The 268,771-nt window shown below is 38.5% G+C and overlaps 7 protein-coding genes across 18 annotated transcripts; 5 read left to right on the forward strand and 2 right to left on the reverse strand.

The window, feature by feature from the left end:
- Positions 1-8,914: 8,914 nt before the first annotated feature.
- On the forward strand, positions 8,915-20,766 carry gnaia (guanine nucleotide binding protein (G protein), alpha inhibiting activity polypeptide a). The gene is made up of 9 exons (XM_053506139.1): positions 8,915-9,219; positions 13,875-13,917; positions 14,028-14,169; positions 14,323-14,480; positions 16,358-16,486; positions 17,523-17,652; positions 17,964-18,117; positions 18,238-18,445; positions 19,728-20,766. The coding sequence occupies exons 1-8, from the start codon at positions 9,102-9,104 to the stop codon at positions 18,426-18,428; spliced, it is 1,065 nt and encodes a 354-aa protein (XP_053362114.1). The 5' UTR covers positions 8,915-9,101; the 3' UTR covers positions 18,429-18,445; positions 19,728-20,766.
- An 8,992-nt stretch (positions 20,767-29,758) lies between these two features.
- On the forward strand, positions 29,759-191,190 carry magi2b (membrane associated guanylate kinase, WW and PDZ domain containing 2b). Of its 6 annotated transcripts, none has more exons than XR_008361209.1 (24): positions 29,759-30,364; positions 67,846-67,962; positions 98,290-98,409; positions 107,594-107,809; positions 112,625-112,844; positions 114,207-114,286; positions 130,505-130,562; positions 130,699-130,820; positions 138,491-138,673; positions 144,492-145,000; positions 148,843-149,008; positions 160,664-160,695; positions 167,163-167,340; positions 169,124-169,159; positions 171,875-171,966; positions 172,443-172,638; positions 175,049-175,228; positions 175,431-175,616; positions 175,995-176,451; positions 179,567-179,759; positions 180,205-180,348; positions 180,743-180,868; positions 183,142-183,230; positions 186,474-186,554. XR_008361209.1 is itself a non-coding variant. In XM_053505583.1 (24 exons), exons 1-24 carry the CDS (start codon positions 30,067-30,069, stop codon positions 186,528-186,530), a joined length of 4,068 nt encoding a protein of 1,355 aa, XP_053361558.1. In that variant the 5' UTR covers positions 29,759-30,066; the 3' UTR covers positions 186,531-191,190. The 6 variants fall into 6 exon arrangements, 5 of the variants coding, with proteins under 5 accessions (XP_053361558.1, XP_053361559.1, XP_053361561.1 ...); XM_053505583.1 differs by having other exon boundaries at positions 180,743-180,881; positions 186,474-191,190; XM_053505584.1 differs by lacking the exon at positions 183,142-183,230 and having other exon boundaries at positions 180,743-180,881; positions 186,474-191,190.
- Positions 191,191-196,012: 4,822 nt separating this feature from the next.
- si:ch211-127m7.2 (uncharacterized) lies at positions 196,013-199,388 on the forward strand. Its single transcript, XM_053506186.1, has 3 exons — positions 196,013-196,229; positions 196,346-196,418; positions 197,972-199,388. The coding sequence occupies exons 1-3, from the start codon at positions 196,090-196,092 to the stop codon at positions 198,278-198,280; spliced, it is 522 nt and encodes a 173-aa protein (XP_053362161.1). The 5' UTR covers positions 196,013-196,089; the 3' UTR covers positions 198,281-199,388.
- Positions 199,389-199,705: 317 nt separating this feature from the next.
- Positions 199,706-210,579, reverse strand: ergic2 (ERGIC and golgi 2). Of its 2 annotated transcripts, none has more exons than XM_053506184.1 (14): positions 210,436-210,579; positions 209,985-210,118; positions 209,683-209,791; positions 209,539-209,585; positions 208,808-208,875; positions 208,684-208,724; positions 207,061-207,162; positions 206,833-206,928; positions 205,239-205,294; positions 204,881-204,979; positions 204,599-204,696; positions 202,305-202,467; positions 202,134-202,213; positions 199,706-200,770 (listed from the first exon to the last, which is right to left on the reverse strand). In XM_053506184.1, the coding sequence occupies exons 2-14, from the start codon at positions 210,088-210,090 to the stop codon at positions 200,705-200,707; spliced, it is 1,131 nt and encodes a 376-aa protein (XP_053362159.1). In that variant the 5' UTR covers positions 210,091-210,118; positions 210,436-210,579; the 3' UTR covers positions 199,706-200,704. The 2 variants fall into 2 exon arrangements, with proteins under 2 accessions (XP_053362159.1, XP_053362160.1); XM_053506185.1 differs by having other exon boundaries at positions 209,985-210,159.
- A 2,161-nt stretch (positions 210,580-212,740) lies between these two features.
- kxd1 (KxDL motif containing 1) lies at positions 212,741-216,405 on the reverse strand. 4 transcript variants are annotated; one of them, XM_053505252.1, is made up of 6 exons: positions 216,243-216,405; positions 215,329-215,394; positions 214,303-214,450; positions 214,047-214,199; positions 213,884-213,930; positions 212,741-213,453 (listed from the first exon to the last, which is right to left on the reverse strand). In XM_053505252.1, the coding sequence occupies exons 3-6, from the start codon at positions 214,395-214,397 to the stop codon at positions 213,170-213,172; spliced, it is 579 nt and encodes a 192-aa protein (XP_053361227.1). In that variant the 5' UTR covers positions 214,398-214,450; positions 215,329-215,394; positions 216,243-216,405; the 3' UTR covers positions 212,741-213,169. The 4 variants fall into 4 exon arrangements, with proteins under 4 accessions (XP_053361227.1, XP_053361228.1, XP_053361225.1 ...); XM_053505253.1 differs by lacking the exon at positions 215,329-215,394 and having other exon boundaries at positions 212,741-213,417; XM_053505250.1 differs by lacking the exon at positions 215,329-215,394.
- Positions 216,406-216,675: 270 nt separating this feature from the next.
- edc3 (enhancer of mRNA decapping 3 homolog (S. cerevisiae)) lies at positions 216,676-223,763 on the forward strand. Its single transcript, XM_053506557.1, has 7 exons — positions 216,676-216,790; positions 217,895-218,080; positions 218,228-218,514; positions 218,775-219,116; positions 219,249-219,402; positions 219,625-219,842; positions 220,405-223,763. The coding sequence occupies exons 2-7, from the start codon at positions 217,917-217,919 to the stop codon at positions 220,737-220,739; spliced, it is 1,500 nt and encodes a 499-aa protein (XP_053362532.1). The 5' UTR covers positions 216,676-216,790; positions 217,895-217,916; the 3' UTR covers positions 220,740-223,763.
- A 2,700-nt stretch (positions 223,764-226,463) lies between these two features.
- csk (C-terminal Src kinase) lies at positions 226,464-261,385 on the forward strand. Of its 3 annotated transcripts, XM_053505867.1 has the most exons (14): positions 226,464-226,569; positions 226,769-226,921; positions 242,113-242,257; positions 243,151-243,264; positions 243,404-243,516; positions 249,358-249,577; positions 253,579-253,672; positions 254,509-254,574; positions 254,941-255,040; positions 255,402-255,492; positions 256,503-256,576; positions 258,081-258,276; positions 258,374-258,460; positions 259,546-261,385. In XM_053505867.1, the coding sequence occupies exons 3-14, from the start codon at positions 242,243-242,245 to the stop codon at positions 259,726-259,728; spliced, it is 1,353 nt and encodes a 450-aa protein (XP_053361842.1). In that variant the 5' UTR covers positions 226,464-226,569; positions 226,769-226,921; positions 242,113-242,242; the 3' UTR covers positions 259,729-261,385. The 3 variants fall into 3 exon arrangements, with proteins under 3 accessions (XP_053361842.1, XP_053361841.1, XP_053361843.1); XM_053505866.1 differs by lacking the exon at positions 226,464-226,569 and having other exon boundaries at positions 226,614-226,921; XM_053505868.1 differs by lacking the exons at positions 226,464-226,569; positions 226,769-226,921 and adding an exon at positions 241,873-242,020.
- The last annotated feature ends 7,386 nt before the right edge of the window (positions 261,386-268,771 follow it).

Here is a 268,771-nt window from a genome sequence, read left to right on the forward strand (position 1 = left end):
GGCGTATTCAAATCAAAAGGAGGTCCAACTAAATATTAGAGCATGTGGCTCTGTAGTGTGTATAACAGCACTTATAATACCCAAACCAAAGATCAAAGAACACAAAGTAATGTTATATAATGTGTGTGTATATACACATTTGTCTAAATATGGAGTTGGTCCCCCCTTTGCTGCTATATCAGCTTCCACACCTTTTGGAAGGCTACCCACAATTACTTATTGTTTTGGAGGTCCACAGCTCTTACTTTTTTGGAGGTTTTCTGAGGGAATTTGTGTCTATTCATTCTGGAGAGCATTCATAAGGACAGGCACTGATGTTGTCCAAGAAGGCCTGGCTTGCAATCCTCCTTCCAGTTCATCCCAAAGGTGCTCAATGAGGTCGCCAGTTTTCCCCAAACCAAAACTCATGAAACTATGTCTTTATAGTGCTTGTTTTGTTCAATGAAGCACAGTCATGTTGGAATAGAAAATGGCCTTTCCCAAACTGTTGTCACAAAGTTGAAGGCATAGCATTGTCCAAAATGTCTTGGTTTGCTGATGCTTGAAGATTGCCCTTCACTGGGGATAAGGGGCAACATCTTTCTGTCTCTTTCTCTCTATATGTTTGTCACAGAAATGGCAACTGAATTTGCAATCTGGGAAAAATAAACAATATTAATAAATTGTTGCAATATGATTTTATTTATTTTGAAACGTTATTACATTGCAGACAGGGCCCTTGTTATTTTAGAATAGATAAAAATTCTTAAAAAAAGCCATCTTGATGTGTTCTATCACTCATCGTACATCCCACAATTAATTTTTTCACAAATATCTTCAATGTACAGACACGTCAACTCATTTATTATTATTTACAGATTTATTATATGTATAGATTGGATAAAGAAGATCCTTCAAAGGTAAAATCATGCTAATCTGGTAATGCTGCATGTTCTTAATGTTTTTAGGATAAAGTGACTTTGTTGGGTGTCACCTTTAGTCAGTGCTTTGTAGAATACATTGCTTTTGTCATGTAAGTGTTTTGGTAAGCTTTGTACATTTTGCATTTTACAATGAGTAGATTACAGTGAAAAGCTGTGTGTTGGTAGAGAACTGTGTTAAGTGTGTTAAAAAGGTGTACTCTGTTGAAGGGTTGGTATAACCAACTGTGTAAAAAAAAAACATGTCTATTTCCAAACTATTTTCAATCTTTTATAAATGTTGAAACTTATAAAAAAGTATTTGAGTATGATTCATCTTTTTTCGATAAGCGTGGAATTCAGCCAACGTTGAATTTGTATAACAGTAAACCGACTTCACGCTGCATTTCCTCACATGTCCACTGTGTGGTGCTGTTGTATTGGTTTAAACGACTAATCCAACTTTTAAAATGACATCTCTAACATGGGACAAACTTGTAACAAACTATAATGAACTGAAAATACTCAGTTTTACCGATTTTTTTGGAGGTCAGTTAAAAATTTATACTATATTTATAAACATCCCAACCTGTGCTCCTTTCATAATAATAATAATAATGATAATAATAGTAATAGTAATAATAATAATAATAATAAATGAATGAATGAATGAGCAAAAGAATGTATTTGGTCTACATCAGAAAACCTAATCTTGCAACACACATCCTTTTGGTTTCTACCTCAGCAAATATTTAAACTTATTCATAGGTACAGGCCATAATTCAACCAATTTTCCATTCAAATGGGAAACAAACCAACCCCCTCACATCCCTTACAACCGTGTAAGTGTTAAACATGCGATGGGTTGGTACTGTATGTGACGCGGTAGTAAATTTCATCATAAAATGGCTGCAGGCCTGCAAGTGGTCAAGGTCCTGACCTTGACCAACATGCAATCAATTTGCATTTATTGTGTAAAAACAGAAAGAAACAATATCTTTTCCTGTCTATTACATGTAACGTGTAGTCGGATTGAGCTTGGCGATCCTGTCTCATGTCTAATCCTGTCATTCGGCTGCTATCATTTTGTCCAGGCTTGGGACTGAAACTAGAGCCAGTGGCTGGGGTTTGAGTATTGGGTGAGAAAAAAAAAAAGAAAAAGAAAAAAAAAAGGCAGAATTGCCTGAGTTTGTTCTTTGCTGCTCCAGTTGCTCAAATGATGTCATTTATCATTGTTATGTAATACAAAGCGGCATTTAGTTATTAATAGACAAAGTTAGTTTGGCGGTGTAGTAGGTTAAACTGAGGTATGCACACATCAGGTATATGTATATATGGGAGGAAGGCGGTGGTTAGGTGGTTAAGGTATTGGACTGCGGACCAGGAGGTCCCCAGTTCGAGCCCTGATGCTGCCGGGTTGCCCCTGTTGGACCCTTGAGCAAGGTCCTTAAAGTGCTCTGATACAATTGGGTGTCGAGCTGGCAACCTGACCCTGTAAATAGCTGCCACAGAAACAAGAGTATATCTGTTACCCAATATAAATATATATTTATATATATAAACAATAATAATGTTTGTATATAGACTAAATTTGTCTTATGTAAACAATGACACACATATAAAACAAAAAAATAATAAAGGTCTGTAGGACATTTAGATGCAAATATCATAATGATCAATGCAGACATGTGAAAATGGACCTTGTACAAATGAAAAAGTGATAAAAACAATGTGGTGATCTTCAAAAAATAGTACGTTCTCATAAAATCATACTAACCACAACACATAAATTAATGTCTTTAAGCTTTGGAAACATGCTTTGGCCTTATGCATATCATCAGATTTTGTGGAAACAAAAGGCACCCATATTGTAGAATTACTTTTTTAATATTCCAGGTGTTTGCTTATGTGTGCTGGCTGTTTTCAGTTGGTGCAACAGTTGTTGCTATGGTATTGCTGAAGTACATGATTTTTTTTGCTCAGCCCTTTATTGCACAATAATGTTTTGGATATACTGTACATACAGCTTACATAATCTGTATGGGTACATCACTGTTCCTCTTGCTAAACGTACACTTAAATGTACCACTGAGGTTGTTTAGGTGTGATTCAAGATTTAAAGACACATTCACTTGTAGTAATAGGTAAAAAAAAAACATGTTCTCTTGATTGACCTTTGAAAGCATTTGTAGCCGAAGTGTTTCGGACCATCTTTCATAGAGTTCATGTTTATTATATGCAACAATTTCTTTGTTTTCTTTTTGATACAATACTGATAACAGACCTGGTTGTATCAGCTGACAGTCAATGTGAATGCGGCCCTGATAACTGCAAGCTTATGTTGCTAAGTTCTATAAAACGTCAGAGGTATATTGTATGTCTGTATGTGATTTGGGTTGTATGAGTCAACACCACACATTTACAACACATAAAAACGTCAGTGGTTTGGACTGAAAAATAAATTATTTAACTTAAATAATTGTTGTTAAAACAACAATTCAAAATTCACCAACATTCAGGAAGACTTAAGGGCATATATTTTAATGCATTTTTTTTAAATGAACACTAAAGAAAACATACTGTACAGTACAAAACATCAGATTGAAGTCCAAAAACAAACAAACATTTACATTTACTTTTAGGCATTTGGCAGACGCTCTTATCCAGTTATATAGAAAGTTCAAGGTACTACTAAAGATAGACAATAATACAATAAGGCCTCCACTTATTCCCTGAGCTAATCACTGTTCACGGCATTAATGAGGCACATGTGAGCTGTTAGTTATAAGGTGAAAGGGAACGAATTGAACCATGGGAGAAATGCATGCACAGACTGAGGGTAAGCACGTCACTGGATGTACAGTACTGTAACAATACTTCTTCGTTCATACACTGTTGTTTTTGTAATTTGCAAAACCGGTTTGCTCAGCTTTGGACCTTTTATGTGGGCAGGTTATCCTGATTCAACTCCTGTTGTCCTGTTGACCTAATTTTCTTTTTCATGTTCGCAGCACTAGACCAGGTACTTCTCAGTGCCTGTTCTCTTAATTGCAGAAAAAATGATGGTAACATAGCAAAATCTTTTTGTGGATGTGTGCAACAAAAAAACTTACTCAAATGAAAGTGAAGTTAAAGTGAAGTTAAAGTATAAAAGTTTTTAATAGATTTTTTAAATTCACTTATTAAATTAATTAATGAATAAAGTCATTCTCATGTTTTCCTGTGGTGCTATTTCAGAGCTACTCCAACCGTGCACTAGCAAATAAAACATGTAATCATTTAATAAGGAGGAAATTAGCAAAACATACTTCAATTTCCTTTTTCAAATGAACAGTTTGACAGCAAAATGAGATATTTTTGTAGTTTTGAAATAAAGTTTTGTTCATGTTTTCTTTGAGTCATGTTTTTTTTTTAAGTTTTAAAAAGCACAAATAGTGAAATATTGCTTCTACTGTATTTGTATACAAATATTATTAATTGTTTTGGATATATCAGAAAGAATTTTTATAGCTATTTAATACTTTGGTTGGATTTTAACAAAAACTGTAGCAAACATGCTTTGATTGTGATTTTGCCAAACAGCATGTCCTGGCACCAAGTTAGAGATAAGCAAATGAGTTGTAGACAGGCAAAGGAGTCGCCTCATTTCATGCGAGTCTTTGCTTGTTCCAGGATATTGGAGCATTCTTCCACGGTAGGGCCAGGGGCACTCGATCCTCAGGTTCCACACTGCCGTCTGGCATCTTGATCCTCTTCAAACACACAGTAATACATATGAATTTGCACATGTAGTGATACTTTTTTCTAAATCAGATTGTGTGCTAAACTGAATGATTGAATGATAAATCAAGCCAAGACTTTTCTTTTAAACAAAACATGTAAAAAAAAAAAAAACAGAAATACATTTACACCTCGCCATTTGCTTCATTATTATATTGGTCTACAAAACCTATTTAAAATCTTGGCAAAATGCTTAAAGAACAAGAAAAATACTTGTGTCAAAAGGTTTGAGTGGTATTTTACAAATAATTTATTACAGATTATAAACACCCACTGGACACTTTATTAGAAATATCTGTATACCTGCACATTCACTCATTCTCACACAGTAAACTCGCCAGCGCAGAATTAACTGCCTCTACATTTTTTATTTGGGATCCAGCTTCATATTGTTGTTCTTTGTTGACAGGTGTGGACCCAATGTGGTTTTCTACTGTTCTACTGTGTGAAATGCTTTTCACATGCTCACCACAGTTGTGAAGAGTGGTTTTTTGAATTGCTATAGCCTTTCTGTCAGCTCAACTCCATTTGACTATCATTTTCAGAACCAATTCAACAGCAACACATTTGTACAAGATGAGATCACTGATGTTAGATGTGAACAGTAACTGAGGCTGAAGATCCATATCAGTATGATTCACCATATGGTTTATGCAGTGAACTGAGGCCACCTGACTGGCTGACTGGAAATTGCATGAATGTGCAGTTTTTCTTGACGAAGTGGTCAGAGGTTGTATGTATTGTTTTAAAACATGTATGAATATATAATGACATGCAATAAAAATGAATAAATAAATTTGAAATGTATTGTTTGTTTTACAGTAAGACCACCTGTTTCTGGCTTAATACAGTAAAGACCAACTGTACCCTTTGTGTAATTTTTTAAAAGTGAAAAAAAAGGCTTTCTTAAAAGTTTTTTTCCCTTACATTATTTACTATTATAGTCTTAAAGTCTTAACATCTTATAGAAGCTTAAAGTTTATAGTCACAGAATCTGTCTAAGAAAGTAATCCCATGAAATTGTTTATTATTGATCATAAGTAATTAAGGTGTATGTTACACTTACAGGTATACAATACTCTAAATTTTGTAGTGGAATAAATGTGTAGTTCATGTTTAGTACTAAGTCATTCTATAAAGACTTGAGTGAACAATCCATCACAGTCCAGTGAGAGTGACCTAGTCAGATCCATTGTGGGTTTGTAGTAAAATAGAGCTGGCGTCAGTTGTATTGGAAACCTTCACTCCCTGGTTTGCATGCTTCCCCCTTTTAAAATGTAAATATTATGTAAAGTAATAATGATGAGAATATTTCCACAGTCACTGGATGAGAGCATCTCTGATTGGGTTTATGGTTTATATGGCATCCGTCAGACTCTTCTGAATCTGCATGCATTTGAATTTGTGGGGAAAGCTGACCACCATGTTCTGAGGTGGCAGCATCATTGCTTTCCATAAGCACATTATATTTTTTCAAGAACATCCATAATTCCTATCCCTAATCTTCCTATACACATTATTGGCTCTGTATTATGGCTTATAAACTACTTTATGAAAGAAATAAAAGCGTTTTTACAACACTTATTGGTGAGTTGAAGAATGATTACAACACTTACATCATTTCTAAAGCACTCACTGCACATATGATTATTTGATTATATATATGTGATTATCAGTGAAGGTAAAGACATGCATCACAACTTTTTAAGTCGGCATGAACTGTGTAAGAATAATTGAGCTCTTCGTGAGCCGATCAAAGATATGGGGTAGGAAATGGGGTGGTGAGGCTTATTTTAAGGGTGGAAACCGACACTCACATTGAGTTATTCTTGCACACAGCTTTTAAATATAAAAGACTTTTTCTCTTAAAACCAAATATTCAGAAATCTTTTAACAAAAGTTACTGCTCTAGTTCAAACATTTATTTTAGTTTAGTTTAGTCTTGAAAATCTTATAATGTGTCTTTGAGTGCATGTGTGTGTATGTGTGTGTGTGTGTCTGTGTGTGTTGTATGTGAGCATATGTGAGAGAGATAGTGATATAGATAATAGATACTCTTGTGGTTAGAAGTTTACATACACTATGTATGTAATGATCATGAATCATGCCATCGCAATATTAAACTTTTAATAACTTTTTTTGAACTGGTATTCTTCTTTGGTAGAATTCAATTGAAAAAATGGTCCAACAGTTTTGTCAAATTTTGTCCAAGCTTTAATCTGCACTTCAAAATATATTGTTTGTATATTTTTTGACCCTGATATCAAATCAGGGTCAAAGACATACAAATAGGGTCATGTGCTAAAAGTCCTCTGCTTAGTTTACACAGGTCAAGACTGTCAGGCCGGCCAAGAACTAGAAGCTGCTGGAACACCAGTGTCACTCCCCTTCTCCAAAATCCACATCCTCAAGCTTGACTACAGTTTGCGGTTGACCACATGGACCAAGAAAAAGCCTTTAGGAAAAAAGTTTTAACGAGAAGTATATTTAGATTAGTTAGGCGAGGCGTTTAACTCCAAACACTTTGTAGCAACTGTTAAACAGGGTGGTGGTAGCATCATGTCTTGGGGCTGTTTTGCTAGCAGTGGAATTGGTGCACTGCACAAAGTCGATAGACTAATAAAGCAGAAGGACAACTTAAGAATACTTAGCCTATTTAGAGCTCAGCCTCTAATCATCAGCTAGACAGTTGAAACAGAATTGCTTGTCTGTTCTAACAGGACAATGACCCCCAACATGCATCAATGCTGCTTGTGGAATTGGTGAAGCAGGCTAACTTTAAAACTTTGGAGCCTCAATCCTTATGAAAATTTGCGAACTGTTGTATCCAGGAAACTTAGAAATATTGCCAAGAAGAGTGGTCAGATATCTAACTAGAATTCTGCCAGAGGCTTGTTGATGGCATTTGACAAAACATTAGGTGTGCTGTATGTGGGGTACATTTTGACATTTTGATAAATACATTTTGTATTTATAATTCTGACCCTGCCTTAATTTCAGAAAAAAAAACAAAATTAAATAAAACTTGCTACAAATTCTTGTTGTTTTTTCTATTAACTATGTAGGTACAGTGTGTATGTATGCATGTATGTACAGTCATAGCTCCAGAAAAAGTATTTTAAAACGCAACACCGCTGACATAAATTTTCATGAAAAATGATGTTCACGGTTTCATTTCAGTCTTTCGATTCTCACCTTCAATACCCACCCCGTGCTTGGTGGGTTTCTTCCAGGTGCCCTAGTTTTCTTCCACAGTCCAAAGACATGCAGATTAGGCTAATTGCCGTTCCCAGTTGCCCGTAGTGTGTGCATGATGTGTGTGTATGTCCAGGGTGTAGACCACCTCGTGCACAAAATGTCCTGGGATAGGCTTCAGGCCCCACAGGACCCTGTACAGATTAAATGGTATAAAATACGAATGAATGAATAAATAGACAGACATATTGATAGATAGATAGATAGATAGATAGATAGATAGATAGATAGATAGATAGATAGATAGATAGATCTACAGTGTGTGGGCGGAAGATAGAGAGGGGGGTCTGTACTTTCCTATTGTACTGTCATTTATTAGTATTTTCAGTATTATTATTGTTATTGTTGTTGACAGACATACAGAAAGAGAGCGAGAGCGAGAGAGAGACACACAAACACATAGGGAATGAGAGAAAAAGAGACAGACAGAGAGAGCTATAGATAGAGAGAGAGACTCAAAGTGTGTGTGAGAGAGAGAGACAGGACTTTTTATTGCATTATTATTGTTATTATTCTAATTATTACTACTACTACTACTATTATTATATACATATGTGTACATATGCTTTTTTCTTTTTTTCTTTTTTATAATGTTCACGAGAGTCACCTTATCTTTGACTAAATGTCTGTACTTTTGTAGATTTTATATACATTGATTTTTTGGTACTCTTTGTATAATGTTTTTTTTACTCTCTACTCCTGTTATTTTTTTTTTGTGCCTTATCTCTAAGCTTCGGCAATACGAATGTAAATATTAGTCATGCCAATAAAGCACCTTTGAATCTTGAATCTTGACAGAGAGAGACACAGAGAGACAGAGAGAGAGACAGAGAGAGAGAGACAGAGAGAGAGAGAGAGAGACACAGAGAGACAGAGAGAGAGAGAGAGAGAGAGACGGGGGGGGGGGGGGGGGGGCGGACACGCTTATGAGAAGAGCAGGAAGCTGTGTTTGATTCATTCATCACACACACACAGTGAGAGAAACACACGGGGTTTTTCTCTGTTCCCGGTCATTTAAATGATTATGTAGAGAAATGCGTTAGATTAACCCGCACTGTCGAGTGCTGTCGGCACCAAACTTGCGCATGTTTTATTTTTAACTTCTGTTTAAACCAGCGTTTTTGTTTGTTAGTTTGTTTATAAAAAAAAAAGTCAGACGCCTGGAAGATGGGCTGCACAGCGAGCAGTGGCGATAGAGCGGCCAATGACAGGAGCCGGATGATCGACAAGAACTTAAAGGACGAAGGAGAAAGAGCCGCGCGCGAGGTCAAACTGCTTCTCCTGGGTAAGTAGCTTCACTTCGAAAGCAACATTAGACTTTAACTTCGTTAAAAACAACTCCAGCCTTATGTAATAGACTATTCTATAAGTAAATTCGAATGCAATTTCATTTTTTAATTTTTTTTTATCTAATCGAAACTGGATATTCAGTGCACTACATCTTGTTGTTATTTATACCCTACGTAGTGTTCTTGTGTAGGGAGGACGGAGTAATTTGGGACTCATCCAACAACCTGTGCTCTGCATGAGCATAAAACTTTAAAAGTAACTTCACCTTGTTGAGCAAATAGGCTGTTTTTCTACTTTTAATTCTCTTGTTGAAATGTAGATGTGACTTAAACAACTTGAATCTTATATTAATCAGTTCCTGAATTATTCATGAGTAAAACTGATTAACTTTTAAGGAAAGTCTGTTTAATGTTCATGTCTATATGTTTTAATACAGTCTAAACTGTAAAAGCCACTTTGTTTAGTCTGTAAAGAAGTGATCGGAAGCCCATAAAGAAAATAAACATATTTTTCTCTGGGTTTGTGTGTGTGTGTGTGTGTGCGTATTTTGGATATACCTCAGAAAAATTCTTCAAATAATCCTGGTAGCAAGCAAGTGGTTCAATTTCCTAGTTGTGGTTCAAAGACCTGTGCTGCTTGAGTTTTAAGGGTTAAAGACAAACATTAATGCGGTTTTGGTTACGTGACACTTTAATAAATGTTTTATTTTCTGTTTAGCATTATTTACAATAAATTTAAGTTAGACCTACTTATTGTACCATTAAACATAGCAATTTTTATTTTCATTTTAATATCCGCACAGCAGCTGGGTTTCGGCTGTGAATCGCTGAATCAGTATTAATGTAGGGTATAAAGTTACAAACTGATACTGTGACTAGTATCAAGCACCTAAACAGGAAAAGAAGCATCTCTAAGTAAAATATCTACAGACATGTTTATTTCAATACTGGATGTGTAACGAGTGTTGCCTTATTTGTCTATTATTAATGGTTTTCAGAGCAGCTGTGATTATTAAATGATGAATAAATCTCAAACAGCATGGTTACTGTCCGCTGCTTTCTAGATAAAATATACATAGTGATAGTGCACAATGGTACTACCTGGTATAATTTCTTGTTGCCTTTTTGGTTCCCTTAAGCATACACATATTTTGCATTATTACTATGTATATTTTACATTAGCTTTAAATCTTAATGCTAAACAGTAATTACAGTCTAATTATATTCTTCAAACTCTTTTTTTGAAGTGACACTTTATCCACATTTTGATGTAAATGATATGTAACACAGTAAAGTTAAAAAGTTACATGTAGAACTCCATTGGCAAAACAGTACGGGTTAGTAACTTTTATTTATTTATTTTTTTTTACTATGAATGATGTAATCCATCACTTTCCATTTATGCCCTTCACTTTAGAATGTAATGATGTAAAGGAGCGGTTTAAATACACACATTAATTTTGTGAAAAGAAATAGCTTGGATTATGTATAGAACATTTTAACTCATGACTTGTGGAGCTCAAAGAATTGAAATAAATTCAGTTTTTGTGAGCTCGACAACTTCACCTACTGGGTTTTTATACCTTTGAAGTTGTCTTTGAATTTCAACAGCTGGAAGCATGTTTGTCGATCCTTTGGGAATTCATTCATTTGCCAGTTGGGCAGATACACACACACACACGCCCCATAGGAGCGGCATAATTAGCCAGGCGGCTGTGTACTTTAATGGCTGTTTGTTGTAGGGTCATGTGTCTGACAACACATCTATTTGTGTCTGCATGTGCAAGTGCAATAAAGACTGAAGTATTTTGCAGAGTGTAAGAGGAGCTGGGCAAGTCCTGTGGCAGAAAGTGAAACTCTTACTGTATCTTAGAAGAGTCATGGTATCTGATGGCTTATCATATAACTCTGTCAGAAAGGCCAGCGGTTTGCCTGCAGTTGGATTTTGTCCATCAGAGCCATGGAAAACTCTCAACTGCATTGTTTTTTTTGACCCTTAGGGAATAGAGGACCTACTGTACTGTACTTCAAAAGCTGTTTCAATGCCTGTGGCATTTTGTAGAAGAACAACAGATTTACTTTAGGTGAGAGGTGCGAAACCTTTCGCCGAGTACCCGCATGCTGGCTGCTTTAAATCTGTTCTCCCCTTTTAGCCGGAGGATGCGCTTCTCTATGACATTGGATTGTTGCCTGGTAACCAAACAGCCAGCTTAAATTACAACACCGTAAAAATGGCAGGTGGAGTAAACCAAACAAAAGGTGTAACTATTGTGTCAGGACACACATTCACTCAGAGGCTCGGTTCTCTACAGTGGGCTGCTATTGGTACTTTTGAATTGTAGTACTTAATGAACTATATGCGCTTGTGAAATGCCACAGTGGATAAGAAAGTACCATTCTGTGTATATGGGCGTCATGCTGATTACAATCTGGCAGTGTAAGAAGCTTCACCACGTCTGTGTTTTTTTTTTTTCTGATTACGAATCCAGCATCAGGAACAAATACCACTGTGGGATTGTCAGCAAATCCAGCTGTTTATTGTGCCTGTATACAATACAATAAGTTCATTTCACCATTTTTTTTAAATAAAACTTAGATCTTATTCTTAAACATATGCTCTGTCATTACTGCAAAGCCTAATATTAAAATAATAATTAAATGCAATAAACAAACTTGCTGAAAATTAAAGAAGGAAACTCATCAAGTCTCTTAATTAGGTGCAGGGCTTCCCTGAGCTTCACACTCCCATAGTTTTGATTTTATAAATCTCTAGATTGCTACTGGAGCAATTAAAACAGCGCTTTCAAAAGATATTTTTTCAGATGATGGTGTAGGAAAACGGTGCGTGTTAGACACGTATCTCCCATGAGTATTCAGGCCGGTGAGTGCTAATACCATATCATATCATTTACACCATGTTCATTATTTTCAAACCGTTTAGTGACACCTCCCCATGTTCTGTGGATGGGGCGGAGTCATCCTGAAAGAGACCACACCCATAAGGATAAATAGCTTTCACCGTGGGATAAAGATGATGACACGTCGACACAGTTTTATAGTTTCTTGTACTAAAATTCAAGTCCATCAATAAAGCTGGCTAGGTTCCTCGACTTCAAGCAGTGCTCATGTGGCTGTGGGTGTGCCTGAAAGCCCTAGAGTTTGGGGCTGTTGTTATTCGAGCCATGTGTGTAAGGTGCTGACTTTGCCTAATTGCTGTTTGTGCTCTGGGACCGAGAGAGATCATTCAGCCCCTTCAGGCCATGCCAAGAAAGCCACTTGGGGAGAAGCGGTGACTAATTGAAACAAGCTTAGTAGACATCAGTATCAGCTGGTTCTCAGATCTGCTGGAAGTGAAAAGGTGAAAGACATTCAGTTCTTTTTGGTCAGCCAAGATCAACTTTCAACTTCCAGATAATTATTTTCTTTCTTTTCAGATTCGATACAGGTGCCTATGGGAAAGTTAGATTTGGAACACAATGCTTCTCTTTAATCCAGTGATCACTTGTCTTTGTGTATTTTACAACTTCCAACATTTGAGCAATAAATCAGAAACAACAAATTAATGCTTTCAATTGAGACTGAGAATGCCTGGGAGACTGGGTCGGTTTCTGGAGTGACAAACAACAAAAACACATGAGACATCAACCAAGATTTTAATTGATGGCTGTGCACTGAACTCAATGTAAATCTTTTTCTAGGTTTAATATCGAAGCATGCGTAATCCTTTTCGCATGCTTTCTCTTTAATTCCGCTATAGCCAGTTTGAGATTAATTAATCTCATCAGGTAAACACCCATCCAGCTTTCCCTGAGTTGGAAGATCAGCTGCATGTTAAGCAGCTCCTGACGCAGATTGCTGCTCCAAATCGTTGGTAAATTGCTTGAAATTTTCAGATATGGCGACTTCAATTCTCAGTGCTCATATGCCAGAGGGGATTTCCTAGTTGCTTTCAAGGCATATATCAGATTTCCATTTCACTTTATTTATCTTATCCCTTTTTATAAAGCCTTCCCTTTGGAATTGCATGCATGGCCTGAATATCCGCTATGATATGACCTAAATTGCAATATTTACATTAAACACAGTTGAGGTTAGACACCAGACAAATGTTTTAGTGAGTAGACCTAAAGTATTGAGCTGTCCTCTACTGTATTTGTGACAAAAGTCTGAGTTTTTTTTCTTGCCTTACCTTTATATTAGTGGTTTATTATTAATTATTGTACATTTATCCTGGTTTTTATACATGTTCTTAAAATTTTTGTATATTTTATAAAAGCTCACTCACTCACTCATCGTCTATACCGCTTTATCCTGTATTCAGGGTCGCAAGGGCCTGGAGCCTATCCCAGGAAGCTTAGGGCACAAGGCGGGGTACATCCTGTACTGGGTGCCAATCCACACACATACACACACACTCACAGGCCCATTCACACACAAAGGGCAATTTGGGAACGCACATGTGGGAGGAAACCGGAGTACCCGAAGGAAACCCATCAAGCACAGGGAGAACATGCAAACTCCATGCACACAGAGACGGGTATCGAGCCTAGCTGGGAATCGAAGCCGGGTCCTGGAGGTGCAAGGCGCCTTGCATCCCATTTTTGCTGAAAATAAAGGTGAAAAAGGTGTTTCTTTCTGTTTTGTTTCTCAGGTGCTGGTGAGTCCGGGAAGAGTACAATTGTCAAACAAATGAAGTAAGTCATCCTCCTGCACACAAAAACTGACTTTTAATACTGTAAAAAACACAAAGTACTTACAAAGTTCTTGATATCATGATTATCTTTATTGTTGTGGCTTCTCCCAGGATCATCCACCAGGATGGTTACTCACAAGAAGAGTGCAATCAGTTGAGGGCCGTGGTGTACAGCAACACCACGCAGTCCTTGATGATCATCATAAGGGCCATGGAGCGGCTGGACATCGATTTTGCCGATGCTGCTCGTGCTGTAAGTGCTGAACAGAGCGAGAGCACGATTACAATACATCCAAGAGCTGTAGTAATAAGAGCACATAAAGGAAGCAGGATTTTCCTCTGCAAAAATGTCTGTAGTGTGACTTGATTGTGATTGGTGATAATGCTATATGTGTGTGTAATGCAGGATGATGCAAGGCAGTTGTTTGCGCTAGCGAGCACAGCTGATGAGGGCGAAATGAGTCCAGAGCTCGCCGGCATCCTTAAACGCCTGTGGGGAGATGGTGGTGTACAGATATGCTTCGGGCGCTCCAGGGAGTACCACCTCAACGACTCCGCTTCATAGTGAGTCTCTAGATCTCGTTTGCATTTTTCCCATGTTCTAAGAAGATAGGCATTCGATGGGTAAAAACTGATGCATCAGTGCCTCTAGGGCACAGGCTCCCAAACCTGGTCCTGGAGAACCCCCTGTACATTTAAGTCTTTCCCTGCTCAGTGTTTTTCATTAGGGCTGAGATTCATAAACTCATTACAGAACAAAGAACACATCTCCTAATTTATGTTTCTAATGGTGCATAAAATAGAATAAAAAAGAGTAAAAGATAAAGATAATTAGAAAACTTTACAGGTATTAAACTAGGTGATCAGAGTACTATACAAGTGAGATTCAAAAGCAGGTAAAGAGACAATCGTGCATGTGTAAGCAGTGTGATTAAGCAATATAACTATAAAACTATAACTATTAAAATTAGAAATGAACTAAGCATCTCTGATATTGCACTTGACAATATTGCACAATTGTTTATTATATTCAGATATTGCCATTGGAAATAAATATAATAATAATAATTAAGAAAAAAAAAAAACATGGTTAGGTGCACGCTAGAGTAGAGGTTAGTACTGCAGCCTCGCACCTCCAAGGATGAGAATTGGATTTCCACTCCGGTCTGTGTGCATGGAGGTTTCATGTTCTCCCTGTGCTTGGTGGGTTTCCTCCAGGTACTCCAGGTGGGTTTCCTCCCACAGTCCAAAAACATGCAGATTACAAACAAATTCCCGATTGTGTGTGTGCGAGTGCATGAGTGTGTCTGTGTGTGCCCTCTGATGGGCTGGCGGCCTTGTACCCTAAGTCCCCTTGGATAGGCTCAGGATAGGTGGCATACAGTATAAAGATAGAGTAAGATGGAGTATAAAGATATAGTGGTATACACTATATAGTAGTTCCTAACAATAATTTTATTATGCTGTTGGGAATCTGGGCATTTATTATTTATAGTAATAATATACAATATATTAAAAAACAAACAAACAAACAAAAAACCTTTCACTGAAGTTTTAGTCTTACATAGTTATGTAAGTTATGATGTATAATTAAGGGTAGGGTTTATGCATCCCCACAGAGCACTGACTAGAGCGCAAGTGCATAATGGTGGTATTTTGTTTCTACACCACGTGAAATTGATTACAGCCCAGTAGCAGCACAGAGACAACAACATGGTGCATGGCCAGTATGAGTAAGTAATCAGCACCTCCCAGTTGCAGCAGGGGTACAGACATGCATTGATCCTTATGTTTAATATGTGTGTTTTTTTTTTTATATATATACATACCTGACTTAATCTGTTGCAATTGTTTGGAGGCAACTTTCAGCTCTAAAATAATAATTCCTGCCACTTGTGTAATGCAAAACACCATCCAAAGGTTTTAAAGCATTATATGAGAGTGTATTAAAGCTGTAAAAGATTTACACAACTCTTAAAGTGAGATTGGACTAATAAACGTGCACGGGAAATTTAGATTTTTTCCCCCCCTTAATCTCGTTTGTACCACATCACCTTGCCGTTCTCAGTCAATACCACGTTTCTACTTGAAGCATTCTCTTATTTGAGTTGTGTATTACAGTTTATTAATATTCTTTTATTCTTTCTGCATGCTCCTTATAGAGATTCAAATCTATTTTATTCAAATAGATAACAATGCAAATAACATGGATGTGTGTTGAAAACTATGATGTGGCAAAACCTCACCTTTTGCATCTGATGTGCAGACACACAATGCACTTTTTCTAAAGGACACTCCGTTCCAAAAATATTGGACGAATATTTCAGGTTCATTTGACCAAGAATGAATGCTTACATTCAACAGTGTTGTATGAAAGGTCCAGATCATACTACTCCTTTAATAACAGTAGATCTCCTCCATCATCTTCTTTTTTTTCCTAGCTACCTGAATGATCTAGACAGGATATCGGTCGCTACTTACGTCCCCAATCAACAGGACATCCTCAGGACCAGAGTGAAGACCACTGGTATCGTTGAGACCCATTTCACCTTCAAGGATCTTCACTTCAAGTGAGCTTTTTAGTCCGAACATTAAACTTACATCATAACTGGGGAATGTCAGCCAGCCAAGTCATAAATCAAGCAAAAATATTGAAATGTTGTGGTGGAGAATGTCATTTGCATGTTTGCCCTACTTGCATTTCAGGTTTTGTGAGTGTGTCTATGACGTTTTTGTGTATTATCTGCGCAAACAAAGAATATGTTGATAGTATATACTATGCAATTTATTTTGGAAGTTGGGTGTGATGAACTCAGGAAGGGTCAGTGTGTTGGGTTAATATTCCCTTATGTTTATGTCTGGATTTCAAAACAGTATTATTTACAGTTCGTAGAGTTAGACATGCCAAATCAGCATCCCGTCTGAGTGTACACAAGGACAGGGACACAAAGGTTTTTAAAGAAACTTTCAGATGCAATACGACTTAAAACCGTAAAAGTTTTATATCAATAATATCTGAGAAAGTTAAAGATTTAACTTAAAAAAAAAAAAACAGGCAAAGTTTTGCTTTGTAATCCTGGCCCCCTTACGCCTCTTTATTGACAGCGTTCTTCTCTTTCTCTTTTCATGCACTGGCTAATGTCCAGGATGACTAGGATTTAAACCATAAATCAGAAGCTACAGCAACAAATATAATAAAGTTAACACAATAGGAGTGGAAATCAAATTCGATAATGAACAGCTCTCACGTGGGGACGGAATTCACGCTGTTAGGGAAGCAAGGAAACCCCTGCATCATACAAGTGCAAAACATGTAAAATGAAAAGGGGAATCTTTGAAAGGTGAATTGATTGCAAGGATATCAGCATAAATAATCCTTCAATCAAACAATATAGTGAAAAAATGTAAAAAATGAACTGTAATAAACCTTACACTGTACCATGCGCAAAATAGCTCATGTGGGTGTTGAGCATGTTTATGTAATTTCTCATCCTCATTTAAAGATATTTTTTATGAAATCTGTTAATCCAGCTGATCTAAGGTCTTATTATACCGCGATAATGTTTGATTACTTATTTTTTATTGTTATTAACTCTATCCTTGCAGGATGTTTGACGTGGGCGGCCAGAGATCTGAGAGAAAGAAGTGGATTCACTGCTTCGAGGGGGTGACCGCCATCATTTACTGTGCTTCGATGAGTGACTACGATCTGGTTCTGGCTGAGGATGAGGAAATGGTAGGGTCAATTTAATTCTACACTACTGTTCAAAAGTCTCCAGACACCCCTAATTTCTTCAATTTTGCTTCCAAAAGCCGAAAGTTCCTGTTTCTTGAGTTTTTTGCTCAGGTTTTTGGCTCCAGTCCCTGTACCCGACCAGTTTAGGAGGAATGCTTTTTGTTTGCTCTGTTTTGCTCCGTAGTGGATCGATGCAGAGTAGTTTTATTTTTTGATCCTCTGATCTTGCAATTCAAGCACAGTCAAAAAAAAAGACTGTAAAGTAATAAAGTTGCTGTATTATTCCTTACCTTGTATTCCACCTTCTACAGAACCGCATGCATGAGAGCATGAAGCTGTTTGACAGCATCTGTAACAATAAGTGGTTTGAGGAGACTTCCATCATCCTCTTCCTCAATAAGAAAGATCTGTTTGAAGAGAAAGTCAAGAAAAGCCCTCTGACCATTTGCTTCCCAGACTACACTGGTACGCACCAACTGGTTTCGTAAAAGTGCTTTACGTCAGATATGCAGCTACATCACAGTTTTTGCCTTTGTGGTATTGTGTCTGGTACTCTCTCATCCATACTTCTGTTCTTGTGCTAAGGCGGGAGCTCGTATGATGAAACCTCCTCCTATATCCAGAGTCAGTTCGAGAACCTGAACCTGAAGAAGGAAACCAAGGAAATCTACACTCACTTTACTTGCGCAACAGACACGAAGAACGTGCAGTTTGTCTTCGACGCTGTCACTGATGTCATCATCAAGAACAATCTGAAGGACTGTGGGCTTTTCTAGATCCAGCTGTTACATCAGTGAGTAAAACTCATTAGCAATTATACATCTTATACACAACTCTCGAAAAACTGCTTGACTTGACAAAATATGTTTGTTTTAAATATCAAACATTTTTATACTTTTGTTAAAATGCCTGAAGCCAGATAATTTTAATATCTCTCTGTTTTTACATCTTGCATAATACAGTACACAGACACTTGCGCAAGAGACAGCAGTTTGTGTTTATCTCAGACTTTACATTAATTTTACCAATCTGCATTTAGTGAGAAGTAAATACTATATGATATCAGGTTAAAACTCATCAGCACATCACATATTGTCCTGAAAGATTACTAAAACTGAAATAAAATAAAAAAATCTTTAGGATGCCTGTCCTGAAAAAGAGTTCCAAATGTTTTAAAACAAGGTATCTGTTTGGAATAATTGGTTAAGTTTAAATTTAATTTAACTTTTTAAATTCAAATGTTATTTGTAGCATAATGTGAAATAATAACAGTAAAATAATAATAATATAATAATAATAATAGTAATAATAATAATAATAATAATAATAATAATAATATAATATAATAACAGTGATGTGTTTACATGACTACCAGTGACCATAATAATAATAAAAAAAAGTAAGGTAGTTAAATCAAATCGCATCCTGACAAAAATAAAAATTTTAAGTTTGCAAATTTAAAAATATAAATTACAATGCACAGAAAATAGGATTTATTACTATTTATTGGTGGACATTTGTTGTGCTTTTCTACAAGATCCTATACGTCACACCTGAAATTGTTTACAGGCTAAATTATTTCATTATTACTGAATTATTACAGTTTTTATTACAGTGAATGTTCAAGCTGATGACAAGATTAATAACAAATATTATAAGGGTGCACTGGGATCTCCTGGTGGGGGAAAAAAGCACCTCCTGTCTCTAATTTAGCTCACCACTGTACTATTGGATAAGATATTACGTATCATGTACTGTACATGCTCAATGGCAATTTTATAATGTCCATGCAACATATAGGTGCACTGTCAGGGTTTATTCCTGTAATTTTCAGCATCTTTTTATGTGTTGGGGCTACTGTGCCTGATAAATATGATATGTGAAGTAATGTCATAGCGGTGCATGTCACTACTGTAATGAGAATTATCCACCACTTAAATGGCAGATTGAGAAAAAAATAACAAACTGACAACTTCCAATGTTTTGTATGTTTATTGCAATTATCTATCTTTGAGTACTTGGCAGAAGAAATTCCTCTTAACTGAACACGATTCTGTATGTTCACCTCATCGCAGGGCGAAGAAAAATCAGACAGACAGCAAGTAGGTGGGAGAAGTATGGCTGCAGCGAAGTCAACCACGAACACGGCATATCCGTTATATAAACGCTTTATTTATCGTCTCTAAACATTTATACTGTTTCAGGGAAAAAAGATCTTTATGTAAATTATTTGTACAACTGTAATTGTTTTTGGAAAATGTTTTTAAAAGAATATTTATAGTGGCGCTCTTAAGGGTTATTACAGTTTTTTTGTTTCTCATGCTGAAGGTTTTTGGGAACATCTTTTTTTTTCTGCTTTTGAATTTGTCATCTAAGCTGCTAAAATAGAGATGTAGGCCTTAATATGTTGTACTCATATACCATTCGTAGGGCTGTTTTCCAATGATGACTGATGATGACAGAGAGCATATATAAATAGTTGACGATATGATCTCGCGGTGTATGTGTAAGAAAAAAAAGCTGCCTGAATATTACGAGTAGTGTAGAGAAACTCCTCTGTCTGCGAAACATTATAGATGGATGAGATTTCCCAGAATGCATCTGACTGACTACGCAGATTTTGCATCCATCATGTCTGATTAGTCGGTAGTTTGATTACGAAGTGACAATAGAGAGACTGAAGGGATGTTGAGGAGGAAATGAGGAATGATTTCGAGAAGAACACACATAACTTTGTAAGAAGTGGAGATGCTTAAGGGAAACCTTTTTAAAAAGACTGAAGCATTTCGACCTTGTTAAATCATTTCTGTAGCAACTTGTGGTCCAAGTGCATTGCACACTATTCAACTGCGTCTTATGCTTGCTAGAAAATATGAGTGAATTATGTGATGTAGACATTTTTGCTAGTTATTTATGAGGAATCGTAATAGTTTTATGTGCCTCTTTCTATGTCCCTCACTGTCTCTGTTCTCGTTGGTGGGGAAAAAACTTACCAATATCTACTATTTTGCTAATAAAATGTGCTGTGGGTAACTCATAGCATTTCAAAATACATTACTTTCATGTTTGTTTTGCAGCCTTTGCTTTTGGTTTAGGTTGTTTATGTTAAGCTCTAGTCGAATTATTAGCATAAGAAGAAGAATTTACAGTTTCAAAACTTTTGTGTTATTAAAATATGCCAAAAAAGCCATTACAACAAATTTTATTATATTTTTTTTTAACTTACAGGCTGTGCCTCAAAGCAATTCTCTATAAAGGTGTTATAAAGCTGGTGAAAAGTCTTGCAGCATGCTGCCCCCTAGTGGCGAAAATCACGTGTGTCATTATGTCTTTCTTGGAAGTGTTAAACTGACAAGTCAGACTCACATTAAGGTTTTTCATTCCTCATCAGTAAGTAGAACCAATTCACCTACCTGGATGTTGTTAAACAGTGGGAGGAAATCCACAAGTCATAATCAAACTGCAGACACTGAAGGTGTGAGGCAGCAACACTACCCAGTACTGCCAAATATACTTAACCTTTAAATTTTTTTTATGGAGCATGACTATTTATGCTGTGATACCGTATCTGACAGAATAATGATAAATATAACCTGCTAGTTCATAAGCATCTATCATGCCATTTGTACTTTCATAGATTTGTAAGCCTCTGAATCATACACCATGCTATTTTTGATATTTAAAAAAAAGTGTTAAAAAAAAAAGCTATACTGCATACCCAAAGGTTTGTTGACACATGATCATCACACCCATGCACTATCGCTCAAAAGTTTGGGGTCACTTTCTAACTCTATGGTTGTTACTGATTTTTATACTGAAGGGTTCCGAAATATGAACTTCTCCTCTGCCGTGGAGGTAAGTTTTAGTCTTGATTTCCTGGGAAGGTCTTCATAAGAGCCAGTTTCACTGTGGTGCTTGATGGGTTTTGCAAATGCACTTGACACAATACTGTTTGAGCCAGAACTATTGCAGAAAGGCTGACCTCCATGTCTTTAAATAATTACTGACTGTTGTTGTTGTTGTTGTTGTTGTTGTTGATGTTGTTACATAATTACCTAATTCCATTTGTGTTACTTCATAGTTTCAAAATCCATCGTATCGTTGTAAAATGTAGAAAATAAATCACTAAACAAAAACAGAGAAATTTGCAAGTCACCCCAAACTTTTGAGCGGTGGTGTAAGTGTTCCTTCCCCAAACAGTTCTCACAAAATTGGAATCACACAGATACTTGAAAAGACTTTGTATGCTGTAGCATTCGAAATTTCCTTTCACAAACATGTTTCAGCAAAACCATGCTCCCACGCATGATGCAAGGTCCATAAAGTTATATTATGTTAAGATTGGAGAGGAAGAATTTGAGCGTCCTGCTCAAGGCCCTGACCTCAACTTCAGTAAATACCTTTGGGATAAACTGGAACGCTGACTAAGTTCCAGACCTCCTCATCCATCATCAGTGCCTTATCTCACAATGATCCTGGGGTGAATGAACCCAAATCCCCACAGCCATCTAGTCAAGAGCCTTCCCAGATAAGCAGAGGCTATTATAACAGCAAAGGCAGACTATATCTGAAAATGAGCCCGCATGGGTGTTAAGTGTTCACGAACTTTGGTCATATAGGGTACATTTTGGAGGTTTTAAGCTGCCGTGTAAAACCTGTTCGAGACTAACTTAGACTTTTTACCACTATTTTTACATGCCATTGAAAAGAGCCTGAAGCTACAATAAAAAAAAAATTGGTTGTTTACATACTGTAACAACCTCAGGAACAACCTCATTTCCCCTCTCGTCTGTTGCTCAGCATTTAGCATCACCAGTATAATACCCACAAACCTGGTCACCTGTTTCTCACTAGTTCATGCCTTACGTTAGATGTTTTGTAATGCTTAAATAATACATAGGCCACTTTGGTGCTTTACAAGCAAAAACATCCAAAACAGAATATCAAGAAATGAGGGGTGGCTCAAGACTGTTGCACCATATTGTATGTGCTTCCACACACTGCTGCATTCTCCTGTAAGATAGTGGGAGTCTGTATTGCAGAAGAATTGAGTTTTACTCTCAAGTGAGTAGTCTAATCTCCCAGATCTCTAAGGGGGATGAAATAGATGCCTAATGGAGCTTGTACTAACGGGGAAGGAAGCAGGACGAAGATGGAGTCCTTGATCAAAAGCACACTAGTGTCTTGTACCATATGGCTCAGATCCCAAGTAAACTGCATCAAACACAATGTTCCTGCAACTCCCAACTGTCTGATCAGCCATAGAACTGATGATGCACCTTTAGCTGTAAAACATAATGCAGCTCTTTGTGCATTACTTAAGAGTCCTTGGCTGGAGGTTATATTCATGTGGTAAACATAAACACAATGGAATTAAATGAAAGTAGATGAACTCAGTAAAGGTCCACTTGCTGTATCAGCAAAACGTTTCCGAACAACTGTGTAATTATATAATGAATATATATGCAGCCTAAGCAAGGTTTGGTGTGTAAGTGAATTATCTTCAGTGGATGTCAGAACGTAATTCTTTAGTGTTTACCTGTTAAAATGGTAATGGTTTAGTTCCTACATGCTTTTTGCTTAGGTGATTGCTAGACCTTTTACCGTTGGGTGACCAATCTTGACCCATTGACTTTATTGAGTTGTCCATCTACTGTGATAAAATACTAATTCTGATCCATAGAAAATGACTAAATTTGTCTACACCTCTAAGTATATGGACTGACATCTCTATTGGAGATAAAAGACACATATTTTATTTTTTGTTTGAAGGCTAAAGAAAGGCATTGCTAGCATAACATAGGGCTGAATCTTGTAAGGTATGCCCAATCATTAGCTGAAGGGTGCACTGAATAAATGCACTGGTACGTCTCCAAATAAGGGAAACACAACTTTGACCAGTGTTTAACCTCTCCTTTTTTTTTTTTCTTGTTGTCAGGTTACTTACAAAAATCCAAGGGTAAGTCAAGAACTATCCGCGTTCCAGTTATATTAAAACTTTTGTTGGCTGCAATGTCTTATTAATGCTTTTTGTTCACTGCTTTGCAGGTGTGAACGTTTCTTTATTTGTAACTGTGGTGCGAGAAAAAATGGATGCACCATTTGTGATATACACAAAAAAAGCAGCCTATAAAAGATATAAAACCTAAACTTTAGATTAAACGTAGAAGGCGTTGTGATTTGTTTTTTTCTAAAATTAAATTAAAACAATTTTTACAGCCAGAGTGCGGATAATTTTTGACTCACTTATGTTAGATTTTAAATAACTGCTAGTTACCACTGCCAATGATAATAATAATAATAATAATAATAATAATATTTTATTATTCTAGTGTTATAAGATGGCCACCTCAGGCCATGCATTAGCTATGACCATGTCTTTAGAGAGCCCTCATTTCAGTTCCTGCATGGGTTCATTAGTAGAGGTCTTAAGGGACTCCAGCATATGGGTGAGATCCCACATTGTGCTCCTGACAGAGTGTGATAAAATAAAGGGAGAAAGCCGTGCTACCTTCAGAAAGCCTGTGGCAAGTTTGGATTGGAATATTTGTAATACCTTATTCTTTAATATTTCATAAATAAAAAGCATGTTAAGTTGGAGTCCAATGATTGTGGTTACAGAGTAATGATTGTTGTCACACCCACTGAAAAACCCTCAAGATGAAATCCCTGGATGTTCAGCTGCAAAAGTATCTTTTAATCAGTGATTTCTAAATGCATCATAGTCATTCTTTAACATGTCAAAAAAGAATGTCTGTGGGGGATCCATGTAATTAGATGTGTTAGACCTGCTCTAGTGGAGAACCATCCAAATAATCCTAATCCACAGAATCCAGATTATCTCAGTATCCACTCTGGTAAATCCTACTATGCTCTAATCTGCACATTATCTGCAAAATCTAATTATGACTCCCCTTAGGCCGGGATCATGTCATATTTGCCAACCGTCTAATAAAATAAGAAATGATTTAAACCAGGGGGGTTTGATAGCTCACTGCCTTACATGTGTTCAATTTTTAATTCAAATTGTCTTCAGTCCAGACACCCTTAATCCAGTTTATGAAGGCTGATTATTAGATAATGAGTCAGAACAGGCCGGTTGCGAGTGGGACGCTAGGACTCCAGAACTGTAGCAGGGAACACAATAAACACAGACATAAGTGTAGTTTAATAAACATTGAGTAGCACCTGGATTGCTTTTGGTGTACAGTATATGCACAGTCATGCTGAGACACAGTCACAAAGTGTCCATATGACATAGTATTTACAATAAATATTGTTATATAGTCCTCTCACCTGAACCCTTGTTGATGAGTCCCAGCCAGATCTGGTTATGAGGGACAGAAAACACAGAGAACCACAGGTCATGTATGTCTTAAAAATAATTCATGAGTTAATGGGGCAGCACGGTGGTGTAGTGGTTAGCACTGTTTCCTTGCACCAGGGTCCGGGGTTTAATTTCTGGCCAGGCTCGAATCCTGTCTCTGTGTGCATGGAGTTTGCATGTTCTCCCCGTGCTTGGTGGGTTTCCTCCACATACTCCGGTTTCCTCCCACTTTCCAAAGACATGTAGGTAAGGTTAATTGGTGTTCTCAAATTGCCCATAGTGTGTGAATAAGTGTGTGTATGTGTGTATGTGTGCGTGCCCTGTGATGGATTGGTGCCCTGTCCAGGGTGTACCCCACCTCGTGCCCGAAGCCTCCAGGGATAAGCTTCAGGTTCCCACAACCCTGAATAAGCAGTAATGACAACGAGTGAGTGAGTTAATAGGTGTAAGGTTTTCTGGTGTATTTATCTGATTGTGCTTTCTCATTCCTGATATGGTAATACTCAAGCACATACTTTATATCCTAATACTCAAGCACAATATTACCTCTCTGTGTCCAGACGAATATGCATGCAATTAGCTCGGGTCCGCTTGAACCCTTTAGTCTAAGTGGAAAAGGTTGTTTCCTTTCGTCTGTCTGTCTCCAGGTCTCCTTATGACTTCCATGCTAAATGACTTTTGTTGCTTTGATGTACTGGATGTAGGTAAGACAGGTCACCTGGCCAAAAGCTTAAACATGATTTTTTTTGCTGATAATAAACAGAGAACTTTAGACACATCATGCGTGCGTGTATGTTCGTCCTTCTCCGGGTTATTAGCATATTGAGTTGTGGGAAACACATCAAGCAATAATTCTTCCTTTTATTCATTTTAAAATTAACAGTAGGTAACACTCAAAGAAAGCTATTTTTTAGTATGAAATTATTATAGAGTCTTTCTCTGGGGCCTTGGGTCACTATTGCGATAGGGGCCCTACTCTTGATGGAGTGCCAATTCTACGGGGGATTGGTAAAAACCAATTAGCCTATGCACATATTTTGGAATGTGGACGAAAAGTACCTGGAGGAATGTTTATTAAGTCTGTAAAAATGAAAAATATAAAATACATATTTTGCCTTTACCCAAACAGCAGAAGGAATAGTAAGTCTCTGCAGCATCAGGATGTAAGTCTCAATTTTGCATCCTACAAAAGCTAAGGACAAGCCTGCACTTGTTACGCTGCCAGACCATGCCTACGACCCATTACGCTGCCAGACCATGCTTATGAAATTAAAGAAGCTGGAGGAACAGGACTTTGAATCTAATATCAATAGGGTTACTTGGTAACCAGCTTTGCTTTGCATACAGTGCCAGAAATGGTTTTCACACAGCACAAAACTTAAGAAACTGCATTAATTTGAGCTAGGTGGACCCAATAAACTGGCAACATGTGTATGCAGAGGTTGTGTTCAATACATTTTTGAGGTTTTTAGTTTCTATTTTTGATGTACATACAACAGAAGCGTTAGTTTTTGAGGGCACATGCCTGGTGAAAGCTTACAAATATTTGTTCAAAACATTTTTTATTGTGACGTTGGACATTGGACATGTCATTCAGGAATAAGAAACAGATACAGACTGGCCTTAAGTTATAGCTTTCAAGTGAGAGGTTGATGTGGGCATGTTAAATTTATTCCCGTTATTTATTCTGACTTAAGAAAAATAAGGCGACACAGTGGCTCATTGGTTAGCACCGTTGCCTTGGGCTTCAGATCTTGCCTCTGGGCAGCATGCTAGAAGTTTGTACAATCTGCCTTTGCTTAGTGAGTTTCCTCCGTGTGCTCCTAACAAAGTCCAAAAACAAGCTTTGTAGGCTTATCTTTTTTTTTTCTTTTAAATTGCCCACAGTGATTGGTGTTTCCTTTTTCTTTAAACTTGTGCCAATGCGTTCTATTTTAGAGTGCAATTTGTGCTTTATTTCACTCTTTCTAATCCTCATGGGCAGTAAATATCATCTGGATAAGGCCACAGTGTCATTAGAAACCAACCCAAGCAAATAGAAAGGTGGGTGGAGATGACTCCTTGGAGATGAATGTGCACTGTAGATAATGTTCGATGTGCACAAAAATGAGAAACCTCAAGCTAGCAAGCATGGTGATCCCAATTATACTCTTAACATATGAACAAAAACACTCACCACATGGGAATAGACAATAACTGTTATTAACCTAACCTATTAAACATTTTAAATTAGATGATTTTTACATACAGTACATGCACATCATTATTTCTATTTAAAAAGTATAAGCCTTTAGATTAAAGCCCAATCTACCCTGCTGTTGTGGACACGAAACCTAAATCTGCTACAGAAACCAGGTTGCGCGGTTTTATGACTTCAATAGGCTAAAGCGTTTGCTGCCTTAGTGTGCTTTCTCATTCGCAGCTAATGTTTGCCAGCAGCTTGACAGCCTCCTTAATACTGATGAAACATCAGGCCTCTCTTGTCCTCGCTGAACTCATATTAAAAAGTAATGACAACAATTAAAATGTCACTTAGTTTTTTGCTTCAAATTTATGTAAAGATGGAAAGTCATAGACATAGTATCTTACTATGCAGCCATTTTTTTTCAAGGGCCAAGATAATGGATCATTAAAGGCATCAAACAGTACTTCCCCTTGTCATTAGGTTGATAATATCTTTATTTTAAGGTACATAAGGATAGAACAAATAATGTAAGCATAGAGAATGTATTATCTTTCAATCAGACTGAAGGTTCAAAAGAAAATCACCACCTGGGTTTACTAAGCAAACAGGTAAGAGCCTTCCCTCGGATAATTGCTGCAGTGATTGATATGGTATAGCTGGCAATAAAAGTTACATAAATTAACTGATGTAGTGAGTAGCTTCTTATTTCTTAAGCCTGTTCATCTCATATCCTGTGTTTATGACAAATATGTTGCTCTCATTAAGAAGTGTCAGACGTATTGTTCTGCATCAAGCAAAGAAAATAACTAAGAAAATTGCTGAAACTACTTAAATTGAATTAAGAATTATAAAACGCATTAATAAACCGAAGAAGAATAGTGGTGAACCATCATCTTCAAGGATGAAATGTGGTTGGAATTTTTTTTTTGTTGGAAAGATCATGATTGGAGATCACGTAAACGTTTGATGAAATCAAGTTGTAAAATCAACTGTGGGAATCACAGCTATGTTTAAAAGTGAACGTAAAAGCATTTCAACATGCACATTATGTGTGAAGAGAACTGGGATTGGGACTAAACAGATGGGTAGCCTTAAGAAAACCACTTATCATTGAGACTAATTGGAAAAAGGCTTCAATTTATAGAGATGTGGTCTGATAAGTGCAGATTTACTTTGTTCCAGATTGGTGAGTAAGAAGAGAGGCGGTTAAAGTGATGCACCCATCATGTCTAGTGTCTACCATACAGGTCTGTGAAGGGAGTGTTATGATCTTGGGTTGCTTTTGTTGTTCAGGTCTAGGTTCAGCAACGTTATTTGCCCAAAAATAAGGTCAGCTGACTACCTGAATATACTGAATGACCAGGTTTTTCCATCAATAGATTTTTACATCCCTGATACCAATGCCAAGATTCATAAAGTTCACATTGTGAAAGAGTGCTTCGGGCAGCATGAGACATCATTTTCACACTTGGCTTGGCCCCCACGGAGTCCAGACCTTAACCCCATTGAGAATCTTTGGGATGTGTTGGAGAAAACGTTACACAGTGGTCTAACTCTCTCATCATCAATACAAGATCTTGAAGAGAACCTGGTGTTACTCTGGACTGAAATAAATGTTGTGATATTGCATAAGCTCATCAAAACCACACCATTGTGAATGCATGCCGTCATCAAAGCGAAAGACTGTCCAACAAAATATAACATTGTTGACCCCCCTGCCAGGCCAGTGTATTTACCAGGTGAAATATGTATTGTACACACCCTTTATGATGTCACCCCAGTGTCAAGAAAACAACTGCTTTATGTCTGAAAGTGTATTGATATAATGCCCTGTTTAGATTTAAAGGACACCCATAAATCACAGTGCAGGGTAAAATATTGACACAGGGTTTATAAACATAGTTACTAACAGTGTAGGACTGTAGGCATTCACTCAGCTCTTTAAGTGTTAACGCAACACCATAAAGAACTCAATACCCTCTCCACATGTTTTTATTCTCAGGACCGTTCATTCCTGCTCGTGGAGACATTACATCCGGGTCACTCCACACTCACTGCGTGTCGGGTTGCCAGATTGTACTAACAATTCTTAGAACCCACTCGTTTCACAGGACGAGATTTTTTTTTTCGTGTAACACTGTTATCGTAATGTTGATACGTACAGTTTGGTTTGTATTCCCATTTTGTTAATAATATTGCCTAATAATAATAATAATTATTATTATTATAATTATAATAATCTTTTTTCGTTTCTTTTGTTAGTGTAAAGCTGCTTTGAGACTAAGGCAATTGTTAAAGCGCTACACAAATAAAATTGAATATAATTCTCATCATGCACCATCATATTCTACATAAAATATATACTGACCTTCTGTTATTTTAAATAAACTATGTAATTAGCTTGCTGTTACTAATGTTATAACAAAAAGTCATTTAACAAATAAAATGCTCAGTAAAATAATCAAGTAAAAAGAAATCGCATAAAAGTCATCAGTTGAGGAATTATTATTATTATTATTATTAATATTAATAATAATAATAATAATAATAATAATGTTATTACTTACTAGGAATGAACCTCCTCGATCTGGCAACGCTGCGCGTGTGCGTGTGTGTGCGCGCGCGCGCGCGTGTGAGACGGTCTGCTCCGGTTGCGTAGCTACTGCTGCAGCTCTCGGCAGAAGCGCGCGCGGTACGTGCTACACGGCTCTACCAGCCGCGCGTGCGGTCGCGACACTGGCGTGAAGACAAAGCAGGAGAAGAGGAAGAAGAAGAAGTAGAACAGACACTAGAAGAAAGAGAAGAAGAAGAGCGCCTCGTACCGGCGCCGAAGCACCGCGCGACCCGATGAAGAGCCGCCCGTTAGGCACGCGCTGCTAGGCGGAAGGGAATTCTGTCCGCGATGTCCAAGAGCCTGAAGAAGAAAAACCACTGGACGAATAAAGTCCACGAAGCGGTGCTCACCCGCAACAAGGAGGGCGAGCTGGGCTTCGAGCTCCGCGGCGGCGCCGAGAACGGGAATTTCCCTTACTTCGGAGAGGTGAAGCACGGGAAGGTGGCCATCCAGAGCGGCAAGCTGTGCGCCGACGAGCTGCTGCTGGAGGTCAACGACACGCCGGTGGCTGGCCTCACCACCCGGGACGTGCTGGCCGTTATCAAGCACTGCAAAGACCCGTTTCGCCTTAAGTGTGTGAAGCAAGGTAAGACGGCCTGGAATCGGCTGCGGAGCGGCGTAAACAGCGGCGCGCCCCCGCGGCGCGCTCTCGTCTCGCTGCCTCCGTTCCGTTATCCGTTTTAACGTGGCTGTGTATGTGTGTGCGTGTGCGTGTTGTAGCCTAAACAGCTCCGGATGCCTACAGTAGGTGCCAGTGGCTTTGTTTTGACGCCATCGTGTTGTGTTTTTTTGCGTCAACATCAGTCCGACCCGCCGGCCTATCTCACAGATTTGGCGGCTTGTTGTTGCCTTGGTTACACGTGTCCTCCGCTGCTGATTTAACCCCCGTGGGCCTGTGCCTGAGAACTGATCCAGTGTATCCAGTCATGTAGCCAGAGTGCACGCTTTATGAAACAAAGCTGTCTGTGCAAATGGATGGATCATGAAAATGGATGGATCGTGCGTGTGTGTGTTCATGCACAACTGCACAAGAACACCTACAGTCTTACACAGATGTCGTGTTTATGTCAGATCTGCACGGGTAACAATAAAAAGCCTGTTGAAGTTTGCTCTGCAATGTAACACAATAAAAAATGTTTTTGTCATCATGCCCAAGATTTGTAAACAATGGGTAAAAAAGGGGGAAAGAGGACCCTGAGTGGTGGCATCACCTGGTCCTGCAAATGCAAGCAGATAACAAGAACAATGGCACATAATTGAATATATCGGCTTCACAATCTTTGAGGCATGCGGAAAAAAATACACGTGACGCTACAGGGAAGAATTGAAGGAGGTGTGATTTATTTAGTCTGCATGAAGCGCACAGGTACAGCAGACCTCTCCGAGATCTGACGTGAGGTGTAGTAAATCGAATTGCTCTGACTTTACTACGAAAATCCCATGGTACCAATTTGCACCTCCGAAAGCACTGTGCATATTTGACAAGTTACACAGGAGTTGTGAAAATCTCCAGATAACAATGTGATACACGGAGATCCAGTTTGTCTGTATTGAAAAATGCAGTGTTGTATTTAAAGATAATGTTGTTGTCACACAGAGAGAGAGAGACCAACATACAGTCATACATGCTCGAACCCTAGTACAGCATTTACAATGTCATCAGCTCAGGGACGGGCAAAAACATCATATCGCTGATATGTTGGTAGTGTGACTAACACACTTGAATGTGTTATGTGGTCCCAGTATAGGCTTTTTAACACCTTACACAGACGTGTCCCGATCTGATGGGCCTGCTGGACGTGATTGAGTTTTAATGTAACAGGGATAGACTGTTAGATAGATAGTAGAGGGATAAATAGATTGGAAAAATATTTGTGTATAAGCGTCGTATTGTGATTTTTTCGTCAGCAATTTATGTATCGTCAGACGGACTCCAAAATTTTGTTAAAATTATTTGTTAATTTAAATATGTTTATATTTGAGGTGGTAAAATGTTCCAGTTCCTCAGTTATGCTACAGGTGGTGCACTATAAACTGTTCACACGTTAAAAGGCAGCATTGCATCCTGTGTCCTATGAGAAAATAATTTGGTAGGTATAGAATTGTAACAAACCAACTTAGACTTATAAAATCGTGAGACTTATAGAATTTCAATACGACTCGAACCGTTTTCTAGGTATCGTAATAATATTAAATTGGTGGTCCCTGGTGACTGCCATCCTTAATATTTAACATTCATAAATCTGATGAACCAAAACTGCCTTATCGTACAGCTTGTTGTTGTTGTCGTTGTTTGGATTTTGGCTGCTCCTGTCGAAGGGTCAACAGGGCAGACCACCAGATCCACACATAACCTGGCACAGGTTTTACGCCAGGTGCCCTTCCTGATGCAATCCTCCTATTATATCCGGGTTTGGGACTGGCACTGCATCCAGTGGCTGGGGTTTGGACATTGGGAGGGAACTGAATCCAGGCCTTCTCTATGGCAGGCGAGAAACCTAACACTAAGCCAGAAAGCCCCCTTCTGAATCTTAAAGCGTAGATAAACAAATGTTTTTTATCAGGAATTTAATGTTTTCATTATTTGTTCTAAGAAAACTAAAAATGGGGGAAAAACAATTCCATAATTTATTAAAATTTTTTATTATTATTTTTTACATTTTAATTTATATACCTGTATATTTGCATTTTAGGTAAACTCCTATAATCCTATGGTCCTGGTCCACTCAAAACTTTTCACACAGCACAGTGTCCTGACTGAATTATTATTCTTATAAAACTGCACAAATCTGTTTAAAACTCCTGATTTTAAGCAATGTGTTTTCACCCCAAATATTGACTGTTTATTTTATTACTCTTTATTGCTCTTTATAGAAGTTTCTTTTATGCAGAAATGTTTTCAAAAGCATCTTTTGCTTATGCCATATTTTTGTATGTGGCCAAGACTTTTGCACAGTACTATAAGTAAAAGAGTTGTTAGGTTTTACTGAGCTTGCTGGAGAATATAACTTTGTCACACTCGCTCCTTTCTATTTTTATGCAAATCCAAGGAGCGTACATTGGGTTTTTTGTTTCCATCTGAAAACTATATATTTTTTTCTTAACAGCCATGCATATATTCTCCTGTAATGTTATTTGTTTATTAATTTTTAAGTTATATATCGAAATAGTGAATGTTTTTGTACATAATTATGCAGACTTGATAAACATATATAACAGAATTGGTACAGCATTGGTACATAATATGGTGCCTAAGACTTGCACAGTACGGTATATATATATATATATATATATATATATATACATATATATATATATATATATATATATATATATATATATATAATTTCTTCAGTGCAATATACTTAATGCTATACTGAGGAATTTTCTAGAAGAGCAAATCTAAGTCAGCAAAGACAGATCAAGCCATAAAGCTTACATTTAGCGAGACAGCCTTCTTGCTGTTGTAACTCTGTTGGCTGGACATGAACAAATCGTTAGTCTTGGTGACTGGGATGAGAAGTATGTGTCCAGGCTATTCATTTTTTATTCATAGTTGCCCTAGAGATCAGTAGCATCTTTTCTCATTCAATACCTAGAGGATGAATAACTCTATTCACTCAGCTTGTGTGATATAGATTTTTTTGTCCCCACATCATGACTTTCCATTTTAAAATATCACAATAAATGATTTAAGGTTTAATAAAAAAAAGAAAGAAAGGAAAGCAAGCATTTTTACCATTTCAGTATTATGCACATCAAGCAAAAAGTTTAATATCTACTTTGTTAAATACATTTCCTGGTGAAATAAATAGCATTTTCAGAATGGTCTGCATCAAGTATAGAAATCAACTGAGGACCTTATGGAAGTTCACGGAAGAAATGTGGTTGAAAAAATAATGAATTGAGATCTTTTATACTCTTGGTGAGGATGATGATGTTTAAAAATCGACAGCGGAACTGCTATGTTTAATAGTGAAGTGAGAATAGTGATAAGAGCATTTCCACATACACAGTGTGATGAGAACTCACAGGATTGTGGCCAGCTGTGTGGCCATAGGAAAACCACTTGTTAGTGAAACTCGTGAGGAATAAGTCTTCAGTCTGCTAGGGAGCATAAAGATTTGGAGAAATGGAAAAAAGGCCATATGGTCTGATGAGTTCAGATTGAGCCCATTCCAGAACGATGGGCACGTCAGGTTATAAAGGGAAACGCATGAAACCATGCATAGCGCCCATTGTACAAGCCTTGGGAGGTAGTGTTATGATCTGGCATTGCTTTAGTTTGTCAGGTCTGGATTCAGCAACGTTATGTAGCAATAAATTGATGTCAGCTGACAACCTGCATGTACTTAATGACCAGTTTATCACATCTAAGGAGTTTTTCCTCCCTTGATGAAACAGGCATATTCCAGGATTCAAATTGTGAAAGAGTGGTTTGGGAGCATGAGGAATCGTTTTAACGCAGCGGGCCACCACATTACATAGACTGTAGTAATCAAAGCTAAAGGCAATCAGAAAAAAATATATAATGGAGTGTGCAGGTTTACGAATCGTGGTTGGATTGGAGATTTACTTGTTTGGATCGTTGTTTACGAAGGGAGCATCTCTGCCTAAAGCGAGAGCAGAAGAGTTTGGAAGAAGTCTTTCATAAAGTGCGTGTTAATATTTAAGTGTTCAGATCATGTGTGCAAATAATTCCAGATTCTGATATTTATTAACTCATCTCTTATTTTATTGTTGAGAAAAAAAACTTTTTTTTGGCATAATTTTATACATGTAAGTATTTGCATTGCTCCTGTACACATACAAGGTCAATTATTATAAAATAATTCCAGATAAATATCACTGGATGTCATTGCAATGTAATTTTGCTAATATATTCTTATATTCTTAAGGTTACAACTGAGAACTGACTTTTATAAATCTGACATTTTTATCTTTTATGTATATTTATGGTGCACACTGTCTGGCACTGCTGCATTGCACCTCCAGGGTTGGGGGTTCAAATCTCACCTTTAGCATTTTCTCTCCATGCTTTGTGGGTTTCCTGGTCTGAAGACATGTAGTGAGAGTGGATTTTCCAAATTGCCGTGTATGATTGCGTTTGTGAATGTTTACTTGCTTGTGCTTGTGACAATGAATATATTAACCATTGTTCAGAATAACGCAACACAGTTCCGAGAGTAAAATCCATATTTATTTCTTTATATAATCCACTGCTTTACTAATGCACTTATCCCAGTGTGTCATTGCCTGCTAATATTTTTTAAACAATATTTAGAAAATTAGAAAAACAATCAAAATAACCTCGCAGTTAAACATATACTGTATAACATATACATAAACTGTATATATCTTAAGCAGCTGGGACAACAGAAAAGGGTTTACTCCTTTTTTTTACTCTAGTCTGGAGTTGCCTGTCTTTGGCTGAGAGCCAAGGGAGAAAAATTAGCCGTGCTCTCTGGGTGGGCGGGACAGCGTACTCTTTCTCTATAATCTTTGTCTGTGTTAATGTACATAATGCTAACTAGCTTGCCATACATTATTATGTTATATTAGCTACCATTTTTAGCCTAGTTCATCAGGTCTCCAGGCAACCAAAAGACATTAAAGCAGCACATTAGAGCTTGCGCTTGCCTGGTGAGCTAGCTAATGAATTTAGGATTTGTCCACTGCTATCAGTCTATTTGGGAAAAGCATAATGAAAAAAAAGGAAGTACACAATCTAAAACCCACCCTGAGACAAATCCTAACCCAAACTCAGTCCACCCTCAATTTATTTGCAGTTTTATATTTATCCATGTTAAAATTTTCTCTGTTCAAAATAGTTTTAACGCTGTGTTTCATCAGATTGCATTTAAGCTGATTTTGTAAAGAGGACAGAAGTTAGTACAGAGTTAGGAGAGGTTTGCTCGTACAGACTCAGTTCAAGTGATGATCCTCCTGAGAATTAAACATCATATGCATACAGGGAAGAAAGGAACGATTAAAGAGTAAAAGCATCTGCAGGAACAAAGTTCGAACAGACTTTAGAGAGTCACAGCACTAAAAAAAAAAACCCTCTGGATTTAGAAAGTAGAGGAAGACCAAAAAATACTGGCAAATACTAAAAAAAAGTATTCATTTTTATTTTTATAAGAATCTTCCTAATGAATCTGCCAAAATAATTAGGGGAAAAGTTCTAAATGAGCCTCAAAGTTTGTTTATACATGAGAAGTCCTGCTGGCTTATTATACAATAAATTAAACATTAAATAAAAATATGCAAATAGGATAAACAGCATAAGGAGCTTCAGTAAGATGAAGAGCAACACTAGTGCAGACATGTGGTAAGCCCTGCCTCTTCCTCGTCTGTTTTGTCGTTGTCATACATGTAGTATTGGATCGATCTGGTTGGTCGAGAGAACAAAATTAACAATCCTGATTATGTAAAATAGATTGATCATCAAGTTTGATCATCACCCATATACATCTTGCTGATGTGAAGAAGTTTACTGCAACCTAGAATCACCCAAAAAATGTAAGTCGCTCTGGATAAGAGCATCTGCCAAATGCCTAAATGTAAATGTAAATGTAAATTATTGGCATCTTTATTTAAAAAAAAAAGGTATCTATAATGGTAATAAAATGATCAAAATAAAAAAAATGACAAAAATAAAAATTTACCAACAAATAGGAACTAGGCACAATTCCCACAGTCATTCCTGGAGCTCATTCGAGCCATTATGGTTACAGAGTTATAAGTCTGTATATGGACTGGGATTTCAGTGTGTATGTGTGTGAGTCAATGGGGCGTGGCTCGGGCCACTCACTGCAGCAGCCCCCCCTCCCTGCAAGTAAAACTCACAGGCACAGTAAATATATCCAGCATAAACTTCAAAGCCACCAGCACTCCTGTGAGCGTTTACTTGTACCAGAGGAACCAACCTGTAGGTGCTAGAGAATTGTCTTTTGGCTTGTTTGAGAGAGCAGGATCTTGTAGGATGTCAAGTTTCATGTGTTTTTTTCAAAAATCGAGTGCAGGATGTGATTTTTTCCCCCCAGCATGTGTCCCGTCTGGGAAAACCATTAAAGTCTATTGAGCGATTTTTGCAGTGAATTCATGGCCATTTTGGAATGATGAAATATTTTTTGATTGACAGGATTTTTACCAAAGTAGTACAGTTTTTACAGCCTTTTAATGTACTATGAGTCAAAGGAGCAAATGGGTCAGTACGGGTGCCAAACAGGTCCTCATAATTCGAAAAAAAAGTGCATTATTTATTTATTAATTTATTATGCCCAGAGGTTGAGATCATTCCATTGCACTCAGGAGACCCAGCTGAATGTTGCGATGTAATTTTTGCCATATGTATAATATAAGTTTAATGTAAGTTTGTTAAAATTTAGGTCAATTAGGTCACCAAGTGCTGTTGGTCAGACTCCGTAGAAAATAAATAGCACCCCATTCCTGGTGGGGAGGAGATATGACATGAATTAGTCGTGAAGTTTTGCGTTTGAAAATACCAATAACAATAGTAGGGGTGTTGTAAAAATGTCCCTTCTAACAACGAAAGAGGCTTCATGATGTTATTGATTACACTGAATACATAAATATGCCGATGAGTGCGTCGATGCACCACAATGTTTACTTACATTTACCATGATTTATCCCCAACTTTGTCAGCATATGAGCTATTACGAGGCTTTTTCCCAAAAAAATATGAATTCAACTGTCTGTTCTTTACAGAACCTCCTAATAAAATGGTGTCGTGCACGCTGTGTCAAGCCTTTCTGAGAGGAATGCAGTTTATATTATTCATAGAGTTATTTAGTAAAATGTCACTGATTTTATATTTGTGTGTTTTTCGCCAGATTAACTATGAACAATAATTGTTAGACTATTAGACTAATTGGAGCGTAAAAGATTTAATAGATTATTCGATAAATAAAATGTTAACTGCAGCCTTAACCTACTATATTTCTTTATTTCTTTGAGCTTCATGTGCCAAAATATACAGTACTGAAATAAAAAGACGAACAGTATTACCTTGTTGTCATCTCTGAGTTTATAGTGATATTTCATAACAATAGACTGCATAACTGGTACTTGGTGCTGTCTTATTAAATCTTTCTTTTTCCAAACTCAGTCCCGATTCACGACCACTTCTGTATGAGTAGAAATAATACTCCACTATGAATAGTTTTTTCTCCACCGAGAGACCTATTTCCAACAACACCTGCACAACTTCCATTTCATTACTCAAAACGTGCGTCAGGAACTTTGTCCCGTCGACAAACACACATGCGTGTTTCAGTACTGTATTTTTCTCTCTAATTCATATTGAACCTGTTGATGCTCTTAAAAAACCCAAAAAGTATTCAATAGAAAGATAGATGGCTGTTAATCAGCAAAAATCAGATAATGGATATAGAAAACTAATTTTAAATACCATTAATCTCAATCAGGGCCATAACATAATATGCCAAGTTTAAATCTTTTGGGAATTTGCCACAAATCAGATCCATGAGTGCACACTAGTGGTTCAAGGTTTTAAAAAAATACCCAGTTCTCCTTCTTGTCATTGTCTAGTTTGAGAATCACCTTTTAATAATCACTTTTATAACAAGCTGTTTGGAGAAGAGGCAAGAACCTGTTACTGACCAGAATAAATATTAATATTAATCTCAATCCCAATATTTAACATCTCATATTCCATCTTCAAATCTGTGCTACTGTACTCTGGCTGCAGTGTCATTATAAAGTTGAGTCCATCATAACGTGAAGTGCTTAATATTTATATATATATATTTTTTTGTATTGTTTCATGAAAGATTGTCTTAAGCAGAATACTTGAGACTGCACAACTTATCACTGAAAGTCTGGGCCCAGTGACAGGATGTCATAGGAACCAATTTGGTCCAAGATGCTGCTCTTTGGCTGTAAGTGCTGGCCCATGGCGTAAAAGAACTATGTGGGTGACAGCTATTGGTTGGTGTTGGTGAGATGATTACAGGCTGCCTGCATAAGAATGGACAGTGACTGATTGCAATCAACACAAAGGGCAGTTCCTCTTAAAAAGAAGAAAGAAAAAAAAAGAAGAAATCTGTGTAGCTGCCCGTGTTAAAAACACTTATAACTCTAACTACTTGCGGATATAAAATTTTTTCATCCTGATGATTGCCTAACCTTTTACCACTGGCTGTGCTTCTCACTTTTATCAGAGTCTTTTCTGCTTTTATTTATTTATTTATTTATTTCATGCACCACCAGTCAGGTAAATATAATTACAGTGTTTTTATTTGGACAGTTTTCCTGAGACAGTCTATGTTGCAGGAAAAAAAAGGATCAGTGACTATTAAGGCGACGCAAAAAGATTGTTTGTTAACCCTTTGTCTATTGGCTTTTAATTGAATGATATTGCGGAAGCCTGTTACAGTATATGCAAATGAGCACACATAGGGACTTTTTAGTTTTTTATTTAAGGATTCAAAGCATTTTAAAGGATTTAGAAAATTTCTGCGTGAGTGGTGATAAATCATGGCACAATTTTTTAGAGTAAAATTATACAGTAAAAAATACATACATAAAAATAATAAAAATAAATAACAGAAATAACTGCCACTACAGTCTGATATACAGTGGGGCAAAAAAGTATTTACTCTAGTATAGAGTACTCTAGTATAGTACTGCTTTAGAAGAGATCTGCATGGAGGAACGTGCCAAAATACCAGCAACAGTGTGTGAGAACCTTGTGAAGACAAGAAAACATTTGACCTCTGTCGTTGCCAACAAAGGGTATATAACAAAGTGTTGAGATGAAATTTTGTTATTACCAAATACCTATTTTCCAATATAATTAATTCAATGCAAATAAATTCTTTGTGATTTTCTGGATTTTCTTTTCTTATTTTGTCTCTCATAGTTGAGGTATACCTATGATAAAAAAATGACAGGCCTCTCTCATCTTTTTAAGTGGGAGAACTTGCACAATTGATGACTGACTAAATACTTTTTTTGCCCCACTGTGTTATAGCTGATATATTACTTGCTATTTATATTTTTACTGATTAGCCAGGATCTTTTGATCATTTGTCTAATATTGTGTAGGGGACAAATTGATTGCTATGTACAGGTAATCCCTGATTTACGATGATGACTAAGTTGTAAACGAATCACGGAAGTAGCTCATGTGTATTGCACAAAAAATTGACACTGCAGTGAACCAGATACCAATATTTACAATTAGATACCATATTTCCAGTGTGTGAGTGAATGTGTAAAATGTCCAAAGTCTGGTATATTGTATTTGTGTTCGTGTGGGGGTGCGGGAAAAATGAGTCGGCTTCACCGGTATCAATGAACCAGTCCGGGAGCAGAATCAAGGAAAATTGTTGTCCTGTGAAGCTGTTCTGATGGTGAAAAATCCAAAATGGCATCTGGGATTTCCCTTGCGATTCAAAAGTGCAGAGACCACACTACTGTTACATTTCACGTTTCATATTTCAGATTAATTACCTTAGGCGTGGTTAAGGTTTTTGGCCACATGATGGCAGTGTGGGAAAAGGGCACAGAGATTTAGTCAAGTGGATTGGTATGCTTTACATTGCATATTTGTGTCAAAGCTGTGTAAGACTCATTTTGTCTGAGCTAAGAACAAATCCGACTTACAAACGTGTTCTCGGACAGTATTTCATTCGTAAGTAGAGGACAGCCTGTATTAAAATTTTGTGCAATAATAGACTTATTTTTTTAATTTATGAGTGCGCATTTGAGGTGATAAAAAGTTTATATATATATTTTTAACACTACAGGTGAAGCACTCTAATGTATTCACACATTAGCAGACAGCACATTGTTCTGTGTGGTAGGAGGGAATTATTTGTGACGTTTTATTTACTCGCTCACAGATCATCTACAGTATACCGCTGTATCCTGCATTTAGGGTCATGGGGGGCCTGAAGCCTATCCCAGGGTACACCACCAATCCATCGCAGACGTTTTTTTAATTCTTACAAAATCAGAAAAAAATTGGGATATTTATAAAATCGTGATAGAATAACAATAAAAATAGAATTGGCACCTAGGTATTGTGATAACATTGTATTGGGAGGTCCCTGGTGATTGCCATCCCTATAATGTACAATAGGTCCTCCTTTTGCTGTGAAAACTCCACTAGACCTCTGAAGGTGTGCTGTGGTATCTGGCATCAAGCCTTAGTAGTAGGTCCTTTAAGTAATGTAAGTTGCAAGATCAGGCCCCCATGGATCAGACTTGTTTTTCCAGCACATTCTACAGATAGCTGACATCTTTCTAAACCACACATTTATCTTTCCAGCAATTTGAGCTACTGTAGCTCTTCTATTGGATCGGCCTAAACGGACCATCACTCCACACGCACCTCAGTGAGCCTTGGTCGCTCATGACCCTGTCACTGGTTCGAAGGTTCTTATTGCTTGGGGCACTTTGGTATGTCCTGACCACTGTAGTTTTGGTCTGCAGTCTTGCTCTGACAAAGTAGCCTAGGCATCACAATTTGGCTCTGTAAAACCTGTGAGATTTGTCTCCTTGGTTTGCATCTCCCCTCCCAATAAATAAACAAATAAATAAAATGAAAATTGCATTTGCAGATTTTCAGTACTGTGCAGGAGCACGGCGGACATTTTGACAGGTGGTATCTGATTACAGATTGAATTGTCCATTTCCCCATAGCATACAGCTATCCAACAACTTAATCAAAGCCTGACAGTGCTGTGGGAGGAAGAGTAGCAGGGTGAACAAGCTGTGAACATCTTCAGTCAGAATGCTAGTGTTTAACGTCGATCTGGTAAGACTGGCTCTTTACCTCACATCTATGTCACTAAAGAAGCAGTACTGAAACCTAGGAAAAACACTTTGGCTGTTGCGATAACAAAATCCATTACAGGGAGTAATAAAAACAATTTGGTAAGTTTTTCGATTTTTGTCTTTATAGCTAAAGTGACATTTGGATACGTTTGGATTTTGTCAGGATGCAAACTTATATTGTCGAAATAGGTCTGGAATGCAATTGGTGTTCCAGTTTATCCCAAAGTTGTTCATCAGGGTTCTGTGCAGGACAGTGGAGTTCTTCTATTGCCACCTTTGCACACTTTGTGTACAGGGGCAAATCCTTTGCTTTTTTAATTCTACACATAATACTCCAAAAGGACAAAGAAAAAAACAGGTGTTTGGAGTGTTTTGTTAATTTAAATATATAAAAAAAGAACTAATTAAACCCAATTTCATAATTATTCAGACCCATGATTTATTATTTGGTTAAAGCACCTTTGGCGGTAATGACAACCATGAGTCTGATGGTGAAGAAGCTAGCCACGCCTTCCTTTTAAAAGTTTCTTTTCTTCCTTTTGGCAGAATCGTTCATGCTCAACAGGTTGGTTTGACGTTGGTGCAAAGCCATTTTTAGGTCTCTCTTCGGGACGTTCAGAAAGTTTTTCTGAAGCCACTTCTGTGTTTTCTCAGTGGTATACTTCGGGTTGTTGTCTTGTTGAAATGTAAACTGTCACCCCAGCCTGAGATCCTGAGCACTTTGGAGAAGTTTTTTTTACTCAGGATTACTATTTTTCTGCATCCATTTTCCCTCTATCCTGACTAATCTTCCAGTCCTAGTCACAGAAAAACATCCCCACAGCATGATGCTGCCACCATCTTGTTTGACAGCAGAGATGGTTTTAATAAGGTGATGCACAATGCCTGCTTTTCTGATTGCAGATAGTTCATCCTTTGTGTCATCAGACTGGAAGATTTTGTTTATCATGGTCTAAGGGTCCTTCAGGTGTTTTATGGCAAACTCCCAGCTGGTTGTCATGTGACTTGTAGTGAGGAATGGCTTGTGTCTGGCTAGAGACCCGATTGGTGAAGTGCTGCAGTGATGGTTGTTCTTCTGTAAGGCTCTCTCATTTCCATGAGGGAATTCTGAGTCTCATTCATAGTGACCTTTGGCCTCTTGGTTACCTCTTTGACCAAGGCCCTTCATCCCCAATTACTCAGTTTGGCTGGGTGGACAGATCTGCGTAGAATGGTTGTTCCAAATTTATTGCATTTTAAAAAAGTGGAGGTGACTGTGGTCTTAGGCAATTTCAATGTGGCAGAAATGTACCTCGCTAAATCAATAATTTTTCGCAAGTCTGCAAATATTTCTCTCAACCTCATGGCACTCTGACATGCACAATATGTTATAACATCTTAACTAATTATATCGAGTGAGTTATGTCCAGTTAGGCAGAGGTGATTCCAGTTGAGATGTAGAAGGGTCATATCTACATGTGCTAAGAGTCATATCCACCAGAGCTTAATTGTACTGTAAGTGACATAACAAAGAGTTTGAAAACTTACTTAAATGGAGTCTTTTTTTTATTTTTTATAAATTAACCAAACACCTGCTTTTACTTTGTAATTGTGGATTTGAATCCATTTTATACCTAGTGTCTAACATGACAACATGTGGAAAACTTCTCTTGGCACTCTGCATCTTCCAAACCTGTGTGTTGCTTTACATTGTATATGTGTGTCACAGGTGTATAACACCCTTACACTGTAAACTCGAATAAGTTGGCAAAACTCAAAAAATTTGAGGTAATCAGTTACATCAATTTTTTTAAGTAATGATGTTTCCAGTTTTAAGTAAATGGAACTATGAGTTTTTGAGTTTGTTGTACTTATTTTTTTTAGTTGTTGCAAATCAAATAAATTGTTGTTGGTCTTTCGGCTGCTCCTGGCAATGGGTCGCTACAGCAGACAATCCGTCCCGCACATAAGCTTGGCACAGGTTTTACACCAGATGCCCTTCCTGACGTAACCCTTCCATTTTATCTGGTCTTGGGACAGGCACTTCATCCAGTTGTTGGGAATCGAACCCGGGCCTTTCACATGGCAGGTGAAACACCTACCACTGAGCCACCAGTGCCCCATTGCCCTGATGATGTCAGACACAAAATCGCTAGTCTGGAAGATTTTGGAATTTTAGTCTGGAGTTGGTGGAACTTTAAGGTGACAGTTACTGTTACTTAAGTACTTAAAAGATACATAAAATAAAATTTGTTCAGCTAACTTGAAAAGTGTAATTTCTACAAACTCATAAATACCAAAAAGTTCTAAATACTCATAAAGGTCTATTAATTTGAACTAATTGTAATTATTTAAGTTAACAGAACTCAATATGTTTAATTACTTTGAGCATTAGGGTTTACAGTGTATCTCACATACGCAGCTTGACCGTCTGATGTTCCATAAGCTTTCGCAGGGTCTGCGAAAGCTTAAACATTAAACATTTATTTTTTTTTGTGCAGAAATATTTTAATCAATACGCCAAAACTGAAAAAAACTTATGGTAAATTGCAATAAACCATACTTACGGCCACCGCGCTGACTCCACATAGGTGACATAGGGGTGTAAGACTCACTTTGTCGGACTTACGAACAAATCCGACTTACTAACCTTCTTTAGAAGTGGAACTCGTTTGTAAGTCGGGGACTATAACAAACAGGGATGGTATACACTAACACATGCTTTCTAAGCTGCTGCACCACAGGGCAGTTCAACACACTTAGAGAAAAGTGCTCTCTGTCCTTTTTCCACATACACAACAATTGCCTAGTGTCACTGTGATGAACAGGGAGAGAGAGAGAGAGAATGATTGATGGCTATAACATCACCAAGATTCAAACTCGAGAGCGCACGTTATATATACATGTTTATAAAAATTTATAAAAATCTTATAACTCGACTTATAAGGGTAGTGTATTGAGCATTCAATACAGATTTGGAAGGATCGCTTTTTATGTCTCTAAGCACTACTGGAAAGTTTCTCAACAGAGACTTGTCTGGTCCGTATAATGTGTTTGTTAGTTTGGATATATAGGCATATGCATCTCTTGTAAAGGTCACCTTTAAGCTAATAATGTTTCATGTATTTATGCTGCTCTGGTTGTCCTGTCTTTACCTTCGGGCCTCTGGGATCTGGATTTGAGCATTTGTCATGCTGTAAGAGGCTGTTCTATTTCTGTCAGTGCTCAAGTCGAGATTGGCACGCAGTATTTAATTTACTTTGAATAAGTGCAAGAGCCTGCACGTGCCCCATGGTACTGTTGCGTCACAAGGGTGAACAATAATCTCAGTGAATGCAGGCTGAGGAAAGGAGGAAAGAAAGATTTTCCTATACACAACCTTAGTTTTTTAGGTCACTATTAAACCTATTTAAATTGAAAAAATAACATCCTTCACTATGAAACTGCATAATATAAAGGATCTTTACCTATTAGGTTTCCTGTTAGCTTAGTGTTTAAGGGTTAATAGCCTATTTGAAGTTATTACAGGAATAGATTACAGACTCACACACTTAAGAGAATGTTGAAGAGCCTCATCTACTTTGCTCCCAGGGGAGGAAATAGTGCTCTGGAGTTGAGTCCTTTCTCAATACAGTTCACCATCTTCCCCTCAAATTCACTTCACCTGAAGTCAGTGACCTTATTTTTAAAAAAACAAGTGCTATTAAAATATATAAATAATTGATTTTTTAAATGCTTTAATTGTATTTGATGTTGTAGTATGTAAAGTCAATAAGCTTATCATAAGTTGCTCATGCATAGCTCTTGGTACACCAACTTGTTCTGCTTCACTAAAATAAAATAATCATAACTAATTAATAAAAAAAAAAATATTATAAACCACTTCACTAACCACTAAAGCGTGTGCCACAGTAATAGCCCAAACAATAAACCTGTTCATGTTTTTTTAATATTGGATTTATATTCAGGCTCTCTAATCCTTGAACCTTCTGCTCAACTCATCATTATATAACATCAACAAATGTGTTGAACTTAACCTGACTGAGCCATCTCGACCACTCAATTGAGGTATGCTGCACTGCAAAATTCACAAGATGATACTATGTTTTTAAATACTGTGCCTTTTTACTTGCTTCACAGCATACCATGAAGGAGAATGTAATGCTTAAAAACATCATACTGAATGTTTGCATTTCATGTAGCAATTTATGATTTATTGATTTATTAAATTTTATTTAAATATATTGATACATTTACCACAAAAGGGCATCTTAACCGTTTGGAAGAGGTTTTTACTAGGATCTGCTAAAATAAATAAACATCAATTGTTGCTCTTATTGCCCCATTTTGCCCACTTTACATATTTCTTTATAATACTATATTCCTGCAACTGTTCAATAAACCAGACAGACTTAGGAATGAACATTGTGTTTTTTTTTTTTTCCCACATCGCCGATCTAGGGCAGCCAAATCTGTACTGTAAAAACACATACGTACATTATATCATTACTAATATCTAACATTTCGGTAATTACACAGTTCATTATGTTAATTTGTAAAAGTCAAATGTGATCATAATCAAAAAACAAGCATGACATGAATAAAATTCACCATGTGCCAGGATAATTAAAAATTTATTTAAGCAAATCCACCAATTCTTGGAGCTAGACCCTACAGAAAATGAACAAGTGGCTGGCGTAGTGGTTTTCTTATACTCTACTGCTTATAATTACCATTTTTCCACAACAACAAGGTTTTCCTGCTATTCTCTTGTCACTCACAAACAACAAACTATCTAGCTGGTTAAAGGTAAATTGCATCGCACCAGATGGGGTGATAATCACCTCATTTTGCTTTACACAAGTTAAGAGATGTGTAATTGAAATCCAGGGTGACTGCCGCATAATGCATATTAGCTTTGGGAACGGAGTACGAGCGCGACTAGCATCCAAAACCATCACTCTTTACCTTCAAATATTTGCAGATAAAATTTGGAAGAATGGGAAAATCACACCCAAATGAAAGAACTCTAGTTTATGTGTGAAGCTCGCACCCGGACACAAACACTGAGCCTTCATTTCAGCTGACTTTTTGTGCCATTAAATGGCTTCAGGCTCCACTGCTTTGTTCATCAACCCTGAACAAGTGCTTCGTCAGTGCGTTCTGAAACTGATCCCCGAAGCATATTTAATTCGAGACTCAACCATTTTGTCCTCTGTTGATTTTTCTTATTGATGTTGCTAAATGCAGTTTTACTAATTTTTTTTGTCTGTGTCTCCAATGGTGGAACTTAAAATTCTGAATTAATGGGTGATGTTAAGTGGTTGCATTATTTTTTACTACTTTGTTTGCTGGTTTTATTAGATCCAATTACAATTAAGTAAAACAGGCGGACAGGAAATCCTTAAACCAATCACACACTTATCTTGTGTGCACAAATTAACCAATGCCTGGTTAATGGAAGCTATAGCTATCTCTAGGAACCAATTGTATCTTGTGCACGCACAATAGCATAGAGTGCTTGATGAGCTAGAATGTGGACTTGATATGTCTTTTTTGTTATATCAGGGCATTCAATTTGGTGTGCGTTGTGATTTGAGTGAACACAGTCTAGCATATCTAGTATAGTAGTCTAGTACATAGCATACATAGCAGTCCAGTACATACTTTGCCGCACACACACACACACATACATACTTTCCGCGGACACACACATACAAACTTTCCGCACACACACACACACACACACACACACACATACTTTACGCAAACACACATACATACTTTCCGCACACACACACACACACACACACACACACACACACATACATACTCTCAGTGGGAACGAGTGAACAACCATTCGTATTATATACAGTAGGCTAGTAATCTGTCAAAATAAATAAATAAATAAATAAATAAATACATCTCCGTACATCATGTAACTTAATTCAATTATTTATTCAAAAGTTATAAATGTTTCAATACGTTATATATTTTTTACTGGTATCAGTTTTTGTTTTAATAAATATTCTATATTTAATGTCCGTAGCGTGAAATTTCCACAGCAGCAGCGACAGGTATTCGAGGTGCTTGTGTTACCATGGTAACGCAAGGAGGAGTGACGTTGCATAGTGTTCTGAATTAACTACATAAATATGTACCTACTCGTACAGCTGCTCTTATTGTTCTATATTTCTTCATATATTCTTCATATATTTTCTATATTGTGTATTTTTGTTGTACAGTTATTTTATTTTTAACTTGCAATTTTTATATTTTATTTTATTCTTTCCTAGTTAAATTTACCCTTTATTTTTATTTTCATATTTATTTCCTATTCCTATTCATAGTCTTTTATTTTTAGGTCACGAGCAGTTGTCTAAGCATTTCACTGCATATCGTACTGTGTATGATTGTGTATGTGACAAATAAAATTTGAATTTGAATTTGAATGGTGGAATTTTGTAGAGTGAAGTTCTCTTATCAAACATTTCCTGCGCAGGGAGTAGTAATTTTAATGTATATGAACTTCATTGTCCCTGATTAGAGGCGTTTCTTAAATAGACCGTTAATGTACAGTTTAGAAGACAACGAGTGATTTATTTATCACCACAAAAGTGGGTGATATGGAGGGTCGGAACAATGTTTTAATTTTCGATTCAGAGTCCTGTGGGATTCCGATGAGTTAGTTATAGTTCATATTAATGAAGGCAAGAAAACACATTTCACAAAACAGTATTGGCTTCTGTTGTAGGATCTGACATATTAGACACAGATTCCTTGCTTGAATTTTTTTTTTGCAAATCATCACCTGCGTTTTCTGCCGCTTCAACATTCAGACGTTATGTGGACAGTTCTGAATACGCCATGTGATTAAGCAGTGATGATCATTATACTGCGTGAAGAGTTTGTGTGTGTGTGTGCGTGGAAAGTATGTATGTGTGTGTGTGTGTGTGTGCGGAAAGTATGTATGTGTGTGTGTGTGTGCGCATTTCATATGTAGTTGTTTGAGCAGTTAGTATATGTGTGAGTGCAAGTGTTTCATAAGTGTGCATGAGTGAAGTTTGATTTAAGCCCTATACAGTGCCTCATATCATTAGGCTCACCTGTTCACCTGCTTATACGTAAGACAAATATCTAATCATCCAATCACATTGCAGAAATGTAGACATGGTCAAAACAGTCTGCTGAAGTTCAAAGTAAGCATCAGAATGGAGATGAAAAGTGGCGATGAGTGCTACTGCCAGATAATGTGGTCTAAGTATTTCTGAAAATGCTGATCTACTGGAATTTCCAGACACAGCCATCTCTAGGGTTTACAGAAAATGTCCACTGAGTGGCAGTTCTCTGGGCAAAAATGCCTTGTTGATGCCAGAGATCAGAGGAGAATGGGCAGACTTGTTGGAGCTGATAGGAAGGCAACAGTACAGTAACTCTAATATAATTACAATTAAGGTATGCCAAAAACAAAACACGTCAAACCTTAAAGAAGATGAGCTGCAGCAGCAGAGGAGCATACCGGCTGCCACTCCTGTCTGCTAAGAAAATGAAACTGAAGCTACAGTTCACATGGACTCCCCATAACTTCGAGAATAAAAGACTGGAAAGATATCTCTGTTTCTGCTGTGATATTGAATGGCAGGGTCAGAATTGGATGGTGATGGTGGTGTGGGTGATATTTTTCTGGCACGTGTTAGGATGGTAGGTCCCTTGGTACCAGTTAAGCATCCTTAAAATGCCACATACACCAAATGCATTATTGCTGACCATGTCCATCCCTTTATGACCACAGGATAACACCCCGGTTCATAAAGCTAAAAGCAAAAGAATCTTTGGGATTTGGTGGAATGGCAGATCATTATGGACCAAAAATCTATAAGGAACGTTTCCAGCACTTTTTAAAATTTCACACACAAAAGAATTAAGGCAGTTCTGGATGATAAAAGTGGGTCTAACCCAGTACTAGCAAGGTGTACTTAATGAAGTGTCCAGTGAGTGTATATTCTCAAGTAATTATACATAAGCTGAAATATTTTCATTTTATACATAATTATAGGTTTTATAATTACAATAAGTTAGGGATATTGTCATTATTTTTTCTTTTTTTTCTGATGTATCTTGTTTGTCAATTGTCATTGCTTGTAATTCTTTTGTAAAAGTGACCTTGGGTTCTTGAAAGGCACTATAAAAATTAAACATATTATTTTTATTATTATTATTATTTACATGAGTGCTTTTCCTATTTGCTTTGAATTTGAAAAGTTCCCTTTGATATTACTAATAATGTTTGAGAAGAAACAATATTTTCATTAGTTTAATATTTATTATCCCAAAAATTTAGACAATAACAGGGATAGCCCCAAATAACAAAGTAGCGGGTGTTTCCACCATTTGCCGCAATGACAGCGTGACAGCGACGTCTCATGCTCCTCACTAGCCTTATGATGTTGTTCTGAGGCAATGCGTTCCACTCTTCCACAAGTGCTACACGCAGTTCTTCCAGTTCACATGGGGGTGGGGTACGATCATCCAGTCTCTGCTTCAACTGGTCCCAGATGTGCTCTATGAGGTTCAGGTCAGGAGACATTGATGGCCATACCATATGAGGCACTCCAACTTCCTGAAGTCGAGCTGTGACAATTCTGCCACGATGTGGTGGAGCATTATCATCCATAAACAGAAAGTTGGGGGTGTGCTGGCGGAATTGGGGAATGATGATGGGTTCTATAATGTCTCTGAGGTAAGAATATGCAGTGACTGAGCCATGTACGATAACCAAATCTGTTTTGCGCTGACTGGTGATGCCTGTCCAGACTGTTGCACCTCTGCTTCAAAGCAAACCCTGGGGACCATGTTGACCTCAGCGTATCGCTCACCTCGCCTTCTCCAGCAACGCATGGCGAATGGTTTGTCTGGAAACCCTAATACCCCTCACATCTTGTTAAACGGGCCTGCAGTTGTGTGGCAGTTGCATAACAATGTCTAAGTGCATAGGTCCTTAGGTACTGGTCATGGTTGCAGTCTGTCGCTCGTGGGGCTCCACTCCTGGGTCTGTCATGAACTCTGCCAGTAGTTCTGTGTCTTGATGCAAGTCTGCTGATGACACTTTGAGACACACCGAGTTCACGAGCAACATCTGATATATATTTATATATATATATATATATATATATATATATAAAAATAAAAAAAATATTTTAATAATGTTGATTATGGGATAAAGTTTTAAAGATCCATCTATCAAAAAAAGTTTTACAATACAGGAACTTCTGAAAAGTATATTAATTTATCCACTCAGTACTTGGTTGAGGCTCCTTTAGTACGAATTACTACATCAATGTGGCATGGCATGAAGGTAAACAGACTGTGGCACTGCTGAGATGTTATTAAAGACCAGGTTGCTTTGCTAGCAGCCTTCAGTTCATCTGTATTGTTGCATCGTGTGTTTCTCATATTCCTTTTGACAATGCCTCATAGATTCTCTAAGGGGGTTCAGGTCAGGCAAGTTGGCAGGCCAATTAAGCACAGTAATATCATGGTCTAGAAACCAGTTGGTGGTAGTTTTGGCACTATGGGCAAGTCCTAAGTCCTTCTGGGAAATTAATTCGACATCTCCATGAAGCTTGGAGCAGACGGGAGCACCAAGTGCTCTAAAATCTCCTGGTAGATGCTGCGTTACTTTGGACCCGATAAAACACAGAGGACCAATAGCAGCAGCTGACATGGCACCCAACATCATCACCGATTGTGAAAAACATAGCTGAAGGCTTCAAGATTTAAAAGGCTTTAAGATTAAAATATTGCTTTAAAGAAATGGAATTTGTGCAGGTTTAAAAATTCAGTTGAACAATTACTATTAATTAATAATTAATACATTACTATTTTTGTAAGCAGAAAGGGCCAACTGTAACAGGTGATTATTTTCTGTCTCATTGTTTTAAATGTAACAATCAAATGTGTATAATTCATAATTGTATAATTTATTTAAAGGTAAGAACTTTTACGTTGTTTACGTCCGATGCAGAGCGCAGCTGAACCTACACCTACATACAGAGAGATAGGCGCAAATAAACCTTTTTGTGCATTCCTTGTGTGTATGAAATTTTTATTAGGAAATTATGGCCTGTCTATCTGTAATATAAACTAAATTATATAAACATTTTTTTCCAATGAAAGGCATAATCAATGTTTGTTTTTTCACTTCATCATAGTGAAAACTGAACCTTGACCTCAATACCAATGCATGTACTGAACTGTGAGTTTTGCTTACTGTTACAATAATACATCTTTTTTTTAATTATTTTTTTTATTCTTTTTTAAATACGAAGAGAAATTTAATCAGAGAATTGTTTGGTTGTAAAGCAGGCCACTTGTTAAAACGTATTCTGGTTAAAATGCTTTTGATGATTATTTTATCAAATGAAGTGTCAAGAGGATATAATAGGACCCTCTGACAGTTATACAAAGAGCGAGGAAATGATGTCGCTGGTGTGAAATCAGGTCACTTGTTTTGGCCGTAGAGGAGGCTTCTCACGCTGTGAGCACCCTACATTCAAGATGTTTTCTCTGACAAATACGTGTGACCTTCTTCCAGCAGATGGAAGGAGATTGCAGGGTGAGCTGGGTGCAACTGCCTTCCAAATGATCCACAGTACCAGGAGGAAGGGACATGTTTGACATCACATCAGCCTCGCCCTGCATAATCTGTATGGTCAGGGCAGGTCATCGTATCCGTTCTTATCGAACACATCTGAACGACACGGGCTTTCGAAAACAGTAGATGTGCTGAAACTATCTTGTGTTTGAGATTTTTTAGAAATATGCTTGTACCACGGATAAGAGCGTTACCGAGATGTACTGTATGATAAATTGAAATTAAAGCAAAATGTCTGTTGGTTTATTTACTAGTATAAAAGTATGAAGAGCAAAGTGTATAAGGCCAGTGCAGGAAAATCAAGCACTTGAATTTAGGAACAGAAATAAAAAATGGCAGCTATTCATCATATAGTGACGCTGCCTTAGATTTAGGCTTTACATATAAGGACATAATTTATCTGCCATGTCAGTGCCGACTTATGTTTAGCATCAGGACATTTGTATTCAAGTATAATGATGAAAAATTGTATGGATTTGGAAGCACGAACATTGTGATCATCTCAATGACTATTGTTGATTATACAATATAATTTTTTGTCTCTTTTTCCTTTTTCTTTCTATTCGACACGCCAGCTTTCTTTATAACTTAATTCTAAACGTGGTCATCGGCTCCGAAAAGAGATTTTTGTATTACGCTGATAGAACAACTCATCTAGCATGATCATTAGAGCGGTGTCATTTCATTTATGAAGTCTCACAGCATTCCCTGCTTTCATAAACAAAACCTCGGAATTGATGGATACAGATTAAATTATCTCCATCTTCTTAATAGGCACAAGGATGAGTACATTAGTGTGTTTGCTTCACTGGGAAGAGCACAAGTCTCTGCATCTGTTTGTTTTCAGGACGTGTGGCTGTTTTATTTCCTTCATGTCAAAGCCCTGTTAAACAGGTTCATAGTGAGAGCGTTCAGACGTCATCTGATGGAGCACGCGTCACCGTTATCAGTGTCCTATGCTGGAGAGGACATGAATGAAGTCTTAGTCTATGCACAAAAAATGTAACACATGTGAGGTAAAAAAGTAAACAGTTTTGCCTGTTCGAGTCTTCAAAGCATGATTTTTTTACCCCCCTACAAAGCTGATCTATATGTTGTGTTGAAATTTCACAGTAGGCATGATGGAATGAAAGTACAGCAAGAATGGACATAATTGATCCTTCACAAAAGCAATGCCAGCTTTATTAAATGCTGTTTCACACTAAAGTGGATTAATGCTTATTAACAGTTCTTCAATGCGTCAGATGTCTCGCATCGCTGCTGAACGTTTTGATTCTGGTTCATTTTCTCTAACAGCAGCTCCGACGGCTGAACCAGCTGTAATTCAAATCACAGGTTTATATAAATACACTCATTCTTTCCATCAATTATCTATACCTCTTATCCTGTGTAGCAAGGGACAAACTTAGGGAACAAGCACAAACCTTAGCAACTCACACACCTAATTATATACTACAGGCAATTTGAAAACAATGATCAACCTACACTACTTGTCTTTAAATTGTAGGAAGAAATATAGACTAACTATAAGACAACTATACTATAAACAAACTTTAACAAATGCCAAATTGTAATGGCTAGACGACTGGGTCAGTGCAACTCCAAACCTGCAGCTCTTCTGGGATGTTCCTGGTCTGCAGTGGTCAGGACAACCAAAAAGTGGACCAAGGAAGGACATCCGGTGAACTGGGGACTGGGTCATGGCCCACCCAGGCTCATTGATCCATGTAGGGAGCAAAGTCTGACCTGTGTAGGCTGATCCAATAGAAGAGCTACTCTAGCTCAAATTGAAGAAAAGGGTAATGTTGGTTCTGATAGAAAGGTGTCAGAACACACACAGTGCATTGCAGTTTATTGCATATGGAGCTGAGTAGCTGCAGACTGGTCGAGGTGCAATGGAAGAAGATGGCCTGGTCTGATGAATCATGTTTTTTCTTTTACATCATGTGGATGGCTGAGTGTGCGTGCATTGCTTACTTGGGGAAGAGATTTCTCTTGGATGCACTTTGGGAAGAAGGAAAGCCAGCAGTGGCAGTGTGATACTCTGGGCAATGTTCTAATGGAATACATTGTGTCCTGAAATTTATATGGATGTTACATTGACACGTAGCACCTACCTAAACATTGTTTATGTCCAAGTATATCCCTTAATAGAAACAGTATTGCCAGACGGCCTCTTTTCCATAGGATAATGTGCCACTGCAAAACGGTCCATAAATGGTTAAAGGAACACAACAACACGTTTGAATTGTTGATTTGGCCTCCAAGTTCTCTAAATCTCAAAACAAGTCTGAGCCATTGAGGGTTGCCTCACAATTTACAGTGTTTGAACGATCTAATATTGACAGCTTTTTACCAGATACCATAGCACACCTTCAGAGGTCTGGTGGATTTCATGCCTTAACAGGTCAAAAGAGGGACCTACTCAATGTTACACTTAAAATACCTAAAACACTACTTAAAATTACAGATTTAAGTGGATAAACAGCATACACAAAAATGATATTCTTGAATAAATGAAAAAATTCTTTGTATGCATTAACTGTTTCCACGGTTCATCTTCTTTGGAGTGTCACTGACTGGTCATAATGAGAAAGATAATACATACCGAGACCACGTCTTACTACATCGATGGCTCAAAATACAAAAATTTATTCCATTGAACGTCTTTAAAAATGTCTTGGTGAATTCCTATTCATGAGATGCAGAGATCATCTAAGTGTCTCTGCATTAAGCTGCCCTGACTAATAATTCAATTCACTTTTATTTGTATAGAGCAACAACAATACCCTGACCAGCATGGGTGGCTCCTATGTCTCCATATTCCATGCCAAAACTGAAATAAACTTAATTTGTGAATGTAATGTCTCGATGTAGTAAAACGTGCCCTGAAAATGTATTAATCCAGCTCTATGACACTGCGGGAGCTCCGTGATCGACCTTAAAAACTTATTCACGGAAAGGATGCCTTTTGTTATTGTTTTGCTCAGTTTACATTTTTAATGTTGTATTTAACTCTGTTTTACCCAGTATATTATTGTTGTTAAAAATAACTAAAGGAGCATTCTCAGAGACAGGCCTATTTTATTTAATATATACATACGCTGTTTATACTTTTTTTTTCCTCATTACTATGTTTTGCATCATGTTGTAAATAGGGAATTATTTATAACTGTCTTTGCATTTTATTTTGATCACAGGCTGTTTTAATAAAAGTGCTTGTGACACCTCACATATAAAATAATGTAATATATTGTGTATCGTCATTGAGCCTAGAAATGCAAAGATGCATATTTTTTGGTCCATATCACTCACAACTAATTTCAGGACATGCTGTTATAGGAAAGTAATCACCTTTGGTTGATAACAGTTTTGAGTTTTAACATTACTCACATAATGTGTCAGTTATAGTAGTTTGGCAATGTATGTTGCATTATAGTGCAATAGATATATCGAAATGCTCATACACCATCCCGATACACAGATTTTTAGATTTATTAGATATTAGGTGCCAGTTGTATCCACACCCACTACACAGTGAACTTTCGAGGTGGCTGTAGCAGTGGAATGGAAAAATGATGAATGATACAATGCACTTAGCCAGATTACGTTGATAAAAAATTTACTTTTGCAGGCTATTTCTCACATTATGAAAGTGTGACAATGCTGTTTTTCCATCCTATGAAAACCACAGTGTCAGACATTTTCCTGTAGTCATATCCTCGGATTGTAAACAAACCAGCAAAATAAGTTAAAGTTATATTAAATAGCTTGTAATGTTAGCTAAGCCAGCGTTACAACTGTTAATGTAATTTAACTTAAATTTATAACTGATGTAAATCAAATGTATCTTAAAAGTTTTAGCATCCTGTAAACTCACCAGGAAATAACAGATAGCCAGGGACAAAGGCTTGGTTCCCAACTTGGGTCTGAGTACATATTCTCCCTGTGCATTGTGGGTTTCATCTGGGTACTCGGGTTTCCTCCCACAGTCGAAAAACATGCATATTAGGGAAATTGCCATTTCTACATGTTCTGTAGTGTGTAAGTGAGAGTGTGTGCCTTGCGATGGACTGGCAACCTGTTCAGGTTGTGCCCTGACTTGAGCCCAACGTCTCTGGGGATAGACTTCAGGCTTCCCGTCACCCTCTTCAGGATAAGCGGTATAGAAAATGAATGAATGAATAAATGAATCACCAACTAAATTAAGTTTCTTGTCTTTTCAGGTCTTTTCTAGCCATGTTGTTTAACATGTTTCACATTGTTAGACAGGTTCTATTAAAGTGATTTCTTGATTCAACAGGTCTGGTAGTAATCAGGCCTGAGTGTGGCAAGTGAAATTTCGGACCGCTTTTTTTCTCTTAAAAAATAAATGAAATCATCATTTAAATACTGCATTTTGTATTTACTTAGGGTTATCTTATGTAATACTAGGTGTGTGCGTGACTTCAGTCACATGGAATTCAATTGCACACTCATAAGGGTGTTTAAAAAAATGTACAATGCCATCTTTTAAATTTTGAAATTAACTAAAATTTGTATGTGTTACTATGAAGTGCGCTGAAATAAAGTTGTGAGATTGCATTTATTACGTAGATTTCAATTGCGCATTCACATAACTAGTGTTTTTTTTTAAGTTTTTAGTTTTTTTATGATATAAAGGTGTTTTCTTTTAAATTTTCAAATAGCATATTTTCTCTTCCCGTGGGATTGCGATAAAACAAAGCCTATATATTACCTCAAGCTTGGCATATACACCTTTTTTCATAAAAAAAAAAAAAATGGTTTAGTAGTTTTTACATGATGCGTGCACAAACAAACAAACAAACAAGCAGACCGACAAAAATTCCCCAAAACATCTTGATGTTGTATTACTCATCTTACGTCCCTCCAAATATTTTTTTCGCAAATATCTGCAATGTACAGACGCACCAACTTTACAGTTTTATTATATGTATATATAATTTTTTTTTTATGATATCAATCATTTAAGTTTGATAAAGATGCAAAAAAAATGAGGAAGAGGGCAAATACTTTTTCACAGCAGTGTATCTGAACAGCAACGCAGTTCCTAGCTAAGTCTTAAGAGCACTAGCATCTTAGAAACTAGAGTTACTGAGCTAGCACTATATTCTACATAATTAAACTGAAATGTATGGTTAGCTTGTTAGTTAGTTAAACTCACAAATCTATCCTAGCATTAATATAATTTATGGCTAATATAAATAGTTTAGCAGGCTGTGTGATGTGAGTACTTGCTATAATTTTCTAAGAAAGCTGAGAAAGCTGTAGTTACTGCACTGAGCCCACGTCTGCATGATTGACAGGAAAAAGAACACTGCTCATGCTACAACTAAAAATAAAAAAGAAAAGAGTGTTGAATCGTGAGTTTGGGGCAGTGCTGTGCAGATTGACAAGCTGATTGAAACATGCTTTATTTAGCTCGTAATCAGTGTTAAGTGGTTCCACAGTGTAATGTGCACACACACTTCCACACTTGCAGCATCAACAGAGTGATTCAGAGGCAGCGGTCACTTCCTGTCCCTTCCTGCCCTGCTGCTGAGCGATCGTGTTTACGACGTTCAGGTCAAAATGATGAGTCTGACAGATGGAGTTATCCTTTGCAAAATTAAAAAAAGTATATGATTATTGTGGTCGCAGGTCTGAATTTACAGAAGATGTAAATTTACAGAGGTGTGATGTGGTGGCGATGCGTCTGCACTCAGCCCACAGGTAGAGGACATCAGGTTGCCTCAGGACGGGAATGTGGAGCCGTTACAGGAGGAAGGAGGCTGTGTGTTTGTGCATGTGTGCACATGGATGTGTGTATTAATTAGATGCACCGCTTGCCCTGATGTAGGAGAGAATGGCGGAGAAGGTATTGATGAAATTGCCTGATTTTTTTCATGATGTAAAGGCCTTTCCTCAGCTGCGCATCAGCGTCCGGGAGCGTTAAGACGGAAAAAACTTTTCTTGGATCAATATTGTGCTTTCCTGTTCACTTGTCTTCCTCAAGGGCAAGAGTGTCAGCCATGATTATGCTGTTGAAAAGGCACACCGAAAACACTGCGGAATGTTTTATCAACCTCGCCGCCATTTACCAAAATCAATAAGGAGATAAATTGCAGACTGTTATGAAAGATCCAGATAGATGGCTTTCCTGAAAGAGTGATAGCAGAGTAAAACCTTAGTTCCGCTTCATTTCATTTCAAATCATTAATAATTATACTAATAATCATGATGTATTTTTGAGGCCAGAGTCCTAAAGTGCATTACACACAATCCAGCCAAAAAAAAGTCACTATTTCAGAAGGGTCAAATTACTGGGCTGCATCAAGCAAAGATAATAATTAAGGAAATTTGAAATTACTGAAACTGCGTTAAGAGCACTTCAACACATTATCAAAACCTGGAAGGATAGTGCTGAACCGTCAACTTGAAAGAAATGTAGTCAGGACAAAAAATCGTGAGTTGCATGGTAAAAAAATCGACAGTAAAAAACATATATGAGCTTGTCTCTTGTCCAGTTATACAAGCATGTCCTGTTACACAAGCGATATAACCGCTTTCAGCTTGTTAGTATTATATTCCCAGGTGACATATTACATCACCGGCCAAAACGATCAACAAGCTCGCTAGCTAGCGGCAAACTGGTAGCATGTTAAAAGTTCAAAATTTGGACAACTTTACAGTTCTGTACATTTTGTATGTCCTGTACTTTTGTCCGCGTTACTTTTTGCACTCTGTCCCTGTGTTAATGGTGTTGTCCAAAAGCAGACGACACCGGCTTGACTTTGCTCGTTCGACTTCCGGGTCAAAGCCCATAGCAGGGTGCCTGTTTAAGTCCAGTTTTAGTCAGACACAACATCATGTAAATGTATTGATATTTTTAAGGATCTATTTCTTCTGGCAGAACAAAAAAAACATATTATGTCACTTAAAACGTTGATGGGTTTCCTCTTGGTCCCTCCTCACTACAATTAAATGGTGGAAATTGCCTATAATGTGTGCTTGTGCATTGCGAAACAGCTATGTGTTGGCACGAAGTCGTAGATCATCGGGTTCAACCATCAATTGCGATGACGGTCTAGAGAGATTGATTTACTGTAGCAGTGGTATTAACAAATCATGTTTAGTCGATTTTTTAAGCCGCCCTTTAATATTGCTAAAAAACACACCACTTGAACTTAAAATACCCCACATGCTCATGTTATTTTTCCCCCCCCATACTTTCCAAGCAGCTTACCAAACAGCTTTTGGTCAGTCTTGATGTCACCCACACACACACTCACACATACACATCTACTGTGTTCGAGTTCACTCTGCCCCTTTATGGACGTAAAGTCTTTAAACACATAACAATATAATCGTGTTTTTCAATGTCATCTTTTTAGTTTAAGTTAAGCTTTCATTTCAAAGACTAAGTCATCAGACAGTTATCTAAGAGCAAGCCGATTTGCAGATTACCCAACACATGGTAGTAGTGATTATTCATGCTAATACTAATATTAATAATGCAGAAAAGAGATCGAGGCTCCGGGCATGTGCCAATAATCGGTCATGTCTTTTAAATATTGTCGTATGTTATAAGAGCAATTATCGCCACATGCCCGGAGCCTCAATTTCCTTTCTGAATTAGTAAAGGCTCATGTGGTGTGTCTGCCAGGTATCTAATTCCATAAAGGATTAAAAGTATGTGTGCGTGCAGACCTGCAAACTTTTACACACATTTTCTACAGGATGTTAAATTTGGTGAATTTGTGATCTAAGTGAATACAGTTTAGCCTTATCTTGTGATGGCGATTTTCTCTATTAAGTTGGTTATTTTCACAGGGCTGGGGTAACACAGTGGTTATGACGTTGGATTTCTGCCTGAATGGTTCCATGTTTAAACATCAGCATTGCCAAGTTGTGTTGTTGGGTGCTGCCCCCACTGGGCAGCGTTTATATATTAATTAATTTTTGTTCTTGTACTTTGGCCCGCTAGTGCATTTACACTCTCCAATACAGCAGGTGGCAGTATTGGTGGCACCTGCTTAATTTGTAAGCCATTAATGACAAGAGAAGAAGATAACGAGGAAGTTGAGAAGGAAGGTAGTGTCTTATTGATATTTTGGAAAAAATGACAAAAGTAATGCTCTCGCATGAGCTCTCGATAAGATAAACCTTTATTAGTCCCACAAGTGGGAAATTTGTTTTGCCTCGGCAGCAAGTGGACAGTACAAAGTTAAAAATTAAGAAACAACAGAATAAAGTAAAATAAAAAAAAGTAGGGGAAATAAAATAAAATAACAAATACTAACAGTATAAATGTATACTTTATATGTTTATTATGTCTGCATAATTATGTACAAAATCATTCAGTATTTCCATATATAACTTAAAATGCATGACTGTAAAGAAAAAATATATAGTACAAGACAAGCAAGCTCAGTAAAACCTAACAACTTTTTTACTTATAGTACTGTGCAAAAGTCTTGGCCACATACAAAAATATGGCATAAGCAAAAGATGCTTTTGAAAACATTTCTGCATAAAATAAACTTCTATAAAGAGCAATAACGAGTAATAAAATGAACAGTCAATATTTGGAGTGAAAACTTATTGCTTAAAATCAGGAGTTTTAGACACAGATTTGTGCAGTTTTATAAGTAAATAGTTGTTAGGTTTTACTGAGCTTGCTGGAGAATATGAGTTCTTCTGGTAACTTTGTTACACTCGCTCCTTTCTATTTTTCTGCAAATCCCAGGAGTGTACATTAGGTTTTTTGTTTCCATCTGAAAACTGGTCTGTCTTGTACCATATATTTTTTTTATTTCCAGCCATGCATATATTCTCCTGTAATGTTATTTGTTTATTTATTTTTAAGTTATACAGTATATGGAAATACTGAATGACTTTGTACGTAATTATGCAGACATGATAAACATATATAACAAAATTGGTACAGCGTATAATATGGTGCTTAAGATTTTGCACAGTACTGTATATAATTACAACATTTCTGAAGGCTGGATAAATGTTTAAACCAATATGACTGTAAAACACATAAACAGGCAGCGCCCCATTTTTAAATGTAAACCACCTCAGAGATATGGAATTTGTGCAGGTTTAAAAAGTTTTACAGGTTTTCCCACGTTTTATGAAAACTGCATATATGAAATATAATGCCTTGGGTATTTCGGCAGTCAGAATGGCGTCATTTCCGACCTTGGTGCATTCAACAGACGAAGTGGGAGTTCTTTCTCTCACAGTGCACTGTGTAGTCAGGGTTTTAGATTTAACAAATGAATACTTTTGTATGTAGGTGGTATGGTGGCGTAGCGGTTAGCACTGCGGCCTTGCACCTTCCGGGACGAGGGTTTGATTCTCGCCTCATGTCTGTGTGCGTGGAGTTTGAATGTTCTTCCCGTGCTTCAAGGTCTCCTCCCACAGTCCAAGAACATTGATTGGGTGAATTGGTGTTCCCAAATTGGACTCCAGGACACAGAGTAAGCAGTCTGTATGTTGATTAATCTAAAGCTGATACCTGTATATACAGTATAATAACTTGTTGAGATATTTTTTAATATCCCTTACTTAAAAGAATCATTGTTTGCTCTATTTGCCATACTTAGTGCTGTTACTATCCTCGTGTCAGGAATAGCAGACGTGACTTGCATACTGTTACACCTCTAATATATGTGAGACGTGACCTGCATACTGTTACACCTCTAATATATGTAGTGAGAATCAGTTAACTACATTTTTCCACTACTGCGGCTGTGGTACAGTAGCTTGTTGTCTTAAAGCTCTGAATTACCAATCAGGAGGTCAGCGGATCAAGCCCCAGCTTCAACTCCCGGCTGCTGTCCTTATCCCTGTTTGATCCAAAGCTGTAGCATGTCTGACCCCAGCTTCCTGATATACAAGAACATGCAAACAAAGTATTTCACTGTGCAGTAATGTGTATAGTATGTGACAAATAAAGGATTTTAGAAATGATTCAGGTAATATGTTTTATTATGTACACTGATCAGCCACAATGCTAACACCATCGGCAGGTGTATTTAGTAACATTGATTATCAGTTATATACCGGTAAAGTGGTGACAGGATCACATGATCATGGACCAGTCCTGACCACTGGAGACCAGCAACATCCCACAACAGCTCCAGTTTCGGAGTTGCTCCAACCCAGTCACCTGGCATCACATTTTGGCCCTCATCAGAGTAACTCAAATCTGTACGCTTGCCCACTTTTTCTGCATCTAACACATTAACTTTAAGGAAAAAATAATGTTTTCTTGCTCTAAACTCTAGAAACTCTAAAACCGCAGCTATGGAGCTGTAATTAATGTGAGAGACTGCCATCCGACCCCTTTTGGCAGATGGACATAGTGTATAGAAAAGCAAAGGGATCATGTCGAAAAATTATGTTTTTTTCTATATGAATCAATAAAATGTCCGATTGACTGTTTTTGCCATAACAGCACACCCCATGGTGTTTGCTCCTTCCTTCCTTCTCATTTGCCATGTACAATGTAGTAAGTGTGCATTTAATTAAACGTACACCAGGGTTATAATGTGTTATGCTTAGAAGTGAGTCGTATCTTAATGAAAACAGTTTGTTCTCTTCAAGTGCCTGATGGTAACTGTAAAACCCTGATTATTTCCCGTCTGTGCCAGACAAGAGATTTATGGAAGGATTTCAGAAAATATACTTTGAATATACAGGGTTGGCAGGTGTGTGGGTGTGTGTGTATGTGTGTGTGTGTGCATGCATGATAATGTGCATGAAATACTTTGCCTTTAAACGTCTTTCATGTGTATGTGCATGCCTGTTTATTGATCTGCTAATCAACAATCATCTGTCATGAGTACTCCGAGCAGGCAGCGGTGATGTGACAGCCTTAAGAATTGGCGTGCCGAGGAAAAAGAGAGATAATAGTGTGGCGAGAGAGAGGGAGAGAGAAGTGATTTCAGATGGTTATTTTACTGACTGCTTGCGTTCTGGGTCCTTCTGTTGTTCATCCTGTCAGTGGCTTCTGACAAATGATGAGCTGCTGCTCAATCTGTTCGACTCACCTTTTTACAGCCCAGGCCTCTTTTTTTCAGTACTTCTAATTTCCGTACCATGACAGCGCAGGAAATGTATGAAGACCAATTCGCCACACGCATCAAAGCTTTTAGATTTGACAATGCGAAAGAGATTTCCAGCACAGCAGCGCGGAGCATCCGTCGTCTCGCAGACACGTGTGAGCGATCAGAGGTTTATATTATTTTCCTGTCGCCGCTTTTCCAGCAAACCTTTGTAGTGATATGCTAATTTCGTCGGCTCAAAGCAACACGCTCTCTGTCATCTTACAGTGATCTTTGTGTCATGGTGCATTTGGGAAACAGGAAGCTTGTTTCTTTTTTTGTTTCTTTTTCCTTCTTCGCATATTTGGAAACAAGCCTAGCTATCATTTCATGTGCCAAGGTCACCTAGCCTGATTTTTACTACACAGTAATGGCGCGGTGCGGTCTGTGTACAGCTAGGATTTCAGGCAACGTTCTGTTTCGATGAGAACACATCTATAACGTGGAAAGCAGCCAGGATGTTTGCTTGTGCAGTTCCAGCTGGCTTCTCACACGCATCAGAAGCTGCTAGGACAGGGATTAAACTGGATTAAAATTTTCAGTCAATAAAATTTTCTTTCAGCCGAGGTTCGAATTTGTTGTTTGTGTTTCAGGATAAGCAATTTTAAATTACCATAGCATTTCAATAATATTTATTGCCATGTTAAACATATGGACAATTTGAACTTTGGTATATTTCACTGTACTGTATTTGTATGGAATACAAATAACAATCTTTAGTCAATCGGAATTTGAACGTCGCTGGGCTGTAGATAATGTGAAAGGAGTCTCGAGGCTCTGTCATACAGCTCTCAGTTCAGGTATGGAAATTTACAAGCCCTCACCTCGGACTGCTGGGGATATGTTTGTGTTCACATTTACTGCTTTTTATTAGGGATTCTATACCCTTTTTAGTACACTAACTTTACGATATTTGGGATTCAACCCCGGGATCTGGAAGTTAGCTGATATTCTAAAACACAATTAGAAGAAATCTGAAGTCAGTCTCATATGTTTCTCAGGGCTGTACACCACCATAATCGGTAAACTCCGTAAGAACAGCTCTGTCTATTTCATCTGTGTTTACTTTCAAGCACTGATTGGTTCACTACGTCATACAGTACTGTGCAAAAATCTCGAGCTTCCCTCATTTCTATATACAGGTAGTTTACTTCTGAAGATCCTAACATTCCTGTATTTTTGATGTAGTATTGTGGAATAGTCCTTCAGACCTCCTGAAGGACATATTAATATATGAAAGTTTTGGCTCTTATTTTCAATCCAGTTCCTGTACCTGACCAGTTTCAGAGAAATGATGTTTTTGTTTGTTATGACACACAGTGACCTATGAACATTCAGGAATAATTAAAATAAAATAAAAAATTAAATTGTATGTGTATGTATGTAGAATGTATGACATATGTATAACGTATATATATATCTAAAATTTATGACATGAACCAGTGAGAAACTGGTGGAGATAGTTACAGTACAGATGATCATGACAGTGATTAGTATACTGGTGATGTGTGACTAAAACAGACGAGAGGGGAAATGAGGTTGCTGCACTTTGCACTTTGCAGCCTGTTGCAGTAAGAAATAGTTCTTGTTAATTTAATTTAATCTAAATAATTTAATTTAATTCCGTTCCATATGAAGAAATGAGGGGTGGCTCAAGAATTTTGTACAGGATTATATAAAGTAAAGCATCGAACCAATCATGGTTGGGACTGAATTTTTATAACAGACAATTACGCAGAACAGACAGGAACCCTAACCTAACCTCAAACTTAAAGAAAAACACCAGCAGATTAAACCCTTTACAGCATTGGCCACTTTGCCATAGGAAAATGTATTCATAGGAAAATGTATTCTGATTAAATGCTTTAATCGTGTAAACACATCTTATCAGATCAGGTTCCACGTAAACAGCTGAACTGAAATCTCTATTCCGAATGATATAAATCAGATTGAAGAAATGCTGTCTATGTAAATGTAGCTGTTGTGTTTAGTGTTACTTGATGACAATTGATTTGCTTGCCCAGTCTTGATCCCCCCTCATTTCTGCAAATTTTCCTTTCAAAGATCCAGACTTTCTTGTATTTTTAATGTACATAGTATTAAGAAATAGTCCTTTAGTCTTTCAGTCATCTTCCATGATTAACTGTTAGAGAATAGTTGATGTATCTATTGATATAATATGGGATGCAGATTACGTAGGTTATTTGGCATCCCCCAAATTGTCTGTAGTGTATCCTGTCTCTTGCCCAATGTCTCCTGGGATACAGGATAAAATGGTATAGACTATGAAAGAATGAAAAAAATCTCAGATCAATAATTTATATAAATGTAAAAAAAAATCATCCAGAGCAAAAAATGATCTGCTACACCAGCTGTGATGTTTCATGGAGTTGCAGTTTTTCCATTGGTCGGCTTTTACAGTATTTTTCAAGTGCTCGGTTTGATCCAGCTGAGATACCACCGTTCTAATACAGGTTTTTTATTATATATATATTTTTTACACAGTAGACAGTTTTCTGTAGTCTGAAATAGTTTCGATCTGTTTCTCTGCTCGTATGATGATTCCCAGGAAGCTGGCCGTCCAGCTGTCCTCCTGGGGAGATTTCAAAAGTGTAATTTCAGCTCCAGCACACCTGATCCTCTTAATTAAAACTTTCAGTAGCGTGAATGTTCGAGCCAGGTGTGTTTGGAAATAAACCGTGCACCGTGGGAGCTGATCAAATGGAGTCCAGCCTGGAGTTGATTTCAATGTTTACGTAAGATGATTAATAGATGAAAATCCAGAAAGTCTTGAGTTCTTCTGCTTTAATGTTTGCTGGCTTCATGAGTCCAAACAGTTCTCCAAGCGCCAGTTAACAGAAAGCATGTGGTCCAAAAAAGCTGCCGTTTTTTTTGTTGTTGTTTCCTTTTCTTTTTTTTTTCTGAAATGTCTACAAGCATTTATATCACACATGCAGAGAAACAGAGCAGACAGAGCAGACGGAGCAGACAGGGGGAGCTGTAGGACTGTACTATTGCTCAAGCCAATCAGAATCCAGCCACTGTTGTGATAGGCTCCTTGCTGGGAGAGCTTTTTCTTCACTATTGTCTCCTGCCTGTGGACGAGTCTCCATCTCCCGCTCCCTCTCTCTCTCTCTCTCTCTCTCTCTCTCTCTTCCTCTCTCTTTCTCTCTCTCTCTCTCTCTCTCTCTCTCTTCCTCTCTTCCTCTCTCTCTTCCTCCGCTTGCTCACGGCTACAAATTGCAATTGGTGGGGGGGGGACTTCATCGCGTCTGCCTCCATTGAAACGTGAACGGTGGGACTGTTTTGAAATTGAAGTCACCTGTCAGGGAGGAAGGATTTTGTCTGAGAGAACCGGTGAGCTAAACATCATCTGTAGATGCAGCGGAAAGCGGCCGCTGGATTTTAAATGAGGTATGATGAGGTTTCTGGGCTGATGGAGAAAAAAGGGGGTGGTGGTGGGGGGGTGGTTTGGCTAATTATGGATGACGACCAGAGATGAATGTTTAGAAGAATATTCCATTCGCACAATTTGCATTGCCTTCCATTGTCTTTTTTTTTTCATCGCATTGCATTTCCGTTATGTTTTTTTTCCCCGCTCTTCTCCATTGTGGCTTTTTTCCCGCTGATCAACATGTTACATTCCCAATGTCAAAGCAGTACTGAACGATATTTAAGCTGATACCCCTAGTAATGCCATAGATGTGTGACCAACTGCTCACAAATACATCACTGCAGTGCTTTTAACACAAAGCTGATTGGTTGAGGCTTGATCTATGAAGAATGTCCAGAATACCGGCGCCGGCTTTTTGTTCACCTGTGTGTGTGTGCGTGTGTGTGTGTGAGAGTGTGTGTGTGTGTGTGTATGTGTGCGCGTATGGTGGTTTTGGTGGTGGTGGGGGCAGTGTTATGTGTAGAAGCTGTGTAATTACACACCGGGCAACACTAGACACTAACACGCTGAGCACCGTCGGGAGCTTTAGCTGTTGTATTCATCTGCTAATGGCTGGCTACATTTGGCTGTAGTGATCATTCAAGGTTATGATCGAGAGCTAGACAGAGAAAACGGACATTCAGAGCGTGATGGTCAAGGATTTTTGTAGATCATGCATTTTTGGTGTTTCTTGTTTAAATTTTTTTTTTTTTTTATGTGTGGGACGTATTGAAGCGATGTCTTTGCTGCTGTTCATCTGACAGTAATAGAAGTAGTTATGAGATTCAGGCAAAGGGGAATTAAGTAAAGACTGCAATTTTTTTTATCATCATAATATTTTTTTGTTTATGCGTGAAAACAAGCCCTCAGAGATGTTCTCCAGCAAAGTCTTTCCTGGATTATCCCTGGAATCGACACTCTGATTAGTTGGCGTGATAGTTCAAGTCTCCATGCTCAAGGAACCTCAGCAGATCCCTGATGACTTTTAAAGCAGCGAGAAGCGTTCTCAGGTGGGACCGCTGACCGAGTTCTGTTTTCTTTTCGTCTCGCAGGAGGCGTTGTAGATAAAGACCTCCGCCATTACCTTAACCTACGATTCCAGAAGGGATCGGTGGACCACGAGCTCCAGCAGATCATCCGGGATAACCTCTACCTCCGCACTGTGCCCTGTGAGTAATCCTCTCTTTCTTATGTTATTATTGTTTATTATTTTAACAAAAAAATAAATCCCTTGACTTGTGTGGTTTCTTGCTGGTTTGCTGTACCAACAGGAGTTTTGCTTGACAATGTCTTTGGCCTATTTATTTGTATTAACATGATGTTTTTTGATTGGGACTACACTTCTGTACGTTTCTTGGGATAAGAACGTCTACTGCCTGTTGTAGAAGTAACTATAAATTTGCCCTTTTTTTACCTAGCTTGCACCCTGTATGGTATTTCATGTCTAATTAGGGGATCCAATGTAAAGTTTATTGTCTGAGATTTAATCTCCAAAGCACCTATTGCTGGAGATGCCATAATTCGGCATAACCTGGGTTGCATTTTCCCCAAACAGGTATCTGCCCAAATCTTCTTCCACTTCTTTTTAGGTCATCTGAGAGATTTTCATATACTGCTGTCATTCAGTTTTCTGCATCAGAATCTCCAAACCTGGTTTGTCTCACCGTCTGCTGTAAAAGCACTATTTAAATTCATGACTCAAGACAGCAGATTGTTATGGCAAACTCTGTTGGATTTCCAGGAACAAGGTTAATGAATTACAGCCCTACAGCAAAGTCCTGTTGGTGTTGACGTCCTTGAGTCTGGTGTGCTTGGGTTGTACAGTATCAGTGATTGTTTTGATGATGATGATGATGATGAAAATGGCGATGATGATGAAGTCATTGTATCAACATTTTTCATTGTGAAAAGATTAAATGTTCGGCTGCTGCTTCAGAGAGAGCAACGCCAAGAGAATCATGTAGCTGTTTACACGAGCAAACAAGAATTTATTAGTTTCAGGTTCGGGACATTTGCTCATGAACTTGTACATTCACTTTCAGAGTGGTAAATTAATTTCGAACAGATGCTCCAAGTTGCATGGTAATTAATTATGGGAATCCACATTACCCTGTACCTTTCTTTTTTCATTTCCTTTTTATTTGAGTAAAAAAAAAGAAGGGAATTTTAAAGCTTTGCCTGGGTTATTTCTAGCTTTTAAAGAACTTAAATGATAGACTTTACAATGCAAGATGTTGGTGCTTTGTCTTATTGAATCAGAATTAAAAACCTTGGTATCTATCCGGAATCTGTGCCATGACCCGATCAATATTCTATTCGTTTGGGATTAAAATAGAAATGTGAAAATAAGACATCCGTCTCCTAAGAGCTCTTGTTATTAAGGAATGCTATGTCATTTACTGTTGATTTTTTCCCCCTCCACTTCTCCGCTGATGAGCCTGAATCTCTCGAATCAATCATTTTCTCCTCTTGCCTGTTTTCCTATTTCTATCCATTTCTCGTTCTTATTTTTTCATCCAGCGTTCAACAGTTCCACAACCAGCTATATGTTTATCGTGCACTCCAGCAGTCCTATACTCTGTATTATGTAGCTCATCTGTTCCGTCTGTCTTTCCATCGCTCTCTTTCGCTCTGTCTGAGACCAGGGTTTCCAAGGCAACCATCCCTCTCTCCTCTAGTCCTGCCGATGGAGCCCCCTCCCCCACCCCCACCCCCCGCCACAGCACAGCGCAAAACATCACAATTACCCGGCGGCGGGCAAGAAACAGCGCCTTTGATTTATGCTCACGCAGCACATGAGCAGACGGCTCTGGACGTGTTCATCCCGCACGTCATTAACGTAACCGAGCCGCATGGGAAGAGAGAGATAGGGAGGCCAAAACGTAAAGCGTTAACTATGCGTCAGAGCGACTAGCTGAGAGATAAACAAGCCGACTCGGGTGGCTAATCTTACCTGTTTTGCAAATAATTAGGTTTTACTGGGGGAAAGAAAGAACTGAGTGACGTTCCTGGTAAATAAAACAGGGTAATTCCATCTGGATGTGTATCATACACATAATGAAAAACAAAGCCTTGCTGACATTGCCGTAATCGCTTGCATTCTGATGAATTTAGCTTTATTTTGCTTTCAGTGCGTGTTTACATAAATTATTGTTTTGCACAAGATTTTTACACCCCCACACGAACATTAAAGTAAAATTAATAAAATAATGATTATGGCCTGCGGTGTAACTGCGATAGGGAGACTCACAATTACAAGCTATCATGTTTAAGCAGTGTACGCCTGACACACACACACACACATTACAGCCCAGGTTCTCTCTAAGGCGGATAATTACGGTCCAGATTAGCTTCTTTAATCAGTTAAGAATTTGTTAAGATCATTTTGTTAATCAAATCATAATGTGTAAAATTGGCCTAAAAATGGACCAATGTGAAATTTAGTACACGCCCCCTAAATCTGGGCCCTAGCCTGTGTCTGACAGGAGCCGTTCATCTCCGGAGTAAATACATGTAATGTATTAAAGTTTTATTCTGTATGTACATTCATACAGTACATTATTTACATTTTGACTTGTTACTCAGACCTCATAATATACAGTACATCCATTTTTTTCTGTTTTATGCACAATACACTTACTGTTTTTCAGTAAGACATAAAACTCCCTAGATTCTTAATATTGAACAGACATTGGAAAGTTTGTAATTTTAAGTAAGAGATAAAAACCCAACAATTAATACGGTTCCAGGAAAATAGCCAATGCTGCAGGGGTGTGTTTCAGCCTGATGCAAATTTTGACTTACTGTTGCCAACCTACTGTATAATTCTCATACTGTAAATCCTTATTAGGAGGGACACATCATGTGCCACACACCAGGACCTCTTTTCCTCCTTCAACAGCCTGAATGTTACCAAGAAACCACAAAATTGCAAGATCCTCGGTTCTGACTCTGAACTTTTAATCCCATCACCAATTAGACATTTGTAATCGGTTTATGTTGACCATCCGTTTATGTTCTGACCACATCAGAACAAGCACATAAATGTAAACCTGTGATTTGAATTCCTGCTTTTTGACCAATAGGAATCAAGACTTGCTGTTCAGTATGCAGTACTGAGCATTTACGGTAATTACTCCATATTAAGTGAAATTAAAAATGATGTGGATCAAATTAAACAAATTGGGAAAAAATTTTTTTACTGCAAAGTGGCTTAAAATACAATTTGGTGTAGTTGTTAGCACTGTCGCCTTGCACCTCCAGGGTCCGGGTTCGATTGTCAACCAGGTTCAATTCCCATCTCTTTGTGCATGGAGTTTGCATGTTCTTCCCGTGCTTGGTGGGTTCCCTCTGGGTACTCCGGTGTCCTCCCACAGTCCAAAGACCGGAAGATTGGGCCCGTTTGTGTGTGTGTGTGTGCCCTATATATATATATACGTATATATATATATAGCCCTGCCCTATATATATATATACGTCAAATATACACGTTTTTTACTTTTGTACAGTATAAAATATATATATATATATATATATATATATATATATATATATATATATATATATATATATAGTATATCTCACAGGTTGTCTATGTAGTTGTGTTAGCTTAGCTCAGAGAGGGGCAGGAGGATTTTGGCAGAGCCAGACACAACAGAAGCTCTTCTTCTGTTTTCTCTTGCCTCATTACACACACTTTTGGAATCCCATTGATTGATCATTCAGCTCTCTGCAGATGTACTAGAGTTCATTTTGCGCCATTTGCATATACGCTAACATTTCTCCCAAACTGGAAGCACATGTTATTTCATATTTTAAAAGTTGTTGTTTATAGTTTTTTTTTTTTTTTTTACCAGAGTGCTGTTAAAAGCTTGATTCTGGTCGTGCCTATTTTTTTCTAATGATTATTATCCTGGTAGCAGCATGCCCTATTGTGCTTCGTTCATTTGTCATTAATAAGTTGGCTGATACTTTCCTGATATTTTATAAAGAATTCAATGGCATGAAACGTTCACTTACCATATATGAGCGCAAGTTAGAAAAAAAAAAGAGAGAAGGTCAACAAATTAAGAGCTTGTTGAAAGTGCAAAGCGGAATTGATATTTTTGTATTTTTATGAATATATTTATGTTCAACAAAAGCTGCAGGTTTTCAGCTCCAGTATTTCAGTTTTTCTGCATATCTCAATGCAAGTGCTATCAGCTTCAGCTAGAGTGTTGGAAACTGGGAATTTAAAAACCAGATGTATTTAAAAATATCAAATTTTAACAGAATATCAGAATATATAACTCTTCACACTGCTAAAGAGTTAGCAAGCCTGTTTATGTGTGATAACCACGCGAAAATGGTGCAGTGCGACGCCAAAGTCCATCCGCCAGCCACTTTGTTTGTGCGCTGTTCACTGACCCCGACTCGAGCCTGCGAACAGTGACAGCACAAGTTTCAAATGTCCTCCACCTCAGGGCTGCGGTGCTGTCTCTCCCTGTCAGTCACTTAGACATCAGGACGCATAATGAAGGCCTTTCCTTCCACAGGGCAGCAGGCCCCCGAGATTTACCCAGAGCGGACAGTTCTCTCAGACTTGCGTATTCGCTTCACCATGACTGCTTGCGCCTCCAACCGTGAGTTGCTCATTACAAAAGGCCCTGTTAAAAAGCGTCATTTTAAATAGTGTTATCGTCCCTGCTGCTCGCCGAATAGGAGCGGCGTTGCCGAGACTGCCATCTGGAATACGAGCGGGAAACGAAGACGAAAGAAAGATACTATTTTGCTGCCGTCATGTTGTCAGGCCGCTTGAAGCTTTCACCAGGCTTGTCAGCACAGTGATGTGTTGTTCCAGGTGACGGTGTTGTTGCGACTTTAGAGCACCATCTCTCTCTTTTGGAAAAAAAATTCAGTACATGCCAATTTCACAAAGCTGTTTGGAATCCCAGACTTGAAATTGAAAGTCTGCGGTGTTCCTCTCCCTCTGCGATTGCTTTAGATGTTCCAGACGCCACACTGGAGCACGTAGCTGGAACAAGACTGTGATCCTGATCTATTAAAGATGTAAAATATGATCAAACCTGATGTGCACGCTTGATAACAACCCCACTGGTTTACCCGAAGCCTTTGAAACCTCAATCAGGCAGGTTAAACGAGGTGCAGGGTTTTACTGTAGGTGCATCTCTGTGCTTTCATGATGTACCCCAGCGGAAGAACACAGTGCTGGAAAGAGTGCAGGACGAACTGTCGGCCACGGGGCATGTGCATTATGCATGCTGCTGGTTTGCCCTTTCGCTCTTGTCAATTGGGTGAAATGTAGATCTGTATTTGTTCCAGGAGTGACATTCAGTGTGGAAGAAGGTTACCAAAGACACAAACTTTGCACATTCTGACAAGCGACTCTACTGCATACGGTGGAAAAAATGACCTCTGCTCTGGAGTGTGCCTGTTTCAGATTTTCATTGTCCCATGTGTGTTGAACAGTATAAAATATTAAAGTGCAAGCTGATCGTTTTTAAAAATGGCACCTTTGAAACCAGCTTATTTGTTTTGTTAAAAAAAAAATTGATCCATTTTTTTTCTTTTTTGTTGGTGTTTTTGCGCCTCCACATGCATAATTTTTCTGTCCATTCAGTTGTGTAAGGAGAGGGAATCGCAGCTGCAGACTCAGATGATCCAACGACAAACGGTCTGTTAAGTGATGGAAAGCTCCGGCGCGCACGTTTTCCGTCATATGTTCCTGGACGCGTCTCACGCTCTCTCTTAATCTCCGAGCGTACGAAGTTTTCCATTACATCCCTCAACCGAGGCCTCATTAAGGCCGTATCCAGAGCCGGCGGCCTCTGCGGGACTCTCCTGGACGTCGGTGACAGATTTAAGAGCTTGAGGATAAGAGAGTGGAGGGAATATGGCCGAATCGATACGTAAAAAGAAAGGAGAGTGGATTTGTGAGGGCTTCGAATTCCTCGAGGGTTCACGGCCCCTGTTCGAATCAGTCCTCTTCCTAATGAGGCGAATCACAGAAAGCAACAGCTCTCTTTAGAAGCCGGGCCTGCGCGGATTATTGATTTAATAATTTAAAGAAAAAAAAAAAAAGAAAAAGTGACATTTCGGGGCGGCGTTATTAGTCTGGCCGGCCACGCTTTCTCAGATAGAAAGATAAATATCTCCTTAAAAGGTTAAACACAGCTAATCTCGAAAGCAATATCCTCAGGTTAAACAGTAATTCAGGAATAATAAACCATACCAGCGTACCGTAAAGAACATGTGAATCATTAGGGGAACAGATAGTAAAATATTTACACTTCCACCGGCGAGGCGAAATGCATCATTCTATAAATAGCCTTGAGCCTCCGAGTCTTAAAAATAGCCCGGCGTGTGGCTGAACGTTGTGTCCTCTTGATTATTCATTTCCTGCAGTCAGCATTCGAGCTGCACGTCCTGTGATGATTGCTTTCCTATGGATGCATGCGTTGTTCATGTACTTCCTCAAAGGAAAACCTAACAAACAACCTTTTATCATCATCACTGTCAATACTGTCCCCGCTCCCTGTGGCGGTTTTGCTTAGCGAACGCTTATGCTCAAGAGTACGGACTTCTTGCTTCCTTTTCCTTACGTTTGCCTTTTATTAATTAACCAAGAGTTTGATATATCTTAAAAGCGAACGCATCAGGAATCCTCGCCTTGCAATTTTCAATTTTTTGGCAATCATATCATTGCTACAGGAGGTTCTTTGCACTGTTTGCATAATTAAAATATTAGGTAAAAAGCCTACATTTGCAATCAATTTTCACATGAATTTCCTCGGCTTGTACGGAGGTGAAAGAAGCTTGTAGGCGGAATTCTTATGACATTTTCTTGTTCACCTGATAAGCACACAGGATGAGCTGCACTTCCAGATGAAGTTAAGCACCGGCTGGTACGACTCACGGAGAGCTGACACCTTAGAATTCTCGCGGGATCTTTTCCCCACACCTCTGCACCACTGTGATTGATGCTTCACCCTGACTGCCGGACAAAAGTTCACCGTACACATCAGCTTACAGTGGGGTGTGTTAACTGTCTGATTTAAATCAATAGCAACAAAGGATGCGTTTTTGACAGAAACCAAAACAGAAGGCATCGTGAACAGTATGCATCTGTTTGGTTGATTATGCACATTAGCATCCCTGAGACACGCACAAAAGGTCGATCTGTCACACAGAGTGTTCAGGAGTTAAAACGAACGCATTTAGTACTGAACGCTTTAGACAGATAATTGGCATCATACACTGAATTCTGATTGTAAGTCAGCAGTTCCTCTGATCTGATATATTGCTGTACGACACAAGACAGATTTTTCACATGAACAGAGAACACTGAGACTGTTCAAGCCCACTTATGCTGGGATGTTTTGCACAAGCTTGGTTTCTAAAAGATATACAAATAGAAATTTGCTTTATGTAGCAATGAAGCTTATGTTGTTGAATTGCTGGGAATGTGTGAATGAGTGCGTGCTTGGTGCCCTGTAAAGGACTGGCATTGTATGGCCTTGGGATGTCTTCATCAGCACCCCTACCAGGATGAAACTATCTATCAAAATGAATGAATGAATGAAAAAAAACAAAAACACTCATCACAGGACCGTTACAATGACCTGAGGTGTGTGTGATGTATTGATTATTCTGTTTTGTGCCTGATCTTATTTAAGATGCTGCGCTGAGCTATAGATGATGAGCGTGATAAACCGTCTGCTGCGCCTGCTTGTTAAGGGGACACATGTCTCCGCTCGGCTTTGATGCATTCGGAAGCTCCAGCCGTTTGATTGACACTGACTAATTCCCTCAGAAGAAGTGGCATACGTGTTTGGATGTCACTACAGTGTGCCGTTCTTGTTTGCTAATTCCCTTGATGAGGTGTTTAAACGACGCAAGCGAAAGATCTTGTCTGTGAATTTTGTCTGTTCTCTATTGACACCCGTTTCATTTCTCAAAAGTAACGTTTTTTATTTTATAATTACAGCTTCGTAAAAATGATCAGAATCATAGATTCTTGAGAGTTGTTTTTTTCATGACAGGTCTCTGATAATGGCTTTATAGTAATAATAATAATAATAATAATAATAATCTCTAACTACTTGATGTTGGGAAAGGATTAATCATTTAGATGCTCTCGGAAAAAAAAAAGACTGTATCTGTGTGCTTGAAATGATATGCACCGGAGACTTACATGGCGGTTTAAAGAAGTCAGAATGGTTTAAGTATTCAACCTCGGTGTGTGACCGCCCTTCAGTGCGCTGTCTCTCTTCTCCTCGGCTGAAGTGTGCTTGGCAGGGCTTAGCCGTCTTACAGTTTCACTGGGTGACGGAATGAAACTCTTTAATGGCCTTTCAGTCTGCCTGGTTGTCCTCTCCTTCACTCGTCACCCTGATACACGAGTGGCCTCATTCCCTTATCTTTCACCATAGAGAGAGAAAGAGAGAGAAAGAGAGAGAGAGAGTTTGTTTTAAATTACATAATCCAATGCACTTACAGTAGGTGACCAGTGTGATGTTCCTTGTAGAGATGGGAATCAGCCATTACCACCTGGTACAATACTCACAATATCTACTGTATGTACCGATTCAATTAAAATTGCGATAATATACTGTATCACAATTTCATAAATATACCTGTTCGATATTAAATTTTTACTTTTTAAAATTTTTCCTACTTAAAAACCAAAAGCAGCATTTAAACAATACAAATTAACTTTAAACACAAGAGTTTAATGTTTAACTTAAAAAAAGCAATTTTACTGAGACGAACGAACGCTCGCTGTGTTTTAAGACTGTCGTGAGCGTGTGTAATGAGTGGCTTTACAGAGTTTGAAGAAAAAGGCAGATCAAGGCTTTTAGTGCACATGATTTTTAATGATGTAATGCTATTAAGATGCGGTTCTGTTGCGCCACTCAGAAGCTCTCACACGCGGTACAGATCTGAAGCCACACGTCCGATCACCGGTCACGGTCAATTAAACTAATAACCAGACAATTCTGGTCAGACAATTCTGGTCACTGGCCGATCGACCGATTAATCTCTATTATAAATGTAAAAATTTGAGTTTGGAGACGGTGTGGCGATATATGAATCACCACAGAAAAGAATCACAATTCATAACTGAATCGATTTTTTCCATCTCTAGTTCTGGTCTGTTTTAATTGTCAAGAAAACATCCGGCAGGTGCTTTAGGGCATTCCGTGTGGACCTCCTCAGTATTGTCTGCACTAAGCGTTATGTAAAAACAATACATATGAAATGTGATCAAAGTACACACACACACACACACATTAGGAGAGATGATTTTGCCTCCCGAGTGGAAATAACTACTTGGAAATATTACACACACAAGTGAACAGACATCCACAGTTTTGTGATTAAATGCATTCACCCAAATGTGTTAAATTTTTGAGTAAGTCATGATTAGCTGTAAATACATAATTAATACTTTGTGGACTTTCTTTTACTTTTTAAAAACTGTATTACTTTTTACATTATCTGAATTTTTAAGGACCTTTTTTTCACATTTTTTGCACATATGGTATTTATTTATTTATTTTTATTTTTCATTTTCTTGCCAAAAGGAACTAGATGCAGGCAGAGCCACATATGTAGGTTTGGGTCAATCAAACTTCGTATATTCTAAAAAAATTCTTAAATTTTAGAGCATCACTTTCATCTTTCTACCACTAAACCAAAATCTCAGCATTACAGTAGTTTCTTTTTTTTTTACTTCTCAGAGAACGACAGAATGACTTATGAGACACTTCCTGTGTGTTCCAGCTTCATCTCTGCCTTTTACTCGCCCTCCATACAGATCCGCACACACAGCTGATGACTATCTGTGCCACTGAGATGAGTTTTACTTTTTTTTCCCCAATAAATGATGCTTTAGCGGGTAGAGCTTGTTGTTTCCGGGGAAGTTTTTAAGCTGTGTAGCTGCATTTTATAGCCATTCCCTACTGTATTTTATAGCTGTTTACTTGCCACCTCATATGCATACCCCAGTTAAACAGGAAGTCATTAGTTGAACAGGAAGTCACTTAGAAGTGTCCTAACACGCATGTCTTCAAATAAAAACAGGTAGATAAAATATTATTATTCATATTGATAAAATAAAAAGTTGTTTCTGAGAATTTGGCGAAATTTGTGAAATGTACGCTCGAGCTAACCTTAGTCGCGCCGACCGCGTTATTGCGTCACGGTACATCAAACGGCAATTCACTTCCAATTATGCCGTGTTTGGTCTTGCGGAATTGTGCCACAGGAGCCATTACGTTCCTCATCATGCATGCATAATTGTTCTTTAAAAAAACAAAAAAAAAAACAGAAAAGAGTCTACCTCATACTTCTAAATCAAATGCTTACACAAATAAATAAAGCTTCATTAAACTCACACACTTCTTTCAGCATGTTGTGTTAAATTGTAACAAGCCAAATTAACATTATATCTGTAAATATATTTATATATATATATATATTTTTTTTTATACAGTATGCATCATGTAAACGGTCTCACCTGTGTGTGAGACCATTTTTTAGGAAAATACATGCTGCTTGCTCATTAGCTACCAGTGAAGAAGATGAAACTAAAAACGGCCCTTGAAGGCTGATCCGGATGCTCCGACTCGCCTTTTACTTTTTTTAACGGTTTGTACTTCTGCTTAAAGTTCTAAGCTCGTGTTTGAACATAGGCTTACCGTAATTAAATGACTGAAAAATGATTGATTGTTCTTTTCTAAGTGAACTAAATAACTTGCTGTGCAAAGCATAAGCATTCTATTGTCTTAATTTGGTGCTAGATACGTTTAAAAGTGGTATTTTACTCCCACGAGCCCCGTAGTGCTCAAGTAAACAATAAATCATGACAGGACATGAGCGCGTGGTGGATTAGTGGGTAGCTACTATCGCTTTGTAACTCCAGAAATGAGGGTTCTAATCTGCTTCTGGTCTGTGTGTGGAATTTGCATGTTCTCTTACTTAGGGTACTTTCCAAATTTTGTGTGATGTGTGTTTTCAGATTGCATGTCGTGTGTGTGCTTCTGCCCTCGATGGGTCGGTACCTACTGTACAGTATATTCACACCATTTATATACATACAGTATGTCTACATGTGCACCCCAAGTACAACTTAAGTACAACTCAAGTTGTGGGAATCAGTTCAGTTACATATTGTGAGTCATGTATCGGCACACTGACTGCATAATAGATTTTTTTTTAAGGAATTTTAAATTTATATATGCTTACATTTGAGGTGGAAAAATGTTGCTGTTAACAAGTAAACTATTTAAGGTGCACATTTTTATCTTGTGTGGTAGGAGTGAATTATTATGTTTAGAAATAATAATTATGATGGGGGATGACAGAAATACATACTGCTAAACTTTTGTATTTAAAGTTAGAGTGTATTGTTTAAATGCTGTGATTGTTTTTTTTTTTTTTTTTTTTTGAGAAAATGACACTTTTTTAAATGTTTAAAATTGTAAAATCGAACTGGGATATTTAAAAAAGAAATAAAAATTGCCATACTTATAGAATCACAATTTCAGTCGAATCAGCACGTAAATTCTCTAAGTTAATTAACCTAAGTTTCCCGGGATATTCAGCAGTGTCCTGGCACTATAGCTGTACATAATGGACATAGGTTATAGGAAAATAACCAGTGGGTTGGTGGCTCGTTTCCTTCAATAGTACAGCTACACAATTAATCACACGTAATCACGTGTAATTATCTAATTGCATCTAGGGTTGCATTTAGTTTTCTTTTTTCAGGTTACATACACAGAGCCAGGAGATTATGTAGAGTTTTATGTAGAGGAAGTTAAACGTTTGTTCATTTTTTAAATAACTTTTGGGGTAATAAGTAAATATTGGAAAATATCAATTAATGCGATCATTTGCATCATTATTTTTATTATTAGCCTAGATTAATATGTTAATATAAATTGTAAATGCATTTAGTAGGTATATATTTTAATATGATCGAATTGTGAAGTCCTGATCAACAGCATGTTCTTATGTGTTACTTTTTATCCCTGAAATTTTAACACCTGTTTAATTTTAAACCTTAAACACTTCATAGTTTTCCTGCGTTTATAATTGTGGAACATCGCCGGTGAAAGAAATTCCGTTTTTTTTCTAGTTTTTAGAAAATTTAAACCATCATTCCATCTTTGGCCATGAATAAAAAAAACGCAGCTTGAGATGTTCCTGAGAGATCGCTTAGCTCAACATATTGAGTTATCAAGTTCTTTCTATCATAAAAGTTAAATAACAGTTCTCCTCACATACTGTTAAGCAGCGTTTGTGTTTTTATTCTAACATTGCATTTCGTTTTATTCTGCAACAAAATTATTGAATTTTTACTGTAGAAGTGCTAGTGCATTAAAATAAATATAAAGCTGGAACCACTATCAGAGCTGCTGTTATTGAAAATAAATCTGCCAGATTCAAAAGTTCAACAGACTTGATGTTAGCAGCAAGTGGCATGTGCCTCCTACAGGTATTAAATTAATTCCCGCTTGAATCGGCCACAAAGCGCATGTTAAAAGCCGTAACTATCACAGCGAGGGCCGGACACATTCTGCATATAAGCCGACTGAAAGCTCGGTGGGAAGGACGTTTGTGTCTTGTTCTTTGCAATAATTTTTGTTAGAAAATTATGAAACTGACTGTTTAAGTCTTGATAATTACTGCACTCAGGACCTTAACGTCTGCAGTTATCTCCAGGAGAACTCTCTGTAACTGTAGCTACTGTCTTTACTTCAAACTCTTATTACCTGCTGTATAATAAATAAAACTTAATTGTTGATCTGTGTTACATTTTTCCATTTTGTAAGTGCAGGGAGAGTGCTCGAGTTTCAAAGACATACAAAACAAGAGTCAAAGACATACAAAACCTTTTTTCTACTTGTTTTGACAAAAAAGCTGTACTGTACGCTACATCCAGGTGTTTCACTGCACTCCTGGCCAATGCATCAAGTATTCACTCAATCACTTATCGTCTATACCGCTTTATCCTGTATTCAGGGTCGCAGAGGCCCTGGAGCCTATCCCAAAACCCGAGGCAGGGTACACCCTGGACGGGGCGCCAATCCATCACAGGGTGCACACACTATGGGCAATTTGGACACGCCAGTTAGCCTAATCTGCAGGTCTTTGGACTGTGCTTTGCACTAACTATTACGCAACCCAGTATTTTATCAAATATTTTAATAAGGTTCCTATTGCTTTAAGATGGTATGTAATTTATTGCTTTTTCTAATATGCATTTAATAAAAGAAATCTTATACAACGCATTTTTATTTAGACATTATTTAGTACTGTTACATGGTCGTGCTGTATATGCTGTACAGCTCTGTATACACATTTCACATATTTTATTAAATACAAATATTTCATTTGTGCACTGCATCGCACATGTTCTTGATTTCTTTTTCCCTATTGCATTTTTAAAAAAATATTTTTCATAAACATATTAATCACCCAATCTGTATTTGCTCATCAATCCATTAAAACCAATTAACATTAAAACTGCCTAGGATTTAGGTTCCCCCTCGTGCCACCAAAACAGCTCTGGCCCCCCGGGGCACGACCCCACAAGACCTCTGAAGGTGTGATGTGGGGTCTGGCACTAGGATGTTAGTGGCAGATAATTTACGTGCTATAAAATGCAAGGTGAGACCTCCATGTCTATATTTGTTTGCCCAGCACATCCCATGGATGCTGGATCGGACCTGAGAAATTTGGTCACCAACTTAACAGAGCCCATATTTAACATTTATACAGTATACACAGTACTGTGCAATAGTATATTTGACACATGCAAACACATGCTGTAGATCAATGATGTCTTCAAAAAAAAATGAAAAAAAAATTAAAGTCCAGTAAAAAAAAAGTCAATGTTTGGTGTGATGATGCTTTAGAAATTATCCCCACATGTCGGATTCACACTGGACCAGCGAATCAGCCTGCGATTTGACTCAAATTTACTGACTTTGATCTCTTGGACATGATGTCAATGCTTTGCATAACATCCGCTTTCCGTCTTCTTATGGGTTTTCAGCTTTCTCTTTCTGCAAGCTGTGTTGTTGTACAGTGTATAGCGATATGACCCAGCACCCAAAATACGTTTAAAGCACCCCAATGCAGCCTTTATTCTTTATGGAAGATGGATAAAAGGGCGCACATGAAACTTAAACAAATGATATACGACTAGCCAAATCACAGACATGCTGATTCGCACAGTACTAATATTATCACAGGACCTCACAGGTGTTCGCCGAAATATGGTAGGTCATTTGCAGGGGAATTTTTACTTTAGAAATTACAGACATGGCTGAGTCGCACGGGATTAAGATCACAGACAACCTACGCAATTATTACTAATGACTAGAGGTCACCTGATAATACTAATCCTGTGCGAATAGGGCATAAGCCAGTACTGTACAATAGCCTCTTCAGCCTCAGATAGCTGGTCTTGGCTGGCAGGAGTGCTTATCTGCTCTGATCATGGTTGTTAAGCGTAATCACCTGAGTTATAGAAAACTTTCAGTCCACTTAACCAATCTGGCGATGTTCCAATGTGGCGACTTCTCTCAACAGGCCGTTTATTTGTCCTAGTACTTGTACGAGTTGAATCAAATCTCATCCTAGTGCCGAATCTGTGACTGATGGTTTGAAACCTTTGCTCATGCTCAAGTCACTCTGCAGCTTGTTCGCCTTATTTAGGCATTATAGTCTGAGCAAGCAGAGTGCCATGTAAGGTTGGCGTGCCCGATTGTGGATTAGGGAGAGAGAAAAAAAAAACGCAGATCTGGTTCTAAGTGTCAGCGCCAAACTGCAGACAATTACAGGCAAATTTCTGGCCTTCAGCCCTCGGACGTCTTAAGCCTTTATAGCAGCTTCAGCGCTGCTTAGCAAGTGCAGCACTTCAGTGTCAGCCTTCACCTAACCTCCACCTGCAAGTCCGCCTCTGTTTTCGAAAGCAGTCATGTCCGCTGGGAAGCCGGTTAAAGTATTAGCAGACAGACATTTTGGGCAGTACTCTAGCTCTGAGGTTCTCTTGCTTCAAGTACCCAAGGCACTTCACTTTTTTTCCCCTGTTGTGTTTCAGCTCTCAGCGTGACTGAGTCAGGTAATCAGGGGCTGTATGAGCAGGCTGTCAGCTGTCAGTGTTGAAAAGAAAAAAAAAAAAAAGAAAGAAAAAACTTTTGTGGCGTGCATATCATCAATCAGGTCATGAGGCTTCCATATGCATAGTCTTCTATTTTTAAAGAATTTTTTTTTTCACCTAAAAATAAAAAGGGTCTTGTCTTATCATTGAGTTTTTGGGATCTGGGTAAACCTAAAAGTAAAACACATCTAGGGAACTCCCTAGATAGTAGCTTCTGACGGGATGTCGTCGAGGAGATCAGAAAAAGCAAGTCAAGGCAGTCCAAAAAAACATGTGAGCGAGATGGTTAAACAAAAGAACACCCTGGAAAATATTTGTGTAAGAGAGCGCATGCGAAGCCGTATTTTTGCTGAAGCGAACTTAGGAGAATATCGGACTGGAAAAAGAACGCAGATGCTGCGGTAGACTTTACATCGGCTAACCATGGAAGGCTGGCCAAAGAGTCATGACAAGGCCTTTGTAGTTACACTGTAGGACACTGTCTCTTAATCCAAGACTTAATTCCATTCCTGGGTGTTGTGATTTTAAATTTGATTCAGTAGCACTAATATTTACTGTGTGATTTGTCTCGGGCGTTTATACTGCATTTCTAACAGGCTTTTAAAGTATTTAAAGATCTTAAAAGTATGCAATCCTACGATGGATTGGCACCCCGTCCAGGTGATACCCCGTCTTGTGCCCTAAGTCTCCTGGGATAGGCTCCAGGCCCTCCATGGCCCTGTACACACAAGATAAAGCGGTATAGATGATGAGACAACGAGACTAGACCATCAGTGTGGCCTAAAAAGGCACCGAAGCTGCAAATGTAATGTTGTTGGCTGTTTGTGGCTCTTCACTAAAGTGCAGTGTGACGTGTTCTTTACTGTTGTTTATCTGCATTTATGTACAAGAATAACATAATGTTGTGAATCTGAGTTTTTGTTCACTCGAAGAGTAAACACGGAGGGACATACAAGGTGCGTTCAAGTCAAACCGGGACTTGTGATGAAATTTCTCATAAATGAAGGCATAGAAGAATTCAAACGATGACCCTGTCTGTGGAAAATGTACACACAGTTACTCATGAACACCACTTCACATTACAGGAATTTGGCTGGAACTTTGACTAGTACAGTCCTGACCTCACTCCAAGCCGTTTCCATATATTTCGATTATTGAAGGAGTTCCTGGGAGGCCAGTGTTTTAGCATACCGAGAAAAGTCTTTACTTTGAAGGGCTCTAATCATTATTGAAACGCCAGGAGATGTGCATTAGTGTAGCAGGTCATTATATAGAAAAAATAAAGGCAATTTTTGCTCGTATGACTGTGTTCTGTTATTCTGCACAATCCAAAGTCCCACTTTGACTTGTACAAGCTGTAGTTCAAACATGGTGAATGTGGCTTGCATTTAAATTACGGCAAGCTCCAAAAGAATTAATGATCTGTCAATAAATACCCACTGCAAACTCTGAGCTAAAACTGAAACAACCCTATTGAACTGAAAATCAGTCAGGGTCTGGAGCAGGACAAAGAAAGACTGTGTGTCCTTTGTGCAGAACAATCAACAGCACACACCTGGACACACACAATACGAAACATGAAATAAGAAAAATCTGCAACAACAGCACCAGCAGCAGCAGCAATTAACTAAATCCAGAAAAGAAAAGGTATTTGTCAGAATGAGGGGGGAAAAAAACACTCTGTGCTTGTAACACAGAAGAAGAGAAAGGAACATTAGTACGTGTTTTCATTAGCAGCCTGAGAACGCACCCTGACACCTAGTTAGTTAGCTAGTTGTTTTTTTTGTTCTGGTAGTTCTGCTTGACAAGACGTTGTGACACAGAAGCTCAAGGAACAGATCAGAGTGTTAATTGTTTACTCTTCACCCTGGGTCGGGATGAGAGCGCAGTTTCCTGGAGGTGTAAAATGCGTTTGGAATTAAAAGATCTGAGTTTGAATAGCGCTGTAGTCTTAAACCTGAGAACAAGTCGATCTGCATGCGATTTCAGATCTGTCATCATTACTTCTAATCAGATTTTGTGTGTGCGTGTGTGTGCGTGTGTGTGTGTGGGACACCACTCTCTGTGTGTGTGATCCACTCTCCGAGCTTATTGTAAGACGATTCTGGACCACCCCGGCAGGAACCCAAACATCGGATAAATGTTGTAATGTAGTTGTAACAACGTTGCGATGACCTCCACGGTCAGGACGTTTTAAGTTAGAATTACCTCAAAACAACATCATTTTAAAATTTATTCGCAGCATTTATGTTGAATAAGGTCAGGGTCGTGGAAGGCCTGAAGCGTATCCGAGGAGACTTAGGGCAGAAGGCGGGGTACAATCCATCGCAGGTCACACACACACTACTCATTTACGTCAGTTAGCTAAATATGCATGTCTTTGGACTGTGAGAGGAAAGTGGAGTACCCGGAGGAAACCCACCAAGCACGGGGAGAACATGCAAACTCCATGCACACAGAAAGGGGAATCGAGCCTGGCCGGGAATCGAGCCCAGACCCTGGAGGTGCAAGGTGACAGTGCTAACCACTACATCAATGCAGCCCACTCCCAAAGTCCTGTACTTCTGTAACTGCATCACGTCCACTTACACAAAACAGATCTTAGATGTTTTTGATGTTTTTTTTTTTTTTACCCTTGTGCCTGCTTTCCAGTTTAATATTTGGATAAATTGTTTTTGTCTGGTCCGATTTTTGGCGCTTTTTGATCAGTAAACTCACACCAACAAAATGTCCTTCAGTGATCCTGTGGTAAGCTCTTACACCTGTCAGACCTGTACATGCAATTCCGGTACCACCACAGTGACTCCAAAATAGATTTTTTCAAATATATTTTTTACATTTATACTGTATATTTTTGCATTTGAGGTAGTAAAGTGTTGCTGCTTCTCTATAATCCTACAGGTGGCGCACTCTGAACTATTCATTATTTACAGCATCCTGTGTAGTAGGAGTAAACAAAAAAAAAAAACTTTTTTATTTGGAATTTTTATAAAATCGTGATACTTACAGAATCACAATGAAAATCGAATCAGCCCCTGGGTATTGTGATAATAACGTATCGACTGGCCCCCAGTGATTCCCGTTCCTATTATTAATATTGTTTTGCAAAATGAAGTCATTAACCCAATATCAGTGTTGTCCCGAAGTCCATAACGTTGCCAAATTCCCATCCACACAACATTGTAACAACCGAAAAATTCCTGCTGGGATTTAATCATCGCCCCAGATGTAATCATCTTTACAGATGTTTTTGCAGGGAATTAAACACGATGTTGTCCAATAAAAAGAAAAATAAATAGTAATAATATTTAAAAGACAATCTTTAAAACTAAATAAACCGAGGACACAAAAATAACAGCCCCACCTATTTCCGTTTTTAGGCCTCATGCCGCACGCGATATGAGACATTTTATATAAAAAAAGGCGTTCGCGGAGAGCACTCCATATTAATTCAGCTGACAAATCTTATAAATATTCATGCCACACATGCAAATGAGAGCCTGGTTTTGCTCCTCGCGCGTGCTATTTCCAGGCCTTTTGTGAGGATAAGAGCGGCAGCTGCACGTGCGCACAGGAAGAGCGTCCCATCCAGTGAAAGGACGTCCTCGTGTCTTGTGCATGCATGAAAATCGCTTCGTCAGAGCCCTGAGATAACTTCAGCCACCGGGGGGTGGGTTTCAACCTTAGCCGTGATTCATTCTGATTTGTTCTGTCATGTGTGAATCAGTCTGTATGGAACGACTGAGTAGAAGGACAGCTGTTCGCGGAAGAGTCTGTATCGGAATCGTAGATGTCAGCAGAGTTTAAAATCACAGAGCAGATGGCTTTCTCGCCGTATTGTCTTTATTGCCAGTGCGTGACTTGTCTGACTGACCCCCCACCGAAATGCACATGTATCCCGAAAGGCGGCTTTTGTATGGCAGGTGATGGCGTGCGATGTCGTTGGCGCCATTTTGTGCGTTGTCAATATAAGCGATACCGTCTGTCTGTTCTGGTTAAACAACCTTTAAAGAAAATGCAGAAGTTCAGCAGGGAACTTAAATGCCTATTCTTTTAATAACCACTTTATTAACATTTAGCCAAAAAATTCTCCAGCTTGAACTAGCTACAGTGGAACCTTGGATTACGAGCATAATTTGTTCTGGAAGTCGGCTTGTATTCCAAAACACTCATAAACCAAATCAAAACTCAAATAATTCGTTTCACAGCCCAAAAAAATAAATAAAATTAAAATAAAACAAATTAACCTGCACTTTACTTTAAAAAGTGTAAAAATAAATCCCGACAGATAAGTGTTTTCGTTTGTGCGCGCAGGTGATGTGTATGTGTGTGTGAATCTTAAGTAAGCTCCCCTCTCCCACTTCTCATATTACACAGTTAAAATTCCTCCTCTCTTTTTACACACGGAAAAAAAAAAGAAATCTCTCTAATTAAACTTGATTGGGCGACACACTAACGGAATCATTGCTGTAAAGTAAAAATAAAACAAATTAATCTGCACTTTACCTTTGAAAAGAATCGCAGCAGAGCAGTGTTTCTGTGTAGAACAGAGAAAAAGAGTGTGTGTGTGTCTGTATGTCTATGAAGGCGAAAGCAGGAGGGGCATGTGTGTGTGTGTGTGGCACATTGTCCACAAGAGAGAGAAAAAATGTTGTCTCAGTTGTGATCACGTGATGCTCGGCATCAAAAACAAGAAGCGCATGCGTGATACATGATACATGATACTCGGTACTCGGTACCAAGACTTGTTCGTTTTCCAAGTCAAAATTTATTTAAAAAATACTTGCAAACCGCGTTACTTGCAATCCGAGGTTTCACTGTAGTTTGCTTTATTACTTGATCAACATTTATCTTTTCTCACTCAACAAGGTAGCAGTAACACTCGTTTACAGAACGTCACAGGTTAAAGGGTTCATGTTCCCCAAAGGCTTTAGATGCGAAGGTTTCGTAAGAAGACATGAACGTCTGGGGTGGAAGTGTCTGAAGAGGAGAGGACGACTGCGATGATGACTCACTGCATATGCACAGTCTTAACTGCCCGTCTCAAATGGCTTTTGTTGTCTGAATATTATTTTTAAACTCCATCTTGTCTAATCTGTAAGCCTTTAAGTACTCTTACAGTACTTTTTACAGTAATCTTTCAAAATGATTTTGAACGTGACATGATGCAACTGCTTAATGGGATTTTAGTCTCTGTTAGACACACTCCAAAAAGTCATAGAAAAGAGAAAGAAACTATTAATTCTGTTTGTAAACATTTATGCTGTGTTCTGTACAGTAGAAAGGGCTGCCTGCTATACATCTGAAGCCCAGGCCTCCCAGGAACTCCTTTAATGGCCCGGTTTTACGCCTCACTCAAGAAATTTCAGCATGAATTCTGAGTTGACTCTTGTACAAGCAAATAGCCTAGAGTTTCAGATGTACTACAGATGTGTAAGGACATTATTCCTTATGGTTATACGACATATTAGATTCTAATTATCATATTTGTTTTACACAACGCTCTTTCGTATACAGTACTCTGTCTATACACACTAAACTATCACGTTGATTGGCTTTTTGGAATGATGCGTATAGCCACGCCCACGTTGAGGGGAAAAGCTCTAAATTAGCAAAAAAAGAACTGCTAGATGCTGTGACATAACCTGGCACATAACTACTCATAATTTTACTTTTACTTATGTCATTTATGGCGCAGGTTAAACTCTAATTTATATTAGCTAGTTATTTATTCTCATTTTCAGTCCATGTACCTGATCCGTTACCTGTGACCTGTGAATCATACAAGCATTATAAATATAAGGCAAGTGAGAAACAGGTACAGATTAGATTAGCCAGTGATCAGTATATTGGTGATGCTGAATGCTGATTGAAATGAGGTTGCTGCTGAGGTTGTTGCATAAACAACCAGTTTTTAGGCACTTTGCAGTCTGTTGGACTTGACCATTTGTTCTCATTTCTTTAATGTAATCTACATCATTTACTTTAATATGAAGAAATGAGGGGTGACTCAAGACTTTCGGATAGTAGAGTAGTCTTTCTATACAGTTTCCAGCGTTGGGTGACATTGGATCCTTGCTAAAACATGTCCCCTGTTCTTCTGATGTTGGCACAGTTGAAATTTGGCAACCCTTCCTATGATCTTGAAGTTCTGTCACAGCAAGTTAACTTTTTTTCTTTCTCTTTTTTGGTGTGGTAATACTTTAAAATGTAAAGAGACTGTATAGCAATTTCCCTCTGGGATTAATAAAGTTATTTGAATCTTGAATCTTGAATCTAGGAGCGGATAGAGAATAGAGACTGTCACGTCCCACTTTTGTAATGTTGTTGTATATTTTCTAAATAGAGAATACTGCCTTTTACGTATTTGTTAAATTTCTGTTGCGTACTCTTCCGTGATTTAAGAAATTAGGATTCAGGCGTTTAAATCTCCATTAACACACACTGAATATTCAGAAGTGGCCGACACATTTCTATACTTGGATTTGTTCATATTCTGTATTCTCGACAAATGGCATAGAATATTTTATTAAGATATTAGAATATTCAGAACCTGAACATTTCGCCTCGTACTGCGTATCACGTAAGCTGTGCACGCTGTCTCTCTCTCCTTTACTTCTTATTATTTCTCTCTCTCTCTCCATCCTTTCTCCATTCCTCCCTAAAGTGAGACTGAGTTTTGTGTCTTGCTGTTTTATTATTCAGCATTGTGTCAGCTCTTTAGAGCCACACGGATGCTCGGCGTATTTTTCAGCCCTACAGTCAAAATGGGCTTCTCTTGTACAAAATGATCAAAAACAGACACCCGGGGCAGCTGTGATTTCTCTCAGTGATGTAACACAACACTTCAGCTCTGAATGGGAGCACTGATGAGAGCCGGGAGAAAATGTTCGCCAATAACCTGAGAGCATCAAGCTGAGCCTTGTGTACTGGCATCTGCTTATGTTTGCTCTATATGAGAAGAATGTATACCGATTCTGTTTATATCGTCTGAATGCAGTGTTGATTTCTTCATTCTGATTGGTCAAAAGGTGCAAAATAGTTTTCTAGTCACAGTTCGGAAGTAGCTTAGATGTATTGTAAAAAATAACCGCTGCATTTCACCAGATATCAATATTTACAATTATATACGATAGTTTATTAATCCGGTATATTGTATTTGTGCGCGTATGGGGCTACGGGGGAAATAAGTCGGCCTCACCGGATTCAAGGAATCGTTTTGGAAGCATGATGATAAAAAATGTCTGTCCTGTAAAGCTAATTTTGGTAAAAATTGGAAAACAGCTCTAAAACAAAATAGTGTCTGGGATTCCCCTTGCGATTTAAAGGCGCAGGGACAACATTTCACTGAGAGATTTATTTTCTTAGGCACGATCAAGTTTTTGGCCACCAGTGTTGGGTGTAATGCGTTACAAAGTAACAAAGCAATGCGGTAGAGTTCTTTGATTACTTTTTTGATGTAACGAGTAATCTAACATGTTAGGTCCTCCATTTAAGTACTCAGTTATTTAGTTATATTTTCAAAAATGTAATCCGTTATTTAGACAATTTATGTAATCCGAGAGCCAGACAGCAGTCATTCCATTAGTGTGAGTGTGTGTGTGAGTGAAAGGGGAAGGGGACCAATGTAATCAAGTGGATTGGTATGGTTTACATTGTATATTTGTATCAACAATGTATAAGACTCACTTTGTTGGACTTATGAACAAATCTGACTTATAAACGGAACTCGGTCATAAGTCAGGGACTGTGGAGTAAATATATTCTTTATGCAGATGTTTGCCCCACATGGCAGTAATATTCCATTCCTCATCGGTAAACTCCATAAGAGCAACGCTCTCCAACTTGTCTTTATTTTTTATATGCTGGGTCTCTGGCTAAGAAAGGAGCACTGATTGGTTCACACATAATAAAACATCTTATCAATTATATATGGGACAAATTCTTTGTAAACAATCATAACACAAAAGGTAGGAAGGTAGGAAGTCTGGCCTAACCTCTAAATTGGAAGATTAAATTCTGATTAAATGCTTTGAGCAGGTAAACACACATCTCATTGCATCTTACTGGGCTGAAAAAAAATTGTCCATGTGCACTAGTAATTTATTGCAATCAGAAGGACGTGGGAACATTTTTAAAATGGAGGATGTCTGTGTAACATCTCAACAACATGGCAGTCTGTTTTTGCAAATGTTCCACAACATTAAATAAAAAAGGAACGTATGTATGTGAAATGGCAGCAGGGTGATGTAGTAGTTAGCACTGGGGCCTCGCACCTCTAGGTTCCAGGTTCGATTCCCACCTTGATTCATTCCATGTTCCAAAAACATAAAGATTAGACTGATTGGCGTATCACACAACTCTAGTAGTGATTATTTTCCTAATTTTTTTTTCTTAACACAATACATAATCTGTATAAACAGTATATCAGCGTGATTGATCAATATAATACTACTTGTTCGATTACTTGTAAAATTGTATTAGTTTTAAAAAATCTGTTATACTGGGCATTATATTCTTTTTTACCCTTCTGTAATCAATAATTGTAAAAGTGGAGTATTTTTGTCTTCTTAACGAAAAATCACTTATCGCAGTCACTCCCAGCTGTTCAGCAATCAGACTCTGTCCAGTGTCTGATTACTTCTTTGTTATTGCGTGTGTAAGTATCCATTAAATGCTCTTTTTTTATCTGCAGTGTGTGTTTAGATCTGGTCTCGTTATTTTAGCATGCCACCGGCTATCTGGATCACAGCTATAACGTACTTTCACTTGCGATTGTGGTCCCTGTTTTATAAAACGATTCCCTCTTGGGATCCCATTGACTAAAACTCCTAAAGCCAAATATTTGGCATCTGTGGCACAGTGATATAAGAGCTGATAAGCCGCTGTGACAGGTGTGTCGGGAAATATTTATAAAGCAATTAGGAGGCTTCAATAACAAAGCATCGTTTCTGAAGAAGTGTGAGCGGAGTTTTTCGAACTGAGAGATCGCTCAGGTAGGAATTAGCATGTTCAAAAGTGTGACTGCACAGCCAGACTGGGAAGCACATCTGAAGGTTAACAGATTAAACTTCATTAATCTTTGCTCTCAGCATTGTTCAAGCAGTGATAAACATTCTGATACTGGAAAAACACCACTAAGATTTTTATTATTTTTTTATCGGTTTATGGAATAATGTTGCTAAATATCCTACACATCTGGAACTCTGGGCTATGGGTTTGTACTGTACAAGAGGCGATCAAGTCAAATCGGGACTCTCGTGAATGAAGATTGACATTTACCGAAGTCAAGCACAGTACAGTGATGAGACTGCTTGTTAAACATTTGAATGCTGCATACGTTGTAAAGAAGGCTGTACTGTACTGTTCCCGGCCGAAATGGCTGCATCCGTTCCCGTGAACATTTACAAAGTGGATAAAGTAATATTCTAATTGTATAACTTTTTATAAACTTGTATTTATTATCATGTATATCAGTGACATCGCCCAGGTCAAATGTTAAACACTTTCAGGATCACAAAATAAAAAATTTGCACTTTAGACAATCGACATGAGGAAACATTTTTAAAAGGAGAAGAAAAAAATGAAATCATTAGCGAATGCTATATCCCACACGATGATTCAAGGAGCTGAACCTTGGAATGCATTTTTGTCTGGAACAACGTTGTTGGTATTGGCCTTGAATACTCGGGGTTCAAGTCTTTAAGTGATAAACATCAAGATCGGTGTGCAGAGCAGGAAAATTTCAGGAAAATAACTTTTGTAATGTACTGTATGCATCTCAACTTTCATTTAATATAGACATGAAAAAACAAAACTCAATTTATATACATTTCCATAATTTTCTTTTGATTTCGTGAAGCTCCTTTAAGACAATGACTATTGTTATAAGCACTATAGAAAATAAAATTCAATTAACTTGAATAGAACAAAACATTTGCCTAAAATGAATGTATAACAAAACCTAAAACCTTATGTTGTTTTTTTTAACAGGAGTTTTTTTTTCAAATAGTTTTTTTGCTATTTGCAGTCTGTAGTCCCGAAATCATCCCATACATCTTTTCTTCCCCCCTGGTCTTATGAAAGTCTTCAAAGAGAGACAGACGTTTATTAAAGGAGAGATAAAGTATCGCAGTGCAAAGGGACCCTTTAGAAAGATCCTCCTCTATATGTGAACGAACGTTAAAGGTCACAATAAAAAGAAATGTGTAATTAGTCTCTGCGGTGTACTTTAATAAATTTCACACAGCGTATACCTAAACACATCAGCACAGTAGCACAAACAGCTAATGTCTGTTCTGTTCAGTGCATTCCAGTATTGAATTATTGCTATTCAAATTCCACCTCTGGCTGCAGCTTCAAATCTCAGATGAGTCTGACCTCTGACTGCTAGTCACATCATAATTATTTAACCGTTTTTTCCCTTTTATTTACTTGAAATATTGATGAATCACATTTTTGCTTTTGAGAAAATAGTTGCACTTGATTAAAAAAAATATTTTTCAAAGCTTATACAGTACTAGGTGTCGTGGTGGTGTAGTGGTTTGCAGTTGTACTTTCAGGGTCCAGGTTCGATTCCGGTCTTGGGGTCTTGTGCATGGAGTTTGCATGTTCTTCCAACCTGCCGATGCTAGTGACTGTTAATGTATAATAAACATGATGTTTTCCATTTCTTAAACCTGTTAGCTCCTATATAGATTACGTTGGGGTGTTCAGGTCAAACCAGGCGTAAAACCGATTAACATTTACAGAAGACTTTTGAGACTCTTAGACACATTAGAACTTCCGGATGGTGCATTTTAAATAAATGGTTCTGAGCCCACTGCAGTCGTTCATGTGAACGTTCAGCGAGTAGGACGCATCTTCGAAAATCAATAGATACAAACAAACAGTTTTTAGAGAGGCAGGAAAGAGGCCTATGGTAATTCTGGAGGAGCTGCAGAGATTCAAAGGCCAAATGCAAAATTCTGATTCAGCGATCAGTGGGTGCCAGATTCAAATCCCGCTACCACTAACAAGTTGCCACTGCTGGGCCCTTGAGCAAGGCCCTTAACTGCTTCAATGTACTGTATAATGTGTTAACAGTGTAAGTCGCTCTGGATAAGTATGTCTGCCAAGTGCTGTAATGTAGATGATATTTAGCATTTAGTGGTTAGCAACTCTACTCAAACATTTCAGTTCCCACTTCCCTCTAGCAATAGTTCTAGCAGTAATTTATCACATTGAAAGTGTTATAAGACTTACTACAGTCTGTCTGTGACAACACACACAGCACTCTATCTTGCTTCAAATATTTTTGGATTTTTTTTATTGGCAGAGCAAAAAAAAAAGAAGGAAAAAGGCTCATTTGACAGTTACTTGATATATTTTTCTCGTTTATATTGTATATATTTTTATTCCAAACTACCTTGCAAAAGTCCTGTATTCCCCCTCTCGTTTCTTCATATTAAAATTAATTAAATGGGAACAAATGTATTATTGCGACTGCAAAGTGCTTTTGTAACATTTATGTAACAACCTCAGCAGCAACCTCATTTCCCCTCTCGTCTTTTTCAATCACTCAGCATTTAGCATCACCAGTATACTAATCACCGTCATAATCATCGTTCATCATCTGCATCTGTTTTTCACCGGTTCATGCCCCACGTTAGATGGTTTTTCATGCTTGAATGATTCACAGGTCAGTGTGGCTTAACGTGCAAAAAACATTCCTCTGAAACTGGTTAGTTACAGTAAAGGGACTGGACTGAAAATGAGAGCTGAAAACTTGCTCAGGACTACTTTAAAATAATTTAAGAAAGTCTGGCTCTTTGGAAGCCAAATCTAAAGAAATGAGAGGTGGATCGTGACTTATCCACAGTGCTGTATAAGAAAAACTATCAATCACTTCTTTCATGCACCTTCAGAAGTGGATAATTGCTATGGAGGTGGTTTGCAAATTCTTTTCAAAACTTCAAAAGGATACACATAGCTTCAGTAATAAAATATTATCAAAACATTTGGGAGATTTAAAGATTTAATATTAATAAAAATAATAAAAAAATTATTTATAAGGCACTTTATATTTGAAGCAAATCTTAAAGTGCTACAAATGATTTTTTAGGCAAAAAGATTTCTAGGCTATACGATCACATGCAATGTTCCTCCATTGTTCTAAATATATCATGAATGTTATAATGTATGTGTAATGGTCTTCACATTAAAATTACAAATCACAGTTAGGAAAACTGCTATTTCCTCCTATAGTCCAATTAGCATTCCCAAATTGCCTGTAGAGTGTGTGGTCCTTGCAGTGGATTGGCACTCTGTCCAGGGTGTATTTGATAGACAGTGAATGTGATAAACGTTTTATAATCCATTCAACCGAGTAAATATTAGCCTTCTAAACACTTGGATCTGATCATTTGTCTTTTGTTCTAATAAATATACTGTATTCTTTAAAAAAAAAAAAAAAATTAAAATAGGGCGTCTTGATGAGTTTCAGAGAAAGTAATTTTGCTTTACTTCTTGATTAGTGAGTTCTGAGAAAACTCGATCTCACATGTTTTAGTTTTATCTGCTGAGTCTCTGGCTGAGAAAGGGCCACTGATTGGCTCATGATTGACAAGTAGTAAAGCATCCAACCAATCATTGCTGAGACTGAATTCTTTTAACCATAACGCAGAAGGCGGATTTATCAGTAAAGATTGTAAGCCCAACTTAACCTCAAAGTTGGGGGAAAAAAAATATTCTTTTGTTTTTTTCCAGCAGTTAAACTCTGCACAGTCAGCAGAACCACTTTGCACATGTTAAAATATATATTCTGATTAAATGTTATTGAACAAATAATAATAAAATAAAAACTCTTCTGATGAGAACCAAACATTCCTAAAACCAGTCGGACTTTTAAAATGTCCTCAGACTGTCAGCCGAATGATCATAAGGAAACATAAACCAGGCTTACACATTGTGCATGTGTTAAATTCATTTTAGCGTTTGTTTGCATAACTTCAAATGTTCTCCTTCAAGTAAATCTCTCTTTAAGATTTCAATTTCCCCCTAAAGAAAAGATACTTTTGAAAGCGATCCTTTGTTGGAGATTTCTCCGCTGTGCGTCTTGTACTCGCGATTCGAATCTTATTTCTGGTCCGTGATTCAATCTTTCTCCACGGTCAGGAGCTGCAGGGTTTCGTGTAATCACGTTGCCCTGATTACAGGATGCCTGTTGTTATTGATTATGATCATTAAGCTTCTCTGAAGACCTGTAATAGCATATCTGTTCTCACGCTGTGAGCTCAGATAAAATTCCATCTTTAATGTAGTCCCGCTACTCATGCCTACCAAAGCACCAAGGGACAACGTTTATCTCAAACGTCTTAATTTCTTTTTCTTTTTCTTTTTTTTTTTTTTGGTTGACTCATAACTGATGTGTTTAGCTAAAATCCTGTAGGAAGTTTTGCGGAGTGTCAGATTTGTCACTGCCTGGTCTCTGTTGGAGATCGACTCTGCAGGGGGCCACTGTAAAGCTCCGAGACCTGCTGCTAGACCAAATTTGGCCTGACTGCAAAGTTCTGTCTCCAGCTGGGCAGTGCACTCTTCTGTGCTCTGTTTGGAAACCCATTTAAAGTCTTACTCTACCTCTAAAACCTAACAGCGTTTCAAGGGCTCGGCGAAGTGTGAAGGGATTGAGGAGAGTTTTAAGGATGAAATTATATCAGCGCTGCTACTGTACTGTAGATATGTAGCTCAGTCTTCTTATTTCTCATCTCACCGCTTCTCAGATTACGGTCAGAACTTAAGCCTATGCGTCTAAGACTCTATGCACAGCGCTACCAAGGCATTATGTAAAGGATAAAACACTGTTATAGGAATATAGGTATGCTGTTATGGAAAAATAATCAATGAAAGTGTTTGTGTGAGATGAGTCAACACAAAACAAAGTTGCCGGTAATTCTAAGAAGTTGAGGAAACACCTGAGGTGTGTTATCCAACCTACAGTAGATTATAACAATTTGGCAATTATTTTAACAAAATATATTAATTTATGATTATTTTCATTATTTCTAGTTACATTGAAAATGGTAGAAAGGTCACGAATCATTTTACAAAGGTGAGTCAAAAATGATCCGCATTCTGGTTATATTAAATCTTCTGTTGGTCTTATCGGGACTTTCCGTTTAAAACTATCGTGCGAACAAAAATAGATGCACCACTTGTGATTTGCAAGAAAGAAGAGCAGCGTGCAATGATTCATGATTTATTTTATTTTTTTTAAGTCTGAGGGTGTACCTGATGCCGAAACAACTCACGCGTAAACGGGAGCGTTTGGATATCTGCAAACCGATATGAAGGTGAAAAAGTTTCTTAAAGTGAATCATAACTGTTGATGAGACATGGATTTATCACTATAAATCTGCAAACGGGAGGGTACGGAACGGAAACATCTGACCAGGAAAAAGTTCAAAAGTCAACCATCAACTGGAAAATTCATCAATGCTTAAAGTTTTCTAGGATACTTAAAGGCCAGTATTGGAGCATTATCAGGAAAAAGGTTTAACAATCAACAGTGCTCATTACAGTGAGATACTTTGCTCGTCCGCACACTTTTGCCCACACTGTCGACACAATTTTGAGGTGTTTAATCGTCCTGTAGTCCTGATCTTGCTTCATCAGACTTTCACCTGTTTGGTCCCCTGAAAGCAGTCCCACAAGGACGAAGATTCACTTCTGAATGCATTTGTGACTCGCAGCTCAGCCTAAAACCTTTTTTTTTTCTTAATGAGAGAATATGAAATCTTGTTGAAAAGCAAGGGGATTAGGTTAAAAAGAAGAAATTGATTAAAATAAATTCCACATTCAATGTGCGGATAATTTTTGACTCACTTTTATAGTTCCTGCTGTTAGGTCCTGCATTTTAGCTTATATTGCAGCTTGTCTTAATGCGCAGTCCTCCTTCCTGAAGTGTCTTTGCCATGGTGGCTAAGACGAATTTCTTGAAAGAAATATAACCCTTCAAAGAAAGAAGTTTAACCCTACAAAATAACAGGTTATTCATCCGTCTTATTATTATTTTATCATAGATTACGTAAAATTGTCCTTCATATACCTGAGAACGAGCTGTTGCCATAGGAACGATAATGCATCAGAAAGAGCGCATGAATATAAACCTGTTATTTGAGATCTAGCCATAATGTCAGAGCTGCTGCTATAGAAAAGGAATCTTAACCTTCTGACTTAATAATGCTGTACTCTAAGACATACTGTATGTATTAGACACTGTGGTAGTTTGCATGAATTCTGAAATGCAAGTTTTTTTTTTTTTTATTATAATTATCACCAGGCACCACCAGACAACCGAAAGAGGGAGAGGTCCCAGGCGTGGACTACAACTTTGTGAGTGTGGACCGGTTTATGGAATTAGAGAAAAGTGGGGCTTTACTAGAGAGTGGAACATATGAAGGTGAGTAAATTCACACTTTTTTCATTCTTTGTTTCATTCCGTATGCCGGGGTACTGTATAATCACTATCATTTAAAAGTGGTACCATTTAAACAATACCTGGGGATTTTGAAACTATGAAATAACACATATGGAATTAGTTAATTATGTAACAACAACAACAATAACAACAACAGTGAATTATTATTATATAATGAATCATATTGCTGATTTTAGATATTTTATCTAGTCTTACAGTAGCTCTCAATAGCTTGATAGTGTTTACTTTAGTTGTTTTGATTGAGCAATAATAGCTTGTTGTCGGTGTAATGGTTAGCACTGTCACCTTGCACCTCCAGGGTCTGGGTTCGATTCTCGTCTCTGTGTGCATGGAGTTTGCATGTTCTCCCTGTGCTTAGTGAGTTCCTCTGGGTACTCCGGTTTCCTCCCACAGTCCAAAGATATGCAGGTTAGGCTAATTGGCGTTCCCAAATTGCCTGTAGTGTATGAGTGTGTGTGTATGTATGTTTGCTCTGTGATGGATTGCCCCCTCTCATGCCCTAAGCCTCCAGGCCCCCCTTGACCCTGAATACAGAATAAAGCGATATAGACGATAAGTGAGTAAGTAAGCTTGTTGTCATAGATTTCATTATAGTATTTGGTATGAGTATACTTGGTAGCTTGTGTTACATCTTGATCTATTAATGTGTGTTTGCGCTTGATATTTTAGCAAGTCTTAACTTTTAGTATGGTTCAGTATCTGTTAATTATTTCAAATGTAATAACTATGGGCTTACTATATAGTATTCAATATTCTTTATGGTAATATGCTGAACAAATAGTTTTTAGTACTTCAGTACTTTAATTTTTATGCACACAGTTCACTCATTCCCTATGTGCTTATCCTGTACTTACCCAGGGGGAATCAGTGCCCTAGGTGGGGTTCACCCTGGACAAGGTGCCAATCCATCTTGGGGCACACAAGCACATCCACACTCACACACTCACACACACTACGGACAAATTGAAAACGGCAATTAGCTTTCCCAAAAACAAAGTTGCTCTCAACCTAATTACATTCAAGGTATACCGGAATTTGGGTTTAGGAAATTGAATTCAACATTTTGATTTTGCTTATGGTGCAGGTTAAACTTCAGGCATATATCTAAGATATACAGCAGAAGGTTAATTTAATTTTGTCCAAAACAGTAGATTTAAGATTAGTCCAGAATTTGACACACGCGCAGTGCGCTGTTAAAAAGTTCTGCTGTCAAAAGTTCTGGAACAAAACTGTTCATAACTTCACTTCTACTCATTATTTGGATTTTATTTATGGTGCAGATTTAACGTCGAGCTAATGCCTAAGGAATACCAAAGTGTATTTAAATTCTGTCCAGTCGGTTTTGTGTGATGCTGTGACAAAATCTGGCTGGACAGACAGACAGACAGACAGACTGTTTTTTTTCTAAGTCTGGTTTCGGGTCCTTCAATGAATGAAACATAAAGAAATTGTTAAAAGAGCGCGTTCTGACCAGTGTACAGACAAAACCTTTTTTTATTTATATAAAAAGTCCTGGTTTGACTTGATTGCTCCTCGTATACGACAACGACATGGTTGCCCCTGGATTACTGTCTACTGTGATACTCTGTAAATGGGCGTTGTTGCCCTGTTTATCAAAATGGCCCATTTTCACATCAATGTTAAAGCAGTGGTAGTAGGATGTAGTGCAGCTTAATTTGGTCTCATTGTTGTCACTATTGGGGCGTTTATTTCAGCCATTTAGACAGCTCATGTTGGGGGCGGGGGTGTGTGTGTGTGGTTTTGTAACGTCTGTGTGCAGCAATTTCAATCATTTGCTATTTTGTTCACATGCATCACATAGTAAATGTTTGTTTTCTTTTGTTTCTGCCCCTCTCGCCATGTGTGTAAATGTGCCGCGGTGCACACTGGATTCACAGCCGTGTGACAGAACCTTTGTTCTGGACTATATTTGGCTGGTAGTGTTTCCACCTCGCTGCACATTTTCAAAGCCGTAGTTAGAGGTGGTGCTGCTTCTGCTCTGGATGGTTCTGTCCTTCTTAACCGCAAAACCACAGAATTTCAGAGCTTTTTATCTGGTTGTTTCGGGATTTTAATTCCAGTCAAATTAAAACTGCTTCATTTCAAATTAATGACATATTAACAATAACATTTTAGTGTGTAGAATTTTGCAATGTTTTTCTTGAGTGAGCCCCTTGAATATAAATTGGTGGATAATCTTAGCATTGAGACACTTTATTCTGGGGTTTAGGCGTTTGGGCAGATGTCAGGTGATTACCTGCTTGCTAACATTACTCCATTATGCCTATGATGTAAACAGTTCAACATTATTTTGCTAGACAATTAAAGGTACTGTGGTAGTTATAGAAAAAGACAATAAGATACAGTAAATAAACTGGTGTCATTTATAGGCTGCACCAAATATCATAACATGTACAAATCAAACATTAACATAAAATTGTCAATAAAAGCAAAATCTATCATGAAAAAAATCATAAAAATCTATCATAATAAAAAAAATAGCTAAATATCGAGCAATTCCAATGCAGTGAACTGTACTGTACATGTATGCAAATGCTTTTTATATAACAACCTCTGCAGCAACCTCATTTTCCCTCTCGTCTGTTCCAACCACTCAGCATTCGCCAGCCCGATCATCTGTCATCATCTGCATCCGTTTCTCACTGGTTCAGGCCTCATGTTAGATGGGTTTTATCGTTAAATAATAACAAGTAAAAATATTCCCTAAAACTGGTCAGGTGAAGGGACCAGACTAAAAATGATAGACAAAAACTTGCCATAATAAGAGCCAAAAAGGTTCCTTAGGGATCCTGGAGAACTGTTCCTCAAGAACGGAATTAAAAATACAAGAAGGTTTGGATCTATGGAAGCAAAATATAAAGAAATGAGCGAGACTCAATACTTTTACAAAGTACTGTACATTATTTGGATTGATCAATGTGTTCTAAACAAATACAGAATCAGAAATGAAATGCCATAAAAAGTAGCCCATATTGACTATCAGAGTCTACAAAGTCTATTCTGATAATGAACCTTTTCTAAATGTGTGTTGTTTAATAAAGTACATTAGTTGGTGTTTATCATTGCTCACTGTAATTGACAACAATTTTACTAACTTTGAAAAAAAAAAGCTGAATTAATTATTTTAGCGTTTTCTGCATTTACATTATGGCATTTGGGTGACGCCCGTATCCAGAGCAACATTCATTTTATCTCATTATATCTCAGCAGTTAAGGGGTTATGGGCCTTGGTCAAGGAGCCAACAGTGGCAACTTGGTGGTGCCAGGGTTTTGAACCTGCAACCTTTTAGTTTAACAATCCAACGCCTTAACCCCAGAGCTGCCCCTGACCCCTTTTATTTTCTTTTAACAGGTTTTCCAGTGTTCCCAGTGCCATAGTGTCACATTGAATTAAAAATCAGATTTAGAAGATTTTGAATATGAATGCAAATACACATTAAAAAAACTGACTTTTTTCTCATTTTATACATTCACACAGCTCTCTTTATATAAACTATATCTGAGAGAGAATTTTTTTTCTTTAGTCTCATATGATATCATTCCAGATGTGAAAAGGGAGGGGGATGATTTACATAGCACATAGCTCAAATTCTTTAGTTTCAGGGATGTATACGCACACATATTCCTGTTTCCTGCTTTTTGACTGGCAAAAATACACTTTTATTTTAAAGCTACGGACAGCATATAATCCACAATATACTGTAAGTGGTACTTTATTTAAGCTAAAACATTTACAAACAATGTTGGAAATTTCTTATTTAGACTTAAAGTGTGTAATACGGCACCTGTAAAGGCTCCTATTTATGTTATTCGGAGAAGTCATAACCCAATAAATCAGGCCTCATTATTAGTGAATATATTCTGACACAGTTATAGAGTCCGTAACCTCAGGTACACTCCTTACACACAAACACACACACACACACACACACACACACACACACACACACACACAGTGGAAGAATTTCGCAGCCTAGGCCTGAGGGAGCTGGCTGTCAGGTGTGTGTGCTAGTTTTTCGGTGATCTTTTTTTTTAGGGTCTATACATACTGTTCTTCTTTTATACTGCATCATGGTGCAATGTGAGCGTAGCACAGTGTGAGAGCAGTGAGTGGGAGATGGAGTCTGACTAGGCTCACAGCCATGCCTGTTTGTCAACAGCATGTCTTTCATTTTCATTTCATGTGTTTCATGTCTTGCTTACAACACTGTACAGAAAATCAGGTAAAAAGGAGACATGTACGAGTTCCAGGTCCATCGTGTGCCGGAGTTAAAATTTGGAGTATTTGTGAAGGATTCTAAAATGAATAAGAATTAAAATATAACAGTGCAGTTACAGGAAAACGATGAAAAACAGTACTTCTCTTAAAATCTTAATATACAATAGTATATTAAGATTAAAAAAAAAATCTCTTATATACAATAGATGGATGAATACATAGATAGTAGGGATGGAAATCATCAGGAACCTTCCGATACAAAATTATCACGATAGACATGCCAATTTAAATGTTAGTGCCATTCTGTAAGCATTTTATTAAATCTCAATTCGATGTTACAAACTTAAAATATTTGCTCCTATTACACAGGATGGAGCAGGGGTGGCTCAGTGGTTAAGGTGTTGGACTGCTGACCGAAAGGTCCTCGGTTCTTGCCAAGACATCTCCAGGTTGCCGCTGTTGGATCCTTGAGCAAGGTCCCTCATCCCCAAATGCTCAAATACAATCAGGCATTGAGTTGGCAATCTGATCCTATAAATAACTGCTATAGAAATGGCGTCTATACTGTATATCTGTCGCCCAATGTGTCAGACGGCACGTAGATGGACCACCACACAGGATGCAGTGCTGTGTAAATAGTTTAGACGGCACCACCTGCAGAATTATAGAGAATTTCCAATAGTTTACCATTTCAAATGCAACATGTATAAATCTAAATTTTATTTAAAAAAAAAAAGATTTTGGAGTACATGAATTTGCCACACAAAAAAGTTGTGGGAAATCACTGAATCTACTGTATAATAGATAGATAGGTCCCAAATGGAAATTGTAAAAATTATCTCATTAAACAACAAGTGACCCTGGCAGGACTCAACCCCTCAACTTTTGAACAGATCCACCACTGAGTCTAGAAGCCCTGTGCACTATCCATTACCAGTAGCTTATTTTATTGTTGTTTACCGATGATTAAAATGTTTTTTTTTTTTTGTTTTGTTTTGGGATTTTCCCCTGATTTTCTCCCACCTATCGTTGCTGTGTTCCCCATCAAAGGGAGTTCCCCCTCAGTCAGGGAGGGCCGAATCGCAAACCACACTACCCATGTTTTTTTTTTCCGAACCACGTGACGCCTGCCAGCAGCACCTTTACAAACTGCTCGCTCACCACTGTAGAGGCCTGTGAGAGGTTACATCATCCCCTGGGAATCAAACTAGCGAGCTCCGGATGATGGGGCGAGCACTTCGTTACTGCACCACTCGGATCTACACTGATTAAAATGTTTCATTTTATGTTTTATTTAATGTTGTGGAACGTACTCAAGAAAAAGTACAATCACTGACATTATAGCATATTGTAAATAGTGGTTTAACTTCGGAGACCTTTTTTATTCATGATCATTAAACATCACTTTACAGCGAGTTAGGGGTGGATACGAGTGCAGTTTAAATGTTTTAGGACAATGGAAGGAGTGAGGTGGAGTCTGTCCCAGGAGACTTAGGGCATGAGGGCACTCACACGCTCATTCACACACTATGGGAACACCAACAAGTCAAATCTGCATATCTTTTGACTGTGGGAGGAAACCAGAGAACCCGGAGAAAACCTGGATAAGTGCTAAGTACTAGGCCACAGTGGCACCTATTTTGACCCAATTAGAATTAATTTTCAATAGAAATAGGGAGGGTGGTGTAAAACTTTGATAATCTGTTCAACTAAGTACTAGCCATGTGAACACTTTGATCCAGTCTTTTCCCTCTTGTTGGAATAAATCTATTCTTCCTGCACGTGTGCCTGACATGGTGTCACAGTGATCAACGATTTTCCAGGAAGTAAAATTTCTCTCCTATTCCTTGCTCGAACTCTCTCCCACGTCTTTACTTTTTGGTCTCTGGGATGAGAATCACAAGGGAACACTCGATGTATCATGATACCTAGTTGGCGATACGATTTGTATCGTGACTCTATATGTATCACAATATCTGATGTTAAACATGTTTTCAGATTGTGTTAAAACTCTAAACAACTTCAGCAAATAATTAATTCGCTGCCTCTGCCTGCCAATGTGCGACTTTTTCAGAGCACATAGAGGAACTGCAATATTTTGCTTCCTCAAATACAAACATATTTTAATAATAAAAATATTTTTTATCGATTTTAAAGTCAGTATGGTGAGACATTAATTGCCACATGAAAGAATTGCGATATGTAACTGAAACGATTTTTCCTTCAGTTCCCCCACCTCTACTGATTAACACCACCATCCATAGGTTAGAATAAATTCCTGTAACCTTCAACACAGAAGGCAAGATTTATCAGGAAAAAATTGGAATCCTAATCTCAAATTTGGAGAAAAATGTTACTTCTCCTGTTTTATTTTTGGCACATTAAATGCTTCACAGCGGGCAGAACCACTTTGTACGTGTCAGAAAAGTTGCATTCTGATTAGCATGCAATCAGTTCTTCAATCAGAATGATTCATTTCATTCAGATTGATGAAACATGGTCCATGGGTGTAAATGTAGTTACTCAGCATATACTTTGCGCCACAACAAAGATAACACACTAAGCAGACCACCAATGACCTAACAGGGGAGGAGGAGCCAGGGCAGGAATAAATGACAAGACATGTACTGTAGCAAAGTAAACAAACGTTAACCAGCACAGAAGCATGTGCCGCAGCCCTGTGAGGCGCTCAGCACGAGGGGGGAAAACCGTGACACTGGTAAATGAATGTAATCTTGTGATGTGAGTTACAGCCGGAGCTGCTGTCAGAGCTGCTGTTATAGAACATTAATCCACATGATGAATGTCGAAAAACTTATTTTATATATTAGAAATATAATTTATGATAAAAATGCTATAAATATATTCTTTTTTACATTTTGATAAATATATATATACAAAATCTATATGATATACTCAGTCATAGATTTTTTTTGTGATCAATTATGACTGTATGACATGTCATTAATCAAAAAACTACAAACTTGGTTTGTGCTAGACTCTTTCATCTAGCATACAGAACTGAGAGTTTTCTTCTTAGAAATGCTTTTTAAGTTTTGCTCAATATTTTACTTATGATTATTTCCAGTCTATTAATGATCTATCGGATCATTCATAAATATAGTACTGTGCAAAGATCTTGAGCCACGGCTCATTTCTTTCTATTTTGCTTCTAGTTTTAAAGTAGTCTTGAGAAATAGTTCTCCAAGCAGACTTTATTGGTTCTCTTGGACCAGTGTTAAACAGGGGCAGATGATGACAGATGATCAGGCTGAATTTATATAATGTTAAAGCCACAGTGGCCTGATATAGTTTGTTTGTATAGTTTATAGTTTGCTTGATGGGTTTCCTCCAGGTACTCAGGTTTCCTCCCACAGTGCAGATTACGCTAATTGCCGTTTACAAATTGCCTATAGTTTAATATGAAGAATTGGGCTCACTTAGCTCACTTTTAAATTAGCTAGACATTGTCACACATATGTAATTGGAAAATCAGAACAAAAGGCATGGCTTTAACTGGTATTTAGTTAAATCCATTTGCTGTCATATCTCTAGAAAGGTGTAGTGATCTCTGCTATTCACCACTACTCAAAATACAAAATGAATATACATTTATTGTTGTGTCTACCAGGGGTGTATTTGGTACAGTGAAGTGACATTAATTATTATTAATTGTCGAATTATTAGGAACTTGTAAAACTATAAACAAGTGCAAACTTGTGAAAAGGTTGTAATTTTTGTAAAAAAAAAAAAAAAAAAAAGCTGGTTGTAATTTATCACATAAGAAATGCATGTACCATCAGATCATTTTGGAACATTTTTGAGTTATGCATATTTTCAAATTCATGGTTCAATAAAGGACACTTTGATATTGCTCATTGCTAAGATATAGCCAGTGCGAGTTTGTGTATGAGGACAGCAGGATTTACACTAAAGATAATCTTAACGCCAGCAGTGTGGATTTATAGTTACTTTGTCGGACTTAAGAACAAATCAGACTTATGAACATACTCCTGGAAAGGAAATTGTTTGTAAGTCGGGGACTACCTGTACAAATTCCATAGTTCTGAAGTGATTAGGTTTTAAGTCCACAGGGACATGCTGCTTGTTTCTTTAATTTAAATTAACCGAATTTATGGAGAAAAATCTCCTAGCACATGTTAAAGATAGACTGCATTTACTTGGATCATAATATGCAGCTAACCGAATACCGTGTGTTGAACAAATTTTAATTTAAATATGCATCCTGTTATACCCCTAGTATATACTGTAACTGTTCCTCTATAAGAATATGTTTGAGTGTACGGGAATAATTCTGGGTCACAGTGTGTAATTGAACTTTTTTCTGCAGTTCTGGAGTCCACCATCAGCCCTTCTCTCTCCCCACAGACCTGCAAATTAATTCATAAACCTCTACCGAGGGCACACACACACACACACACACACACACACACATACTCAATTTTTACTCATTAAACCAGATTCCCCCCGATACACATGACTTCTTTTCAATCTTGAATAAAAGGTTTGGGCCCTTTGTAATAGAGGTCGCCTCAATAACAAACATCACACACACACACACACACACACACACACACACACACACACACACACTAAAAAGGAAAAAGAAAAACTGGGCAGAGGTACTAAAAACCTGATTAAGAAAGTCACATAAAAACATAATCAAGCCACATTCTAAGCAGTTTGCAAAGGGTAACATGCCTTTTTCTAGCAAAGTTTCTTTCACTTCAAGTTTCCAGATGGTTTTCATAATGAAATTTGTAAAAAATTTCATTTTTGCTGCCTTTCATGAGATCTTTGTGCTGCATGATTGGACAGTAAACCCTGAACGCTACTCAGGTTCTCAGATGAAGATTAGTAAAAGGGGTTCTCTTTTGGTTCTAGATAACTTCTATGGCACGCCCAAACCCCCGGCGGAGCCCACGCACATGCTGTTTAATGTGACTGACCAGCTGCTGCCAGGTGCCCGCCCCAGCGCTGAGGGGAAGAGGAAGAGGAACAAATCGGTCAGCAACATGGAGAAGGACAGTATCGAGCCTCCTGAGGAAGAGGAGGAGGAAAGTCCTGTCGTTAACAGCAACGGCATTGCTATCACACCAGGTTAGCAGAAACCTGCTCAAATTGGAACAGCCATGTTCGCTTGTTTTCTGATTGGAAAGTTCACAATATTTTAAGTTGTAAAACTTGTATTTACTTTTGATTCAACAGGACTGGCAGTAATCAGATCTGGGTGTGGCAAGTTAAATTTAACTCAGCTTTCCAAAAAATTATAGTTTAATCATGATTTATCAAGGGGGCAGTTCCTTTTTTACATACTGTAGGGCTAGGCAGGTTTGGACAGTTTTTTTTTTCCCTTAGTAAATGAAATCATTTAAAAACCGCATTTTGTATTTACATCATTTCTCTTTGTGTTATATTTAAATTAGTTTTCAATACTTTAAGTGTGTCAAATATGCCAAAAAATCATGAAGGGTGTGTTTCCTCTCTCTCTCTCCCCCTCTCTCTCTCTTTGAGGCAGGATTCAGCTCCTTAGAATCACCTCATGGCATGATTTAGCTCACTTCATGTGTAAGCGTTATTCTTTTTATGACATACGTACGAGTCTTGCTTGACACTAAAAGTTTTTAATAGGTGTTGGAATCCTGTCTCATACAAATCAGTAATAATCTTTTCCCTTCAGTCTTCTGTTCGCACTCCTGTCCAGTAGGTGGCAATGTTGCTGCAGCTGCCCATAAACTCAAAAGAAGAAGAAAGAATGGGCTTGACAAAAATCTTGTATGTTTTGCAAAAAATGTAGTCTATTTTAACCCCTCGAGACCTGAATGTCATTATATTTCTTTCAACTACATTGTCCATTTATCCTTGTACCAGCCTCATGAGGACAGTTGTTTCTTATCCTTTAGCCAAACACCCTTCTCTGTAAAGACATTGATTAAGCACCTAGTTATCGGATGCTAATAAACAAGAACAACGAAGTGAAATTATAATGTGTAGAGTCTGGGTCTCATGAGGTTTGAAAATGTATTAATTTTTGACAAATAATTTCTATATTGAAAAACCTTAAGTCATTTAAAAAGTATGAATCGATTCAGAAGTTAAACCTGATCCATCAATTCAATTAATTAAATCCAGCAACCAAATATCAATTAAATTGCTGACTTCTTTGGCAATTCAGTTATGAATCGCGATTCTTTTACGTACCATTTCCTCTTTTGCCACACTCATTCCAAAATCTATTTTTTATTAAAAATAGTGATTAGCCACGACCGATCAACAAGCTTTCGAGTGATGCAGCAGAAATGCGTTGTTATTGCATGACATTATCAAAAGTTGCGCTTGTTAAAAAGACTCCAGTCTGCGTTTTTCTCCAAACCCTGCAAGCAAATTGGTCTCGAAACACACTCATTACACACCAGTCTCAAAACACCACAAGTGCTATTAAGTCTTGAAACATGCACGTCAGAAGTGCACTGTGCTCACAGTTACTCAACACTCGCTCAAGACTTAAAAGGCAGTAAAACGCTGTCGTCTCTTTTTTTAAGCCTACAGGTGGGCTTGGTTATGTTACGCTGGTGCAAGGCGTGCCATTTGTGGCATCAGAATATTTGGCATCTGCTCGTGCCACGATGATGAGATTCATTATATAGAAGGTTTACATTTAAAACCGAGTTGATCTAATAGTGTTGCAAGGCAGTGAGAGATCACAGTCTTCACATAGCTCACTTTGTATTTATTTCATTTTATTTATTTATTTTTGGTGGATGTAATGTTTATGTCGATACTGTCTGACCCGCGACACTCTACTGAAATCTATAGTGTCCTCTCTAAGTCCCAGTCTGAATTAAGTGCCTTTAAGTTCAAAACTTGGAGTCTTTCTCTAAAGTGCTTTGAACACACACCGAGGTTTCTCATTACATCTAAAGGGCATGTTTTTGAAATTGAAATTGTGACTATTGATACAGCTAGCCACTTTCTTTCAGTAGTATGTGATGTCGCCTGTCCTTTATTCTTGCACAGGTTTCAGCACAGAGTTTCATATTGCCTTTCAGATTTTTAAACAGAAATTTATCTGTTTTGTACGAAGGATGTTCAAGTCAACCCGGGACTTATGATGAAATTTCTCCCGAATGACAGTGTAGCGCTGATTTACATTTACAGAATGCTGCAGTAGAACATGTGAATGGTATTGTTAGAGAAGGCCATACATCCAGGCGAGGTGGCTCAGAGCACAATACAGTTTTTATTGTGAACACTGAGGTAGTGGAACGCCTGATTTTTGGAAATCGACTAATAACTCTGCTGCCTACTTGAGAAAGACACACACCTGTCTCTGGGAATTGTGCACACAATTATGCACGGACACCACTTGCAAATTCTTGCCATACGTCCACTATACATCCCTGACCTTGTTCCAAGTCATTACTACATTTTGGTTCAGTAGAAAAGTTCCTGGAAGGCCAGCATTTCAGATGTGATCAGGCAGCCTGAGAAAATTTTCTACCTTGATGGTATTTAAGCACTAGTGAAACACTGGGAAAAGCGCATTAGTCTAGCAGAGGATTATATAGAGAAATAAATGTAGTTGTTGTCACTAACCAAAAGTCCCAGTTTGACTTGAACATCCCTCATGGAAATCTTGGAGAATTCCTCTTATATAGTGCATTTCATTTTAGAATCTGCAATAAAAGAGCACCTTTTAAACTGTCATCTTTCTTCTTTGAATGAACTTGACTTAAAGAGATTGATCAAAAGATTAATCTCCTGACTGAGCCTTTTTAATGTCGACCATTATTCACCTCCCTACTCCCTACCATTTAATTAAAGAGCTATAACACATGAAACTTATTAAGGGGATTTCCTACATTCAAAAATTTAATCCCGACCTTGTCTTGGTTAGGAAATTGCGTGACATTCTGGACAGCTGTCAATACCTGAACAATATCCAATAAAACGGCAAATTTCAACCCTGTGTACACTAAACTACTAAAAAGTATGATCTAACACATAGTACACAGTATGGTGAGGTTTTTTAAATTGGTGTGTGGGAACTTCATAGCTTCTTTATTCACAGGTTAAAGAAGTTTTCTTTCACACAATATTTTAAGCGATAATTTAAAATTGATTTTTTATTTTATTTTACAGATCCGATACCACGCATTAAACTGCTAGATAGTACACCCGAATAGATACAGGTAGCCCCTGACTTTTGTATACAGACAAATGTCTGTAGATACCAACGGACTGAGGTTCTACTTTCACAAAAGCACATAGCTCATGTGTATTGTACATTAAACAGTACGATACCAATATTTAAATTATATACAATATTTTCAGTGAGTGTTAAGTAAGTGAATGTTAAACATATCAAACGTCCGGTATAATGTATGTGTGTGCGTGTGGGGGTGCGGGAAAAAATTTGTCAGGGGTAGCTCAGTGGTTAAGGTGTTGCACTATGGTCTAGAAGGTCTCAGGTTTAAATCCTACCACCACCAAGTTGCCACTGTTGGGCCCTTGAGCAAAGCACTCCTTAAGTGCTCAGATGTATAATAAGATAAAATAAAAATAAATGCAAGTCGCTCCAGATAAGGGTGTCTGCCAAATGCTGAATAGTATCAGCACAATGATATAAAATGGCTGTCCTGTAAGGCTGTCCTGATAATGAATAATCCTAAATTCTCAACAAAATAGAGTTCACAGTCCAATGCAAAATCTGCTCAAAATGGAGAGTAAACAGAGTGGAAAACGGAGACAAAATGGCGTTCAGGACAACATTTCACTGTGAGATTAATTTCCTTAGGTGCAATTATGGTCTTTGCCCACATGATATCAGTGTGGAAAAAGGGGACAGATTTAGTCAAGTGGATGAGTATGCTTTATTTTTTATATTTGTGTCAAAGGCGTATAAGAATTATTTTGTCAGACTTAAGAACAATTCAAACTTATGAACATGTTCCTGGAATGGAGCTTGTTTGTAAGTCGGGGACTACCTGTACTACACTGCATTTGGTGGCATCTGATATGGAGTGCAGGACATAGGCATACAGTACAGTAGGTTGTGTAGTCACAGGTATAAAAAAAACTCAGCTATTAGGTGGAAAGAAATCATAGCGATCAATGGTGATGTGTGGTAGATACCTTGCATCAGTTGGTAGGTAAATTGTAATAGTTCTTAGACAGTTCGTGGCTGTTATTGGCAGTTTGTCAGGTTAAATTCTTAGGGGATTTGTAAGTACTTCTTGTTTCATTGTTAATGAAAAGTCAAGTCCTAGGTGTTTTAAAGCATGTGACATCACAAGTCGAGCAACCACGAACCAACTTGGAATGTCAACTTGGAACAATTTAGCTCTGTTCCCTAAATCAGCTGTGGTGGAATTGGCAAAAAAATAAAATCTTAGAACTGTGAAAGCCTGTGGTGCAGTTGTTCATACATACATCTATATTTGATAGAATGTACTGAGGCAGAATAAATTAATTGTTTTGACATCTGTTATTTAAAAAAATACGGCAGCATCAATAGAAATAATAATTTAAGACCATCTCTATATACTCCATAGGGGTCCTGAGCAACTCCCATCAGCAAGTGTGTATTAAACATGCTATGACTTTGTACTGTTCTTTACTTAAATCTATTCTATAAATCTCTAAGTCTTTTCATTACCCCTTTGGTCATGGTTGAAACGGTTAAGGCTCTGGGTTACTGATCGGAAGGTCTGGGTTCAAGCCCCAAGTTGGCACTGTTGATCCCCTAAGCAAGGCCCTTAACTCTGTATGCTTCAGCTTTGTCCTGGTTGACCCTGCACTCTGACCACAGCTTTCTAACTGGTATATGTGAAAAAATTATTTCATTGTGTTGTAAATAATATGTGACAAATAATTGAACCTAAAAAACCTTAGCTCTACTTTTCTGCTTTACAGAATCAAGTGAGCACGAAGACAAGAGCACGGATGCGTCAGGTGACGTGCCCCCTCAGTTATGCCCTGCTGAGACGCCCACCCTGACAGGCACAGACGCCCCTGAGGAGGAGCAAGACGCCCCCAAATCCCCGGCCGACTCGCAGAACAATGACGAGCTTGGGCCGTTACCCGACAACTGGGAGATGGCCTACACCGAGAAAGGAGAAGTCTACTTCATCGAGTGAGTGAAGAACACTTTTTAAAGTATGCTTCAAACTAAGACACCGAGCATATGGAGACACGCGCTGTTGGACAACAGAGAGCGTCTGCACGGTGCTGTGAATTATGTGGAAAAATTAGTGTAGCCTCTTTTCACATGGTGACATGGATACATTAATTATTCATGTGTTAAAGGAAGAATCTTAAACATTCAGCGTTATTATTTAGTTGATTAAATTCATTTTTTTGGACAACAGATCACACAGAGATGTTTTGATATTCGATGTCTTTAAATGTTTTTAAGTGGTATCAGAGAGAGGATAGATTAAAGATAGCAGAGTAAGTGAATAGGGGAAAAACAGAGAGAAAGACGGAGAGAGAGAGAGAGATAGATGTTTTCCTTCTTCTCCTCCTCTATTCCACTTTTAATAGGAGGCAAGAGACTCATTAAAATTATTGATAGCTATTCTGTTAACTGGAACTCTCACACCCTCGGCACCAATGGCCTTGTGGGATACTTATTAGCTTTCGGGCGAAAGCTTTATCACCCTGAGTAGCTCTTTGTAAGACTTGTGCTGATGGAGTCACATACAGCATCCTTATTGGTGGCCAATAGTATTAAGACAATGCATGCCGGTATTATAGTTCCTGTGCACAAAACATTTAATGTCACTAATTACTTTAAGTCTATCTGGCTGAAGAATTGTGCGAATTAACTGAAAATGACAAAAAAATGTTGTGACAATGGTATTCAGTTTTTGAGGTCATGACCCGGGTCAGCTACAGACCCAAACTCAATAGAAAACTGTCGGACGATGGTAAAAAATATAGTAATAGTCAAGAAACCATCTTGTGTACATGACCTTCAGGAAGAGATCAAGTAGGCAGTTAAGCAAGTGACACCAAAGTACCGCAGACGGCTTTTTGACTCAACCAGATCAAGCTGGTTTAGAAGAAGTAAAGATGGTTAGCACTGGCGCCTTGCACCTCCATGGTCTGGGTTCGGTTCCCGTCTCTGTGTGCATGGAGTTTGCATGTTCTCCCCGTGCTTGGTGGGTTTCCTCCGTGTACTCCAGTTTTCTCCTACAGTCCAAAGACAGACAGATTGGGCTAATTGGCATTCCCAAATTGCCCGTAGTGTGTGAATGAGGGTGTGTATGTGTGTGTGCCCTGCAATGAATTGGCACCCTGATCAGGATGTACCCTGCCTCGTGCCCTAAGTCTCTTGAGATAGGCTCCAGGTCCCCGCGACCCTGAATACAGGACAGAGCGATATAAAAGATAGGTGATTAAAAGATTCAATTTCACTTCTGGCCTGTATGTTAGAGAAGGAGTAAGAGTAACTTCGTGTCGGTATAAATAGTTTTTTTCTGTTTCTTCATAGTCACAACACCAAAACAACATCATGGCTTGATCCTCGATTAGCCAAGAAGGCCAAACCACCAGAGGAATGCGAGGACGATGGTAAGTGTACTTCTGCAAGTTCTAGGGACGAGTAAGGTTGGCTTTTAGATTTTCTGTAGTCTGCGGCTGTTGCTGATACTTACATATGTTTTTTTTTGTTTGTTTTTTATCTTTGCGTGAATTTTTCTTCTTTCATTTAAGATAAAATATGTACCTGTATAGTAAATGTAGAATTTACCTGTTTATCGCTACATCACTACGTGTTTCTTAACATCTAAATGTGAGGCTTTTTTCCCATTGGACATCTTCAAGAAGTTTGCTGAAGTGACAGTGAACTAATTATCTGTTTACATGCACACTATGTATAGGTTGTTTGGCACGTGATGTCACGTCCGCTGTGTTTTGTGTCGCCAGCTGCTACTAGGGTTCAGGAAGTGATTTTCTACCTAGCGAGCATTATTACTTGCTCTCAAAATGGTTTTTGTGTTTACGATTGCTCAGATTGACTAAACAGATAACCTTTAAGGAGATTTTATCGTGCACTGCCGGAGGTTGCTCATATCTTATATGGCTATGTTTTTATGTAGATAATAGGTTGTTTAGTTTTTATATCTTCGATATTGTTTTTTTCTTGGCTTTGTTGGAGCCTGTACCCCACATTTCATCTGTTTGTGTACATCTTTTTTGTGTGCACATTCATTCATCTGTGTATAAAAGATTGAAAACGACAGCTTTAATCAACATCACTTACATTTAATGTGAGCTTAACAATTGCATACAAGACACGTGAATGTAAACATAATGTTAGTTTGATTGGCAGCTTAACCGGCCAATTACAGCACCGTATGAAGGGAAAAAGCTACAAAAGGTGGCTAAAAGTCTCATCACCGAACTTTGCTAGACGTCTTTTTGTAATTGCCTCCATTCACAAGACACATCACCACAAGTCCTTGAGAGCCCTTGTGAGATAAGGATCACATCCAAAATATTTGCTGGTCTTTTGCTTATATTATTCTCTGGAAATATCATCCAAACTAGTGTAATATGGACTGTTTTTCAGTTCCCGCCCTCCAGAAGGATATCACGCATCATCATAGTCACATGATTGCACTTAATCAAGCTATTATAGTTTAGCTAATTTGAACCATAAGAGAAACTGTGTTCTCAAGTTAGCAAACATTTGACATGTCCCTTGGTTCTATCAGTAACTAAAATCTCTTTATAATATAAGATTGTTAGTTGTTTTTTTCGTGAATCCTTCCTTATTTCTGTACTTAAGCTTTTATCAGAATGTTTATCTTTAACTTAAAGAAGTTGTGTTAACAACATTCTTCTCACCTTTTGATTACAGAGTAAGAATTAAGAATTAAAAACCACTTGATCCCCTGTTAATTACACTAACTGTCCGGTTCTGTTAGTTCATTCCGCTAAACATGGAAGGTTAAGTGATAGCGGAGCAAAATAACTGGTTAAATACACAAACAAATCATAACCTGTTGATAATGAATGGTGTTTGTGAAACTGTTGTATAAAAGCAATATCACAGTCGTGGTTGTGCTGAATATCAGCATGACAGCTATACTGATATTGAGCACAACAGCACGTTCTCGTGTGATATTGCTTAAATGTATAGTAGACGAGCTAGCAAGTGCATTGATACGGAACTAAGATAAACAATTATGTTTATTATATAACCTTTATCAGAAAGGGCCTGATGTTAGCTGCGAGGCTTGTTTCTGTCTCTTAACGTCTCATCATTTCGACTCAGCGCATGTTTTCTCCTACTGTTTGGTCGAGCTGCTGTTGAGACGTAAAATGTAAATCATTACATCTGCAGCGTTTGAGTTGAGAACACAAGCCGCGAAGTCTTGCCAGGCTGTCATTCTGTCATTTCGGTGTTCATCTGCTTGAGTGAGGATTTGCTGTAATTACAGCTGAGCCTCTCCTTTCTGTGTGATTGAGTGGTTATGTGTATTAATCACCAACCCAGTTAAAAGGATGCTTACTGATAATCAAGCTTTATTCTGTCTGATGGCTCCTGATGTCTCCTCAACAAACAGTTTCAGTTCATTCTGAAATGCTCCAGCTTTCTGTGACAAAGCTTTGTCTTGCTGCTGCTAACAGCGATGCTTTAAAATCCCTAACAACACACACACACACACACACACACAAAAGAAACCCATCTAAAGATGGACAGGTAGTTTCAGTGACTGAGACACCTGTAAATGAGAGACTGAATAGTCTTCTACCTTCACAAATGACAATCGAGTTAACTGTCTCGTGTCCCTTTAGAGACATTTTATAAAAGTGATCTGATTTTTCACGTCAGAAATGGCTGCAGTCTTCATGCCACAATATCAGGCTTTTAAATGAATCTAATGTGACAAGAACCAGACCGAGACGAGTGTGTGTGGACATGGGGTGTGGCGATTTGTTTACATTTTGAAATCTTTTAAGCCTTACGGCTCCAGGGTTTTACAGTTCGATCTTGACTTCAGGTTACTGTCTATGTGGAGTTTTACATGTGCGCTTTCTGTCTGTTTGGGGTGTAGATCTGTCTAAGGAGAAGTAAAGAAGTATATATTTGCTCACAGTGCACTGTGTGGTGGTCAGTTCATGTGTGAAAATGATTCCTCATGCTCCTGACAACAATCCTTCACATTCTGAGTTCTGGAATATGCGCGTGCCATCAGGAAACAAAAATGCCATAGATGTGATAATCTGGTTATTTAGTACATTCAGGTCGGCAGCTGACTTTGATTTATTGACACGTTAGTCTGAACCTAAACAACTGAAGCACACCCAGGTCATAACACTGCCTTCAGAGACTTGTACAGTGGCCGCTATGCATGATCGCTTCATGCGCTTATCTTCTTATCCTGACACACCCATCACTCTGGAATCAGATCAGCCTGAACTTATCAGACCACATTACCCTTTCCTATTGCTCCATAGTCCAAAATTTAGGCTCCCTAACATACTAAAGCCTTTTTATGGATTATTCTCGTTACAAGTAGGACTGGGACTCACCAGTCACCTCCCGATATGATATCACGATACCCAGATGCCAATTCGATTAAAATTGCAATTCCATAATTATCATAATGTTATAAACATCCCAATTCGATATTACATTTTCCCTATTTTTTTTTCTCTTAACAAAAGATAAATGATTGATTAAATGGAACCCGTTCCTTATAAAATTAGTTTTCTCGTTTAAAAACCAATAAACAAATAACAAAATAACTTCAGATACCTTAAGTCCCCAACATTTGAACGAGCTCCAGTTTATTTTCAAGTCCAACAAACATTGTCTAGGTACTAGGACTCTAACATAATTGGTTATACACAATATAAAACTAACATATTCTAAATTTTGTCCTTGTTCTTGAGGATTGTGCGAATGGTTGAACGATTCATGTTGAAAGACGAGCAATGTCTGCCAACTTTTCATCTGGCTCAATTCTTTCAATAATTTTTACTTTGCCTCCATCATTATTGCTTGGCGCTTCCGAGCAGTACCAGCTCTGTCGCCACTGCTTTTACACGCACATGACACTGTACACCAGAAATTTGATCTAACTTCCGTGATTGAACATGCGCAAATGTTTGTTCGTATCTTCGAAAGTTTGTAACTTGAATCGCCGTACGTAGAGGATTCACACTCAGACTTGTGTAACCATGTGAAATGAGTGGGTTTAAGACCAATTCGCTTACAGAATTTTGGAGAGTAAGGCAAGTCAGAGGCTTCTAACATCCGTGATTTATGATAACATAAAACCAAAAAAGACGATACGGAATTGTTTATATGTGAGGGTGATCAGCCGATCACGGGTCGTGGCCAATAAAACTGAAAAACAGCCAGTTCTGGTCACTGGCCTGTCGACCAGTTAATCTATGTGGAAATGCTTTTACTTTTACTATTGAACATGGCTGTGATTGCTACAGTCGATTTACAGTGCAGCTTTGGTTGTGTGCTCCTAGAGATACAGTACATCTGTGACATCAATTATTTTAGCAAATCTATAAATAAATGAACGCTCACTACTAGGGATGCACTGAATGTTCAGGCAAAGTACTGTACCTCGGTCAGTGTTTGGCCAAGTTAGTATGACGATACTGAATATTCGACTCACGCTGTTATTTTTCTCACCTGTGGAATACTTCACTATGTGAGGACACGACACTCCAATCAATAAGCCATGCATAATGCAGCAGAAAACCCATGTCTGGCATAGTAAAGCGTATCTCTAAGCCTAGCTTCTGTTTGCTGCTGGAGGGGAAAAAAAACATGCTGCTGACGATGTCAGAGTGATGGTTACTGAAGTACGGGTGCCTTGTTAAAAGGTTATTTTTAGTGAAGAAAACATTAAGTCAGTCAGAGCAAGTGACGTAAAGTGTGGAGTACGGCTAATGCAGTTACACAGTGTAGCCGAATGCTTAATGGTTTAACTTGCTGGTAGACAGACACCGATTTTATTCATCGATATAGGGATTTGGGAGTTGTTATTTTGGTGTGTTGTGGAGTTCATTTTTATTCCACTTCCTTACTGTTTGCCACTAATTGTGCTGCTGTGTCTGCATTTCCCGGCTTCTTCTTAGATTCCTAACTCGAGCTAAGTTTCCCAGAATAATAAGCATTAATGAGTAACTTTTTAAGGGCATCAGAAATACATGGTACTTTTTTCGCAATTAACTTAACTTACACAGAAACATGAAATATGTTTGTTAATTAAGGTCATATAAAAAGTTTCTAGGAAACACACACATACGCACAGTCAGATAAATAAGTATATGGACAGTGACCTAGTTCTAATGTTTTTGCCTCTGTATACCCTCCTGATATCCCTCTTATGCAGCCACCTCAGTTGTTACTGGTTTGTCTGTCTTTTTGCATTTAGTTTTGTTTTCATTAACTAAAAAACATCTACTGTAAGTGGATTGAGTTCAGATGACCTTAGAGAAGCTTGAGCGTGTAGTCTGACGTACGGTGCATCCGGGAAGTATTGACAGCGCTTCACTTTTTCCACATTTTGCTATGTTACAGCCTTATTTCAAAATAAATTATATTCATTATTTTCCTCAAAATTATACAAATAATACCCCATAATGATGAAATATTTTCAAATTTATTAAAATAAAAACATAACACATAAAAATGAACTCATGTGCATCCTGTTTCCACTGATCATCCTCGAGATGTTACTAGAACTTGATTAGAGTTCACCTGTGGTAAATCTAGTTGATTGGACATGATTTTGAAAGGCACACACCTGTCTATATAAGGTCCCACAGTTAACAGTGCAAGTCAGAGCACAAACCAAGCCATTAAGTCATAGGAACTGTTTGTAGACCCCCGAAACAGGATTGCATCGAGGCACAAATCTGGGGAAGAGGGGAAGGGTGCATATAAATCTCTGCAGCATGCAAGGTTCAGATGAGCACAGTGGCCTCCATCATCCGTAAATGGAAGACGTTTTTAACCACCAGGACTCTTCCTAGAGCAGGCCGTCTGGCCAAAGTGAGCAATCGGGGTAGAAGGGCCGTAGTCAGGGAGATGACCAGGAACCCGATGGTTAGTCTGAAAGAGCTCTAGTGTTTCTCTGTAGAGAGAGGAGAACCTTCCAGAAGAAGGCACCATCTTGTAGCATCAAACTCAAAAAGACTTGAGGCTATAATTTGTGCTAAAGGTATTTAAAAAAAAAAAAAAAAAAAAATAGCCTGAGAGTCCTTCAGGTGCCTTTTGGCAAACTCCAGATGCCTGTCATGTGCCAGTGGCCAGAAAGAAGCCATAGCAAAATGCTTTCATTGTTCGATCAAAATAGCTGTTTCATGTTACTGAGGTGCTTAACTGGATTTAAAAAAACAAAAAAAAACTTTAAGTCCTGCCTACATGGATTGGCTCGTATATTAGAGCTGTCCAATCATAATTTTCACAAGGCTATTTTACTATTTTACTAAATTAATTGCATGCTCTTAAAGCTGGAATGTTCCAGGTTGTGTCAAGTTTACTTGCAACAACACTTCCAAAAATGACTGGATCGGTCTCAATCTCAGCTGAATCTTCAGTTCATTGTTCGTAATGCACCACAGCTTTAGCGCTGTTCAAGTGTGGAAGGTGGGTCTCAAGTGTGGCAGCTACTCTTCATAAGATATCAGTAGCTTAACTGTTTACTGTTGTTTGAACCTCCTGCTCGCAGGTCGCAAACATCACGTGGCTCAACAAGTCAGATCCCCTATAAGCACTTCTTGTTGTTGTTGGGTGGTTCTCCCTTTTCACACGGATCTCATATCTCCCCTGTTAATAATTTCTGCTCTTGTCTGGTTGTGCAACATCGATGAGCCCCAATTACACTTTTATTTCTTTTAAACAGAATATTTCCGCATTGAACCAGCTGTGTTTGACAATGATAATCCTACCTCATGTTGTGAAAAGGCTTTTCTTTACCAAGAAAGATATATTTTGGTGCCGATGAGCCCCACTGGTTTTTCCTTCTTTTAAAGAACATACCAAAATGTGATTCCACCAGTAGCAGATGGGTCTGTTTTTTTTTCCCCCAGCCTGATGGCCTCTTTCGCTTCCATCAGCACCTCTTTGGACCATGAATAGCTACCAAATGCAAATTGAACACTTGCAATCAACTGCAGATCTTTAACCTTTAACATTAATCTCTCATGAAACAACTGCCGCCAAACTATTTCCAAGCACATAAATAACTTGAAGAATTAATGATGCATTTAGGCACTACACTGCTTTTAGAAAGCTGAAGAAACCTGACCTGGAAATATTATATGAGCTGACCGCTTCTGCATCTGCTGCTAGTTTGCAGTAACCTTTATTCACTTGTACTTTCATAATAGAGAATGCTTAATCTTGTAGTTTAGAAAATTTAAGGTCATGCAGTCTGTGAGTTTTTTGGAAACATTTGGATTCTGCGTTACACACACACAGGACAGACGAATGCATCTCGCTGCACGTCTAAAATATTTAACATGACGCTGGTAATGTCCTCGAGCAAATGATCCCAAAACACAAAACAAACAGGAGAGACAAATAGATCTGACCTTTTTATTTTTCCTCTCAAAAAAATGCATTTTTGGAGGTTGAACATGGGTTTGCTTTAACGTCTTATTGTTAATGCTCATTAGTTATGACTGAGTCCTAAACCTAAACTTACTGGGTTTGAAAGCTTCTGCCTAGTTGAAATGCAGTTTATCAGGGTCAGGGAAAAAAATCAATATCCCTTTCTACCAGTCTGTTAAGTGCTTCTGTGTGACTTGACTGCTAATACACTTCTCCCCATTAGAGCAGCAATCTATTTTTTGCCTCTCTCAGCAGCTGAAAGCCTTCTCCGGTGTGTTTGCGTGCAGCCCAGTGTGTTGTCTGGGTTTAAACATGCCTCCTTTGCTGTGTGCAGTGTATACTGTGCTAGCAGGCACAAGTTCACTATTGCAGCTGATTTTATGTCTTTCAGTCTCAGTAAAGAGTGTGTTGCGTCTGTTATGCCGCTCAGGAGTGGTGGGAAGGAAGAGTGACCACCGAGCATGATAGTCCTAGTCTTAGTGATAAAGGTGTGACTTCTGCACTTGTCAGTCATAATGAAGGGGATGTGGCCTCTCTATCCACCCACGCAAGTTACCGTTTCTGTAGAACCTGTGTCAGTGTGTACCTTGGGGGTCCAGGTGGCTCGTGGTGGCTCGAAACCTTACTAAGATTGTGTTTAAGAAGTATGACTCCTACTTGACATTCTGATGGATGCAAAAATACTGCTTTTTTGGCTCAACACAAAAATCTGATGTCACCACCTTTCTTTCTTTTTTTTATACACATAATACACATATTCTTTGTGTTAAGACTGTTTGCTTTCCCGTTGTGTAATATGAAGCAGGTAAACCAAATCTATCATGTTTCACGTTTAGTAAATCTTCGAAATCCTGACAGAAGATGTAATACAGTATGTGTAGAATGGGCATGCATGGTGACAATGATTGTCTTACTCACACTTGCACGCAGACAATCACACTCGTGTTTAGACTCATCCGTGCTCCCGACTATACATAAAACACTTGGTGAATGAAAGAGCCTGAAAAAGAGATGACTTCTGCAGTTGCCATGGCAACAAGCGATGGTGGACCAGTGATTTAAGGAGGTTTGTGCGAGATTGATATTTAAGGTGATCTCTTTGTTAGTTTAGCTGTGTGTGTGTGTGTGTGTGTGTGTATATGTTAATCTTAGAGACAAAAGTAAAGACTATAATTTTAGTCTCTTTGATCAGTAAATTAGTTGACAATAAAATACTTTTTTAAAAGAAATGTAAGCCACAAATATAAATTTAAATGATTACTTCAATCCACAGGTCTGAGACAACGAAAAAATCTCTGTTTTGATCTGCTTTCGAGATAGACGTTGTATTTCGTCGAAAAGATTCTATATAGAAAAAAGACGTATTAACCTGGACTTGTGCGGAGCTGAACATTCTCTCATTTTTTCCCCCTTCAGTTAAGAGGTTTAATTCATAGATCAGGCAGTCAGATTGGTTTAAGTCAGCCTGCTCTCTTCCATTAAGAAAATGTCGTTGACGAGGTGATTCATTTTCTCTCCCACTCAGGCATAGCTGAAGGTTTGGAGTCGCTGCGTGTTTGAGCACTGACAATGTACTCTCGATGCTGAAATAACCCAGGTCCAGGTCTTGAACGTGTTATAGAGTGTGTGTGTGTGTGTGTGTGTGTGTGTGTTTGTGTGTGTAGGTGGGGGAATTGATTCGTATGAACCTCCAGGAGGCTCCTCCATACCCATCAGCGATCACTGTCAAGGCTGGTCAATTTCAGGTCTTCTGGCTTTCAGCCTGAATCATTTACTCTACATAACGAGAGTCTCCACGGCTAATGTTTATTCTGCCAACACGATCGAAAGAAAATCAGTAGTCGCTCTCAGGACCACACACACATACATACATACTCACACATTTATCTTATTGTCCTTGTAAGGACCTTTCATTGACATGCAGCTAATTAATTCTACAATACAAAAGGACCCTTGGATCAAAGTAAAGTTGTTCTAACTTGTCGCACTATTTGTTGTGTTTTTCTCAACAGAATAAAAAAGTTTACAACTAGAGATGTTACAACCAGTGTCTTAAATAGTCTTGTTAATGATTAAATTAAAGAAATTGAGACTAAATGTTTTACTGCGACAGGCTGCAAAGTGCCTCATGATGCAATTTAAAAAGTGGTTGTTTACAGTATGTGACAACCTGAGCACCAGCCTCTTTTCCCCTCTCATCTATTCCAGCCACTCAGCATTCAACATTGCTAGTACTGTATGCCAATCACAGGCCTGATCATCTGTCATTATCATCACTTGTTTCTTCACGGTTCATGCGTTAAGTTACATGCTTTAATGATTCTCAAGTCGCTGTGTGGCTTAATAAACAAAAACATTTCTCTGAAACTCCTCACGTACAAAGATTTAGTGTGAAAATGAGAGACAAGAACTTTGCCAAAAACGAGAGCCAAAAAAGTCATCCAGGAAGCCTGGGGAACTGTTCCTCATTACTACATTAAGAAATACAAGAAAGTCTGGCTCTTTAGAAGCAAAATATGAAGAAATGAGGGACGTTTGCACAGTACTGTATAAAAGAAGTTTTAAAAAAAAAATTATACAAATATACAGTAGTGGCCTCGTACCTCCAGGATGGAGAGTTCGATTCTAACCTCGGGTCCAAGGTGTACCACGCCTTGTGCCCACATAGACTCCAGGCTCCTCACAACCCTGTAACAGGATAAGCGGTTTATACTGTAAGATAAATGAATGTATTAAAAGACTTGGCTGTTTGTTAACCTTTTGTAAGGACTGATTTTATTATACTTAAACTTATTGCCTGAACAGTGTAAGCGATTTGTGTGAAATAGATTAACTGTAAAGTGATAATACTCAAGCTTTCAGTATCTGTATCAGAACAAAAGGAAAAGAAAAAGAGTGTGGACTGCACATTCATGCAGTTATCTAATCAGCTGATCATACAGTAGCACAATCGGCATGCAAAGATCGCATAGATACGGCTCAAGAGCTTCAGTTAATGTTATTGTCAGAGATGTGGGAAAAAATGTGACTTTGACTATTGCATGGTTCTTGGTACCAGGTCTACTGGTTTGGGTATTTCAGACACTTTCGATCTCCTGGGATTATCACATGAAACAGTCTCGAGTTTACACATAATGCAAAAAAGAAAAGAAAAGAAAAATCATTCCATGTGGTGAAGCTTTGCAGACTAAACCATCTTGTTGAGGAGAGAGATCAGACTGGTCTGAGCTGACAGGAAGTCTATAGTAACCCAAATAATAAGCCACTCTTTACAGCTGTGGTGAGCAGGAGAGCATCTCAGAAACCACAACACATAAAAAACACCTGTACAGGAAGCTGAAGCTGTCGTGGGCACAGGCTCACACAGAATGCACTGTTAAAGAATGGAAAGAGAGCAGGGAAATATTTTTCGTGCTTTTGACTGTCTAGTTTTGGTAGATTTGGTTGTGATTTATGATGTACGGTAAAACATCCCAATATGTATCATTTGGACCTGCATTATGTATCATGTGGTCTCCTTTACAACAGCAACTTGTTTATATTCAACATAACAGAATGGAAGTCTTGTGGAACTGAAACATTATGTTTTGCAGAACTTGGCAGCAAACATATATTTATAACTTAATCGTGTGTGACAATTCTTTCTGCACACACTTGTACTGTATTTTCCTCTTGTTTAAACTCCCTCTTTCTCTCTCTCTCTCTCTCTCTCTCTCTTGCATTTACTCTTTTAACCAGAAGTATGCAAAGTACACAAATCCTGTACTTGAGTAAAAGTGGAGATTCCCTAGGGTAAATATTACTCAAGTAAGAGTAGAAGTCCATCATTTACTTGTGTACTTGAGTAAAGGTAAAAGACTTTCAAGTTTCAAAAGTCCCTGCAACCAGCTTCGCTTTTGATTTCAAACACCTGTACGTTATTAGGCGTAAGGAAATGCAAGTCACGCTTAATATTTATCATAGCAGCCTCGTGTTTTCTTTAATTGGTGCAGAGTGACATGTGACACCCAATCAGCCAATCAGAGACTAAAGAAAGTTATTTCTAATTAGCTGTTTCAGGTAGTTAGTAATTCAGCCATGCACGCATGCTCATGCAAACTCTGCTGCATACAAGCAATAGTCGATCAATGATTCAGTCCAGGTGAAAGAAATGACTGCTGGGATTGTGAGCTTCTTATTGAGCAGTGAAGAATGCAAGATTTAAAAAACACATCTAAAGCTACAAAGAGATACCTCGATCAGACATGTTTTTGAGTGTTTGTGACTTCCTGGTTGTTGTTTTTTTTGTTGCATATTTTTCATACTTAAAAGATTTAGATTAGATTGCTCCCTTCCTAAATAATGAATGAACTGTGATTATTGGAAAGCAGAGTTAAATGTCACTTTTCACACCCAGGCCGGACTACTGCCAGACCTGGTGAATCAAGAAATCAGTTAAATAAAACCTGTCTGACAAAGTGAACCCGTTTTAGAGATCTAAAAAAAAAACAGAAACATGATCTAAAGGAATTCAAGAACAGATGAAAAAACAAGTCATTTTTTTTTAAAAAATCAGGAAAGGGGCAAATTCTTTTACACTTTGCTTCATACAAAGTGGTTCTTCTTTACACAGTCAATCATACCAGTGAAATAAACCACAGGCATTCTGCAGTCATACAATTGTCGTCACTGAACATGTAATTGTCTTGTATAAAGATTGTATCTTATTGCAGAAACAATGGCGTGGATGAAATATTATGAGAAAAAAATCCGTCCTGTCACTAGGGATAAAATAAACTGCATGAACAAAAACACACCTGCAATAAGTTGAAGCAAACATGCTTTTTGAGCCTGTATTCAGCCCTAACCTTTATCTCAATTACCATTTTGGGTCTGTTAATCATGGCATCATCTTGCTATCACCTGGATGTCTTTCTGTGCACATCCACGCCATGTTGAGACCTTTTACACAAAGTCACATGGTATTTATCTGACACTTAAAAATTCTCACAATAGTGGCCAGCATTCCCTCAGGGAGTTTCTTGCTAAGATTGGTTTAGGTTCTGAGAGACCGGGAACGCTGGGGTTATCTAGAGTTCACAGAACATGATTACATTCATTATCTCTTAGGACCAGCCCCCCCGTACAGAGTGACAGTCACAGAGTATGGTTTTGAAACTTAATGAAACTGAATACACTTAAAAATACATGAGAAATCTTTATATCTTGTCAATAACATTTAAGCTTAAATAAATTACATTGGTAAATATATGATGGGTGATCAAGTCAAACCGGGAGTTACTGTGAGATTTCTTGTGAATTTTTCACTAAAACTGATTAACATTTACAGAAGATTTCAAGCACAGTACGGTGATGAGACTCTTAGTCGCAGTAAAATATTTAAAATCGATTTAAATAAGGCTGTATGTCAGTGAATGATGATCCTGACTGAGGTGGCTCAGAGCTCCCTGCAGTCGTTCCAGTAAACATTCGGCAAGTGGAATGCTTGATTCTTAAATATTGACAAATAACTTGTCACCAACTTGGTGAAAGATATACATCTGTCTAGGGAACCCTACACACAATCATTCATAAACACCACACATTACAGGAATAAAGAATGTACTGTAGCTACGAGTTGTTGCTACATCCCCCATCCGACCTCACAGGTTTGGGCTATTTAATGAGTTCCTGGGAGGCCAGCATTTCAGACATGAAGCAGGGAGTCCATTCATGGCTCCAGCGTACTGAGGAATGGATTGGGATTACTGTATATAGAGAAATAAAGCAACTCTGATAACTGTGTTCTGTTATTCTGCACAATCAATTTGAGTTTCACATAAACATACCAATATTTATCATTATTAAACAGTATTTATTATTTGTGTGTATGTGTGTGTGAGCATACTTAAGTAACGTTACAGATGTGAAGTAAGCATGGTCATACCTCGGTAAATATATACAGTACAGTCTGAGTAAAATGAAGAATTAAAGAGACAGTAATAATAATCTGGTGATGTCATCACACTCTATTTTGGTCGTCATGGTGATTCAGTGGCAGGCCAGTTTTGCTGTGCACTGAAAAAAAAATGCACTGAACGTTTAACATCCCTACAGCACGTTATCCAGCAGAAAACCTATGAGGAACGTATTGTGACAAGTGTCATGAGTTTAAAGGACATTAATCAGAAATACATACTGTATATTTGAACATGCTGTATTTATCAGGAGATTTCCAATGTTGAAGGTCTGGTTTGGGTTGAGCTGCTTGAATTGTTTTCTGTGGTGCTGAAAATGGTTTTATTTAAGAAATAACGCTACACAATTGATAAAAATAGATATTTAATTGAATTTTGGAAAAAAAAATATATATATACAATAAATAAAGAATAAAACACTATAAATTAATGAAGCAGGGGTTACTACTATGAAGGTGATTATTTTTTCATAAAGTGTTTTATTTCCTCATACTACAGCAATTTCTAAATTTCTATATTTTGTATTTATTAAAGGGCATCATACTTTATTTTAATGCAGTCTTATAGAAAAAAAAGCTAAAATGTTTGCATGCAACTTATGTCATATCAACCTATATCAACATTCTGTCACAATCAGAATGTATTCTCCCACAGTCCAAAGACATACAGATTAAGCCTTTTGAAGTTTCCGAATTGCCTGTAGTGTTTGTGTTATTGTATTTGTTAAAAAATTACGAATTTAAATTTAAATTAACATTAATATAGAAATAATTAAATAGCATGGTGGTAGAGGTGGGCATGTTTTTTTTTATCCTGTACAGTGCAATGAAAAAGTCTTGAGCCAACCCTACTTTCTTCATATTTTACTTTCTTGTATTTTTTTTTAAGTGTTAAGAAATAACTTCCTTAAGGACCAGCCCTTGTTCCTAACCAGTTTTAGAGGATTATTATTATAATTTTTTTAAAGCCATGATTTAAGTATAAGAAACATCTAACTTAAGACATGAACCAGTGAAAAACAGGTGCAGATGATGCTAGATGATCAGGCCGGTAATTAGTACACTGTTGATGCTGAATGCTGAGTGGTTAGAAGAGATAAGACGCGAAATAAGGTTGTTGCTGAGGTTGTTACATAGATTAAAAAAAAAATTAAGTTGTATCTTAAAAGAAGAAATGAGGTCGGGGGGCTCAAGACTTTTACGCGGTATCATATGTTGGTGCAGAATGTTTGATTTGTGATATATGTTACCTGGCAGTACTGATGTTCATCACATGTTTCAAAGGTGCAAACATTAACATTTACATTTAAGCATTTGGCAGACGCTCTTATACAGAGCCACTTTCAAAAATGCTTTAAAGTTTCGGTCATTGGATAGATCTCTATATTGGGTTGCAAGGTCACTAACTACTACTACAGTGTTGAAAAGGGTTTTTTAGAACCAAATATTGCAGAAACAGATATTTCTTAAGTCTCTATTTAAAGATTGCTGGAGACACGGCTGTACGGTCATCCAAATGAAGTTCCATCCATTTCTTTTCTATAAATTGGGTTAACTGTTTTAATACCTGTACAGTTACATTTCACACTATAAACCATTTATTGAAGCTTTGCTGTTATAATTTATACCAGACATATACCTTTACTCATAAGACTCTAGAGCCATTTTTACTTAATGAGAAATTATGGGGAATATAACAGCTATACATAACGGAAATACACCAGACCAAATACTGTAAACCACATGGGTACACATTTTTAAAGACATCACATGGTATTTTCATTGACAATTTTAGGGTCGAAAGATCTATGTGATATATCTTACAGCGATATTTTCTTACTGTAAACTGTTTTACTTCATTTTGTTTAAGACATACAGTCTGAACAGGTTGAATATTCAGTTTAATTGGGTTTAATTCATATAGCAGGTTTTGAAATCGCAAAAGCACAAAGCAGCTTTACGGATTTAAGAACATTATGGAAATGAGTATGAAATTAGTGATAGCATACAGTATGTAGAAATCATAATGATCAGTTTGTCCCTGTCCCTCAACTGGTAACCCATCATGATTTGGGTGATAACGGATAGCAGGGATTAATCTGCTGTCATACTGATATAAAATGTAAGATGTTGTTAAATCATTAGAGTTGTTAAATAGGATGAAACTTTCAGTAGCAAAAAATCTAACGTTTTAAAATTAGCTAGTCACATGTGCCAGACAGGCACACCACCATTTGGAAACAATGTCATGGATACATGGATACAGAATGTCATGGATACAGAATGTCATGGATACAGAAATTTAAAGATTGCCACATGAATGCACTAAGACGTTAGATGCACCATTAGATATCGCATAAGGACTTTATAAGTTAAAGTCAAGGATAAATCTGAATAAAAAACTTCCCAGAACAATTAAAGTTTTACGATGGGTTGTTATTGGCTAAAGCCTATGAAATAAACGAAATGCTGATAATGAAGCACCACAAAGTCCTCCGTCCTTATGCCTACCCTGTACTTAACTGAAAGTTACTGTATAAAACGCTGTCACTGGAGACTCCTTCCACAAATGTCTAATACATGTCTCACATTAATACACATATATAGCGGTTATACATTTGTTTTATTTGAAAATGTGATTTCATTTGTTTATTTTTAGACTTGTGAAGAATTGTGTCCAGCATAGAAGTTTCAGTGAATGAGCTGTCGCCATAGTAACAATATTTATTGAATTAATACATATTCGAGTGACTATATTCATCTAAACCTGTGATTTGAATTTGAGCCAGTGCTAGTGAAACAAGGAAACAAATAACAACCTCCAACAAGAATTCACCGAATATATTTATGGACATGAATAAATCAAGTCATGAATTCTGATAACAACTTAAAGGGAAAAAAAAGACAGAAGGATGCAGTGCTTTGTCATCGAGTGCTCATAAGATGATGGGTATTAATGCTAGCAGTTCAGCAGTCAGTCACACATCGAGGTCAAGTTAAAAGCATCTCTGGATTAAAAAAACGTTCCTTTCGTCGTTAACTAATTACAGTTTACACGTCACAGCTTAATCGAGTTTCTGCCTGATAGAAATCAAATAAAAGCCGTGGAACGGCAGTCTTTTTTTTTTCTTTTTTTTTTTTCTGATGGCCTAGCGTCATCTTAAGCAGCAGGACTCCTCAGAAGCGGCAGTATACCGTTCACATCTGTCTTCTTTTACCTTTTGCTTTCCCCTCACAGAGCTGCCGTACGGCTGGGAGAAAATAGACGACCCTATATATGGCAGTTACTACGTGGAGTAAGTGTCGTCACCCCGCGTACACTCACAAGCGTGCCATTGTTTAGAAACTGAGAGCGTGTTTATGTGGAGAGAGAGAGAGAGAGAGAGAGAGAAGCAGCATTCAAACGAGAGCTCTGCGTTTCCTCCCTTCCAGCCACATTAACAGGAGGACGCAGTTCGAAAACCCTGTCCTGGAGGCCAAAAGACGAATCCAGCAGCAGCAGCAAATGCAAAGCCAAGGCCTGTCGTCCCTGCCGCTGCCCACCATCTACAGAGGTAACGTTTTATTCACATGTATACACACACACGCACACATTAAAAAAAGGCTTAAAATGGAAGTAAAGGCTAACATGAGTATATTTGTCAGATAGGGTTTTCAACAGCTTAAAAAGAATCAATCACGATTCTGTCATAAGGCAGCACAACACACTCAGAGGAAAGCACTTTCTGCCCTCTTTCACATATTGCACTCAGATGCCCAGGACTGCGCCGATCAAAAGGGTAAAGAGTAACACCCTAACTCTCACAACTCTCATACACAGTTTTCTATCACAAAAGGGTTTTGAAATGGGACATAAGCAATGGTGTGTGTTTAAGGTGTGCCTGATTTCCATAATAGCGTTTGAACTAGGGTTAGGATGTTCAACACGAGACTGTGAAAATAAAACTGTGTCCTGCTTTCCTGGACAAAACAAGCTTTCTGGACCATCAAACATACATAAATCATAATGTGTCCAAAGATCTTGTTCAGCTGTAATTCAAATCACAGGTTTATATTTTATTACGATTTAATCATCCATCCATCTATGAACCTCTGTACTTCAACTAGGGGGCGTGGAGGTCAACTGGAGGTCAACTGTGGAGGTTAGGACTTCCGGCCAACATTCACATACGCAATATGGACAATTTGGGAACGCCAGTTAGCCTAATCTATATGTCTTTGGAGGCGGGACTCGAACCCAGACCCTAAAGGTGCAAGGCGACACTGCTAGGTTATGTGGGGGGCGGGGGGTATAGGTAAAAAGGTATAAACACTTCAACATAAAAACTATATTCCTCTCTCGTAATGGTCACATGATAGCACGAACGATATGGTGCAAGCTTTAGAGGAAACATAATACTACAGATTGCTGCCATAATTCAGTTTGAGGTTTTAAAAAAGGACATAAATAACAATATACATTTATGGGCTCTTCTGTGTTAACGTAACACTTAAAAAAATGAGGAATGGGATGTTTCTTTCGCATCTCGAAAAGAAGTCTTTAATATCAGCGCTTCCTATCTGTCCAAGGTTAAGTTGTAGCTTCAAGTCTTTCGACATGTGAAAGACTTTCAGGTGAGTAATTTCAAGGAAGAGAGAAAGAGAGAGGCTGCTGAAGGAGCGACTTTTTCTAGCTGCTGTGATGTAATGTAAGTCAAAACAGGAACCTACCACAACATTAAATGTCACTACAATGGATTAAAATGTGTAATGTGTTATTTTTAATAAAGAAAGTAATATAATAGTTGGTCAATTGCTGTAGTGTAAGAAAAATAAAACACTTTAAGGAAAAGAATCCGAGGTGGTCAAATAAACTCAGAGGTGATGATTAATTTATCACACCTACTTATCATTGACGTTTTGCCATAACAACATTCGTTGTCAAGGTGTTTTGCTTACTCATTATTATTGGAACATGAGTTCATCTGTTGAACATGGCTTTATTTCCTGGAATAACAGAACAGATTCAGTCCCAGGAATTTCAGCACCACTGAAAGTCCTTTAATCAGCAGAGTCATGCTTATGGTTTGCTTATGTGTGTGTGTGTGTGTTATGTGTGTGTGTGGGAGACCTCACTAGAGTGGGAGTCCCGGGTATAAAACATACACATGTAATAATAACACACTGATATATTTACTTATAAGATTCAAAAAGACGACTGGTGTTGGGTCACCAGTACCACAATACAACAAGGTCCGAGGAAGTAAGTCATGAAGGATCGTAACTCTAAAGCAAACAAGTTTTATTTAAGTCTCAGATTTTAAGTAAAAGATTTTCAACAGTAGAATATTTTTAAAAGGGACTAAAAGCTTTAAAATCCCTTAGTTAAGCGATCTAAATCTCAGTAGTGTGCACTACAAGTATGCACTATCTAGTAAAGATAAGTGGAAAATCGATTCAGTTATGAATCCTGATTCTGTTGTGTGGCGATTCATATATCACAACACTGACTCCGTTATTTAAAAACATAATGTTTACGTTTTTTATAGAAATGAACCGGTTGATCAGATGACCGCCCATGACCTGTGATTCGCCGCTCGGCCTCGGATATAAACGATTCCGTGGTACAACAGAAACTCATTTGTGCGTTGAAAATTTTATTATTATTAACTGATATTCTAACATGGAATAAGTGGAAGTAGATTTCTCAGGACTGTCCACCACCACCATGGTCTGTTCCCCTCACCTATTGACTACAGTACATAGTACTGGGAAGAATTTTTCTATATAAAGGGATGTTATTAACCTTTCTTTTGTTCCATTTGAACTGGTTTTCAACTAAAAAGAGGGTGTAGGACTCTGCACCAGGAATGAAGTTAAATAAATTAATTAATTGTTTCAAATTTTTTTGTTTCTAAGTAAAGATGATTTGATGATGGTGCATGATGATGATGCGAACTTATTGTTTATATTAATAATAAAAAAAAAACGCTGTGAATTTTAAATCCTTAAAATAAAAAAATAAAAATTTGTAAAAAAAAAAAATAATACAAAGTGTTCTTTAACCCTTTTTTTCCCTCCATAAATGAAATTCTTTGTCGCCTCAAATTTAGTAAAAACATGAACAGGTTTAATCATTTTATGTTGAATTTTTCTTTTTCACTTCATCACATAATGTGGTTGTAAAAACAGTCTTTGTAAATCAATTGGTTTTGAATCTTTTAATCTGTGAGGGTTTTTTATGCAGAATGTCAGAAAAGTTTTTTGCACAAATGCCTAGTTTGTAACCGTTTACAACTGGTGTAAATACCAGCTGTCGACGTGTAAAGCCTTTTCTCAAGATACCATACGGTTTTATAGAAAGTAATGTAAAAATGCTAATGAATTAATCCATTAGTTATTTTATTCATTAGCTTTATTATATATCACATTTTTGTCTATGTGCAGCCTGACAGTCAGTGTGGTCCAGGTTACAGTTAAAAAAAAAAAAGTGTGAAATACTGGTGTAAATGGCGAGGCAGCATTTCTTTTCAGAGTGAGGTTTCAACAGGAATCAATTAGCAGCTTTTGGAGGGGGAATGAAAGCAGAGAAAACCACACACACACACGTTCGTTTTGGAAAGGGAATAATGTGTGGGAAGCAACATAACTGGAATCACACTGGTGACCCGTGCTTGCTGCGAACAGGCTGCTAATGAAGACTGATACCCCAGCAGTATTAGTTAAACAAGCAACATTGTTTAATTGGATGCAAACTTTCATACACAAGAAGTCTAAAAATGAAAATAAGATGCTACAACTTTTTTTTGGATCTGTTCATACAACTTTAGGACATTTGTATTAAAAGCTCATTCTGATTGTGGTGGCTCAAACAGTTAAAACTTTGCATCCTTGAATGGTTCAAGCCCCAACAATGCCAAGGTGCCACCTCAAGCAAGGCTCTTAACCCAATGTGCTTCAGAGGCGCTGTATCCTGGCCTAACCCCAAGCTCTGACCCCAGCCTTCTAAATAAGATATGCAGAAAAAAATCGTTTCACTGTAAGATACATGTGACAAGTAATTAGTTTTAATTTTTTCTCCTGTACTTCATCCTCTGCACATTCAGAGCATCTTTTCCTCCAGAAGTGTTCGAACTGTATCTATAAAAAGTATCAGCTCTTCTTAGATTTCCTGTGTTCATCCAAGCTCATGTTCATAAATGGATTTTTCACCGCCACACCCCAGTTATTACTTGTTGGAAGTGTTTTTGGATTTAGGTCATGCTCTAACTAGGCCACTAGAGGACATGCGCTCTTCTGTTCTCCAGTCACTGAGGTTTGGCTAGATGGCACAGTCTAGCGTGACACTGAAATCTAATTTTTTTTTTTCTCTCTCTCTCACTCTCTTTAAAAGTCTTGCAGGTAATGTTGTTATTTTCTGCACTGAGGTGTGTGTGTGTGTGTGTGTGTGTGTTTTTGACCCTTTCCTCTAGCCGAAGCTTCCTACAGTACCTGCTTTTAATGCTTGCTTTTGCATATGTAAAATTTGATTAAGTGAATGATCCTGATCCATGGCAACATATGTGACATCTCACAACACGGGCTATATGAGGTGTTAGCCAGTACTCAGTGTGACCAGCCCCTGCAATTAAAAAAGTCTGGATCGGCTTTAAAGGTGATGCCGACCTCCCCATAGCTTCTCTGATTAGGCTCCCCTTTCTCAGTGGCCTACTTTGGAGGAATGCCCAGTTCCAGGCAGAGTGAACCTGCTAGCATGTCTCTTCTCTCTTTCTCTTTGTGTGTGTGTGTGTGTGTGTGTTTTACCTTTTAGCAGTGTATTAAAAGTTTACAGCACTTTTTAAAACCCCGTTGCCGATTTGTTTTTCTGAAGGCCTTTTTACTCTAATGCTTGAGTACTACTTTTAAATGAGTTCAATTCGTTACTCTGATTTAAATGACTCGCAGGTATCTTCCTGAAATCGAATGCAAAGGTGGAAGATACTGTACACATGCAGCCTGCTATTCATTTTAGGACAGAAAAATGTTTAATTTATAATGACCCCAAATGCCTGAGAGATGTTTGTAGAGATAGAAGGCAGTACAGTGTGTAATTAAATGGTCACCTTGGTCGTGTAGTTGAGTTTGGCTGAAAACCATTTAAAGCACCAGCTTCATATATCTGTAAGCTGTCCAGCAGGAGCCGTAGGTCTTACATCATTTAAACAGCAAGGCTTTAGAAGAAAGCAACGGGAAAACTTTGAATCCACGGATCGCAATGCTGCACCAGCCATCCAGTTCAAGAGAGCAACACTTACTCCTCTGTCAATCTCACTGACAATAGGCTATAGTATATATAATATATATACTGTATACAGTTTGTAGTAATATACTGTATAATACTAAATAGGGCAGATAGCGCATTTTTCCGTGTGCACTATGCTTCCCTGTCTTATAGGAAAGACGTCGTTGTGTAATAGAAGTTGCTGTTATGTTTTAGGCAATTTATTAAGTTTGTGGGATTATTACATTAAAAGGTGCCGATTTATTCATGTTTGTGGGCTGTTATTTTCTTGGCGGGCATTACTCATGTGCTAACACATAAAGTACCATTCCTGCTTGTTAGCTAACATGTGATAATGGAGATCTTGCTAGTGAATGGGAATTTGGCAAGTTGCGAAAAAATGGAGGGAAACTGTATGAATAAAACTCACGGTAGATCAATTCACATTTTCTGAACACATTTATCAAATGTTGTTGCTTCAGTAGCAGAAACTGTGTTTTTATACATGTACAATATTATTACAACTTGAACACAGTTCATCAAGAAAAGTAAAGGTTTTATATATATATATATATATATATATATATATAGAGAGAGAGAGAGAGAGAGATAGATAGATAGATAGATAGATAGATAGATAGATAGATAGATAGAATCATTAAATAATTATCAAGGCTTCATCATAGTAGTTGACTTTTCTGTTACTGGATCTTAGAATAGCTGAGAATTAGTTTAGAATTGGTCTGGCTTGAATGTTTGTCTCATGCTTTAGTTCTCGTCTTGTTCTTTGTCTCCTCCCTCATATCATTAGTAGTTCTTTTCAGTAATTAATTTCACATTTGTCAGTCTTTGTGTTGTCTTTTATACATTGCATACTTCCAAGCCAACATTTCCAGAACTTTTCTAGTTTTAGGTCTAGTTTGTAGTGTACACCATGTGACGTTAATTGTTTGTTGAGATTGTGGCTGCAACATTCTCGAAAAAGTTATTGTTCACCAATAATGTGAAAGGGATGTTCACCAGTGTGTTATATTACTGTAAACACATGTTTACATCACCGAAAACATTTGGGCACTGAAGACAACAGTTGGATTTTTCCCGATTCGCTCATTATGCAGTGGAGATGGGAATTACCAGTCACCTCCTCATATAGCCTATTATCAAAATTCCTAGGTATGCCGATTCAAATAAAATTGTAATTCTATAAGTATCGTGATTTTATAAATATCCCCATTAGATATTAAATTTTCCCCAATTTTGTTACAATTTTAAACCTTTATAAAGTTTACCAACTACAAATACAAACATTTAACTGAGCAGCAGTGTATCTCAGATAGCAAAGTATCTCTGTCTTCCCGCCATTATTAAAATTATAATTATACGCGCAGACGCGTATGGCTTCTAGCAAGGGCACACGGGGCAATTTTCACCTATTTTGCGCTTGCGGTGTTTTGAGACCAGAGACAGCTTATGTGATCAGTGTGTTTGAGACTAATTCGCCCACAAGGTTTTGAGAAAAAAGCACATCGGAGGCTTTTAATGCATGATTTTTTTTTATAATGTAACGCCATACAAATCTCTTTCTGTTGCACCACTTGGAAGCTTCTTCACTCTGTACAGAATCGTTTATATCTGAAGTTGATAAAACAGAAAACCAGAGTATTTTGGTCACTGGCCGATCAACTGCTTTATCTCTATTATAAATGTAAAGCATATATATATATATATATATATATATATATATAAAGATTTTAGAGTCAGTGTAATGATACATGAATTTCCAAACCAAATTATTGTGATTTATAACTGGATCGATTTTTCCCCCATCTCTATTATGCTGTGCAATTGAATGGGGTCCTCATTGGCATATTTCTACTTATGAACCACACATACTACAGCATGCACTACCAGGCAAAAGTTTGGACAGCACTTTCTAATCTTGTAGTCTTTCACGATTTTTGTTTTTTTATACATTGTGCAACAATACTAAAGGCGTCCAAAATACTTTATACAGAGATCTCCTTTGAACAGTTAATATTGAGATGTATCTGCTACTTATGATCTGTAAAACCTTTATAACGGCTCTAATCTAAGGTGCTGTTTGTTAATTAGTGATTTCTGAGGCTGGTGACTCTAAATGAACTTCACCTCTGTAGCAGAGGTAAATTTTGGTCTTGCTTTCCTGGCATGGTCTTCCTGACAGCCAGTTTCATCATGGTGCTTGACGGGTTTTGCAAATGCACTTGACAATACTGTTCTTACTAGAAAACAGCTGACCTTCATGTCTTGTCTTAAAATAACAACTGACTGTTGTTTATGTTGTTGTTACTTAATTACCTGATGCCATATGATTTATTTCATAGCTATTAAAAAATCCAGTATTGTTTTAGAATGTAGGGGGAAAAAATCCAAACTTTCGACTGGTACTGTATGTTTTTTCCAAATGAACATATTTTCTGCATTAATAGTGCCTCCAGAGATATGCAGAGATCCCCATGCCACAGGCACTGGTGCACCCCCATACCAGTACCAATGCTGGCTTTTGGACCTGACACTGATAACAGCTCAGATGGTACTTTTCCTCTTTGGCCCTACGGAATACGATGGTCGTTGTTTCAACTTTTTTTGGAATTAAAACATATGGTGTTGTTTTTAAATGAGCTCTGTGCCATTCACTGCACCTGCATGGTTTATCTCATGTACACGTACTGAGTGGTTCATTGGAAATAACAGTGCAGAGGTTAGAAATGATAATTGTATAGATTTTCTTTTTAGTCCTTTATTCAAACGTTTACAAGTGCGCTATTGTTCCTGCATTTATATAATAATGTTATAATTTAACATTTAATACGCATTTATCAGAAATCTAGGTGCGGGATGACTCCTGCACTTGAAAGGTATTTCAAGGACTGTACTTGATAATAATTTTCCTGACAGTTCGTGTGGTGTAGGTTAATAATGCGTTCGCATGTGTGACATTTACAGAGAAGCCTCCGTTCACGCGGGACGCCACTCAGCTGAAAGGCACGTTTCTGTCCACGGCGCTGCAGAAGAGCAGCATGGGCTTCGGCTTCACCATCATCGGTGGAGACGAACCGGACGAGTTCCTGCAAGTGAAGAGCGTCATTCCAGACGGCCCGGCGGCGCAGGACGGCAAGATGGCGACAGGTTAGTCTTATCGGTTTTACTCTTTTCAGATAAGAACAGGAACTCTGAGGCTGCATCTGGTAATACAACTGTGAGGCACCTGGGTCTATAACTGTCATTGTGCATCTTGAAATAGGAAGTAAAGTAATGCTTTAAACAGATTATTTATTAAATAAGTGTGAGTTCATTTTCACCCACACATGCCCCAGAGTTTACTTCCCACCAGGGTTTGAACCCACATTCCACGCTTAGCACATTCCTGTCAAACAATGTTGGATTTAGGAGAAAAAAATGCAAATGCATTTTGCAAATTACACTTGACTTTGGATTCAGTCTAAAACACTGCCGTATTCTTGGAGATGCCAGGTCAGGGATTTTGACGTTTGATCAGATCCACAGTCTGTGTTGCACCGGTGTCATAAAAGTTTAAATGCGCTTACAGAAATAGAGGTTTTACACTCTCCTAGGGCAACTTTTACTCTCACTATAAAGCAGATTGAGTTAAAGCTGGATGCACAAAAGAGGATCGTGAACAAATACGGGAAAAAACATGCTGCATAAGCTTGTTTCAGAGAGCCGATGCCAGTGTGACCCACAGGACTTCCACTTTACAGACTTTAAGATTGACTCATGAAAGGCTTTACGTTACAAGATACAGTACCGGGCCAAAGTCTTGAGCTACCCTTTATTTCTTTATATTAAATAAAATTCAGCGATGTAGATTGAATGAAAAAAAATAATACAATTTACAAACTGGTTGTTTTTGTATTGTAACAACCTCAGCAGCAAGCTCATTTCCCCTCTCGTCTGCTCCAACCAATCAGCATTCAGCAGCAACAGTATCATCATGAGAAACAAAAACCTGTCAAAAATGAAAGTCCATTAAAGAAATATTTTTCTGTAACGCTTTATCCTGTGTACAGTGTCACGGGTAAACCCTGGCTGGGTTGCACACACATACAGTACACACACTCACTTGCTCATTCCCACACTAAAGGCTATAGGAAGGCTTGGGAATACCATTTATCCTAATGTGCATGGGAGGAAACCACAGTACATGAAGGAAACCCACCAAGAATGGAGAGAACATGCAAACTTTATGCATACAGAACCGAGGTGGAAATTGAAACCAGACCCTCAAGGTGCAAGATGACATACTCATTTACACAATTTGGAAACGGAAGATTATCCTAATCTTCATGTCTTTGAGCTGTGGGAGGAAACTGGAGAACCTGGAGGAAACCCACCAAGCATGGGAGAACATGCAAACTCCATGCACACAGAGACCTTGGCCAGGAATCGAACCCAGACCCTGCAGGTGCAAGGCGCTACTGCTAACCACTAAGCCACCGTGACACCAGAAAGTCTGACTCTTCGGGAGTAAAAATAGAAAGACAGAGAAGCACATATAAAAAAAATACGCACATGTTTAAGAGTACATTCTGCACATCCTCTTCATAAATAATATAGTGAAATCTTTAATACCTGTGTGGTAACTGTTTAGTCCTACACAGGGTTGCATTTGTTGTGGTTCTGTTTGCTGATGGGAAGCTGCTTTTATGAAGCAACACAGTCTGACGCCAGCGTCTTTTACCTTTTACTGTCTACAGAGCTTATGCACTCAGGGCTAGCCGAGGCTTAGATATTTGTTTGCTTTTTTCATTTTTTTTTACTCAGTGTACAAGTGCTTTAATTTAACTTTGATTCTCGAGCTCTCAAACAGCACATGGTAAGTGAGCCGTGTCTATAGGCTCCGTCGGTTCCTGGGGCCGTGCACATAATTATGCACACTGGCTCCGAGTTCATTGCTGCACAATGCTGTGTGACCGAGGTTCAGATTGAACTGTGGAGAAAAAGCTGCTTAAAATGTGTTTTCTCATTTTCTCTCTTTGTCTCCGTCTTGCTTTCTCTGTTCTCTCCAGTCCACGTCTTGAGTAACAGCCTCGGGTTCTCTGTAACACTGTGGTCTCTCATTATTGGCCAGATGGTGGCATCGTCCTTTATCACACGCCTACATGCCTTTAAAATGATCCTGCTGTCCATGTTTCTGCGTGCATGCATGCATGTGCGTGTGAATGTGAACGGATGGTTACTGGGCATGGGGTCAGTGTGAAGTTAAAAGTTCTATTTTCAGGGGGGTGTTTATATTCTGCATTCGAGTAACCCTTTATCCTGACAAGAGCCGCGTAATGTCACTTAGTTATAATTAGGAATAATATTTGTACTCATTATGGAAATGCTGATTTGATTTCATTTCATTGAATGAAACAACTAATTTAGAAACTACACTGTAGTGGAATTTGTAAATAAACTGAAAACAGGCTTTTCTTGCACACGGTAGGCAGGCAACACATAGGGATTACTATAGGTCGTTATCCAGCGGCCGTCAACATCACCCTTTTTTTTTTCTATCTCCAAAATCCACCACAAGGTGGCGCATCCTAGTTATTGTGGGAGACTAAAGCGGAATGTGTGTTCAGTGGAAGAAGCTGCTCTGATCAACTACCTCGCTGAACTGCCTTCTCCTCAGTAATAAGCGATGCAGCGTGTGGTTGCTATATTCTACACTTCGTGTATGATTAATAAATGTGGTGCCGATGTTTAATACAGTAGATGTTCACTAGTTCTATTTCACTGTGTCCCTGACTGCGAAGCACAAAGCACATCATAAGAATCATCATCAGAACCGCTGCAACAGCCTCCTTAACCAGTCATGAGAATTTGACCAAACCTTCACAAAACCTAAACTAGAAAGCATAGAGGTGCATTAGCTATTTCATTTTGAGTAGCATCACGTTCAGTGGGTAGGGGACATATGGTTTCCTTGGAAGACTCAGAATTTTTTTTTTAGTAGTACAATATAAATCTTACTGACATTTTGGCAAGTAAAAATAGATATACAGTGATTTTATACTTTTCATACGTTGTTGTTGGTCTTTCGGGTGCTCGCGGAAAGGGGTCGCCACAGCATGCCCTTCCTGACGTAACCCTCACATTTTTTTCGGAATTAAGATCGACACTGCATCCAGTGGCTGGGGTTTGGGCATTGGGTGGGAATCGAACCCGGGCGTTCTGCATGGCAGGTGGGATACCTACCACTGAGCTCAGTGTTTAATACTTGCATACAATTTTCAATATTCCAAAAAAGATTTGTAATCAAATTCTGTGATGTTATTGAGCCTATTTCTGGTCTATTCTAATAATTTAATCATGAAATTTTGCTCTATTCAGAGTTTTCAAATTTTTATGTCTTATGCTTTTAACCCAGAAGGTCCCATTGAGATACAAGATCTCTTCTTCCAGGGATTCCTGGTCAAGCAGCACACGCAGTTTCACAACAAATTTAATCCGTTCTTCAGGAAATAGGAAATAATTTAATAATTCCAGCCACCTAAAAATATTACCAACATTACCAATTCCCAACACTATAATCATATAAAAACTATCAAACCATTTAAAAAAGATAAGTAAATGAAGTAAATTATGAACTAAAAACACATTAAACCTCACTAACCGTAATTTATAAATCCTCTTGGCACCAGCTGCTTTAAAAAACGAAACTGAAAGTGGACAACTTTCTCTTTTTGCCAGACGTGCTTCATAACATTTTCAGAACCCATGATGCTACTGTATGCCTTCACTGAATATTGCACACGAAAAAATCCACAAAAAAATATGTTAACTTGCTTCGCTTGGATTTCCACTGACGCAAACTAAAAAGGCTGAAACGGCTCCTTGACGTACGTCCAACCGGATGTACACGTGACCAGAACTACAGTATGTGCACCCGGAACTATGTGTTCATATGGTAAAAATGCTTTGTATGATAAGGCAGAATTTTTGCAAATTTTTTTACAAAATTGACATATTAAAACACATACATCGCATTTAAAACATAAGGGAAAAAATGCTTTTTTCTTCAAAAAATTAATGTTTTATGATGTAACACAAGCCGACAGACATATAATTTTAGCTAAGCTGACCACTTAGATCATAACATTTTAAAAATATATATTTAAGGGGAAAATGATTTTTTTAACTAATTGAAGCGTAATGAATTTATTAATATTAGTGATCACCCTGGTATTGGTGGTGAGCTGATACTGGTAGTAAATAACTGAATAGATAAGTGAGATAAGTTATCAGACAAAACCAGCATTATATTATCTAGTACTCACAAGAAACACCTTTATTCCTTACCATATCAAAATGTTTAGGTGCAAAGCATATGCGATTTCTCAGCGAGTGAATGAATGAGCAGGAGCGAGACCGAGAATGGTTCAGGTTTTTTTTTGCGCATTAGCGATACAACACCACCATAAAACTCTGATTACCCCACCACATGCATTTCAAAGGCCAGACTGTTGCTCTCGGCAGAATCTGCACCGGGTTACCATCCATTTTCAAAAGCTTAAAAATCTTACAATTATTTTCCATTTCTCGTTTCTAGAATTCCTATTTGCCTGCCACTTTAAAAAGTGATATCTTAACAAGTAAAAATATCTTGAACCTTGTAAAATGTATCTAAAATGAAGCCTATTAAGCCTACAGTTACATTTCAGAACAATACTGGATTGTTTCAAAACTATGAAATAACACATGGCATTAGGTAATTATGTAACAACAACAGGCAGTTGTTATTTTAAGACACAAAGGTCAGCCATTCTGGAATAGTTCTTGCAAGAACAGTTTTGTCAAGTGTGTTTGTAAAACCCATCAAGCACCATGAAGAAACTGTCTCTAATTAATCTCCTTTTAATTAACATAACATTTCTTACTGTGTGCTAACACCCAAGATAAACTTAAAGTTGAAAAAAAAATCTAGAAACATACATCGACCACCACATGGCATTTATGTAAAAACAGACAAACAAAAATCATTTAAAAAACATATGCACAGTGCATACAGGATTACAGTTCCCAGCGCCCCTGGCCAAAACATATCAGTTATTGGATGCTGTAATAAACGGCAACATTTGGAATTGAATCCAAAGAAATGTATTTCTTTGAAGTGCTTTAGTTAACAAAAATAAATAAATAAAGCTTAGTAGTGTCGTGCCATCTTTACTAAATCTTTATTTACTAAAAAATGTGAAACGTTTTTTTTTTTTAATCCTCTTCTATAACAGCAGCTGAGACTATACTGTAGACTATACTGTAGTTATATTGTGCTTGTACAATGGCAGGTCATTAACAGGGACCTGTATGGCAGATGCACTGATCTAAGACTGGTCCTAATTAAAAACACGTTTTTTAATAAAGCAATTTGTATTGTTTTGTTTTATTAACTTCAAGAAGGAGTGGCGAGGGAACGATCATGTATAGCTGATGGAACATGGAGTAAGTGATGATGCATGATGATTAACTGTAACTATAAATGGTTAATAAATGCATTTAGTGATGAATAAAAATGTCAGTTGTTGGTAATGGCTGTGGTGTTAGACTTCAGGACGGGCTGTTGTAGAAAAATCATTCGCTTCAAAATGGTAATGCATCACACCACATCGTTATGGATTATTTTCCAATACCAGCACTCCATGTTGTTAATGATAAAATAGATGTTTTTGAGCTTCAGCTGCAGTTGAGACGCTTCACCACAGGGGCCAGATGAAGCGATTTAGGGAAAGTTCATGCTGAATCATTTATGTTCAGGCAGCTCTAATGAATATATGAAGAGAGAATGTACTGTATGCTTGAACCTGCACATCATAATGTAAAACCTTAAAGCTGCCTAATCTGCATTCTTTATAAAGGAGGTTAAGTGGTACAAGATCTCTGTGGGTGGTCGAAAGCTTGTAATTATTAAGTCCTTTCGTGCCGTTTCACTCCTTGCGCCTAGGTGACGTGATCGTCTACATCAACGACATCTGCGTCCTGGGCACCACCCATGCAGACGTGGTCAAGCTCTTTCAGTCGGTGCCCATTGGACAGAGCGTGACCCTCGTGCTGTGCCGGGGATACCCTCTGCCCTACGACCCAGAGGAGCCGTCGGCCAGCTCGACGGTGCCCCCACTGGGCCTGGTGGACCCCTCGCTCCTGCTCAACGGACGCAGCACCTACGACAACTACATGGAGTACATGTCCCTGACAGGCCGTCTGCTTCCTGAGCACGGAGACGCTCTATCCCAGGCGTCTCATCCTGGAGACACACATCTGGACGGATCACAGCCACCATCCCTCAACACACCAGGGTCTCTGCACGACGACGCCGTCTCCATGGCCTCGTCGTCTGGGGCAATAGCAGGCGCTCAAACCACACCAGAGATTCTGAGCCTCACCATGACCAAAGGATCTGAGGGCTTCGGGTTCACCATCGCAGACAGCCCGACAGGCCAGCGGGTCAAACAGGTGCAACTTGATATATTCTTATATTCTTAATGTGTTTCATGGAAGTAGGACAGTGCCAAAATTCAAAATCACATTTTGAATTACATGAACTAATTACATGAATAAAAACTTGTTGAAGTAAAAATGTTTGAATTTTTCTGCATTGCAAATTGATTTGAATGTAAGAACTAAAGAAATTATTTTGTTGTATATTTCACATGAAAATGTGACTTAAGCATTTAAAAAAGGCAATGCTAAATATATAAAGAATATATTGATTTGTTAAAAATGCCATCTTCAATATTATTCAGGCTGAGAAAAAAGTCTCAAATTTGGGTCAACGAAATTTTAGGTCTTCATATTTGGGATATTATTACCGTTATACTGTATATATTGCCATTATTGTTATATATTGTACAAAGCAAAGTTGGTGCGCTCTTGCATTCAAGCGTGAGTACGATGGATTTCATTTTACCCTTACGCTTAATAATGCAAATATAGTTATGTTCAGTAATGGACATAAAAAGGAGATAGTATTTTAACATACATTATTTATTTATTTATTTATTTATTTAGAACAGCAATTTAGTAAGGTTAATAACTTTGCATTGAGTTTTTAAATGCTTTTAAATTAATTACATTTTCATTTAAAATATTCAGTATATGAAATATGCAACCACTGTACATTGCAGTGCCAAAACCTTCAAACACTGGAAATGCTGTAAGGATTTTTTTCCTTTCAGATCAAATCGCAATGCAGAACAATTCCACATATTTTTATTGCAACAATTTTTTATTTAGTTCATATAATTCAACATGCAATTTTGCTTTGGAATAAAAAATGTACTTTAAGAATTTTGCCACTGTCATAGTTTTATAATATTCCCTATAACATTCAGTATGTTTTTTTTTTTACTTGGTGAATTCATCCATCTAGACTGAAGTTAGCAAATACTTGGATAGGAGCCCTTATATATATAGACTATATAACTATATAATATAGTTCGATTTATTCTGTCAGAGAGACATTTATGGCAGAGGGTCCACATGATCTAAACTTTATAGTAAACAAACTTAAAGAAATGGGGTGGAAATCAATATGGGGAAGCATTCTGTAAGGAAATGTTAAACTTTAATGGAAGGAGTCTCTTCTCTCAAAGTGCTTTGTAAACTTGGGAAGCTAAGGATTTCGTGAATAGTTTTGTTTATAGGGGCAGGTGAGGGAAAGATGTTAATGAAAGTAATTATACTGTATGTTCCATAAAGGTAAATGTAACCATAAATTAATAAAAAGTGTCACATTTCATTTTAAAATGCGTTTTATTCCAGGGGACTCCGGGCACTCGTGAACAGGGTGCTAAGACACTGTAGGGCACACACACACACACACACACACACACACAGACATACACACACACACAAACACACACACTCCAGGTAATTAAAAAAAAAAGAAATTTACCCTATGGATTGTGGAAGGAAACCAGAGAACCCAGAGAAGAGCCACCAAGTGGTGAGACCCAAAAGTAGGACTTGAACCCTCACCCTGCAGGTGCGAGGTCACATTGCTAACCACTACGCCACGGTGATAAATTACTAACTAAATTGTTGACAATTTGTTGTAATAAGAAATAAAACACTGTATAAGTTGATTATGGTCTTGTAACAGCACACCCTGAAGTGTTTCATGCCTTATGAAATAAATAGCCAGTGAAGTATAATAAAATAATGTGAAAATAACAGATGAGGTTATAAATTGCAGTCTTTCCCTGCCAGATCCACTGTGTTTTCATTGAATAGCGAGATAGTATGGAGAATTATTATCTTCACACTAGGCTTCTTCCTAACATGTACAATACAGTATAAAGATCTTAGGCACCTGAGTTTTTTTTTTTTTATACAAATTTTGTCATAAGGTTTTTTTTATGACTTTATTAGTGAGGCAGTACATATCTTATTTTCAATCATCGTTATTCCACCACAAATTGAAATTTGCAGAAAAATGTTTGTATGCCAGAAAAGAAAGCAGCATATTATATAAGTAACCACTTTTAGACCAAAAACTTAGTTATTAACCTAGTTAACCCAGTGTAAGTATGTATCCAATGATGTAAACATTATAGCACTTTTTGTAAGTCGCTCTGGATAAGAGCATCTGCCAAATGCCTAAATGTAAATGTAAATGTAAAAAACTAAATCCAAGCTGCTGGATTTTTTATGCAAAAAAAGTAGTCGGTCTTTGACTTTGATCCTGTGGTTCTGCTGGATGCTGAGTAAAACTTAGTAGCTAATTTCCTTCTAAAACTGCACTAATTGAGATACCTGAGACTTAACGATTCTCAAAGCATCATCACACCAAATACTGACTTTGTTTCGTTAATTACGGTTTACTGGGCTTTGTGATTTTTTGTGAAGATATCCTTGTATTCAAGCATTTATTTGCATGTGCCTAAGACTTTTGCACAGTCCTGTATAAAATTGACAGTTTATAAATGTTTACTCGTAGCGCAATCATCAAGCATTACATAATTTAATTTTTTTAAACTAATGTTCTATTCGTCCAACCTACAGGCTACAGTTATTAAATTTTTTTTTATTTCCACTCCCTCTAGTCTACAAACCATTGATTTCTGTGTAATTAAAATGCATAGTATAATTGCATCATGCATCTAAAGTAAAGAGCTCAGAGTGTTAAAGCTCCAGCTAAAATACCCTTCAGTTAATGCGCTTTTTAAAAATGTCAAACTCCCATTATTTTACTCTTCTCCTGAACACAGTTTTAGTGTCCATAAATAAATGTCTGTGTTCAGTTTGCATGTTCTCTGTGTGCTTAGTGGGTTTCCTTTAGGTTCTCTGGTTTCCTCCCACAATTCAAAGACATGTGTTCTTCTGTGTTCTGCGATGGATTAGCACATCATCCAGGGTGTATCAATGGCAGTGGTTAAGGTGCAGTGTGTATGGGATGCCCTGAGATGGGTATACAGTAGGTCTCCTGTGACCATGTACAGAATAGAGAATCAGTGAGTGTGTGTGCATTATTATAGTGGTTATAATATAAATGCTATATTACAAATTATATTGATACTATGTACATGAAACATCTGTGTCAAGTGTATCATATGCTTCTACAAATATATTATTGCTTTTAGGATTGCATGGATCACTTTATTATTATTATTATTAGTAGTAGTAGTAGTAGTAGTGGTGGTGGTGGTGGTTGTGGTAGTAGTAGTACCATTGCTAGAATAGGTAGTGATGGTTATAGTGGTAGTAGTAGTAGTGGTGGTGGTGGTTTCACATGTGGTTAGAAGCTCAGTTGTGAAAGTATTGGCTACATTGGTTGTGTATATTTAAACTTTGAAAGCCACGTAGTTAAATAAATCTAAATTAAACCAGTTCTTTATGTTACAATACAACTTCAGGCAGCAATGCATTAGTAATATACTAAACGTCTGTTTGATGTTCCTTTTGAAGTTTGCAACTCGTCATTTTGTTGTGGTTGTTTTTATTTATTTATTTTTATCATCTATTGCTTTTCTGTTACATCATGTCACTTTTGACTGAAAAAAATCTGTTTCATTTCCTATCCCTGAGTTTTTTCCAGTTTACCGCCATGTCTTGTTTTTAAGTCAATGGTCTACTGTAGCTTGGTGGCAGGTACAGAGACACCTGTCAGTTACCTGCTGATTGGATCATCTTAGATTTTTTTTTTATATTTATCACGTTGTTTATTCATCTGTTATGAGTTAATGAATTTCCTCCAGTACAATAACCTGCTCATCACTAACCCTATTATTATCTGTGCAGCTTTATTACACGCTGTTCAGTTTGGAACGCTGTTATATGTTATACGTCTTGTTCAGGTGCTGGAGCCACAGGGGTGTCCGGGCCTGTGCGAAGGGGATCTGATAGTGGAGATTAACCAGCAGGGGCTGCAGGGCCTCAACCACTCACAGGTGGTGCAGATCCTGAAGGACTGCGCCGTAGGTACCGACGCCACCCTCGTCATCCAGAGAGGAGCAGGAGCAGGTACGAGGAACTTTCTCTTTCTTCTTTTCACGTTAAGCCGAAATGAAGTTTAATAGGGTTATCAAAGTATTCCTGATGAGTGTATGAGTGTTACTATACTCACATCTTTGACACAGTTTTTTTTGCTATGAAAAAATGATAGAACAAAACTAAAAAACTTCATTGGAGTTTGTCTGTAGCCCCCAAAGGAGATTAGAGATTTTTATCTTTCCACTTCAAACGAGACATTTCTCAAATTGTCTTCTTGGTGCATTTTCTTTTGAGTGCACGTTTTAAAACATCTTGCCTTCTTTGTTCAGGCCTTTAATGTTTTTTTTTTCCCTTCTTGTTGGTATTATTGAGCGTTGTGCTAAACGGCTTCATGTCCAGCCTGAGGAATGTATCCCAGGGTTCGGCTAAGATCTTTGTAAACACGCAGTGACATCTGATGTTCTTTTGATGTGAAACGTTGCCGGAGGAGCGAGCGTTCGACTCAAATCTCTCCACTTATGTACACGCGCTGACCAGAGAGAAAAAGAGAGAGAGATTGTGGCCTTGTGCGTGTGTGTTTGTATGTGGGAGCTCGAGTTAAAATTGTGTGGCATCCTTTCAGACTCGTTTGGCTTGGGTTCATTCTAAGCCTGTGGGACTGCAGAACATCCTGGCAGGTACAAGCAATGATGTTCAGTGCGAATTCTCAACTACGCCAAAATACTGGGCTGATATCAGACTCCGATCGCACTGCACACTATTATTGATATATTGATAGTCCTGCATGTGTCATGTGACACGTGTCTTGTTAACACATGTTATTCTTTTTGAGGTGCATTGTGGGTATAATTGAATGCCTGCAGACTCAAGCGATGCAGCTAGACAGTCCGGCCTCACCAGAGTGATTCAAATCTGACCTTTTCCATGAACTCGGAATGAGCAGTTAAGAATCAAAACCCAAGCAAGCAGATGAGAGTGTGATGCTTTTATTTATTTTCTCATCCGTACCTCTTTTCACTCTCAATCTACTAGCATGATCATTACCGCGAACGATGACACGCTTAACTGGTTTTATCCCACCGTCGGAATGAAGCCTCGTCCATTTCACGTGCTCTGTTCCGCGTGCTTCATTCCTTCTCTCGTCCTCAGTCTGTATTACACAAAAGCATGGCCCTGAAAGACCTCTCTAGTACAAACACACAGCGAGGTTTCAAATAAGCACGCGAGAGACAACCCGAGTGAATCACTGCTTACTGAGTGTGAGACTATTCAATTCCAGTGCCGGCACGCTGCCAAGGTCCCAGCCAGGGATGGCCGTGTTCACAGCTCTGTCTTCTCAGTGCTGTGATTAGCGTACAGCTCTCACACCGAGCCACATCCCACAAGCCGACAGCACTCTGCCCTAGTTAGGATGAAGATGTTTAACAGAGAGGCGGGAAAGTTCTAATTCTGTAATAAGCTAATCGTGGGCTGGCGCATCACAGGAGGTTACATCTGTTTCATCTGACATTAAATAAACCTTTGACTGATTTCATGTGGGTCCAGTTCACCTACTGTAGATTGAAACACTCCAAATCCAAATTTTTTTGATCAATTTAGTCATATCACAGCTAAGGATGAGGAAGGTTAGGACACTTGCTTCCTCCAAACCATGTGAAGCCAGCCACTGCATCTTTTCGAAATGCTTTGCATTCTACTTCACAGAGCAGCTGAGCACACTTCGAGGAAAGTGCCAAGTGTAATTCTCTAGAGGCCATTTGATTGACACGGGAGAAAGTAACACCATTTCACCCAATTACTTTTCTGTTGCACCACTTGGGAGCTCCACTTTATATCTTTAGATATTTGAATACAGTTAAATTTACTAAAGATAATTTTAAAAGCATTAAATTTTTGTACATTTAATATTTAATTCTTCTATTTAGCCAATTGACATAAATTTATTCCAAAAATCCAAGAGCAGAGTCACATCCTTCCCTTAATCCATTCACTCTCAACTACAACTCTCCTTGTCTAAAAACTTGATAAGTGCCCTTTAGGATGCTGCTGCATGCAAGAAAATTGAATTAAGTGCCCTAAAGGGTGCTGCTACATGCAAGAACATTGGATAAAGTGCCCTAAAGGGTGTTGCATTGTACAAGAAAACATGAGGAGGTGTCCTTTAGGGTTCAGCTACATGCAAGAACATTGATAATTTGCCCTTTAGACTGCTGCTGTATGCAAGAAGATTAATGAAGTGCCCTCAAGGGTGTTGCTATGTGCGAGAAAGCATGATAAGGTGTCATCTATGGTGCTGCTATATGCAAGAAAATGGATAACATGCCTTCTAGAGAGCTGCTGCATGCAAGAAAATTGATGAAGTGCCCTCTAGGGTGCTGCTGCATGCAAGAACATTGGATAAAGTTCCCTAAAGGGTGTTGCTATGTGCAAGACAACATAAGGAGGTGTCCTCTAGGGTTCTGCTACATGAAAGAAAATTTATAATGTGCCCTCTAGACTGCTGCTGCATGCAAGAAGATTGATGAAGTGCCCCTCTTGGGTGGTGCTGAATGCCATAAAACTTGATAAAATGCCCTTTGGGTGCTGCTGCATGCAAGAAAATTGGATAAGGTGCCCTCAAGGGTGTTGGTATGGATTGTGCTATAAAATGCAGCTATTGTACATGCAAGATAACATGAAGAAGTGCCTTCTATAGTGCTGATCAGTGCAAGAAAACATTAAGTACCCTCTGGGATGATGGTACAGCATGTGCTTCTACACCTTTATGAGAAAACATGATGAAGTGCCCAGTAGGGTGATGTGAGAACATAGGAAGACTCTTTCAAAAAAGGTGCTCTTAAATGTGAGAAAATGTGAGGACTTTCCAGCTAAGTTGCTCCTATGTGGGAGAAAACATGACATGCCCTACAGGCTGTACAAATGTTAAAAATTAAAGTAAAATAAAATGGCAGGGCAGTAAAAGTGCAGTATGGGATGCATATATACATGCAACAAGAAGAAATGGGAGTGAGATAAAAAAAAAAATTGAGCATGCAATTAATTATAAATAACAAATAAACTGAAACAGGCTGTTTTACAGCTGATCAAAAGTTTAGGACCACACCTCCAAAAAAACCTGTAAACCCCTCCAAAACAGAAATTAAACTTCCAAACATGAACTCAGTACTGAGTAGCTTCACTGTTATTTTCACTTCAAAAATTCGTTGCGGCATGCTTGATGCAAGCGTTTCCATGAGGTGTGTGGGAACATTTCTTCAAGTGGTGAAGACGGCCACACGAAGGGCATCTACTGTCTAAAACTGTTGTCCATTTTTGTAAACTTCCCTTGCCATCCATCCCCAAAGGTTCTCAATTGAATTTAGATCAGGGGGAACACGCAGGATGGGCCAAAAGAGTGATGTTATTCTCCTGAAAGAAGTCTCTTGTCCTGCGGGCATTATGTACTGTAGCGTTGTCCTGTTAAAAAACCCAGTCGTTACCACACGGACGAGGGCCCTCAGTCATGAGGAATTCTCTCTGCAACATCTGGACATAGCCAGCGGTCGTTTGACGCCCCTGCACTTCCTGAAGCTCCATTGTTCCACTGAAGGAAAAAGCACCCCAGATTATTATGGCGCCCCCTCCACTGTGGCGCGTAGAAAACATCTCAGGTGGGATCTGCTTGTTTTGCCAGTAATGTTGGAAACCATCAGGACCATCAAGATTAAATTTTTTCTCATCAGAGAATAAAACTTAAGGGGCTGCAGTGACCACCAGTAACGGCCTTAATTTGGGTCGAGGATTGTCACAGCACATGAAGCATAGTTGGATTAAAATAAAGGAGAAAAAAAAGGCAACAGCACCTGGAGAGCATTTTATCAAGAGTCCTTACATATAGGGGAACCTGATAAGGCACTGCATCACATACTGCCCTTTTACTGTGATGCAGTAAATATGTGATTATATATATATAATGTATAATATAGTGCCCTTCTCGGGTCTGCAAGTTACAATATGTAGTGAATTTATTTAGGTATAAGGAGGAGGAAATTAAATTAAAGATTTACTTGGTTAAGTGAATAAGCATAAAATGTAACTATCTATATAAAATACACACCCCCGTATGGGATTAAAATCTTACAGAGTAAATATGACACGTCTGTTCTGCGACACCAAGGAATCATCTACTTAACGATCTTCACTAAAAGCGAGACAAGAAAATGCCAGGTGTAAAGGGCTTCTTGGTCACAGCTGTTCACTTGTGCTCAGATCATCCGAGACAGATGTTCGTACCAGATTTGAACAGAGCCTTTGATCACTATGCTTTGACTTTAAAAAAACCTACCTCTTGTGTTGTTCTTTTAGCGCACTCTCGTCTTCCGCTCTGAACCCTGTCTGTTTGCCTTTGTCGGAGCTATTCATGACACTGTTATGATAGGGCAGGTTGATACGTCTGTTCCCCTGACTCCATAAAGCAGACGTGCTGTATCACTACAGCCGTGGCATTTTAGTATAGCGGACAGCTCCTCTCAGACACGCGACATTTCAGTACCTCGGACAGCTCTCGTTCCTCCGCTTCACCGGTCTCTGATCTCATCTGAACCGCTCGTCACACCAGGCCCCATGGGACACACAAATGCCCTCCACATTTTGTGGATGATTCGCTGAGCGCCAGTCTGCAGCTTCCAAAAGAGGAGGCAGGAAGAACTTTCTGATGATGTTATGAATGAAACCAGGCATCTGGTGATTAATTTTAGTTACACTTAGCATCAGCAGTTTTTTTTTTTTATAAATAATATGTGATTGTAAAGAGGACTACAATTACATGCACTAAAGAGTAAATTGCAGTAACAACTTTAAATAACATAAAATATGAATACTAAGGATTTTAAAGGATATATTACTGTGCAAAAGTCTTATGCACACAGTGTGTTTTTAGTACAAACTTAGTTCTACTGTAAATGTTTATTATGTTACTTCAGTGGTATACTCTTAAATAGTATACCAGCAAAAAAATTTAATCTTACAGGAAAATATCTGTAGGCAAGCAAAGAAAGCAGCATATTATGTAAAAGACCACTCTTTCAGACAAAAGAAAAAGCTTCTGGGTTTTTCATGCATGAAATAAGAAGCAGGTGAGCTCTCAAAAGGACTGTGGGTGGATTAGCAGGATGTTTAGCTCATTTCCCTATAAAAGTGTACAAATTGTACCTGAAACTTTATTTTAAGTTAAGTGTCATCACACCAATTACTGACTTTATTTAATGAATTACTGTTACTTTTTGTTGCTTTTTACTTTTTATTGTATTATAGTACAAATTGACAGGTGGCACCGTGGCGTAAAGGTTAGCACTGTCTTTTTTTTTTTACTTCTTAAATCGAGGTTTTGATTCCCCCATTGTATCCAGGGTTTGGAGAGTTTGCATGTTCTCCCCATGCTTGGTGGGTTCCCTTCAGGTGCTTTGTTTTCCTCCCACAGTTCAAAGACATTAGGTTAATTGGCGTTCTTAAATTGGCTGATGTAATGTCTGTGTGCTCTGCGATGAATTGGCACCCTGTCCAGGGTGTACCACAAGCCATAAGTATCCTACTGTATATGCTACAAGCCCTCACGACCCTGTACATGGGATACAGCGGTATAGAAGATGACAGAATAAATAAAAATATATATTTATACCTATGTCGGTTAATTTCAGGATAGGACCGGATTTGATTTGACAAGTTGACGCTGAAGTCCTGGTCAGAAAAAAATTACAAAACAATAATCAGTTCTCATCTGCCTCTGTCAATTCTGGCCATGACAGAACGGTATCAAAACACTTGCATCACAGCCTGAGCTTGAAGGTTGTTGATCTGGCCTCCAAATTTCCCGGATCTCTATCCAATCGAGCATCCATGGAATGTAGCAGACCTACATGTCCAATCCACGGAGGCCCCTCCCCACACCCAACAGCACCCCAAGGATGCGATGCTAATGCCCCGGTGCTAGACACCACAGTACACCCACAGAGGAGATATGGAAAAACAAGGGAACCTAACACCTAGGTGGTTTTAAAAGATATAACTGATATCCCTGAATGAATGTTAGATGTTTTGGAGATAAAGTCAGACAGGCCAGATTGAGGTGGTTTGGACATGTTCAGAGGAGAGATTGTGAATATATCGGTAAAAGGATGCTAAGGTTGGAACCACCAGGCAGGAGGTCTAGAGGAAGGGGAAAAAGGAGATTTATGGATGCAGTGAGAGAGGACATGAAGTTAGTTGGTGTGAGAGAGGAGGATGCAGAGGATAGGGTTATAAGGAGGCAGATGATTCGCTGTGGCGACCCCTAAAAGGGAACAGCTGAAAGTCAAAGAAGAAGAAGAGGAACTGATATGTTTATATGTGGAGTGTTTTTTTATTTATTTAATCTTTTACCATTAAAGAGAAAAAAAAATTATGTAATTCAGATGCTTTTGTGATTGAGACAATAAAGTGGATGCTCAGACGCTATTAAAGAACCTACTGTAATTTCAGATCTTTCTACTTAAAAAAAAAAAAAAAAACTGGCAACATCAGAGACATGAGATCTACACAGCTGATTTGCATAATCTGAATGGAAAGGCCAGAAAATCAGCTGAAGCATGTGTGCAATCAGACTCTAAATACGAACTTACCCCGAGTAAATATTGACATAAATCTTGGAGTCACTGGTTGTGACACGACCGCATTAGACATTTATATAGAACAGGTTGCCAGATTGGATCTTCGTTTCTAAAACAATAAATGCTTAAAATCAAGTGAGTGACCAAACTGAGTGACTCGAACTCCTGGCAAATGAAATTGAACTTAATTAAATTAATCAGTTCAAGGTCACTAGTTTCCAGACGAGTGGAATTTAAGAATAGCCCAGCTCGTGAGACATGACCTGGCAACCCAGGAAGAAATCGATGCTTTTAATCAGTGATCTACTGGAGTGTTAAATGAATTTTGTGATTTTTTTCGCTATATTTCAACCCTTGATGTTTTGTACACTCTTTAAAATGTACTTTTAATCTTAAATAAGACTAAATTATTTGCATGAGTCAAAGTCTGATTTAGATTTGTCTGATTTGTGTCTTAATCCGCTATAGGCATGATCATTTAACCCACTGTGAACACACTGAATGTGTGCATGGAATGTTAATAATAATAATAATAAAAAAAAAATCTCTTTAGGGATGAGAATATTGTGCAGCAGCGATGAAAAACGAAACATTTTCCTTAAATTTCAGGAGACAAGTGCAAGTTCTGCCCTTGACAGAACCGACAAAATGGAGTGCACGCTGTCATCTGCTTTAAAATCTCAGCTAGTTTATCTCAGACTCGAGCTCGTGTTCTGGGACGAGGAGCTCAGTGTCTTGGCAGCGGCCTGCATTTGGCTTCGCGTTCCGCTCTTAGTGGTTCAGCCAAGCTTCGTCCCGGTCATATAGCTTTCAGTGTAATCCTGTTAGTTTAAGCAGGCATGCAAATGGCTTCCTGTCACCTCTCACACGTTACATGCACATGTACACATACACATTCACGCACGTGCATCGCACAAAGCAGATTATTTATATACATGGACTAGGACATGCTTGCTTCGGGAAGACTAAAACTAAAAGTCGCTCAGCTCACAAAACAATCCTGGCCCGCTCTGCATGCACGGTTTTGTGTTTTTGCATTTTAATTTGTATCCTTCACAGGTTTTAATTAAATCACAGAAGCATCCACAAATGTCAGCTGCACACATCTGGCATAATTAGCTAAAGCTCTTTCAGCTCAGAGGATTTATCTGTGATTTATTTTTTCCTGTTGTCAAGAAAATCACACGTTTGAATCCTAATGATGTCGTACTGTAGCCATTCATAGGATGGAGTCGTGGAGTGGAAAATTGGCCATGCTTTCTGGGTGGGCGGGATATTATACAGTACACTTATGTCTCTGTAAATCACTGCACGACTGGGCAATGTACTGTATGTAGCACGTTGCCTTGCTCTGTGACATAGCATGAGCAGAAATGTCTCAGCATCATGTAATGAAAGCACGTCAATATACCGTACAGTTTTCACACTCCTGCATCAAATAAGTCACATTGTCATCACTTTACAACATTTCATATGTAGTAAGAAACAGCAGACGTTTCGCTTTAAGAAGATTCAAGCTGTGTGGCTGGATGAGACAGCTTTTGCGAGTAATCTTATTTTGAATAACAACACATTTCTGCGTCTTCTCCAACGCTGTGCTCAGGTTCATCCTTCTTTGCATGAAGGCACATCACAGGATGTGCACATACAGTAGACACACTTATGTATGAACAGGTCATGTTAAATCACTACAGGTCAGTTCAAGTCACAAACACTGAAAAATTTTCTGCTGAGGAAGAGGCAGCGCTTGTCACTGGTGATGTCATTGACTTTGGTCCCAGTGATGCTAACATGGGTTCTGCTTTAGTATATACTGTACTCTACATATTGTTTGTTATTTTTGCTTGTTTATTATGATATGTATGTAGATTATGAAAGTATTTATTCTTTCCGTTACACACTATGCATACTGAAATGTATCTCCCAATCATGGTTTTGCTATCGCCAGATTCCTGACAATATATTCTCCACTGTTCTAAAAATACAACTTAAAACCTTTTTTTCTTTTTTTGGAGGCGGGATATTTGTAAAAACAACCAACATATCAGAAGTCACAATATTGGTATAACTAAGCATGAGAGAGAGTGCTGTCGTATTGAATATCAGCACAGCTGTGTTGTGGTTGTAGGCATGATGGCGCAGCCTATAGAGTTCTGAAGGTATCACCTTCATGTCATCTGATATCCGAAGCATGACCAAAGCATGACCTCAAACGTGATATTGCTTGTACACAGCAGTTCCACAAACACTATTTATTATTAACAGCACATATCCTTGCGAAAGTAGTTTTAAATACTTATCGGTACTACGTAACCATAAGGTGGTTAGCACTGTCGTCTTTCACCTCCGGATTCCGGGTTCGATTCCCGCCTCTGTGTGCATAGAGTTTGCATGTTCTCCCAATGCTTAGTAGGTTTCCTCCAGGTACTCCGGTTTCCTCACACAGTCCAAAGACATGCAGATTAGGCTAATTAGTGTTCCCAAATTACCCATAGTGTCTGAGTGAGTGTGTGTATATTTGTGTGCCATGCGATGGATTTCCCTCGCCTCATGCCTTAAGTCATCTGGAACTTCTGGATTCTGGGCTTGAATCGCAAATAGCATTAAATGGAAAACTAGTGTACTATATGGGGTACCTTGTACCACACACCAAGTAGTGCCCTTGATCAGGGGTTGTAATTAAGTCTTGCAGCACGTGTTAACCACGAAAAAACAACACGGACGGTTCTTAACAACTTAGAAGCTATTATTAAAAAGACAAAGTGTTGTTTAAAACAACAACGTTATAAGTTGTCAGGCAGCTGCTCTCTCCTCAGTACTGTGCACCTGTGCAATAGATGCTCTATTAACACCACACCTGGTATACCTCCCATACAGTACAATCAGATTACTCAGCAACAACTGTTGTATATCAAAAAGTCTTCTGATATCAAATGATGAAATATTTGGATAGCTTAGACTGAGCTGAAAATAAAAAATTAAGATATAGCCAGTATAGACAGATTTTATTCTTACCAAGTAAAAGTAGGAAAGTGGCCTAGGGCTGATGGGGTTAATGATTGTACGATTTAGGGCATTTTACCTAAATGTGCAAATTACAGAGCAGTGTTAATTCAGATCGACTGATTTAGCACTGGAATTGGACCGACTAAAACTAAAACCCACTTAAGCAACAGTGTGTGCGTGCGCAGGATAATAATTAAAGAGTGCATCTATCAAATCTTTCCGGGTGCCTGTTTATGTTAACTGAATACGAATGATGTTGCTATTGAAGTGATAGTATTTACGGAGCTGTATTAAATATTCGGTGTGTGTTTACACCTGTGATGCCAGCAGCGTTCAAACTGAGACTGTGAAAAGGGTTTCATTCACACTTACCCTCTTCTCATTTGACGTTACACATGATGGAATGCGTGCAGTTATTCTTTTTACATAAGCTACAGCACAAACACACACACAGTGTTGATCCTATTATGCATGCAAATTAGCACTTGTTATTCTGGATCTTAATCAGAGACACAATATATTACTGAACTTTAATAACAACATTGAACATTAAAAATGCTCAACCCTTCCTGGCTGATTGTAATTACATTTGGGATCCGGGTGATTTCTTTCTTTATTTATTTATTTATTTTTACCTTAACACTCCATTTTCAATTGTGGTCTATTGAGTACATACTGTATAGACTATATGCTTAGCTCATCACATCTGATATGCAAAACTTTGCAGGATAAAGTTGTACGTGACCTTGTTTTAAACTAAAGACAATCAGCTAATGCTAGTAAGCACATTAAATAAATCATTAACAATACGGCGGTGCAAATTCAGACTTGGATTGTCAGGTGTAGACGAATGCGGGCGTGGCATATTTGCAGATGTTTATGACTTTAATTAATTTCAAACAAACAAAACTATGACCAAAGCTAGAACAACCAATACTTTAACTAAGCAGACTTGAATAATGGTGACACAGTGGCTTATTGGTTAGCGCTGTCAACTTGCACCTCCAGGTTCTGGGTTCAATTGTGCACAGAGTTTGCTTGTTCTCTCCTGTCCTTGGTGGGCTCCCTCCAGGTTCTCCGGTTTCCTCCCACAGTTTAAAGACATGCTGATTAGACTAACTGGCGTTTCCAAATTGCCCATAGTGTGTGAATGACACTATGTGTATGTATGTGTGTGAACTGCACACAGGATAAAACGGTGTAGACGATCTGATGAGACTTGAATAACAAACCAGCACTAAAACATTGATAACGAATACAGTCTACAAACAGATCAGATGTGAGGCAGCTCAAACACTAACCCCAGGACTATTTATACATGTCTACCCATGGCTAAACAAGCTATCGGTGATGACAATCAGACCATGTGACGGAGGTGCTATCTGGTAAATAAAGTCCCTGATAAGGTCCACATACAAAACCGAGTCTATGAATAAAAAAAAAACCTCCAGGGGTTTTATCTGACTCGGATACTGCAACTAATGTGAGCTTGCGAATTTGAGTCGACATGGAGCATCCATACTTCAAACACTGTAATACTGAAATGAGGAATTGTATAAACTACTTGGTATTAAAGCAATAGTCTGGATGTTTCAAATCAGTTTTATATCAAAATTGAGGTGTTGATCTTTGACACACCGACTGTGAAGTCTGTCGCACACAGAAGGAGATAACAATGTACTGTAAGTAATGGGGTCGAATTTCAAAGCCCTTGTTCTGTGTAAAAATGCATTTCAAAGTGCAGCTGTAACGTATATGGTGCTTTTGTAGTTCCATCAATCTCATCTGGGTTGGTATCTTTTAAAAATTATAATGCATCTAGCTAGTTAGCCATGCAGCTAGTTCCACTTAGCCATACAGCTAGTTCTGGGCACTGGGACTCATTTTAAAATAAAGAAACCATTTCAGCAAGAGTGCATTACAATCCTGGGCCTGGACTGAAGCTTATGTCGCAAATAAACTTGACTTGTCATCATTTGCTGAAGATGAAAGTGACAGATTGGCAATGCCTTACGATTGAATCTCTTTTTTTTCTCCTCTCTTTTTTCTTTGTTAGGACACTTCTCCTCCTGGGATGGTGCCAAACAGGTAAACAGCCATAAAATATCTCCTTCTCAATATCTCTTTGTTGTCTGATGTTTGCCGCGTAATATTTCGATGTCGTGAATAAGCAGAGCCATCATTACGCTTTGATGGGAATAATCAGAAATCAGAACTGGTTTTTGGAGGAGCGTCATTTTATAATGAGGTATTGTCATGCCGTGGTTACGTGACACATAATTATATATCGCAACGACTCGCATAATAGCACTGGAATACAAATACAGATATTATTCCTTTCCTTTCCGATCCGCAGTGACAGAGCTGAAAGATTTGATAGCCTCATGGGGAGAAAGGATCAAATCACATCTTTGTGTAGTATAATAGGATCTGGCTGCCAGTGGAGGTTGGCCTTTAGCACTGATCTAACACCGTCTACTCTCCTCCGAAGCCTAATCTTACTTTTACTCGTCTCTGAGCGAGCGGCGAGTGCAGATTTGCATTTAAGTAATATTGTGGCACAACAGGTAAGTCACAGCGCGTAGCCGCTGCATCGCCAAGTGTCATACACATGAAAAGATGAAAGGAGGAAGCGACAGACAGCTTAATGCAGTCGGCACGCTTGCTCTGCCGATTCAGCATGTCTCCCGGGTGCCTGTGTTAGAAAACAAAGACCTGTAAAGACCCAAAGATGAGGTTTGTGCATGTGTGTATATCAAAGCAAAACACATTTGTCATGAAGAGAAATGATTCCAGGTCTGACAATTATGCAGATCATTCTCAATTGATATTCCTGCACCCTGTTCCCTAAGATCTTCCTGTTTCATCATGCTGTCATAGAAAGCGAATTGCTTTGCCAGACCATGAACAAGCTTTTGTCAGTACTAGATCCTGACTGAATCTAAAAAACGAGAGCTCTCATTGTGATTTTCGGCCATCATCATGCTGCGATACGGGTCATGGTGTAGTATATTCCACTATTTTATCATCGACTATGATTCAAAAAATAATAATAATGAAATAAAAAATGCTACTACTACAGATGAAAAAAATAATTGACTCTTAGACGTCATATTTTTGCCTGTAAAAAATTTTCACCGATGCAGAAAAATGTCATAATCAGATTTTTTTTTTTTTTTTTATAAATTTAGTCCTGTCCAATTCTTTTTCCCCGATTTTCTCCCCAATCTAGTTGTGGCCAATTCCTCCCCGTCACTAGGAGGCTCCCACATTAAGGCTACTACCACCACTCAGTCGGGAGGACGAAAGCTATCCCGTGTTTCCTCCGAACCACGTGACGCGAGCCGACCGCATCTTTTCGAACTGCTCACTCACGCACCGTTAGGGGCGGAGTAACACACTCGGAGGAAAGCGCTAGCCGCTCCTTCCGTATGCGCGGAGTAACACACTCGGAGGAAAGCGCTAGCCGCTCCTTCCGTATGCGCGAGCTCACAGACGCCCCTGATTGGCTGTAGAGCCGTAACTAATGTGGGAGCACAAGTACCTCTCATCCCTCCCCCCTGAGAGAGCTCGGCCAATCAGCTCTCTCTGTGCCTCCGGCTGTGAGAGGAAAACAGCATCACCCGGGGTTCGAACCAGCGATCTCCGGATGATAGGGCGAGCGCTTTACCACTGCGCCACTCGGAGGCCATAATCAGATTTTCTACGTAGAGATGAAAAATGAAAAAAGACATTTGGACCAAACGTGAAACCCTTCAGGTTAGAGACAGTTTAGTATTTCAATCAAGGGTCGTGTTGCCTTTGCATAAAATATGTACATATTATATGGACATAAATATTTGTATAGGTACATACATAAATATATTTCATCAATGCTGTTAAATTTTTCTTGATTCTGATTGGTCATAAGGTCAGTCTGTAACAGCAGCTCAGACTATCATTCCAGTTACAACTTTATATTATATTAAGAGGGTCATTCAGGTCAAACGAGGACTTTTCTCACTATGCAGAATAACAAGAAGTTATCAGAGTATAAACTAGCTTTATTTCTCCTTTACTTTAATGTACTCAAATATGTTTATCCCAGTGCTTCACTAGTGCAAGGTAGAAAGTTTTTTCAGTACTCCGGAGCCATCTTCGGACTGCCTGCCTAATTTCTAAAACGCTGGCCTCCCAGGAACTCCTTTAATGGCCCAAATATGTGTAAATGGCTGAAGGCGAGGTCAGGACTGTACGGGAGTTCCTGAAATGTGCAAATGGTACAATTTCTTACATTAAAGGAAATGGACATTAAAGGAGTTCCTGGGAAGGCCAGCGTGGCAGAAGTAAAACAGGTAATCTGATCATGGCTGTGGCGTCCAGAGAAAACTTGATGGTACCCAAGCCTTATTGAAAAGCTAGGATAAGTGCATTAGTGTAGCTGGGGATTATATAGAGACATAAAGGAAGTTTTTACTCTCTGAACTGTGTTTTGTTTTTGATGTACAATCAAAAGTCTTGTGTGATGACAAGATTGTTTGTGAAAATACCTGCAGAGTTTTTAAAAATACTTTAACCACCATACCTGATACTTTAACCACCATACCTGATACTTTAACCACCATACCTGATACCGTGCCATGATCAGACAGTTTTTTCCATTGATTTAAATATTTACTGAAGCTCTTGACCTTTCGTATCTGCATGATTTTATCTGCAGTGCTGCTGCCATATGATTGGCTGATTTGATAACTGCATGAATGTGCAGGTATACAGATGTTCCTTATAAAAGATATTAAAATAGTGATTAAAATATAAATGAAACATAAATGTTCTACTATCCACTGCTATCTACTAACCTTTTAGGATCAGGGTTTAACACCAGGTGCTTAGATTTAGAGGAACCTCGTTTATGTCTTCTTTGGATCTCTGTGTGAGCAGCATTAGCAAGCAGACAAACCTGCAGTGAAAAGCTAACAGGTATCCGCTGAGATCCGTGGTGCCCGAGGCATCAGTCTGTGGCACCACTGCTCTCCTGCCACACTTCACACACTCTCAGTGCTCAATCCATCTCCCGCAGGGACAGCCAGCTCTTTCAGAGCAGAGGAACATAAAGGGAGAGCGCAGGAATAATGAACTGCTCCGTCTTTACCGTGCACTGAATGCAAGCTAGTCAACTCGCTGTCATTTTTTACACACACAGAAATGTATATGCGGATATTTTGTGGCATATTTCATCTTATCAGCAAGCAACAAAAAAAGAAGAAACCTCAGCTCTATGTGCATGGGAAGTGATGCAATAACGTGTTATACTTGTGTACTATTGTCTGGAGCTGCTTTGTGTGCGCTGCATTCAAATCTTAGTGAATCATCTGCTGCCTTACAGGCTGGGGTTCAGATATTTCAAATTCTGCTCTGCTAGAGGTATGGCTCCCAGTAGAGAACACTTTTGGAACAAACTCCAAGTCCAAAGATTTTGAACAACCTGTATGTGTTCGGTTAAACGTCAAACAGCAGCTTGTTGAATTTTAGGAATTTGACTAGAAAATTTGGTTTGAAACCCAGATGTAATAAAAAACACATTTTTTAAATAAGCACTATTACAGTAGCACAAAACATATATTCCTCTTAAAACCGATGCTAGCAAGTCTTTCATTTATAGACTTAAATGGTTTCCCCTCTAACTCTCTCTCAGTTTAAGCACCATTTAGAGTCCAATTTGGAACTGAGAGCAGCCGGTTAATACATCATTAAATACATTAAACAATTTAAATCTTAGCCTGGACACTTTAATAGCTATCCTGTACCTTTGTGGTTTGTCTGTTGTGCTAATGATCATTAACTCTCGCAGGTCTATATCGATTTTTTATGCCTAGTTAATAAACATGCCTGTGGGTACGTGGTGGTTTAGAACACACATAGGTTGATGACACACACAAACATCATTTTAGAAATGACCTAGGGACTGAATAACAAAGTGTATGCTGCTGACTATATGGATGCCTGGTTTATAATAAACAGGGGGCCTGGAGCTTATCACAGGGCACAAGGCAAGGTACACTGCAAAAGGGCTGCCAGGGTACAAACCAGAGTTGGGTAAAAGTACAAAAGTACATACCTTCAAAGTGATTTAAGTACCAAAAGTGATAATCTTATATAAGCTGCCAGGATCTTTTAGGTAATTGTACAAGAGTTTTGTAACATAACTGTGGTACAAAACATCCACATTCTTGATTTCAAACACCTGCTACATGATTAAGCATTTCACAGTGGGAAGGCACATCTTGCAGTTATCAGCAGGTGGCGATAGTCAGCGGGTTGACTACAAATTCTATACACCACTCTGGACATGTAATGCAGACATGTAGTCGAGCAGAAAGTATACAGTAGATGTATGTTGCAGAAAGTAGTGGAGTAAAAGTATCCACCAATAAAACTATGGAAAGAACAACTACTTGAAATATGTATTTAATTACAGTCACAATTTAAAAGTACTTAGTGACCTTGCACCTTTCGTACAAACGCACACGCACTGTCACACACCCAATCATACACTTCAAGCAGTCTGGAAATGTCATGAACCTACACCGCATGTGCCTGGTTTGTGGGGGTAAACTCACCAAGTACAGGGAACAGGGAGATCATGCAAACCCCACACACACAGACTAGATGCGAGATTTGAACCCCAACTTGTACTAACCCCCCATCCTGCTTACTACTAACCTCTGACTCTACAAGCATATTTCCATTTTTTTTCTCTCGCTCACAGATCTATTAAATATTAAATTGTCTATGCAAAATGAATTCCAAATTTTGAAACAAGTGTAAGACATGAACTTTAAGCATTAAAATGTAAGACACAAAGAAAACCCCAAGATATTTGCATGGGTTCACTTCTTCCTTGCTGCACAATTTATTCCACAACAATTTCTTCCCAGAATTCGAATCATCAGCATAGGGCGGGGATTCACAACTTAGTCAAAACCGCCATCTGGTACACTTAGGATCCTGAAAACACGTTAGCATGTTGTCAAAACAATATAAGAGATATTACTGATTTCTCTAAAGTCATCTAGCGGCAAGGTTTATTCTTAACAGAATGGAACACATCCTGTACGGGCCACCAAAATGGTTGTAGATTGTAATAAACCTTTCCGGAAATGACCAGAGCATTAGATGACAAAGGAATCAGGAGACTTAGAGCCAGGGTTCAACAGGAGCCAGCCTGGCCAATGGAATCCAAACATAAGATACAAAACAACCATTTCATACTAGGATGTCAACAGATGATTTAATATGACATATGTCAATAAATTATGTCAAACAATGACATAAATTACATTTTAATGATTTTGCCATATCCAAAATTTAAAATAAATCCTTCAAACGTAACGTCTGAAACTTTTATATCCTTTCCTTATCGTCGTCTTTCAGGAGCAAATTAAATATAGGCTTACGCTGCATTCCATACAAGGTCGGATGTGTGATGTTCTTGATATTTCTGACTGCTGATCAGAAAGTTCCAGGTATTAGATATTGGAGAAAAAATGTCTGAACTTCCCTATACAAAAAGAGCCTGAATAATAATTTGCATCACAGTTTAAATTAATATTCAGAGCTGAAAGGTCTGTATGTCGTTATTGAATTTTAAAGTGATATTGTTTGTTGTTAAACAGCAACACTCACTCATCTTCTATACCGCTTTATCCTGTATTCAGGGTCGCGGGGGGCCTGGAGCCTATCCCAGGAGACTTAGGGCTCAAGGCGTGGTACATGCCAATCCATCGCAGGGCACACAGACATACACACACTCACACACTCGTTCACAAACTATGGGCAATTTGGGAATGTCACTTAACCTTACCTACATGTCTTTGGACTTACCAACCACAAGGAGAACATGTAAACTCCATGCACACAGAGACCGGAATTAAGCCTGGCGGGAAATCGAACCCGGAAAACAGCAACACTTGCTGACTAAAGGGATTTCACGATTTTGTTCATTAAACTGTCGGGTAATTTATCATTAACTTTGAGTTTGCATTTTAAAGCTCAAGGATAGCTCTTTAGATAAATGCTTTTTCTTTCTATTTACCGTTAGTCAGCATAAATCTCCCTGCATGCTGCCTTGTTAGTGTGACATCACATCAATGCCTCTCTGTGAAGTCAGATTATTGAGTTCAGCAGTTAGAAATCCGACTCTGAGAATTTCTGATGTCTTGTTGCACGTTTCCGGCTTTTCCTGGGTCAGGTTGAACAGACTTCTTGGTTAATGAGGAGAATATTTTGATAATTGCTAGAAATGAATTATTTATTAATTAATTAATGTTTTTAATTTGTGCCACATATTTGATTCCAGTTCCTAATTTTGGTATCCTCGAAAATTGACAACCATTTGAGGAGCTGCCAAATTTATCCTCTTATCATCTTTCCATCCATCATTTTAAAAAATTGATAAAAATTGATAAATAAATTTTCCCTTTGCTCACTGATGTACAGTATATCATACAGTATTTGTATATCATGTGTATTTGTGCCTAACAAGTTGTGTTGTGTGTGTGTGTGTGTCTGCACAGTGGGACCCCCAGGGAAGCCCCCAGCTTGGCCTTACAGCCCCTGGCCTCCCTCACACCGCTGCTCACGTGGGTCAGACTCTCCACTGCACATCCGCCCCTGATCCAGACGGTGCTCACCTCAGCAAACCCGACCCCTACGACCTCTACGAGAAATCTCGAGCTTTATACGAGAGCAGGCGTGAGTCTCATCGCTTCTTAACTAAAGTGCTTCTTTAATTTGGACTGAGGAAGACATTCCATGCTTCACCTTATTAAACACTTGAACTTAGAGTAGTGAGTGTAACCCAGTGCTGACCTCTGCACGGTTCATCAGATGCACGAGCAGTATTCCGGATGCAGTCACTTCTGTATCAGGTTACTGTGCCCCATTTAGATGACCAACTCAACTAATACACATGTTATATGGCCCGAGATGTAAGCTGTGCTGATTTTTTCACTTGAATAAGTTTTTATGTTTATGTCTGAACAAGTTATCATTGTGTTCGGAGCAAAAGTAAGAAAACAAGCATTGTGAATATTAATCGTGAAGCAAAGAAACCAGACTCCAGATTTAAAATTTGGATGCAAAAGTGCATCAAAACGTTAAAGATTCTGTGCCACATACATCAATAAATCGTTGATTCATTCTGTGCCACATACATAGGCTCAAAGACACCCACTGTAAAGCTAGTGTCATCGTGCCTGGCAAGACAGAGAAACAGTACCATTTCTCCCATACAGGGAGCACAGCCAAGTTCCTATTCTTCTGACAGCGGACAGTTTCATGGTGATGCAAACTTGTGATCATTTGATGATAAGTTTTTTGTTGTTACATACAAAGTTCAAGATCAAAATTTAGCTTTAAATTGAGTACAAATCCAGGGTCATTTTGTATTATACACGATCAGCCATACCATTAAGACCACTGAGAGGTGAATTGAATAGTTATCAGTTATACGCCAGGATCACAGGATCATGGGCACCGAAGGCTCGTCCAAGTCCACAGGGACCATATGCCAGCTTGTCCAGTCTGATCCCACAAAAATGCCAATGCAGCACAAATCTCTCAAAATAGTTACTGTGGGAACAATAGAAAGGCACCCGAACATTCAGTGCACTACAGCATGCTTAGCAGGCAAAGAGTTTAAGGTTGTTGATCCAGCCTCTAAGTTCCACAGATCTCAGTTGGACCAGGCATCCATAAAAAATGTGCTGGACAAACAAGTCAGAACCATGGAGGCCCCGCTTTAAAATCCACAGCACCAAAACGATCCACTGATAACATCCTGGTGCCAGACATGAAAGCACACTACCAGAGGTCTTGTAGAGTCATGACCTGGGGCCAGAGCCACCCTGGCTGCACAAGGAGAAACTGTGCAGTATACGGCTTGATGTTTTTTGGCTATTTGTGCTACATTTCTGTGGAATTGGACTGGACAGGCTGGCCTTTGGGTAAGCCCGTGATCCTGCAACCAGTTTTGCATTATAATGTTATGGCTGATTGGTATATGAAGAAAAAAACTGATAGGACTCATTTTTAGATTTTTTCCAAAGTGACACCATTAAAAAAATTGAAACACTAAGTGGAGAAAAGGAGGGACAAAAAGAGAGGTAAAAAATAATAAGGCAAATTGGTCAATAAGCCAAAAATGTGACCAGCGACTCCATCATTTTAATAGTTGTTGACTAAAAGTTTTGATTTTGGGTTTTATTTAAGAATTTTAAACTAAGTGCTTGACTGACAGACCTGGGCTTCAGTATGTCCAGATTTTGGCTGTAATGTGATGCACACATTCTTTTTATTGTGAAGTAATCGTTTTTACATTATGTCACCACACACACACACACACACACACACACACACAGACTTTAATGTAATCACATTTGAAAGAGTACCAATCTACACTATTCATTCTCACACAAGCATCATTTAGTGTTATAAAGCCTCTCTGATTACGATCTTCATGCTATTTTTCTTTCAGAGCCCGGCCCGTTACGGACGCTGACTGAGTCTACAGGCAAGTCCATTATGCAGCGATTTGTTTTCCCATGTTAGGGCGTGTACGTCCTGGTTGTTTCATATTCAAGAGCTTATTTATCTGTCTGTGTTATTTTCCCGGTGGATATCAGGGCTGTTTTATCTACATATCTATCAGCATACTCGGTAGTACATCATATGATATACAGTGTCAGGTGACCTATGTATTGTACTGTATGCACACAATATTAAGGAAATTGAATTATTTATGGTTTTAAAATGTATGACTTGTATTACTGGGATTTTTTTTCCTGACTGCTTTCAGGGGTTGTCTTGATTATATCACTTTAAGTAAATTGTTAATCGTATGAACAGGTTAACAGCAAAATGAGATTTTAAACTTTCACTCATATTGGCAAATTATTGTCATTGTATATTCTTTTTTTAGAAGATCTGTACTAGCACTGGTTTCGAGAGCCATGTTGCACATCTGTATTTCCAAAAGTAATATTTACAAAAGAAAACTGACTGTGGCTATGACAGGCAGGAAACACATCATCCCTTTATGTAGAAGAGACATTGAGATACACACAACGTCTGAGGGAGGCTGTTGCGTTTGGTATGCATGTCTGCCATGTTCTGTTTGTCACTCAGGATTTCTGAAGTCTTAGACAATCTTTTAAAATTCTTACAAAAGTCTCTTATACAAGTGACCACTTTAAAAAAAAAAAAAAATATATATATATATATATATATATATATATATATATATATATATATATATAAATGTATAATGGAAGCTGCTGCTGGGTTTTGCATCCAAAAAAAAGGAGGTGCAAAAGTCAACGTCCTCAGAAGAACTGCAGGTGGTTCTGCAGGATGCTGAGTACAACTTATAGATATAGACCTTATACGGAATGTCTCTGAGATATCATAAGGCACTGTCTTGAAAAACTAAAGTGAAACTAAAAGTGCTAGGGAAAAGAGCTGATGATGCTGTAAACTAAAGTTTTTTTTTTCATGTTTCTAATGACTGTCAAAAAACTTTGTACCAACAGTTTTTTGGTAAAGACAGTTGCTGGCTGATTTAGCGATTGGGACGAAACTGTGGGAGGGGAAGTTAAAAAAATCATATCATTTGCATTTGTGCTTTTTAAGAGCCTCGTGACCCAACAAAAACATGCACAAAATATTTTAAAACAGTTCTTTTGAAAAGCTTTTTTTTATTTCTCAAAACTGGTAAAATAGAGATATCTCATTTGGCTGTCAAACTCTTTATTTTTACCACTGAAAGAAATGTAAGTACATAAAGCATATATATAAGAAGCTATAAAAATTTACATTTCATTTTCAATTAAGAAATCTTATTAATAGATTGTGGCGGGTTAAAAAAAAGATAATAAAAGATAACGTGCTGAAATAAGGACATGATAACTCAGTATAATGAAATATTAAGCCAAGTATCTTGTTAAAATAATGAAATATTAATGAGGTATCAGGAGATATTGAGTTGAAATTAAATGAGGAGTAAAGACATAATCCTTGAAATAATAAGTTAAAGATGGATTATTAAGCCATAATGAACCGCTAGTAGGCTGAAATGCAAGAATATTAAATTATTAAATGTATTGCCATTCAATTGAAATAGTGCTAGGGAAAAATGGCTATATTTAGAATCTTGCTTATATTTTGCATTATTCTCTATTAATGGAAGTACAAATTATATTATTGACTAAAACTTAAGTAAAATGTAGAATCTTCCGAATATTAACATGAGTTTATTAGTATTTGATACTTTTTTTTTTTTTTTGCTTTAATGACTGTGTACTGAAGCCGGCATGGACTTCACCAATGTGTGCTAAACCTTCTAATCCAGTCTAGATCAAATTCATCGGAGTGTTCTCAACATGAGCATGCTTTTGAATAGAAGAGATCAGGAATGAGGAACAGCTGACCTTTTGTACAAAGCAGTTAAGGGTCCCGTCACACTCCGACAAAGATTATGAAGTTCCTAGTGCAACCTTAAAAAATATCAAGGATACTTCTTCCTAGCCACGTTTCTATCAGGTTCTCAATGTGTCTGTCGTGTTGTCACTAACTTTCTATCACACACATGATCATGCGCTCACCAGGTCCTAGGAGTTTAAACCAAGTTATTAATGTTTCTGATCAGATCGAACCAGGCTCTTATCATGTGCCTGCTAATGTTGTTTGTGTCTGGCGGTTTGGTACAGTATAAATATCACAACACACGCAGTGCTTTTTATCGCAATGTGATTGTGTCAGAAATTGGATCCAGTATTAGGTCTTTTACAATCTGGCATAGACCTACAGTATCGTGGTCTTGCACAAGTCACTGTGAGAACTCCATTGATGTAGCAAGAACATAGTGACCTTCCAGTAACGACTCAGTCAGAACATCCTCTAAACTTTCCCGTTTTCCTATGTCGCTATGCAGTTAACTGGTCAATGCCATCATTACTACGACCTTAAGTTCTTTCTGCGTCTTGCTTCGACCATGTCTTCACCAGGATTTTTTAAACATGTCTAAAAAAGCATGTCAGCTCCACGCCAAGAGAGACAATACTACATCCTTACCGTTTAGCCAATTTTTTGACGATGTGATTTTAAAGATAGGAACGTAACTTAGTGTGCCGGCTCCCTCAATCTCTTCATTTTTTTTGTCTGTTTTTTAATCAAATATCAACTTATATCAGGCTGTTTGTGAATATAGCTCCTCTATTTTTTTCTTCAGGTGTGGAATACCAAGAGGTAGAGGTTCACCTGCTGCGAGAGAAGACAGGCTTCGGCTTCCGCATCCTGGGAGGAGACGAGGCGGTGCAGGCTGTGAGTCCGGAGGCCCGTGACAAGGCTCGTATGGGGCAACCGAGGAGATCCCAGCAATCTGTTTTTCTCATTCCAGCTCAGGAAACGAGAGAAAGGAAATCAGCTAGAAGTTACAAATATAAGCTTTAATGAGCAGGCTGAATTATAGCAGAACAACAGGCGATTGTTGGAAGCCGAGCCACTTTCGTTTGCCGTCTCTTGGCAGGACAGAGCTTAGCTTGTCATCTTCTTCACTTCTTGCTGCATAATAATTGCTCGTTATTGTGGGCAGAGCTGCCCACTCAGTTACACCTTTTAATCTAGCTGTGACTAGCACTCCAGATAAAACCTACAAACATATTAGTAATAAGGGACCATCTGGGGTCTACAAACAAACCGCTGCTTGTTCATGCCACCACGCTGTCTTTGCTTCATAGTAATGTAAAGCCCTGTTGCCCTCGTATTAATATATGATCGCCTTTGATTAACTGCCACAGATCGTAATTGGAGCGATAATCGAGAACAGCCCGGCGGAGCGCGATGGCCGTCTGCGTCCAGGTGACGAGCTGGTGTCCGTGGACAGGATGCCGGTAGGGGGTCGACCCCACAGCTACGTCATCGACCTCATGCATGCAGCGGCACGCAACGGCCAAGTGACGCTCACTGTGAGACGCAGAGTCGTGCCTCATCCAAGTGAGTTCTACTCAGCAACAGACTGAATCATACTCCTGTTCAATAATTCAGGACTTTATTTACCATGTCAGCAAAGATGCATTGGATTTCACAACATACTCTGAGGCAAGTTGAAATAAATATGGACGCATGCGCTGGCACAGTCACTAGTGCTCAGAGCGGATGATCAGAAAGTCAATCTCTAGAGGCAGCTGTGCTCCAACCTGTGGGTGACTGGACTGCTGTGGTAATCTCAAATCAGTTTTACTGATTCATTTAAACATTTTGTTATTCATCCTTAAAGGTTATGAGATGGACATGTCATCAGCATTAACCTTTTGAACCTGCTTCTGTGTAGACGCTAAATAATTCATAGTAGTTCCTTAATTATGTGCATTAGGATCAGTAACTGAATAATAAGTAGGCTTTCAAATTAATTTATTGGTAAAAAAAAAAATGCTTTTGACTGAGAGATTAGAAATGCTTTTTAAAAATTATTTCACGTTGTCAATAGTAGTTGATGAAAATAAAGCCAAAGGTTATTGCAAGGGCATAGTGTGGGGCAGTGGTAGTTCAGCAGGTTAAGGCTTTGGGTCACTCATCAGAAGGTCCACGGTTCAAGCCCGATCTCCACCAAGCCGCCCCTGTTGAGCCTTTAACCCTTTGTGCTCTAGGGGTGCTGTATCATGGCTGACCCTGCACTCTGACCCTAATTTCTTAACAAGCTGGGATCTTACACTCTGCTGTACGAGTCAAACCGGGACTTATTTTTTGTGATTGTGCAGAATTACAGAACACAAAAAGTATAAACTACCTTTATTTATCTATATAATCCCCTGCTACAAGTGGTGCTGGTGAATGATTGTATGTACAGTTGCACTCTTTCACAAGTCGATTTTTAAGGATCAGTTGTCCCACTCCAAAACATTTGTGCCATTCAAAAGTTTTCCTGTGGCTCAGAGTCTCATCACTGTAATGTGCTTGAAATCTTTGGTTTTGCACCTTCATTCCTTGGGAAATGTCACCACAAGTCCCGGTTTGACTTGAACGCCCCCCTGTATGTGTGACAAATACAGGCTTCTTTTTTTCTACTGACATGCCATATCATCAGAAAATGATTTTTTCTTGTTCCTGTGAACACACCACACTTTTATAGAGCGTACACTATATAGTACAGAGCCTACGCCGTCAGTCAGCACATCACTCCACATGAGTCTGGTTTATTTATGCACGCCGAACAGCACCGGCACCGGCACAAATGAGAGAGACTGTTTGTGTGCCTGATTAGGACTGATGAAGTGTGCAATGAAGTTAAATTCAATTTTAAAAATCCACCATAAATTCTGGCGGCACCACAAATTAACTCACTTTCACTTATCCGCCTGTAGAACCCATCTAAATGTTGTTTTCCTTATTTTTTTTAATTTATTGTCTTCACAATTTGATCATTTCCCATTTCTGAACCACTCACTTGCTTTCCTCCAATCATACGACACCTAGTGGGTGTAAAGGCTAACTCGTGTTTCCTCTAAAACATAAATCAAACACAAATGCATTTTTTCAAATTCCCCTCATCACAAGGCAGCGTACACACGTACAGGAAAACCCCAACTGCCCGTATGTGCATACGGAGGAAATTAGTACCGTGAGTAACAGTATGTTGTTAATGCTGGTGTCTGGAAATCTCTAATCAATCAGTGAACTGATAAAACACAAGTCCAGTGGTGCAGATTTTTTAAATAAAACTTAAACCTTCTTGATTAACTCCCTTGATTACAAGGTGCTTACATGAATATTACTAAATTAAAATATCTGGAATCTCTAGACTTCTTTATTTTTAAATATTCGTGTTCACTTTCTAAAAGGAAATAATCAGCAAGCATTGACAACTGTAGAGTACACTTCTGAACTGATCTGAGCAGATAAAAGTTCTGCCATGTGACTGTGAGAGAGCCAGCATAACATCTGTATTAGCATCCAGTGTCGGTAGTGTTGCAGTCTCTGAGAATAAGGATGCTATTGTGTACAGCTTTGCAGTTAAGGTGGGCAGATTGCATGGATTTATTTGGATGGTACTCTGTGTAACTGTACTGCCAGCTTGTTCTATTAAGAATCTATTAATGTGTCTTGAAGGCTAATGGATGATTAATGTGTATTAGCCTGGGACAAGTGGTTAAGTATTTTATGTGTACATTAGCCTCACCAACAGCAAGCTGGTGGAGCCACATGGTCAGCAGATACCACATATAAAATCCGAATATTTGAGCATCACTTCGGTGCTGAAAGATAAACAGAGTTGTGGGTTCATTCACTGACAGTTGATGACACTTTAATTGGTCATCCATCCTGCGTCTTGTCAGAAAACCCTGTGTTTGATAAGCTCAAGCCTATATTAAGCAGTGACTCAGACTATGCACGGTGCCCCCTGCAGGCCAGCCCTGTGGAGAGAACGGATCGGCAGCCAATCAGAGCAGCTCTCCACGAGGACGTGCCGTGTGTCCAGTCAACTTGCCTCCCACCACCGATGTAGTCATCCACCGCAAGGAGACAGAGGGCTTCGGCTTCGTCATAATCAGCTCTCTGAACAGGCCGGAGAACACCGCAACAATCTGTTAGTCTCTGTTTAAACATCTTTCACTCTACACTCATTGTTTGGGTTTAAAGTGCAAGCCGTAACCCTAAGGCCTGATCTGATATAACGACAGATTTTGTTCTTAGTAATGAAGGTTTCACTCAGTTCAATTGGTTACATACATTCTTTGCATACATTTTTACTAAATGAAGTCAAACTAATCTTGCACACGTCATTCCAGCCGTGCCGCACAAAATCGGACGCATCATCGAGGGCAGTCCAGCTGACCGCTGCGGGAAGTTGAAGGTTGGCGACCGCATCATGGCCGTCAACAATCAGTCGATTATCAACATGCCTCATGCTGACATTGTGAAGCTGATCAAAGATGCAGGACTCACTGTTACTCTGCACATTATCCCTGAGGAAGGTCAGAGAGAACGTTTCGAAGTGTTTGATGTACAGACAGTAGCACTTTGTCATTTAAATTATCTTTGACTTGTGATGTTAAGTGCCACTATTAAAGTTTGCCTTTCATTCATTTCCTTATAGTCATGATGTACTCCAACATTATTTTAATTGATTCGCACAGGTGGAAAAAAGTAGCATGTTATAGTGCTGATATATTGTACAGTTTGGTTCTTATATAATATCAAACCACCTGTAGAAAGTCAGTGTTAAGTGGTTTTCCTCTCTTGATTGCTGCTCATTTTTCTCTTCTTTTTAAGTACAGCTAGTCAGCGAAAATGTTGACTGATTGTTGACTAATTTTCCTGTTTTTTTAATTGCTCATTCTTTCCATGGACAGATGTAAATGCCCCCATCTCTGGCCCAACCTCAGAGAAACAGAGCCCCCTAGTGGTTCAGAAGCAAAGCCCTTCAACTTCTGCAACTCAGCTGAGTCCCAGTCTGACCAACCCGAGCCCCCCGGCCCCGCACCCGAGCCCCGCCACCACACAATCCAGCCCCCAGAGGATGGAGCCAAGTCCTGCAGGAACACAGAGTACCACGCCAGTCACTCAGACCAACCAGCCTGCTAGTCAGCCCAGTCTTGAGGCAGTGCACTCAGGACCAATGGTGAGCCAGGCAGGACAGGCGGGAGATCAGAGTGTCCCTGTACCGACCGTCCAGGGCATCCCGGTTGTTTCGGGTGTCCCTGTTGTTCAGGGAATCACAGTCATCCCGGGTGTCCCAGGCGTTCAGCTTACCACCATTGGTGGGGTGCCAGTCGGCGTGCCACCTCAGCTGTATCTTCATGACAGCAGGTACAGTGTATCACAATCTCATGGGTTGGGCTGAGAACCCAGAGTCAATACAGTACACACATGGCAATCAATATATAAAAAAATTATATTATTTTATATTGTATTATTATTATATTATAGGCGGCACAGTGAGATAGTGGTTTGCACTGTCCCCTTGCACCTCCTGGTTTGGTTCCTGCCCTGCATTTCCTCCATTGGTGATTGGTGGGTTTTCTCTGGGTACTCCAGTTTTCTTCCACAGTCCAAAGAAATGCAGATTAGTCTAATTGCCGTTCCCAAATTGCCCGTAGTGTGGTAATGTTGACCTTACCATGGGTTTTACCATGGTTGTAAAAATGGGAATAAATACAATGGTCACCATTGGCCTTCACGGTCCATAGGTGGACTACAGAGGTTATTGGATGGATGGATCTTTATTGTATTACATTTTAAGTGAGACTTTTTATTGCACAGAATCTCACTGTTTTACTAATGTTTAAATATCATCAAGGTAGAAATTTTTTTTTTTACCCTGATGATAACCCTGGTCTCCCAGGCACTCCTTTAAGATACTTTATTGATTCTGGGGGAAATTCCAGACATCCAGCAGCAATGGAGACAGGGTAATATGAGATCTGACCAAAAGTTACTACTGCAACACTGGGACCAAAAAAATTACAAAATATATACTGTATATATAACAAATATAAATAGAGCATATACTGTAAATTATAAGTAGTAATAAATAATTTAAAAAAAGGTGGAAATCACTTGAAGCGCGATCAGGGCTGTACGTGGCGATAACTCCAGTAATGTGCAGGCGGTGTTGATGAATGATTGTGTGTAGAGTTCCCACAGACATATGGGCCTTTATGCAAGTTGGCGACTTCAAATGTTCTACTGCAGTTAAAAGTCTCATCACCGATCTGTATTTAAAGTCTCTCATGAATATTGTACTAATCGAGGTTACATCTACATTCATGAGAAATTTCATCTCAAGTGGCAGTTTGACTCGAACATCCATAGTATATTATACATTGTAAAAGGGTTTATCTTGGCTATGCCGGATATGCGCTAAAGCTGACCTGCGCAATCTATGTTATTTTTAAAACTATGATTAGAATGAATACATAGAATAGAAACTCTGTAAAAATACACTCATACCATGACTTATTTCTTAACTAGAGGTTTTACATTTATTAATAAGCGAATACTTATTACTATACATGTACTACTTTTAAACCTATAGTGTTACATTAAATGTTAAAAACATCTATGAGACAAGGTCCTGCATCATGGTCCACACCATCATTCTTGAAATTAATAATAAAAGAAAGTTTTTTTAGGTAGTGTGTATACTCAAACTTGTTTGTCAGACAAATACTTCGACTATCCTAAATGTAATTGAAAACCCCAATATGTGAATGATTTTATGTTTGCATGATAGTTTATTATAAGGTTGGAATTACGTGAAGCGCCTGTTGTACATCCCTGTGATTGACTGGTTACTATAAAAACAATAACGTATTAGAACAAGGGCATTAATATCAATCCGTATTTATATTACAGACAGAACTACTGTCAGAGCTACTGTTATAGAAAATGAACACCTTCTGATTTAAGGATTCAACAGCAATGTGAAGTAAAGTGTATTATCAAATCATTCTTTGGGACGGATTGTGAGGCATTTGTTACATTTCAGCAATAGAGAAGATGATTGAGTTTCAATGCTGCAGAAAGATGAGAATATATGGAATAGCCAGAGTGTCACAAGAAAAGGTTTGTACGTTAAAGAATTTGGGGGATATATCGCTTTATCCTGTATACAGAGTCGCAGGGGGCATGGAGCATATTTCAGGAGATTTAGGGCACAAGGCAGGGTGCACCCTTTACACGGTGCCAATCCAACTGGGCAATTTGTGAACGCTAATTAACATAATCTGCCTGTCTTTGGACTGGGAGGAAACTGGAGTACCCAGAGAAAACCCAGCAAGTACGTCGAAAACACGCAAACTCCATGCACACAGACTCTGAGGCAGGAATCGAACCCGAAACCTGGAGGCGCAAGGCGACAGTGCCACCGTGCTGCCTAATGGGGTTGATTTGAATATACGATTCATATATCATTCATTCATTCAAAAATCATTTTTATACGATTTTTATATGTTCTAATTAAAACATCCATGAATGTTGTTTAACAGTTTAAATCAATATGAAGAAAATAAAACAGCCTTTTACATGAATAAAGTTACTTACAAACACTGAGCAGTTAACTTAATAAAATAAAAACGGCAAGAAAAACAGGCAACGCAGCGTTAAGGGAGCAAAACATTTTTCACCTCGGCGTGTTAACAGAGAAACTGGACGACCTCATGTTCGTACTCTGTTAGCCGTAAACTAGGCAGATAATTCAGGTGAGTGATATACAGTGCCGATGGAAAGTTTTCAGACCCTTTCAAGTTTTCCTCATTTTGTCAATGCGGAAAACATGAAAGCCTCTGGAAACTTTCTGTCAGCACAGTGTATGTATTATTGTTATGTAAGAACAAAGAAAAATCTAAATTGTGATCGACAATCATTCATAAAGTTAAAAACAAAGAGAGAGAAAGAGAGAGATTTTTTTAGCCAGTATAGCTCAACCTTCCCTTGGCGCAAAACAGACTGTAGAAGTGGAGAGCATTTAATACTAAAAGATTCTTTTCCGTTTTGGGCTGGTGAGCGCTGCTACCTGAAAGCCCACTCTATTCTCTTACAAAGGTGCATATTGTTGCTTAGCTTCTGATTCTGAATTATTTACCGGCGGATATCTGCTCAATAAAACATGGCTCTTGGCGCAGGGATCTTTCCTCATGTCTCACTCAGCTTTGAGCTGGGAACCGAGCCTTGGCAGATTTGGCTCGCGCTCAAATACAGAAGAAAGCAAAGCTTCTGAAGCCTTATGTTAATGGACCGCTGACATTAAGTGTGTAAAACTTCACGGCAGCGACTTAAAACACCTGACTCGGGGGAGTGTGGTGTGGAGACATTTGGAAAACATGTTGTGTGCGTTTACTATAACTCTTTGCGTTGTTGCTAGCGAGTCCGAAAGAAATGGGAAAAAGGCTTCCTTCTGATTGAAACATGTTGGCAGCTACAGGTCGGAGGTAAAAGCCAGACAGGATGTTAAACCCGATATCTGCCAGCCACCATACACGGACTACAGACAGCCTCCGGTGGACTACAGACATCCACCAGTAGCAGACTACAGGCAGCCTCCCACCATGGACTACAGACACCCGCCTCCTCTCATCGACTACAGGCAGCATTCAATCCCAGATTACAGGCCACAGGTGGGACCGCAAACACCAAGCGTTGTAATATAATATTGCATTGAAATAAACCTAAATGTTCAAGCTGAAAATATGATTATTGTACATATAGTTCATTTTATAACTTTATTTAGGCTTATCCTGACAGCTGAGAGTCTTTCTGTTCTGTAGCTTATTGTAAATATTTCGAGTTTGTTTGGGTTTGCGACTGACTTTCATTAATTATTCAGGATGATTTTATTGGAAATGAAACTATTTTTCCTCAAAGAATTGTTCCAGCCCCTTGTTTAACAGACTCTTGTGCCCAAGTCTCTTCTGTGTGTCCTGACCCAGACTAACCTAAACGAGGCATGGAAATTAAAAATCCATGAGGCTTAATATCGACACTTGCAGTGGACCAGTATAAGTAGATATGCAATGCTGAAACCCGAGAAGAGAAGTAAATCGCGTGTTATGTCCTGTGCAGGACTACGACTATTTTACAGTGGAGCTGGAGAAGAGTGTGAAGGGCTTCGGCTTTAGCATCAGAGGCGGGAGGGAGTACAAGATGGACCTGTTCGTGCTCCGTCTAGCCGAGGACGGCCCCGCTATCCGCAACGGCAGGATGAGGGTCAGTCCAGCGTGTTTGTATGCACTGAAAAAAACATATTGAACTTCAGGTCGGAATTTTTTGTTGAAGGGAAAATAAATGACGATATGTTTATGTCAAATCGGATTACGTATGTTTACGAACAGAATATTGTAGTACATATTACTTGTTATATATAATCAATACGTAAAAGCTGAACAAGGCCAAGATATATTTTGAGTGTGTCTGTCTGTGTGACTGTGTGTGAGTGTGTGTGTGTATACCACAAGCCTTGATGTTCCAGAGACTGGATTATCTCATGCTTGGAATAAATTTTGGCATTATAATCTGTTTTGGGATGGATTATAGGCTTGGAGAGACAGAAAATATCATCATACAGTGTTTTTTTTGTGTGTGTTTATGTGTGCATGTGTAGGTGGGTGATCAGATAATTGAGATAAACGGCGAGAGCACACGGGACATGAGTCACGCCAGGGCCATTGAGCTCATCAAGGCGGGCGGACGACGAGTGCGTCTGCTGCTTAAACGAGGCACGGGGCAGGTACCTGAATATGGTCTGTATCACATTCTGCATCTAATCGTACACCAATATTTATATCATTTTCTATCTATCTATATATCTTATATATACTCTTTATTAGAGAGAAAGAGTATTGTAAGATTAGCAATCATAAAGTACCTTCTTTGGCCTAAGAACTAAAATATTTCCAGAATTTAAGACCTGGTACACCGATCACCCATAACATTAAAACCTAAAACATGCCCAATATTTTCCCCCTTGTACCACCAGGGCAGCTCTGGCACAAGACCTCTGAGTGTGTGCTGGCGTGTGTGGCTCCGGAGTGTTAGCAACAGATGCTTTGAGTGCTGTGGGTTGTAGGGTGGGGCCTCCATGGATTGTACTTGCATTCCATGAGGTCTGGGGGATTTGGAGGCCAGATCAACAACCATGAACTAAACCCCTTATACAGCAAGCTGTAGTGCACCGATTGTTTTGATTCCTTTTCTGTTGGATCGGACCAGACAGGATTGCCTTTGCTCTCATGATCCTGTTACCAGGACCTTGCGGTGGTGTTAATGTTCTGGCTGATCGGTGTACTATCCACCCGAATATTAAATTCATACAATTTACAAAACTTACCCTTAATGTAGCTGATTAATCAACGTTTCGTTTTGTTTTTAAGGGAAAGCTATTTATTAGTAATGATTTATTACTAATGATATTAATATTGGTATGAATCAAGGAAAGAGTTTTAGCTTTAAACCACATTCTTTCTCCCTCCACATCTCTCACAGACCAGACTCAAACAGAAGCTGTGGCCGTAAACATTCAAATTCTATTTCATTTGTAGGTTTATTTTTATAAATATGATTTCTGAAATGTAGAAATTGGATTCCGAAATGTGACTCATGTAATGAGGCACCTGCCAAACACTGCAGACGCACTTTATATGAAACACCATTACTTTAGCCAAATTGCATTCTGAAAGCAAACGTGTGCTGCTTTATGACGATATACGGCTTATACGGCTAAAGGTTTGTGAACACTTGACCGTCATATCCGTATGTGCTTGTTGTGTATCCTGTTCCAAATCCTGGAGCAGCGATATTATAATTTGCTTTCCCGTTCCTGTTCCATAACCTCTTCTGGATTAGATTTTGGAGCATAGTAACGACAAGAGTGTTAGGAGGGAGGTCATGGACTTAGGTCAGACGAGGAGACCTGCGACTCATTCGGCATTCCAGGTCCTTCAAGGGTTGTGCAGGACGCTTGTGTTTAACGCTTGTGTTTGTGTGTAACTAACAGTGACATCATGTATACAGTTTAGGGGATGAGCCACATATGGGTGTGATGATCATGTGTTCACATATTAGGATAGTTCTCCTTTTGGCAGCGGATTTCAGATTCACTCAACTCTACCGGTACTGGCTTTGATTAAAAAAATAAAACTATGCACGTCAAAAAAAACACATCTGTACAAGAAGCGTTCAACACAGTGTCAGGTTTTTGGAAGACTTTTGAAGCAACGTTGCTTCATCTTATTAAACTTTACTGACACTGCCTATTGATCTCAGACAGCATCTAAAGCCGAGCACAGTTAATAAGCTTCCATAACCTGTTAGTAGCGTTAGATTCAAAGCTCAGAACTAGAATATATCAAAACCCTGAAGATTGACATTTGAGGTAAGATTAAATTGTATACAGAATTTTCTTCTTTTTTTTAAACATTCCCTAAGGTTTAAACATTATTTATGCTTTGATCTTTCCAGGCTGCGCTCACTTAGCTGTAAATGAAAAAAAAAATCCATAATCAAAAATTAATCTTGTCTGATGGCTGAAAAAGTCAATAATAACCTCAATTAAGTCAATTTCACACTTGGTTAGCACCTGTTTCCTTAAAAGATTTTGCCGTATTTGGAAAAAAAAAATAGTTTTTTTCATATTTTATACAATTTTTAATTGTCAGTGCGCTTGGCTACCTTTTATTTCTAATCACTTAATTAAACACGGAGCATGTGCGTATGAGGCGGCGCTCGGATCTCTGGCCAGCAGCCAGTCAAGCCCCCCTCACACAAATTCATATTTGGATCCGGAGGTAAGAGCAGGCTGAGTGAGCCAGCTTTGAGACGCTTTGCCAGACTCCAATGATAAAGCGGATGTCAGGGAAATCAGCAAGCTGAAACCTGGCCAGTAGAGATAAGACATTAGCTTGCATCACGCTGTTCTCTAACTGCTTGTAGTATTAACTGGTCTTCTTCTGCTTCTGCTCTTAATGCCAGTTATAGAGTAGGTCTTTACTCCCTGTTTCGCAGGAATGGTACCTTCCAACCTTCCCATGTGCATGAAAAGCGACACTCTTGCCTCTCCCTATTTCTTCATAATGGGACACTCTAAAGACACGGTTTGTGGCAAAGTGCATGCTTGTTCTTTTTAATATTCACTCACATAATACTGATTTTCCAACAGACATAGATTGCTTTTTTAATGATTTGCTTATTACTTACACCCTTAAAGGAGCAGTTTGTAATATTCTGAGTCATTCCATGCCTGCATTTTGAACTGAAATCACAATGAAAACGCTGACGAGCCTAAAACGACTTATAATCCTGCAAGTTGATTTTTAAAGGTCTGGCTAATTATTCATTGTCTTTACATCTTTAGTGATATTCCTCAACATGGATTTCTTTTTCTTTTTTTTTTTGTAACAAAAAGGTTATAATACGAGATTGTGTATTCTTGTGGCGTACTGCAGGGTTTCTGCAGCATGACCCTCTGCAAGGAAAACACATACGACACAGACAGAACTTTAAACAGTGTCTGGAACGAGAGAAAAGTCAAAGAAGGCAAGACCTTCATGTCAAGAAGTGTGGGTGGTTTTCCAGCATGATGCGGTGCTGTACATGCAAAGCAGAGATGGCCTTTCACAGCAGCACATGGATGATGCATAAACATTTAAAGCTAACACACCAGCACTACAGCTCATCTTTAACTCCTACTTTCTAAATAAATTACACTTGACTTTAGCCTCATATTGCATAACGCTTCATGAAAATGCCATTATATTTTGCTAAGTAATAGAAAATCTGAAATACTGCATAACCGTTTAGAACATTTGTTTAGAACAAAACAAAAAAAGCCTTTAAATTTCACCATACATGATCACTTCAATGTTTAATCTCCTCAGTCCATTTCAAGTTACCATATTGGGTGACTGACAATTCAAGAATCTATAGTGAGAACCTAAATCTGCGAGAGTACAATGGACTGTTTACTCTGTTGCGGTCTGGGAAGCGATTCCGCTCCCTGAGGGCCAACACAGAGAGACTGAGGAGGAGCTTCTTCCCGCAGGCGATAAGGTCTCTCAACCACACCACTAGGCAAAACTAACACAATATTTTCACAATTCTTAAAATCAATCAATCAATCTTTATACATCCATGGACACTATGGACAACTCCACGCACATCACATCTACACTACATGTGCACGTTTACATTCTGGACCATTACACAAAGTCACTTTAATAACCATTGCACAAAGTCACTTTTTCCATGCATACTTGCACAAAATTATAGTTCTACGTATACAATATATTTCTATTTTCAGGTTCTATTTTTTCTAGTCAAATTTTTATTTACATTTTCTATCATATTTCTCCTATTGATATTTATTACTTATAAGTTTTAATTCTCTTTTTAAGGTCACTGGCGGTCGTGTAAGCATTTCACTACATTTCGTACTGTGTATGACTGTGTATGTGACAAATAAAATTTGAATTCGATTTGATTTGAATTTGTACATGGCAAGAGCACTATCCTCAAATCCAAGACCAGGACTAGTTGAACCTGAAACTGAGTTAAGGTAGAGTGTTTAGGGGATCGAGGACAAACATAAGACTGAGATTGAAAACCTTTTTAAGGTTTAACCTTTACTTTAGTTATTTGGCTTCTTCCCGCATCGTCCCAGTGATCTTTTGGTATTTAAAAAAAATAAAAATAAAACAATCTCACTTTTTATCTTTAACGTTTACTTTAATAACACATGAATGTACTGTTTTCCTAAGCTGAACAAAAAATGTTCACTGTAGTTACAAAACTTTCGTAATTGGTGATTTTCTTGCACATGTTGACGATCGGCAATCACCCGTAAATTACCAGGTGCGTACACCACACTGTAGATTTGCATTTGATGACGCCCACAAACCATCATAAAGGGTAAAGCACACAGCGTGGTGTGTTATTTCAAAGGTACTTAAACTCGTACTTGTTTCTAGGAAAAAAAATTGTATTTTGACCTGAAAAGCCAAAATCCGGAGCTAAATTAGATAGTGTAAAGTGGTGAAACCTCACAGGCACCAATCACGTTGTCCATAAACACTATTTGAAGTGAAGTGTTTTTAGGACTTACAGACAGAAAACATATAACACTTTCATTCCCTTCTTTATATTTTCATATTTAATAGTTTTTTGGTTAATGCCATTAATAGCAAAGGTCTGGGTTTTTAATAGATTTGTGTGCTTAAATGAAAAAAATTTTTATATAAATGTTATACTCATAATAGTTTTGTTTAATGTAAAGCAGAACCGTGGCGGTTCAGTAGAATGTTTAGGTATCTTACATATCCTACATATCTTAGCTTAGGGGTTGGGGCCAGAACCCCGGGTCAGCCATGTCAACCCTGCACTCTGACCCCAACCTCCAAGCTAGAATACGTGAAGAAGGACGCTTCAGTTAAACACAATAAGTACAGCTGTCACAAATTCTGTGATTATTACAAGTCTCCAAACACTTCAGACATTACAAACTGCACCTTTAATGTGTTACAAGAAGTGTGTCATAGATCAGTCTGCTATTAGATTTATCTAAACCATGGGTTCCCAAACTAGGGCGCACAAAAAGCACTCACTTTTGTACTTTTATTCTCCTTAATTTTACAGACTAAAAATATTAGGAATGTTGCTTTAACTATCAACCAGCGTGTGTTTTATTTAAGAGTGTGTGTGATTTTAGTCACTAAATTCATCATAAAAATGGACAGATTACTTTGTTAGTCTCCCTCTACAAAAACAGGTGGCACAGTGGCGTAGTGGTCAGCACTGTCGCCTTGCACCTCTATGTGTGCTGAGTTTGTCTGTTCTCCCCGTGCTTGGTGGGTTTCTTCCGGGTACTCCGGTTTTCTCCCACAGTCCAAAGACATGCAGGTTAGGCTAACTGGTGTTCCCAAATTGCCCATTGTGTGTGTGAATGAGTGTGTGTATGTGTGTGTGCCTTGCGATGGATTGACCCCCCTATCCAGGGTGTACCCCTATTCTGGCCCTAAGTCTCCTGGGATAGGCTCCAGGCCCCCCGTGACCCTGTACACAGGATAAAGTGGTATAGATGATAAGTGAGTAAATGTGGATCATACATATACAGTATTACGGATGTATGATAAATTATAGATAGATAATACTGGAATAAAATATGAGAAATTATAATTTTGTTGTTTTCTCAAAAGGTTTGGGAACCCCTGGTTTACTGTAAAGTATAATGCTTGAACAAGAGCACAGTTCAATATAAGTTAGCATGGTTTATTTTATATGACATTGTTGACATATATAACATTGTTTTGTGTTGTTGTTGTTTTTTTTCTTCCTTTTACTAGACAGTGCCACCTCCTGGAGTTTTGACCCTCCAGCCCCCCCTGCCTTGCCGGAAGTAGCGTGGACTCGTTAATCGACTTGTGCCCTTTGTCATTGCCCATCATCTCACCCAGCCCTGCCCCCTGGGACTCGCTCCATACCCCCTCCTCCCCCCCTCTCTCTCTCTCTCACAGGCACTGCATGATGGGCCTGGACCAGACATGGTGCTCACTGGAGGCCAGCTTAGCTCAGTGCCACCAGCATTATAGAGTTGCACATAGAGGAGGGGTGGCAGGTCCATCCAGAAGAGCTGTATATGTACGCAAAGAAAAGTCCTGGAAAAGGGATAAACATTGTCTGGTATGAAGTCAGTGAAGGAATGCCAGTCATGGATTGTCTGATCCAGGTTTTTTTTTTTTTTTTTTACGAGAATGAAAAGGCAGAGGAGGGGCCACCAGGCCGGATTTAACTCGCCTGGATCAAAGGCGCTTCCTAGTTTGACTCTGTATCCAAGGACGCCCAAGAAGACCGGACCGGACTATTTAAGTCTGGTCTTCCTGCACATTGGATTTTTTTCTTGTTGTGCTCCACTCACCATCTGATAGGGATTCAGTCTCGTTCTCTTATTGGTTGACGCCGTAGGAGGGTTTGTTTGTATTATGTTGAGTTGTTTATCTTACATAAATCCCTGGGGCAACAAGTGAAGAAATTCAAATATCTATGTGTAGCATGAAAGGTACCACAGCCACCAGAAATCCATGAAGAACTCGACTACTTCAGCAGTATTGTGTTTCATTATGCGTCAGTATTAGTCCGGTGTAGACCTTCCCATGTGCACTGATGCGAACGGAAAGTTAAGTTGAGGCCAAGATTATTTAATCGCTTTGCATTTTTGTTCTGTTAAGGAGAAATAATTTAGCTAAGAAAAGCCGTCAGTAATTCTTTTTTTTTTTCTTTTTCTTATTTTCAAGTGATCATAAAGGGAATATCAGAAAAACAGCATCATATAAATACACATATCAGTCAGCGACACACTCATGAAGACTTGTACCTCTAACCATCTGTAATACAGTATCACGTTATACATCGTAGTAATACATCATTATAATAATAATAATAAGAGGAAATGCACTCCATTTATGTTATTAAGGCAAGATTTTTTTAACGACTACGGACTACCGAGCCAAACCTGCGTAACACACACGCTGTGCAGGATTTCTCAAAAGCCTCAGTGTGTCATTCCAGCCTCATTGTCCCTGTACTGTGCTTCATGAACCACACCACTGTGGGGCCGGGGCCCCGTCCCAATCCTTATAATCGGCCCTTCCTCGTCTCCTTTTGCCTCGAGGCCATCAAGTTAAAGGGACAAGAGTAGGTGGAAGCTATGTGTTCGGATGACATCGAGAAAATGGCAAAGCAAGGCGGGATTGGACTGTGCTATCTGAGACTGTGGGACTCGAAGTAAATTGACAGTGTGTTTGCTCACATGGAGGAAGGTGTGAGCCTGTGAGAATTGGGGGAATAGCAGAGTGTGGATAGTGTGAACAGAGACCCAGTTGTATGGGACAGAGTGCCTTACTGGCAGGAATGGATACAGCATGAAATGCGTTTTTTCCAAAACAGCTCATAGTCCTTGTGTGGACTATATTCGAGATTTAGCTTCTTTTTTTTTTCTTTTTTTTTTTTACATTAAAACATCCAGCCGTCATCGTCGTCAGGAATGTCTTTGAAAATACAGTCCATCTGGTTGCACTTGGTACTACTATAGGTAAACCGGCTGATTGTTTAGTTCTACGTTTGTGTTCATGTTTATCATTCACACCATACCGTTTTTTTCTCTTTTAAACAAACTTTTTCTTGCAGCATGACACAGTTAACACCATGCCATAAATACTAGGCAAGAAAATCAATCATGACATTTGTATCTGTCATGCAAAGCCTAAATAATAATCAGCATCTTTTTTTTAATCCAGTACTGTATAATTAAACATTACATACAGTAACAAAGGAAAAGCGTTTCTATGAGTACTCAAGAGTCAAGAATTGTCAAATTTCCCCATACTAAGAAAAGTGCAAGTCCCTTAACTGCTCATGTGTGTTAAGATAAATATAAGCCACTCTAGATAAGAACGTCAACACCATAAACATAAACATATCCCCAGGACTGGCTCTGGATCTACCACGTGGGTCAGTAAATCCTTACTTAAGATAAATGAATATCTGAATCTAATATAGGCCAAATTCTACAGATTTACAAATCAATTCAAGGATTCATTAAATTCTACTAAACTATACAAAAATGACTGGCCAGGGACTTCTGTTGTAAGCTTATTTGTAATTTACTACTCATTTTGTTTACCCAGAGATCAAAAATTCCTATCCTGAAGATACCATGGGCCACAAGTTGACCATAGTCAGGAGTCTGTGAGAACAAAAAACAATGGCCGTGCTCTCTGGATGGTGAAGATGGCAGTATGGCCCCAGCGGGTATATTTGGTTGTTAAAACGTTGTGGTGATGTTAATTTAGCTATTTAGTTAATGTTGAGGACGTTAGTTTTAGTTTTTTTTTTTAAATAATTAACTTTGATAAAATGACATGGTAACAGTGTTGACTGCGTGACCATGGGATAATGTTGAACGAATGCCCCGAACACAATGGTGCAAAAATGACTTCTAGACGATCCAAGGACCAAACCAATGGCCTGAGCAGGATTCAGCTTTCAGTCACTGTGGTGAAGGCATGGTGTGCTTATCAGTGGACCACTAGGGGACATGATGTTGATGCTAGTAAATGCGTGCACATAACAAAAAGCACAAAAAAAAGACAACTGCAATTTATCTAAATATTAAACTGGAAACCAGCCAAAAGTGTAAAAAAAAAAAAACTGTTAAAGTCAGAGATCTGTTTAGTAAAATTGGGCGTGATGCAGTTTGGACACTGTGCAAATATCATAATACAGTAGAGTCAGGAGATTTGGGAGCTAAGATGCGCCTCACAGAAAGAAAATGAAACAGAGAGGTAACATTACAAGACCAAGAGATGTGTGACATAAGATGACATGGAGGAAACCGTTTGTGCCTGTCCCAATCTCTGATTTCTAAACGCTGATAGAAAATTACGGGACTGTGGACAGTCATTCAGCACAAATGAAGCCAAATAACCGCTCAAATTGCATTTGTTTTTAGGTTGTATTTGCAACATCATGTTTGAATCATTCATTCGATGTTATCTCGACTCCATTTTATTAAAGTCATTCTGAGTTTCAGGAACAGTGTTTTCCAGACGATGGGCATCATCACAACGTTGTAACAACTATATTACAAGGCACATCCAACATTCGGGTTCCTGCTGGGGGCTAGATAGCGCTGTCGCTACATTATGAGCTGTTTGAAGAAGTGACGCTGGTCGGGTGTTTTATTATAGAGCAGAGCCAGCTGCTGGGTAGGAAATACCAAGACGAATAGATGGGGAGTGATTCTCAGTTCGGGGGAAAGTCTCAAGACTCTTGTCTGTCATGATCACATGATACAGATTTAGTAGAAAGATATTTTGTTGCAAGATGCCAAAAGAGTATTAACTTTATGTGCTTATAAATGTTGTGTTACAAGGGTAGGTACTGAGCGCATTGCATGCTTGAGGAACGCTCGATTCTTTTAGCTGGCCTTACCGGAAAGGATGGGTCGGTATAACTTGCGAATCCAATTACATTTTGAACTCAAGCTGCATATTTGTCACTGGTACCTGCCCAAGGTAGTAACGTTTAATTGAATAACATCATTTAGTCTTTAGCTTAAAAGCAAGCACGACTGACTGGATCACTACATCGTGTGTAAGAGTGGAAGCTCGGCTACTTTCCGTCTAAGGAGTAATTCGTGCCATAAAATGATTCTGTAAGACAAACAGTTCTCTCTCTGCTCTGCCTTCATGCGCAGCGTATTCTGATGTAACTACAGCGGGCTTCGGCTGCTCTCAGCCCACACACAGCCCGATAACTGTGCCAACACGACAGACCATACTCAAGTACATGGAATGTAACTAAGAAACATGAAGCAGTATGGAAACGTTTATATCTGAGATCGATACCGAAGCTGCACTCAGTTTAATCACATATCAGAGACCTAAATCTTGGAGAGAATGTGAAGAAGATATAAAAACAACATAACGTGCCAGAAAGTGTTCCTAAGGCCCTGATAGTTTTGTACCTTTGACATGCATTTGTACCAGTTACTGATTCACCGAGTGGTTGAAGTGTGTTAGATTTAATTGCTGTTTACATGTGGAGATGTAGGAAGAGAAAGACGGAGCATCTATTGCACAGCTCAAGCTTTTCTTGACAAAGCTGTATCCTGCCTGCTGTGGGAAAAAAAAGACTAAACAAAAAGAAAAAAAAACATTTTATATTACTGAGGAAAATATTGAATCTGTGAAAGATGGCACATTCAAGGGGCCCATTTCAGATCGATATTACTGTGTAGTGTTAGATGTGTATTTACCTTGTACAGCTGTACTCCTATAAATATGGTTTAATGTATTATTGATAGTTTCAAAGACTTAAGTAATCAAATATTTTTATGAAATGCAACAGTGCGGATATATTAAATTTTGCTAAACACTTGTTTACCTGTATGATATTCTGAAATACTGTCAAATAAACTCTTGACATGGTGTAAAGTATTCATTTTATAGTACTCATTATACTCATGTCCGTTTCTATGAGTGTGAGCGGTTGTTAACGGTACTGAATGACACAAATAAATCATCCTAATGAAAGAGTTGTATTTTTTGAGCTCCTTAGTTTTAAAAAAGTTGAATCCAGTAGTTCTTTGGTACAGTAAATAGTACCGTGGTATTTTTGACAGTACCTTAATTCTTATTTGCTGATCAATGGTTGTGACATGGTACATACTTTACTTTAAAGGTGCATGTACTTGTTCTACCTTGTAGTGTGGTACTATAAAACACGTTCCAGGATACTGTTAAAAATGTTATACAGTGGAACCTTGGATTGCGAGCATAATTTGTTCTGGATGCATGTTTGTATATCAAAGTGAATTTTCTCCATAAGAAATAATGGAAACTTTGATGATTCGTTCCACAACACAAAAATATTAATTTAAAAATAACAAAGATATAAATAAGTAGAAATAAAATAAATTAACCTGCGCTTTACCTTTGAAAAGACTCATGGATGGTGTTAAATTCAAAATTTTTAAAATGCTTTACGCGCACACATACGTCACAAGGTTATAGAAAAAGGTACTCACATGCATAGACGTTGACTACATCTGAGTGGCGCACGCAGAACGAACCGCAAAGAACCATTGGCTCAGTTGTGATCATGTGACGCTCGGCAGACAAAGCGCAGGCACACTAGAGTACTTGTTTCCTAGTCGTTTGACATGTTAAAATTTGTTCAAAAATTTTGCTTGCTTTGCAAAATAAACACTTTCAGACCAAGTTACTCGCAATCCAAAATTCCACTGTACATGTTTTTAAATATCCCAGTACAAGTCAGCCCATTTGCTCATCCCGGGTCATGGGAGGGGGATGAGGTGGGGTACACCATAAACGGGGGCACACCAATTGCGTGCAGTAATTGTGTGCTTGTGTGCCAATACAGTACAATACAAACACATCAAAGTAGATTAAGCTGAACTATTGTAGCCATTGTGGTACCCAATAAGGACCATGGTATTCACTAAAATACAAACTACAGTACTAGCATGTTACCCACTAAAGTGTAATAATTACCCTCCCTGGTATTCTATAAAGTCTTATGATGCTACCATAGTAATACTATGGGATATTATAGTATGTACTATAATTTATCATAGAACACTATAGTGCATGCCATAGTAAAATTTCTTGTAGGTCTAACTCTGAAGTCTGTCCTGTTTTATAGTATTTTTATACAAAATCGGCAATACTCGTCCTGCGTGTTGTCTTGCCTTCCGTTTCAGATTGAGTCGACTCTTTGTTCCAGCTCTTCAAAGTGAAAACTAAGAGTGGCTTTTAATGAGCAACAGCTTGCTGGCTCACTTAAAAGATCAGAACTTTATTAGCAAAAAACTACAAACACAATAATCATCCCTACATTAATGCACAGTCCTGCTGTGTGTGTGTTTCATTAAGAGAATTCATTTCCAGGGGTTCTGATTACTGGAGCAACTCCACTCGCCCTGACACAGTACATCATTAACAAATAACAAAAGTGGTTCCCATTGAAGCATTTGCATTTAATTATACTGCAATCATACAGTATTTTAATAATAACAACAATAATAACAAAAAAAAACACCTACAGCACATATATGTGAAGCAGATCACTAAGTTGAGTCGGATCGACTGATAATTTCGAGTGGAACGTCCTTAAAACTCAACGAATAAATTATTGCCAACTTGTGGAAGAGACGCATCTGTCTGTGGGACCTGTACACACAATCATTCACGCACAGCACTTGCACATAACAGGTAGTCAGTTGGGAGTATTGCCACTTCCCCTGTACAGTCCTGACCTTGTTTCAAGCCACTTTTCCACATATTTGGGTCATTAAAGGAGTTCCTGGGAGGCCGGTGTTTCAGACATGAAGCAGGCAATCCAATCAAGGCTTTGGTGTACTAAGAAAACTTTCCACCTTAATGGTATCCAAGCACTAGTGAAACACTGGGATGAGTGCATTAGTGTAGCAGTTGTGTTATTCTGCGCAATCAAAAGTCCCACTTTGACTCGAACACCCCTCGTAAGTGATTAACACTGAATGTCCAGGGCTAACAAGTGCCTTTTTGCCACAGTTCTTGAGCTCACGTCCCAGTGCTGGGAAGTGTTTAATGACATCATCACATCAAAAATATGACATCACATCACTGCCAACTGTCAGTTGCTTCTCTGATCAAAGGGTTTCTGTAATGCAGTGACATCACATCTACAGATGCTACACACACAGACACACACATATGTTACTTTTTGGATCTGAACAATCAGAAGACCTGGGCATTTCTCTTCAAATCATGTACAGATTATTTTTATGTTCAGTGTTGGTTTTCTTCTACACTATCATAAAATGTTTTGATTAGTAAAAAACAAGTATATTTACACACTTCTGATTTATAATAATTTGTTATAAACTCATGACCCCTGAGACGGCAGGTGACTGCAGTCATCACTAAACAAAACACATTTAGCTTCAGCTAAGAATCAATTCATAAGCAAGAAGAGCACAGTTTTAAAGTTTCTTTATACTAAATATCCATTCTTTTTTGTTTTAGTTCAGTGGAACTTTATTATTGTGTCTTTGCACATATGAATTTATGCACTTAATTAATTACTTAATATTATGCAGAGCGGTTTTCTCCGGGTTCCTCCCACAGTCCAAAGACATGTAGGTAAGTTTAATTGGGGTTCTCAAATTGCCTGTAGTGTGTGAATGAGTGTGTGAGTGTGTGTATGTCTGTGTGCCCTGCGATGGATTGGCGCCCTGTCCAGGGTGTACCCCACCTCGTGCCCTAAGTCTCCTGGGATAGGCTCCAGGCCCCCCGCGACCCTGAATACAGGATAAAGCGGTAATGACGATTAGTGAGTATTATGCAGAGCTTTAGTTCACATGTCAGTCAAGTGTGATCTCTGTGACTTTGATCATGGCACGGATGTTGGTACCAGATGGGTGGGTATTTCAGACACTGCTGATCATCTGGGATTTTCATGCAGTAGTCTCTAGATAATGAAACTAAATAGATAAATAAACCCACTGAGTGACAGTTCTGTGGGTGGAAGCCCTTTGTGTAAGAGAAGTCATAAGAAAATAGCCAGATAGTCAGCTCAGAGCAATCACTTGAGGCTTGTTGAAGAATAAACCCTGGTCTTTTTCTAGTTTTCTCTTTTCTGGTTTTTACCCAGACAAGGATGATGCGAGTTGTTTTTTTCTCATATTATTTGTTTATATTTATTCCTTTCAATGCAATTATATGGAGGCATGTTAAAAATGAGAATAAATACAGTGGTCACCACTGGCCTACATTGATGATGGAAAGAATGCAATTATATATAAAGGGTGAACAATAACGATAATTATGTGACATGCATCATTTACCATTACCCACTCTTTTCATCCCAGTAACTGCCATAAAATACTTTTACAATATTTTTCAAAAAAAAAAAACATTGCATTTTGTGTTTATAAATGTCGTACAATCGGTTGACAAAAAAATGACAAAATAAAATTCAAGATTCTACTTATCAGTCCATCAGTCCCAGTTACTGTTATGACTTATTTGTATCTTTTTGTTGTTTGTTTATATTGTATAACTTCTATTTAACTGTGTATAATTATTTGTGTAATTTAATCTTTAATACCTGATTCTTGTACTTTTATATCTTTCATATTGTACATATTTTTTGTGATTTAATCTTTTAAAAAAGCAGTGATGTGATGTCATATTTTTGATGTGATGATGTCATTAAACACTTCCCAGCGGTGGGACTGTCACTGTGACACGAGCTCAGGTAGAAGGAGCTGCTAATCTCCATACATCCAGACGTTATTATACATCTAGTTGTTTTACTTAAATTTATATATAATTGACAAAACAACATTTTAATGCATACGTCTCGTTTTTTAACTTGTAATGTCGGATACTGACCACTAGATGTCAGAAGAGATTGACAAACAATGCAGCAGTTTTACGGGTCTATTAAAATAACTTGCAATACTATGTGTCCAAATGAAGGCTCGCGCCGAGGCACGTGTGACCAAATGAGTGCGTGTCTCGTTCAGTGCTTCAACTAGTAAAGGCTCGTTCATCTGGATGTCTAAATATTGTGAATCATTATACTGGAGATATATATATATATTTTTTTTTAATTCATAAAATAAGATTGAGAAAAACTAAACCTCTTTTTGCATTTTACAATGAACTTTACTTTTACTTCTTATCTAAAATATAGAGAAGTAAAATGCACACAAAAAAATTCTGATTTATATTAATGACCTCAATCTGTCTCATAAACTCTTGTAACTAGGTATCATATTAATTATCTTTTTTACTTCCCCTTCCTCAATTAATTTTCTTTATTTTAATAATTAATTTGTGAGTTGAATCCTTAACAGTGACCTGCGAATTAATATATTCTGTTCAGTGGCTTTTTAGTTGTATTCATGTTTCAAAAATGTATAGATGGTGATTATGTTCATAAAAAATTTCCTTTCCTTTGAATATCCTTTGTGGATTTTTAAACAACACACACACACACACCTGACACACGTCAGTTAACGACATTACTTGCAGCTGCAGGTCCGTATTAATTGTGCTGCTCGTGGATGTTACGGTATATTTGCTATACTAAATTTGTCCGCTAGATGTCAGTACAACGAGCCCTTAAACGGAACGAAGCTTTTGGTGAACCTAAATGGAAGCTTCATCTCTCTATCGCTGATAATTCTAGAATTTAATGGTACGTCGCAGTGTTTTGAGTAAACCAATATGGCCGCCTATTTAAAAAAAAAAAAAAAAAACCCGCAACAGCTTCAATGAAATGACGTCGTCTCCGTCTCGCGCGACTCCACCTCCTCACGTGCAGCGGTGTGTTTATGTCATGGTGTTGATTATTGACTCGTTTGGATGAATTAAGTGTTAGTTTATAATGTCTGCAAAGCGGAACCTTCCGGCCTGGATGGTCGCATCAGGTCCTAAACGCGGTAAAGAAGAGAAGCTCAGAGAGTGTGTGAAGAGCAACCCGGAAGTAAACACAAACAAACGTGGAGGAAAAAAGTGCACCAAGAGGTAGTGTACTTAAAAAAAGGATTTAAACATCTGACACTTTCTCATAAGGTTTTGGAAACAAAATGTCATCTTGGTAAAGAGAGAATTTTATGTTTGTTTGTTTGTTTGTTCTGCAGGATGATGTACTGGATGAATGAACAGGAGCTGGTCGAGACAGCACTCAGTGTTCTACAGAGAGATAACAGAAAGGTGAGGTGAGGAAAATCCTTCAGGCATAATGTGTGGTACACCCTGGATGGGGCGCACACACACACACACTACGGGCAATTTGAGAATGCCAATTGGCCTAATCTGCAGGTCTTGGAAGGAAACCAGAGAACCCGGAGGAAACCCACCAAACACGGGGAGAACATGCAAACTCCATGCACACAGAGACGGGAATCAAACTGGGAAACATAAAGGTGCAAGCTGACAATGTAACCACTAAGCCACCGCGCTGCCTTCTCTCCAGACATTTAACAGTAAATATAGACTGTTTGTACCCGTCATCTGTGGTTAAAGAGTTTGTTGAAATGGTTAAAAGGTTAGAGCTAAAAAAAAAAATGTAATCAGTGATATCAATTCAGGTTCAAGTTTTTTTGTTTTTTTGTTTTTTTGTAAACTGTAATTTCACAAAATTTTGTTTGGTGTGACATTATATGGAAGTGGTTTCCACTGGCTTGGTGGCTTAATATTAGGAAATTGTACAAAGTGTACCTAGTTCATGGTAAGATTTTTTTAAATCTACTGTCAAGTCATCTTATTACAAAAAAGGGGAAATTGAGCATATAGAAAAGTTTATGATTACAACTTGTTTACACCAAGTTGTACTTCTTTTGTTGTCAGCAATTGAAAAAAATGGATCATTAGATCAGACTCCAGAGTGTTAAATTACACTTACCACTTCAGCGCTGGTATTTTAGCTGTAAAAACGGTGGTGTAGTGGTTAGCACTGTCGCCTTGCACTTCCAGGGTCCGGGTTCAATTCCTGGCCAGACTCGATTCCCATCTCTGTGTGCATGTTCTCCCCGTGCTTGGTGGGTTTCTTCCGGTACTCCAGTTTCCTCCCACATTCCAAACACATGTAGGTTAGGTTGATTGACGTTCCCAAATTGCCTGTAGTGTGTAAGTGTGTTTGTGTGTGCGCCCTGCGATGGATTGGCACCCTGTCCAGGGTGTACCCTGCCTCGTGCCCTAAGCCTCCTGGGATAGGCTCCAGGTCCCCGCGACCCTGAATAGAGGATAAAGCAGTATAGACCATGAGTGAGTGAGCTTTTCTAATGAATATCCATTGGTGCAGATGTTTGTTTTCATTGAGCTATTAGCTTATTAGTAGCATATTTTAAAGTAGATTATTAAAGCTGGCACAAAACTGTTTATATCAGCGATTATGGTACAGGTTAAACTTCAGGCAGATATCTAAGCACTGACAAAGTTTCAATAAATTCTGTCCAGCCAGTTTTGCGTGATGCTGTAATAAATTCTGGCACATAACTGCTCATAACTTTACTTCTTAATATTTTCATTTCATTTATGGTGCAGGTTTAACCTCTGGCAAATACCTAAGTACAAAATTTTCTTACAATTTGGTTATTTTCATTCCTTTTCTCTTTCCACTGGTTTTAGGTCCTTTGATGTATGAAACAAAGATATTAAAAGAGCCAGTTTCAATGTACAGACAAAACTTCTTTTATTTATATGCAGTAGGTTAAAATTAATTCATCTGTCAATCATTAATATATATTTTTTTATTGACATAAAAGCCAGCTGCAGCAAACAGATGTGCTCTGCCGAACCCCGAAAGAATGGTGATTCCAGAGACCGATCCAGAAGATACGTCTGACTCAGACATTTCTGAGCCAGCCGTGGATATTGCCGAGCAACAGACAGTACCGTACACCAGGTGTTTTGAGGAAAAACAGTCCAGTACCGCATCAGAGAGCTCTGCTGAGCAGCCTCCAGCTTCGTCAGCAGTTTTGGAGAAGAAGCCTGAGTCTGAGGAGGATAACAGCCCTCAGAGCAATTCTGATCATGAAGCTTTGCAGGTGGTGCGAGACATCTTTTTCAGCTGATGCTGAAATTTGAGTGCTGAAGGGTTTGAGTTCACTGAAGCAAAACTGACAAACTGGAAAATCAGGAACACCACCAGATGATTCTATATTATTGTCCTCGGTGAAGAGCCTTCACTCTGAATGTTCTGGTTTGTCAAAAAGTTTAGTTTATGTCAGCATGGCTAAACTGCTGGAGCTTGAATTTAATCCAAACAGAGAATATATATATTAGATTATAAAGAATGGGTGGCCATTTAAACATCAAGTGATTGGCTAAGTGATTTAGTACAGGCTGTATAGTATAGGCTGTCCACACTATCCACTGTGGGGTCTTGGAGTCTGAGATATGGCAATTCCCAAACCAGACAGTGATGCAGATGCTAACAGATTAAAACTAACAGACTGTTTAGTTCGATTAACATTGCAAGGACAAGTCCTAAATCAGTGACGTTACGTATGACTTGTGTCGAGCAGAAGGGGCGTGTCCGAATAAAGGCTCGCTCTGAGGCACGTGTGACCAAATGAGTGAGTGTCTCGCTCAGCGCTTCAACTAGGTTTAAGTTAAGGCTCGTTCACCTGGATGTTTAAATATTATGAATCATTATATTGGAGTTTTTTTATTAATAAAATATGATTGAGGAAAACTAAACCTTTTTTGCATTTCACAATGAACTTTACATTTACTTATTTAAAATATAGAGAAGCAAAACTCTGACATTTCTCACATACTCTGAAGCAAAATGTGGCACGGGGAATGTGGCAAGAACTTTCAGCTGAGTTACTATCATCTGCAAGTGGATGGTGTTCATGAATGATTGTGTGTACTGTTGGTCTTTCGGCTGCTTCTGGCAAGGGGTCGCCACAGCAGAATACCCAGTCCGCACTACAACTTGGCACAGGTTTTTTTTTTTTGCCGGATGCCCTTCATGACTTGAATATCGGGCATAGAAAGTTGCTTGTGTTTAACTGCAAAAAAATATTTCCTTGTCATTGAAAGGTAAACCAGTAATGTCATGTGTGTGTTTGTTTATTGATTGATAAATTGACCTTACAAAACTGTTAGCAAAAAAAAAAAAAAAATCATTCAGGAAGTGGTATTGAAGTTTGGTCATTTTTGCCAAAGCTATTTCCCCATATCTTCATGACATTTGGCAACTGTTCCTGATTCTTGTACTGTATGTTAAAACAATAAGAATATTTACACCTACTAGAGTATCAGCCAAGTGTGTAGTGCATCTCACAGAAACAGGACAGATGAGAAAACAAGATTTTATCAAGACTTGCATCAGGGCAAAGGGTTCAAACCGACACGAGCACAAACAGTCCATCAGATGTGTTTACAAATTACATTTTTAATCAAACTTGGTTTAAGACAAACAAAATGGGTGAAGAATATGTGTAAGAGCGTGACAGCAGTGGGAAAAAAGTTATACCTTTTTTTGTTAAAAAAAAAATTCTTCAATGAAAAATTGATTACCATCACACATTTTCCTCTGTCTAAAACCTTTCACTCAACCTATGCTGATAAAACAGACTCTTTCAGACATGGGTTCCCCACTACAGCTAATCACCATACACAAAACTTAAGTTCACACTCACACACAACGCATTCTCAACTCATGAGAATCCTCCCCAGCCTCGCACAGCACAAACCACAGAGAATTCAAGTTTATAGACTTCTGCCTCTGATCCCAGTCCCACAATCAACCTCTTTATATAATTTATTTAGCTAAAATAGCTAAAAGCATATCCAAAACATAATCTTATTCACACACGTTAAATTCTCAGTCAAGGCTGAACATGACTTGACTTCCGCAGAAATCATAATACTGCTGTCATTCATTGCATTGCAGGGTTTTCTGATTCAATTAATTTATTTTGAAATTACCCTACTTGTATTCCAAAATTATAATTTATCACTTGTGGCTAATGATATCACATTGTGAGTGGCATTGCTATTATACAAAAAAAAAGGTTTTAAAAAGTATATCAAAAGAATCTGGGTAAAAAGGGGATGATACTGCAGTGAGGGCTGGACAGAAGATAAATCAGTCTAAAACATGGCGTTTCATCTCTCAGGCTGGTTTCAAAAATAAAGCACTGCCTCACACAAGCACAATAACTACTAATCATAATTACAAAAAAACAAGCAGGTTCTCAGAACATAACAGCTCCTATAGATGCTGATTCTTGTTGACTGACACTGTTATCAGAATGACAGAAATGCTAAAGCATCCCGTTGCTAATAAAAGCAGACAATCAATACTTTTGTTTACAGCCTGAGTTATAGTTATGTGCTTGGAGCAGGCGGTGCTTCACAATACCATATTGCCAGAGAAGTCAATAATAAGAGCTCTGGCGAGCTGCTTGGTAGTTTTGTCCCGTGGTGTGCTTGTGTCTCAGGTGGTGAAGATCCTCGGGTAGAGGGGAACCGATACGGAGCTGCTAGAGTCCACCGTTCTCCGACAGTAGAGGCGTTCGGCTGTTTGCGTGGCCGTCCGCAACACTGACCTACAACAACACAGAGGATTAACGTTATCTTCAGCGTTTGCAATCGTCTACTGTGATGGAAGTAAAATTATACAACACTTAGTTCTGACTGAATAATCCGATTGGACGAGAGGCGTTCCATAAGTGCTGATAATAGACGGCAACAATACGTATGGTCCACAGTACCGAGGAGAGAGCAACTGCCTGGCAAAATCCACATTGATTTTGAACGACACTTTGTCTCTTTAATGTTTTCTAATTGCCTTTATGTTGTTTTATTTACGCCTAAGGAAGATGGCTAGCTTCTCAAATCCCAAATCTCTCTCTAACCCCTAATCAAGGCCAAAACTTAGAGAGAGGGACAAGTGTTTGTACTAACTAACTTTCCATTGAACGCTATTTTAGGATTTAACCCAGGAACCCTAGAAGATAACATTTACATTTGGCAGACGCTCTTATCCAGAGCGACCCACTTTTTTTTTTTTTATCTCATTATACATCTGAGCGGTTGAGGGTTAAGAACCTTGCTCAAGGGCAACTTGGTGGTTGTGGGATTTGAACCTGGGATCATAAAGAGGATAAATAAATGTAAAATTTATAAAGATTTACAGAATTGTCCATCACTTTCTTAATTTATTCTCCTCACCTTTTGTTTTATAGTACTGGTAAGAATTTTTAACTACTTTCACCCCTGCAAATCACACTAACTTGACGGTCGCCAGCTCCGCCAGGTGAGGTTAGTTCGTTCTGCCAGTCGTGGAAGGATATGTGATGATGGAGCAAATTAACTGGTTAAATAAAATTAACATCATTATCTGCTGATAATAAATTATTTTTGTGGAACTGCTGTATGGGAGCAATTTTACACACGAGGTTATGCTGGATATCATCACAGCTGTGATGCCGTCGTATGAAGTTCAAGGTACAGCAGAACCTTGGCATATGAATTTAATTCTTTCTGCCATTGGTATGAATTTTCCCTCTTGGGAATAATGTAAATACAGAATCTAGTCCAGCCACCCGAAAATATTACCAATATTACATAAAAAGTTTAAATTGTGGGTTGACTGTTTCGAAACAGTGTTTGCTGACTGAGAAAACTTGCTTCACTTTTCCACGAGTTTTGAACGGCGTTCCTAGACGTTTAAGCAACTTCGCCGGTTTTCGGTTTGTTTCGGTTCAGTTCTTTCGCTCGTATGCTGATGCGAATTCCTTCAGAATTTCAATTGTTAAAGCTAACATTTTTATGGGAGGGCATTCGTGCTGAGGTTCCACTGTACAATTATTATACCTTAAGTTAGGAAAGTGAGAGGTAAACACTGCAAAAGTAGATCATTTACTACTACTAAAAATAATAATGATATATATTTTTATTATTAAATACCTGTTTGGGATTATAGACTCCAAGTTTAAAGCGACAGCAGATGACATCTACTAAGAAACCAACCAGGTTGTGCACCATGCCTAAGGACAGAGAAAACCCACTTTAAGGTACTCACACACTTTAATGTGACATTCTTGGTACAAACACAGTCTCAATCTACATTAATTGTACCTGTTGTAGAGAAGATGCCCCCGACGATGCCGCATAAACGTATGAGAAACTGCCACAGTGGCATGTGCTGCTCGGTTATTCGGACCATAAGCGAGCTGAGATCGTACTTCATAAAAATTCCAGAGACGCCGTGACTTCCTGCTGCATGGTTAATCACCCGCTCCTGCAACAACACAACCAAAAGATTCAGTGGCTCAAAATGGATGTGTATAGAACAGAACGAATACATCTGGAAGAAAAATAAAGCGGGATAATTTTAATTCAGGTTCAGTAATTGTTCTGCATAAGAAGCAGTTTTTCTCTAGCACTTTATGAATTTGACTCTTTTTTATTATTGGAAAAAAACAGCCACAGGAATCTCATTTGCCCTCCAACACTAAGCCATTTTACTTTTGAACTAATTTAATTTACTTTCAAAATTGAACACGACACAAGAGCTGCAAGCCCTAAAAAGCAATTCAGACATATCAGAATAAATCTCTGACATTCAGATCAACAACAATGCTTTCCTTTTGGACAGAAATAAGAATAATATCCCTATATTGAATAAAAGCCTAGGCGTAAACAAATGTATGAGAATTGTATTGTCCTGGGTCATATAATGCTAAAGCCTGCACACAGTTCTTAACATCGTATTTGTGCGACAAAAACAACAGTTAGCATTCACAGATCGCAAGTCTAAATCCTGTCGATACCACTATCTGTGCCCGAATGGGGGGCGGGCGTGCTTAGTCTCTCTTCCCTAGCAATAACAGTGACACTAGCTGATAGATAATTTAAAATTAAATAGCTAATTTTGTCAGCTATTTTAGTCTTGGTCTTAGTCCCGGGATAAATATTAAAACTATAAATTAGTTTTTATCGTATTAAGTCAATCTTATCCTATTTTTGTTCAGTCAAGTTTTGGTCGACTAAAAGTCTGGACATTTTAGTGTAGTTTTAGTCAGAGTTAATTATCTTTAATTATGTTATGTATTGACGTGATTACCACAAAGAAGCTGTAAATTTTTTAGTATTTTTATAGTATGCTTTGATGCGTCTCTTCAGGGTTGTGGTATTTTTCCCAGCGATTGTGTGGATATAGCACTTTCTTCGGAGAGTGATTTTGCACGAGCAGGATTTAAAAAAATTTAGGTCAGTTGGGTTTATGTGCCTCAAAGAAAGTAGTTTATAGCTTATTACACACACAATTCATTTAATGTTTTTCTACATTGTAAAAATGCTGAAGGCATCCAAAATATACAATAACCTTCTCTGAACAGTTGATATTGAGTTGTGAATCAGCTACTTATGCTCTGTAAAGCCTTCACAACAGCTCTAACCTGGAATGCTGTTAATTGGTGATTTTTGAGACTAAATGAGAATGTCTCTGCAGCAGTGGTAGGTTATGGTCTTGCTTTCCTAAGATGCTCTTCATGCGATATATATATATATATATATATATATATATATATATATATAGAGAGAGAGAGAGAGAGAGAGAGAAAGAGAGAGAGAGAGAGTCATGTAGAGTTTCCTCATGGTCCTTGATGGGTTTTGCAATTGCACTTGACAATACTGTTCTTGCAGAAACTATTCCAGAACAGATGATTTTTATTTCTTAAAATAACAACTGACTGTGTTTGTTGTTACCTAATACCATATGTGTTATTTCATAGTTTTGAAAAATAATTTAGTATTGTTATAGAAAGTAGAAAATGAATCCAGACAGTGTCCTAACCTTTGACTGGTACTGTATATTTTTTCATCTCTTTTTTAACCTCTAGACTTGTGGCAGCTCCGCACTCTTCAGACGCACATCAGTGCTGTTGTTATGGCAACCAATGTGAATGAGCAAGACTAAGTTCTGAACAAATGTATTTTTTTTTTTTTCTTTAGCTCTCACCAAGCAAGACGCAGAAAATCAGACAACATAGCTAGTGTCATTTTTGTGTCAAGGTGTGTATTTGGCTGGTTTAAATTGCGGGTAAAGTTAGGAACGTCAGATGCCTTTAACTCTAGTTGAACAGGTTCTTGTGTTTTTAATGTGACAACATACCATACCTTTTCATAACTATTCTTGATTTTTTTTTTTTTTTTGGTGCAATTTTTTTTTAAAGAAACAGAATTTTAAATATATTTAACTATTTAAAATGCATGATTTGTTTTATAATTTAGTGTGTCAGGCTGGAAATAAGACACCTATTATATTTCTTTTCAGACTGTGACACAGCTTTAGAAGTAATGCCTGATTTATATTTATAAAGAATAAAAATGGTTATTAGGATCTAAGGGCGAATACCGTTTCAACCTACCCGTTCTGTAACAGAGTACTGATGTGTATCAGCTGTCACTTGGTAGGTCTCCAGTTTAGTTGGTACAATGGTGATGAAGTACTGAAACATCTGATTATCTGTCAAAGACATTAGATTAGAAAGACATAAACATGCAGAAGAATACTGGGAGGAAAAGAAAAAGCACATAAAATCAGTAACAAATGACACAAGAGTGTTTAAGGACAGAATAATGTAATTTTCTGAATGCTCTAAGGCTCACATGACTGCTGTGCTGTAAAACCTGTTCGGCAGGTCACTTACGATCTGTGCACACTTTCTCTGTGCCGTCCAGCGGGTTCAGAATGCCTGGGATTTCCTCGCCGAAGGACAGGTGGTCTATTCGGTGTGAAAAGTTGTAAGCTGTGGATCGATAGAAACACTGCTTGTAAGAGCGAAGCTCTAAGCGGACAAGTTTGCATAACAAATTTTCGATGGAAATGAACGAGATTTTACTGCTCTCCTGTCTTCAGATTGGTTCTGAGCACCTGGTTTTTCTTTAACATTAAAACAGGGGCAACATTTCCCTAAAGCTATAATCAATAGTTTAAGTCTCAGTCCTGGATCGTTCGTGTGACTAATGTTTAGTGACATCATTAACAATAAGACAAAAAAAACTTACTTTCATGGCTGACGAGTGCGGCTAAGTGTGCATGGCCTCTTGGGTGTGGGATGGCCCTGCAAAGGAGAATACACACTCATGCGAAAAGATAAAGTAAAGTAATGTATGTACTGCAGTGCAGATGAAGTCTGTTCTGAATGTTGTATAACAACATGATAAAATTCCTCTTGAATGAAAGAGTGTAAAACCGATTGACATTTACAGCAGACTTTAAGTACAGTACATCGGTTAGACTCTTAGCCGCAGGGAAACAATTTTGAATGGTGCAAATGTTTTAAAGAAGGCAGTACATCTGTGAATAACAATCCTGGCCGAGGTGGCTCGGAGCCCGCTGAGATCGTTTCTGTGAACGTTCAGCAAGTGGTAAGCCTGATCCTTAAAAAAAAAAATCTACTGATATTTTGCAGCCAACTTGTGGTAGAGATGCATCAGTCTGTGGGAACTGTACGTACAGCTATTCACCATCACCACTTGCATATTACAGGAACTTAGCTGGGAGTTTTTGCAAGATCCTCTGAACAGTCCAGACCTCGCTTCAAGGTATTTCCACATGTTTGGGTCATCAAAGGAGTTCCTGGGAGGCCAGCTTTCAGGTGTAAAACATTAAAGATTTTCAATGTTATTCAAATGCTAGGTATGAAACACGGAGATATTCTTCAGTGCTTTAGTGTAGCAGGGGATTATATAAAGAAATTAAGGTCATTTTTACTCTCAAAACTGTGTTGTGTTATTGAGCAGTGGTGGCTTCAGCGTTTGAGGCTTGTTGTTGCTGATCGGATGTGTTTAAGGGTTTGAGGGGAGCCACTGTTGGATCCTCGGGCAAGAGCCTTCACCATCCACTGCGTGTGGTGCCGGTCCCAAGTCCATTTAGAACATTGGGAGGGTTATGACGAGAAGGGCATCTGGTGTTAAAACCTGTGGCAGATCTTGCGGATCTAATGATCTGACATGGCAACAATTACAATAAAAGGGCCAAAGAAAAAGAATTATGAAATAAATTTATAATTGTGTTCTGTTATTATGCACAATCAAAAGTCTTGGTTTGACTTGAATGTTTTGACCCTCTTAGCTAGCACTCTGTTTTCATTAGGGTTGTGTGTGTGTAATATCGCTTATGTAACGTCTTGTTAGTGAAACTCGTGCTGAGTAAAAACACTCAGTCTGTAAAGCTCAACCCCAACAGTTCAACAGGAAGGAACTTTTTTTTTTTTTTTGGTCCGGATGACTCCTGAAAAGTGCTGCAAAAGTGCTAGTCATGAGTAATAACTGACAATACTGCATTTGTTGTTCTTCGCCAATACACACTATATGGTCAAAGGTTTATGGACACTTGATTGTTATACGCCAATCCGGATTTTGTCGTCTTTTTGCTGATACATAATCTTAACTCTGCTGGGAAAGCTCCCCACTAGATTACAGAGAGAATGGCTGTGGGGGGATTTCTCTTCTTTCAGTCAGACTTCTATGCTCGGCTAAATTAAAAATAAGGTCTATTATGACAGGTCATTGATGACAAAATCTGCATGCAAATCTGTACAAAGCTACAAGCGGGTTTAACAATAAACGTAGGGGTTATGATAGGGGAAATGCATACTTGCCGACCGTGATGTGGAAGTTTCCAGCCACTTTATTAACGTACAGGTGTCCGTGTATTCTGCACGCATCAAGTGGCTGCGTAGGACTGTCCTCTCTGGGAAAAGGAAAGCAACAGGACACTGACGAACTGCACTCCTCTGAGACAGCATGATATCAATCTTCTTAACATTCAACAGCATGCTTGTTTCCAGATCTGATGCTTCGTGAAGAGTACATGAAAACTGACCTCGGGGGTAATGCAGTGGGGGCTCCTCTCATGACATTTTTAAAGAGGACATCCTGCAGTGAGTGTTCCTCACGCAGCCTGTTCTGAATCAGCACAAGTGTCCTGGGGAGAAAAAACAAAAAACATACAGACAGACATAAAATCATTAACTGATCAAGCCTAAGGTTGGCAGGTATGCTTATAACACAAGCCTGGTTGTTTTACATGTTAATTCACATTCATGTACAAGTAAACTGTAAACATGCTTAATACCTGTGAAAAATAGAACAAGGAGTGTTTTGTTACAGAAAAAAAATAATTTAATGACAGGGCAGTGTAATGACAGTCTGACATGATGTCTTACACAAAAAGTTGATTATTTTTGAATAACTGTGTGTCCGGAGGTGTATTTGTCAACTCAAGTTTGATACATCATAGTGTTTATTTTTTTTATTGCTATGTTCAAATGTTGACAAACATTTTGATAAATTAATAAACTGCTAAAAATAAATGCTAAGAAATAACGAGTCTTAAAGTACAAGTCTTAATCCACCTCTCACTTCTTCACCAGTATTAGCCTGAACATCTGTCATCATCTGCACCTGTTTCTCACTAGTTCCTGCCTGAAGTTAGATATTTTTATGCTTGGTTGACTCATTAATAAACACATTATTCCTAAACTGGTCAGGTACGGGGACTGGACTAGACATAAGAGCCAAAATCTTGCCAAAAATAAGAGCAAAAAAGGATTTCAGGAAGCCTGGAGAACGATTTCTCAAGACCAAATTTTTAAAAAATAGAAGGCGGCGTGACTTTTTGCAAGTAAAATATAAAGATGTGAGGGACTTTTGCACAGTACTGTAGCTCTGTTTATACACAGTCACCCTGTCAGACACCAGACTGTTTATGAATCTCTTGTAAGGTTAATAAAAACTAAACAAAAAAAAACATGTAACAAAAGTGCATAAAGCATTATATCTACAAGAGTTAAGAGAGCAGACCAGTAAACCCTTTAATAAATGTTAAGTAAATATCTTCAAACAGTTCCTCTAACTTTTAAAATCCCTACAGGTAGAACACAGAGATCCTTATGTGTAAGGAACAGGCAAATCAAAGCATCTGATTTGCCTTGCAGCTGGAGCTAAGGTCAGAGCTGCTGATGTAGTAAATTAGCAGCTTCTGACCAATTTGAATTCAGAATTTAGTAGTGCTGTGTTATAAACTGTAGTAATCATGTGCATAAACAAAAGCGCAAAGAGAAGAGCTGTTTCAATAGCATCTGAATTACACCAATGACTAACCTTAATCTGCTTAACAACAACCAACTTTAACTAAAAGAGGCTAGAGATTTGAACTCAACATATTTTCTGATGAATACGTTTGCAGGTTGGATGTTTTTTCCATTATCACATTATTTAAGTGTAAGGAAATGTCTTTTTCTAATGATTTCCAAAACTGTACATATAAATGTACGGTTTATAAATATTTATACTGTATAAGCTGCAGTTCTGGTTCAAAACTAAACCGGTACATAATTTAAAAATATACTTTAAATATACGAAAATACATGATTTAAAAATATACTTACTACATGGACAAAGGAATAAAATTAGATAATACAACGAGACGGTGCAATTAATTTACCTATGCCATAATCTCTGTTGAGGAGACAGCTCAAACACAACCTGCAAAAGAGCCATAAAACATGTTATAACCACTGACATAGTTTATTATTAACACCAGCTGTGTCCATAGTGTCAATTCTCACCGGTTCATACTTCAAGCCCTCGGATGCGACCATAGTTTCAGCTAGGTCCAAGACGTCTGCACCCACAACTAGACGGTTTCACAAAACGGAATAAATGAGTCATATCATCAGAACTTACAATAAAAGCACGAACTGCATAGGTCAATGTCATCTGCTATTAACCATTTTCATTAAATACGTTTAGCATCAGTCAGTCTGTTGCAAACCTTTTGTCATGTGATGTTTTTAACAGCAAATGTACATTACCAGTGAAAAGATTCTAATCCCATGAATTTTTATTTCTTTTCACATTTTAAAACAATGGTGAAGGCATCCAAAATACGCAATATTCTCCTGTGAACAGTTGATATTGAGATGTATCTGCTACTTATGCTTTGTAAGGACTTTATAACGGCTCTAATCTGAGGTGCTGTTAATTGGTGATTTTTGAGGCTGGTAACTCTAAATAAACTTTAGCAGAGGTAAGTTTTGGTCTTGCTTTCCTGGGACGTTCCTTATAAGAGCCAGTTTCATCATGGTGCATGATGGGTTTTGCAAATGTACTTGACAAGAACCGTTTCTTTTAAGTACTATTCCAGATCAGCTAACCATTGTGTCTTAAAATAACAACTGACTGTTTTCATGTCGAATGTGTTATTTTACTGTATAGTTTTAAAAAGAAAAAAAAAGTATTGTTCTAGAATTTTAACTTTTGACTGGCACGGTGTATAGGAAAAAAAGTATATACTCACACTGACACCTCATGGCGACTGTAATGTCTATATTTATTCTTAATTTACTGCAACAGAAAATGAAAGATACCAAGATCAGCTTCTTGATTTGTCTTTAATACTATCAATTATTAGATTGCAAAATAAAAAAAATAAACACGTTACCTAGAAAAATCTGTATCGACTTCATATTCATACTTCATCCATGTGTCCCGATAGACAAAAAACTCAAAGAAGGCCAGCAGTGCCATGGCAGTGAAGGCGATCAGAGACACTGAGGACAAGAAAAGAAACTTTCACATGATAATCTAATGTCTCAGTACGTGTTCGCACACAAGCCTGGTCTGTTCTGGACATTCCCCTGCTCAAATTGTTCTCATTTAGAACTGTTCTCACAGGACCTCCAGGATTAAGACCATGTTTTGGTGAACGTGTGGAGGAAATGAAGGGAGGTAATGAAAACTCACCGGTTCCACCACTAGCTGTTGTTTCCACATAACTCTCAGGAACCTTGGGAAAAGCATCCAGCTCCTTTACTAAATTTAGAGCTTTCTTTCGAGACAGTCTCCGCATCTTTGGGAGCAACAGACCCCTGGTGAACCTGTGAGGAATGGAGCAGATGAACACCAGCACATCTGGACACTGTAATATAACAACCACAACATTAGCAGCTAGCGCGGGTTATTCTGCCTCAACTCCAGCTAGCGACTTTTTCCTAGCTTTTTCCTGACGACCATGCTAAAGCTATTCCCACATGTCACCCTGACAACCGGGACAAAGAAAATTGTAAATACGAAACGCTAAAACGACAAACATTAGCTCCGAAGCTAAAGAACCGCCGGGAGGACCCGCTACGGCTAGCGAACACCTGTGATTTTACAAGCTAGTAAAAAAATAGCTCGCTTTTAATACACCCACCTGTAAAATGCTCCCTTAAATAATCATCGTTGATTCGCTGCTTCGACTCGGAACATTCCCCGCTGTTAAAGCAGCGTTAATAAACATGTAAACGGAGTGAAAAACCAGACCGACCCGCTGGGGCTTTGAGGCTGAAGTGGAGCCGTGACGATGCCTTGCTGATGCATCATGGGAGTTGGTGTACTTTCTCGACGTCTGGCGTGGACTGATTCGATTCCTTTCAACCATTCGGCTGGGTGAACCGACTCATTTGATTCAAAGTTTGGAACAAGCAGCCTAAAAGTTGGTTTCTATTTATTAATTCATTGATTCATTCATCTACGGTGCTTTTCTTGTACAGGGTCGCAGGGGTGTACCCTATACATCCATACACACACACACACACACACACACACACACACACACACTACAGGCAATTAAGCCAAATCTGCATGAGGAAACCCACAATCGAACCCTCAACCCCCACAGTGCTGACCATTATGCCATCATACTGCCTGATGGTTTTTCCCACTTATTCATCACCTATACCTCCTTATCCTGTATACAGGGTCGCAGGGGCCTAGAGCCTGGAGCCTGGAGGCAGGGTACACCCTGGATGGGGAGCCAATTCATCAGGGCACACACAAACACATACTCACGTGCTCATTCACATACAGTACTATGCATACAGTACATACGCAGTGGTATGGTATTTTGGAATGGAACAGCTAAACAGGACTTCAATAGAAAACAGTTAAATGGAAGCATGAGATGTACAAATGGAATGTTAGTATAGACGACTTAAAATGAAATTACATCCTGAACTGTAAAAAGGAACATTAATAAGGAACCATTGAACAGAACACTGGTATGTACTGTAACTATTTACGGATTTAAGTTTTGCATGGAACAGTCATTTGAAACCTTACTATGGGACTGCTGACTAGAACCTTATGGATTGTCAAATGTAATCTTGTTACAGAGGTGTCAAATGGACCTGAGCTTTGGTCAAATGTATACATTAAATAAACCTGTTATATGGAATTGTCAAAACAAACCTAAAGGAGATACCATGACACAAATATCTACTAGGCATGTAACATTCATATGCAGGCATGGACAAGATTACAATGTACTGATGTAAAATATAGTACATATAGTGGTCCCACAAATCACAGTCTAGGAAGTGACATTTAACCCAAGTGGGTTAGTGTGGCTTTCTGCCCAATCAGGCTATTCTTTTATCATATTTGGTTGGAAAAATGTGTCTTGGGTAGATCATTAATATGGATAATTATAATTACTATATTGTTAAAATTAGACTCATCTAAGCACAAACCCAGTGTTAAAGACTTTCCCATAGCCATAAGAAAAAAACTCTATCCTTGACAAGCAAAAAAATGGGTGTAAAAATTTCTGTTTATTGTCTCTCATTAGTCTGTAAACTGCTTAAAAGTGCTAGATTGAGAACAGGAATGCCTTCACAATAAAACAGCATTGCAGTATCCAGAGACTGAGATAATCTGTTAAAGAAAGGGTTCATTAACAGAAGACTTGGGTAGTGAATTGTTCTCAGCACAACACTGCATACTTTTACTGACCATCTTATTAGATAGGCTGGTTGGTGCACTTTGTGAATACAAGCAAGTCAGAAGCACTCACACTCACTCATCTTCTATACCGCTTTATTCTGTATTCAGGGTTGCGGGGGGAGAACATGCAAACTCCATACACACAGGGAACCTGGACCCTGGAGGTGCAAAGAGACAGTGCTAACCACTATACCACCATTTACTCATACATGGATCTTAATATTTGGCTCACATGGTAAGTGAATACTTAGGCTTGTTTTGATGAGTAAATAAAAAAATATGTTTCAGATTAATTGTACTTGCAAACTGATTTTTGTTGTTTTAAATTAGAATTATTTTTTTTTGTATAAAGTGTATTTAAACATAGTATAGACTATTATGCAAAATACCCTCACAATCTGATGGACATTAACATATTAGCTGTTCGCTTGCTGAAGATATGGATGACCATGTTATGATCCTGAGTGAATATAACATTAACGAAATTAGGACCTTTGGATAAAATGCATCACAGTTTTAACCTTGTTGGATGGAACACATAGCATAAATACAGATACCATTTGTGGGAATTTTGGCTCCTGCTGCTTATAATGTGCAATTGCGTGACTTGCATTTACTATGAAAAAGACTACGGTGAGATTCTACATGCTGTGTACTTTTGATACTAATTACTTGAGGAATATCTGCCCTATAGATTCTATACTTTTACTTAAATATAAGACTTTACAAACATCTGAAAAATGATGCTTTAATGAGATTCTGTAATTTAAACATGGTGTGCATTAAACAAGCATGAGTTACAGATTAAAAGTACGTGGAGCATTACTAAGTAAGCCATATTACTTTAATCTTACAACCATACATATATAAAACACTTTTTCCTTTCATTTACTTTAAAACTTGCCTGTTTAGATTAAAAACACGTTTGGCAAACACGGCATATTTTAGTTCTAGGAGTAGTATGTTCAGATGCCAGGACTTGAAAAGACCCGATGAAGAATGAATGAATCCTGCAAAATATATTCAACATGATAATACGGACGCAGTAGTCTTTACTTTCTGCTACTAGACAGTGTGACACGACCTGTTATTTAGGGCTAATAACTGCAAAGCACAAGAGAATTTAAAATCTTTAGCAACATGTCCAAGAATCCGTAGATTCTCTAGATATTGATCGAATCTGGGCCCTCATCCAGCAGCACAGCCCTCTCAGGGCTGTTCGAGGTTGGAGTGTCTGGATTCTCCTGAGAAAGCTCCTCAGAACAGCGGCTGATTGTCGGCGAGATAACGTCAGGGCTCGTGTCACATGATTCAGTGCTCTGCTCAGACGTGACTGTGGTGGTGGCTATACTGGGGGGGACAGGGTCAAAATCATCGTCATCCTCCTCCAGGCTGGAAGCCTCACGAATGTCTGCGGACGGATAAAGAGAATGGAGCTGAGCGATACCTGGAAGAAAAAGTGCTGGTCTTAAAATTTTATTTCACATTTTTTTATTAAAGCCTCAGCCACAGAATAAATCTCAGGTTTTCTTATTAAAGTTTTATTAACTAAATCATTCATCAGTGTTATATATAAACTCAATCTGCGATATTACAAAATTGTTTAAAGCTTTGATTTAAATTATTTCTGGGTTGCAAATAATAAGAGGATGTACGGGTGGCCCTGAATTACAAAACACAACCCAATTTCCCAAAACATAACATTTTAGAAAACATGTTTGTTGAGAATTTTTTGTGTTTTCTTTAATTTTCAGTTTCAGTAATGTTCAGGTCCACTGTAAGACTAGCTAAGTAACTTAAAACTTTTAGCCAAGGACTTATAACCACCGTGCTGCCAAGTACTTAAATATAAAGGTAAGAAATAAACAAAAACTTACTACTGAAGGCCTCTGGATATTGCTTGGCAATTTTGCCTTTTAATGTCCTAAAAAAAAAAAAAGGTTCAATAATTTACATTATATTAGTCCATTTACATAAAATGTATCCCTCATATGTTCATCTCATACCGAGCAGAAAGATAACAACGTATGCCCACTGCACCTAATTCGGCGAAAAACGCTGTCCAAGTCCTTCTTCATTTCGATTAACGTGCGGGTGTGGAGCAGAAAGCGGTCGTTCATCTGCTGCAGCCGCACATTGGACAAGCCGTTAAAGTTAATGAGCATCTCGTTGGTCTTCTCGAATCGATCCAGCCTTAGCAGTGAGATTTTCACAAGTGTTTCGAATTACATCCTTTTTCATGGTAATCTGTAAAAAAAACAACCTAAACAAACAACAATAAAAAATGGAAACTCACATGTGTCTCTGGGCCTGGATGATTGCGTTTACATCCTCAGAGTTGACCATGCTCAGCATCCTGCTGCAGAAAATCCCAGAGGCGCTCGGATCCATTCTGCAGCTTTAAAACAGGCTGGAGGGTCTGCTCTTGGTCGTTTATGATGTTCCTAATCAGTAGAGAAGTAAATACCTTGTTAGTTTTTTGTACAATAAAATTTAAAGATGTGATGATTAACTTTTGAGGAAAATTTTTATATATTTCATATAACTTTCATTCCTTAAATTAAATTTCCTAGGCAGTGAAAGCTCACCAAAATGTAAATTCGATCAACATTTTAACAAAGAAACTATTATGCCTGAGCAGTGCAATAACTCACAAGGTAATTCAATTAGCAAAATATTATTAATATGACATAAACTATTGACAATGTGGTCTTTTGGCTTTTTTAAAAATTTTATTCAGACTCCGGTTTAAAAACTTGAAGAAAATAAATCATCAGAGTCTTGATTTTTGCTTTTTAACATTAAACTTAATTTTTCTGTCTTTCTTTGTGTCAAAGTTCACATGCCTGCTCACAACAAGGATCAACCTAATCAGTACTATAAAAGGAATAACCTAGAGCATCTAGGTGGTAATTATACTATTTATCAATTAAATAAATATCTGACGGCTTACGGTTACTGTATATAAGAGCAAAGTGAGCAAAGTGAGCCTGAAACAAGTATGTTCTACATAATAGCTGATTTAAAGTAATAATAGTTATTTTCTGCTGCATTTAATCAGACTAGATTTCTAATTTCTATATATATATATTTTTTGCTTTACAGGGTTACTGCAATTATTCATCTTTTACATCTTTTATCCTGTGTACAAGGTTGCAAGAACCTGGAGTCTATCCAGGACACAAGGTGTGGTACATCCTGGACAGGGTGCTAATTCATCACAAACACACACTCTCATTCACACACCACAGAACACCAATTAGCCTAATCTGTATGTCTTTGAACTGTGGAAAGAAAAAGGATTTACCCACAGGAAACTCACCAAGCATGGGGAGAACATGCAAACACCATACACACAGACCTCAAAGGGGGAATCGAACCCTCGAACCTGGAGGTGTGAGGACACGGTGCAAACCAGTATACCACCATATGGTAAACATTAAAGTTGTAATCCTTTTTATTCACACACAAAAACATGTCAACTAAAATTACAATGCTTTCATCTGGCCGTGTGTGTAATTTGCACTTTGATCATACAACGTGTGCTTACGTCTGTCTAATTCTCTACAGGCATTTGAGAGAGAAAGAGAGAGAGAGAGAGAGAGAGAGAGAAAGTTGTTTACGTAAGTAAATGAATAAATAATCCACATCGTTTCTATTTATTACACCCATGATCCTTAATCAGTGCTTATGACCTAAATCATGTTAAATATATTAGCTTTAATTAAATACACAAGACATTTAGTAACAGCAAATAAGCTGCCATTAAAGGTAAAAAACAAGACCATATCCCTGCTTGCACATTTGCACCTCCGCCCCTGGTCACAGATGCTAAACAGATCCAACATTTTACCAGGAAAATATTCAGGGTTTTATCTTCAGTGTAAGCTTAAAAGCTTCATCAACTTGCACTTCAAATAAGTCCAACAATATGTCCAATCTAATATCTCTATATAAAATAAAGCTGCACAACTAGCTGCAGTGTGGTTATGTCACTGAAAAGCCTTAAAATGGGAATTACTATAACTAAAATACACAACAGTGCAGGTTGTTTATGCACAATAAGAATACACCCTTACTTTTAAAACAAATATCTAATTAGCTACAAAGAAAAAACACAGACAAAATCACAGCAATTGATGCACCAGATCAAAGCAAAGTTTAAATGTAACAGTTGATTACAAGAACTAAAGAGCAAATGTAGCCAGTTAGCTATAAACAAAACACTGATGTTACCTGGCAGCTTGTTTAAAAAAAAAACAAGTAGTGATGTAATTCTACAAATAGTAAAAGATCTTTATAATATCCAACCGCAAATAAATGCAAACGCCAACTTTGTGTTACGTGTAAAAAAAACCAACAATAAAAATCTATTACTGGATGCAATAATGTCGTTGTTCACAAGCTGTCACGTGACTAATATCACGTGGCAGGATGTTCTTAACAATGATCTTTTTTGGCCACATTTGCACTTGTTATTTTCTTTATTTTGGGGGTTGTATTTTAATTTTAGCACTCAGACAGAATATAGAGTGTATTTACATATATCGATATGGATATCAAATATACTGTTTGCGCCGTTATTTCCGCCCTATCATTGTCTCCTTGTCAGCAGATGGCAGTAGAGGGTTCAGTGCACAAACGGCGCTTCATATTGACCCTCAGTGGCGTGTGAGAAGAAGTGCAGAGAAAGGGAGAGAGAGAAACGACACTAAGCAAAATTTATTAAGGCGTTATTTGATCATTTAAGATTTAAGCATTTATTTCTAAGACATATTTCCCAGGTGTGTATCTGTGTGTCTGTCTTCAAACCCGAGCAAAAACTTTAAGCTTTTGCGCGAGCTGTTACCTAGCAAGCTAGTTACTAAGTTGTTAGCTAGCTGGCTAGTTGAGTTAGCCAAAAGCTAGCGTCCCTCTTTTACGTAGCTAACCGCTAGCTGCTAGCTGCTGCGTTGTTGGAAACAAGTAGGTTAGGAAAAATATTTGTTTTTAAATAATTTGGTGTTTCCCACCAACCCTCACATAATTGTATTTTATTCATCCATGGCAGCGTGTATTTCTTTATGTTGTATGTATATATATATTTGCTTTAGTTTCTTAGTACCTAATTGTTAGTCAGGCCTCTTTAATGTTAGAACAAGCTTGCTAGCTTAGAAATAACTTTTCTCTGCAAATTACTTTGGTAGTTTTCGCGACGGTCCGCAGTGTAATGGGGTTTAATTTAAGCAATAAGTTAATCAGTTCTTATACAATTAAGTAATATTGAAACCATGTGATTCTGCTAGCTTTTTCCAGATATTGCGCGCGCGTGTGTACGTATTTCTCATAAAAAAAAGTTAGCAACATCACATGGTTTTTAATAAAACAAAATTACTAGATTGTATAAGTGATCTAATGTGTGTGTGTATGTGTGTATATATGTATGTGTATGTATGTATGCGTGTGTGTGTGTGTATATATATATATATATATATATATATATATATATATATATATACATATACACACACACACACACACACACACTAGATCACTTATACGCGCTAATGCTGCTCCAGTGTTTCAGCAGCCTCTACTTTGCTTGTCGTATGCGTCGTCTCTGTAGATTCTCTGTGGTCTGGATTCCGGGTTTTAGTAGAGATCGGCCTAGTGTACCTGTTTTTTTTTTTTTTGTTTGTTTTTTTTGTTATTGACTGCTGCCTTGTAAACATTCAGGGAAGAGCAACTGTGACACTAACAGTATGACATAAAAGTTGATGATATAAAAGAACCCTGTGTGACGGAACAACCTGTGCAAACACCGGCCAAACAAAGAATTTCTATTCTTATATATGTTGGTAAAGCTTTAATCCTCTCCACATACTTTTTTTGTCTTTTTTACCCTGCAGATAAAGCTGAATCTCGGAAACAATGGCAGCAGACTGGTTGGGTAGTCTTGTTTCAATCAACTGTGGTCCGACTTTGGGAGTGTACCAAGGAGAAGTGTCGTCAGTTGATCAGGCCAGTCAGACCATTTCCCTCAAACAACCGTTTCACAATGGCGTCAAGTGTCCAGTGCCTGAAGTCACCTTCAGGTGAGGCTCATATTCAAAATGTATGCCATGCCTGTTGATCACAGATTACATCAAAGGCTGTTGTGTAGACATTCAGGGACATTGTTCCCTAGATTAAACATATTTCCTGTGTGGGTTCTGACACGGCTTTGTCTTCTGTGTTCACAGCGCCATGGACATTAAAGAGCTCAAAATCTTGGAATTCCGTAACGGCTCCAATGGAGTCACAAAGCGGAGTGTTGCTGAATCCAGCACCTCCGTAACTGGTTACACTGGACGCAAGGACAAAGGTGGAGGTAGTGGAGTGAACAGTGCTCCTGTAAATGTGCCCAAAGCTGAGCCCAGGGTTCACGATGGAGGCATGTCTCCTTCACCACACTACTCCAAGAGCTATGTAGAGCGGCATGTAGAAAGCGCAGGCCAGAGTAAAGGCTTCAGGCGAAGACACAACTCATGTGAGTGTGCATGGACTGCTGGCACAAATTATTTTTTATGTAACTTGTTTACATTGAAGAAAATAATATTTTTGGAAACATGGTGGAAAAACATAGCAGTTCTAAAACTGGCATAAATACGAGAGAGTAGACAACAGAGACCTTTATTGACCTAAATATTGTCAAAACCATAAAAGCTGTGTTAACTGTTAAATTTCTGTTTTAGCCCCCCCCCCCCCTCTTGTTTCTTCCCTCTTTTAATTTTTTTCCTTTCTTTTCAGGGTCATCCAGCAGTAGAGGAGCAAATCAGGTCACACCAAAGAAAAATGGCTCAAAGAACGGCCAAATGAAGAACAAAGATGACGAATGTTTTGGCGATGGCATGGACGACGTCCTAGATGAAGACTTCGACTTTGAGGGGAACTTGGCTCTATTCGACAAAGCCGCTGTTTTCTCGCAGATTGATTCGTCAGATCGGAGGGGCAACGGTGCACGGACACGGGGGAATTCTGCAGAGCAGACACCCTCGCGTTATCGACACGACGAGAACATTTTGGAGGCTAAACCCGTTGTGTACAGACAGATAATCGTGCCTCACTCAGGGGCAAAGGAATATAGCACTGGTAAGAAGTTGATTGGTGTTAAAAATGATCATCCTATTTTTCGAAGGTGTTTGTTTACTTGCTACTCAGTTTCAGGATTTCCATTTTTTGTTCTGCAGCTTGTAAATAATATTTTTTTGTGTGTTTTCCAAGATTCGGGGCTGGTGGTCCCCAGTATCTCATACGATTTGCAGAAGCGATTGCTGAGTGTGGCTGAGAATTACGGTCTCTCTTTGGAGCGCAGGCTGGAGATGACCGGTGTGTGTGCCAGTCAGATGGCTCTCACACTGCTCGGAGGCCCAAACAGGTCTGATTGAATAACAGTGTTATTGCCTGTGTGGAGAATGAATGCCTTTTTTTTTTTTTAAGTTAAAACATTTAAACAAGATGTATAATAATAATAATAATAACTTCAGCAGACTCCATGTTTAGCTTAACAATCACTTTGAAATGATTGTAGAATGAGGAGTGTAATGTCTTTTTGTGAAAAACTTAAGATCACAATTATTCTAATGTCGTTTTTTTGTAGGCTCACGCCTAAAAATTTGCACCAGCGTCCGACCGTGGCATTACTGTGTGGGCCACATGTACAGGGAGCTCAGGGAATCAGCTGTGGCCGGCACCTGGCCAACCACGAAGTGGAGGTCGTCCTCTTCCTCCCGAATTTTGTAAAGATGCTGGAAGCCATCACCAGTGAACTTACACTGTTTGGCAAGACGGGAGGCAAACAGGTTTCCAGTGTCAAAGGTACAGGTTTTTTTTTTATGCTTTACTTGCAGTGAACCCTATAAGACTTGGTATTCAAATACAAGTCTAAAGCACATTTACATATAAAGCACATTTATTTAAACATATTGGAGTTTTAATGATCAGAGAAAACCATCAAAGTAATGCACATCAAAAGAATGTCTAAACCGAGGGTAAAGCCTATACGGTCCTTTAATTTTTTTTGTAATAGGAGCTTATCACAATTCACTTCATACCTTTGCATGTCATGATGTTTTTCACCAGCATTTACACATGTGAAACTTGTAACCTAGTAACCTGTTTAGTAACTTGTAATCTGTTCAGTAACCTAGAGCCATGACCGTTTGAACCACCACTGCCCTGCACATTTTATCTACATATACATCAGTATATATAGTGTGTCCAAAGTTACCCTTACATTGCATTCCTCCTAATTCAGGGTTTTATTTTATTTATTTGTAAGATATTAAAACTAATTACTTTTTTTGCAAGTTATGTTTGCATTAAAATGATAAATTTTATACAAAATTTTTTACTAAATTTTCCCTCTGCTGTCTTTCAGACTTGCCGGATACTCCAGTGGACCTGGTCATAAACTGTCTTGACTCTCATGAGAACACTTTCCTGAGGGAGCAGCCGTGGTACCGGGCAGCGGCTGACTGGGCCAATCAGAACCGAGCCCCCGTGCTCAGTATAGATCCTCCAGTGAGCGGACAGGAGCAAGCTGTGGAGGCGAAGTGGTCCCTCTGCCTGGGCCTCCCGCTCCCGCTGCCAGAGAGAGCAGGCCGAGTCTACCTGTGCGACATCGGCATCCCACGGCAAGTGTTTCAGGAAGTGGGTATCAAGTACCACTCGCCCTTCGGTTGCAAGTTTGTCATCCCACTGCACTCAACATAAACATACTGTAAGTCACACTGTACCAGGGTCAGGCACAGGGTCAGTGAGCCAGAACTTGCCTCAAATCTCGGGGTGATCAGGTGTCAGTGTGATTGAGCTCCTCCTGCTGTGGTACTGAATCCGGCATCTAATTTTTCATTACCTTTGGTAACATTATATACGAATCCAGGATGTTGCAGGAACAGGAAGAAGACTGCGGGGACACATCCAGTTTGTGGTTCCTCTCACTTTCTGTTTACTGGCCAACCACCATCGGACACATCCAGCATTTTATTTTGAATTTCACAATCTTTAATTGATTCCTTATAGTCTTTACAGAATAATGAGGTGGGTTGAGCGAAAAGGCTCAGATCCGTTTGCACAAAGATGTGATTTCATCTTATTAAATGCTGTTTATAGATGACATCAATACAGAACCAGAACGAACCTGCTTGGGACTTATCTTGGTTAATATGTCTGTTTTGCTTTGATTCCTTTCAATGCTTTTTCCTTGTGTGGGGAAAAATTGTAGCATTTAGGGATTTTATTTATATTTATTTTTTCAAGCTCGTGCCAAATGTGATCAAAGTCTGCACTGTTGTGCACAGTCGAAAGTCCTTGAGTTATGTAAAGGGGTGTTTAAAGAGCTGATCAGAGATTATTTTCTTTTGCCCAAGCAGGTATAATGTTCTGAAAACCATTCTGGTTAATTTAATTTATTGGCCTGAATGACAAACACACCAACGTTTAATTCATTCACTTATTCAAACAGTTTATTTTTTCTTACGAGAATCATGGAGCAGGTACTTTTTTTTTGTCTAATGCAACAATATGACCTTTTTTGAAAAACAAGCTGTAGATATTCTATATGGCATTGCACAGTTTTTTATATCAGTTTCATGATAAATAGATGGACAAGCAACAATAAGCTCTGAAAGTGTTTGGATTTGAAAGTTTAACACTCAATATTTGTTGAAACAGAGTTTGTCTTTAAAGAAAATTTAAATTTTGCTTGCTTGAGGTGAAGAACTTTTCAAACTGTTTAAAGGTAAACATTTGAACTGCCTGTCTTGTTGTCTGAAAGTAGTTTTCATCACCCTTGTTACCTTTTGAATATATATTTTTTTTCTTCTGATTTGTAATTTTATTACCTACCCATTTTTTATTTTTATAGGGTTTGTCTCATTATTCGGACTTATTTGTTTTGTCATGCACTGTCAGTGGAGAAATTTACAAATGGATTGGATGTACACAGATATTTATACAGTTTAATGTAACATTACAGGTGAGTAGAAAGCATGTTTGTGTTCGACTTGCCATATGACAGAAGTATGATTTAAAGAGACACATGGACGGAGTAGTGCTCCTCCCACTGTCACCATGTCTCCAGCATCCATAGCATTAATGTGGCTGTATAGAAATTCCGGGAAGGAAAAAAGGGCACTGTTCGTGAAATTTCGCGAAAATCTTATGTACAAATGTTTTGTGGACACTGATAGAATGACAACATAATGTATATGAAGTTGTTCTTTAATAGTTGACAATGACGTATTGCATTTCATATTCCCTATTCACCATCATACGTTCACTCATCATTTGTCTAGTGAAGAATATTAGCTGGTTTAGAGAGAAACTGCTTTAAAAGTCTTTAAAATGAAGATTGAGTTCCATTTCTACAAAAATATAAAGCTAGAAACCTTACATTTTCCTCCCAAACCAGGAGAAGTAAGAATAAACCTGCTGACATGGTCAATAGTTATGGTCGGAGACCAAAAGGCAGTGTTATAAAAAAAAAATTAAAAAAAATTTGTACAAAGTGCCAAATGTGTCGCTGAGTTGAAATCCAGATGTTTATGCTATATTAGCTGCACTATCTTACCTGAAGGTTGAGGTATTATTTAGCTCAGTGTCACTTAAAGCAGACACTTAAATCCTAGCTATAAAAATGCCTAGCGTAGTTTTCAGCTGTTCAGTCTTCTAGTTCCTTAATTCATAGCAAAGCAACCAACAGAGTTTGGATTTTGCCTTGTCACTGACTCTTGCAATATTATATCTTGAGGGACTTTATGCAGTGAGTGATCAAAGTAGTTTCAACGTCTGAGAGCTGATGTGCGTCTCAAGATCGCAAAGCTTCTAAATGGCCTTTCATGCAAGAGATTCTGCTACAGTTCTCTGCATTAAGAAGATTTTTAAATGTTCTTTCTTGTTTAAGGCCTTTATAAGTGAGGACAGTGATAACACAATCTTTCAAATGTTTCTGAGGAATAGCCCTGATCATTTCTTGGCATTTTATTTAAAAAGTTGGAAATTATGCTGGTAAAAGGCTTAGTAGCTTATTTATGATTGGATTTTGTGCTGTACTTTAAACCAGCTGTTTAAAGTGTTTGTTCGGCGCAAACTGCTGAGCATATTCTGTGCAGAGAAATGCACTTGTATCATTCCAGGACTGTGAGGTTTAACTTTCCTACCCCCCGTTTTTCTTTGGCTAGAGTAATTTGTTTGTTCATTATCTTTGAAAAGAGACCAAAAATGTTTGGTTTTTTTTACCCACGAATAGACTTATTTTGGGGCCATTTGCAGAAATCACAATATTTTCGACGCTCCTTTTACTTTCCTATATTGCAGTAAGAGTGGGTGTTAGGCCACTGACCATCTAAAGCCAATGTTAGTCAAGGACCTCTTTTTTTTTCTTTTTTTTTTTTTTACGTCTTTCACTTTTACAATTTTGGTCTATTTTAAAGATGTAAACATTTTCCTTTACTGTTTTTTTTTTTTTTTTTTTTTCCTTTTGCAAAAAAAGTGATATTTGACTATCCAGGTTTATTGTTTGCAACATAAAGCAATTGAAAAGTATGATTTAATTTGTGACTACTGCGGCTTGGTTTGTTTGTGAAAGAACTGTCTTATAAGTTCCAAGTCAATGATGTATAACATCAATGTTTAGAAAGATTTGGGTGTCCGTACATTATTGTTGACAAAATCCCTCAGTTCTCTCGGTTCAGATGTTAACCATGAGATTGAACGAATAAAAAAAATTTGACTGCAGTTCTGTTTTCGTAATATTAATTGAATTTTCAACTCTACCTTTTTATGCACTATATACTGTTTACATATAAGTAACCTAACATCGTGTGTGTTTGCATTTGAATAGAAAATACAGAAAACAGAGTTAATGTCAAACTCCTAATTTTTCACAAGGGGGCGACATCGCACCAGAATACAGTGCAATTGTATCGCATATATACTGTATATATCAAGTTCATGTTGTAGGTGTAGTAGGGAGCTTTATGATTACCTAGATTCATAATAGAATATCTCAGAGGTCAAAAATGTAGCGTCAATGAATGGACAGTCATCTTTTACGATGAAATTTACATATTCTGTTTAACATTACAGTTCACACGCATTGTTAAAAATGACACACATTTAAATGTGTTCAATCTTTTTGAATAGTTAATGACACTGGTGATTTAATCAATAAACATTTTCCCATAGAACACCATTTTTGTGACATTTTAGTACAGATTGGCATAAAATATTTTGGCAATGACCAGTGGTGAATATGGAAAATCATGTACTAATTTAAACAATGTGCCCCTTAGACATGCAGTTAGGTTAGGGTCACAATGGTGGATCTGAAATCAGCCTGTGGAAATACACACAATGGAAGTGTCATTACTGGTGCATCATTGGGGATCTTGCACACAAACCTTCAGGCACACTCACTTTACATTTGATAGGGGCAAATTTGACTGGTGATATATGGGATTGGTATGAGCAGATGCGGGGGTGGGGGACCCACTCAGATATGCGGAGAACATGTGAAAATCTACACAGGCTGTTATCTGAGCTTAGGACAGCAGACATACAGACAGATAATAAATATGAATATAGATAGGAAAAAAATATTACATAAGGTGACAGCCATGGTTCCTAAGTTTCCACTGGTTTGTGGGTTTGAATCTCACCAAGTCTGTGGAGTGAGTTTGTTCCTCCCATGTTCTGCCTGTGCTTTGGGGGTTTTTACCTGGTACTTCCACAGTATGTTCCTCCCACAGTATGTAGATATGCAGTGAAGGCTGATTGGTAATTCCAAATTGCATGCGAGTGTATTTAATGCAAATGCAAGCACACACTCACATTGTGTGCTTACGGCCATGTCTGTTTGACCCATCATACTTGAAAGCTAAGCAGGCTCAGGCCAGGTTAGTACCTGAATGGGAGTCTGCCTGGGAAAAGCAGGTGCTGCAAACTCTTTTTACTGCATATCATTAGCTCTGCACATGAACTTTGCACGACGATTACAAAGTCGAACCTAATCTAACCTACATTTACAGCGTTTGGCAGAGCAGCTCAGATTTTTATCTCATTATACATTTGATATAATGAGGGTTAAGGGCCTTGCTCAAGGGCCTAAAAAAGCTGAGGTTGAAACCTGGGACCTTCCGATCAGTATGGCAACTTAATGAACCATCATACATGATTTTATGTCTTATAAATATTTTAAGATGTATGATGATGCTGGCAGCATGATGGCTTTCGTGGTCAACACTGTAGCCTTGCACCTCCTTGGTCCAGGTTCGACTCCTGCCTCGGGGTCTGTGTGCATGGAAATTGCATGGTGCTTGGTGGGTTTGCTATGGGTACTAGGTGAACTGGTGAATAAGTGTGTGTGTGTGTGTGTGTGCACTGCGATGGTTTGGCACCCGGTCCAGGGTGTACCCCACCTTGTGTCCTAAGTCTCTTGGGATAGGCTCTGGACCTTCCTCAACCCTTAATAAAGGACAAAGCGGTATAAATGATGGTGTGGCGGGTCAGTGGCTTGGTTTTTAGCACTGTCGCCTTGCACCTCCAGGCTCTGGGTTCGATTCCCATCTTGGGTCCCAGGATTAAACCTATGTGAATGGAGTTTGCACATTCTCCCTGTGCTTGGTGGGTTTCGGCCGGGTTCTCTGGTTTCCTCCCACAGTCCAAAATCATGCAGAGTAGACTAACTGGCATTCCCAAATTGACTATAATGTGTGTGTGTATATGTGGGTGTGCCCTGTTATAGATTGGCACCCAGTCCAGGATGTAGGTACTCTTACTTGTGCCAGTGCCCTAAACCTCTGGGGATAGGCTCCACTCCTCTGGCGACCCTGTATACCGGACAAAGTGGTGTAACACGATGAGTGACTGAGAAGATAGTAAGTGTGACAATTGGCCCGACAGTGAGTGAGATGATTGTGATTGTGACAATTGTTTACAAAAATAAGAACTAAACAACCTACTCTAGAGCTGAGCACTGGTGACAAAGTGGTAGCTGTTACACCAGCCATGCAGAAGGCCCGGGTTCGATTCCCAGCCAGTGCCACTGGATGCAGTGCCAGTCCCAAACCCGGATAAAATGGGAGGGTTGCGTCAGGAAGGGCATCCGGCGTAAAACCTGTGCCAAGTTGTAGTGCGGACTGGGTATTCCGCTGTGGCCGGGAGCAGCCGAAAGACCAACAACAAAACCTACTCTAGAGCTACCACTCTAGCTACCTAGGGCCTTGACCCAAACCCCCTGCCATTCCCTGCCCTACCCTACTGTAAATAGGGTAAAAACATAATGTTTTTTTTTTTTTCTTCTCCCTGTTACATTTCCTTCATACTGTTGCCACGGAACTGGGCTCGCGGTCTGGAATCTTTTTAGGGTTGGCATGGAGATGAACGCGCGTGCCCATAAATGCGCATGCGCTCTGGCATGATTCGGTTAAAAAAAAAAAAAACCGTGCTTCCTTTTCAGAGCGCTTGTGTAAAAGAGAGTGTGTAGGCTGGCGGTTACCGAGAGCAGAAGCAGGTCTGCAGAGGGCTTTCGCTACGCTTACAGGTTGGATACAGATATGTGTGTGTGTGTGTGTGTGTAACAATAACAGCAGAGGCAGTAGAGACAGACCGCACTGTGAGCGAGTCTGTCTTTGTTAAAAGGTGTTGCGCTACAGCAGTTTCTGGTTAGCGCGCTGCCCTGGGTGTTATGAGTGAAGATCTCACACTGTTTTAAGCCTTTTGGTTCACGCCTTCCTCTCTAGTGTGTGTGTGTGCTGCTGAGACGAGCGGAATCTCACTACAGAGGAAGAAGAGCTTCTCGTCGGGCGGCTGTTGCATGGTTCGGACGAATTACTCGGGAAAAACACATCATCTTTATTTGCTTCTCTGCACTGTTCGGACATCTACTCTAGAAGGTCAGTTTATTGTTTATTGTTATTGTTCTTATTTTTAAACAACATCAGTGTTTGATCAACACATCTTTCTTTTGATCTCTATAGTGTTGTCAGTTCCAAGTACATTCTTATACAATGTAACAACTTTACCCATGTTTCTCTGCCTTCCCCTTTCTCCGTTATTTTGCTCCTCCACATTGTACAGAATAGTAAGTATGTGAGTTAGATGGGCTTGGCCTCAACACAGCTGTCCTAGTTATGCTGTCTCGAGTGGCCCTGTCGAAGCTTCAGTGTCTCGTAGGCCAAGCATATTAACTCTCAAGTGGTCCACTGTGGCTTTGTTAATGGTCTGGTATTCAGAGTAAATTCCCAGTATGTTCCGCTAAAATGGCACACAATGCCCTCTCGAGTCCAGCCAGCTTTGTCAGGATTGACTCCCAGTGCATTACTGGTTTACTGAGACCCTCCGGGAGGTCATCGCTACATGAGCTCATTACAGATGGCAGATTTGACAGTACAGGAATGTGGCAGTAGTAGTAGTAGTAGTCGTATGATGATCAGTCAGACAGTAGATTACGGTTATCCAATGTCAATGAGAATGTTATGGGCATTTCAGAAAACATTGATGTCTACCTAAGGAAGAATCTTTTTAAAAGAAAAAGGAGAGATTAAGTGAAGAGTTGTGCAATGATGGTTGTTTTTCATGTTTTTGTTTTCCAGAGAAATGTATAGAGGCATACTGTACTAAACTGTTATGAAAGTTTTATTGTAATTGCTTAATACTGTATCATTGGCGTGAAGCATTTTCACTTGTTTGACAGTCCTCGGTTCAAACCTGAACTTGCATTGCTATCTGTGTTCCGCATGTTCTTTCTTTCCATTATCTGTTTACACATAGATGGAAAACTTTTTTTTTTTTTTTTTTTTTTTTAAGTGTTACGCCCATGCTTGGGTTATATATCTTTAATACAATCTTCATCTTCAGGTTTCCTCTTAGCGTGTACACAACATATATATATTTTCGTTAAGTTTATTTTTTCCCCTTTATGTCTACTTTGTTCTTGTTTAACAGCCTGACATGTTACTGGAGTTTTTATTACTTAAGAATTTTACTTGTGTTTTTATTTCTATGTATAGGATATAAATTTATATGACAATCTATATAAAAAAAAAAATTGCCGTTCAAATATAACTTACTTTTAGATACAATACGAAGACTATTAGATATGTATATTTCAATGTCAAGTTAAGGCTTCTTTAAACTGCCCAGAGGTGTTAAAAGCGTGTGGGAGTGTGTGTATGCCACCGCTCAGAGTACTTATTGTAAAAGAATAAACAATGATGATGATAATTATGAAAATATAATTTTTACACTACTTCAATTAAGTAATCAGTAATTCTGTGTGCGTGGTACATTTTCACATCGTGAGACATCTAAACATGAATCGTGTAGTGACTCAAATTTGTTGTTATTGTTAGTAAGCGTAAAAATGCTTCCTTTGTTATTAAGATGTTATGGAACATATGAAAAATTCCCACTAGTCAAAGTGTGACTAGTATTTTTCTGGTGTCAGAAAAAAGGCCCAGTGTAGGTTTTTTTTATTTTTTATTTTTTGGAGCTGATTTGAATTAATGAACAAGAGATGGATTTAGTCGTGATGGCCTCAGAAGGTCACTTCCTCCTTCTCGGCACAGAGCGCACACTCTGACCTCGCTGGCACTCCGGCAAGTTCCAATCAAATCCCACAGCCGGCACAGTCCCACACAGTCCGAGTGTTATTACAGATCAGCTTTGTGCTGATCATGTGCAGTTGTCTTAAGGATACTATTGGTATTTTAATACTCATGCTAATATTTTGACTCCTAACCGAGGCGCCTTATTTATGAGACTGATCTTATTAAGAAGAAGCAAGACAGTTCTTTACAGCTTGACCACTGAGAGTTTTTTTTTAAAATGATTATTATTTCACAGAAATGTTGATCTCGCAAATGTTTAGAGGCTCAGCCCTGTCATTTGCAGTGGGGTTTCCCCTGCTTTAAATAATTTTATTTGCTCAGCCTCCTTTCCTTTATGCCTGTGGTGAAACGATCTTTATTTAGGCTTTTACGGGCCCCAGTTTGTAGTATTGACAGTGGCGCGAACCTGTCACTTTGTTTACCGTGTCTGTACGGAACAAACGTAGCTACCTTTCAAGCGTGCAGCGGTTAAGAAAACAGGATGGCTTTGATGCTTACATGGCTTGCAGCAGCTCTGGCGTGCTTCACTTGCACACAGTCTCTTTATAAAGTCTTCAGTTGAAATCCACCCTCGTAGGCAGCGTGTAAACAGGATGAATGTTGCATTTGGTGTGCGTCCCCACGGGTTTTTGACTTTGGCAGCTGCCTCCTCACAAGCACACGCCGCTCCCACAGAGAAAGAACCGTCGAGAAGGCCGAGTGTCAGTGCGGCTGTAAACAAGCTGTCATTCTGCATCTGCGGTACATGCTCTTGTCGATTCTGTGATGTGCCACGCACACGCTTAATTAAAATGTGGAAAGAATAACAGCAACACCAAAGTCCTAGAGTTTACTTCTACACTACTGGGGGAGTAAGGCTTGCGGTAGTGCGTCTACACTCTGCCGCCATAATTACAACTTCACGGCTACGGCTCACGTATATGATGCAAAAACATCAAGCGCATTGAAACTTGACTTGCCAAAACTCCAGAGGTGGTGAATGTTTAAAAACGCACAGATTTCAACAGGTGTGAAGCACTGGATCTTCTACAATATATGACCTCAATTATTGTTTTGAGGATGGGGATGAAGATGGCTGTCCAACATCGATTCAGTCTTCTGTATGTGTCCTATTGTGGTGAGGTGTTTGATTGCTGGTAGGCCACAAGATTTGATTTACTTTGTCAATGTCATTCTGATCAAACTGTTCAGTGAACTCTTATGGCTTGAATATATTGGAGGAGTCATGCTAAAGGAGATCACACCCATTCCATTATCGAGTATACCACGCTGTCCTGTATACAGGGTCACGGGGGGTATGGGGTGTATCCCAGGAAACTTAGGGACGAGACGGGTACACCCTGGACCCAATCCATCTGGGGCATATATGCATTCACACACTACGGGAATGCCAATTAGTCTAATCTGCTTGTCTTTGGACTGTGAGAGGAAACCGGAGTACCCGGTTTGACACCTCAGTTTGTCAGCAGCGTTTATATGTAACTGATGGATTAGGTAGCGAAAGGGCTAATTGTAGCCTTAATGAAGACCTAACAAGGTTTTTTATTTGTCCTGGACAAGTTTCTGGCCACAAGCTTCAGAATCACTTTGTTTTCTTATGTGCGCCACCTTGTGACTGGGAATCAACCTTTCAAACCCAGCTAGCCATCTAGAGCCAAATATAGTGACCAGGTTTAAAAAAAAAAAGGAAAGAGATGTCAGATGTTTAGATGTCAGTCAATTCCTTTAAAAGTAGGATGTTATTAGCCACATTTAGTGATGTGATTGTTGTGAAAGGTTGCGAGATAAGCCAGACCTTCCTTTTTCTCCTTTGTCTATTTAGTTAAAAACTCTTTAAATCCAGCACTGAGCACACTGAACTACACCCCAACTATAGTTTTATAGAAAAGTCTAACATCAAGTCCTTGGCCATAAACGCCAAACGCTGACTGATGGACCGTTAACATCGTACACACTTTGATTTGTACAAAGACTTGATTTTCCTTCCCATGATTTGTCTGGTCCTGAATGCTCAGAACATGTGCGTATCAGGAGTTTAGTGCCCATGAGGTCTAATGCTGTGAGTCGATATCAGTCCGAGTGTTCCTGCCCTGCGGTTCGCAGCTTCTTCGCTGTTCTCGAGCTCAAGTTTTAAAAAGACGAACATCTGTAGCTACTCAGGGTGGAGTAAAGTTGGCCAACTCTTCTGTTTTTTTTTTTTGGTCAACTGTCTGTCACACACAAGCACAACAGAAAACATAAACCCACAAGATGAGTTTTTTTTTTGTTGTTGTAAGTTTCTGTCATCCTCCAGGGTTGTACTCTGATCATCAAACGGTGCTAGATGAACTGCTTTGGCCAGAGGGAAGTGTGCTCAGAGAGACCCGTGCTCTGCGAGAGTGCAGCAGAGTGAAACCGAGGCAGAGAAATTGAGAGTTGGATGGGAGTAATTACTGAGGCGAGTGAGCTGCTGTGGGCTCAAACTGTCTTCCTTCCAGCTTCTATTTCTGCTGCACGAGGCCCAGCTTATTTCAGCCCTGCATGGCTTTTTAACTTTAACTTCAGCTCAAGTCGTCAGATTGAACAAAGGTTTAAAAGGTTAAAGTATTTAAATACTTAATCAGATTCCTGTTCTCTTTATCTGCTCACTTAGGGGTGACAAAAGTACCAGGTCACGGATGATCACGTCAAGGCTTAAGCTTCATGACGTGTAGGTCTGCTCACAAAGTGCCAGCGATACAAACATGTTAACGATTTTATATTATTAGGGCTACAAAAATGCTTTTTATTTATTATATTAAACATATAATTTGTGGAAACATATTGTAACAGTAAAAAGGAGGTACACTTCTGGGTGAGAGTAGGTCAGTACAATCTGCAGTACTGAGGAGAGAGCAGCTGCCTGCCAAAACCCACATTCAAAACCAGTCACAAATAAATTTTTAGCAAGAAAACACATCTGGTGACTTAGTATTTTAAACGCCACTTTGTCGCTTTAATAAGAGCTTCTGATTTATTACGAATTGCCTCTGTTGTTTGATTTACACCTAAGCCAAGCTGCAAAGCTAACTCGCTTCTAACACAAGGCTGAATCCCAAATCCCACTTCAACCCATAATCAAGGGCACTACTTGTGTAGTGTGTGAAACAACGCTAGCGCACTAGCTTTACATTTAACGCTACTTGGGATTTAATCCCAGGAACCCGGAAGTTAACAGAGCTGATGATCTAAAGTAAAATAAAAGGAAATATAAAAAGAAACTTGCGAGGTTTACAGGACTGTCCACGACCTCCATGGTTTACCCTCCTTATCTTTTGGCTACACAGTACCGGTGCTTTGGGCACTTGCGCTGAGCCTTCATGCCTGAGCCACAGCACAGCCATTGCTTAATTCATCACAACAGCACGCTCTCATATGTGATAATGCTTAATTATGTCATATTACCCAGCTTGAAACAACCTGTACAGTCTGTGTGTAATATTACAGATATTTTTGCTTTTCTTATATCTTTTAGTGCATTTGATGTGTTTCTGTATTTAAAACCCTCTAGCATTTGGTTTGTTTGTTTATCCACAGTACATTGGTTTTGAATTTTACATTTTTCACCCAGCCCCGAGACCCCATGAAAGTCACTTTTTTAAATTAATATTTTTTAAAAAGTTTTGAGTTATTTTATATTTTTCTTGGTTCCATCACTTTTTTTTTTTGTCATTTGTCGGTCGCATGATTTCTCAAGAAGTAGTGCTTGGATGTTTGTAACATTTGAATGGAAAATGTTTGATTAGATTTTGCAACTGATCTAAAGAGTTTTGAGGTCTGAAATAGTTCAATTCTATTAACTTCCTGTTGGTCAAGGGATCGTTATCAACACTGTTGGTGTTGTTTGACTTGATTACTCAGTTTGTCTTTATGCATGAATAATATTAACATTAATGTTCTCACCGTTTTAAATCCAGCTACAGAAATATAAATGTAATCAATTCCGATGGAAATAAGGCATGAACTGGTTATTAATTATACAATACAATATACATTATGCGTACCTGTTTTTATGCAAGTTCAAAAACCTTGTCTTTACCTTCGCAGAATTTTAGTGGACCTATTACGCAAAAATGTCTTTTTGTAACATTTTTCAACGGATACGTCTCGTGTGTATGATAAGTGTGCGCGTGTACAAACAGAAAGCATGAGTTATTTTTTGTGACCTAATATAAGATCATTTCTCCCAGCCTTTGTCTGTTCTCTGGAGGGGCGTGGGTTACTAGGAGCTCATTTACATAGAAGCTGAAACCGTGTGTTCGTAAGATTAAAAAAATGTGTTCTTTAAGAGGTATTTCAGCTGGAGCATTAACACACACACACTTTGGGGATCTTCGAGAAACAGTAAACTGTGGGACCTTTTTAAAGAAACGTTTTCTTCCGCTTAAGAAAGCAATCATTTAAATATTCCCTAGCTGAAAAACATGCAAACCTCAGCCCTGACCGATCAGAGCGTTTTCTGATCATGTTCTCACTGTCCTAAAAGCACAGGCAGTTATTATGTTAATAAAATGTAATATTGTCATGTCATGTGATGCCTCGGTTTGCATGTCTGCGTTTTCATACTGTTTGTTTTCTAGTCCCACTGCTTTGCATACAAATGCAACTTTTCCCATGTTGTTCAGAGACATTGTCTCTCTCATGCTGTGCATAAGGCTGTGAGTAAATACCTCTAATCCTTAGCCTTTCTCTCTGAGCACCTGCCACTGAATCACAAATGGGTTTTCTGAAGCAAAACACAACCCGAGTCCTGTCGAGTTGAAATGCAGGCGGTCATGGTCATGATTTGAAGACGGCTGTAGCATCTGCACTCCCTGCTGTTCTCTTCTACACTGAAGTCTCAATGTTTTAGTGTTTGATGTCAATGCTGGATTGATGGATCATTTGTGAGAGGATTAAGAAAGGTTTTAATAATGATGTAAGTGGGCATTGTGCCGAGCCTTTTGAAATTTTCTAGAACCAAACATCTGGATTCCGTAGACTGATTTCTCCATAGACAAATGATAATTTAATTATCTAGCATGTAAATCTACGGTGTGATGCTCAAGCCCATGTTTCAGTAATTAAAATTAAATGTCCAAGACACATAGCTAATTTAATGCATTTAATGAATTTAGGGTTTAGATAAGGTGTCCTTGCATTGTACAAGGGGCGTTAAAGTCAAAGCAAGACTTTTGGTGTGAAAAATAACAAAACACAGTTATGAGAGTAAAAACTATATAGTTCGTTATATAATCCCCGGCTACACTAATGCACTTATCCCAGCGTTTCACTAGTGCTTGGATACCATCAGGGTAGAAAGTTTTCTGTCTGGACCGCTGGCCTCCCAGGAACTCCTTTAATGCAACAAACGTGTGGAAATGGTCTTGGAGCAAGGTCAGGACTGTATGGCGGATGTGGTAATAACTTCCTGTAATGTGCAGGTGGTGTTGGTGAACAGTGTGTACACAGTGTTCCGACACGCAGACAGGTCTCTTCCGCAAATTTGTGACCAGTTTTTTGTTTCTCACACTCCCCCCTAACTTGCTGAATGTTCATGGGAATGACTGCAGTGAGCTCCGAGACACCTCGGCCCGGGATCGTCATTCATGGACGTACTGACTTTTTAAAAAGTTTGCATCATTCACGTATTTTACGCCGGCTAAGACTCATGACCGAACTATGCATGAAGTCATCTGTATTTGTCAGTCGGTTACACCCACATTCACTAGAAATTTCATTACAAATCCTGGTTTGACTTGAACGCCCCTCATACAAGATTTTATTTAAGTCTAGTTTTTGTTTTTAGGTTTGCACATCTGCACATAAAAACAAATACCTTAAACGCGGAACCTGCTTGTCCCAGACACCCAGGCGTCTCATTTGTCTATGTCCACTCCTGACTCTCAGTTCCAGAGTTAACCAGAGATGTCTACGGTATTCTTTAATCAACTCTGTGCTTGAGCAGGGCTTAAATAAAACGCTGCTTGTTTTGATAAATGCACAACAGTCGAACCTATTTTAAGGTAATTTTCGATGTAGTTAAATACAAGAAGTGAGTGTGGGCAGGAGTAAGAGTCAGAATAAGAATGTTCTGTGACCGGGGGTCAGAGCGCTCATGGCCTGCACACACACACACACACACACACTTTGTGGAAAGAATTGTTCCAGAACATGCTTGTTACTACTTCCTTTTTCACATCTGTAAAAGTGTTAATTAAGCTGTATATCGGAGAAAGCGCCACTCCTTCAGTATTTGCGGTCATGCGCTGCCAGTGGAATCGAACAATCGCAGAAGACCACAAGGTTGAAGCTCGACTATGCCACGGCCATTTGGGACCAGCAGCCAGGCTCCTGGTGCTCTATTGGTGCGAGGGATGGTGTACTCTTTTTTTCAATAGCTAGTCAACACTACCTTACAGTGACAGTAACCGTGTTATAGGGCAGTTTTAACGTTTGAAAATTTAAGTTAAAATAAATTAAGCAATTTTGACAAGGGTAGGTCATCTCATCCTGAGGCTTTATTACTAAGGTGTAATTATAGTACTTATAGATCTACAAGGTTAATCCAAAAGCTACAAAGTGTGATGAATTCAAATTAAATAACACTTTTTTTTCTAAAGAAATACAGACCCTTGTTTAGCACCAGAACACTGATTTAGAGATAATGTAAAAAAAAAATAATAATCCATGGATTTTTTGCATTTGACACTCACTCACTCACCTTCTATACCACTTTATCCTGTATTCAGGGTCGTGGGGACCTGGAGCCTATCCCAGGAGACTTTGGGCACGAGGCAGGGTACCAATCTACACAGGGCACACACACATTCACACACTACAGTCAATGTGTTTACGGGCAATTTGAGAATGGCAGTTAGCCTAACCTGCATATCTTTGGACTGTGGGAGGAAACTGGAGTACCCGGAGGAAACCCACCAAACACGAGGAGAACATGCAAACTCCATGCACACAGAGACGGGAATCGAAGGCAACAGTGCTAACCACTACACCACTGTGTGCCACCTTACGCGGCACACGTACCTTACTTCATCAAGATACATGTGTCGATTTGATTTGTATGTGTGTGTCTGTTAGTGTGTGTGTGTATGTATATATATATATATACACATATATTGTTACAATTCTATTAAGCAAATCATAGGGACCTCCGAGTGGCGCAGTGGTGAAGTGCTCGCCCTATCATCCAGAGATCATGAGTTCTATTACCGGGTGTTGTCTAGAGAGAGCTGATTGGCCGAGCTCTCTCAGAGGGAAGGAATGAGAGGTACTTAGCGCTCCGACATTAATCACGGCTCTACAACCAATCAGGGGCGTCTGTGAGCTCATGCAAGCGGAAGGAGTGGATAGTCCTGTGAGTGAGCAGTTCGAAAAAACTTCGGCACGCCCGACTGAGTGTTTGTGTTAGCTTAATGTGGGAGCCCCCTAGTGACGGAGGAATTGAATACGACTAAATAAAGGGGGAAAATTAGGGGGAAAAATAATAAACTACGGGATGCTATGCTGTCTGCCAGTGTATGAATAGTTTAGAGCACATTCAGAGACACTTTGCTTTGAGTGTGGGTAATTACATTAGCTATCAGGTATTGGTTTAGTAGAAAGGGATAGGCAGAGCCAAGGACACACATTTGTCTTGTATGTTGATTGAGAGCGTTTGCTTTTGCTTTGCATGCAGGGATTTAAGCAGGATTTGAGGAAAAACGAGAATAAAATATCGAGAAATGAATATGCATAAACAAGTGACGGTTCTGTTTCATTGCTCAGAGACACGAAAGTAAATACATCTTAACAGATAACGCCGATTCTACAGTCTGATAAATGAAGGTGACGCATGAAACAGTAATGATTTGTAAATGATTTTGACGGAGCACACCTTAGGACATCTCCTTCAGAGTGGTGATACTATAGTGTATGGTTTAATGCTAGGCTTTCAGTTTGATATTGAACAATTAATACATTTCAATAGATAATACAACTTATGTTGAGAGTTGCATAAATATTTAAACTTAATGTCATCCATTTCTTATTAAAGAATCTGAAAAATTGTCTAAAATGTATTGCATCAGGACACAACTGTATCATTCGGAGTTGAATTGCATGTGTGGTTATATTGAGCAATCCTGGACATCACTTGGTCATATTTTTAGTACATTGCAGTGCGGTTACTGTAGTATGTAAGCAGCGTGCATGATTATGCTTGTAGCTGTGCCCTGCCAGATCATCTTGTTTTGAGATGGCATTAAGGACTTTTCTGGAAGTCCTGATCTGCCCGCATGTCTCCATCCTCTTTTTAAAGCTATCTTCCAGGTTCCTTATGCCGCCTGAAGGCATTCTCACACGTTTCTTTTCTCTTGCTTTTCTGTGTAACACGCCGTCGAGCTGTCAGTCTGGTTTACCATTTCTGGTCTTTTCTGTGTGACGCGCAGAGCCGGTCTTTCGATTGGCTTCCTCATCAGTAGGCTTTCACACTGCCGCTGCTCATCTCGTCATTTTCTCTATTGACTCCTGCCCTTATCTGCCTCCCTTTGATCAGTCTTTTTTTATGTTCGGGTTTGTACACGGCTGATGCATATCACACCTTGAGGAAGAAATAAACACACAACAGCAAAGATCCGGCATGAGAAATCAGTTCCTTTGCAGAGCCTCTTCTTGTGCGTCTGTTTTGATTCAGACAGCGTGTACAGAAGCGGGTTCATCTGATCACGCCGGACGCACACAGAAACACTTGTGTGCTCCGAGTAAATGAAGAGAAAAGCATTGGCTCTTCTGGAATTTTCCATGAATTTTTCATCCAGTCGAATTCGGCCTCGTTCGGCAGCACGCAGGCGTCCGGTTCCCTTCTGTGTGCAGTCTTTCTTAAAAAGCCCAGCGATCAAAAGTGCTGTTGTGCTAGATTGGGCCCTGAACATGCATTCCTTAAGTGATGATATCATTATTTATGGGGTACAAGTCCGGACACACCCCGCACTGTTCCACAGAAAAGAATGAAACTTCACAATTATTTACTAGTGAATGTTCTGAAACTAAAATGTCAAAGATTATATTTCACCAAACTTACAGTTTGCGCTGTTTCTGCAAAGCGGCAGCATCCTGCTTTTTTGTTGTGGTATGCAATATTTTTATTTCAAGGTGTTTTCATGCGATTGCATCATATTTTTCCTCTCTGCAGTGACGTCCGTGTGTTTCTGCACAATGATTATCTTAAACTTTAAAAAAAAAATTTTTTTACATGCTTTCAGATACCGATGGCTGTTTAACAGCTTATAGGAAAACGGCTTCCATATCGATCTAAATAACCGGTGTGAGGTGTTTAGTGATACTGCCGTTAAGTTGACATTTTGAGTTACAAAATTTTCACACAACGGTTTTCCACCCCACATATGATGGCTTTCGGGGACACACTTATACCGGCACTAGTGAGATTTACACCTTTGCTTCATCTCGAACATTTGTTTAATTCACTCACCTACTTGTCTTTAAGTTGTAGATCTTCAACTTTCCAACATGTTCACTAATTAGCCAAGCTGAATTACTCTCTGTGATTGTGCTTTCAGTCGCTACCATCAATCATCATCGATTCTAGTCAGTGATCATGTTATTTCCTGTGCATTTCAAAAAGTGAAGCTGGTTATGAAAAATTTTAATTGTTTAAAATTTATAAAACATGCTATGTTGCATTTATTTATTTATTTATTAATTTATTTATTTAGGAAACCTGGGCAACTGCTGTGTAGCACAAATGTGCATGCATATAATATAGATAAGTGCATGTGCTCACAACATGGTTGTGTTGTGTTGTGTATAGCTGACCAACCAAGGGAAGGATTCAATTTGTACCGAATTAACTATAAATGTATACTAATTAATAATAATATACCGACTTAATTTAGTTCAGTGAGACTGTAGAAGCTTCCTACGAGTACATTTTGGAATTATTTATTTAATTAAATTAAATTTTTGCATGGCTTTGATTATTTGCGCACGTTGTACCATGTGACAAACTGTGACTGTGCAGAGCAGGAAAGACGTATGGTAAAGCACTTATATGCACCTCTGTTTTAAATCATTTATGATTGACATTTTTGAAAAACCCAGAACTATTGTAAGCTTTGTAGTATGCAGTTAAACCGAGTATTAACCGATGATTGATTATGGAATGGTTCCCGACTCCCATCACTGAGCTCTACTCGGCTTTCTCATCAGTATAAACCGTTGCATGTAGTTAGCTACATATATATATCAAAAAAAAAAAACTAATTTTAAGAGCTTACAAGGAAAACTGTCTGTTATCATGTTAATCGTCATGGTAACTGCGCCAGCATGGTCGACATGCAACATCAGTGGCGCCAGACAATCGGTAACTTTTTACAAGAGTAACTTGGATACAGCACCAACCAGTGAGCTGACCGAACTGTTCTTTCAGCGTTGTGTGTACGACATAAGCATATGTGTTCTAATGTGCACATGTGTTCATGCTTTCGCATTTCAACGTCTGCGTAAGTTAATCGTGTAGATCGGCTTCTTTACTCCAGTGGAATGTCACAGATGGTGTAGTGGGAACTGAAGCTGGGAGAATCCTGTCACTGAAGACTGCTAAGCAGCTGAAGAATCCGGCATTAAACGGTCCTCCCGTCCACATCGCCATGAATGAGAATGCTTAAAATTAGAAAATTAGAAAATTATATAATATATATATATATATATATATATATATATATATTAAATTAATAATAAATTGAAAATTATTTCAGTTACGTATCCTGATTATTTTGTATGAAAATTCATGTACAGTATCTGTATTCATGGTATTGGTGAAAAAGTGATTTTTCATAATTTTCTATAATAATTAATGCTTCTTATCTCCCGATCCACGCTTTGTTGATCTTAATTGTTATTTAAATAAAACTTGGCCAATTTAGATTCCACATGAAAAGACATGAACCTGAGAAGTGTATTATTCTTAAATGCTACATTTTTAAGATATTGCAACATGAATTTGACATGTTTACAGACACTACAGGTTTTTTGCTTTTTAAGCGTTTACCAAAAAACAAACACTTTTACAGGTCATATGCTTCTAGAAGCTTACACCAGTTGTATTATAAATACTTATAAATACATAAGAAATATGAATAATTTGTATTTAAAATAATTTTTGTTTGAAGCGAGACAGTATAACGCTGAAAAGTGTCCATTATAAAATCATCTCTCCAAAAATGCTGGAGTTAGCAACTTGAAATTTTTTAGGGAAGCAAGATCGGTCACTTCAGTGTTGCATAAACTTCAGAAGTAGCTTCCTTGGCGCACACATTGTCTGTGTTCTATGTTATAACATAAAAAAACAATTATAAAGTCACCCCCAATACTGTGTTTTGGCCGAATACAAACTGAATCAGCACCTACGTATCGTGATGAGAATGTATGGGGAGACTCCTGGTGATTCCCACCCTTAGTATTTACAAGGACGAGTCAAATGAAAAATATTTAAGATTGAACATTTTTATATCAACAGAATCACAATGCAAATCGAGTCTCTGGTGTTTTCTTCCCTAATAAGCATGAGACACTCTCCCTTCAGGCCTGACGGCGTGTGTCCTGTCTTTTAATGCTTCATGCTGTTCCTGTCCAGGCCGTGTAAATTTAGGCCAGAGGAACAGCAGGGGAAGAGTGTGTTTTTAAAGGGAAGTGGCTTATATGCCGTAACTGTAAAGGCTGCTGCGTACAGGAGCTGCGGTCGGCGCCTCAAACCCACGCCCATCCCATAATGCTCATCGTGCCTTAACGACAAGAATGCTGCTCTGAGCAACTCAGGAAGTGAGCTCATATTCTACAACTCGTAGCAGCTAACTATGGCTGTGGACACTAGTGTGTGTGATGTGTTTTATGTTTTTTGGGAGGGTGTGAGGAGTTACAGCTCAGACACAGCATTTTAATTAAATGTAGAAAATAGTTCATATTTATTTGTTGTGCGGTGATTTTAAACGCTTTCTGATCACAGTAGATATTTGATATTTCTCATGCAGACGTGTGTCTTCAGTATTCCATTGTGGGTCTTTGTCTCTCTATGCCTTGGTGTGTCTGTCCGTGTGTTTGTGTATGGGTGTGTGTCTTCCTATGTCTCTGTATGTCTACTTTTGCATGCGTGTGTTTGCATGTCTGTATGTCTGCGTGTCTTTCTGTCTCTTTATGTCCCTTTATGTCCCTATGTCTGCATAGCCCTCCCTGACCATTTGTGTCTCTCTGTGTACCAGTGTTTCTTGATCTGGCTCTATGCCTCATTGTGTCTCTCCGTATGTCTGCCTGACTCTCTGTGTGTCTCGCAGGGTCTCTTCTTGTATGTCTTAGTTCCTCTCTGTATGCATGTGTATCTCTACGTCTCTCTGTCTGTCTCTCTCTCTCTCTGACTTCTTTCTCTCTGTCTGTATGCCTCTTCGTTCCTCTCCATGCCATTCCGTCTTGAAAGATTTCTCCTTCTCTCTCTGTGTGTCATCATTTTCCTTGCTTCTGTATGTCTTCCCCACTGTCCCTCTGTATGTTTCTTGTGTTTCTGTGTGGGTGTGTGTGTGCGCCGAAAGACTTACTAATTCATTTTGCCTAATTGGGGAAAAGAGGGCGAGAGAGAGAGAGAGAGAACAGTAAGTGGCTTTCAGAAAGCAGGGCTTAGTGCACAGAAAACAGGAAGTGCAGTCAGGGGTACATGACACTAGCACTAAACAGGAAGTACTGGTTCAGATTTGAAGGGCATTTTCACCAATGATGCATCAAAGCGTTCAAAGCTTTTAAATCTGCGTGTAATCAGTGTTTATCGGAGGAATTTTATTAAACCAGATTTGGTTGAGAGTTTGGATTTCCTCCGTGCTCGTGTTGGGTTGCGACATGGCCCAGCAGCAGTAGGCAGAGGTGTTGGTGTGGCATGGGGGAAAAGCCCTTCAGTGATCTTGTGTCTGTTTAAAGTGCCTGTAAGGGAGTCATTGCTGATCCTCCCGCGCTTTTTCGCCGGCATCTGCAAACTAACTTGATGCTAACACTCTCTGCTCTGCCGTGCTCTGCTCTGCCCTTACAAGCCCCGGTTCCTGTCTGAGGCATCGGAAAATCTGCAGCCGACACTTCCTCTTCGAAAGTGTTTGCGCTTCCTGTTATTAATCTGCTCAAGCTTTTTTTCTTTTTTTTTTTCACTCGTTCACTTCTGCACGATTGGTCGGTTTGAGCGGTTGATTCTGGGAGGGACCCAGCAGCTTCAAACAAACCTACAACGTCATTAGATTTTTTTTTCATATGTGAATGCTGTGAATTAAAGTGTCTCACAAGCTCGTACGGTACCATGAGGCTTTGAGTGAAGAGGTCATGCTAGTAGGATGTCATGTTGTAAGTCGTATCATTCTTGTTTCAGGAACTTCCCATGTTTTCAGAAAACCTTTAATCGCCTTGTAACTGACGAATGCTTATTCTGTTTGTAGGTTCTGGACACACTTGATGCTGGATGGTGTAGCTTCAGCGCCGATGGTGTTTCTTAACCTCCTGGGACGCTGAGAGGATATACTCTTTCCCTCTCTCCATCTGTTTCTCTGTCCTTTTACGCGCTTCAGTATGTCTGCCATACAGGTGAGAGTGATAGAATGAATTGCCTTATATCAATCTTGCTGATCCTATGACATTCTATGATTAGACTGGAACTGAAAAATGTATGCAGTATGTAAGGATTCATTAGCACTGGTTTTTATTATCTTTATCCTTTTAATGTATATTTATTATATTAGAAACACTGGCGGCACTCTGGCTTAGTGGTTAGCAGTGTCGCCTGCACCTCCAGGTCCCAGGTTCGATTTCCGCATCGGGTCTGTGTGCATGGCGTTTGCATGTTCTCCCTGTGCATGGCGGGTTTCCTCCGGGTTCTCCGGTTTCCTCCCACTGTCCAACGACATGCAGATTAGGCTAATTAGCGTTCCCATATTGCCCGTAGTGTGTTGACCAGAGATCCTACCATGGTTGTACAAAAGTGGACTAAATACAATGCCATTGGCCTAGTTGGACTACAGGGGTACATGGATGGATGGATGGATATATTTTTTTAATGATTTTAAGTTGTTTGCCCTTGTGGTTTTTCAACCTTAGTTAAGAGTTTAATTTGAAACATTTTAAAGAAAATACTATAGGATGAGGTCTCCAGGTCTCAGCATCAGTATTGTAAAAGTTGATTCTTGCTTCTGTTCATCAGTTGCTTGCTTTTAACTGTTAAATAAAACCAAACAGAAGGTTATCTCTTGCTAAGTGAATATCATTAAAATCAGTTTCCATCTATAATCAGATCTTCAGATAAAACCTCTAAAATGTTGGTTGATTGATCATAATCAGCATTTTTGATTTCGACACTGAATTAAAGATAAACACACTAGTGTGTGTGTGTCTGTGTGTTTTTGTGTTTTTGTGTGTGTGTGTACTCATTATAAATGTTACATGTCCAACAACTAAGCATTGCATCATCTCCCCCTCATTAGACGATCTGGCCTCCAGGCACGGAGTGTGTAGCCAAGTACAACTTCCCCGGCACGACCGAACAGGACCTTCCCCTGTGCAAAGGAGACGTCCTGACCATTATAGGAGTCACTAAGGTGTGTGGGTGTCATAAAATCTCACAAAACATAAATGCTCCTGACAGCATTATGTTCTCAGCATCAGTCCCTGTAAGACTGCTGCTGGCGTTTGAGTAAATCTGACAGAAATATCACTTTTTTTCTTTTTTAATCCCAGGACCCAAACTGGTACAAAGCCAAAAACACAGGGGGCCGAGAGGGGACCATTCCAGCAAATTACGTCCAGAAGCGAGAAGGGGTGAAGTCTGGCGGGAAGCTCAGCCTGATGCCGTAAGTACCGCTGTCATAGGATGGGGTGAATTTAAGCTGTCAAATTCTTAGATGCATGTAAGTTTGTAAAGTTTATTATTTTCATAATTTAATTTGAATTCATCATGTAGAATAAATGAACTAATTAAATATAAAGTATTGATTTTACACTCTGTTTTTGTATATTTTGTATGAAGAACAAAAAAAAAAAAAACAATAGAGCACCCCTAAGGTCATGTTCATTACTTGAACACGTGTTTACTTTTAGATTTAACTAGGTTTTTTTCTGCGGCACAAAAATACACCACATAATAGGGTCAGTAGGGTTTGTGTGTGAGGGACATTGTGAACCAAGTGTCATATGAAATCCTAAAACATTGGGCAACAGTTGGGTCCGAGGAAATCCTTACTGTGGTCTAATAAATTAATAACCATTAAACGTCCATCCATCCATCCATCCATCTCTATAGTCCAACTAGGAAATGTTGAGGCCAATGGTGACCATTGTATTTATTCCCATTGTTATGATCGAGGTAGGATCTCCAGCCTACATTCACACTCGCATTCACACACTACAGACAGTTTGGGAACGCCTTGTCACATACTAAGCCTGGTTAGAAAAATGGGAGGGTTCTGTCAGGAAGGGCATCCAGCATATAACCAGTGCCAAGTTGTGAGCAGCCGAAAGGAAGTATATTAGGCTTAGCTTCATGTCTTTGGACTGTGGAAGGAAACCAGAGTACACGTTGGAAACCCACCATGCAAGGTGAGACCATGCAAACTCCACTGAAACAGGCCGCGAGGCAGGAATCGAACCCAGACCCTGGTTGCGACAGTGCTAACCACTAAGCCACTGTGCCGCCAACAGTTAGACGTAGAGGTTAATATTACAGCGCTAATTCCTTTACCTTTTGTGCTTCGTGAAATGCTTCTGCTGATGTTAGGGATTGTCTAAATAATTTTTAAGAAAACTCTAGTTTATAAAAAAAATAATAATAATAGCGTCTAAATTTATTTTACTATATTTTTAAAGACTAGATCTGATCACAATAACAATTAAAAAGTAAGATGTCAGTGTGTGAACATTATATTAGGACATCAAGTTAAAATCATTCATGAATGTGTGTGTGTGTGTGTGTGTGTGTGTGTGTGTGTGTGTGTGTGTGTGTGTGTGTGTGTGTGTGTGTTTTGTATTGTTTTTGTTGCGTCTCCCCAAGAAAAATGTACATACCTTGTGACACGGGAACGACACACTAAAATCTTGTTCCTCGTGCAGCACAAGACTTTTGGTTGGTAATTTCCATGCAAAAAGTCAAATAAAATCAGGAGAGAATTAATGAGATGTATTTATTGTGCACAAATAATCGTCAAGGACGTTAAAACGACTCTTTAAGAAACATAACGAAATAAAATGTCATGCGGAAAATGTAACATGATAAATATGCACTATTATGACATGACATGACATTACATTACATTACTTTACATGGCATTACATCATATTACATCACATGACATTATATTATATGGGTTAAACTGCATCAGATCACATCACATTATAGAGGGAGGTTTGCTGGCTTTAGTGATTCAGTGGTAGGTTTAGTTCCCACCCAATGCTCACCATCAAGGCTACTATTAATGTGCTGGATGTCTGTATTAACAATATTAGAAAGCAAGTAAGCAAGTCCTTGTCACTCACATCCGTCACTCTGCATGTTAATGATGCTCACATTCTTTATTCGCAAACCGATCTATTAAGTTCTCTATTCAGCAAAAAAAAGACATGTGTTTATACACAACACTGTTCCCGGGTTGGTGTGTTTTTCTTACCAGAGAGTCACCTGACTCAGACTTCCAAACGGAAATGATTATTTCCAAATAAGTGCACATTGAATGGAAGTAGATAAAAAAGGGCCTGTCATTTATAAATGGCAGTGGGTGGGGGGGGGGGGGGGGGGGGTGGGGGGGGGTCTCGCTGGCGTGGCCGCCTGCCACGTCCGGACTATTATGGGGTAAACACTTTGTGTAAGAGAGATGATTTCATGGTTTGTTTATATACGTGTGTGTGAGAGAGCTGAATATGAACAGTCATGGAGGAGAATACAGATGCCGTATTTAGCATGGCCGAGCTATATTTGGCACATGCGATCATGATATCATCAATGTCCTCTTACTGTAGTCATGCTTTTATGACACATGTCTTCCTAATCGTATGTCCAGCACTCACGCTTGCCACCTCATTTAAACCGCCAATCAGCGGTTTAAAAGCAGGATAAGGACGGCAGTGTAATAAATAACCCTGTTCAGATTATTCAGGGAAATGGAAAAAAAAAAAAAAAAAACCAGCCACTCGAATTTCTGATATGCAAAACCAGACTCGGCTATAGAGATCAGAGTTCATCGGAAAGAGCACGACCGTCATTCTTCAATTACTGCCCGTCAGTACACAATGGCAGCATGTGCCGGCCTTATCTATGCCGAAAATTTATGCCAAAGTATGAATCCGGTCAGAACAGTGTATGCTGGATGGTTTATTTCCTGTTTTAGTCGTGACCATGATGAATAGATATATAGATGGATTAACTTCATGAGAAAGCAAGCGATAACAGTGTCGGTTTGTAAATGTTCCATTTTAGTTGTAACTAAAAACAATTAAAAAGGATGACGTGTGTGTCTGGGGGGAAAAAAGCAACACGATTTTATATAACAGCAGAAACCATTCATCATTAACATCAACAGGTTTTCCTTGCCACTGTCGCCCTCGGCTTGCTCTCCAGGGACTATCTGACCATTTTGATTCCTACACATTCAAATTCCATACAAACTTAAATAATTCTTTTGATTGTGTAAAGCTGCTTTGCGACAATGCCAAATGGTGGATGGCGCAGTGGCTTAGTGGTTAGCGCTGTCGCCTTGCCCCTCCAGGGTCCGGGTTCGATTCCCGCATCAGGTCTGTTTGCATGGATTTTGCATGTTCTGTCCAGGCTCCAGGCCCCCCACAACTCTGTAGACAGGATGAAGCGATATAGACGATGAGTGAATGAGTACCTTCTGGGTAGCTAGTGCAGTAGTAGGAGGTACAGTCACTTGATTAAGGTTTACAGAGGGGATTTGGGATTCAGCCTTGCGTTAGAAGATAAATGAACAACTTTACTTTTTTTTTATTTTAACTCATAGTTCAGAGGCGAATTGGAACAACTTACAAGCAACTATTAAGGAGACAAAGTGTTTTTATTATGACAACGTTATCAGATGTGTTTTCTTGCTGAAAGTGCTGACTGGACTGGTTTTGACTGAGGGTTTTGGGACGCAGCTACTCTTGCCTCTTTGCAGTACTGATGACCGTACCGACCTACTTTCACACATCCTGTACCTGACAGTTAGTTTTATGAACAGTTATTAGTTACACGTCGCAGTGCTGTTGCCATCTATTATCACCACTTGTGGAATGTCTCTCGTCCAATCAGATTACTCAGTCGGAACTCACTGTTGTATAGTTGTGATTTGATCAATAATAATATAATACAGAACAAAATAACTGTGATCATCACTGGCAGGTCTGAATAGACTGCTGCTGTACCTTTATATACAAGTTTCAACTACTTTGATTAAGCAGATTATATGAACAGGTTTGTTTCTCTATCCTGGTCGGTTTTATGTAAGATTCAGTGGGAATTCTCATACACAGATTGCATGGTTCCGATGCCAGAGTCTACAGAAGCATCCGACGCTGTGCTCTTTTTGGAACCATGTAATTTGTCTTTTCTTGTCCTAAACTTTAGCTTTACTGTGTGTGTGTGTGTGTGTGTGTGTGTGTGTGTGTGTGTGTGTGTGTGTGTGTGTTTTTATGTCTTAGTGGGGATCAAATGTCCCCACAAGAGGGGAAGGAATATCTAAGAGTTTCAACCTTGTGGGGACATTTTGCTGGTCCTCATTAGACAAACTGTTTACCAGTTTATTTATTATTTATAGAAGGCCAAGTTTAATGAAGATTAATTAGTTTTACATAGTTAAATTAATAACTATGTCAATGGAAGATCCTCACAAGGATGTGGATTTGCGTGTGCAATTTTTCTGCCTGTACCTTCAACTGTGTTCAAGGTTTCAGAAACATCTTAAATATATATATTAAAGCTGATCAGCTTATTTGGAAATCATTGACCTTATCATTTTAGGGTGAAGCCCACAAACGTCTGCCTGTTTTTTCTGTACGGCAGGACTCTTGTGCCTATTTTTTTTTTTTTTAATGTTACTCTTAAATCCGATACATACTGTAACTGTTCAAAACATCACTTTTTTCTCAACATTTTGCTTCCACAAACTTCAGGCAGATACTGTATGTAAGTTTGATTTGATTATTTTGTCAGTGCAGACCACCCACAGTTTGACGCATATGCAATACACAGTCGGTTTATAATCGGGAACATAACTGCTCATAACGTCTATTCTACTCAACATTTTGATTTCATTTATGGCGCAGGTTTAACTTCAGGCAAATAAATACCTACGTACTGCCAAAGTTTCTTTAAATTCTGTCCAGCCAGTTTTTGTGATGATGTGACGATTTAGACAGACAGACAGGTTTCAGATCCTCTAATGTAGGAAAGGTAGAAATATCATTGAAAGAGCGAGTTCTGACCAATCTACAGATAACCTTTTCAAAGCCATTACTCAGTAAACTACCTTTCCCACTCTTTTTTAATAGAAATAGTTTTGTGCGTCATAGATTACTGTAGGCGCTTACAATTAGCTTTTTCTGATTATTCTGATTAAAACAAGAACCAGCTAGCTGCTAAATATTTTTACTAGCCCTAATCTATCAGCCTGGTTATTACTGGTTCGCCTGCTGCTCTTATTTCACCAAAAAGCTAAGATGGAGGCATTAGTGCATTGTGCAGGTGAACTTTTTGATCACTAAGTGCAATTAGAGATCATGCACATGATATGACAGATCATAATGCACTGTGTGTGTTTTTTGTTTCGGTAGCCTTCTTGGTGGTTAAGCTTTTTATAGTTGGGTTTAAATTTTAAAGTTATAGCAATAATTGTTTCATAATAACTGACACATGTTTGGCGGTTGGATGCCATGTCATTGGAAGAAAAGATGGGAAGCCAGCTTATTCTAGATGCTTTGTGCTAACCAAACGAAAAAGAAATAAATGTGCAGTCTTAATGGATCATTTCAATGATCCATTAAGACTCCACATCTATAATGTAATAATAAACAATATGATTACCTTAATCACACGTTGCTGCCATGGGTTATGATCATAGATCATACTCCCATTAATGTTCGCCGTAGCCATTTCAGTGCCAGGCTAAAGCTTGACCAACGGTACGGCATCTGTTTACAGTCTTGAGCAGTGTCATGCAGGATCTCCACAATAACTCGAACATTAGTGCACAGTTTTATGATCACGCACTCAGGAGAGGTAATTAACCCGAGTATAAAATATATGGTGTTGTGAACATTGCCTTTATGAAGATTGACAGTTTAAATGCTGGGACTCTGTGAACGAATCACTACTTAATATTATGTAGCTCTGTTATTATAATTATTCAGCCTGGAGTAAAATAGCTTTTACCTACTAACTAAGCTCTCAACATTGCAATGGATATCCGAGATAAAAAATGGGCTCACTTTAAAAATATATAATCCTGCATCTTTAGTATTGTATGTGCAACGATCAGCCACGACACTAACACCACCACCAGGTGAATAGAATAACCTTAATCACCAACTACACACAACTGCTCACAGGATCATGGAGTAATACAAAGTGTATAGGCTCAGTATGTGTATTTACTACAAGCTGTTTATGTACATTGATGTGAGAGTGTATTTTGCTCTGCCTTCCTTAGATGGTTCCACGGCAAGATAACACGTGATCAGGCCGAGAGGCTGCTCTACCCGCCCGAGATGGGGCTGTTCCTGGTCCGCGAGAGCACCAACTACCCCGGAGATTACACGCTGTGTGTGAGCTCTGAGGGCAAAGTGGAGCACTACCGCATCATCTACCACAATGGGAAACTCACCATCGACGAGGAGGCGTACTTCGAGAACCTCATGCAACTCGTCGAGGTGAGGATAACGGAGTCTGGAGTCTGGGGGGTTTTGGGGTTATTTTTGCATTTGTTCTTGCTGGTGTTCTGTGGCCAACTATGAGCTTAGTCTGAATGAGTGAGTGGTATCTACATGGAAAGAGGCAAAAAAGGTTATAAAATGAATTTAATAAGGGTACGAAGTTAAAAAAAAAATGGTGCAAGATGCAGCAGTTGGTACGGTTTCCTTTTCGAGGTGAACACATTAACAGTCTTGTATACCTATACTGTACATGCGTACCGGTCGCTTGGTGATTAGCACTGTGGACTCACACCTCTGGGGTTAGGGTTCGATTTCCGCCTCGGGTTTTTGTGCATGGAGTTTGCTTATAGTGTGTGAATGATAATCGGGCGCTGAGCTGCCAACCCGACCCCATAAGTAACTGGCATAGAAATGACGGATATATCTCCAGGGTGGGGAATATCCGTCGCCCAGTGTGCCGGATGGCAAGGGGACGGACCAAAATACCAAAAATTCTTGTGTATCAGCGTGGTTTATTTTAGTTGTATTGGTCATCTTCAAATGAGGTCAAAAAGGCTTGTTTTTAACACCAGGTTATAATTTTAGCATAATGTCTTCCCAGGTTATATGTAGGATAATCATAATATGTTACAACTGTAATTTTTTTAAACCACCCCCAATAAACTACATAAAAAAAACAGTTTGAATCAAGTTGTTGAAATCATCTTGTATAAAAGATATAAATTCAGTTTACCATAAAAACATTGCGCAATATTCCCTTAGTATCACTGTAAGTACATCCTTTCTGATTCTTTTGAATTACCAAATTCCTTTTTTAGTTTCGACATGCACTATACGTACGACTGACAGACTTTCTCCTAAGTTACCACCTCTTTTTTTTTTTTCCTTTTTTGTTAAATGATGGTCACAGACATGCCCAAAATAGCCAAAACAGGAAGCAGGCCCCATCAGACACAGCCACAGAGGCAGAGAGAACTGCTGTGTTAGGCGGCAGGAAACACACACACACTTGCATTTCCTCGTAGTACGTTTTTTGTGCATGAGTGTGTGTGTATATATATATATATATGTAAGTTCAAAAGCTGCTGAGGCTATTTCGCCCCGAAAAAGTGTCCTTCTAAGGTGCTAATCTCTAAGCTTTAAACTTCGCTCCATGTTGCACTGCGCGTAATCAAGCCAAAAGCAGTAGAGAATAAACAGCATCAGGCGTTGTGTTAGGTTACAAGGATTGAAGTAGCTTTTTTACGCTTGTAAACGTTACGTAGCCGCTAGTGTTTGCTTACTGACGGGGACGATCTGTCCGTGTGGTGCATGCTGATTGGCTGGGTATTAACACATTTGAAGGAAGTGCTGAGTTGAGTGGGGGTTTGGTGACACATTTTGAATTCGGCTCTTGCTTCCTACCCACACACACACACACGGTTTTGTAATTCTTTGCTTGTTCTCAATAGGTTGGACTTTTGTTTGTGTGGCTTTCAGTTTGTATGTATTTTTTATAAATTGCTGTTGACGCTCCATTCGTTTTAAATCGTCAGGATACGGTGTTGATCCATGTGACTGTTTTTGCGTTCACGTTGGATTACAGCATCAGCTATTCCATCTTCATTCTGCTCTGGGAGACCCATTAGCCCAGGCAGGGTACGACCCTGAAATATGATACTTTATTGATTATTGATTGATAAACCTGCATTAAAGATTAAAGCTTTCATTTGCATTTAGGCATTTGGCAGACGCTCTTATCCAGAGCAACTTACATTTTTTATCTCATTACACATCTGAGCAGTTGAGGGTTAAGGGTCTTGCTCAAGGGCCCAACAGTGGCAACTTGGTGGTTGTGGGGTTTGAACCTGGGATCTTCCGAACCGTAGTCCAATGCCTTAACCACTGAGCTACCCCTGGTCCCTACTCATGGCACAGGCTTGATCACGAGCAGTGTTGTTGTGGAGTGATAGTCTGCCTTATTTAGTCATCATTTCCATCACTAATGCATCACCAGTGTGATCATGGAACTGTGTGTGGCCTATCCTGGGCATCAGGTGTGTGTGTGTGTGTGTGTGTGTGTGTGATTTGTTTTGGATGGTGTGCTATTAAAGAGCTCTCTCTCACGTACACGGCTTTGCCTCACCTGCTGCCTGCACTTCAGTTCCTGGAAAAATTGATGAAAAGGAAGTGACAAAGAGGAAGGTCGAACATTTAAGAGGCACTGCTGTTATACCGCTGTTGCAATGGTTGCAATGGTTACGTTATCTTCTGTTCTATCCTGCAAAGATCTTTGACACTAATAATGTGAGGGTATTTTGCATGTTTAAATGTGGGTACTTTCAGGATACAGGGTTACACACTTTAATATAGTATTCAGCGGACATATAGTGAGGTCCCAAGGGCTAGTGAAAAGTAAAGTTCAAAGTAAAATTCGAGTTCAAAGTAAAATCTTTTAAATCTTTACATGATTTTTAGTTTTTTAGGATTTTTTATGTCCATTTTTGCTTTAATAACTTTGCAGTTTAGCTGGTATACACTGTAACCATTGGTGTAAAAGCTTATGATCCATTTTGTGCCATCTGAACACACACTTCAATAAAATAGATAAAGAAAAATCTGATCTTTCTAACAAAGAGGTCAGTCTCACACATTTGCTTTTAGTTAGATTTTATTAGGGATCGAGAAATAGTGTAGAATCTGTAATATTAAATATTATTGAGCTTTTACTTTCGACAGTCATGTGCAAAAAGTTAGTACCGCCTCTTTTAATTCTTTGTGTTTTTCTGGGGTCGGCACCATCTAACTTTTTTTTACTGTGCCATTATTTATTTAACATTTTTTAAGGCATAATTTCTGTTAAATAAATATTAGTTAATATAATTTCAAAACTATTGAAAAGATGATTTTTGACAAAAAAAAACAAAAAAACAGAATATAATGAAAGGGTGCTACCGTTTTACACATGACTGTATGTTTTAAAAATTCTTATTTAAAAAATCTAAAACCTTCTGTACATTGCAGATCACAATGTAAAAATTCTAAAACCTTCTGTACGTTGCAGCCATACACTTAAAATGATAATAATAATAATATTAATAATAATAATAATAGTCACACACTTCAATATTTTGTTCCGTGTCCTGGAATATGCCCATGGTATCAGGAAAGAAAAACCCAATTGATGTGATAATCTGGTCATTCAGTACATTTGGGTCGTCAGCTGACTTCATTTTATTGCCACATAACGGTGCTGAGTCTAGACCTGAGCAAAGGTCTAACTCAACCCCAGATCATGCCACTGCCTCCAGAGGCTTGTACATGGGCATTATGCATGATGGGTGCATCACTTAATACGCTTCCCTTCTTACCCTGACTCAATCAGAATTAGTAAGACCACATGACCTCTTTCTATTGCTCCAAAGTCCACTCTTTATTCTCCCTAGTAAATTAAAGCCTTTTTGCATATCAGCTTTATTAATATGTTGGTTCCTTATTGCAACGCTGCTTTTTTAAATTTCAATCTTGTGAGTTTTCATCACATTGTGTGATTGGAGATGATCCTTATTTAAATATTAAACATATTTGTAATTTCTGCTGTCTTTTTGTTTTTTTGTTTTGTTCAAGTCATCTCCATTAATTTTAGAGAAAATGACATTCCTTCCATAGAGTTGACGGTTCAGCATCTATCTTTCCATGGTTTAATAATGATTTGTACAGATCTTAAACCAATTCCTAACCCAAATATTATAACCCTTATGAAACAGTATTTTTTTTTTGACCAAGCAGTATTCACATATTCCAGTTATTAAGTGGCCTCAGACCTCTGGACATCATTGTGCTTATCTGATTCGTCCCTATGTTGATGAATTAAATAACATGAAGAATAAAAGAATAACTGCATACAACAAACGAGAGAGAGGGAGTGTATTTTATAACTTCATGCCTGGCTGAAATCAGCAGAAGCTCTGCAGGATATATTGTGTTGGTCTAATTGTGTTGCTGATTTTTGTGTGCAGCACTACACAAAAGATGCGGACGGCCTTTGCACCAGACTCATCAAACCCAAGCTGGAGGAGGGAACAGTAGCAGCGCAGGACGAGTTCTCTAGAAGTAAGAGCATACACCATCCTCCAGATCAGTTATAGGACAATATGATTTTCTGTACATATGCACGATACGGCTAAATATTAATGACAGAAGTAATAATAAAACAAAACTTTATTCTTTAAAGGATGCAATTTCACCAAACTTTACGTCTCCGTTTGATTTAGATTTTTATCTTTCCTACCCCCATGCTTTAAAACAAGCACAGAGGTGGTGCAGTGTCTCTAAATTGCCTCTAAGTGTAATTGGGTTTATGCATGGTGCCTTGTGGTGCCCGGTGGTGTCCCAGTCAGCGTGTGCTTCTGTCTAATGTCCAGTAATAAACCCAAAAAGATTTATTATTATAAACATTAGTTAGGATTTCGTCAAAAAGAAAAAGTATTCCATATTTAAGATAATAAAATCCTTATTATTTATTATTTCTTTTAATAGACATAGACAGGGCAGCACACTATCCTGACCTGCATTACATAATGCTTGTGAACCCATTGCAGTAGAATACTAGTGTATATTTCTAGGGACAATAAATAAGATCTTAAAGATATGCCTGCTTTTTATGCCATGTAGTCAAATATATACAAAAGGCTACGGTTAAATTATTAGCCAAAAGAATTTGTTTAACAGTTTATATGGTTCCTTATTTAGAGGTTCATTTGGTGTCCTGTGACTGTAGAACCTACAGATGTATACATTACATGTTTATGAGATCATACTGAAAAGAGTGGTCCTATTACATATATAATAAAAAGCACCACTATTGATATGCAAAGCATTTTATTATTGTGAATTGTTATGGTTGAGTGCTGGTAGCTGGAGTCACACTTCTCGTTTCTGTTGCACAGGTGGATGGGCACTGAACCTGAAGGAACTGAAACTCATTCAAACTATTGGAAAGGGTGAATTTGGAGGTAAATGTCACACTCTGTCTAACAGTAGCTATTCATAGTATTCACAGTAGGGTATTAACACATGAGAGCGTTTTTTTTGTACTGTAGTTATCGCTGATTTATCAGTGTCTCTCGAATAAAGAAGCAATCCAGTGCTCAATTTAGTGTTTTAAGATGTTCTAAGATGCCATTTCCTGTTTCCTCTTTCCTAAGATTACTGCTAATAGTTAGCTATTATGCATCATTTCCTGGTTTGAATCTGATGCAATGTTGGAGCAGGTTAAAAATACTGTACATATGGAGCAATATATCCATCTCCAAAGACAGAAATTTAAAAGGTGCCTGATGTAAGTCACTGGAGTGAATGACATGACTTGTTCCACGCAGATGTCATGGTGGGGGATTACAGAGGTACAAAAGTAGCTGTGAAGTGCATCAAACATGACGCCACGGCACAGGCATTCATCGCGGAGGCCTCGGTTATGACGTAAGTTCCCAGCTCTTGCATAACGCGCTTGGGAAATTTCCATGATCCAGTCCGAGCTTGACTTGTCACGGACAGAGTGTTATAGCAATTAGTGTTCATTAGTGTTTAGTGTAGAATTCTTTAGTGAAATACTGTGTAGCGTGTTATAGGGTGGAAGTGACTTGTGGGTGGAGTGCACAGACAGGACTGATGATGATGATGATGATGATGATGATGATGATGATGATTAATGATATAAGCCGTCTGCCCTTTAGGAGCACTGTGTGTTAACTAGCTTCATCATTCCCTCATGGATTTTTGTGCTGTGATTATTGCGCAATATTATATCTGGTCCATGCCTTTTTTTTTTGTTGTTCTGTAGGCAAATGCGACATAATAATCTGGTGCAGCTGTTGGGAGTGATCGTGGAGGAGAAAGGCAGCTTGTTCATCGTCACCGAGTACATGGCTAAGGTCAGTGACATGTCCAGCCCTGTTGAATTTTCTAATCTGATTTATTATAAGGTGTTGATTAGTTTCCTGTAAGAGAAGTTTAGACAGATGTGTAGTTTATTAATTCTAATCCCGGGTTTATATTAATGAGCTCGCGCTAGCTATCTCACAGAGATTAAAATAGCGAATGTTTTACAGTTAAATGGAAACTTATTTCAATAAGATATAGGAAAAGAATGTTTATTTAACTTTACTAGAAGGAGATTCCAGTATCAGTGGCTTGAAACGACTTTTGATTTTGACCTTAATTCCAAGCAGGATCAAGGTCACAGCAAGGTCAAATGTCTGAAATCTTTTAGTCAAAAGCCTTCTTCCTGTTTGTCATACAGAGATGTTTCTTACGGTCATTCACTGACTCATCGTCTATAGCGCTTTATCCTGTACTCAGGGTCACAGGGGGCTTGGATCCTATCCCAGGAGGCTTAGGGCACTAGGCGGGGTACACCTTGGACGGGTTGCCAATCCGACGCAGATGTTTCTTACACTTTCATGTTAAGGATTTTAAGGCCGAATTTCTTTTCGAAGTTTTTTTTTTTCTTCAGGTCTATTTTTCATCAGTCCGTCTGTTGGTAGGAACATCTTGTTCGCACAGTATCTCAAAAACATGTGATTTTCCTATAACAACACATCGCAGAAAGTTTCACTCCTTATGTAACCAAATTTCAGAAGAACAGCAGGGAGTCCCATTCTTAATGGGCTAGATGAGTAATGTCCTATGTGCACTGAATTTAAAGTGAACTCCCATTACATTAGCATCGTGCTTATGTTTTCAAATAGCAAATACATTTCCAAGGCTTTAAGGTCAGTTGAATCATCTTTGGAAGATTACAATCATGTTTATGTGAAACACTTAAGCATATAACTTGATATGGTGACTCATGAGGGAAAGAATGGCCTCTTTAATTTATTTAATGAACGTATAGACACAGAGAAGAAGACTACATTAATAACGAATGTTCATGTCTCTGCAGGGAAGCTTGGTGGACTATCTCCGCTCCAGAGGACGATCAGTTATCGGAGGAGATGTTTTGATCAAGTTCTCCATGTGAGTTTATAATCTGGTCTAAAACAAGTACATTTGAGAAAGTTTCCAGCCCAGTCTTTATCCAGCATGTCTGTAGCGTTGTCCAAGCTGTTCCAGCACACTGACCTGGAAAACACTAAAGAAACTATAGACAGAAAGTTAACACAAGCAGATCATAAATATATGTCAACTACAATGAGTGTTCAAGTCAAACCAGGATTTTTGATCATTTATGAAAGTAAAAACTCTTTGATGTCATTAAGGTAATACATTTTTTTACTGGAAATTTTTTTTGGAAAGGGCTTGGAGCGAGGTCAGGATTGTACAGGTTTGATGTGACGTCCACATGAGTTCCTGTATCATGCAGGAGGTGCAGTGGCCAATATGAGGTCATGCATTGTCATTAACTTGAACACACGTTGTAATAGCAGTGACAAAGTGAAGACAGTAATTTCAACATGAAATATGTAATGGAATCCCTAAAAAATAAAGAGGAATTGAAATAATATAAAGGTAATGAAAACCATATCATTGAGGCTCAAAGTAAGGCAAATCATAAAAGACTGAAATATAAATGAGAAAAAATATATTTTATTCTTTTAATTTAATCCGTAATCAGTCAAGATTAGACACGTTTGGTGCGTAAAAACTAAACTCGGCTTCACTTTTCCCTTTAAGTTTCATAAGTGAGATGAGGAAAGTGTGAATGTGAAACTTCCTCTTTCTGAAAAGTGGCTAATCGCTAAAATGGTATTAAAATGTCAGTAGTGAAAATACTACCACTGAGGAGCTACCCCTGCCCTTTGACATTAGTTTGATTAAGGTGTCAAAATCAGTCACCTTGGCTTATAATCAGAAGTAGGCAAAGTGTACACATCCTGTACTTCAGTAAAAGGAAGAACTATTCTAGGTAAAATATTACTCTTACTCGAGTAAAAGTAGAAGTCGTCATTTATACCGCTTTATCCTGTATCCAGGGTCGCAGGGGGCCTGGAGCCTCCTATTCCAGGAGACTTGGGGCACAGGGCGGGGTACACACTGGACAGGGTACCAATCCATCTCAGGGCACATAACCTCACTCACACACTACGGACAATTTGGGAATGCCAACCAGCCTAATCTGCAGGTCTTTATACTGTGGGAGAACACGCAAACTCATGCACACCGAGACGGGAATCGAACCTGGACCCTGGTGGTGCAAGGCGATAGTGCTCACCACTACACCACTGTGCTGCCATATACTTGTGCAGTTATACATAATAACCTCAAATAGTTTCAAATACTACACACCACTCTGGTTATGTAACTCAGAACGCAGAAATATAGTGGAGTAGAAATCACAATAATTTGTTGTAGGATGTAATGGAGTAAAAGTAAAACGTATCCACTGATAAAACTACTCAAGTAAAGTTCAGTCCCATAAAAACTGTACATTTACTTAGTTCCCTTCCTCTTACTTCTGCCTGGTGTTGTAGTAGTTCGTGTTATCGGGATTAACAAGCTTTCTCTGTGCCTGTCTGTGCAGGGATGTGTGTGAGGCCATGGCTTATCTGGAGGCTAACAACTTCGTCCATAGAGACCTGGCAGCTCGGAATGTCCTAGTGTCCGACGACAACATCGCTAAAGTCAGTGATTTCGGTTTGACCAAGGAGGCATCGTCCACTCAGGACACGGCTAAGCTGCCCATCAAATGGACGTCCCCTGAAGCCCTGAGAGAAAAGGTAGTGCAAGTATCTGTTCGTATACAGTAATGTGCACTTTCATACTTGTGATTAAGACCGCGGCTAAATTCTGATCTTCCTGTTTGTGTGTGAACAGAAATTCTCCACTAAGTCAGATGTGTGGAGTTACGGAATATTACTCTGGGAGATCTATTCCTTTGGCCGTGTACCATACCCGAGAATTGTGAGTGTTCTCAGTTATTACGTGCACTGTTTGTCTTCAAAAAGAAAAAAAAAAAGGTGTTATTGATGTTTTTTCTTTGGTTTGTTTCTTTTTTCTTTTTTTTCAAAGTTAAAGAGACACAGATTTATCCCACAAGAATAGCAGAACCTGAAGCTCTGTAGTTTCTCAGTAAAATGACAAGCTGCATTTTTGTCTAATTGACCTCAAGAGAGAGAAGAAAAAAAAAGAGGACTTGGTTCAGCTGTGACGCAAGTGATAATAAAAACTAGCTTGTTAAACAGAAATTCGACACAGTTTAGTGTAACTATACACAGAATACATAAGAAGTGGTGTAATTCTTTGATAAGTAATTGCTATAAAGTTTGGAGCAGTGTTGCTCTCTCTTAGCTTCAGGCACTTGGGTTTGATCCTGAGCTCAGGTTGTGTATGTGGTGTTCCACATATTGTTGCTTATATATTTTAATAAAATTGGACAAAACATGGTGGTGTAGTGGATAGCACTGTCGCCTTGCACCCCTAGGGTGGGTTTCCTCCGGGTACTCCGGTTTCCTCCCACAGTCCAAAGATATGGAGGTTAGGCTAATTGGTCTGTCAGACCTTTACTCTAATTTTTTTTAAATTATACCTCAAGCTTTTTTTTTTTATATTTTTCATTTAATACAGTTTGAGTATCATTTTTTTTTCCTGGTTTGTTAATGGTGTATTGTTTTATTGTTTTACTGCACTGAGGGCGGACTTCTCACTGCTTCTTTTCTTTTATTGTTTTATTTGCATTTTGTTTTTTCTTTCCTTATTAGTGTCTGATTTTTATATCCAGTTTACTGTGTCTGCAGCTATTTTAGGATTGTACAGCACAACTGTGTTGTATTTAAATGTGCTTTAAAACCAAAATTTTGTCTTTGACTTTTTATTAGTTTTACTACAGTAGTAACACATGGAAGTCTCCAACAGGGGGCAGAGTAGTCCACAGTTTATAGATTTGTCTGCTGCTGATATTGATTGATTGATTCATTTTTTTTTTTTTTTTTTTCTTAAATCTCTTCAAATGCACAAATTGACCCTGAAACCTCTCCGTCTTCTCGCAGCCTCTGAAGGATGTGGTACCACGTGTTGAAAAGGGCTACAAGATGGACGCCCCTGACGGCTGTCCCCCCGCCGTGTACGACATCATGAAGCAGTGCTGGACTTTGGAGCCGGCGATGCGGCCCAGCTTCAAAATGCTAAAAGAGAACCTGCAGCTCATCCAAGATAAACAGCTGTACCTGTGAGAGCAAGGACACGGAGACAGACTAACTCTGTGAGAGAGAGAGCACTGAGGACTGTACAGAACTCTACACACACTCTCTCTCTCACACTCTCAGAACAGCACTCAGTCATCACACACTTGAAAAACAAGAGATGTACAGGGATAATATAGGAATGGCCAAATTGTTTAACGGAACCCCACTTCATTTTTTATTTCTTTTTTTATTTCTTTTTTTATTTCATTTTTTTTTGTCATTGTTCTTTTTCTTTGCTGTGCCTTCATGATTTGTTTTATACAATCGGAGAGGCTGGCCTTCTCTTGTGTATTTGCCTTTTTTTTAATTTAATTTATCTGTCTTCAGCCTCTTCTCATTTGTTTGTCTTCATCTTTCAGCTACTGTCTGACTGAGTCCCTTCATACTAAAATAGTCATCATTCTGTTAACCATGTTTATACCGGGCAGCATTGTAAAGACCGATTCCTCTGTAGGTTTGTGTGGACGTGCGAGCGTTTGTCTCCTCCTTGTGTCTTATGTTTCTGGACCACTGGACTCTAACCTGCCCCTGAGCTGTTGCTGTTGTTTAGTTTTTATCATTCAGTGTTCACATCCTGAGTTTTAAATGTCTTTCATTTGGTTAAAAACGGGTCTCCTTGTGAACCCAGGAAACGCCTCAACTTGAAGCATGTGTGTACGCACATGGTGGGAAACATGGGTTGGGTTTGGGGGTGATTTTGCTGATTACATTTTTGATTCATGGGGAAAAAATTGAATTTTGTATTTAAACTGTAAGAACAAGATGAAGAAGGAAAATATATAGTTGTCTGCCTGTACAAGACTGAGGACTTTTTTTTTTGTTTGCAGTAGAATATTACACTTGTTCGAGGTGCCAAACTCTGGTTCTCTGCCTGTCCTGAGATTTAAACTCATAGCCTTCCATTTCATCAGCACCAAACCATTAAAGGAATATACAGTGCCATAAAAAAGTATTTGCCCTCTTCCTGAATTTTTTTATTTTTTTTTGCATATACTGTATGCCACACTTAAAATTATTCAGATCATCAAACAAATTTTAATGTTTAAAATTGTTACAAAGATAACCCGAGTTCAAACAAAATGCAGTTTTTCAATCATGAATTCATTTATTAAGGGAAAAAAGCATTCCAGACGTACCTTGCTACACAAATCAGGAAGGGGCAAATACTTTTTCACAGCACTCGATAGGCTCATCTACATTGTAAAGCAGGCTATGATTTCAAATATCTTCATCAGGAATCCTAAAATAAAACCATATAAACCAAAAAAAAAAAAAAAACGGGAATTTAGACTGTGTATAAATACATTAAAGTTTATATGATTGTAGTCCAATGTTGCATAGATTAGCAAACATTATGCTGAAACGTACAGAGATATTCATTTCAACCCTGACCATATGATTAAATTATGCCAATTTGTTCCAAAATAACTTTGTCTAGTGCACAATTAATTGCATAAAATCATTGACCTGTGCAATTATTTATTCACAGAAGGCTGCAATTTATGATGGGTAATATATGCATAGTCTGGAATTTATGTAGTCTGTCAATAATTTAAGTATTTCTTTTTTTTATAACGTTATAAAATAAATATTTTATAATATAAATGAGGTTATAAATAAATATTGGCAAACATCCTCTTAATGAGATCATTTGTGCCATTATTTTTTGTTAGTGTAAATAAGTTTCAATACGAAATGGTACATTTAATAGTTAAATACCGCAATTTAAATCACAATGTTGTGATTTTAAAAAATGATTATTTGGTCTTAGCTGATAAAAATGTAGTGGTTGGCTTAGTGGTTAAGGCATTGGATTATGGTTTGAAAGGTTCCAGGTTCAAATCCCATGACTACCAAGGGCAGCTTCAAGTCAGAGATTTGTTCGTAACAGATCTAACAGCATGAAGATGTTTTACAGAAGGCACAGGTTGAGCAGGTCAAGAGATTCCCTGGGGCAAATATTACTCAAGTAAAAGTAGACGTCCTCGATTTACATGTACACGAGTAAAAGTACAGACGTAAACTTACGTACGTTACTTTGAAATTTACTTAAATATCAAAATACATAGTTTGTAGGAGCTCATAGTAGCAATTTACATATAAAAAAAACTCTGATACACCATGCAGAAATGTAGTTAAGTAAAAGTACAGAAGTAAAAAGGATCCGCTAATAAAACTAAAGTACAGATACATGAAATATGTACAATAATGAAACAGTAATTAATTAAATGTACTCCGTTACCTCCCACCTCTAGTTTTGAAACTATAATTCTGTTAATAATATAATGATGGTGGCTGTTGGTGGTCATGTTTTTATATATATATATATATATATATATATATATATATATATATATATATATATAAATTCCTGTTATTTGTCTCTAGGACGTTCCACAATCAGACTGACAGGCAATCCTATCTCTTGGCCATGTCCCCATAATTTTCACTTCTAATCATGCTCCAAGATGGGTCCTGTTCCAATCTGAAAAGAATGAAACAAACAATAATCATAGTAATGGCTTTAAATGTCTGTGTGTACATACTGTACATTTTATCATAAAACTATGAGGGTGTCTATTTACTTATTGTGTCACAGTTTAGTCAGAAATTGCTGAAGTTTTTACCCGAGGTCATATGTTCTTTTTTAATTTGTTACTTTATTTTGTAAAAAAAAAAAAAAATTAAAAAAATTACAGTTTGTAGCAAAAATCCAATGAAAATTAAGAGGGGATTTAAACTTAGTGTACGTTTGTTCGAAAAAAAATTTCAGAAAATGAAATGAAATTGGTTCATTGCAAAAAAAAAAAAAAAAACCTAAAAGAAGTGAAACCAAACTGAATTCTGGCGACTAATTAATCTCATATACCTCACGGTGGTGATATTATTAATTCTATGTAGTTATTATACAAGACTAATGATGGTTTTGGGGATATAGTTTTGCAAACATAATTTGTTAAATCCTTTTTTATAAATGTCTCAATTGTTGTTAAAAACATATTGTAAATCATTTGTATTACTTGGAAGTGATTAGATTAGAAGTGATTCTCACATTAGTGCAGCCAGCAACTTGCAGTACTTTCCATAATTTTTAGTCAATTTTATTTGTGTGTTTTGAGTTAAATAAAAGTGTGACTAAATCTGCTATAGACTAATCAGCCATAATATTACAACTGTCACCATTTGGGTTCCCGTCGTGTCACTGGGGTGGATCCACAGGGCTTGTAGGGGCTGACTGTGGTGTCTGGCACCAGGATGTGGGCAGCAGATTGGGATCTGGGGAGTTTGGTGGCCATGTCAATGTCCTTGGGCTCTTTGCCTGCTGGTTCCCGTGTGTGTCGTCCTGTAGTGCACTGGCTGTTCTTTCTTTTGTTTCCAGAATTGTTTTTTTTTCCCTTGAGGTTTGTGCTGCATTGGCTTTTCTGTGGGATCAAATTGGACAGGCTAGCCTTTGGCCATGGGTGAGCCTTGGGTACCCATGATTCTGTCACCAGTTTGCTGGTATATAGTTTGTAAGCAATGTTGTTCACTTCAGCTGGCAGTGGTATAAATATTAGGGCTGATTCTTGTATATACAGTAAAACTCAATAATAAATGAAATACGTCTAATTTAGTAACTGTGAGCTATAATAATTGTATGCTTCATGGATGCCACTATAAGAAGCACACTCTTAAAGGATAACTTAATGTTTGGAAGATGTTGGTATATACAGTATTTCTTGTATCATTAAACAAACTGATGCCAAAGTTGTACTGTACCTAGGATGCTTAAAGAACCGTTAAGTATCCAAAGAACCTACATACAGTATATTGGATGTCTCCGGAAAGGTTCTGTTTGTTTCGCATCCCAGGAGATGGAAAAGGTGATATAAAAAGGTAGTAGTTGTTATCTGTGACTCTGGCATCACGGACGTCCTTTTCAGACATGAGTTCTTGTTTTTCTGCTTCGCTATGCATAGAACACCATACATCAGATAGGACATTTCAGTAACAATATCCTGTGAAGAAGAAAACCGATGATGCTGCAGTAATATAAACCTTTATCACTGATCCTGTCCCAGTGCTACAATAAAACATGCTAGATCAGGGAATTACAGTATATTCCAGATAAAACACACATATTTGTTTACTATGCTCAGATATGAAATGGAGAAGTTTTTTTTTTTTTCTCTATTTTGACTGTTCCACCTCACCTACTGTAGCTTTCTCACGCAGCTTTCAGGTGTTTGAGATGTCATGCTTTGGTGAGATCTTGTCATCATAATGTAATTTACTTCTCCAGCCTCAATCTCATATGTGTGGTTTGAATAAATGTTTCGTAATCAGCGTCTGGGACGGTGGAGAATTAACTCATGAACAAGCTTTTGTTAAATGAGTCGAGATACTAGATGTCCATCAGAGCAAATGGTGCCGCTTCTGCCTGAGGCTCTCGGCTAGTATCTGTACGTCAGTGCACAGGCTAGAGCGTGGGTGAGGCACCAGCAGAGACTTCCTTTGTTGCTGTGCACCTCAGCAATGAAGCGAGAAAAAAACACTTAAGCTTGGCATATTCAAGTAGATGTTTTGGTCTGTTTTTGACAATTCAGACGTCTGGGGCAAGCAATCAAAGAGTTTGAAATAGAAGTTAATACAAGTGTAGTTCAATTTCAGAAAGGCTCCAAATTCTCCTCCAGAAAAAGCGTATCGACTTCTGTTTGGAACCGTTAAAGAGAAGCTGAAAATATAACCATCAGATTATAATAAAATGGTTAATATACTAAGGCTGCACGGTGGTGTAATGGTGAGCACTGTCGCCTTGCACCTCCAGGGTCCGGGTTTGATTCCCATCTCTGAGTTTGCATGTTCTCCCCGTGCTTGGTGGGTTTCCTCCCTCAGTCCAAACACCTGCAGATTAGACTAATTGGCGGAGTGTGTGAATGAGTGTGAGTATGTGTGTGTGCCCTGCGATGTATAGGCACCCTGTTCAGGGTGTACCCCGCCTTGTGCCCTGGGATAGGCTCCAGGCCCCCTGCGACCCTGAGTACAGGATAAAGTGGTATAGACGATGAGTGATTGTGGTTTAATGTACTGTAAATATAAAACAATAAAATTATGAACGTCTAACATTGAGTAGGTCACACTTGTTCTATAAACAGCTCTCACTCATTGAGGCATAGACTTCATAAGAAGGTGTCCTGGTGGTATCTGGCACCAAGATGTTAGCAGTAGATGCTTTAAGTCTTGTAAGTTAGGATATCTCATTTATGGATGAGAATTGTTTTTCCAGCATAATCCATAGATGCTCTGGAGATCTGTAGAATTTGGAGGCCAGATTACCAACCTTGAACTGTTTCTTAAACCATTCCTGAACAGGGCGACTGCCTTTGAAGAGGTGTGCTTCGTCGGCAACAGTGTTTAGGTGAGGTGGTACATGTCAGAATAACATGTGAATGCCCGGACGCAAGGTTTTCCAGGAGAACACTTCCCAAAGCATCACACTGCCTCTGCTGGACTTCCTACAGTGCATCTATGGTTCATCAGACCATGCTTGTCTTCCTCTGGTTTTCATCTGTCCATTGTAGGTGCTTTTTGTGGTGGACGGGGGTCAGCATAGGCTTATAACCAGTCTGCCAGTCCGGAGCTACGAACTGCGTTTTAACATCTTTCTATCTTAGCCAGCATTAGCTTTTTGAGCAACTTGTGCTACAGTAGCTCTCCTGTGGGATCCAATCAGCCAGGCCAGGCTTTGCTCTCCACGTTCATCAGTGAGCCTTGGTTGGCATGATCCTGTTGCCCATGTCTGATTACAGAAAACCATAACAATTAGACAGTTGAACAAATCGGTTTATGTGAATCGTATATATTACGGGACCCTATAGAAGATATGATACCTTTTTAAAATGAATGCATTTGTATTACAGCCAGCACCATTGTTAGCACTTTTAGCCGTCAAATATATATATATATATATATATATATATATATATATATATATATAATTAGTATAATTCTTAGTTTCTATTTAGCTAAGAATTTGGAAACACATATTCCAGGGACGGTTGCTTAGTAATTAGCCCTGTCTCCTTGCACCTCCAGGCTCCGGGTTTGATTCCTGCCCTTGGGACTGTTTGCATGGAGTTTGCATGTTCTCTCTATGCTTGGTAGGTTTCCTCTGGGTTCTCTGGTTTCCTCCCTAAGTTCAAAGACATGCAGATTAGGTAAACCAGCGTTCCCAAATTGCCCGGAGTGTGTGTATGTGTGTGCTCTGCGATGGATTGACACCTTGTCCAGGGTGTACCCTGCCTAGTGCCTTAAGTCTCCTGGGACTCCAGGCCTCTCGCGACCCTGTATGCAACATAAAGCAGTATAGACGATGAGTGAGTGAGTGAGCAAGATGACACATATTCTATTTAATATAAGAGTAATATAATTCTATTCTATATAAGAGTAGCAAGCTATTTATTCAAAATCTGAGCAACGCTTCGGGCTGTTAGACTTCGGTTCAGCTGGCAGCGTGTCTTTGTGTGAAATCACTGGCATGAATCTTCATCAATTAACACTCCTTCACACTCTTTAAGGAATGAATGAATCCTAAATGCATTATGTTAAAGCGTATATTCATGCATGTTCATTTTTATCAGCTGAGCATTTGGTAATTATTAGCTTCACAGATTCATGAATTGGAGCTGTGATTGGGGAGTGTTTGTGTTTGCGCAGTTACTGAATGCAAATTAGCACTTACATTTCCTTGTAACAGAAAAAAAACAGATACAAGCAATGGGGAAAAAATTAAATCTGGTCAGCAAAATGCTTTTAAGCAAAGTAATTGTGAAATAAACTCTGATTAAAGAAAGCATTAAGGGGACTGAATGCATTAAAACTGAAATAAACTCAAATAAAGAATATATAATATGTTTAAGTGTTGTATAAGTGTTTGGAAAGAGTCTTTAGGGAACCGTGACTTTCACAGCAAATGCATCAACAGTCCGTACGAGCTTTGACAAAACAGACTAAATTCATATTACAGTAGCATTTATATATCAATGTATTAGAATTTATTATTTTAATTAGAAAAAAAGCATTTATAATTAGTAAAATTGAAGCAATACCAAAAACAAGCATTAACAACTCTAATAGAGAGATCACACTGAAAGAGAATTACATGCTACAGCGCTGTTCCTAACACAATACAACCAACAAACCAAAAATATAAGTAGTCTACCCAAAAAAATTTAACCGCCGCAAATATAAAATTAAAATGACTAAAGTGTCATTTTACTGTATATGAGTAAGGTAACATTGTGGTGTACTGGTTAGCAATGTGGTCTCGCACTTGCAAGGTCGATGGTTCGATTCCTGCCGCGGGTCTTTGAGCTTGGAGTTTACATGTTCTCCCTGTGCTGGGTGAGCTTTCTTCTGGTTTCCAAAAGCCTGCAGGTTTACCGTAGTAAGTGAGTGTGTCTTGTTCCCTGCGATTGATTTCCCCATCATGTGCCCTGCGTCCTGTAAACCCTGGACACAGTACCGGTCTATCACAGGAAATGCACACAGAGACTTTGCACAATTTGGAAATGCCAATTATCCTAATTTGCTTTAACTGTAGGAGGAAACCAGAGAACCCAAAGGAAACCCAACAAGCACAGAAAGGGGACACAAGTAATCAGGAATCGAACCCACACACCAGGAGGTGCAAGTCCACAGTGCTAAGCATTACGCCACTGTGCCACCTTGAGTGTATATACTCACTCACTCATCGTCTATACCGCTTTATCCTGTATTCAGGGTCATGGGGGGCTTGGAGACTGAGGTGGGGTACACCCTGCACGGGGTGCCAATCCATAGCAGGTCACACACACATACACTTCAGGCAATTTGGGAATTCCAATTAACCAAATCTGTATGTCTTTGGACTGTGGGAGGAAACCGGGGAGAAACCCACCAACCATGGGGAGAACATGAAAACTCCATGCACATAGGGACGGGAATCGAGCCTGGCCGGGAATCGAACCCAGACCCTGGAGGTGCAAGGGGACAGTGCTAACCACTAACCAAAAAGAAAAAAGAAAAGAAAAGACAGAAGGAATACATGTGAACGAGAGAAAGAGCATAACAATAATGAAATGTTGGAGTGGAGAATAGCCATACACTGTGCACCCGTGTTGCTGTGTGATTCCTGGGACGCCTCATGGTTTGAGGGTTTGGCGTTTCTGTACTAGAACTCATATCAGTATATCCGTATGGAGTTTCACAAGTTCTGTCCATCTGGGCTCTTTCTGGGTTCTCCAGCTCTGAAGCAGGTAGTTTAGGGGTTTAGAAATCACCACTAGAATGAAATGAGTGTGTGAATGTGTGTCCACATAATGCATTAAGATAGATTAGTGTATTCTCAAATAATGCCAAAGGACAGGCCCGAGATCCACAGCGACCCCGACCAAAATAATATTCTTACTAATGACACATAAGGCACTAATAAGAAATATAAAGACTATTGCAGAACCATAAAACAACAACAACAACAGCACACATGAGGCCCAATATAACTAAAAGCCCTTCTGACTTTTTTTCTCTTTTTCTTTAAACGATGCTTAAAAGAAACAGTCAGGAAATGCAACAGGAGTGAAAGCATCATGTCTAGTTGTAGCATCTACATCTAGCATCATGTATGCATTAAAATTTCAACCTATAATCGTTGTCATGCTGGGTGTTTTACTTTGTATCTGTTATTTCTGTTAACTTTTGATTAATAAAGCTCCCTTTATTTCTTTATATAATCCCTTCTACACTAATGCACTCATCCTAGTGTTTGACTCGTGCTTGGATACCATCAAAGAAATGTTTCTCAGTACACCAAAGCCTTGATGTTTGGCTGCTTCATGTCTGAGACGCTGGCCCCCCAGGAATTCCGTTAATGGCCCAAACATGTGGAAATGTCTTGAATTGAGGTCAGGACTGTATGAGGGTTGTGGCAAAAACTGCCAGCTGTGTTTCTGTATTATGCAAAGGGGTGTTGATGAAGGATTGTGTCTAGAGTATGTACAGACAGATGCGTCTC

The sequence above is a fragment of the Clarias gariepinus genome, chromosome 10, assembly GCF_024256425.1.
Source record: "Clarias gariepinus isolate MV-2021 ecotype Netherlands chromosome 10, CGAR_prim_01v2, whole genome shotgun sequence".
NCBI lineage: Eukaryota > Metazoa > Chordata > Actinopteri > Siluriformes > Clariidae > Clarias > Clarias gariepinus.

Bases quoted from the DNA above. Each gene is read 5' to 3' on its own strand.
- edc3 (XM_053506557.1), top strand. From the start codon at position 217,917: ATGGCAGCAGACTGGTTGGGTAGTCTTGTTTCAATCAACTGTGGTCCG. The intron at 219,117-219,248 runs GTAAGAAGTTGA...GTGTTTTCCAAG, and splicing joins GGCAAAGGAATATAGCACTG to ATTCGGGGCTGGTGGTCCCC. The intron at 219,403-219,624 runs GTCTGATTGAAT...GTTTTTTTGTAG, and splicing joins CTGCTCGGAGGCCCAAACAG to GCTCACGCCTAAAAATTTGC.
- ergic2 (XM_053506184.1), bottom strand. From the start codon at position 210,090: ATGCGGAGACTGTCTCGAAAGAAAGCTCTAAATTTAGTAAAGGAGCTG. The intron at 208,725-208,807 runs GTGAGAATTGAC...GCTCTTTTGCAG, and splicing joins AGGGCTTGAAGTATGAACCG to GTTGTGTTTGAGCTGTCTCC. The intron at 206,929-207,060 runs GTCAGTTTTCAT...TCCTTTTCCCAG, and splicing joins CCCACTGCATTACCCCCGAG to AGAGGACAGTCCTACGCAGC.
- gnaia (XM_053506139.1), top strand. From the start codon at position 9,102: ATGGGCTGCACAGCGAGCAGTGGCGATAGAGCGGCCAATGACAGGAGC. The intron at 13,918-14,027 runs GTAAGTCATCCT...GGCTTCTCCCAG, and splicing joins ACAATTGTCAAACAAATGAA to GATCATCCACCAGGATGGTT. The intron at 18,118-18,237 runs GTACGCACCAAC...TCTTGTGCTAAG, and splicing joins TTGCTTCCCAGACTACACTG to GCGGGAGCTCGTATGATGAA.
- magi2b (XM_053505583.1), top strand. From the start codon at position 30,067: ATGTCCAAGAGCCTGAAGAAGAAAAACCACTGGACGAATAAAGTCCAC. The intron at 67,963-98,289 runs GTGAGTAATCCT...AATTATCACCAG, and splicing joins CTACCTCCGCACTGTGCCCT to GCACCACCAGACAACCGAAA. The intron at 167,341-169,123 runs GTGAGTCTCATC...TTTTTCTTTCAG, and splicing joins AGCTTTATACGAGAGCAGGC to AGCCCGGCCCGTTACGGACG.
- kxd1 (XM_053505250.1), bottom strand. From the start codon at position 214,397: ATGGATCCGAGCGCCTCTGGGATTTTCTGCAGCAGGATGCTGAGCATG. The intron at 214,200-214,302 runs GTGAGTTTCCAT...CTCACTGCTAAG, and splicing joins ATCCAGGCCCAGAGACACAT to GCTGGATCGATTCGAGAAGA. The intron at 213,454-213,883 runs GTAAGTTTTTGT...TTTTTCTTCCAG, and splicing joins ATATCCAGAGGCCTTCAGTA to GTATCGCTCAGCTCCATTCT.
- csk (XM_053505867.1), top strand. The intron at 256,577-258,080 runs GTGAGTTTATAA...CTGTCTGTGCAG, and splicing joins GTTTTGATCAAGTTCTCCAT to GGATGTGTGTGAGGCCATGG. The intron at 258,277-258,373 runs GTAGTGCAAGTA...GTGTGTGAACAG, and splicing joins CTGAAGCCCTGAGAGAAAAG to AAATTCTCCACTAAGTCAGA.
- si:ch211-127m7.2 (XM_053506186.1), top strand. From the start codon at position 196,090: ATGTCTGCAAAGCGGAACCTTCCGGCCTGGATGGTCGCATCAGGTCCT. The intron at 196,230-196,345 runs GTAGTGTACTTA...TTTGTTCTGCAG, and splicing joins GGAAAAAAGTGCACCAAGAG to GATGATGTACTGGATGAATG. The intron at 196,419-197,971 runs GTGAGGTGAGGA...TTGACATAAAAG, and splicing joins TACAGAGAGATAACAGAAAG to CCAGCTGCAGCAAACAGATG.